The sequence below is a fragment of the Anser brachyrhynchus genome (genome assembly GCF_964034855.1).
Source record: "Anser brachyrhynchus genome assembly, chromosome: 5".
Taxonomy (NCBI): domain Eukaryota; kingdom Metazoa; phylum Chordata; class Aves; order Anseriformes; family Anatidae; genus Anser; species Anser brachyrhynchus.
In genome coordinates, this window is record NC_137699.1 from 53,160,720 (window position 1) to 53,448,201 (window position 287,482).

The 287,482-nt window shown below is 45.4% G+C and overlaps 6 protein-coding genes and 1 long non-coding RNA gene across 10 annotated transcripts; 4 read left to right on the top strand and 3 right to left on the bottom strand.

The window, feature by feature from the left end:
* Nucleotides 1–23,605: 23,605 nt before the first annotated feature.
* Nucleotides 23,606–83,080, bottom strand: SETD3 (SET domain containing 3, actin N3(tau)-histidine methyltransferase). Its single transcript, XM_080593579.1, has 14 exons — nt 82,930–83,080; nt 82,311–82,373; nt 63,183–63,292; nt 61,377–61,469; nt 57,796–57,944; nt 56,719–56,791; nt 55,927–56,183; nt 39,050–39,108; nt 37,152–37,266; nt 32,592–32,666; nt 29,254–29,420; nt 28,549–28,634; nt 26,742–26,902; nt 23,606–26,119 (listed from the first exon to the last, which is right to left on the bottom strand). The coding sequence occupies exons 3-14, from the start codon at nt 63,283–63,285 to the stop codon at nt 25,676–25,678; spliced, it is 1,782 nt and encodes a 593-aa protein (XP_080449705.1). The 5' UTR covers nt 63,286–63,292; nt 82,311–82,373; nt 82,930–83,080; the 3' UTR covers nt 23,606–25,675.
* A 326-nt stretch (nt 83,081–83,406) lies between these two features.
* On the top strand, nt 83,407–99,482 carry CCNK (cyclin K). 2 transcript variants are annotated; one of them, XM_080593581.1, is made up of 13 exons: nt 83,407–83,667; nt 83,870–83,892; nt 84,357–84,530; nt 85,308–85,574; nt 86,594–86,675; nt 87,276–87,407; nt 88,247–88,352; nt 88,494–88,551; nt 89,576–89,745; nt 90,582–90,871; nt 94,779–94,812; nt 95,914–95,988; nt 98,147–99,482. In XM_080593581.1, the coding sequence occupies exons 4-13, from the start codon at nt 85,378–85,380 to the stop codon at nt 98,767–98,769; spliced, it is 1,767 nt and encodes a 588-aa protein (XP_080449707.1). In that variant the 5' UTR covers nt 83,407–83,667; nt 83,870–83,892; nt 84,357–84,530; nt 85,308–85,377; the 3' UTR covers nt 98,770–99,482. The 2 variants fall into 2 exon arrangements, with proteins under 2 accessions (XP_080449707.1, XP_080449706.1); XM_080593580.1 differs by lacking the exon at nt 84,357–84,530 and having other exon boundaries at nt 83,408–83,667.
* A 96-nt stretch (nt 99,483–99,578) lies between these two features.
* On the bottom strand, nt 99,579–206,632 carry CCDC85C (coiled-coil domain containing 85C). 3 transcript variants are annotated; one of them, XM_080593585.1, is made up of 8 exons: nt 206,465–206,594; nt 205,398–206,215; nt 142,281–142,357; nt 132,602–132,640; nt 125,672–125,776; nt 112,236–112,331; nt 105,018–105,116; nt 99,579–103,248 (listed from the first exon to the last, which is right to left on the bottom strand). In XM_080593585.1, the coding sequence occupies exons 2-8, from the start codon at nt 206,107–206,109 to the stop codon at nt 103,159–103,161; spliced, it is 1,218 nt and encodes a 405-aa protein (XP_080449711.1). In that variant the 5' UTR covers nt 206,110–206,215; nt 206,465–206,594; the 3' UTR covers nt 99,579–103,158. The 3 variants fall into 3 exon arrangements, with proteins under 3 accessions (XP_080449711.1, XP_080449710.1, XP_080449712.1); XM_080593584.1 differs by having other exon boundaries at nt 205,398–206,632; XM_080593586.1 differs by lacking the exon at nt 132,602–132,640 and having other exon boundaries at nt 205,398–206,632.
* A 6,620-nt stretch (nt 206,633–213,252) lies between these two features.
* On the bottom strand, nt 213,253–216,482 carry LOC308195711. The gene is made up of 2 exons (XR_013951756.1): nt 215,847–216,482; nt 213,253–214,123 (listed from the first exon to the last, which is right to left on the bottom strand). It is a non-coding gene; the product is annotated as an uncharacterized lncRNA (long non-coding RNA).
* Nucleotides 216,483–230,752: 14,270 nt separating this feature from the next.
* On the top strand, nt 230,753–249,101 carry HHIPL1 (HHIP like 1). The gene is made up of 9 exons (XM_080593785.1): nt 230,753–231,121; nt 234,133–234,779; nt 237,062–237,205; nt 237,500–237,828; nt 239,712–239,838; nt 240,539–240,684; nt 243,237–243,318; nt 244,914–244,996; nt 247,644–249,101. The coding sequence occupies exons 1-9, from the start codon at nt 230,846–230,848 to the stop codon at nt 248,207–248,209; spliced, it is 2,400 nt and encodes a 799-aa protein (XP_080449911.1). The 5' UTR covers nt 230,753–230,845; the 3' UTR covers nt 248,210–249,101.
* An 8,453-nt stretch (nt 249,102–257,554) lies between these two features.
* On the top strand, nt 257,555–272,234 carry CYP46A1 (cytochrome P450 family 46 subfamily A member 1). Its single transcript, XM_080594413.1, has 15 exons — nt 257,555–257,742; nt 260,553–260,630; nt 260,917–260,998; nt 261,544–261,617; nt 262,313–262,399; nt 263,158–263,296; nt 263,873–263,983; nt 264,759–264,915; nt 265,261–265,323; nt 266,389–266,461; nt 266,904–266,988; nt 268,877–268,987; nt 269,259–269,347; nt 270,291–270,357; nt 270,755–272,234. The coding sequence occupies exons 1-15, from the start codon at nt 257,606–257,608 to the stop codon at nt 270,914–270,916; spliced, it is 1,515 nt and encodes a 504-aa protein (XP_080450539.1). The 5' UTR covers nt 257,555–257,605; the 3' UTR covers nt 270,917–272,234.
* Nucleotides 272,235–274,885: 2,651 nt separating this feature from the next.
* Nucleotides 274,886–285,586, top strand: LOC308196019 (extracellular tyrosine-protein kinase PKDCC-like). The gene is made up of 7 exons (XM_080594414.1): nt 274,886–276,304; nt 276,404–276,526; nt 278,547–278,818; nt 279,588–279,667; nt 279,768–279,872; nt 281,326–281,502; nt 282,797–285,586. Exons 1-7 carry the CDS (start codon nt 275,816–275,818, stop codon nt 282,898–282,900), a joined length of 1,350 nt encoding a protein of 449 aa, XP_080450540.1. The 5' UTR covers nt 274,886–275,815; the 3' UTR covers nt 282,901–285,586.
* The last annotated feature ends 1,896 nt before the right edge of the window (nt 285,587–287,482 follow it).

Genomic DNA, 287,482 nt, shown 5'->3' on the forward strand with positions numbered 1-287,482 from the left:
CCCATGCAAGGGGAATTATTTCACGTTCCGGGCATTGCTGTTACTGGATAGGCTATTACCAGGTTTTGCTTGAATGCTGGAAACATAATTAAAAACAAAACAAAACTTCACTTTTTCCACAAAAAGAGGGGGAGACGTGACAAGCCATAGAAATGAAGATTCCTATCGGGCTGACCCCGCTCAGTTCGTGGCAGGTTGCTGCCTGCTTGGTCGGGCCTCCTGCCTATAGCTGCAGCACAACCAGCCTGTGTATGAAAGCCTGACTTTAAAGGGACCGGACCCAATCACGTGACACGTTTTTGTCCAAGTTCCACTATCATGTGACAATCTACAGTAGATTTATGAAATTAAGCACAGATGGCTACTTTGTTTTTGTTCTTTGAACTGACAGCTGCTGGTGTAAAAATAAATTAAATTAAATTTCATATAAGTCAGACTTTTGAGATTTTTTTTTCGGTTAAATAATCTTTAAGGTCCCCCCCTCCCTGCGCACACACATACATTTTAATGTTTTAGTGGTTCTCACCTCTCACCCCATGCTCCTGGTGCACCCCCAGCAGCCTCCCCCAGCCAGCCCGGCCATGACATCCCTCCTCACCTGGGCACAAACCTCCCAGGGGACACTGGACACCCAGCCCCTGTCCCCATGCAGGCACCGAATGACAATGGGGACAACCTGGCCAGTGTGAAAGCTGCAGCAGGGCCTTTTTAAGCCACTTTCCATCAGAAAACTCTGCTAAAAGAAGGGAAAACCCCACCGAACTCTCCACCCTGCAAGCCTGCAAGAGAGTATTCCTGAGCCCTTAGGAGCCATCAGTTCTGAGAGGCTTCATCTGCCTGCAAAAGTGGGAGGATTGTTAGTAAGGGAGCTGCTAATAATCCAATATGTAGGGAAAAATGAAGGAAGTCACTTCGAGGTAAGGAAAGTGATGGCAGGTGCATGAAAGAGAATGAGCTGACTTTTTAAGAAAACAATGTTTCAGGATTAGCCAAAGGGTTCTCCTGTATTCACAAATCTCCATGGAGCACTTTAAAGTCTTCTGTGTTTGTATCACTTAAAGTGCTGCTATTTTGGGTCAGTGTAAATAAGTCATGTGTGCCGTCAGCCTTGTACAAGTGCTTTCTGCTGCTTAATAATACATGTCCTTGTCCATTATAGGGGCTACATGGGTACGTGTTAGGATCTAGAGGCAGTCATGCAAAGATCCTGTCTTTGGCATGGCTGTTTAATGCTTTGAGTGAGGGCATGGGCTGTGTACTTGGGATGACCTGGAGCAGGGCAGAGGCTAAACCCAGCTCTGATCACAGCACCCAATCAATAATTCAGAAGAGATTATACCATGGTGTGTCTGCTTTCATCCCCAACTATGCCAACAATTCAGCACTATAACCTTTTATTTTATTAATAAACAGATATCAGGGTGTGAGGTAAGAAGGCGTCAATTGACCACACCAGAATTCTGCCATTTCAACTGTATTTCAGCAGTTTGCTGGGATTTGGTGGGTGTTGGGAACAAAATGGGAGAGCTATAATGTCTCAGGTTCCTTCACGGAGGTGCTTGGCAGAAATGGTGCTGTTCAGATGCAGCATCCTGCAGGGCAGAGCAAGCAGAGCCCCTGGACCTGGTGCTCCCTATGAGCACACGTAGGTGCTGAGCTCCACCTCATGGTGGTCGTGGTGGTTTGGGCATCCGACAGACTCCCATCCTGTGACAGCTATCCAGGTGGTTGGCTTCAACTGGGAGCAGGACACTTGGAAGCTGACGTCCACACTGACCTGATACTCACAGCTCCTTTGTTGTTCACTCCCCTTTGTGTCCCAGCTCTCTCTGGGTCTCTTTTTATTTATAGCATGGATTCATCATTACCAGGACTCTCATTATGTGCTTGCACAGAAATTAGCACAACGGGGTCCTGTTGTCAGTGACCATCTAGACAGGACAGTGGCAAGAACAAGAAGTTTTGCTAAGGCTCTAAATCAGACAATAGCATAATGCCATAGTCTGAACAAAAGAGTGGAGCTTGAACTTTCTAGATCTCAATCATTTGATCATTTTGAAAAGTTACAGTGAAATGTAGAAGTGATGGGGGAAAAGTAGGCCTGTCCATGATGCATAATTACTGAGTTAGCACTGAAAGAGCACTGCAGTGTTGGGAGCAGTGCAGCCCTGTTAGCCAGCTGCCATGCCACATTTGCTTCAGTCTATCTGCCTGTAGCTGCATCCGACCAGGTAGCCATAGTGTTCTCCTATTCACAGATGGGTTAGAGTGCCCAGTTTTCCTGATGGGCATCTGCAAGAGCTAATCAGCTGATATTTGTAAAGTATTTTGCCTTGTGCATCTGTGGTTTTGTTCCCAGAGAAGTCCAATTCCTTCAACGGGAGGAAAATTCAGCCGATAAAAGAGCAAACTGTCGCACTGGAAAAGCCAAATCTCTGAGTCTGACTTGCTGGGAGGGAGATGCCAAAATACCTTTACAAATCTGTGCCTTGGTACCAGTGTCAGGTTTGCAAGGTGCAAATGCTGTGCTTCTGAGAAAAAAAAAAAAAAAAAGGTTTTTGCTAGCAAAAGGCTTGCCCAATCACACCGTATTCCTGCATTTCAACAGACCTCCTCAGGCTATTGAAACCGAGCACAATGTCTGTGAAATTAAGAGCTAAAGAGCAATTTGGTAAAAGAAAATGATGAAAAGAAAAAAAAAAATAAATTTAGCTTAAAATGGTACTTTTCTTTCCCCTTCAAATGTTACAGATCTGATGTATTTGACAGAAAAATAAGTATGTGTGTGTGTCTATATGGTGAGTTTTAAGGAGAGGTTTAGAAACAAGATTTTTAATAGAAAACAAAGGCACTTCAGTTAATAAGCATGCATTAATGTTGAAAAAGCCCCATACTAGTGTTTCTTGTGCATATGTGGGAGTGAGGGATTGTAAGAACAAGTGGTGGCTGGTTGCCTAGGTTTATCAAAGCCCAGTAGGGCAGGATCACCTCTTTGTCTTTGCTCTGCTCAGAGTCATCAATCCCTCCTGTTCCTTCCGGAGCTGTGAAAATGTCAAGGGAGAAAATCCTCCTCCTGTAACAAACCCCCAGTGCTACAAAACCCCCAGCTCCGGGCAAGCACCCACCCCAGGTCCCAGGGGGCTCTGCAGGGCAGCAGGACGGGGAGAGCTGCGGTGCCCCTGGCTGGTGGGATCCCACAGCACCACCACCCCCCTGCGGTGGGGCTCCCCGCAGGGCATGCAGCCCTGTGCAAAGCAAGCAGGGGCAGGGTGCCATGGGAAGCTGAGGGACTTTTGGGGCTCGTTAGCCCTGGGCAGGGGCTGGCTGCATTTCCATGCCCCAGCAGGGCAGTGCTGGGGGCGGTTTGCTTTGGTTGGCTGAACTTACACCTGAAATCACGGCTCCAAAACCACATGGTTTAAAATGCCTCAAGCTCACCCTGCACCTCAGGGCTTCTGCCTCTCACTCCCCTTCCCACTGCCTCATCCACTCAGCTGCAGACCCAAAGCCTCCCCTTTTTTTAACACAGCAACCCCCAATTTGCCTACCCTTCCTCCCCATCCCCAAGCCCCAAAGAAAATCCTGTGGGGCACATGCTGCTGAAATCCAACACGGCCTCCTGAGGGCTACGAGCCACCCCGAGTGCAGTGGGAGGGAAATGGGCCCTCCTGCCTGCCGGGGACCGGCACGGAGAGCTGTGGGCGATGGCCCCGGTCCATCCGCACAGCATCAGGGTCTGTTAGATGTTGTGGTTTGAGGCAAAGCGGGCAGACAGGGAGGAATGCAGACAGGGAGCGAGGATGGCCGGAGGGGTGGCGAGGCAGCAGGAGGGTGGCCGAGGGCGGGAGGAGAGAGGGAAGGCTGGAGGACTGGGAGGAGGGTGGAGAGGGCGAGGAGGTTCAGGGTGACGTGGGAGAGGTAATCCAAGGCAGGGCCGTCCTCCGGGGCCTCCGGGCTGGGAACCAGGTGACTGACATGATCTGGGGGAAGCAGATGTCTTCGCAGCACCTGTGGCACGGCCCCCACCCAGAGGTAACTGAGCTCGTTAGCTTGCTGCAAAAGCGATCTGCATCAGTGCAACCCACGTGCAAAAGGCTCGACTCCAAAGGAAGAAGTCTGCACAAATATAGCTCCATGCAGTAGTGTCGGCAAGCTGGAATTGGACCCTTCCTCTGCTTCTTTACCTGGCGCAAGGACAGAGCTGCACGGGGATTTATGGTGCTGGTTCCACCAGCAGGACCAGAGGGATTCCCAGGGCCTGGGCTGGTGACTGGGGAGATGCTGGTCCCTTGTCACGGTGTGAATCAGTGATGGGGGCAAAGGCACCTGTGCAGCTCTGTGGCCTCCCTCCTGTACTCAGGCAGGGGCTGTGGGCAGAACAGTGTCTTCCAGAGCATGCTCAGCCTGGGAGTCAGATATTTCTCTGGCCTCGATTGCAGTTGTTGTTTGTTTTTATTTTTGTTTTTCCTTGCAAAATGATTCTAACAAAAACATTCAGCCCAGGAAGTCAGGAAATGATTTCTTGAGGAAATAGCCAGGCTACAGCTCATGTTTCTCTTCACTACTGCTGAAAATCACAGCAGACACTGGAAGTAGCCTTTTCAGTGTGTGATGTTAGCTTTGCCAGATCTCAGAGATTTTAGATCATATGAGATCATACGTGAGGGACAGTGAGAAAAGGAGCTTCTTCTGCAAATTCTACCTCTTGAAATTTTAAAATCAGACATTACCTCCTAGATCACTTACATTGCCTAGAGCTCCTCCTCCCCGTCCAAAGTGACAAGTAGCACACAGCACCTCCCTCTTTATCAATTCAAGCATTGACAATATGGCTTAGAACGAAACAGAGTATTTACAAACCTTTATATATATATATATATATATATATTTTACAATGGTAAGTGCAGAATGAAGTGGGTTGAATGAATGTCTTCAGATGCATAATGCACCAAGTATGTCCCATAAAGGATGAGGGTGTCCCACCAAGGGACACCATTAGACACTGCACCTGCTATACTCAAGATCTCCCATCAGTCCTAAGGATCAACTTGTTGGGATAAAGAGCCACATCAGCAAGTTGTCTTCAGCATTTCCAGGGAGAGCAGAAAGGGAGCCACTCTGAGGAGTGAGTTGATAACCGCCCCACTGCACAGCCAGAGATAGGGGAGATAACCTTGATGGGAGACTTAAGAGCAGCCAGGTCTGGCCCACAGCCCTTCTTCCTGATCCTGTGCACGCTCCTGGCTGCCTCTGTCAGCTCCTGTTTCCTCCTGCGGGCCGACCGCAGGCAGAGGAATAGGTCAACCCAGTTTCCTAGGATAGAGACGTCTACTTGTACCGTTTTCCTTTTGCACCATGACTAGCTGCTGCCACCTCTGGGAGTTGTTACCCTCCCTGCACAGGAAAAGCGTGGTGGAGGGAGGAAGCTCGTCTCCCACACAGGTTTAGGAAAGAGCTATCTTCTAGTCCAGGGGAGCAAAATGTGAGACCCACTGTCGCCAGTGGCCAACTCAGCTCAAGAAATCAAAACCTGACACACTGCCACAGAATTCACTGCCTTCAACAGCTACTGATAAGCCACTAAAAGCTACTTCAAATAAATCAAACTAAAAAATAGCCCTAGATTGGCTCACAGCTTCTATACACATTAAGAATTTATGCCTGCCAGCCCAAAGTTGGTAGTAAGAGATGTTTCTTAGTGACCTGGGAGTAGGTATGTAAATAGTGAATTAGCAAAATGTCCGGATGACACAGAATTTTTTAGGTTACTCAAGACTATGGGGAGCAACGACGCGTTCCAGAAAGACTTGACCAGACAGTGTGATGGAAGTTGAAATTCCGCATAGACGTGTGCAAGCTAATGCACACTGCAGGAAATAATTTAAGCTTTCATACACACCAAGGGACTGTGAATTAGTGATGAGAGGCATTATGGTGGACACACAATGCCTTCAGTGAAGCTGGCTGCTCAAAGTATAGCCCAGGTCAGAAAAAGAACGAGGGAAAATTCAGCTAGCTAAAGGTGAGAGGGGTGGTACGTATGCTGGAGAAACCTTCTGGGTCAGACTGGAACATAATTTAAAGTTACCTGGGAATGAGGCAGCTCTGGAATCAATTCTCTATCTTTGCCTCAGCCAGGTCTTCCAGGGCTCACATTTTACACATCCAGAAGGTCAGAATTAGTTGGCAAGCCTTTTAAAAGATCTGGACCTTACTGATTTCTTTATCCATCCATGAAGTTCTTGAAAAGTGATATATATCCTGACAAAGACTCAAACTTGGCAATTAAATTCCTATAAGCTGGAATCAGAAAAGGTGTCCCACTTATATGAATAGGTTGCATAAATAGTAATTGGAGATAGTTTCAACAAGGCAGGTTCCCTGGGTTTTGCTGTGAATGAGCTAAATGCTCCTGCAGCACAAGGCAGTGTCACCTAAAACAATGGATCCCCCTTATAGTATGGAGTGGGAAATAGACTTTTTTTTTTCCTTCAACAGAAGGTACATAAGACAATGGCTGGGAATGAAAGCCCTGTAAATTAATTTGTATTATAATTTCTGTAACGCCTGTGTATATAAATGGAAGTTATGTACATAATTTATGGAGGATAGTATATGTGAATTGGAGTCTCAAGCCCCTCAAACACACTCACTCAAGCATGATGTGTAGAACACTAACGCTCTCAGACAGTGTGCAGATTGAAATAGTGAAAAAAAAAATCACTCTAATACTGTGCATTACAATAATAAATGCAGGAATTAGAGGTTTTTACCTCTCTGTAAATAAATTATGCATATGTAGTTTTAAATTAACCAAATTAAATGATTAAAGACACTCCATTCCTTCATAAACTTGTCTCAGGAGTGAGGAATGCAGCACACAAGCAGAGGTCTCCTGTTCCTCTGAGCCTTGCTGTTTCATTTGCAACAATCTTAGATGCACTTCCCTTTCCTCCCAGCTTTGCAAGGATAGAAGGCGTTTTATTTTCCCTTCAGCTAATTCTTTTCAGATAAATGCAAGTGCCGAGATTAGAAACACCATTTTTGTTCATGTCTCCGCAGTGGGGTGTTACTGGTGTTGGAGGAGCACTGCATGGCTCCTCAGAAGTAGTCCTGACCACGGTCACTCTTTCCAACGTTTCTGCCTCTGGATTTAACCACAGGGCTCAGATAGATGCAACTCTTCAGGACTGGATTGGAAATGTAGGTGGATGGCATTCCTGAAAGGCAGGAGTAGTGCCTTCTCTGTGCAAAGTGCCCCTGTGGTGTTTTGTCAGCGGTGACATGATTTGTCGTGGTACATTGCACCGTGATTCACACTTGGCTACAAACATTGCTGCCCATTTTAATGTGGGAGGGAGTTTAGGCCACAGCTCCACAGACTAATTTCTTACTCATTTCATGAAATGTCACTGTAGCCTTAAGCCTAAACTCACCAGTCACAAGAAGAAGAAACTGCAGAGGTCTAAAGAGTGCTTCTTTCCTGACGTGATCAGCACATTACTAAACAGGACTTGCCTCTGCCACATCTCAGATACTAAATTAGCACAGTTCTTATAGGAAACCCGTGGACAGTGTCTATTAATCTCAAAGCACAGAAGCTTAAAATGCTGTCCTTTATAAAGGCAAAGACAGACAGCTCCTCTCTCAAGGTCACGGGACGGGGCAGTAAAATTGCTCGGCCACCTGCCTGTCAGGTCTGGATCCTGCTCCTGGGCAGCACCACCTCCACGCATGGCAGGCATCTCGTCACTGGAGCTGCTGCACAATGTCCTTTAAACTTTACTCAAAGACCCAGAGCAACTTGTTTCCTAGACTCTACTCGAGCATTTACAGATGTTAAAACTTCCCAAGACTGTATTACCAGAAGAGTCTACTGAAACCTGCACATTTAGAAAATCAGGAATGTCCATGGTGAATAGCTTCCAAAAGGATTTTACACGTCTCTGCTAGGGAATAATATACAAACTTGTCACTCTGTGTAAAAATGTGTATTTTAGTGCAACCTTCTCCACACAAATCAGCTCAAATGCTGATGCTCAAAGCTGTGTGATAGCAGGAGTAGTGGTTTAATTGAAGGCAGTGCAGGAATGTCACAGTTCACAGAGCTTGTTAGTATTTCTTCTTTCATTGCATCTGTAACTACAGTGTGCTGGTGCAATGCTTTCATTCACTGCATTTTGACCATATTTTCCCCTTATTGCTATAAAGACAGCCTCCTCCATAATGAGTTGCATGTATACAGCAATATCTCTTGAAGCATTCTTAGCATTTTGGAGAAGAACCCCATTTTCATCAGCAGAAGAAACTGACTCATCATATCCACATAAACAGGGCTTCGGGAAGCGACTTCTAAGCACAGGCAGTGGGATCAAGAAACATAACTGGTTTTAAACTGTAACTTTATGGGTTTATGAATGGGATTATAGATAAATATGAAAACTAATAGCTTCAGGGAACCAGACTTACTAGCGCAGAGGTTTCTGCCCGTCCTTGGTACAGTAAGCATTCCACCCATCCTGGGAATTAGAGTAGCTTTTCCAAGGTAATTAAATGGTAAGACTTCTGTGACTCAGACGCAAGGTAGTTACAATGGACTCAAGTCAAAATAAAAAGAGTTATTTTAAACTTGGAGAAAAAAATAAAAAGGACTTGATTCATTTGGTTTAAGCTTTGGAGGACAGTAGGGAGCAATTTTCGTCTCAGAGTGCTAGTAGTGATTTTGCTTGATCCTAAACAAATGAGGTTCAATCTTCCTCCAAGATATTTTTTTAACACCATATAAAGCTGTCATTGAGATTTTTACTGCAAGTTTCTGAGTACAAATAGATCCTCATGGTAAACAGAATACTATTAACTCATTTTGTTCATGCATGGTTTGGGGTATTAATGGGGAATATACACCAGAAAGAGTTGTGATCTTTCATTTTGAAATCTTCTCTTCCAGACTTTTACACTTCTCAATAGCTAACGTGGCATTAGAATTTGAAAGAGAGGGAAGTAATGTTCACACAAAATAATATCAGGTTATTAGGCTATGGGCTCCTTCGAATTTGTTTCTAGTGTGGTGGGGCACCAATCTGCCTGTGGCCTCCAGCATCATTAGATCACAAATAATTAGCATTACGTTTTCTATTTCCTAGCTGTTTGCAAAACTAACACATTTTCAATGTCACAAGAAGCTGTTACAAGCTTACATCCATGTTTGCACACCAAAACATGGATTACATGGCTGTAAAAACAGGAAATACTTCACATTCTGAAATCTGTGTGGGACGTGTGAAGAACACAGACTACAGCATCTGTGACAGCAGGTACACAATTGGGTGGCTGGAAGAAAATGCAAAAGGAATTGAAAGAAAATTTGCCTGAACAACAGGATGGAGAGGAGTGGCAGGACTCTACCTCCACTTCATGCTGTCATGGTTTGACAGCAACACACTGACAGGAAATCCCACTCTTGCTTGCGTGACTTTAGGTCTCTCATGGCCATGGACTTCTCTGCAGGTGAGCTCCAATACGGTAAGTCAGCCAGTTACACAGGGGTCGTCCACTGGAGTTAATGAGAAACTAAATGTGGAGGTGCTGAGCTTAACATAGCTTCCGTGGTGGTGGACAGGGCCTAACCCCACTTTTATGTGGCACTTCACAATCCATTAGAAAGAGTTGGAAATGGATAGCCCACAGTGGATAATAATCTAGGCCAAGCTATTTTCAGAAAACACATATAATGAATCATTTGTTTAAAATTCATCTAAATGTTCTGTAACATTGACAGAAACCAGAGAATTTCAAGATTTTCCTCATTCAGCAGAGCTTTCCTATTCTCCTTTGCCTGTTTCCCACTCCTCCAGGGACTGCTTATGCAGTGCCATTTCAGTCCTTCCCTCCAGAAACTGTTTTGGATGAGCAGCTCCTGCCACCCTTTCACAGGTTCCCAGTGGTTGCAGCCATCCTCTGTCACCAAAGACCTGCCACCCATCGGTCCTTCATCTGAGCAACCTGCACACGTTGACGTTTGCAGGTCAGTTTGGAGGCGCAATTTGTCTTTGGGAGTCTGACTGTTCTGCTCCAGTGTGAGGGCTCACACAGCTGCTGGTAAGGATGCACACAGCTCCGACACAGCTCGATAACATCTCTGCCCTGACACAGCTTGACCAAGCAAAGGCGCTCATTTGCAGACCACTTCCAAGAGATACCTTCGTCAGGAGCCACCTAGAAGAGACAGTCCATGTTCTTCCTTAGTGACTAACTGTACAAACTAAGTACATGAACATTTAAGCATGAACACGCTTAAGAAGAGCCATTAACCCCCACGCTGCACAGCCTGGGTCCTCCGTGAAAAGTGAAGGTACCTAAAGAGACAAGTTTTCATTCAAGCTGCTATCAAGAAAACTGAATTTGGAACTGAACTTTGCAAACTTCTCAAGTGGTTCTGTACTGTTGTTTTTCTAAAATTATGACTAAATGTGAAAAGTGTGGAGTTTAGCAATCTCCGTTCCAAAAAAATGTACTGGAGAACATGTCCCTATTTTTATCTACGTAAGTAAAAATATTCCACAAGACATTAAACTTGACTATAGAGCTTCTTGTCAGAACATGGCATGCAACACACAGACTTGGAAAGATTCATAAAAATAATCATCATCATCATCATCATCATCATCAAAAAAAAAAAAAAAGCCAACACTGGACTTACAGAAATAAGAAAATCCATCTGAAAAAGAATTGAAGAAGATATAACAATATCAGGAATGATAAATGAAGATAATCATGGAGCTCTCACTCACTTACCAAGCCATTTGCTAAAATGAGATCATGAAAACTTAGAACTTTTAAATTTAACTGAAGTCGAAGCCAGATGTCTAGAAATCAGAATGCAGGCTCCACCTGTGGACAGGGGAAGCTGTAGCATTGATGGTAATGATTCAAATGGTGAGCAAGGAACTCAGTGGGAGAGAAGAACTAAGACAAGGAAGACTATTGAAAAACTTTTGAGGAACCAGGCAAAATGATAATTAAGAACACTAGTGCCGCTATAAACAGCCTTGGTGTTACAATCGCCAGTACATATTCCAATGGAAGAATCTTTGAAGAGTGCTGAAAATGTAGAGGAACACCCCAAAATGACTCTCAAGCTGGAGGAAACAGCTTACGATAGGAGGCATTCTCTGTTTGCCTGATCAAAAGAAGAAGCCTGGGAGGTAAATTTGATTATTTCATAGAAGTATATTCACAGAGGCAAATTTCCAGGTACTATAGGGAGCTTTTGCATCCAGCAAAACAAAGCACTACAAAATCTACCATTAGGACTTGCATTAATAGGCAAATAATTTTTTATGAATGTGAGAGTGATCAGAAGTTGAGAAAAGTTGCCAAGAATAGCAGTGGAATCACCATCTCTTCGTGTCTTTGCATTAGCACTGGCTGCCTTTGTGTTAGCCACATGCACGTCATAGCCACGCACCAGGTAACCCGATGCAATTTAGTGGACTGTAATAAAAAGGAGGTAAGAGCCAGTGATCTAATTTCCCTTCCAGCCTAAGGATATAAATCTAGAGTTGGAGTGTTTTCTCCTTGTGCGTTCTAGAAAGGATATAAAAGCTTCTGCCTTGTGCTTCAGGGCTTTCTTCAATCTCTTTAAAGGATCAAGAAAAGGATCTTCATGAAAGCTGGTTTCCCAAATCTGCAGGTTCATGAGCTACTTCTCCTACACTTCCATTAAGCAACAGTAGTGCAGATACCACCTCCTTGTGCTTTGCCTGTCTTTTTTATGGTCTTTTTAGCTCTCTGGACCGTGGTGTGGAGCCAAAATGGCCTTCCCAGGCGTGCTCCTGGCTGATAGCAACTCACTGAGCTGTATCTGTAGGACTTCTCATTCCTACAAAATTATCCAGGATCCACGGAGTTCAGCTTATTTCTGTAGCTGTTCCTCTGCAATCCAGGGTTAGCTAATGAACAGCTCGATTACAGCACTTGTGAGAGATGATTTACATTTTTTCATTAAAAATGTCACTGGAAGTCCGGTCTTCCCATGCTACAATATTTGAAGCCACTGCCAACAGCATACACGACTGATATTAATTAAAGTAGAAGATGACAGCACTTGGAAAATGAACACTTTTCTCTGCTCAGATAAATGACCTTTAACGAGTGCTTGTTCTTCAGTTGGACTGGGTCATTACTATAGATTACTGAGCATTTTCAATAAAACTGGAATCTCTGACTCATCTTCAGCATTAACTTTGAGCACTGAAAAGTGATGGAGACTCTCCTCCGAGTGGTCCACAGTGTTGTCTAACACTGTCACTAGCCTGCCCCACCTCAGCCAACACTTAATAACACCTGAGTATCTTTTTGCTCTGAGCAGCAGGAGAAAAGAGGTGGTGAGCTTCATTTTCTCTCTCCCAAGTGGAGACTTTCATTTGCTGTGCAGAATCAGACTTGGGAAGAGCGACAACCATCCCCTGACACAGTTCCTTTTGTCATCAACACACAGTTTATGGGAAATGGAAGATTACAGGTAATGTAGGCAGAGTGAACTTCAAATAGTGGCCCTGCTGCACCTAATCCCTGGGTCATACCTTCTCTTCACCACGGCTTTACTCCTGCAGTGAAACCACAGTTGCTTGGGATCTGAGCAATAACTCCTAAAGCCCTAATGCCATTGCTCATATTAGTTTCTTCTAGGGTACCCAACTCCTTACAACCCTGCAGTTTCAGAGTGCTCTGCTGGAACAAATCCATTCAGAGGCTCTCGTGTGTCAGTCACATACACGACCTCATGGAACTGGGAACAAAGCTGCAGCCACGGCACACGCCATGCAGAAGAAAGGGCAATCACTGTTCCAGTACTTCTGGACAAGATGGGGTGAGGGAAACAAAACTCTCCCACGTAATGTCTATTTAGAGAGGAGGGTTTCCCACCTCACTCCTCAGCTAGTGGTCTCAGACAATCCTGCAACGTGCTCCTTTCTGTGCAAGACATTAAGTGGAGGTTCTGGGCATACATCGTGCTGAGAAATTATGCCACAATTTAAGGCAGTCAGAATACAGGGCCTGCTTAGGAAGCAATTTGAAATTATTGAGAGCAGCACTTCACATTTCCACAGAAGAAGCCTTTATAGGCTGGAAGTCTCAAACCTTGATCACTTCCAATTGAGCCACTTATAAAAAATGTGCACTGCTGGAATATTTTAAATGACTGTGTGCAATGTGTACTGACTGAACATTAGGGGCTTCAATTAAATAACAGTTCAGAACATAATGAACTGAAAAATTTCACACTCTCTAAAGTGAGATAAGCATGAAGTGAAGGAGAGAGAATTAAGAAATAAATAGTGCACTGAACGTGGCACCAACCACCGGCTTATGAGATGCAGCCAGAAACTCAACAGAGCAGCTTGTGAACTAGGGCTCTTTTTTTTTGCAACACATCAAAGGGCACAGGAAATGGTCAGGTCCTTTATTTAAAAAAAAGGGTGATGCTACTTGTGTTGAAATCAGGGATGCACCTACCCTGTGAGCATGGCTTGGTCATGCCTGAAGTTAGGCACTTCAGAAGAAGAGGCAGCTGTTCTCTGCTGTGGGCTGAACTGATAATCTGGAGCCTGTGTCTAAGATTCTGACCCGAGATTCAGTTCTTAGATTTACTAATGATCTTCTCTTATGACCCATCTGAACCAGACAGAAGTGGTAAAATGTCTGAAACTCTGCTTAGAGGTCTGGAGAATGGTGCAACAAAGACTGTTCATTCTGCAGCTGGTAGCAGCAAGAATTTAGCTGAGCTTCGTGGTCTTTGCAATGCCACTCATTTGCTATTAGCAATGCTCATAGCACAGCAGATGCTTTCTGGACTTTTAAAAAGACAGACCATGCCCAGAGGATCTCACCTGTCTTCCTTCCTTTAAATGCATGCCTAAACTGGGCTTCAAACCCAAGTTTCATCCAAACTCCTAAAGGCATCTGACCTTACTTCTCAGGTGCCTTCCATTTCTGATTGGCCTCAAACACTACATGCTGCTCTCCCTCCATTTGTTTATCTTTGCTGCCTATTCTGGATATTCTCTGTGCACATCCGTGGAAGTAGAAAGAGGGACAGCAAAGGTAGAGATACTGCCCTATAATATGAGATGCTTGCTCCAGAATATTCCATCATGCTTTGCAAAGGAAAAAACTGGCACTCAGAGTGCCCACATAATGAACTCCAGTAACCACTGACTTCAGACAATAGCTATTCTCTCTCTGTCCCATGGCTGGTTTGTTAGCCTGGGAAGTAAATCCCTTTACAGACTTCCTGTGATCTCTAAAGCACACGTATTTGGTTTGAAATGGAACAAAACGAGATCTCATTCCAGTAAGTACTCTATTTATCTCGTTACCAGAAAGGGCATGGATGTCTTCAGAGATCTTGAAAATGCAAAAGATGTTTAAAAAAAAAAACACAAACCTACACAACAAACCTAAACAAACAGTAAAATTGACATACTTCAGATTCTTAGACTTATTAGGCTTAATATTTCTGTATTTGAGTTTATGTTTTCCACTGACTCATTACTATTCAACCAACCCCAGCGTCACCTGCCCTATGCACATCCTCCTTATTAGTAACTGGCAAGGTCCTATAGCCAAATGCCAACTGACCAAAACAATTGGACTTTCTACGAGTTTGTGAAGGCTGAAGATGATGGACAGCTGTAACAAACTCTTCTGGGGCTGGTACATCACTGAAGTGCTCTGTTTTGATTTGTAACTAGACGAAAAAGTTCAGAAAGGTGAAAAGCATGTGGACCTTACTTAGTGGTTATTTCAAGCAGTGGATGATTACTCAGTTTGCCAGGAAGTGTTCGTGGGTATATGAAAAATCATATGGGAGTTATGAGCCTGCTTTTATTGCAGTTTACCTGATATAAACTCAACATATGAAAAAAATGAAGCAGACTACAAAAGTCATTTATAAGTATATGCAGTAAGTTTAATGATTTAGGAGTTCTATAAAAATTGTAAGTGTGCTCTGATCTTCAAAAAAAAAGGTTGTCAAATAAAATAAAATAGGAGGGAAACTTATGCACACTTCCTCAAGCTCCGTATTGCCAAACTGATGAGTCTGTTATCAAAGACTCAGTCTGACTGGTCTTATGAGGAATGTAGGAAATCCAGCTCAGACCACTGAACTTCCATTCTGTCATGCATAGAAAAAGTATCAAAAGCAATGCAAAAACCTATCTCCTTAGACAACTGTGTAATTACCTGCCTATGGGATAAATTTGTGCCTACCCCCTCAATCTGAATCTGCTTAAAGTCTTTGGGATGAAGGCTAATTACCTTCTTAATTTTGTTTATTTATTTCCTTTAGCAGAAATCTGAAGTATTAAGCTGAATGTTTTTCAATATTTCAATTTTGCAGATCCCTCCTGAGTGGGATTCTTGTTTCGTTTGCTATAGCATACAGTGTCAGTGGTCAGCTATGTCAGTTCAAGGTTTCCTGCCTTTCAGGTTATAGCAAGCCCCTTGTACTTCTGTTTAGAGAAAAGCAAATGGGACTGGACCTGGATCAAAAACTCTTCCATCCAGATTCAAATTTGTTCTTTAAATTGCAACAAAATTATTTCTTGACCATTTGAACCAAAGAGGAAAAAAACAATAAAAATTAAGATCAGAGAATCATAGAGTGGTTTAAGTTTGAAGGGTCCTTAAAGATCACCTAGTTCCAACCCCCTGCCATGGGCAGGGACACCTCCCACCAGACCAGGTTGCCCAAAGCCCCATCCAGCCTGGCCTTGAACATTTCCAGGGATGGGGCACCCACAGCTTCTCTGGGCAACCTCACCACCTTCTGAGTAAAGAATTTCTTCCTAATATCTAATCTAAATCTACCCCCTTTTAGTTTAAAGCCATAACTCCTTGTCCTGTCACTGCACTCCCTGACAGAGTCCCTCCCCAGCTTTCCTGTAGGCCCCCTTTAGGTACTGGAAGGCCACTGTGAGGTCTCCCCTGATCCTTTTCCAGGCTGAACAACCCCAAATCCCACAGCCTCTCTTTGTAGAAGAGGTGCTCCAGCCCCTTGATCATCTTCATGGTCTTCCTCTGGAATCGTTCTAATACACCCATGAAGGATATGGATCGCTGGGAATTTGGTTCAACATTTCAAAGAAATGAGTTGAAATTTGTTAAAATCTTGTTAACTCTCAAATAAAGGGTTTGAAACACAAATCAGTTTGGTTTTTGTTTGTTTGTTTGTTTTTGGTTTTGGTTTTGTTTAATTAAAGCGACTACCTTTTGCAAAGAGTGAGGCACGGTTTTTTTGTGGTCTCTTGGTTGGCAATGAACTGAAGGAGGGTCTGTCTCCACATGGGTTTTCTGTGGGCTAGTCACACGTGAGCTTTTTAGGCAGGTCTGTTACTAAAGCAGGGCTCTACTTGGCTGGTGATTTTCGTGAAGTTCCATCACGAAATGCAATGAAATTTTATTTCATTTCCCAAATTTTATTCACTGCCCAAATTTTATGTCATTAACGAGTCAGCCTTGAAACACCGCAATAGTGGTGCTATGGCAGATCCAATGTTTTCAGAAGTTTTCTACGTGAGAAAGTGCTAAAACTCACTCTTTCCCATAGATAGGTGCAGTTCAGACCAATACCTTCCTAAGAGAACATTTTTGTGGCTAAATCAACCGGCTGTGCCTTCCCCTGCAGCACCTTCCATTACTCCACATGTAAGTATCACACCGAAATAGTGTTCAGGGGCTCGCTTGCACAGAAACTCCATCTTGACTTAGTTGTCTATATTTGACTCTCTGTATCTGCTTGGAAACAGGATGACCAGACTGCATCCATGTGTTTTCTTCAGCATGCTAATGCTTTATTTGTATTTGCCATCACTGACCCCGGAGAAGTCTTGATCAGAACAGTTAAATTACACCAACGAATGCCAGCCTGCCTTTAGGGGAGGCTAAGCACTGCTGTTACAGCCTTACTTTCTCCCCCTGATTCATGACAAAGGAGAAAATCAATGCTTAATGATCTCCTATTCCTAAAGATGGACTGCTTATTGTAGCAAACATTTGTTGTAAACAAGTAGCAAGCATTTTTTTTTCTTTTTTCTAGAAACAGTCTTGTAGTTTGTTCATGAAACTATTTCACATGATCCTGAAAACCTTTAACAAAGGTATCTCTCATGACCAGAACCACAGATTCAGGCTCTGGCACCCTATTGTAGCCCCTTATTCATGTCAGAAAACATAATAACGCTCCTTCATCTCAGAAAAGTACTGCAAAAATTCAGCTTTGCAAGAGCTGCAAGGCATTTGGAAACCATTGGGAGAAAACGTGCCATGAAAGTGAATGTCTTCACTGCGTGATGCAAATATATGTTAAGCAATAAAACTCTGGTTCCTAAATAGGCTTGTCTTCTTTTGATATTCAAGGAAATGAAAAAAGACATACATACTTCTCATTTAATCCTGCCAAGATACAAAACCAGACTATTTTTATATAGTCGCCCAATATGGACAATGAAAATAGCTGTCTTAATAAAGAGAAAGAAGAGGAAAACACTAGCAAATTTCTTGTGATGCAAAATCATGAGGCCCTCCTCAGGACTGCACATCATTTTAGGGCCAAAGTTCTACCTGTTGGATCTCATTTCTTTGAGGAAAAGTGCTGCTGCTTCTCGAAACTCAGCTTAAGATGACTGAAATGTTCTGTCAGAGAATATTACTACTCCCAAAAGTAAAATCTGAAGAAAAGATTAATATACTTTGCTGAGAGTAAGCTTGATAACTATCACTGTGCCGTGTATTTGCTTCTTGTGGCAGATGATATTTGATCATTTGAAATGATTACTTAGCTTTAGCTGAAAATCTTTTGAATCAAGTGGCTATAAATCACCTGTCCCACAAGTATTGCTACTAACCAGTGAGCATTTAGACAGCATTAGCACAGGCTAATAACTCCTCTCAATGGGAGAAGGGCACTGAGTACCTCAAACACGTGCACATGCGCACGTGTGTGTGGAGAGACCTCTGGGGACCACATGAGAGATTTTAAAGCAACAACTAGACCTCTCACATGAAAAATAAGCCACGTTAGTGTCAAACTGCATTACAGCATTTTAAGCTCAAAAACCAAACTCTTTTTTTTTCTTTTTTTTTTTTTTCCTTCGGAGAGGGGGGAGAGATATCTTGCAGTCTCGAGTGATGATATTAGAAAATGAATATTGTGTAATTACATTGGTACGCATGTTAATAGTGCCAGCTAATTCATCCCTCTGCACTTTGTTTTGTACAAAACAAGACTGAGAATTTATGACGAAGATGTCTCCATTCCTATGGTTTGGGTAACAGTACCTGTACTACTTCACGAAAAAATTGTGCAGGAAACATTATTTTCAATACACGGATTCTTGTTCTTTCAAAGATTTGCAGATCACACCTGTGTTAAAGTGTTTAACATCAGCTTACAAAACCTCTGTGATAGTACTTCAGAAGCATTAGCTGATACCTAAAACTAGGTGAAAATGTGCATGAAAAATAGGTTTTCAAAAATCGCTCATGACTGACATAATACTGAAGGTGCATTGATTTTATTAACATAGAAAATGACTACCTTGATTTTTCTATGGATGATGCAATTTAAAATTAATATGCTTTTTGATGGGTACTTTCCAGTGGTTTCAGAAATTATATGTCAGTACTAATTTTTAAGTGATAGCTTGCTTAAAATAACATACCCCCTTGCCCTTTAAGCAATGATGCCACTACACAGAACCAAGTGTTTATATTTAACTAATCTTGTGGCTCACTGAAATCCAGGTATTAATAAAATGCAGTATAACTACGCTTTGGTCATCTGAAACCACCACTGCTTTTCATTTTTCACCTCACTGGTTTATGCCTTTCAGATGTGGCTAGATGCTGCTTTAAAGCTGTAGGAAACATCTTATGTATACATGAAAAAAATTACAGGGACAAATTATGGATTTGCATAATTGGAAGCTAAGGTAGAGTAAGTTAACAGGGATGTCAGTGGAAATCATTTTAAACAACTTGCTGTGATCTATACTTCCCTATTTCATTTTCCTGTAGTCTGTTTTACGCTATTCCTTCTACTTCAAATACAAAGCAGTTTGGGCCCTTTTGTTACTAACCGCTCGATAGTATCTTGACAGCAGAACTACATCTTCGTTCTCATTTAATAACTATTTATCATTCTGTATCTGCCCATTTTCAAGAAGAAATAAAGTTAAGTGTTCCAGAAATTGGAAAAAATTGAAACTTGACCTTTATTAAGTGGGTTAATTGTCACAATCTCAGCATGTATGAAATTAATGACCAAAAAGTGGAACTTCAGAGTTTCAAAAGACTAGGTTAATGTCCAAAAAAGTCTAAACTCTGACCTTCTTGACATATGCCAAAAGAAACAGCCACCCTAATAAATTACTACCTGTGTGCAATTATAATAAACCATTCCTAGCATCCAATCACTTGAATTAATTGCTGCAAGGCAGTGGGGCTCTCACAGATATTGAAGTTAATCTAAAAATTCCTTCGCAGTTCATGTGAGGCTGTTTGTGCATGCTTGCTTCAGCATGGAGATTCAGTTTTAAAGTGCATTATTCATACCTTTGGACCACAAATCTGTATATAACACCACTTATTAGTGCTAAAATTAGGCCTTGGCTGCTAACAGCACTGAATGTGGTGAACCAACGAGGAATAAAGCAAAGGGAATAAATATGCCTCATGCAGGACACCTACATAGTTCCCAAATTTGTCTTACATAGGAGAAACACAGTCACTTTTTGTCAATATGACAACAAACTGCAGAATGTCTAAGTCAAACAGCACTCACAAAAAGAAAAAAAAAAGAAAAAATATAAAATATTTTATAAAAATTAATCTGTTTGCATGAAGCCAAGTAAAACAACAGCACAACATAAAACCTGCTGACTTGTACATGGGTGGATGTGTGAGGGGGACAGAAGTATTTCTCCTATGAAGTGCAAATGCATCTACAGAATGGACGGGTGGTCTTAGCCCGGCCCCAAGAGGCAAAAAAAGCACAGAGGGGACGTGGCCAGTAACACCCGTAAGTGCTATGAGGCACCACGCTCCTCTCAGTTGCTGCAGAGGAGCGGCAGTGGGATGGGGCGGGGAACCTTACCCTGCTCCTGCTCGCTGCATTTGGAGGACAAACGTTTGTTTGGAGGACAAAAATGTTCGACTCGTGGTCAGGGCTGCCAAGCTGGCCCATTTTTCAAGAACAATATATGCTTAATACTAAAAAAGCATTTAAGTTCAGTTATCCAGTTCTGCTAGTGTCCCAATCTGTGCATAAGTAATGGTGATTCAGTTGGGAAATCAACATTACTCACTCTTGCAAGTTTTTATTCCCTATCCTCATGCAGATTTCAAACACCTTTCTGAAGAAGGAAAGCAAAGTCTCAAAGGGCTACGGATCTGTTCCACTCATTCAGACTGCTCAAAGGCGGTTGGGGTGGTCAGCATTACTTATTTTACTCTGAACTGGATTCAGTTGAAAAATAATTGTGTTTGGCAAAAATTGGGAAGTTAATGTATCCTGTGTGGGACAAACGCAAAAATCTTTAAATATTAGAAATAAAAAAAAAAAAGACATGGGGAGATCTCATAGCACAGGGAATACAAGGTTCGTGTGGAACACCGAGGACTGAGGTTCAAAAGCCTCTTCTGTACTTGATCATCTTTGTATAATAAAGCAGCGCTATATGCAGAAATATTACCTGGACAAAGGTCTCCAAGTCCAGACATTATTATTTTGGGTGAGCATCTCAAATACAGCGTCATCTATTTCAATACCGCTTTCTGGGGCTTTGCCCCATGCTTCCAGGCAGGACTCACACCGCCTTTGCTCTCCGCCGGGTGCTGAGCAGCGCTGGCGGAGCACATTGCGCACAGTGACCGCAGCCCCGCAGCAGGGCAGGCAGGCACTTGCAGCTGTTCTTCACTGCCAGCTTGAATTACGACAGTTGAATTCTTGTGTTTTCACCTGTTCCCAGGGAAAGGGAAGCCTTTGTCAAATTGTGAAATGGAGGGCTAGCCTAAAAACCCACAGTATTTATAGGATTAATTGGAGATACCGTCTTTTTGAACATTTACCAAAATAATTCCAAAACTCGTCATTCTTCAGGACAGCAACCACCGCTTCTGCTACAAACTAGCTAGCATTGTGTTGTCCAGCCTGTTTTTTCCAATTAAGAAAGAACATCTCCTTGCTCTCCTCCCCTATCTAGCTTAACCTGATAACAACAAATAGCCCTGGCTCCAGCTGGGAAGGCTTCATGGCACAAGAGATAAGGACAGAAGTCAAACACCCTCTGGTTTCCATCCATTTTGGTGCTGAGTGCATGGTACTCTCCAGACGGTGCAGACACCAGCTACCAACCTGATTGTTTCATGAACTGTCAGGTCCAGTTCATGCTGATACTTAATGTATCTAAAAACTAAATTAATTTGCAAGTGAAGCTTGATTTCTATGAACAGTGAAATTGAAGATAACCGATAATGACCAAAACCAGTGTAAAAGGGCAAAAAAGGTTAGAAGTACATGAGTACCATACACAACCCAATGTACGCCACTACACAAAACAGCTTCTCCGAGCATATTTCAAAGCCTGTTGCAGATAATCCAGGGGTATGGATATTAGAGCGCATCATGTTCAGCAAAAGGCTATGGAGTAAAAAGGAAAATAGGTGTTTTGGTTTGCTTCTTATCGTAGGACAGACAATATGGCATTTGGCAAAATGTCAGTTTTGTGTTTTTCACTAAATGAATCATCATAAATAGATCTTACTTTTGTTACTAAAGCTCAAGTTTATGTCATTTACACTAACTATAGCAGCCATTCATTCAGTTTTGAGACACTGATTTCTTCAGTGAATCGAAGCAGAGTCAAAACCCAAAAGAATCCAGGACCATTTGTGTGGGGTTTTTTTTGTTTTTTTTTTTTTTTTTACCTCTTCCTCTCTTTCATAAGTACAATTGAGATTTTTATTTTATTTTAAACGAAAAAACCTCCGCATGACTTCCAAGCTTGTTGCATGTGTTAGGAAATAGACGTAGACACCAGAGAAATGCTAAGGAAGCTCTTCTATGTGTGAGTCACCAACTTACGTGCTGTACTTGGTGCAGCAGGCAAGACGCTTGGGGAAGGAAGAATGTTAGAAACTATTAAGACAGACGGTGATTACGTGAAAGTCATGTGATCATATGTGACTTCAACATGGACTAAAAGTCTTCTAGAAAAAAGGATCAGATGTTGCTGCATCAGATGTGTTTGGTAGAGCAATGTTTTGCCTAAACACTCCTGTTTGGCACAGAGTACGAGGAACAGCAAAGACTCGCTTTCAGTCCACAAATCAGAAAAGAGCAGTGGATTTGGGGAGCATCTTTGGCGTGTCAGACAAACACTTTAAATTACAATGTCTCAATCTCTTCACATCTTTCTATAACATAAGGGTGACAGAGCTGGCAGCAGCAGATACTAGTTTCTAAATACGTAAACTAGAGAAAAAGTGTGTGTAACCTAAACCTTCCAGCATACCTTTGAAATACCCAAGTGTCATGATTTTGATTGTCATTCCTCTCTAAAAGAGAATCAGCTTCAAGCACGCAGTTGAGCTGCACAGACCTTCTATGCATGCATCATTTTAACAGTGTTCAAAGGAAGGAACCCTTATTTTAGCCCAGGTACTTAAACACAACTAATTTTAGCCAAGATCCTAAAACAACCTACCTCCACAGCCAAGAGGCTTTCAGCTCGTGTACTCGTGACAACACTTAGTCTGCGGTTGCATTTATATACTTCACAAGCAGTTATTCAGTGGAGGCCGTTGCTCTATTTCATGCTTTTTGCGACTTCAGCAGCAGGACTCTGAGGATACAGTCCTACAGGGTACAGCCCAAGAAGCTGTAGGTTGTTAGGGAAACAGTTCATCAGTAGGTAGGCTCATGTAAAATTTAAAAGGCTTTTTTTTTTTTTCCTCTGTTTTGTTTTTGGAGAACAGTCCGAGAAATCCAAGTGATGTGATGTCTTTCTTGCATGAGTACTTCATATAGATAGCTAAACAGAAGCAAGATTTGGCATTTAGCCTGGGATTAGTGTGAACAGCCTCTTAACCAAACATTATGAAGAAAGTTAACTTTAAAATGCTTTGAAAGGTCTGTTTTCATGACAGATGGTAATAAGGGCTCATCAGTGCCAATTTTTTTTCATTTCCACCTCAGTTTTCAAAAAGCTTAAGTTTTAGGTTAGTGCTTCTGAGAAATCATTACATGCATAGAGGAAAAATGCAAATTACAAAATTAGATTACTCACTATTTTTATTGCGTGCAACATTTTGCTAAATAACACTAACATACGAAGAGCAAGAATTGGACTGTGTGCTTAATAGACCAGTTTGTCTCTTTCTTTTTAGTAGAATCTTTTTTTTTTTTTTGGTCAGACATTTCTCCTTTAACCTTCATCTGTGCACCTGCACAGGTGTTTCTCTCCCCACACCCAGAAACATACAGCAGTCAGCAGCAGGTAGAGATTCTGTTTGTGTAATACACTCACTAGGGAAGACATCGTAGAACTATATTTTATTCAAGAAAACCCACACATTCTGTCCTGTGGTGACCACAGGCTTTGCTAAGCCATAGATATCAGCAAATAAAGGAACAAAACACAGTGTATCAGATTCAATCAAAGCATGTAAATTCTGGATTACAGTTATCATTTTCAGGGAAGGCTAGATTCAGGATTTCATCATAGTATCTACTACAACGTTGTGCAATGTAGCTGGCAGAAATAGAATATTGGTCCTAATAAAAACTGAAAAGTAACGACTTCTGTATGACATTTAAACTGTCAAGACAACAATTCATAACATTCTACCAAAGGCAGCATATAGTTACAAAAATACTGGTCCAGCATCTTGTTAGTGGTGAAGCAATATCCAAGGTGCAATGGCAACATGCCATTCTTAGTGAAATATTTTTTAAAAAACTATTTTTTCTATTTTCCCCAGACTGATCCTAGCTGAACACCGAAACTGCTATGACAACCTGAAAGTCACTACTTATGTGTATTGCACCAAAAACATATGCAAAAACACATTTTCCAAGTTGCAGTATAAAAGAAGCAAAATCTAATAAAACTATGAATATGCCAGAAGACATTCTACTGCAACTGATCTTGGATGAACAGGTTGCAACATTTACTGAACTTTCAATAGTTGTCCAAGCTTGTCCATTCTTTCCGTTATCTTGAGTTTAAGGACACAAAGGTAAAAGACAATGTCCTTAATATTGAGAAAGAAATAAATCGCTTTATATACCTCTCCATTCACTCACAAAATAAAAATATTCCACCCTCCACTCCTCCCAGTACCCAGGTAATTTCGAAGTCAAGCCTTGGAATTACCCTGGTTCTGATATTGCACTGTGGTAGGATTGTACTGTTTTCATCTAGAAGTTAAAACATAGTGTGAGGGTGACCAAAATTGCTGGAGACAGTAGACCTGATTAACTTGTGGAGGTATCAAGTAACGTGCATCAGAGACACAATCTAAATGGCAAAGCACACTGCAGACTTGGCTTTGGTTTGGACTTGGGCCAAAAATACATTAGCCTACCTGCCATTTCCTTCAAGAAAACAGTGTCAATTAGTATCTTAAGCAAAAGATTGAGTAAGATCAGGTAACCATGTCACATTCAATGTTACATCCAACAACACAGAAATGAAGGAGTTGCAGACAGGAATATTAATCATATTTTCCTTTTAATAATGGTTTAGTCAAAAGTGGAGCTTTGAAAATCCCTAGCTAACTGTGAAAACCTGAAGAAGCTGGGAAGCAACCTCACTTTGAACAGTACAGTTTAAAGCTGTGGCTTGGCCTATCTGCTTTTGAACTCTCCAGTAGCACTTGCCAACCTTGTAAATAAAAGGTACCGCCTGGAAATAAAAAAGTCAGCCTTTAAAAGTTGGTGAATGTTGTATTGAAGCAGCCTAGCTCTGACTGAAGAAGAAAGATGAGATATTCTTATACAGTAAACAAAAGAGACAAAGAAAACTGAAATCTTCAGAGATCACAAAGTGTATACAATTTGGATTCTTGTCAACATTTAAAACTACCAATCATAAGGTTGCCACCTTACCTTTTTCTGGACTGGCATACCTGATTTTAAACAGGCTTTCCTCCAGTCTCCCAAGTTTCTGATCCTCTTATCCAGTTTTCTGCTGTACTGCTCTCCCACCTTCATGCTCAATACCGAGTCAGTCCTGCCTTCTGCTTTTCTTGGCAGGAGGCAGAGCAAGCTTTTAATTTCGGTAGTCAGAGTGACAGAACAACAAAAGCACAGCAGATAGAAGAGCTTAATTCTTCCCCAGGAAGAAAATACATTTGGTTCAATAAAGGGCTGCAAAATCTTCCAAAGGCACCTCTTTCCCCAGTTTTTGCCTGAAAGCAAGATGGCAATCTTAATTGAAAAGGGATGCTAAGTCTTTTAAATAACTTAAAAATTCATTTTTATATAAAGCAGCAAAAACATTTTTCTCTGCAGAAAGAGAAATGTTAACAAAGAAACACACCAACATAAATGCACTGTTCATAAACTTCAGCTAATTTAATTTCACAAGAAAGTCAAACTTTAGGACTATTCTTTAACCTCATCAGTACTTTCTGAAGAAGATTCTTTGGCATCTTCAGTCTCTCTGTTGCTTTCCTCTTTATTTAGATTTTCACTTTCTGATTTGGTCCCATTAAATAGAGAGTTTTCACCATTTACAAACCCATTCTCTGTGACTTCCGCATCCATAGCTTCATCGATCTTTAAGTCCCCTTGATCTTCCACATCATCTAGGTTTCTCAAGACAATAGGGAGTCTAGAGTCTGCCACAGTGTTCTCCAACAAGGCAATGTTGCTCTCTTCATATTTAGGAAGTGGAGCTCCATCTGCCATTTGTTTGGTATAGTACTCTCGGCTAGCAGCTGCGCTCTTTACTGCTTTCTCCAAGATTTCTTTTTCACCTAAGCGCAGTTTGATAGCCATTATCGCATGTGAAGTAAGGTCATGGGTCTCCAAGAAGGACTTATCATCCTGGTAGAAAAGAAAAGGCAAGTTTTTATTACCAACAACCAACAAAATAGCAAATCCCTTAATTTTCCTCTCTGTGCTTTAACAATAAGTGACAGTAGCTTCTTCAAGCTGATCCAAACAGACATATACGAATGAGGGGGCCTGCATGGAGTCCCAGTGAAATTTATCACAAATCCATACAGAAGCCAAACGTTTCTCCACATAGGTCAGCCTGCATAACAAGTAAAGTCAGGAGACTTCACAAACATACAAAACATAGGTTCACTTAAAATATGCTTACAGTAGTAGCACGCTTCTTTGCAGTTTGGAGAATACTACTAACAGACAAGTTGAAACTGATTCCCCATTTTACTTGCAGAGAAAAAGCAAGTAGCCTTTATTTGGAGAATCAAAGAAAAATTACATTAACAAAATTACATTAACAAAATTTTCTTTTTTGCAATCTTATTTGATTTTCCTTAGATAATGCAAATATGTTTCTACACTTAAAAAGTGAAAAATGAATTATGTACTACCATTCAGATGAAAGTTTGTAAAGAGAAGATGGGGACAAAGTATCTTTTCTTACAATCATAATACAAAACATTTCAGACATTTAAATTATACATAATAATAATTTTACCTCCACAGTTGTTTTATACGTTTTCAAAAGAAGGGATGCTCTGGCTTCTAGGAATGTCCAAAGTTTAACTTCATTGTCCCAGCTAATGGGAAACTCAGAGTTTCCCAGAGTGAAGATTTTATCAATGGCATGCTCACCTATCAAGTGTTCCTTCAGCTCTTCTGCAATAAGTATAAAACCAATCTGTTAAAAACAATCTTATCATTCTCTTTTTCAGTTGACAAATTGCAGAAAAAAAATATTTTCAATAGTATAGCTTTAAGTAGCTAAGAAAAAAAACTTTCCTCAAATAAGAATTATCAAATATGCTGATTAATTCTAGGACTCTCCTCAAAGAGGCAATTGGAAGTCTTGAGGTAAGCAGATGCAGGACCCTCGCCTCCACTCTGAAATAAGATTTGTTTGTTTTAGCTTCTCATAATACAGAACGTCACTCTGTGACACTGAGATGGGATGTTTTCTATAATAACTGATAAATAAAACAAATTAGAGTAATTCTTTAAAGAGTTCAGTGAACTTTTTGTTAATAAAAGTAACAGTGCAGATAAAGTACACAAACAGTAATGAAATTATTTTTCCTAACATTTTGGTAATCTGTTTCAGTAGCAGAAGCTACCTATAGCTGTGCAAAAAAGGCATCCATCAAAAAACCCTCATATGGAGTAGAAAATGCTTAATCAGCTCCTTGAATTACACAAATTCTACTAATTTTTTAATTACCAAATTTCGCTCCTGCAAAACAGCTATCGCAAACCTCAAGTAAGACGCATCACAAACAGCAGAATTATGACTGAAGTCTGCCATATAGATTGTTACGTATTTAAATTTCCACTTGCTTACAAGAGGATTAAAAAGTCAGTAACTTCCTGCTAATGGAATAACTGCATGGAGTTTCCCAATAATCTTATTAGTTTTATTATACACCATTTAAAACATATGAATAATCTAAGCACAATCATATCAAAGAAATGCAATTAAGATGTCCACCAGCTATATGTTCTCCTCCATGACAAAATTCACCCCTTCATCAACATCTTAAAGTTTCTTTACTTGAATTTCTTAGTACGATCTAACAGATGGACACCAGGATGCAGAGAAATCACAACACTAAAGAAGGTAAGGTTTTTTTTTTTTTTTTTAAATAAAATATAGTGAAGAGACCATACACAGAAAACTCCTCCAATATTGCTACTGGTGTTAAAATCCATATCATCTGCACAGCATCCCTAGCTGCAAGAGAATTCTCTCACTGTCATTAAATTCTTCCCATAAATCTCACTAATGTAAGAAAAACATTATAAATACTACTTGTAAATACATAAATTGAATTTAGATTATAAATTTCCAAAATATTTTAAATACTCAGCTTTGAAATCTCTTATGTATTTCTCATACAATACACAATATTCCAATTCCATACCTGAATGATTCTGGTAGTAAAGACTAATCTGCTATGATCTTAAGTGTGTAATAACACCCCAGATCTCATATGATCTTCTTTCATGAACCATTTCAAAAAGAAAAGTCACTCGTTCCCAACAGCCTAGGAGATTAAATAAGAATTGGATCACCTGTTCAGGAGTTCTAAAAAGGACTACGTTACGAAAATATTCCTTCAGGTGACATGGCCAAAGATTGGGTTTCTCACTAGCTTATAGATCTGTTTGCAATCTGAACTTCAACATATTTCCTGTCTGATCTTCTAGCTTAATGTTTTATATAAATGTTTACTACTTTCCTGCATAATAAAAGCCAAAAAACCAAAGCCACTAAACATGAATTGGATTATCTTTATCAAATATCTTACCTTCACTCATACAAAACACCCGAAGGAAAGCCAGAAGCTGGGCAGAGATTGGAGGCTCAGTGGAGTGCAAGGCAAAAACACTAGAACTAACAGAAGAAACAAGCAAACAAGAAGAGTAAATGCAAGTTCTATTGTCATACCTTTGAACTTATTTCAAAAGACCTTAAAAGAATACAACAAATGAAGTGTTACAAAAGCAACTAGTTTAAACTGAAGAAAGGTTTTTCTAACCTGTATCTGGAAAGAACAATTATCTCTACAATTTTACACTTACAATGATTTTTATACGGCTTTCATAATAAATTCATGAAAATGCAATGTTTCACGTCTGCTGCTCCTAACAGTACCCTCTGGACTGAAAAGACTAAAGGAAAATGCTGTGGTTCACATACTGAGCATCGTAGTATGTCTGCAAGGGATAGGAAAGAAAGAAAAACCACAGATTGCTTCAAATTAATCCTTGCTCTGTTTTTGTTCAAATAGTTATTAAAGCAAAGACTTTTTTCCCTTATATATGGTCCAAATTTGATGATAATATAGCTCAAAACTTCTGTAAATATTATTACAATAACTTTAATTTATTATACAAACAGGATAAATATTAGACCTAAAAAAACTAACACAGAACAGCTTTATATATGCTCTACTGGACACTATATACATTAGGAATGTTTTTTTAAAAACATTGCATTGTGTTTTACTTACGTTGGGATACCAGCACGAGCTAAGACCTCTGCCTTCATAGCATACAGCCTGTCACTTTTACTCACGCCAAGCTTTATTTTCACTCTGTCATGTGAATTATTATCAAAGAAAAAACCACTGTGGATCACAAATTCAGCGTTTGACCGAGTGCCATAAAAAATGTAAATCTAGAAGGATGAAAAGAGAAGTGAAGGAACAGGAAAAAAAGCTTAAGATCAGCTCACAAATCTGACATAATTTGAAAGTTATTTCCTGAAAGAGTTACTTTTCAGAGTACAAGGTATACTTGATTATATAAAGAAATGTGCTTTGTTTTCTGGTATTGGTTCAAATGCTGTACAGAGTGGCAATAAACTTTAAAGGTAGATGCAAACATAGCCATGTAACAGAGAGAGAGAAAAGGTTCTTATACCACTCATAAAACAGAAATGCTTTTTTTTTTTTCTTCTCCATCACAGTCTCATAAAATAGCTGTATTTGGAAATAAGCTTTCAAAGATGTTACACCTCTAAAGGCCAAAAGCATTTTGAGACAAGGAAGACTCATTAAAAGAACTGGTGTTTCTGGGGCCATTTTTTCCTCCTCATATGCTCACACAGAGTAATGGAACAACTTTGGCTTGGTTTTAATGTTACCAATAGATATGGATATTTCAAACTATACCATACAGAGAGCTGATCTGTGTTCAGCCAGTATTTCATTTCTGCTTTAATTCAGATACAAAGATAAGTTTCTAAATGTAACCTGTAAACAGTGTTTAACCAAAGTGAATAAAAAACAGGTAGCTCTGAATAGCAGAAGCAGAATCTCATCTCTTACAGGTGCTTTTGTATCTGATTAACATCGGTGCTTAAAAAGGGCAAAATTCAATTAAGTTTTCCTTTTGTTACCTGTGGTGGAAATATCCCCAATTGTGATACATTTCCTATGCCTAGTAACCGGTTTTCCTGAAATAACTATAGGTAATAATCTTTGATTGCGACCACAATGACAAATTTGTTTAAAATAAAGTTTACAACTATTAGTGTAGACAAAGTGCACATCCACAGCCTTACAGGCTCGCATAGTTTTTCATTCAGAGTTAGGCTCTTTGAAGTACATGGAACAAGGGGTCTGAGTAGTAACAGTCTTCTCCTGCATCGAGAGGATATTTTTGCCTTTTGTTTGATAATGGAAATGTCAAACAGAAAGAAAAGTTCAACATTTACAGAACTCCCTGCTTTACTTTGGGATACAGCAATGCTCTGGATACCTGGAAGTTTCCACTCCTGGCTAGCTGACAGAGAAAGGCATGATGTTCTCTTAAGGGTTCAACAACACTAGCAATGCCATTTGCTTTCTGAGTTTTCAATTTTAGATTAGAAGTGTTTGCCCTAAGCACTAAATGTTTAAACGTTGTGTTTAATTATAGCAAACATTATACGGTAACGCTCAGATAATGAATGAGTGACCTGCCTACGTATGTTAAGGTAGGGGCTAAGTCGGGTTAGCAAGGCCCTTCCACAAAATGCTTAGGAAAACCAGGGGAGATGAAATGCCGGTGCAAATCTCCATTTGATTACAGGAAATGTTACACGATCAGAAGAAACACTAGCTCAATTAGTTCAGGAGTCCAGTTTAAAACTACTGTGCTGTATCTCATATTAAACCGTCGTATGTGTATCAGACAGTACTTTCTTACAAAAGAAAGCAAATTAGGCCGTATGAGAAGCTGCTGAATTCAAGGCCAGCATTTGATAGATTCTGTGGACTTTTTTTTTTTTTTAGCAGTAAAAGCAGAGATAGTGCACTTTTCCTACTGAAATTGTAAGAAGTAACATCTTCATAGTATATTAACACCATTTAACAACGTTGATAACAGTTAAAGTTTGCACAGAAATTAAAAAAAAGATAGCAAAGTAAATCACTAAAACAAAAATGAAAATAGAGAAAGCCTCTATAATTGAAATGGAGAGAGCAGCCAGAACAGCTACACAACACATCCATTGCCAGCTGTGGAAAATTATAAATTGGATCACTACTAGAAAAACTGTGGACCCTTTTAACTCAACATACTGGTATCGGAAAAACAGAAAATATTTGACTACCATAACAAATTCTAAGAGCAACACAAAAAATAGACAATCACTGTGAACTACAGCATAGCAATGAGGATAAATAGACCTCTGGAAAGCCATACTTAAAAAAAAAAATCAGATAGATCTTTCTTCAAAAAGATGGTAGCAATGCATAAGAAAAATGAAAATCAGAAGATTATGAAGCACAAGACTGGCAAAATAATACATTAAAGGTAGTACCTCAGAGACTCCGCAGGAAAACATTTTAGGATGTTTCAGAGAAAAAAAGTCTTTTTTTTGACCATGCTGACTGCCATTGCACAAGCAGTAGGAAAAACAGAGTGCAGCAACACTGACAGTTTATGCTGGCTGCTGACACAGCACAGAAAAACTCCTATCAGAGATTTCCTACAGTCCTGGAAGCACTACCTTCAGTACATCTCTTGACAGATTTAGCTTTAACATTCAGTGCTTGTTTCCTAGCAGTTCTAAACAGAATATTGGAATCTGGATTGTTCCATGCATCTTGCGAGACCCTCTCTTGGTCCTTTCTTTTTTTTTTTTTAAAGGATAAAAGTGTGTGTTCATGCATACATGCAAGGGAGGGACTATATTTTTTGTCCCCTTCTCATTTTCACTAAGCATGGTAATGGCAACATGAGTAAAATGACTGACAAGTACACTGCATTTAACCTCTTCTTAAATAAAGACTAACAAGAAATATAAAACAACTAAATTTTCAGACAGACTCTACAATCTGTTAATGCAGAGAAAGTGATGTCTAAAGTATATTTATCTTTGGTCCTTTGGATATGAGCCTTTTATTAATCTTAGCTAGAACACCAAACTCAATGTCTGTGTATGTGCATTTAACAGTGAATAAATATTTCAAGTAGTTCTCTAAAACATAGGGACTCAATAACCTCTTAAAATCAGAGTCTGCTCAGTGACAGAAAATATTTTATTTTGAAAACCATGCACTTATTTAGTTTGGCAGTATTTTCACATGGAATTAGCCAATCATAATAAAATTCAAATGTAGCAGGACAATCCACACTAGTCTTCTATTACAATTTTGCAGGAAGTTACCAAGTGTCCTTTTTTGTGCAATTCCTAGTAGCAGATTAGCAAAACTGTTACAGCTCAAAGTTTTTTGAGATTAGCTATCTACCATATAAATATTGGAACACGCTACCTTTATCAAAGTATCCCTCACTTGCCAACACATTTCTGCACAAAACTTTATTAAGGAACTATTATGTAGGTAACTGTTCACACTACCTGTTCTCCAGCCTTGAAATCTTGAAGCGCAACACATTCACATCGGTCATCTTCTAAATTGTAGCCTGTAGTGATCTATCCAAGCAAAGAGCAACAAAAGCACCTTTAGCATTTTTAATCCATCTCCCCTGGCACTGATAAAACATTGTCCTATTGGAAACGTATATTGACAATCGCAATTGCATATGTTTCTTTCTCTGCCCAATATAATACAGCTGGTAATAAATGCTTTATGATTCCTGAGAAAACCCATTTAAAAATTCTCTGCATTAAAGACGTTTAAGGGAAAAAATAACTTACCCAAAGTGAATGGAAGGTTCTGAGGAAAGTACCTTCCACAGACAGTCCCATGTTAAAGCCAGCAGCTTGTTATAAAGTTCTTGAGCTTTCAGGTACTCCTGTGAGGCCCACGGGAGCAAGGTACTGACAGTTATACATTCTACGTTTTATCCTACAACTACCAGCACATTTTTGATCCCTCAATGAAAATGGATTAGATAACTGTGGATCTTCAGTGAATACAATTTTCAGAGAATTATAGTTTATTTGCAAATAACCCCTTTATCTAAAGGGAATACTCCTAAAATGCTAAAGGAACTTTTTTTTGGATGGTAATAGGCAACGGAAGAGGACAAATTTTCTTAAACCTGCACTTCTCCAAAACCCTGAGTGTTCACACAACCAAGTAAGGCTATCCTAAAAACGTAATACTTTTTAGGTTTACTTTTTACTGATTATTATTATCAAAGATGTAGACACAGATGCAACCACAGGATGGAACGTCAGCTGCTGCACAATCAGAAGACAACTTTTATGGTAGGTATTCTGGATTTTGTCTTTACAGAGCTAACTTACTGACAAATATGCTCTGGGTCTGGGGAAAACTTAGAAGAAGCCAAAGATTCTCCCTCAGCCTTTCTAAATGAAAACGTACTTCTTTGTAAGCTGACTTACATTTGAGTTTAGCTATACTATAATTCCCATTCTTGGATGCAGTTTACCCAAAGATAGAACTCCGTGGGTTATTTTGAGAGCCCGGCTGATGGTTTACATATTAAGAGTTTTACACTGTTTGCCTAATCAAAGATGCATTTGTAAGCCAAAACAATGCTTTCAAAGTGACCACAGGGAACTCGTCTCAAATGCAGCAAATCCAAAATGGCAGCCACAAGCTAGGGCGGCCTGGCCCTGCGGGACACTTGCATAACTGCACTACATGCAGATGCCACCACTTAAGACCTATTAAAAGGATTTGTGGTATGTTGAAATCAGAGGAGAACATTAGAGTCATGCAATACAGTCTACTGCAAAAGACAGTAGTGTTTCAACACAGAAGTTCCTGCACATCCGTTACGCTGGACTGAACAATTCCTAATTAAGATCCATCGTTCAGAAGGTTATCCAACCTTGACCTGCAGGTTGCAGATGCTAGAGGATTTGCCCTCACAATGTACCTTCCAAGTTCAAATACAGTCACCTTCTCAAAGACTGCAACTTGCATTCAAAGAAATGGAAAACTCTCGACTGCACTTGACCTGTCCTGAATTTTTCTTAGTGTAAAGTCAATGAAATACTTTTGAACATGAAAACCCTATTCCAGTCTCTTGAAATGACTGTGTAACAGGAGAATTTCAAGGGCTGGAAGAATTACAGTATGTTAAAAGAAGAATTCAGTCGGTTTAAGCATGCTTCACTAGACTACCACTAGTTTTTTGGGGGGACAGACTTATTTAACTTTTGTATCTTTCAGATGTGTTTTTTTGTTTTAAAAACCACTTCTAAAAGGCTTTTCTGTAAAGCTTAATGTTGTGCTAGACTTATATTTCTTTCTTTTAATAGCAGTCATGTAAGAGAATTAACAGGGTGTTTACGTCTCTTCCCACATGATAGCTCACAAATTACATCCCTTCAGTTTTATTTCTGAAGCAGACCAATACATGAATTGCAAGTTGTGTACAAAGCATGCAGTACCCCGCTTGGTCAGTGATTACGGATGGACCCAGCCCAATAGGCAGAGTGTAGCTTATTTAAAGCTCTGGCAGAACTGGTAATCAACCTCTGACTGTCAAAATACAATCCCACTGAAGAATAACAATGAGAAATGCATGAAGACAACCATTTTGATATAGTTCTTAGAGGTAGGTTGATCTAATTAATACTGTCAGAAGGAAGAAAAAAGCTGGGTGGACCTGGCTCCAGTTAAAACCCAAAGAGCATTTTATTATCTAGCTTGGGCAAAGGGGCCCTGTGGAATACAGTAAGAAGAGGAATATGTAGTAGCTGATTGACTCAGGAAGCATTTCAGTACGTTTGGAAGAGACTAGACAGTGGCACATCAACACCATCTCACATTTCTTACTTTAATACAATGAAAAATTGTTTACTTCATGTATTTTAAAGGGATGTGCTACAATTAGAGCAGAATCCACCTTCATCCCACTATACAATAACAAACTACAATACAGACTGCTTACAGTTACCTTAGTAGGTTTGGGGGTTTTCTTTTTTTTTTTCCCCCAATTGCTAATAATACAATGAAATTAACACACAAGAAGGCTTGATAACGGACTAAGAAAAGCTGCTAATGTTGCAGTTGTCTATCTTTCCTACAGACATTTTAAGGTAGCCTGTGTAGAAATATGAAACAAATGAGTAAGGTTTGTATATACATACAAATCATTTAAGCTTCCTTCCTCTCCCCCCTCCTCCCCTCCTTTAGGATACACTTAAGCATAAAAAGTTGCTTAGAGCCCTGATATACTACTGCACTAGCAGGTTTGGCTCCAGAGGCTGGCTCCATATCAAACCCATTGTTAAAGAGCATAATAAAAATAAAAATTACTTTATCAATTTAAATAGAAGTTTGAATGATTAAAACAACATAACTAGCTGCTCTTTTAATATGGGCTACTTAATTTTTTCCCTCACAGAACCTTAATTCTCTTCCTCTTTCCCTTTAATCCCAACTTTGAAGGCATTCATTAAGAGTTGTCTAATAAATACAGGCAAGTCTCTGCAAAAGCATCAGAAAGAGAAGCCCAGCAGGAAAGGGTACAGGAAGTACTGATGCTTGCAGCTAAGACATATCAGAAATATATACATTTCTGAATTTTAAGCAATTTTCTTTGTATCAGAGACTCTCGTACAAGTTTTGTTAAGAAATCAAAGTTGAGATTGCAAAATAAATAGTAAAAGGCAAGAATCAGCATTAAAGAACAACATATAAAGGGAAAAAATAAACCAAACATGCAACTTTGTAGCCTAGCTACTGTTATTGGTACAGTTACGGTAACTATAAATTAGCTTAGTGTAAAGAGAAAAATAACTTGTTTTACGTTTTGTTCATTTAAAGTAAGTTTTTCCTATACTAACAATACTAACACATGCTGTTGTCACAGAATGGTTTGGGTTGGAAGGAACCTTTAAAGGTCATCCAGTTCCAACCCCCTGCCATGGGCAGGGACACCTCCCATCAGAGCAGGTTGCCCGAAGCCCCATCCAGCCTGGCCTTAAAAACTTCCAGGGATGGGGCATCCACAGCTTCTCTGGGCAGCCTGTGCCAGCGCCTCACCACCCTCTGAGTGAAGAATTTCTTCTGAGTATCTAATCTAAATCTACCCTTTTCAGTTGTGCTAACACTCAGGTCAACTGTCCCACAAAAGGACCAGATTACTTGAAATAGTATAGCCACATGCTCCGTTTACAATAAGCGGTATTATCTACTGGAAATACAATTGAGGGCATAAATTTTGAAGCATACATGACACTGCCTAAATAACACTGAAAAACCATCCTTTTGCAGGTTTTTATTTCCTCACTTCAACGTTAACTAGCCTGTTAATGAAATCAAGACCTCATCCTCCGAACTATCTCACTTAAGACAAAACGTCAGCAGGTCTGACTTTCTATATACATATGTCACCTTTTAAATGTTTAATATGCCCTAAAGTAGTATTTTTGCATTTTGTTTCTTTGATGTAGTAACAGATGTACTGTTTTTGTTGAACTAGGCTTTGTTCTTATCATTGCTGTCTCTATAACAAGGCTCTTTGGGCATGCTTAGAAGAGCAGGCAGTATTTCTTAGTTGCAAATTTCTAACCACTTTCCCTAGTGGTAGCTACAAGAGGAAACCTCCATCATTGTCTGCTTTCATATTCTCAGTACAGATCTACCTAGTATTGTGAATCTTTGTCAGACCTGTCAGAAACAAAACTTCAAGTCAGAAAAATGGAAATATTCAAGCTTGTCTGGAAAAAAAGTATCATGTAGCTGAAAACTTTTAAAGGTCCATTATACGCACACAATACACAGCTGTATGCAAGTATGCAATCACTTCTAAAGTTGTTTAGATGAAGAAGATTCTCACTGAAAAGGTACCATAAGACTTTTAAGAAATTGACAATGCTTTCTTTCAGCTATTAGTCTTCTAGGGCCATTCAGGAAGATAAAATAACTCTATTAAGAAGTGTAACGAAAAGTGTTATTAAACTGTTTGGTGGCAGTTGAAAGGCTTAATACTTCAGCCATAAGCCTTTCAGCAACACTGAAGAAAACCTTACCAGTCCATTAGTATGATTACACATGTCCCATAGAGGTATTAGTGCCAATGTAACTCTGGAACCATCTTCTGTTGGAATCTGGTTCTGCCGTGTCATAACAGAGGAAACTGCCCATCTACAAAAATTAGAAACGTTATAAACGTTAGGCGGTCGATGCTGAAAACATCAATATATGATTGCCTGTAAACCAATCTGAAGCAGTCATTTACACCAGGAGTTTCCAAACTTACTTTTCTTAAATAACACAACGACTTATAACAGCAAGAGGTAACATGGGATAAATCAGCGGCTCCAGGGATTCCAAGACATGCACGCAGACTCTGAATTTCCAAATCAGGATTGTGATCCCACGCCTCTTCTACACTTTTTGCAACAGTACCGTATCTTCACACCTCCCAGACCTCAACCAGGACCCACTCCCATGTCACCTTGCACTTTCCCAACCTTTTTCTGCACACATACCTCTCACCACATATCCCAGACCTGGGGTCAGCTATTTCTGCAGGCTTCAGAGTTCACAGCTACTGCGCAGCAGCAGTTGTTCTCATCTATGTGCAGGCTCTTGTAAGAGCCAGGTGGCATTTTCCTTCTGGCTCCCTAAAGAGCTCACACACTACCTGAACTGCAAGGCACTGTCATCTAGTGATGCAGGCATATTTTGGTAAGTGCTTCTCTTCAGTGCAGGAACTTTTAGCTTAGTTCAGTATCGGTAAGTTTTCTACTCATCAGAATAAAGAAATGGAAAAAAAATTCAGATACCCAGGTTAAAAGAATTAAAAAAAAAAAAAGATAGTTTAGCACTGACATAATTCAAAATCTTTCTAAGCCAGGTTAAGAAAATGACATGCCAGCTACTTATTCAACTACAGGAATCCTCGGAAAAGCTTAATATTTCAGTACTTTCTATACATTCTTGAATTTCCAATTTTATTTCACTTCAGACAAAAATGAATATTAAATGCCAGAAAGAAGAAATCTTAGAAGTTTCACTACATTCTAGCCTTAGTACATATATTTATTGTGCTTTTTGAAAAAAGGAACAGCACCAGAACAAAATAATTTTAACTCCCCAGACTCCACTACTAGCAAGTATTTAATATATCGAATTAGACTTTCAGAAGGATTTTTCCAGAAGGACTCCAGATTGCTTAGAAAGATACTGTCAACTTGAAGTTTACTTTTTTTTTTTTTTTAAATCATGTTAACATTGTGGATAGTTCTGATATACAGACACCACTTGAAATATAACAGCAGCATGTTTCTGTATCTGGAAAATTTCTGTCCATTTCACGTGTAAGTTGGCATGTTCCTCTGTGACCCTGGTAAGTGAAGTAGGCATGCTCTGGAAAACTCAGATTTACCCAGAAGCCTCTATTCCTCATGAATGCTTTTTATTCATGCTATTTTAATCACTTAACAGAATTAAAGCTCTTGCTATCTTAATTATTCTTATTTTTATCTTAATTATGTCACCCCCACAGCACCTCCAAGTGACACTCATGCTTCACATGTACAGCTTAAGCTCTCCAGTTCAACAGACACTGTAAATATTAGTTTCCACTACATGTTGGTAAAGCTTCTTAAAAAATAAAGTTATAAAAAAAATCCCCAACCCCAAAAAACAAACCTCCTGCAACATGGACTGATTTTCTTAAAAAACAACAAATCACCGTACTAATCTCAGACTGTGTGTGCCAGTTGGCTAAATTAGCTGCTCATAATGACTATTCCTTTGTAACTATTAAAATCTGCATATTTATTTCACTTTCTTCTTCATTAAGTATATTAGTATCAAATCCTACATTTAACATTTCAATAACAATAGAGTTTTCCCACCAATGAAGCATTTCCAAGGCCCCACAATTCACTTAAAAAAAAAAAAATTAAGAGAGACCAACCTGTAGTCATCGTAAGTGAAAGAATCCTTTAAGGGCAGTTTGCTGGCATTGGGATGGGTCTGGGAAATGCAAGTTTCAGAAAAGGTGAAAAGAGAAAGAAAACAGAAATCAGAAATCAGTCAGCAGAATTTCATTATTTAGCTGCCTAACAGATCCTAACAAGAGCCAAATGAAGCAGGAGGCGTCCAGCCGCGCTACAGAGGGATCATCATGCTATTATGCTCTCATACATCACTGTCAACTTAATTTGTTGTGCCCAGCAGCCGCCATAAATCTGTTTCTTCATATTTCAAGACTGGAACCCACAGACATCGTACAAAAATAAAAAATTTAAGGTGGACTGAGTATGCAAAGGTAAAACAAAACACAGCTCTTGGTGAAAGGGCAGGGGAAAGAAATCACACTAAGCGCATATTTAGGTTTCACCAACTCTCACAATTTCCCCTGTGCTAGGATTTTGGGAATGTGGTCACAAATGCAAGAAAGAAAAAAATCAGACAAAATTTGCATTTCTTCCCCTATACCTCTGAATGTTTTATTCAGTAAGAGTTGCGCTACACCTCAGAAATCAAACGTTAAAAAATTTGAATAGCTTTAGCGAGAAACAGATTAGATCAGATTAGAACAGATTACCTACATCAACCCATCTACATGTACTCCGCTCTAAAAGCGGAGCAATCGCACTTGAGAAAGCATATTGTAGTTGTCATTAACATGCAAAATATTTAGATTGGAGAAGGCTTTAAGAAGCTGTAATGCCTGTTACTTTTCTGACAAATAGCTTACTTAAAGTTTCACAAATACAGGTAGCTTTAAGCCCACATGCGCACGCTTTAGAACTTTGTCCCAGGTCACAAAATGGAAAACCATGATCGCATGAATTTTAATCCCCAGGTCCAATTAGGTCTCACAAACAAATTGAAGTAAATGATCAAACGGTTATTTCAAAAGATACAAATGATTTTTTTGCATAGCTCTGTCGTTGTGACACTCCTAATGCACGAAGCTCCGTGCAGTGTGCAGTTTTTTCCTCGCGAGGCATTAGCATCCCAAGTGCGTGGTAATTTATCATCTCTCGCTGTAATGTACTTGCTGGCACCGTGCGCAGGACAGTAGGGGATGAGGTAAAAGTGGCTCAAAACCGTAAATCAATTAGAAAACAAAAAGCTCGCGCCCAGCGCGCAATTTTAGGCAAATTATACACGACAAAAGGCTGCCAGCGGGGCGGCAGGTCCCAGGTGCCCGCTCCCCCCCAAGCCCTCGGGTTAACCCTTCGGATGAGACCCGCAGGAGCTCCGCAGCAGCGGCTGCCGGCCCGCCGGTCGCTATTTTATTATTATTTTTAAAGCCCTCGCGTTTGCGCGAGCCCCGGAGGCGGCGGCAGAAACCTCCCGGGCTCGGGGCGAGCACGGCCCCCGGGCCTGCCAGGGAAGGTGACCCGGCTCCTGCGGCCGGCCCCGCGCCGCCCCGTTCGGCTTGGGGCCGGCAGCGCGGGCTGCCCCTGCCACCTGCCGGCCGAAGGGCGGAACGGCGCCGGGCCGCTGAGGGAGGGCAGGCCGCAGAGACGGCGCAAGCCGTCGCCGGCGGGCTCTCGGGGCTCGCTGCCGTGCTCCGACGCTCTTAGCATAAAGTCGGTGCCGCCATACTCCGAATTTTGGAGGTCTTAGCGCGAAGTCGGTGGCGCCTTGAGTTTAAAATGGGGGTTTTAAGGAGGTCCCAGGTACGCAGAGGGACCCTCCTCTCTGCCCGCTGCCGCTCTCCTCCCTCTTCCTGAACGAGAACTTTCAACAAAACACAATCCTTTCGCGAGCAGCAGCATCGCGATGGTCACAACGTGCTGAAAGTACAAAGGCGCTAACTACAGACTGACCGCAAAGGGCTCAACAGTGCAAAAGTGATTTTTACTTCAAAGCTCTGCAGCCAAACGCAAGGCACACACGCAGCTCCTGGCCATGCTGCACAGGGAGCACCGGCCAACACGCTCAACCCTGACTAGGAGCAAATACCGAGTCATCTCCAAGGCAAAACTGGTATTAGATCTAATTAAATGATTTTTCTGTTCAAGACATCTCACGACTGCACATTGCGCCGACGTTAATCGCTCACTTGACATAAGGAGTCCCTCTGTAACGAGCCGACCTGAACACGCAGCCCACGGGCACCCGGTTTGGGTGCCACCAAATGCTTGCATCCCTCCCCATTTGTAAATCCATGAAACTTAGGGAGTGCCCACATATTGAGACAGTCCAGACAATTTGTAAAAAAAACACTAGTAAATTATGACAAGGGATAAAATCTATGGTCTGATAATAAAAAACACAAGGCAGAATAAAACCCTGATGTACATAATTACCGTATTTATAACATTCTGTGGTACAATATACTAGCAGCTATTTAAAAGTTAAGATGCTCTAAGATCAGCATATTTGATCACGTTAGATTTCTGACTTGGACTATGTTAGTACATAACTTAAAAACCCTATAGATTACAAGAATCTGAAGACACACAAAAAAGAACAATATTCTGATTAAAAAATTGATTTAGTATGCAGCTTCTCTTTATAGTCCCTTGGTAAAAATGAAATCTCCCTAACAAACACTTAATAAAACCTGTCAATATATCTAGAAAGAAAAATGACACAAATGCATTAAGTATTAAATACCCTTGAAAAAAGTCACATATTCCATGAATTTTTGATGTACTATCTTGACATTAATGTAAAACCTTGATATTTATAATTGACAGATATTTAATAAAGTATAGAAGATGTCTGCTGCATAGCATGCAAATTGCTCAGGCTGATCAAAAAAGATACAGATGTATTTAAACTAAACAAACACTTAATACATAAAAAATATCAGATCTAGCTTTTATAGGTTTATGTGGCTAGATCTCTACATATTATCTATGAAATGTGACATTATCCACTACATGAACCCTAATTTTAACTTACTACGTCTGTATGAAGTAGTTTCAGAAAGTTGGGAGGGGAAAAGCTTTAAATAAAAAATGGGAACATGAAAATGTGAATATATTCATTTAGATGCAGGTCCTGACATTCTACTGAAAGAGTTATTATAAAGAACAAATACCATCTATTTAGTTACCCTTTCTGTGAAAATATTGTCAGAGCTGGCAATCAGGGTGATGACCACTGCAAAAACAAATAGTAGCATGCTGAATTTCATTTTCCTCCTGATGCTGCTATTCCTAAAAAAAAATAAAAAAATAAAAAAAAATCGCTTCTTCCCCTTCAGCATTCCAAGCCTTCTTTGAGACATTTGGAGGATATCTCAAAATAACCAGAAATATTAAAAAGTAACAGTGATTGCTGCCAGATTGTCTGCAGCCACTGTGGAAAGAGACAGACTGTTATTCTAGTCACCTAAAACACTATCAGACTAGAAGCCAGTTACGCAGTATGGCAACCGGATAAAGGGAGGAAAAAAAATCCCCAACAACAAGAAAAAAGACTTTTAAATATTTTCCCTTCTGGGAAGCAGTGATATCCAAGGGCCCACATCTCATGTTCAGTGTCACAAAAGAAACTGCAACTCCTGATGCCCTCAGAGACGCCTTCACACTAATTATTTCTTCACCATGTTTTTGGATAAACTTTACAAGATTAATGATTCTCAAATCTCAACCTAGGTGCTAGGTCACTCCTCCACTTTTGAGAAGACTTATTTTTATTTGGACAGGATGAAGGATTCGATGTGGAAAGGGTGGGTGCCTTTCGAGCTGAGAAGCTATCACTTCTACTATCCAGCTTACAAGGGCATTAGCCTCCTGTACAAGAATGAGCAGACTATTAGAGGCTACTACTCCTTACTCCATTCAGTCATGAAATGCCAGAGCTCATTTATCAGAGCTCCTAACCTCGACAAAGGCACTTCCATTAAAATAAGCTTAATATCTGCTTGCTTACCAAGTGATGCAAAGTACAAGTCTTATTACTGTAACATGCAATAAAATTTCTGGGTAAAAGTTAGAGTTTATGTACTGTTAAATTTGTGTTCATATGTACACTACTAGATGTGTTGGAAAGAATTAATGTATTTTGGTGTGATGTCATGTTGGCCAGTGTATTCCTTTGTACTATTATTACCATTGTATCCCCCACGTAAGAAAAAAATGAATTTCTGGATGTGATCAAAGGTAGTGTTGTCTTTTCAAAAAAAACAGAAACACATCTTCTCTAAATTGAGATAAGCTGGCTATCTGAGTCACCTACTACTCCACTGTAATATGTAACTAAAAAAAGTCCTTGCTTAAACCACTTTGCGTCCCAGTTTTCTGCATTCTAACTCAATGCTATACACATGCTTCAGGTTGTGACAGACTCATTTGTTGGTTTTGTGTGTTTGTAGATGCAGAGATGGCTGGATTTCTGTGAAGAATATTTCAAGTACTCACAAGTCCAAGGAAAAGTAGTGGGCAATCTCTGCATCAATATTACTAAATCAGATTTCAATATTCTCAGAAACCTCTTGTGTACCGCTGAAGTAGAGACAGCTCCATTTCTATCTTGGGAAAGCATCATACCAAGTGTTGGGATTATATTGAGGCCATCACTCCCCACCTCTGCAACCCCAACCCCCAAAACACTAAGGGTACTTGAAACAAATTTAAAGCCAAACCAGCTTAAGCTTCCACCTTGTTAACTTCCATTCCTTTGAACATGAAGCCCAAGGGTTTGTTCCTTTTGACCAAACAATTTTTTTCCTCCCCCTCTTTGCAGATTCCCCCCTCTTTCCAATGTACTCATTAACATGGGGAGATTTCGTTATGAGTCTTGTTGGATGCTACTTGATGGTTTCAGGCCAATGTGTAGGTGTATGAAAACACAAACACACCACACACACACTTTCAAGGCCAGAAGCAGGAAGATCTGTCAGTGTTTGCTGGTAACTGTCCCTTTCCAAGCTCTGGAAATCCTTTGAAGCAGCAGCCTTGAAGAGAAACTCCTCTCTGTGGAGCCGCTGAGGCTTTAACTGCCCTAAAGCGAAGTAAAATAAAGAATTCAGAATGGAGGATCCTAGTGATCTACAGGGACACAAGAATTCTCTTTTTCCATTGGACGTACGCTGCCTAACCTAACGAGGGAAAGCCAGTTCACCATACAGGACAGGAAAAATAAAACAAAGATTTTACTTTGTAATAATATCTTGTAACTACAGAGGTATGCTTTGGAATTTACAAACACCGTGATTCATTAGGCACAAGGAATTACATCCACAAATGTACGTTGCTACATGAGTTTTCTAATGGAAGGAAGATCATCCTGCTTCGCAAAACCTAATCTTAAAATTAAAGATGTGCTACAGAATTGAAACTTATTAAATCTAAATAACATTCTTGCTTATTCTTTATGTCAGCAATTTTTATTTACTTTCCGCCAATATACACAAGAAAGCACTGTTCCACACTATTATGGGATTCGTGTAGCGGAAGCAGACTGGAATGGCTCCTCCTGGTGCAATGGAATTTAACTGCACAATCCATTTTTTTGTACCTTCTACCTGCAAAAATTGTATTTAGTCAATGAGACCGCAGTGGCATAACAGACAGCTTGTATCACAGCATAAGCTACTAACACCAGGGGCTGAAGGACTGACAGTCCACCCCGTATGCAAAGTGGACATTACCTTTTGGCTGATGGAGTATGCAGTAAGCATCTTCAACCAACTGCAAACCGGTATCCTGCCCACAAACCTGTCACCTCCTTTATTAAACAGAGGAGGGAAAGTGACTCACTTTAACATGCACTTCTTGATCACTCCATTTACAGGATATTTCTTTATGCAGAATTTTAAAATATTCCTTTCCCCCAGAAAAGAGGCCGCTCAGATACGACACAATCTAGTGACCGAGTTTTCTGTACCTTTTCCTGTCCTCACAAAATCATTTAGAGCTGAACGCAGCCCCACTAGGGGCTGAAGGAATGAAGGAGGAGAAGACGAGGGCTGAGACTGGATGTGCTTTGCAATGAGGAAGCCCCCAAGCTGCTGCCCTGTCCCTGTTCACGTAACAGAAGGATGCACCAGGTCCGTGTGTCCTTTGGTTCATCTCCTCATGAAATACTATTCCAGTGTTCATGCTGAGCCTCAGATTGAGGGATCTTGTCAGTGGTTCTTCATGCAACTACAGTAAGACACCTACAGACCTTTGTGAGGAAACCCTTTACTCTGCCTGCATACTGGGACATATCATTTACTCTTTAGGTTCCTCCTGAGGTCCAAGGTTTACTTTACTACTTCTATTCAGTGCAACATGATGCTTCGTGCACAAATTCATCACATAACTCCACTATTAATTCAGGGAATCACAAACCACGAATAAAGTGCTGTATGGACAGCCTGAAATGAGCTTTAGGAAGACAGGGACAATACTTCCTATTCACAACCGCTCCCCTTCCAAAGAGTTTCCTAACAAGCATTAATGTCACACAATACGGCCAATGCTCTGTTCCCTGTGAATCAACTCCTCAAGTTCACAGACAAATCCTACTGGATGCCACTTGGTAGAAGCTTGGATCACGATGATCATCTTATAACCGAGGTACTGTATCGCAGGAGTGACACTGCACATGGGGCAGGGTAAGTCCTGTAGCCAGATGTACGGGGACTGCGGTGCACACACGCAAAGCGAAAAACTTATCACTTCCTCTTCAACTCACATTCAAGTGATCGTACAAGAAAATAAACTTTGGCTTACTTAGCAACATATCAATCTCCTACTGTGTGGAGTATTAGCACTGAGTCTGACTGAAGAGGATAATCCACTTTGTAATTTAGTTAAATTACTAATTTTAACAAAGATAAGTCCCCTGTATAATTTTGCAGTGCTTAAAGAATACATCCTTTGAGTATTCCATTCTAAGAAACATCAGCTTGTTATCATATTTTAAATTTATGGAACATTTGTAACTGCTGTTATATCAGGAAAAATATTAAATCTGCACAATAAGTACAAACTTTATATGAGAAAGTATACTTCTAAGTGTGTGATGATCTCCTGGTGTCTACTGAGGCAATCACATCCACAAAAGACACAGACAACATCTCTGGGGATAAACTCAACTGCCCCAGAAAGTGCAACTCAGTTAAAAAATAAAAATAAAAGCAACTAATAGAAAAGCAAACAGACAAACCAAAAAAGCTCTCCATGCTATAGGCTGTAAAAACAGATGCTTATCTGCATTCTCAACCACGAGGGTGGTTGAGAACCCTATCTTCCAAAAAAAAAGAAAAAAGAATAAAGCCTTTAAAGACCATAAGACTAACAAGAGAATGTATTATTCCTCCCAAACGTGGTTTAAACTGTGCAGAAACAAATTTTGCTTAGTGCTGGCATACACACTTTGAAGTACATCTCTCTTTCTCTAGAGGAAAGAGGGCACTTAGGCTAGTGTAAATGAATGCAAACCATTCAGAATATAAAATAAGATCTAATCAGGAGGTTTTAATTTAACAATGAATGTCCAAAGAAAGATGATATCCACCTCCAAAAATGAAAGATACGTTTTATCTTGTCTGTCCTTGTCCAAAATTTAAAACATTCCAACTGTCAGAAATAACAGACACCAAGTAGGATGTGCCTGAATTTTGATCTAGGCCAGCATGGTCCAACTGGCACCCATGGGCTGAATCTGGACCACAGGATGCCTCCATATGGCCTGCCACCTTTTCCTCGGAGGAAATAGGGAACAGCTGTTAGAGGAGCAAACGCTGCCCAAACAGCCAAACACCTCCTCCTGTGTCCGGCTGGCTCCAAGCCCAGAGCTGTCGCCGTGTTCCAGTGGGAGGCACGGAAGGAACGGGGGAAGAAGGAAGGAGACCTCCTACTCATACAAGGTCTTGAGCTCTTCATTTGTCTGACAGCGACACACACAAGCCAGCAAAGCCTGTAGCTGCTTCTCTGATGGAGAGGGGAGGCCACAGGAATGGCCCAACAAAGCTGTAGGAACTGCTGTCATTGCCATCACAGCCAGGGGTGAGATATACCAGAAATAAGAAAACAGGAAATTGGCCCATGTTTGCGAAGCCAAAACCACCTTACAGTAGATACACTAAGTGGTACAGTACAAGCATAGTCAATCTTCAGTTTGCTGCCAGCAAAACAGATTAATACAATATTTTGGCCCTTACAGAGAGGAAAAACACAGAAAGGCATAAATATATTCCATCATTAGCTGTCTATTGATTTATTATTGATCAAGCAGAACAACTCAGCTGTTGAAATTTGGACAAAGCAAATATAAATAGCAACGCTATCTTACCTCTGTAACTGCCCACACAATGAAATTTTAAATCTCTCCTAAAGCTGACATTTATAGCAGACAAGTAAACAAAAGGGAAAGATATAGGATTCACAAGTGCCTTTTTTTTTTTCCCTTTTCCATTGACACTGACACTACTTCTGAAAAAAGCTATTTGATTGGTATGACAATGAGTACAAATTAAGTGAGGGGAAAACCAGAGTTCTGAAGACCTACCTGCTCCGTGATCAAAATTTTATTCTGCTTCCAAATACATTTACTTTTGACTGCACATTAGTTGAACTCTTTAGAAGTATTCAAATATTCTGTAGCTATTATATCAATTTAAAGCTAAAAAACAACTTCCGAACATTTGAATAGAGAGTTCTAAAAGGCAATATACTTGCCTGCATTTAACTCAAACATTATTTAGCACAGGAAAGTTAAATGGTGGTATCTTGCTGGAAAAATATACCCTTATTGGAATAGTATAGATTAGAAAGAATAAGGAGAAATAACGCAAGACTGGCATAAGTCATATTGAAAGTATCACAGCTTTAGAAAATGGTGTCAAAATTATGCTAAAGATGTGATATCTCGCCTAATATACCCGATATTGAAGAGCCAAATGTGATACCAGATTTAAAGATGCTAAAATATTATTTTGAGATCTAGAACTTACTACTTTAAAACCTCCTTACTAAAATAAATATTCCAGTGCCCAACAACTACTAACTAGATTTTGGAGTTCAGTCACCCTAAATCAGTCAAATTTTATATGAATAAGAAATCAAACTTAGTATCTGATCAAAAGGGATTGCAGTCTCATAGAGATTAAGTTCTGTCCAACAGTGCAAACGAACAGATCAAAACACCTCTGGATAGATTACTGCAAGGGGTTGCATTCACAATGGATCTACAAGAACACTTGCACAAGCACTACCCAGGTGTCAATACATACTGGTCAGAAAACTGTTCCCGGTCAGCAAGTGCTCCTGTGAAACACTTGATACAATACAAGCTACAGATACTACCTAGCCGTATTACCAAACAGATTCTATTAAAAGAAAAAAAGAGGTATGACTCACAGGGCACTTCCATCTTCTTGAGTAACAGTAGCTTGACAGAGGCAAAGAAAGCATTTACAGGTATTTGCTCATTAACATTGTTAAGAAACTTAGAACTCACTGAAAAAGAACTATATTAGTTAAAATATTACTTAAGTGACTTCGCTTTCTCCAATCAGTTTTAATCTATTTTTTTTATTATTATTAATTGACAATTCTTCTTTATTCACTGATTTTTATGCTACTTCTGTGCAAAGTTAAGTTGCAGAAAGAAGATCCTGTCTCTGGCATTTCTCATAAAGTTAACTTCAACTGCTAGGATGCACAGTATGCATGAAATGCATCTCAGTTTACAGGTCAGTAGGAAAACCTGCTTCCTAACTACATTATCATTTCTTTTAATCAAAATAGTTTAACAAGTTAAGAAGAGTGCATACAAAATTAAAACATGACTGAATTTATTCCATCCACAAGATGGAATCCTATGTCTCTTACCTCTGTTAGGTTATAAAACAGACAGCTATTAGCAAGCACCTGGACTTCAACATCGCTTCTCAATTTAGATATAGCTATTAAAAGACAAAGTTTTACAAATTCTTTACAAACAAATGCAAATTTTATATATCATATATTTGATATAAAGAGGTTTTAAAGAGGTTTTGTTACAAACTAAAGTGTTCTGTTATGGCTTAAGAGCAGTGGGTTTGAGCAATAGGGATTTCCAACATTCTTCCATTCACCCAAACTCTACCAGTTAGCTAAACGAGCTGTGTCCTTCAACTTGCCCAAGCTGAGCTTCAGAGTCTCAGGATGGTGGCAGTTGGAAGGTACCTCTGGAGGTCATCTGGTCCTACCCCGCTGCTCAGGCAGAGCCACCTGGAGCAGGCTGCCCACGATAATGCCCAGGGCAAGGAGGGAGATCCCACAACCTCTCTGCGCAACCTGTGCCGATGGTCTGTCATCCGTCACAGTAAAAAGGTATTTCCTGATGTCCATGGGTATGTGATGTCCACATACCCATTGCCTCTTGTCCTGCCTCTGGGCACCACTGAAAAGAGCCTGGCTCCCTATTCTTTGCACCCTCCCTTCAAATATTTATACACATTGAAGACATCCCCTTGAACCTCTCCTCTAGGCTGAACAGTCCCAGCTCTCTCAGCCTTTCCTCACAGAAGAGATGATCCGATCCAGTTCCTTAATCACCATCACGGCCCTTCACCGGACTCTCTCCAGTAGCTCCATCTCCGTTGTACTGGGGAGCCCAGAACCAGACACAGCACTGCAGATGTGGCCTCACCAGCACTGAGTGGAAGGATCGCCTTCCTCAATCTGCTGGAAACACCCCTCCTAGGGCAGCCCAGGACACCGTCAGCCCTCTGCGGCAGAGAAATTGCTGGCTCATGTTAAACTTCGCCCCCAGCACGTTCATGTATTGCTCATGAAGCTCCTGTCAGCCCATTCCTCCAGCCTGTTAAAGTCCCTAGGAATGGCAGCGCAAGCCCCTGGTGTTCCAGCCACCCCTCCCAGCTGTGGATGATCAGCAAACCTGCTGAGGGTGCGCTGTGCCCATCTGGCTGGCGGCCAGTCGCTGGCAGGCTTCCCCAGGGCTCAGGTCGAGGGCTGACTCTGTTCAGCATTTTTATCAGTGATCTGGATGCAGGAGTTGAATATATCCTTATCAAGTCTGCTGATGATACTGAACTGTGAGGTGCTGCTGACTCCCTGGAGGGATGAGAGGCCTTGCGGAGGGAAGATAGATGGGAGCACTGGCCGATTGAGAATGGCATGAAGTTAATTCACCAGAGGAAAATGCCGGGTGCTGCACCTGGACAGAGCAGTGCCGGACCCAGGCCCAGGCTGGGGACCAGCTCGGCAGAAAGAGACCTGGGGGTGCTGGTGGGCAGGAGGCTCAGCACAAACCAGCAGCGTGCCCTGACAGCTGAGGGGGAGACCTGCAATTCTGCAATAAACCCAGCACAGACAGCTGCTCCAAGGAGGTGATTCTCCTGCTATATTCAGATATCACGGTGGTTGAAGGCCCCCATGAGGGCCAGGCCCTGCAAACATGAGGCTACTTCTGTGGAGAGTCTGATCCGCAGGTCTCATCCCTTTCCTTCTCCTGATCAGATAGTCTGTAGCAGACACCCACTACAATTTTACCCATATCGGTTTGAAAGAGACAGCTAGCTTGTTAGGGCCCTTCAGAAAAACCTGCAGACCCCGGTGGTCCAGAGAACACAGGCTAAAAATGTCTAAATTACTGTTTAAACTGCCATCCTTAACAGTCCCGCAAAACTGACCCTCTAGTCCAGTGCATGAGAGGCAGCTACACATAAATACTACCTCCATACAGCTGGCTACCACAGCAGAAGTCATGCTAGTTAAGGGCTCTGCCAATTTCAGACTTACCATATTAACACTTAAGGCATATTAGAAGTTTACTGAAATTATCATAAAGTTGTCTTACTACACCCATAGTGTCCCAAACGATTAAGTAGTACTCTGGCACTTCCACCTGGTCTAAGAACACTCCCTCTCTTGATGTCTTGTTTTGATTTACAAAAAATTCTCTTTGGTAGACTACAAACAGCCACCCAGGTGCAGCTGCAAGAAAGTCAAACAGGAAAACCACCGCATATTCTTTTTAAAAAGGTTCAAACTTCATTTATTTTCTTTAGGAATATAATCTCACTGTGAATGTCTGTAAACTATATGGCTCCCTCTTGTGCTTATTATACCACATTTCAGTGTACAAAATTTTTTTAACATTAAGCCACAAACATTTGAGCTCTGTTCACCTTTCAGTATGCATGCAACGCCCATAAATGTTAATGGAAGTCACACATACACCTTGCAAGGGAAAATAAAACCCTGCAGTTTACAAAACTTTTTTTTCTTTGGAACAAACTACAAAAACAGCTTAAAACTACAAGTCTTCTATGATGAAAGTACTCTTTTGACCACTCACTGTATTTTGATAGCAATGCAGAGGCCAAACACGCCTTTAAAGTACATCTGCAAGAACTTTTAACTGTTTTTTAGTTATCAAATTACATACATTAAGAAAGGTGTCAGTGTGGTTTATACATCCTGGCTAACATGCTCAAGGGTTTATTTTTGTCTGCTCAACATCACACCTGTTTCTGCTTATCAAACCAGACTACAGTTTAGCTTGCAACAGCTGTGAAATGCATAAATCTGCCCATTCTTCACGTGTATCTGGACTACTCACTTTGAGAAAGAGAACTACAGTGTTTTGAGAAAGCCACCATTACAGAGAAACTAGTGAAATAAAACAGACCAGCACTTGTCAAATGATGTTTAAATCTGCACATGTATCAGAGGCAAAATTATTTTAGTAACAGTCTAGAGATCCTACATGGAAAGAAAATGAAGCATTTGAATAAATGATTTTTAACCCTTTTATTACCCAGTCATTAGAAACATTTTGCAGAATAAAAGCACTGCAAAGTATTTAAAATATTTTAACTTCACAAAGTAATCCCTTTTTCAGTGTCCCCAAATATTAGAAAAACACCTTTTGTTTTAAGGTTCTACTTGTTTTACTTCCTGCAGCAGAAGAGCTCTCAAGAAAGCAAATATAAGACTTCTGTAATGCAAAAAAGGGTATCTGTAAACGTTAAAAAATATTAGTCTGCATACCTGAAGCAGAATCAAAATCCTGGTCACATGAGTCAGCTTTCATTAAAATGCTTATTCTAATGCAGTAGTAGTAGTGAATGAAATGATGGTACACAAAAATCTAACATTCGCTTTCATACAGCTTGCAGAGTACTCTGCCTTTCATAAGAAAACGGCTTTGCTTTGCCTTTTCATTTATATGATGATTTTTTTCCCCACCTCTTTTTCCATTTCCATATGCTCATGAATTTCCTAAAGACATTACCCTTAGTGTTAATATTTTGTAGGTCAAGTTTATTTATAAAATAATGAGTGCATGCAAGATGATACCAAAATTCATTCAATTTTTTTTCTGAATAATGAAAAATGATACTTTGTTTTAGGGAAAAAAGAGAGGCATTTTTTTCCTGTGCACTTTTTCTTCAGTGTTTCAAAACTTACAAGCTTTTATTTTTGAGAGCAGAATCAAAGATCGAGAAGTCTTAAAACTTCCATAAGTTTCATCAAAAGCATTATTAGCAAGTACCTAGTCTGTTCACTTGACACTCCTGGAGCCAGCTGAAGTATATATCTTCCTAATGTGACATTTACTGAGTACCAGTAAAGAAACTTTCAGCTGAAACTAGTTACCTAGCTAGCAGTACTGAAGCATAGCACCAAACAACCAGAACACACCTAAAATTTACCTAGCCCTTACTACCACTCATTTTCCAAAGAACAGGTAAACAAAGCAAATTATACCCATCTGATCTCTGTTCGTACTGACATTCAGTGTGAAACAATAGCTACGTTATACAAGGAATAAAAGTATTTGTCAAGAGACAAAAATATCTGGTCTAGATTTTTGGACCACAAGCAAATGTTTCACACTTCATACTGTATGTTTCACACTTCATACGAAAGACAACAATACAGAACTAAACACTTTCTTGGATGTACTAATATAAAGCTCAAAGAGAAGAGCACCATTTATTTGCACACTATTTCCACCAAGGTTTCCCATTGCTGCAGATCAAACTGAATTAAATCACCCTCAGCAACATCAGAATACAATAGCTTCAGTTGGGAGGGACCTAAAAAGATCTCATCCAACTGTCAAACTACTTTGGGGCTGACCCAAAGCTTAAATATTTCGTGAAGACTGTTATCCGAATGCCTCAAATATGGACAGGCACAGGGCATCCACCACCTCCCTAGGAAGCCTGTTCTAGTGCCTAACTACCCACTTGGTGAAGAATTTTAACCTAATGTCTAGCCTGAACCTCCCCGGCACACCTTTGAACTGCTCCCTTGTGTCCTGGCTCTAGATATCAGGGAGAAAAGATGAGCAGCTCCCTCTCAATTTCCCCTCCTTGGGAAGTTGTAGAGAGCAACGAGGTCATTCCTCAATCTCCCTTTCTGCAAGTTTAACAAATTCAGTGTCCTCAGCCACTCTTCATAGGATGTAACCAGCTCTTTAACCAGCTCTGCTGCCCTCCTCTGGACACATTCAAGTATCTTAAAATCCTTCATGAGTTGTGGAGCCCAGAACTGAATGCAATATTCCAAGGGAGGCTGAACCAACGCTAAATACAGTGGGAGAATCACCTCTTTTGACCAGCCGGCTATGCTGTGTTTAACGCACCCCACAATACATTTTGCCTTCTTAGCTGCCAAGGCACACTGCTGAGAAATTGTCCTCCAGGAGGTACCATACCAGTTTCCATGTAATTTCTAATATAAAACAAAACAAGCTTTTAATACACCACACTCTTATTATCATATTCAGCAAATCGCCGACACCAAGGCTCTAAAGATGGTCTACCCCTAAAGTCATCTCATGTACATTATTTTCTTTGCTCAAATCTTTTTTCTAATTACTTTTCTTTTCTTACTCTAACATTCTACAGCATGGCCTTTGATGCTGAATATGAATTATTTAGTGAGACATTACTTTGATGACATTAGCTTATGTTTTATACAAATGATTTTTGATTAGCTTTAGGAGACAATAAGAGAAATAGCATGTATTTGCTGTCCTTAAACAGATTTTCTGTGACAAAGCTTTCATGGACAGAAAGAAAATGTTTTGTCAAACATTTAAGCTGCTTTTCACTTAATAGACATCACATGCTTCAACTGACGTTACACTACTGCATTCTGTAAACATTCTTCTGTTCTGTTTGCATCACCTCAGTATCAGTTTAAATGTATTCATCGATCATTGGGAAGAGGTTCTGAAATACTGGACAGTCAAAAATCCAGGGTATCATCCCAGATCTCATTTCTCTGCAAAACTGTATTTCAGCTTTTCTTAATTAACATTGTAACTGCATAACCTCTCACACTGACTAATGCTGCTAGTAGTGTCATGAAATTGATGGAACTAGTCATAGCAATAGTTACCTGAATAAGTTGTACAAGAGCATGAATATCAGTTAGAAGAATTAGAGAATGTTACACAATATTATGTTCGTGGTGCTTTAAAAACAGTAGAACTATTCAGGGGTAAAAAGATATAAAAATATACCAGAAAAAAGAAAATTCAGTAGTTCTATTTGTTCAGACAATACTATTTGAGAAAAAAAGCAAAGAACTGAAAGATCAAGTGTGGCCTGGCAGCCTATAATAGCACACATCAAAAAAGGAGAGTTGTCTAAGTCACCCTTCCCTGTGAAACTTGGAAGAAATATTTTTCCTTCCTGGTAGAAAGCCACTGTTCCTACCAAACTCCTTGCCTCAAAACAGAGAATCTTACTTGGTGTTCACCCACTATATCAATGACTTTCGGTTCTGAAAGGTGTTCCTCCATTCCTCGTGCCCTCACAATACTTGGTAACTTGAGACTGTGTTTGAAACATTAAGCGGAATAACTTAACTTTTGTTGACTTTAAGAAGATAATATTAAAGTTTTGGAACTCTGATAATATTAAGGGAGAAAAGAATTGCTCTATGTCTTCTGACCTCTCCTATGGCCAAAATAGTTTTACCTAGACCACCCACTTGTGGAAATTCAGCATATAGTTACATATTTTTCATATAAATTGTGCCACAAAAAGCTTTGGAGGGTTGGGTACTGAGCACAGCCTTGACAACAACACATCACCATTTACGTAACCTACAACATCAATTATGTCTATACATAAGTCAGCGTAACAGTTCTCTCTTAGAAATTAGATTTAAATCATTACTTCAGAGAATGATGGAAAGTTCACCTGTCTCAAGACTCCCCATACTCAAATTGTTATCAGGTGAATTTACGTACTTAAAAGCAATCAAAATAACTAAAGGAGAAAGCTACAGTTAAGCCACATTCATTGAAAATACAACATATGCAGTGTTCTTTTCTACATCAATTAACAATTATAATTTTGCTTTGTTTACTGAAAACTATTTTTTTCAAGAAGTCAAAGAAATGTAAATTGTACAAGATCTCTGGAGGTCACCTATCCCAATTTCCCCACAGGCAAATTTCTGGAGTCTGGCTACTGGTAGGAAAAACTACAAAGAATAATTGAACCACCCTTTATCGCCCTTTCCCCAGCTCCCTCACTGATTTCATAACAGATAAAGGGCTTAAGTAAGTGACATCTTAGCAGCCCTCCTCTGCACTTGCTCCACTTTGTCAACGTCTCTTGTACTGGTTGGCCCCAAAACGTACAGTATTCCAGGTAAAGCCTCACCAATGCCAAACAAAGGGCAGTAATCACTTCTTTCAACCAGCTAAATACATTCTTATATATTCATAAGCCTACTGAACTGTGAAATTTTAACAGCAGTTCAAAAACACAGCAGGAAATTGCTTTAATGATTCAAACCTTTAAAGAGCAATACAGTTTCTCTATTATTTAGCATCACTGTTTTCACACCTTCCTCAATAATCATCACGAGAACAACATATACTATACACTACATTTAAGATCCTTACCTGAATAACTTTGTAGAAATAGGCATACTGTCGAGCTGTATTTTTATATTGACTAAAAACATCATGTATGGCCTGAGTTGACTGAAGATACTGTACTTCATCTTCTTCAAAATAGAGTGGAGTATCATATTCATTGGGGAGAGTCTGGATGTAGGGCAGCCAGAAAGAGTTGGGGTTGGCTCGCTCACAAAGTAAATGGAATGCCAATGTTATATTGCCCATAGCTTGAAGAATTCGATCTTGAGAATACAGGGAACCTGAATTAACCCAGAAAGGTGAGGTGCTAAATTAACAGCCCGTGGAAAGTACCACCCTAGATTCAGTTTAAATGACCATTGTGACAAGTAACATGTAAGAATTTTCAAATAAGAAAAAAAAAGGTTTTCAGGTTTCTAAAACATTTGGCAACCCACATTGTATTATGCTGCAAGTTATTAGTAAACGCCTCATACAATTATACGATTGAAGACATGAAGAAACTAGAGCAATACTCTGCGTCTCTGAACATCTCAACTCCCAGTATTATAGAAACCACATAGTACATTATATACTGAACATTGTACAAGCTGTGTGTTCAAAAACACACATGCGTCTGGAAGATAGCTAGTGCGCTCAGCCAGCAGCAGAGGAAAATTAAATTCCTTCCACTGACACTTCAAGCTTGTAGGTATTCCAAACCTGATGGTGAGGATGATAAGCAAGTCTTGTGGTACAGCTGATCAACTAAATAAGAGACTTGCATTAAATGATCCCATACATAATTTCTTGTTAAGAACTTCCTTAAGCTCTTACCTAATACTGAATTTTTAGCTGACTCAACTGTCATCAAGAGTTTTCTAGGAACCCACAGAAACAACTCCTCAGCCTACAGAAAGAAAAAAAAAGTATAGAGGGTCAGTTAGCATGTATATGATGTGCCAACCATCTTAAGCATACATTAACATTAAATTCCAGGGTTTTTCCTTTTTAAATCATAATTATTTTGAACCAGAATTCTTCCTTCTCTTCCACTGCAAGTTAAACAAATATCGTATTGTGGTAACCAAAGTGTCCAGATCTGCATTATAAAAAGCTTAAAACAAAGATACTTGTATTACAAAATAAAGTGTTTCACTTTGGAGGTGCCAACGTGTAGATGGCCCACACAACCTCAGATCTACAACATCCATTATACTGCTAATAATTATTGATCAGATATTTTCTCCCAGTACAAGTATTTTCATATTGCCCCTTATGATTTTAGAAGAACTGTTCAGGATTTTGATTCTCATTAACTGGCAGTGCTAGCGTTATTAACTACATGCTACTAAAGCCCTAGAATGAATACAACATGCTCAATTTTTAACATTTTTTCTACAGTAGCCAATTGCCTCTTTCCATCTCCTTTTTACAGATGGGAGACAGCTAACAGCTTTACATGCTTACCTATTAGCAAACCGTGTGCATCTATATTCTTTACCTAATGAGTGCAAGACACTCGGTACCAAGGTTTTATTTTGGTTTTGTTTTCCTCCAAATCCACTACAAATAAGTATCACAATACGTCTAGGAAGCAAAAAGACCAGTGCTTTAGAAGGCACTGGGACGTGGAAGAGGAGAGCTATAAAAATCAATGTGAGAGGGCTACATCAATGGGGTAAGAGTACTCTGGTGATTAGGTAAACATTATGGGCAAACAAGGAGATAAAAAGACCAATAAAATTCACAGTATTATTTGGTCAAAATAATACTCAATTTTATTTCTCAAGTACAGAATTTAGAGTGTTTAAATTTCATCAACAAAGGGGGAAGGGAAGAAGATGAACATTTCATAGCTCTGCAGCTACATTCCAAACATTTTCTAATCTAGTCAAATGTTCACATGCTTACCTTTATCTCTCTTGTTGCTTTCAAACCAAACCCCTCCTCCTCAAAGTTAGCTATTTCAAAACCCTCCGTGGATGCTCCATTTTCAGTTGCCCATTTTATCAATTCAGGGAAATAGTCATCTCTTTTTCCATCAAAGACAATAGACAAACCTGTATACAAAATGTATTAAAGGTGCAGAAATAAGAGGAGAAAGATTAAAAAAACAATATATAAGCACATGTAAACAGGTATGTGTTATCCTATAGCAGTTATCCTTTGAGTAAGCTGAGTGAGAACCGGTCTTTGTTAAGTATTACTTGATAGTAGACAAATGTCATACCCAGACTTCATCAAAGTAGATATTCTGCAAAATTTGCTTACATTAAAAACACAACCATCTAAATAGAGCTATGATGAAATACGAAACACCCCTCCTCTTTCTCTTTTAAATAAGAAAATAATGAAAATATTTCTCAGCTAAATATTGATAATAAATGCAATCACCACAACGTGGTAATACAGACACAAGAAGGAATTTAGGAGCATGTTGAAATTTCATTAACTGAGCCCTGGAAATGATAAGCAGATATCAAGCTCCTCTCACGCACAAGTCACTTAGCTTTTTCACATAGCATATGGATATGCTAAAATAACTAAGAACTGATCATCCTCCTGATATCACAGAGCTCTTCCAAATTCTTGACACTGATTCTCCAACAGGCACGCGGTCCTCCAGTGAAATCACAAGTCTTACTCACTTCCTCAGCTTTCCCTTTAACCTTCATCGGATTTGAACTTATGCATTATGGTTCCCAGCTATACTCTGTCATCCTTCTACACCTCTTTGCCTCTAAGTTCTCTTCAATCCAAACTCCAGTGTCAGATGACATTAAAATTGTCCAAACACCCCTGGTGTTCAGGCCATTTTATGAATGACAATATGCAATCAGGAAATGGCTTATATTTGAAGATATTTTGGTTAGGCATGGGAGAAGTCATTGACAGCAGCCCTGTTGAGAGAGACTTGGGGGTTCTGGTGGACAAAAGGCTCGACATGAGGAAAAGGCTCTGGGAGACCTTACGGCGGCCTTTCAATACTTAAAGGGGTCCTATAGAAAGGTTGGAGAAGGACTCTTTACTGGGGTAGATAATGACAGGACAAGGGGGAACGGTCATAAACTGAAAAAGGATAGATTTAGATTAGACATCAGAAAAATTCTTTACTGTGAAGGTGGTGAGGCGCTGGAACAGGTTGCCCTGAGAAGCTGTGGGTGCCCCATCCCTGGAGATGTTCAAGGCCAACACAATCTAGTGGGTGGCATCCCTGCCTATGGCAGGGGGGTTGAGTGATGTTTAAGGTCCCTTCCAACACAAGCTATTCTATGATTTTATGATCTTGAGAAGTATTTTAGGAAAAGTAGCAGTAGTGTATCTGAGACTATTTTCCTCAAAATCATGCATTTCAAAACCCCAAACCAATCAAATCTGCAGTTAACACGACAGCGCAACTATCATGTAAGCTATATTTTTTGACAATGCAGTATAAAAGGTGTATATTGATGAAGTCTTTTCAATGCAATGAGAATGTGTTGTGCCATATTTTGTTTGTTTCCTTTTAAACAAAGCTGTTATTTCTCCTTTATTTCATATCCATTTCACAGAATTATTTTCTGTAAAATATATCTAGACCTAAGGCTAGTAAGGCATGTCTAGTAAGACTAGTTGCACAAGTTACAGTCACTATTGTGGAACAATTTATTTCTATACCAAACAAAATATAGCTCTACTGGTGAAAATTACTGAAAATTTAGCTTTATTGAAAGTTTTGGTAATGAATCAAACAAGAAAAAAAAAGAAAGCAAAAATACTCCATTTTCAAGTTAAGTTTTCTATGATCAAGACCATTTTAGTTCACATTTTGCAACCTATTGTCCTATTTGAGAAAATCACAAAGTATGACATTTTAGTCAATACATTCATTCGTACATCTTAGAGTTCCCAACCACAGTTTACATCTCTTTTCCTAAGTGTTTAAAGCTGTTATTAATCTAGAAAACCGTGTAGTTTTAATTAGTATGTTCCACTCAAAAATAGTTTTGAAAGACATCATGCTATTCATACTCGCCACGTATGTAAAAATGCACGTTAAAAGGCATTTGTGTGTCAAACGGTGTTGTGGTTAGTAGGTTTTGCATCTTTCAAGACAAAAATATGTCCTATTAACATAATACTGTTATACAAATTCTACTTGTGCCAGCAGATATTTTTCCATAGATGGTTCTATCTTTCTGGTGCTGGAGATACGGTGAACAGCCCAACCTCAATGCTAACTCTGTTCTTGTTAAGCTGAATTATCCTTTACTGTAACACTTGTATTACATCATAGAAACCAGGACATGTACCACAAGTTTATGGAAGTTGTGGGACAGCAAAATAATGAACCAAGTTTACCTCTACACAGCTACAGGATGCAGTCACTCAAACTATCATTTATTTTTCAATGTCTTCTGCTAGTAACTAACATTCAGAGGTTTAAAGTTTTTATGAAGTGAGATTTTTATGCATTCATCAATATATATTAAAAACAGGTGTGAAAAGGACATTTCAAGCTTCTAAGTACAGTCTTCAAGCAAGAATACGAAACACAAGCTCCATTTTAAATACAGGCTGGCTTTTTTTTTGCCTTCACTGTATAAATCTTAGAGAAGAAAGAATTGTTACAAGACCTTTTCAGGTATTTCCAGTTCAAGTACATTCATTCCCAGATTAAAAAGTTGTTTTATTGGCAGAAAAATAACTCTCAAGAGGTTGGTTTTACTAAAAGTTACATGGAAAATATTCTTTAGAACATACCTCCAAATAAAAACAAAACTAATATGAAAATAGTACCAACAACTGATCAGTGAGTTGTTACAAAAGGTAGTGAAGGAAAATTGATCTCATCTGAAAAATAAGCACACATTAAACTTGGGAAAATCAACAGTGAACTCCATATAAATAAACTAAAGAAATGCTTGTTGTATCATAGTTTGTGCTTGATATGCAGCAGGTAGACATATTAATTGATGAATTTATTTTGTACATTTTATTCCATCATAATTTAATGGCATTATTTTGAATGCAAAAACTGTTTCCATGTCCAGTACGTGTTCAGATTAAAATACTTACGAATTTCAATTTGAAATGTTCAGATTTATAGAAGCAGAAAAGCAGAATATGGAATCAGAAATCAAAGAGGCCTATTATTCTCAAAGGATTTTACTTCCAGACCTTCAGATTGTCATCTCACCACAATCTCAAACTGTCTTTTCTAATTAAAGGACAAAATTATCACAGAATCAGTTGTCTGTGATATTCATTCATAAACGCAAATACTAAAATTGTTAATGCCACTGGTTATGCTCACCAGAACATTTAAGAAAGTTTAATGTGTAAAAAGTAACTGCATGTCAGGAGAACTAGTGTTTTTATCCTAATATAATAGGATTGCATAATATTTATACAACAACAACGAATCTCCTTTAGCTGTCAACAGAAGCAAGACTTCGGGTAAATTAAGGGTAGTTCATGTGGGCTATTATCTTACAGTCTTTCACATTTACCTTTTTGCTTTTTGCGAATTTTCTCAACAAGGGAATGAATCTGCACATATTCTTCCCATTCTTTACCAGGACCAGGCGTAGGACTGCTGCATTCTGAAAAAAAAGCCAAATGTAAGTATTCTCTTTAATAATATATGCATATATATATATATATATTTTTTTAACATCAGAGAAAAGGTCATGGTTGCACAGTAACTTTAAGTGAACCTTAGTACTAGTCCTTTGAGCATGTTTACATAGTAAACACTACCGTGTTCACTGTTATAAACATCCCATTTTTTGACAGGTAATTACTAGAGACTTTTGAAATTTTCACAACTGTTCACACTTGCTACTGTCACTGGTAACTGTCCTGAGCTACACTGTGGTTGAAACACAGGACCAATTTTCATATCCAGACTTCTCGAAATTTTCACAACTTTCCTCAAGTTATTTTACTTTTACCTAGTCTTCTATTCTTTCAGGTATAAGAAACATCGAATGTTTAAAAAGCTAATAGAAAAAAATGCAAAGAAACAGAGCTTTCAGTAGTCTCACAGATAAAGCAAACAAAAAATTCTGTTTTCAATAACCCCCACAAAGCACCATTTACATTGGCCTGTTTGCTGTTATTTTTACTGTAAAGAAAGCAGATAATAGCACTGTGCTTACCTTCAGTGAATGAGAAATTTGCTAGTACATACATTTGACCTACCTAATTCATATAGTGTTCAAAGACACATGCGCACTGGAAGGACAAGCAAAGGAACACTTAGCCAAGCTTTAGCTTTAGATTAAATCCACAGTCTCTCTCTGACAATATTCTAAATGCCAGCATGTGGATCTGAGCTGCATAAATCCAAGCGGGCAGCTGAAGATTACCTTGTTCAACTGATTTGAAAATCTTTCCACTGAACGAAACATGGAAGCTTGACAAAAAGAACAGCTGATACTTGTCTTTGCTTAGAAAATTAGATCTATATTTTATTTTTGGTAGCAAAGCACAGGCCAACTGTAGCACAAGCACAAAATTGCTCTGCCAACTCCTTGTCTCCTCTTTGCGAGCAATGCTGAAGAAAAATCCTGAATTTTTCTAAGGCAACATTTAAATCTGTCCAGGATATGAAAACTGGTCCTGTGTTTCAACCACAGTGTAGCTCAGGACAGTTACCAGTGACAGTAGCAAGTGCAAACAGTATTTTAACATCATCATATGAATTTGTGCTCTGCTTTTTATGCTTAGTAGAAATAACAGACGAATTCCAAAAACCTCAACAAGTGAAACAACCTTTGGACTACATGCTAGAATTGAGCGCTACAGAAGGCTTCCAAACAATGATAAAAATAAACATTTTTATTTAAGACAAAAATAACAGTGCAGTTGAATTGAGTTGCGCTGCTGCTTTCCACAATTAATTTCTCTACTCTGATATTGGTTCGAAGTGCTGTTCAAATGTTCAACAGAAATGGTGTAATTCTTGAGGTTTACAAGAAAAACTTCTTTTGACAAAGCTGTAATGTCAAGTAATCTACAATTGCTTTTTTTAAAGTCTAATCTCACCCACTATTTATGCTTGAGTTGAGCCATAAAGCCAAAAGCTATCAAAATATACTGTGTCCAATACAGATATATAATACACCTGTAATAGTATCTACTAAGAGATACATGCTATGAGCTGCACAGAATACTATCTTAAGCAGGCTGAAATGGCAGGCTTGGCCACTTACAGGAAGTGAATTGAATTCACTGGTTTCACTAACCAGAGAAAACATTCAAGTGTTCAGCACGCCATCCCTTCTCCCAAAGAGGCATAAAATGAAACTTACTTTGCAATAGCTCACTGATGAGATTCAACATTTCCTTTGGAGATACTGTCGCTGTGGCTCCTGTACCTGACTTCTGAGTTTTCACTCGGCTCTTCTTCCCCATCTTCCAACTAAAACAGATTAACAAGCAGACTTGTTACCAATTACTAAGAAACCAAATGAAGTAATGACAAATTGACAAGAAGACAAACAAACCAAATTATTTCCTCCTGACACGAAACAAGAGAGTGAGACAGACTGTCCCTAAGGACATGGAGACTACGAAGTCCTGGGGCATAAAAAGGCTTTTTACCTCTCTAGTAGATATCAGAGGCTCAAACCCATGCATGCTGTTTCATTTTATCAGTCCCACTTGAGTCGCATAATTTACTTTTCCAGTACAGCTTCTACCATGAGAAGCCCTCACGTGCAGACTGGTCAGGAAAGATCTCAGATTCTTTGCAATCACTTCCTGACTGGTCGCATCCCTCAGCGATTTTTTAAACAAATATTGTCCTCTAGAAAGACACTGCTCTGCCACAAGCCGTTTATCACATTTGATACAAGATTTGATTAATTTTCATCTCATAAGAATGCAGGAGGTGACACTCATTAGGATATCCACGTGAACTTCTAATTGTAGGAACTGTAAATAGGATCAATATATATGGCCAACCTGCTGTAATATACTGTAAGACAAAGCCACAGAAGAACACCGGCAATGAAAATAAAGAACCTAGAAAAGTTTATTTTTGTGGTTTCCTTGCTATACTTTTTTTTTTTTATAGTAATGCTCTCATAATTGAGAAAATAAACAGAGCTTCTGGTACACGAGGCCAGCTTCACAAAGACTCTATTTGCACACCACAACCACTTCAGTGGTTTGCTCTTCAACATGCCATCCTGTTACATTTATTGTAGACCCTTGCATACTTAAAAGAAATTAAGTCAGATAGGTCTGTAATGGACCCGACTGCAGGTCTGGGGAGCAGAGTCCAAAATCTTCAGAACAAGCACTGTCTTGGTTCAACATGAAACAATGCAAATCTGGTTCACACAAATGGTTTTGCACATTTGTTCTAAGCACAATTCCCTGTATCCTTAAGATCATCAGAAAAAAAAAATCAGTGTCCTCATAGTGTATTCCACGTTACAAGTTAAAAATTATGACAGTTTATACCAGAGAAGATGCTCATAAATACTAAGATAAATAAGTTGAACAACTGAAGTGATTTTGAAGGATTCTGGTTTCTCAACTCCAAGAAGAAATTGTTTATTGGCCAATAATTTGACAGAAAGCAGCCTAAGAAAATGCCCCGTATATACAACTACCAGAATACTGCAAACTTCCTCAGAAGTTCTATTTAGGGAAAGATCTACTTGGTATACAAATGTTCATCAGTAGATTTCATCAGAAGAAAAAAAGACAACAAATTTTATACATGAAAACATGAAAAATGCCACCACGCAATTAGAACGATGATACACCAATACATGAAGCTGTACGAATACAGTACACGGTCAGCACCATATTTTGAAGTTTTTCAGCACGAAATTTGAACCTATTTTTGCGGTGAAAGCATTGTGAGGAGTCTAAAGATAAAGCTGATTTTAGAGCATGTGAACTTTGGCTTCCAAAATACAATGGAAAGAAAAATTTGAACAATGGTATTTGCATTACTATCACAGGTGAATTGTCTCAGAGACCAGAAAGTAACCTCTAGCTGAAATATACTCTTGTATATTACAAACTGTAAGAAACTCAACGCTAATGCAAGATCTGTTTCAGCTTCTACAGCTCAGATAGCACACAGTGAATATACCATAGGAAATAAGGTCAGCAAACACTACTTACTAGGTTGATGGCACTGTAATCAGAAAAGCATTTTCACTAGTACATGAAAAACACTGCAAGCATCTCCATAGATGCATTTTGTCTCAACTATTGCTTCTTAGTCATCAGAATTTCTAGAGACAACAAATTCTGTACCCTGCATGCATGATTAAATCAGCAAATTTATCTCACGCAAAAAAAAAGCAAAAACAGCAGACTGACATCTTCAGATATCTTGTTTTGAAACTATTTCCTTTTAAGTAATTATTTATCTTGATTAAGACTGCACTTTTTATCCAATTCCCCAATCAGAAAATAGAACTCCACTTCCTAAATAACTTATCTCCGTTCCTCGCTCAGTTACATGAGACAAAAACAACCACTTACAATCCAATGCATCTGACAAATGTGGTGTTTGCTAAAGGCCATCATCTGAAAGGAATTCCTGGTATGTGTGTATTTGTCCAGAAAATATATTCCAAACACCAACCCAGGGGAGCTGCTTAGCACAAGTCACATAACATTTTTAATGTAATATACATAATAAACAAATTATGAAAATTTTATCAAATATTCTTAAAATCTAGAATATATAATCCAATTTCATGTGTCAAAAAAAGTTGAGTTAAGCAATACTCCCTGCCATTTTTAACCAATAGATTATGAGTTATAACATATAACATATGATGCAATATGGAGAAAATAGTGCAATTTCTTTGTGAAACCACTTTTTGTATTTAAAATTATATTTGCATCATACAATTCATGAAACAGATTTTAGGGTTTGATTTCAATTCCATAGAAATCCTTGGATTTCCAAAAATACTTGTAACTTAAGAAAAAAATGTATTTTTTTAATTTGAAATAAAATTTCAAAAATGAAGCACCATTTATTTATTTATTTTTTGCTAATGATTAAAGGCATGTTTCAGAAAAATGAAATGTAAGCCTGTTTCTCAACACAGCAATGAAAAGCCAGGCTGTTTGCCAGTATGTGCATGACAACAGAAGAAGCAATCTAAAATATAGCTGCATAACAGGCAGAGAAAAACAAAAACCTTCAGGACTGAGATGAGCTGCAAACTTCATAAATATCTGAAGCAGCAGCAATATTACATTTCAGTGAGGCATGTTTTTTTTGTTTTGCTTTGGTTTCTTTGGTTTTTTTTTTTCAAGTTTGCTTTTCTGGTTGTCTTCTGGTTAACATTTTTAAGTGCTATGCCATGTTTCCTTTCAAATGAACACTGCTTAAAATTCCTGAAAGCATTCTGCAAAGGGAGAGTAAGCTGACAGCAATGATGAATAAGCTTGGTAATACACAGCACAGCCACATTTCCAAATATAGTGCATCAGCTGGCTTGGCAAGAAGGATCATGCCAAAACACTGGCAGTGAAGGGTGTAAATGATCTTTCTACCCCTTTTAATACTGCTGTCAAAAATGATCCATCTCCCCCTCCTAATACTGCTGTCAAAGAGCAGTTGTGTTGTGTCAGACTTTGAACTTTTGTTTCCGCATCTCACACAAATAATATTTTAATGAGCTGTAAAATATTCTCCCCTTGACTTGCAGCTTTAGAGTGAGAATGTTCACCTAACAGCTTTAGAAGGTAACCATGAGAAGTCTGTACAAAAATACCAGAAGATGTTTGCTTGTTTTTTAATTTAAAAAGACAAAATAATAAAGTACTGCTTAACATTCTCATTAAGAAAGTCAATACTTGAGATATTTGAGAATGTGACCTGATCACAGGATCACATTTCCATATGGAAGCAATGCCAAGCATGGATGATAAAAATATGGATCTTCCCAGACAGTACTTCAGAAAAGAATAGTAATACTAAAAGTATTCTATGCTAACCACTGACAAAAAATTCCCAACTTTTCACATTCACATGACCACCAAGCTGTGCATTGCAGCACCTATGTAAATAAAGCCACAGTTAAGTCTGATACACAAAAAGGCTATCATAACAAGCTATAAAGATACTCACCTCAGTCACTGGGTAAAAACACAAGCTTGCAACCTGTGTAACAACAATGAATGCTAGGCAAACACTATACTAGTTTTTAGTATGTACCTGTGTTAGTTTTCAAGAACCGTGGAATTCTTCCCGCTTTCTGGTACCACCTTTCCCAGACCCCCTGCAATGCTTTCAGTTACCTCCCTCGCCTCTTCGTGGGCTCCATGCTGCTTTCAGTCCCCTCCCTTTCTAGCTAGGCAACATCACCTTTTGCAGGTCAGGATATACATAAGCACGCTGAGCAAAAACATCACCATACAAGTTGACTGCCTAGCAAACAGGCCAAGCAGATAACCTGTTCTCAACACGGCTTTTCCTTTAGCAAGTTGACCAGCTCGTGCTTGAGCTCTCCCACTCCGAAACTTGATTGAAGATGCCCATCAAGTTGATGGACTCCCAAGAGGGAAGAGCTGACCAGCAGACAGAACTGATGTGATCCCAATAAGCCTTGTTTGCTTCAGCTATCACTTTTTAGTTTACAAAATAGTAAATCAGCTATTCAAAAAAATTACCGAGCTTTTACAAATAGCCACCAAGTCTGGAAATCCCACAGCAAGAGGTGTCCAGTCAAGTTTAACTTTGCTTCAAGGACCCAGTATATTTCTAAGGCAGTATCATAACATTGTATCTGCTTTAATTCAGACCCTCCTCCGGGCTAATTACATGATGTCCTCATTACATAATAGTTCCCACCCCACGCATCTTCTTGGCATACACGAGCACAGAAGGTGAGGGGGGCAAATCCGGAATCGGTATTAGAAGGACAGACACGGGTCGACAAGGGCAGACAGGGAGAAGACGAAGGAATTCTCAAGCTACGCAAAGAGCACCGAGAGGTGAGGATAGTAGGTGGCTGTGGGATATGTTCCTTGGCTGCACTGAGCGGGAGGACAGATGAGTAGGATGTACACAAACCAGGCTTGCAGGGTTTGTTTTTCTCCTAATTTGATTACCTAGACGAAGTCATTCTCCCCTCTACTTCAGTTAGGGAAGCATATCGTCTTGTATCAACATATGCTGAGTAGCCAGGGGCTTAAGGGACAAGCTTATAGGCAATTGGTATGAGTTCTCCAATGTGTATGGAGGAGAACACAATTTTACTTTTAATTTGACCAGGTTTAATGGCAATTTGGTCTTTTGCTTCCACTGCTGAAGTTCTTTTCTGAACGTGAATCTATGACTGCTGGTAAAGAGATAAACACATTTCATAGCGAATAGAAAGCACAAAATCAAGAAGTGTAAGAACAGTGTGGGTGGAGGAAGATATGTCTGTGATCTTTAAGAAAAATTCAGTTTATACACTTACAATGAACACTACGTTTGCTTGTGAAAACCACCTACATCATGTCACTTGGAAACCACATTAACACTCTCACCACTCCTAAGGTATTAATCTAGATGCTGTTTCCACTAAATAAATGACTGTTACAGTTTCAGTCCCTTTTCCCCCAGCTCTCAATCTCTCATCTTTGCTGTACTCCATCACTTCTCTTCTTGCTATTACTTCCCTTCCACCACTGCCCTTTCTTTTTTCTTCCATTTCCTCTACAAAGTTGCCTCAAAAGCTCTGTGAAATACAGCACCATTGCAGTTCACTCTGTATACATTTCCTCCAACATGCTTCTGTCCTTTCATTTAAGTTGTAAGCTCTTTAGGAAGCGAGACCTCCTGTGATTAGAGTGCTCATAACAAGGCAGCCTTGCCCCCCAATTTTTTAAAGGGAATCTGAAATATTGCCATAGTGCTGATGACAATGCTAACAAAAATAACTTAAGAAAAAACACTAAAAAGATTGATGGTAGAAAAGCCACTTAAGATTGCATTCCGCTTAGAATACAGTATAAATTTATGCTTCTCAAGAACTCCCTTGGCTATGGCCTGCAATATTTCATTAAGAGAGCTTTGATGCGCTTATGGCTAGATACTATACTCTGAGTCAATCCAAGGCACAGCCCAAATACAGAGTACCCTGGGGTTCTTCTCCTGTCCCAGAACAACTCAGTGTGGACTGTGTTGCTTCTAATCAGTTATAATAAATCTTTATGCTATACCATCGCATAGCCTCAAATGCCGTTCCTTCCTGCAGGTTAAGACACTGTGAGCTCTCCCTGTATAAAATAGGAGGATTGCCATGCTTAGATTTTTCCATCTTATCATGTCAAGCATGCTGTCTCCAGCAGCAGAGCACAGCTCTGAACACGTATGTTCTGCAGTAAGAGGCAGACCCTGGCACACGTACATACTGCTCACACCACAGAGCAGTTTTCTTCCAGTCCCATGAGATTCTGCTCGCCATTCCTCCCTCCTCTTCTAGTGCCTGGTCCTCAGATTCCCAGCTTCAACACTCCATAAAATCAGAGGGCTTCTTCCTCAGTCTTCTCTTCTAGCAAGCCATCTACCAGATAGAGGCAACAGCTTGATGAAACACACCAGTTGCCACATCTCCTACTACCTTCCTGTCTCTCTGAAGAACAACGCTGAACAGCATCCACCATCCCCTGGGGGAATTGTAAAAACAGAAGTTGCTCTGCCTCTTTTCACAGTCTTATTTTCATCCTTATCTTTGTCATCTTTACTTCTCCTTCTGCCAGGCCAGGCTGACCCTGTCTTTTACCCCAGGAAGAACAACCACAATAGCAACCAAGAGCAGGTACCTACGGAGCTCCGAGAAAAGCACAAAGAGGGATTTTTCTCCAGTGTGTTCACCCAGCTTCCTGTGGTCTAAGCTGCAATTTTAGCAAGCTTCCCTTCTCCGTGAGATTGTGAAATTACTCAAGCCAGCTTCTCCTATTTCATACAGGAATTTCAGTTTTATCTTCCTCTGAAAACCTGATTTAGCCACGACCCATTTGTAATGGGACTGAATGTAACCGAATAAAAATAAAATATGAAAACGAGCAAAAAACACTTAACAAGCGAAACCAAAACAGAAAAGAAGAAATATCAGACCAACACTGAAAATTTATCTCAAGTTTTCACTAATGAAAAGAACTTAGTGGCAAACAAATCATTTGCAAGACATGCCTCTATTCTTAATGCTTTCAAATTAATGTGTTATTTCTCTTCCTAGAGGATGGGTTTGAGTACAGTTACAGCAAATGAATTTGTCACTATTTTAAGAACAGTTAACATCAACTGAGTACATAAAAAATAATGTGAGAGAACACTGTTGCTTTTGTACTTACTCAGAAAAAATCCAGTTCATGCAGAGCATTTGTTTGTCATGCAAGATGCTGTTTTATACTGGTTTTACTTCTACAGCTGGGCTGTTTACTAAGGCATAAGACAGTCACATGGCTGACTTATGCTTCAAAAAACCCTGATGTCCAATGCATTTTGATCATTTGTGAAAACACTCACATGCTCTGTGCTCAAGGAGCTGTTTGCTATCGCTGTGCAATCCCAAAAGCAACCCGCTCAAAAGATTTATAAAGCTTAGAAAGGGTTGGTCCACAAGGAGAATGAGATTAGCTGTTGTCAAGAGCTACCCTCCTAATGTTCACAGAAGAGAATTCTCCAAAACGTACAGCAAAACCATGACTACAAGAATGTTAATATTGCCCCAAAACTCTACTGCCATAGCTATGCCAGACAGAGTCATTAAGGTACACTGATTTTATTAGGTACAGGTATTTGTACAGGTATTAGCCTGTACACATTGATCAGGAAATAACAGACTACGCTGTTTAATTTAAAACGTTGGTATGCTAAGACATAAGCTAGCAATTACGTGCTACCTTTGACTGTGTTTAAACAGATTTTCGAAGTCCCATAAATCCAGAAATTCCATAAATTGCCAAAACAGCTCCTGTGATGGTTTAACATGACCTCTTCTACTTCCCACTGCAGCACAACAATGCTCAAGAAGTCACTTCAGTGCGTGTGTGTCATTTCAGACCAGTAAGCGCACCTACTCCATTGGGCACATACAAGATAGTCACTAAAACTACTTTCTGTAAACCTTCATATCAGTGATGGCTTGGTCAAAGACTAGGGCCTTTTATCACTGTTTTTTTGTATTTTACTTACCACTGGATTAAGTGACAATAGCAAGAAAATCAGTTGTTGCTGATTACTGTGAAGGCACGAAGTTAAAAACACTATGGTAATAGAGGTGCAATGAAACGGTCTGTATCACTCGTTTCCTTGCCACAAAGTGAACAATTAAAACCAGTTCTGCCCCCATTTGTGACAGCTATAAGCTTTAAAATTTTGACAGAGCCCTGAATGCAACTGTAGAGTATACAACAATGGTATTTAAACATAATTTTAATAGCAATTTCTTTTGGAACCCCAAATGTGTATTTCACATGGGCCACGTCTCAATGCTTTTTGGTCACTTAGAATAATTCTAGAGACCAAAAAAGAGACTACACCTCTTCAAAATAACAGAACTTCATCTAACAAGAACTTAACCCATTCCTCCACATTACTTCATTTAAAAAATGTGCGTGGAGAACATCAAATGCATATTCTTGATATTACATGCGAGTGCTTTAGGATACACAGGGAAGACTGGATGTTTATTGGATATATGTCACCATACATTACTGTGCCTGTTTCACATAGCAGCTAGAGCAGAAGAAACTGAGTCTGGCTGAACAGTAAAAAAAAAAGTTCTTTGGTATGATTGCATAGATTTTTTTTAAGTCCTTTAATTGCATTATAGTTAATGACATAAATAATAGAAAACTAAGCAACAACATATATTCCAATTAACTGGGCTGTCTCCAAGGAAGAGATTTAAAGCTGAAGATGCTTAATGCCAAGGACTGCCATTTAATTGCAACAATAACTCCACCTAAGTGGAATGCCCTCAAGCAACTTAGCAGCAATAGGGCCCTTGATTATTTCTATGCAGGATAAAAATATCAGTTTGTTTATTTTTTGTTTTAATACCTTTGTCTACCCTCTGCTTTCTACGCATAGTGCAACCCCAATACAATTTACTATTGCATGCTAGGCTGCTCCTTTCAGACAATTAGGTTGGACCATCAGAGACAACCACATCCCCAGTCAGAGCAGGGGCAGCAGATGCTCTGAAGTACTTGCCACAGCTCTGGGCCTTTCTGATGGAACTAATCCAGGTACTGAAGTTTCTCATCCAAGCAGGAAGGCGACACAGAACCGTACACAGATATCATCTCCCTTTCATTCGCAAAGGATACGCACTTCCTACTCACACGCGTTCCTTAAAATCTTACACGGTGATAAAAGAGCTTGCAAATCTCTCTAACGGAAAGTAGGAAGGAAAGGTGATAACCACAGCATAAAACAAGTTTGTACAAGCTTTAGGACCTGTCTTATGTTACAGTACAGCACATGCAATTCCTGTCTTCAAAATGAGTTTCATTATACATACATCCATGTCCTGTAACATCTTAAATTGGCTGAATGTTTCAGCACCACTGCCAGAACGAAAAATGTTTAAGGACCTCTATTTGGACACTGACTTGACACTACGCAGCGTGCATGAAGTTATTAGCATCTGAATTCAGTCAGTTTTATGCTGTTTCCTGGAACACCCTTTCCTTAAAGAACACAATCTAGGCAGTTTTTAAATAACTGCTGTATTTTCCTCTGGGTAACAGTGAAGCACACCTGTCTCATCAAGCTTCTCTCCAACGCAAATTAACTCACTAAAGGTGTGCTCAAAGACAGTACTGCTGGCACTTCACTCCAACCGGCAGTGCTTAGGATTGCTATCACACCATAAAAAAACCACATCCAAATAGAAAAGTGTATATTCAATGCATAACCAATGCACAGGGCTTCCAGGCTTCAGCCAGGAAGCACAGCACAAGCCTGAGTGAACAAGTTCACAGTATGGAAAATGCAGCAGGTACTTGTGTGCCATTTGTCACCCTCTCTAGGGCATGGGGAGGTACCAATGCCAGGCAGTGTGCTTGCTGTTAGGTGATCTCATGCACCTCGTACGATTCTGAAAAACACTAGAGGCCATTTTGGAATAAGATGGAGTTGTAGTAGTGGAAAAGCATTTGGAATTGTACTCCACCTCCACAAAGGCCTGCTGCACTTCTTCACACCCAGAGTACACCTGTCTGCTCTCCCGCTGCAGGCAGGAAATGGCATCAGCCAGTCACACAAAATCACTGTTTTCCTGCAAATAACTAACCAGCATTACTACCTTTCATTCCATGTGTATCCATGTGCAGTTTAAAGAAAATAAATCTGTTATATGGTAGGATGGTTACAATGGTTACTACAGTGTAAACAAATTCTTGCAGCACACAGATTTATGGCAGTGCAAGTGACAAACACAGCACTTCCAGTGCATTTCATAGCCCAAAGGAAACACTTCCCCACTGAAATTACAGACTTGCCTGGTAGCACATGCTAATGATTTTTTTCCTTCAACTGGAAAACCTTCACCGAAGACTTGGCAACCCTCAAGCCAAGTTACAACTACACTTGAAGATACAATAATTTGTGTCCTTGGGAACACCCACGGCAGACCAAGCACTTAGCATTCTAATTCCCCAAAGAATGCTGTTGTGAGAGTTAGGAAAGGAACTCCCACAATACTTAAGTGCCATGCATGTTACAAATATGTACATATGTACTTTAAAGAGAAGCTTCTGCTACAAATGCCTGATAAGTGCTGCAATTTACGGTTTAATAGCAGTTGGAAGGCCTTCCAAACCCACTTGCCTTAAGTCTACTACCCAGTTAGTGTGGAAAATCATGACTAATCTAGAAGACGAGACTAGAAGTTTCAGCTGAAATACTGGAAGTTATCCTAGACCTTAAAAATGAAGGAGCAGGTTCCTCTAAGCCTCTTGTCATCTTCTGGCATTCATAGTTGGCAACTTGAACTCTTAAAGTCTCCAAGTCAATTCAACCTAGCAACACCACAGTGGTTTGAAATAAAGCTTTCAACACAGGCATTTACTGGGCTATCAGGCATAAGAAAGATGCACCAGCATTAAGTGTACTTGGCCTCACTCCTGAGCTTTCAGATGTGGTCACTATTCATTATTACTTTATCAAACAAGGTGCTGTAAACAGCTGTCAGCTGCTAAGAAATGTTAATCCTCACAGTTCAGAACAAGGATAGTTGTAGTACCAACTGCTTGGTAGCATGGTTTTTGTTGTCGTTGTTTGGGTTTTTATATTTTTGTGTGTCTTTACAGGTGACAAAAGAGACCAAAGCAAAAATAGTTTAAACATTTATTTTGGCACACAGAGTAAACACGTTGCTCCCTTGAAGGCCACACATCACTTTCTGAAGAAAGCTCTCTTCTCTGTATTAAAGGAGAGAGCTTGAGCACCATCTGTCCACAGGAGAACTGTCTTAGTACAGCGTACTAATGCACTGTAACCTGCCTGCTGTAAGTCAGTTCTCCTACCTTGCCTTACATCCACACAAACCATCAGCCATGCCACTGACCCTCCCCTCCCTCCCCCAGGCAGGGCATCCATCAAAACCCAGAACAGGGCTGACCAGACCCTACATGCGATATTCTAGAGTGTTCAGATAAGGAGCTGCAACCAACTATTGTCCCCCTACAAATCCCTAGGAAGTCTGGGCATCTCTTACCTTCAACCCCTGCAAATGACTCTTCAGTGTTATTTCCAGCTAGCCACATTCCTATTTTCCTGGGACCGTCTCATTCCTGCATATTGAGCATATACATATCCTACCTACAGATGCCAGTGTTCTGGACCTACAACCACTGCAGGCCTCTGGAGCTCCAACTCCGTTCAATCTCATCTCAGACCTGAATGGGCAACAGCAAGGAGGCACAGCTCAGGAACAAGCTTCAAGTCCTGCTGCTATAGCTAGAGCCCGATCTCACATACCAGGAACATCACCATTTCTTTGTGTCCAAGAAAGGACCTGGCACTGGAATTGCATCACCCAGCAAGCCACAACTGAAACACAAGATGAAGTTTAACTCCATCAGACTAGAATTGAAACGTTCCTTCTCTAGTGTAAGACGAAGAACAAGAGGAAAAAGAGCAGCAGCATGACTCCTGATGAGAGGGGTGCTAGTGCTAATGTTCTGCTTCCCAGTTCTTGTACCAGAGGGCTCACTACTTCCACCAGCAGCACTTACCTACTAGTCTGGCAAGTCACTAGATAAAGACATCCATTCTGGAAGTGACCGAGGAATTCTTCAAACAGCACAAAGGGTACTGGTACTAACACTGACTATGTTCATAAAGGAGCCACTCCTGACAGCTTGCTGTAGGAGATACTGCTCTCTGTCCATCAGAGAAAAATGCATTCTGGGCGCAGCAGTATTTTGCAAAAACTAGACTGCTCGTGCCCTGTGCTTTAGGACAAGGTGTCACACATTGTCAGAGCAGAAGTGTGCAAGAAGCGTTCAAGTCGGGTTTGTGTCATTTATCTGATCTGACATTCCTGAACTTTCTGGTAAAGAAAGTTCCGGTGGAACAAATTGAAGTTGCATCACTACATTAACCTCCCACCCTCGAGTAGGCATAAACTGCTGTCATAGTCTAAAAGCTAGTGTACTAGCGTTTGCAGAGTAAGTCTTTGGCTCCTTGTATCATTATAAAAAAACAAAAACAAAAAAAAACCTCACACTCCTACCTCCAATCCACTTCCAGAGACCAATTACAAAGACACTGCAAAATAAAGCAAGCAGTTATCACATTAGGCTGTTGTTTCACTTCAGCCTTCCAAATGCCCATACTCAAAGTACAGTTGGGCAATTTCTTGTATTCAGACACTGAATCAAAGATTTAATAAGCCAGAGAAACAGGTTGTACAAGCCAGACATCCTACAATGACAAAAGAGAATTGCAACATTATCTGTCATTGTCTTGAAAGCAGGACTTTTTTACTTTTAAATAGAGCAGTTAGATACAGAAAGCTTGCAATTTTACAAACCCTTACAAACCTCACTGTTATTCCCAAGCATCATCTGGGCACAAGGTGAGAAGTTACTGTTTGAACACTGACTTTTAGAAAAAGGAGCGGAGAACAGATACCGATCTGAATCTGACAACCACATGAGAACCCAACGGACATTTTCTGCAGCTAAACCTTACAGTGATTGTATCAGCTTCTTCACTGTTTCAGCATACAAAACCTCTCCAATTGGTCTGGCAACACCAGTTCCATTTGCTCCTGACTGACAGAATCAGGTGCAGCAAGCTCCAGAGGGAATGGATCCTTCTCTATTTCACAGAGAGTTAGTATATTAATATGCTGTCGATGCAACTGCGCATAGCAAAGTGGAAGATTAAATGTTTCTGCTGGTCATCCAAAGCAGACAGCCATTCTCCATTCTTCACCAGCCAACCCATGCTACTTTCTGCAAGTCTAAAAATAATACTCCAGCAGGCATAGGTCCTTGAGGAATGGAATTCAGCCATACATAGCTGAGCTTCCTGCTGAGACGCACTATTTGGAGAAGGCAGCTTCCACAGAAAAGATTATCCAGTTGCAAGATCATAAATACATGTATGCCAGCCTCCAAACATTAATACCAGAAATATCAAAACCCAGACAGTATTATCCTTCATGTGAGCAGCAGGCATTATAAAAATGCTGCTGGTTTAGAGATGGCAGCGATGGAATATCACAAGGACAGTTGAAATGTATCAATCTCGTCAAGTTCCTGAATCCTAGTAGCTCTAGCCATGCCACCTGGAAGCTCACAGCCCACCCCGATGACACAGCTTGTACAAGGCTATGGAGTACTGACCCAGAAGGTTGAGAGCCAATTTTGAAAATTCAGTTTCATACATGAAAACTAAAAACTAATACAACAAATAGGCCACAAACAGGCTTTTAAACACACAACAACAGCTATTTCCTAGGAACACGTTCAACATGAAAATCTATGCAGATGTATTAAAGAATTGCTTTTATATCAAGGGTTGAATTGGCCGAACTGAATAAGTTAACCTGTAAATAGGTGCAGAGCACTAGCAAAGACTAGAAGATGCAAACATTTTTATCACTAGTCTTAAGAATTAAGAAGCCCAGATGTGTAAGCCTTGATAACAACCCTCTATTCCATTCTGTCAATAGAAGAATATATTGGTGACAACTCATTATATCCCAGATAGAAAAGCAATTTTAAAAACAGAATAAGGTGTGGTGACTATCAATGCAGTAAGCCAGAACCATTTTGACGCGAACACTGAAATGCTGTCTGTACAGATTAAAAAAGTATCAGAGCCATCCATATGCCTAAACAGAACTTACTTCACAACAATAGTTTCCAAAATGGTAAGTTACAGTCTGTTGCACTTCGGAAAAATGTAGCATCAAATTCTCCAACAAACCTTACTTAGCTTCCTGGAGTCAGAGATTTGATGCAACAAGGTAACTGTTTGCTAACTCAGGCATCTGCTCTTGGTTTCATGAAATAAGCTCCATGGGCTTACTACTTTCACCTCTTCCAAGACAAATAGGTTGAGAACAGAAGGATAGAAAGCTTCTTCCAAGCCCAGGAATGGTCCATCCCTACATGCAGAATGTGCAAATCTTCATTTGCAGGTGGCAGGAGACCTGCATAAACAAACAAGGTACCCCTGACAAAACTCTGGGAAACAGGAGAGATGGAAACAGCAGGAAGCAAAATGCTGTTTGAGTATGCAGGGATAAGATTAGGGAAGCCAAAGCCCACCTGGAGTTGAATCTGGCAAGGAACATGTAGTACAGGAAGGGCTTCTACAGGTGCATCAGCAGCAAAAGGAAGAGAAGACTAGGCAAGGTGTAGGCCTGCTGCTGAGTGGGGGCTGGGAATGTGGTGATGAAGAATGGAAATAGGCTTCGGTATTCCAAGCCTCCTTCACTGATACCTGCCTTCAGGAATCCCACATTAGAAGGGACCTCTGGAGGCTGAATTCTCCAAAGCCCCCTGCTCAAGCAGTGCCATCTAGAGAAGGCTGCCCAAGCCAACGTCCAGATGGCTTCTAAATGTCTCCAAGGATGGAGATTCTACCTCCCCTCCAGGCAACCTGTGCCAGTGCTGTCATCTGAACAGTACAAAAAAAGCGTTTCGTGGTGGAACCTTTTATGTTTCAGCTTGTGCCAATTATACCCTTATTCTGGATATTTTTATACGTGTGAGATTTCCCCCCTTCCCCTCCCAACCTTCTCTTCTCCAGGCTGAACAGTCCCAGCTCTCCCAGCATTTCCTCACAGGACAGATGCCCCGACCCTTCAATCACCTTCGTAGCCCTTCACTGGGCTCTCTCATACCAGGCATCCTAGAACTGGACAGTACTCTGGGTGTGGCTTCACTATAGAGGAGGGAGAAACAAATACACCTGGAAGCCACTCCCAAATCTATGAAGGGGAAAGTGACTGGGAGCGTTCCACATGGATTTACAAAGGGGAAATCATGCCTGACCAACCTGGTAAGCTCAGTGGGATAGCTCTGGGTATTACGTCTCCACTTTAGTCAGGCCTCTGACACTGCAACCATCACATCCTCGTAGACAAGCTGATGAAGTACCAACTAGATAGGCAGACAGTGAGCTGGACTGCCAACTGGCTGAGCTGCTGGGCTCAAAGTGTTGTGATGAGCAGCACAAAGTCCGGCAGGAGGCCAGTCACTAGTGGTGTACCCCTGGCATCAGTACCGGGACAAATACTGTTTACCATCCTCACTGCTGACCTGGACAACGGGGCAGAGTACACATGCACATTCACAGAATAACTGCAGACACTAAGACTGAATCACCTTACAGGCAAGTCTCCAAAACTAGATCTTTCAGAAGTCCACTTCAGAAATACTTCAAAGCACAAATTTTAAGCCTGAAAGCTCCTTCTCTCAGTACTTGAAGTCATGTGGCCACATTTATCATTAAATAAAGATAACCTAATGTCTTCAAGAGTGGCCCCAAAGAGAATTAATTCACTCCCCAGGAAAGTCTGGCAGAGGCAGGAAACAGCCTGCACCTCACTCTTGGTTGCCACTGCCTCCCCCCAAGGTAACTCATATCCCTTTAAATCATCATTGTACAGGCACCTGGAGTAAAAGCCAGCATATGGGAGACACTTGACTGTCAACACAGGTTCAAAGGAAACAAAGCCACATATTACATCCTCTTCCCACTCCATTAAAACAATAGCACATGAAAACTTTGGTCAGTAGTACTATAAAGCATTAAAGACAGAAGATTCCCTGTTTTAGAAATACAGGCAGCATTTGGAAGTGACTCAGTTTTATTAAGTTACATAACTCCATCATTGTCTATGAGATCCAAACAGATATAAAAATATACAAGTAAAAAATATCTAAAAATTGATCAACACACAAAAGGCTAGAATCCACCTGCTGGCACAAGAGACCCAGAGATGCACACCCCCCGTTTGGTGCAGGTAGCTGACACTCTTAGCAGAAGTGACCACAAAGCAGCTCATCAGAACCGATACAATTTACAGTCCATGTTCAGCTACAAAGACAACTTTGGCCTACGTTAACACACTGGCTGAAAAGAATGGTGGCTCAAGCACTGCTGCTCAATTACTTCCATGACAGCTGAGCCACCTCCTGCAGAGATACCGGGAGCATGAAGAATAAAATAAGCCAGTAAGTAGATACTCATCTGTCATCCCCTAACATTTAACAGCCTTTAACATCAAGCTCAAGAATCTTTCTGAAAAACTGAAGAAATCTAAGTTACATTTCATTTTTACTCTTAACAGGACATCGGCAGCTGCAGTCTCAGAAATATTCCTTTTGCTTATGTTGTACTACCTGGATGCGGCCAGCTTCAGAGCTCGTAAGCACCCGTTTGCTTATATTCACTGGAGGTAAAGCTGACCTGAAGCCAAGTCACTCACATCTCAGCATGCTTCAGCCCAGGGCTACAAAGACGGGTGGAATTCTCCCTGCAGCTGACAGGCCTGCTGCTCTGGCCTGGTAGCAGACCTCAGAATTGAATGTAAGCCCTCAGTGCTAATTCTCCTCTACTTCAAAAAATAAGGAACAGAAGACGTATTAGAAGAATTGCTGAGCAGTATGGAAAGGGGTAAAGGACAGGGAGAGATGGAACAACTGGAATAGTCATTTGGTGGAAGAGATGCAGGCATGAGCCAATGTAGGGCAGAGCAGCTAAAAACAGAAAAAGGGAGCAGAGAAGGTTATGGCGGACGAAGGGCAAGTACAAGAATGTAAAGCAATGTTAAAACACTCTTGGGCACTGAACTTGTCTTTTAATTACTACAACACAAACCTCTTCAAAGTAGGGCTCCAAATACATCAGGCTAAAACCATACAACACTAGTGGGGCACTTTGAAGGTAACATCAACAACTGGTATACTTTGTTTAGATTCGAGGTCCTTTCTCCCATTTTACACTTAGCATTCTTGGTTAAATTATTATTAAACATCTGAAACCAGGCCTAGGAAGCTGAAGTGTCTCTAATAAGTTAGCTGGCAAAGGATGGCTAAAATTGAATTCATAATCCCTTGTTTGCTATGAAAACCTGCACAATCACAGGTTTGCCAACATCAGCACAAGTCTACGGTGCCTACAAAAGAGGGAAGTTGAACCACTGTTGTATACACTGCATGCACCTACTCTGCAGAGAACAGACTTTATTAATCCCATCTTGGTTTCAGGTTGAGAAAAGAATGATGGTATGCAAATATTACCATGATACAGGGAAGCAGCCACTCCGCAGAGTAATAGCAAAAGAAGTTACTAGAATTAGCTAAATCTTTATTTGATCCACTTACAAAGCACACTGACTCCAACAAATCCATCTAATTATTGGGAAACAAATTCCAAACACATTTAGTCATGTAATTAGAACCAGAGATAACACCGCTGTGACAATATTCTGACCTGAGAAGCTAAAGATACTCCTGGATCTACTGAACGACACAGTACTGTCGGATTGAGTTTTGTTTCACTTCAGTTGCTAGTCAGACATTAAATTCAAGGCTGCCTCAAATTAATAATTTCTTACCAGAAGTTTATATTTAATTCAAAAGTAACACAAAATCCTAAAGGACAAAGAAGAGTGGCTAAATCTAAGGCAAGATCCCAAATCTAAGCATGTATTTCATAATTACTATCACTTACCAGCTTGCTAATTCCAAACTATTATACTAATAGCCACAGTACTGTACATTCACGTCTCCACACTCTCCTCCCCCCCCCCCAAGCTTTCTTAGGCAGAAGGAATGCTTCTCACTATAAACACCTCACTGATCTTTGAGGGAAGATAACTTACTAGCTGCCACAGGAAACAATTCAGGCTCTTCCTTAATGATTAATAGTCCTATTGCCTCCCCTTTGAACCAGCTCCTCAGACAACTATTTGACCAGAAAAGTAAAAATATTTACTCTTCGCAGAAAGGAGGCGAGTAAATAGACGGTTAAATCCAACCGCTTTGCCAATAGGCTTTTGTCATTTCGTTGCTTTGCTTGAGTTTAGCTCTTCCCAAAGGCTACCACATTTTTTTTTCCCCAAATTCCTTTTGAGCAGGTTAATGAAGAAATTGTGTACTTTTTTTGCTTGTTTATTAAGCTAATTTCATAAAAATACAGCTTCTAATTGAGAATGAAGCAAGTCACCCTGGTTGACTGCAGCCATCAGCACACAGACAGACCAAACAGCCCAGGCCTCTGAAAAGGCTTGGTGCTTAAGCCACAGACATTGTGACATGCCCTTTAACGAGTGCCGAAGGCTATGACACTCTGATAGTAAAGATATCGATCCCCCCAAGATCTCAAATGTTCTCAAATTGCCTCCTTCTTTCAAAGGGCAACCACTAAAACCACTCCTTTGCTGAAGACTACCCAGTATGTCAGTATAACCATACAATGAGCACCGTTATGGTAAAGCATGAAATCTGAGATGCAGTAGACAGATCTATTACACTAAAAATATCATTAAGATGTACATTTTCTATGGAAAGAAACATTTTATTTTTAAATTATATGTAATACTGAAGTTAGAGGTGTATTCAAAGACTGAGATCTGAGTTCAGTGTACAGATCAGACCACCTCAAACTGGAAGCAGTACGAGACGAACTACACAAGACTCCAGGATCCTTCCCCCAGGGCCCTAAATGCAACCCTACCCACACCATACCAAGGAGGTATTTTCAACTGTATGCCAGCCCAGCCAGCTAGACATGCCCAAAGCCCTACCGAAGCACAAGCCAACATGCTTGAGCCCCTACCATATTAAGTTACCCAAGCGAGCACAGCTCTGGGGGCACACCCTGCCTCTGCGCCCATCACGCAGCTCGCACTTTTGCTCATTATTTCATACCAGGCACCAGGTACCGGACACACAGGATGCTCCAGCTGTTTACTCACCTACATTAGCTTCAAAATATTACGTGGGATTTTGTTCTTTTTTTTTTTTAAAAGAGCTTGCAACTGAAAGCAGAAAACACAAGAGGTTAAGTTAATGAGGGCAGTAGAAAGCCACGAGGTGAAGGTGCCGCCTGAGGGGACAGGTGCTTGTGGGGGGTTAGGTGGCTTAAAGGGGAGAGAAGTGGCTTGCTTTTAACTTTATTTCACGGAGAAACTTTGTTTCTAGAAGCGAGCCGAGGGAGGAGATACCGAGCCCGGCAATCCTCCCGGGCTGGCACTGGGCTGCGAGGGACGGCTCTGAAGGGAAGGTTCCAGGCAGTTCTGTCAGCCCCGCGCGCCGCCCCCGGGGCTCGGCAGCCGTTAGGAGCCGCCGGGCGCGAGGGGAGGCCGGCAGCAGCCCGGGAGCGCGGCCCGTCAGGGCGCACCCGCGGGGTGAGCGGCGCGGGGCGGCGGGCACGGGGCGCCCCGGCGCCATTTGCTGGGCCCGGGGCCCTGGGGGGGGGGGGGGGGGGGGCTCCGGCAGAGCAGGGCCGGGTCGGAGGGGAAGGGAGGGGGTGCGGGGGGGGGTGAGGGCAGCGCCGGGCCCGCCGGGGGGCCGCGGGCGAGGCCCCCGCCTTACCTCCCGCGCCGCCGCCGCCGCCGAGCCCGAGCGGAGCCGAGCGCGGCCGAAGGGAGCCGAGCGGAGCCGAGCGCCGCGCCCCGGACGCCGCTGCCCGCGGGTGGGGAGGCGGCGGCCCAGCTCCCCCCGCTCCCGCCCCACAGCCCCGCACTCCCAGCGCGCGGCGCGGCCCCGCCCCCGCCGGCCCCGACCCGCTCCCGCCATTGGTCCAGCCGAAGCCACGTCCCCCGCCGCAGCCAATCCGCGGCTAAATCCTCCCCCCCCGCCGCTGCCGGCCCTAAAAAAGGGCACGGCGGCTCCCCCGCACGCCTCCCCATTGGCTGGGGCTTAAGCCCACGCCTCCGCTTTCCTATTGGCTCACGCGGCGTGCAATCTTCTCTCTCCGCCTCTCCGATTGTTCCGCAGCGCGCCTGCTCCTGGCGCTCCGCAGCGGCTAAGCGACGCGCGATTGGCTGCGGCGGAGAAACCCTCCTCTTCCCATTGGCCAGCGGGCCGCGTCCGCCCCGCCCCGTCCCCGCCGCGCTGCCGCCCGGGCGGCCAGGCCGTGCTCCCCAAGATGGCGGCGCGCAGGGCGCCGAGGCCGCGCTGCCCTTAGGGGCTCCTGGGGCCGGCTCTGAGCCGCCGCTGCCGGCGGCAGGGGGGGGCCCGGCACCCCCGGGCGGCCTGAGGGGAACCGCGGGGCGGCGCTGGGTGCTGGGGGCTGCGGCTTCCTGCCGGGCGGGGCGCCGGGACGCCGCGGTGAGGGGCCGTGAGGGGGCCGTGAGGCGCGGGGCGCTCGGCGCTCGGGGGGGCCGCGAGGGGCTCGTTGTGGTAATCGCTTTAATCGCAAAAGCGGCTCTTAGTTCGTAGAGGGGCGATTTTATTTGTTTGGGGGGGGGGGGGTTAAGCCGTTTAGCGCGTTAAAAATGAAAGTAACCGCTGCGGTTCTTTTTCCTTACAGGTTACAGAGCTAGCGACTGATCGGTAAGTGAGGGGGGAGCGTGTCGGTGCGGTACCGAGCCGCGCTGCGGGCTCTGGGGGTGGTGCTGAGTGGCTGCTCGCTCGTTTATAAGTGATAGAAGTCGTATTGGTCATTTCCTTATTTATAAATGACAAGTTGTATTGATCATTCGTTTATAAATAATAGAAGTTGTATTGGTGATTCGCTTATTTATAAATAACTGAAGTTGTATCGATCATTTATTTGTAAATAACAGAAATTGTATCGCTCATTTCCATGTTTATAAATAACAGAAGAGATATTGATCATTCGCTTACCTATAACTACCAGCAGTTGTATCGGTCTATCACTGGTACCATAAAACATGAAAGTTCTTCACAAACCAACCTGGCACAAAGGTGGTTTCCTTTCTTCTGAAAAAGAAACTTCTTGAAGTTAAGGGAGAGAAGTGTATTACCCAGGCACTTTTTTCTTTTTTTTTTGGCAGTTTGTGTGATCCTTCATCCGTTTTCAGAAGGAAAACATCTGGAAAATTAAACAGCTTAATTTTAACGAGCTTGCGCTCTGGTCTTCCGCCAGCTGTTTTGCTTAGAGCAAGTCTGTTGCATCATATTTTAATCAGCATTTCTTACTGGAAGCTTTGCTGGTGACTACGTGCACGGTAATTTGTGCGTAGTATCTGCACAGTTTATTGAATTACGATAAAAAGACTTGTGACTGAGAAAGTAAAAGTGCCAAGATAGTCTTCATTTTCTCTTTAAACTGTGGCACGGCTGAACATCAGTCATAGCTCAAATACCAGAAAGCTGTTTGCACAGCAACCTGGTGCCAGTGTAGATACGTGAAATGCTGATCAACGTAGGGAAATGGATGCACTGCGTGTAATCAGCTGCCTTGTTTTAGGAGGGATTTTTGATGGTGCCTTACCATTCAGGCTCACAATAGTTGTCTTAATTCTGTATGTGACAGAACAGTAATTTGGTACCATTTTTTCTTCAAGTAACCCAAGTACAGATCACTTTAAAAAGTTTTTTGGCAGTGATTGCTGCCATCTTACCGTCCAGTTATATTCGAGAAACCAGCTGGATATTTAAATTGCCGTTCAGACTGACCTAATGTGTGAGTCCTAATTATGAACAGCGATCTGATTTTGTGCCCCCACCCCAACTTTTGAAATCTTGCTACCATCGTTGGATTGTTTTTCCTTATCTTGTGGACAAAGTAAGCGAAAGCTGTTCTGTTGACAACTAGCAGATATTTTCTGTAAGGCGTTCTCAAAGATTCTTAATTAAACAAGTAATAGCAAAAATAACCTATTTTTTTGAACTGTAGCTGCACTATATGAGGAAGATAAGGGCGAGGTTAAATATGACTTATCTTTAAGCACAGAAAAAACATCTCTCCATTTTTAAAGAAATCCTTTTTGCTTTTCTTAAAGGATCTGAAGCTACTCACCGGAGACTTCTTTTCTGAAAATTTATCAAGCAAGAACAATTCTGTTTTAATAAATGAAGGAGAACAAAGAAAACTCCAGCCCTTCTGTAAACTTGGCAAACCTGGACCATACAAAGCCATGTTGGTACTGGGATAAGAAGGATTTGGCACATACACCTTCGCAGCTAGAAGGACTTGATCCAGCTACTGAGGCACGATACCGCAGGGAGGGGGCCAGATTCATATTCGATGTGGGAACGCGTTTAGGGCTGTATCCTTTAAACTCATGGTAGCATGAAAGGTATTGACAAATAGGGGTTTTAAGAATAAAAGATAAATAGCATTATATGTGTAGTTAGTTGTTCAAATGTTTCTTTAACGTGATCAAAAATCATTTTGAGCTTAAATGCCTTTTGATGTGATGTGTTTCTACATAGTTCTTAGCCATTTGTTGGGTAGTGAAGGCTTCATCTGAAGCCCTTGGGCAACAGAGAAGTTAGGGGATACAGTTTTGCTAATTATGGATACTCAGGCTGTTTCCAGATGTGGTCTTTTATCACATGAATCTATGTCATTTCTCAAATTTTGATTTTTCCATTCATTTTTCTACATATTTTGCCTCTGGAGCTTCTAACATATTCCCACCTTCCCCCTCCCTGTCCGTTTTATTTTGTTTAGATTCAGATTTACAACTCTGTATATGTTTAAGTAATTTTTCCCTGCTGTCTCACTTTCTCGTAGTCTACCGCTTAAACTTTTTGTTTCCTGCATTTTTGGTACTTCTCTTAATCGCCTGAGTTCTTTGTTTAACTTGGTGAAGATGAAATTTTACGTTTCTCCTTAAAGAGAAGAGTACAGAGCATATTCGGATTTTCGTTGCCTTTCTAGTTGTGAATAATTAGTAACCATTTTCCACAGTAACATTTTTCAGGCAAAGCGATTGTTCTTCTGTTCCTTCACGTACCTACCACTGGTTTTGACCTTTTTTGAAGCAGGTATGGTTTATCATATGGATGACCATGCATGGAGGTGATCAGGGCTTTGCATGCTTCCAATAAATGCTTTAGGTATCAGCTGTATCTGGGTCAAATCATAGTATTTACACAGTCTTAGGGGGTTTTGTAGCTTTTTTCATAAAGCTACTGTTTTACTTGCAGTGTTTTATATCAGGTTGATGGATGGACAACTACTTGAGGTACTTGATAGAGCAGGGTACATCTTTTCCTTTGTATATATTTTGGTTTAATTTTTTGTTATGACTTGTTTGAAATTCCTTATTCTGCACCCCAGACACTATGATACTCTAGCAACCGGCATAATTTATTTCCATCGGTTTTATATGTTCCATTCCTTCAAACAATTCCCGAGATATGTAAGTATTTACAATATTGATTGCTTAATACTGTGATTACACAAACCGTGGGCTATTTGAAGTAACAAGTTGATTGGGTACTACTGCTAGCTGCAACTCTGGATGATGGAAAACAAATATTTTATCTTTTAATCACCACAGCTTAAAATATGCTGCACCTGCTTGCTTATTTATACATTTTATTTGTGGTTGGGAATGTGTTTGTATTGACAGTGTGGTTATGTCTTGCTGATATTCTTTAGAAGAAGAAAGAGGTAAGAGTTCTGGCACTGTTGTAGGGCTAAAAGAAAAAAAAAGTGGAATTACCATCCAAAAACTGCTTAATAGATGGTGCTGAAGCAAGACAAATTCTGCTTTGGATGTCTAATCATGAAATAAAGTTACATAAAATGGACAGCCCTCAAAATTCTGTATTTTGCTTTGAGAAAGAAAAGCTTAAATTAACACTGTAATAATATTAAAAATTAATATGCTTATTATTAAGTCTTTTCTGGGAAACTTCTATGGATCTGTTATTAGAAACTGCCAGTGCTTTAACAACGCTATACTGTATTGCATGTCCAGATGCAGGTAACTTTCTGAAAGCACTTTCTTTTTTAGGTGACAGGAGCCTGCTGTCTCTTTCTGGCAGGAAAAGTTGAAGAAACACCTAAGAAATGTAAAGATATAATTAAAACAGCCCGTAGCTTGCTAAATGATGTACAGTTTGGACAGTTTGGAGATGATCCAAAGGTAAAAAATAATAATAATAAAAAAGAAAAAAACTCATGTTGAAATAGATTTTATCCTATTGTACTCCAGCAAAGTGACATTCCTTAGAACAGTGGCAGATTTTCAGTTGTTCCAAATTGCACGTCCAGCATGCGTTCATGGCTCTTTTGGGTAAGGTGACAGGTAACTATGGAAATAATTCTTGCTAATACAAGTAGTTTTGGAAGCCTACTGCAGTAAACGTTGGTATAAAAAGTTTATATTTGATTTCATGTGAATTCTGGTGTTACTTTGCAAATTAAACTTGAGAAATTGTGGACAGAACTAGAAATGCTATCAAGACCACATTAAAACTGCCAAGTATGATTTGTGGTCTTGAGAAAGAATAGCAAATCCTAAGTCAAATAAGAGAGCATCATCATTAAAGTATTAAGTTTCCTGTTTAGAGCTTCTGGCTTAGCAAAACTAAGCTTCTTTCAAAATTGTTATGAATGGCTTATTACAAGTGCAGGAAAGATATAAAACTCCAGGAAGAAATGTGGTGGGAGTATTTTTTGTTGTAGTTTTGTGTATTTGACACTTTTATGCTGTATCTCTTTCGGTTCTTTGTTCCATGTAGGAAAAGGAATTCTAAACATCACTTCCACCCTTCTGCCCAAAATAAATACGAGGAGTATCTGGGTTTAAAATAGTCTTTAAGTTGGAGAGGTTTCTGTTCTCCTTGGAGACAAACTCTAATCAAGCAGAAGCAGACAAACATGTTTGCCTGGAGATGCTCTGTACTCATACTTTATACCAGTGTAAAATATTTGTGAGTGAAAAAAGGAATAATATTGTGGTTACCTTGTTTTGTGCTCTAGGAAGAAGTGATGGTCCTTGAAAGAATTTTACTACAAACAATAAAGTTTGATTTGCAAGTGGAACATCCGTACCAATTTCTTCTCAAGTATGCCAAACAACTTAAAGGTAAAATATTACAGGGTGCTGCAGTGCCAGTTCTTAACATTTGGCATTCAATTTACATTAACAGAACAAGAGTATTCTTTTCCAAGCTATTTGTCCTTTCTAATAACTTTATTTCTTACAACTTTCCTTGCTGTTTTTCAGGAGACAAAAATAAAATTCAAAAACTGGTTCAAATGGCATGGACATTTGTCAATGACAGGTAAGGTACTGCTAAGAAACCTTTTAAAAGTTGAATAGTTACTGTTGCTTACTTTATTCTTGGTTTAGATATTTCTGACATTTCTTTGCGCTTGTATGTTTTCAGCTCATAATGAGGATAGATGAGGTATTTCTCGATCCATGTATTCTTTAGATTTTTCTTTCCATCTTTCCCATGGTAGTTCTATTGAGCATGGAACCTAGGATGACTGCAGAAGTAGGCCAGGAATCTATGGAGGGAAAAGGAAGAAGAGAAAAAAACAAATTTTGTAATACAGGGAAGCAGTAGCTTTGATTATGACGTGAACTTACTCAGTAGATGTCAATAATACCAATAACAGCAGTTATTTTAGCACCAGTTCTATTAAAAGCTATTTGGTAGATAACCTTTTGCAGTTTTTATAGCTTGATTTAAAACTTGCATCCAGATTGCTTGAAGAGTTGCTTTATAATTTTGTGTTAGCTGTTTTGTTTTGTTTTGTTTTGTTTGGTATGTCTCTACATTTTATTGAAAAACATTTGGAAACTCTAAAATCCAAATTTGGGCATCATTCCCTACCCAGCTGAAATGCAGTGACAGCACACTTCAGTAGCAACGCACACGAATGCTGTATTTAGTGAACAGTAGAGGTGAGGCTGCAGTGGAACGCAGCTGCCCGCACTGGAATATAATGCTGTCTCTTCCCCCTCAACCACCTCTCCGCTCCCATGTAGTATTAGGTTTTCTGTTTTTGAACTCAAAACTCAATGTTCGTATGTGAAGCAAGCACATGCCCATTGTGTTATGTGTATCTAAAATTGCCTTGTTTATTGACAGCAGTAGTGCAGAAACGGCTTAGTTTTGAAAACTTTTTGTTTAATGTGGCTCTTTTTAGATTTCTCCGTTAAGTTTGTCTGAGAAGTTGAAGTGTGGTGGGAGTTGATACCTTGGTAATTCTGTCTGTTGTACATTAAAATTCTGTACTTCAACGATCAGAATTATCTTCAGGTTTGTGTGTTTTTTTTTTTTTTTTTATATATTCCAGCCTCTGCACTACCCTGTCACTGCAGTGGGAACCAGAGATCATAGCTGTTGCAGTTATGTACTTAGCAGGCCGTTTGTGTAAGTTTGAAATACAGGAGTGGACATCAAAACCAATGTACAGACGGTGGTGGGAGCAGTTTGTCCAAGATGTTCCTGTGGATGTTCTGGAAGGTATGAGAAATACTTGCCACTAAAAGAGGAGTATTTAACTGTTTGATCTAGGGTCATATGTAAATGAAGATTGCTTTCTTTCTGAGTCTTAGTCAAAATAAACATGTAGAGTGTGCTGCCTAGGGCATATGTGCTATGCCCTAACCAGACTTTTAATTGAACTTCTTATAAAAAATTCATTTAGCTCTTCTGTAAAGGTTTTTTCCTCCTTTGGTGCTGTTCTTGTGTATGGATATTGGTTGGACGTGTAGTCTGACAGACGTTCAGCTGTTGGAAGAATTTAATACCAGCCATTTACTTAGTTTCCTGAAACTTTTGTGGCTGGCCTATTTATAGAGTTTTTGAATATCCCGGTGGGTAACCTTGTCGTAAAAGGAAGTTAAGTTGGTTAAACAGGACTTGCCCCTTGTGAACCCCTGGTGGTTATGACCAGTGCCTGTGTATTTAGATGTGTGTGTCTTAACATCTAGTCTTCTTTCACTCACTTTCTTGCTATGCTGTTATCCTGTTGCTATGCTGTTAACTGGCTTTCTAGGCACACGATCATGACATGCAGTGTACTAGTACCAAGACACTTAGTTGTTCTTCTCAAGAATGTGCATATACGACTGTACATTGTTCAGCACAGGCAGAAGAAAATCAGAAATGCAAGTATAAATTGAAAAATAGTCCATTTTTTAAAAATGCAATCCATAGTCATTATAACAAATAATATTTGCAATGAATTTTTCTGAAGTTTATATCAAGCAAAAAGCTGAGTTGATTATTGTGTATTAAATATTCACTCGTACATTATGGGTGTATAATCACTGGATTTTATTTATTTATCTTTAAAGACATCTGTCACCAGATCCTGGATCTGTACTCCCAGGGAAAACAGCAAATGCCTCATCATACTCCTCACCAGCTGCAGCAGCCACCATCTCTTCAGTCTACTCCCCAGGCACCTACAGTACAGCAATCACAGCAAGCACAGGGTTCAGAGCAATCACAGACTCAGCAGCAAAAAGAGTCACAACAGTCATCACAGCAACAGCAGCAGCAGCAGCAGCAGCAAACACAAGCACAACAATCTAAAAAGCCCTCTCCCCAGTCAAGCCCTCCTAGAAATATTAAAAGACCAGCGGTAAGTTTAACTTTGAACTTTACCTTGCCTTTTATTTTCAAGCTGACCTGATGTCCCTTTTATTTAAAGGCCGTGGTGCAGCAGACTTCTTTGCTTTAAGAATGAGCCTGGTAGTTAATTTTTTATGGTGGACTTCAGTTGGTTGTATGGCAAGTATGTTAGTATGGAACACCCTTGACAGTTCTGGCATAGCACATTCTTATTTCGTTTGGGTCAAAACTGACTGAGCAGACTTTTAAGTCAGCATGAACTACTAAGGTTCATGGTTCTGTGCCATCAAAATCTGTTGGTTTTGCTATTGAGCAGGCTTAATTAAGGAAGGGTCTCTTAGAGTAGCAATATGCACAATGAAGACGTTAATTGGACTTCTTGGTCTTTAATGTCTTTAATAATGTGGGGAAAAAAAGAAAACACTTCTAAAAGTATGAAAAAATTCTTAGAAAAAGTCCTTCAAAATAATTGAATAGAAGCCCGTAAATACTTCATGCATTGAAGCGTCACTTTGTATTATCACCTCACCACTGAAATCAAGAAACTTCACGAGCAATTGGATAATATTCTAAGTTGCCCATGTGCTTTTCTATAGTCATCAAGGCCAAGCGAAGCTTTTAAACCTTTACCTGCACTTTTTGTGGTTAACTTCTAAGTTGTCCAGAAAAGTGTTAAAGTGTTACTCAAATCTTCTTGCATGTACCTAGTGAGTGTTTTCGGAAGTAAACTGATTGGAAGAAGTCCACTGAGGAAATACACTTTTGTCCAGCTTTTACAGCTTTTGCTCTTACTTATTTTAACTACGGCATGCCCGAAATAGAGAACAAATATATAGAGGGAAAAAAAAAAAAAGGAAGCAATAAATGATGTAATGAAGTGGGATTGGAAGAATGAAGCATGTTCATAATGGCAGCTTCCTAAAAAAGAGAAAAGTGACTTTCTAAAACCGTGGTCTTTACAAGATACAGCCTACTACTAGAAGAAAAAACCTTCACTGCAATATATAGTTAGTGAACTGAATACTTGCTTTATAGTTACTCAGGATAGAAAGCTGGTAACCTGATAAAGAGCTTGAAAACTGGGAGAGCTCTTTCTCTACTGTGTGTATTGGTTTGCATACTTTTCCTACCATCAGCACAAACTCTGCTTGGGTTGTCAGATCTGTAGGGCAGGGAACTCTTTTCCTCCTTTTATTCAACAGAAATGTCTAGGACAGTTTGGCAGGTTAGAAACCATAAACAGCAATTAGGATTTTTCTGTGTGTTTCCATCTGATTGAAAGTTGTTGGGAATGCTCGTTCCAAAGCTCTACGCTTACAGCACTACTGATTATACCCCATCCCATGTGTTAATGAATTATCTCACAGGAAAAAAAGCAATGCCTTTTGCACGAACAGTATCTGTTGATCTTTAGCAATGCCCTCTGGTCAAACCCTCAGAGCCTGTTAGCTTTTCTTAGAGTTTGAGGTGCACCATCTCATAATTAAGGAAGCAAATAATACAGATAAAAAGGTAAGCCTGATACAGTGCAGACATCCAGAACAACTATAAAATAAAGGGTGACTCACAGGACTTTGTGCTGTTTTCCTACAAAACAGCAAAATTTGAGGAAAGCAAATATGATGATCTGAACTAATTCTTTCTCCAGAAAACAACGTGGGAGAACAAGATGTGTAGTGTTTGAAAGATTTACTTGGTGTTTCTAAGATGTTCTTTGGTTAGATGAGCCTTAAACCTTTTAAAAAATGTTTGCTTCCTTCTATAAATAGCGCTTTGCATGACTTCTCCTCCAGTTTGTATAGAATATAAATATACTTTGTTCCTGGAGGCCAGATTTTCCATTTACATGAACTCCTATAACTCCATTATCTTTTACGGAGCCAAGATACTTTAAAGCAGCTGAGGCATTGGCCCATGACGTACAAGCCCTTACCAGATGTCTAAAGCATCTGCACATCCTCTGCATCTCTGGTGGTGAAGAGCACTTGAATTTTCAGTTGACTTCACTAAAAATATACTCATGAATCATTAGATAGTATATTTGGTTTGATTAAACTAAGAATTATTTGTGGTAACAATTTTAATGCATGGAAAAACAGCACTAAAAGAACAGTTCCGTTATTATGTGGATTAAGCTTGTTAAGAAAATACTAAATAACAATTAGCATGCTAATAAATAAGTAATTTTGGCTCAGGGTCGTCATGTCTGGAGCACTAGAAACTACAATACGATGCAAAGATTTAAAAAAAAAAAAAGCTCATCTCTATTTTAGCAACTGCCATTATTAGAGAAGTGATAGACTTTGGTTTTGTTGCTTGACTTTTTTTAAAGGTAAGGTAAAGCGTAACATAAAAACTCATTTTTGTTTTTCTGTCCCATGAGCTGTTTTGTGTTTGGCTCCAGCTGCTTGTGCCATATTACTGGTGGTGCACCTCAGTGACATTATTTTCTGAACACCGTTCCGTGTCCACAAATGCACAATAACTAAATTGCTTCCACTTGAATTAATCAACTGACTTGACAGGTTGAGTGATTTATTGGAAATTCTGCCAGTAAGTAATGGGGACTTGTATTTGTTTGAAAGAGCAAGGGTATTTGATGTTTTCAGTTTTGGAAACAAGCAATTTAGCGCTAGAAAATGGGGAAAAGGCCAGCTGAGTAAAACAAAAGCAGCAAATGAGTCTATGAGAGTCAGCAAGAAAATTGTGTATGTTTGGAATGGAAGAATGAAGATTGTCCTTAAAAAGTTGAAAAGCAGCCAGAAGGTGACCGGAGATGAGTTGAATTGACTGTGAAAAGCAGTCCAGGAACAAGGTGGTCTTAAGCAGGCCTCAGGTACCTTTGTACTGGACAGCAGAAGTCATGAGAACGCCCAGCACAATTAAGGGGAATTTGTTGTTCAAATCGGAGTGAAATGTCAGTCCCTTCTTCCTGCGGAATCTGAAGTGGTGGGAACTGAGCAACAGTTGGGGAAGGTAAAACCACTAGACCTAAATAGTCCCTGTAATAAAACACCCTTTCATTTAAAAGGCACACACTTTCATTCAGAAGTTACGTACCCTTCTGACTTTTATCCCAATTTTAAATACGTTTGTGCATAATTTTGATCAGGTTTTCAGCTGTTCTTTAACTAGCCATCTCAGTTGGACTAAGTAAGCTGGAAAGATTTCTCATATTCCCTTGTCTGTGATGTTAAAAAAGAAACCAACCAACAACTTGTGATCAGAAGGATGACATGAAGTTTTGTTGGTTTTGCTCAGTGTGCATATTTTTTGTTCCTGGCATAATATTTGGCTTTTATACAGAGCTTTCCATCTAATGGCTTCTGAAGGGTATTACACAGAGCAATACTTTGACTGTCCTATCCTGGTAAACAAAGCGTAAAGGCCTGCAGGGATGTTGACAAGGGTCAAACAACAGGTCAAAGCAGAATCAGGACCAGAGGCCAAGTCTCTTGTTCTCAGCTCAGCAAGTAATACACTGGACCGTGATGTACGTGCAGCAGATGCTAAATAAATTAAATGAGATGTAATACTCAACTATGAGAACAACAGGAAATCCTCAATCTAAAATAGCTGCAATTTTTTTCAGTCTTCGTTCTTCAAGTGAAGTTGGGCTTTCCCAAGGTGGTTTGATTTTGTTCAGTGTTTGCGCTACGTCTTGCTAAAGAGGCTGTGCATTAATAACCTTCTAATAAAAATAGGAGAATAAATAAAGGGTTTCCCTGAATCCTTTTAGGAGAGGGACAAGGATACTGCTGCTGAGTTGGAAATTGGTTCTGGTTTAGTCAGATTTGTACAAAAGCTCTTCAACAGGCTATCGGTTGTTTCCTGTTTGGCTTGCTTTTTCAAATTTTAAAATGCTTTGTATTGCAATAGTTGACTTGTTTCCATCTCTTTTTTTTTTTTTTAAACAGGCTGTGTCTCCAAAAGAAGAAACAAAGACAACAGGTAAATGTTAACATTCAATTTTTTTCATTTTATGTAACAAAATTATTGTCTTAGGGAGAGTAAGTTACTCACTGACTTGTGCTTAGTTTGTTTGCTTACAGCAAGTTCTTACTGGCAGTTCTAAGCTATTTTGATATTAATGCTGCATCTTTAATTGTGTACTGTAAGATTTGTAAACTGTTCCTAGCTTAAAAACGTGTAAAAATGGAGTATAACGGTGCCCCAAGAATCCCTTAAGACAGTTTACGCTTAGTAAGCATCTTGCTAAACTACGCAACTCTCAATGTACAACTCCATGCGTTAATTGGACTAAGTTTAGCAAGCTGTGGGACCTTGAAACGACGGAAGGTACCGTGCCATTGAATGCCTGCACTAACAAGTCTGTTGGTAATCAGTGACACTTGTAACTGGCTGTTGTAAAAGGCATCTTACAGCAATACACAGTCTAACTTAAAAGATGTTTCACTGCAGTGTCACATCTTTTGGTATGGAGGTGCTTTTTTTTTTTTCCTTCTGCTGTTTTGGAGCAATTTGTTTCAGGACAGTTAGGATTAATTCTGTAACCTTTCCTAAGTAATTTTGGCCCTTCTCCCTTTCGGGCTCTGCAGACAGATTCCAGAGAACTCTCTCTTCTCCCTCCTCTCTCTCGTGTAACTGCCTTTTTTCTTTTGTTTTCTGTTTATTTTCTTTGTGGTTTTTGGATACACGTTCCCTGATTTTAGCAAAACATAACAGTTCAGCCTCTCATGAGGTTTCCTTTAACTCTTTTAAAGTTCAATTTTTTTGCTAGAAAATGTACGTGTGTGCATCTGTGCATTCATACTGTTATTGGGTCACTTTGTCTCCGGTTATAAAATGCGTAGCTTGAATTTGTATGCCTATGTTCTTTTGCGAGACTGGTGTGTGATGCCTGGTGCCACTTAATTTATACAAGGGTCTTGATTCTAGTTCTCTTTATTAAACATGCCTAATGTATAATGTTTCCACTGCACTTTGCATAGAGTAATATGACAGATGGTAGCTGTTAGAATGGGACTATGTTTGGGCTCTGGAAAATACTGCAGAGCAATAGCTAATTAGGAACTTGCAAATGTTTTTCAGAACCACCACCACCATCTAAAATTCCTAAAATTGAAACTTCACATCCACCAATACCTCCTGCACACCCACCTCCAGGTAAGCTTTTATTTTCTAAAACAAATTTACTCTTGCAGCTAATCTTTCATTCATACGGTTGTAGTGACCTTGGGGGAGGGGCTGTTGCCTTGATTAATCAGCTTGGCAAGTAAAAGCATTAGGTAGATAAGCTCTAGAGGGAATTTCGTTGTAGTAGCACAAGCTTTTCCAGACAGAAGCAAAAACGATGTGATAGGAATAAGACTATACTGTGTGGATGGGGGCAAAACAAAGCTGTGACTTTCAGAGGACTGGAAGAATAAAGCTAAATGTTGCTGGCAGGCAAAAAGTGGCTGACTAGCAGGCAAAAGTCCTTTAAAGACCACAGGATGGCAGATGCCATACGATTACCAGCATAGCTTCCAACTGTCCTATAAAAGTCCTTCACGTTACATCTTTAATTCTTCAGGTGCGTAACTTCTAAACAGTAAGGGGGATACTTCGCTGTGTCCCAGAAATGGATTTTGTCTGCCAGAGAACTTGAACACTGCACAAATGCATTGCCTTTGCAAAAATGAACTCTACTGTTGTAAAAATGTGCTTCCAGCATGTTGATGCATTAGTTGTCTTTCCACTGACCCTTAAATATGACATAAATATTTTACAGAGCATGGTCCATAATGTAACTGTAGGATGGCAGCTTCTAACATGGAATTTGCAAGAGAGAAAAAGTGCTCTGAAATATAGTAGGACCATTTTTTCCTCATTTGTTAAAAACTAATTAAGAATGAAAGAGTTCTTCTAAAGACCATATTCATCATTCCATCAGTTGTTAAATATTGAATGCACATCTTAAATCCAGAGTGATACTGGCAATGAGCAAATGGAGAAATTACTGCCTGCTATAATTTAGGAGCTACAAGTTCTGGAATTTGTAGGTACCACAGCCAGCATACCCACTTTGCATCATCTCATTATGTAGGTGTTCTAGCAGGCAATTTTGCTGTTAAAATTATGTGCTTAGACAAGGTAAAATCCTACTTAAGCAGGTAACTAACTTGTTCCCTTTGTTATCTGAAATTTTCCTCTTAACTTTTGGTTATACGAGCACATCATTGTAGAAACACTGATACATTTGAAGAACAGCCTTTAGAGGCCATCTCTTGGCTTTTCAGGCCTTGAGGAAATAGCAGTTGAAAACTAAGAATGTTTATTGACCAAATGGGAAAAACAAAAAAGTACTGGAATGCTTAATTATCTCCAGTTCTGTTTAGCCTTGTCAGTTTAGTTGTTACGTGTTACAGGAAATGACCGCTCTCCATGTATCGGCTTCTAATGACTTTTCTTAACTAGACAACGTCGTAGATGGTTATTTATTACAAGCTGGATGTCAGTTGCACAGAACGTTTTTGCTTGGACTTTTTAATACTGACCATATGACGATACAGAGATGTTGCCATTAGGTCAGTCTTCTTCCTGTGGAATTCCTTACTTCACAAAGTTGGTATTAAGAGGGGAAAATATATAAAGAAACGGCTGTTCAAAGCATATTCTTTCTGGAACTGGCCAAGTATAATTCTGCAGAATTCAGACCTTTCTATGGTCAGACTGTCATATACTGAGCTCCCTGAGATTAATCAGCGGAACAAAGCTGATAAGATTCCGTGTCCCAGGTCTTAATTTATTCTTCTTTTAAAAAAATAAAAAATCTTTTTCTGTTAAAGATTTGAGACTTCGGCCTGTATTCTCAAATAATGTTTTACAACATGGGAAGCAAGTGAAGTGCAGAGAGTAATCCCAGGCCACTGCCTGGGACTATAAAAGGGGTAGAAGGGAGACACGGACTAAAGAAGATTGAAGGTCCGATCAAAAGATTTTTGGTATCTTGGGTCCCCTGATATTTTAAAATCTGCTGGCTGTGATTCTGTCCATCCAGTCTGCCAGTTTCTGCTGACTGTAGAAAGGCATTTAAATTATAAGAAAATAGTAATAAGGAAGGAAAACATCTGTAACTTCTAGAGTGGGAAAAGCTGGAATTTTGTTCTGCAGCTTGGTTATTTTCTAGTGATGTAACGAGGTCTGACTGGGTACCGTATGGCAGTCAGACTTAGAAAGTTGTTGAGTTGCCTTTTGATGTGTTAACTGGAGGAAAATATGGAAGTATCCAGAAGTAATTGCCGCTGTCCTTCAGACAAATAAATGACATTTTCTTTTCCAGAGCGCAAGCCTCCTTTGACAACTGCAGTTTCGATGGGAGAAGCAGAGCAATCTACTACCGTGGACTCAGTAGACATGCCAAAGGTCCAGATTCCTCCCCCTGCTCATCCTGCCCCGGTGCACCAACCTCCACCTCTGCCTCATCGCCCCCCGCCCCCGCCCCCCACCAGTTACATCACAGGGATGTCTACCACAAATTCGTACATGTCCGGGGAGGGTTATCAAAGCCTGCAGTCGATGATGAAAACAGAAGGACCAACTTACGGAGCTTTGCCTCCGGCCTACGGACCACCGGCTCATCTACCGTACCATCCTCACGTCTATCCTCCCAACCCGCCCCCGCCAGTCCCCCCGCCGCCCCCTACCTCGTTCCCTCCCCCCAATATTCCCCCTCCTACCCCCGGGTACCCGCCCCCCCCTACATACAACCCCAATTTCCCACCTCCCAGGCTGCCTCCGACTCACGCAGTACCCCCTCACCCACCTCCGGGGCTGGGGATGCCACCAGCTAGTTATCCCCCGCCCACTGTCCCCCCGGGCGGGCAGCCCCCCGTGCCACCTCCGATCCCCCCCCCCGGCATGCCCCCTGTAGCGGGACTCGGCCGCGCTACGTGGATGAGATAGCATGAGGGAATTTGCACCGTATCCCCCTACGCTGCCTAGGCAGGAGTAGCTAGCCTAAACCGACATTGTAAAGACGAGGAGGGTGATTTGTATAATTTAGATGAAGAAATGAGACCGTGAAATGAGGATTTAGATTATCTGTTTGCAGTATTGTTTATGGTGAGTTATATAGGCTTCTAGGTTATAATCAGCTTTGCAGTATCTATTCTAACTTTATACATTTGACTTAAGTTTAAATTGTCTGAGTTATTCCAGCACTGGATTACTTTGTACTAGCAAAAATGTTAACCAGCCATATTGGCTCAATTATATCAGTAAGAAGTAAATTTCCTTCTAGAAATCAGTGCCTATTTTTGAGTATCAAAATAGCCAGATACCATGAAATTTCATCTATAAAAAGGAACTTCATTTTTCAGTAATAATTAAAAACAACACAATCTGAAGCATAAAAGCTACTTTATTTAAGAGAGATTCTGAATGCTAGCTGACTGGAATCATTTTGAGGTGTTTGCCTTGCTGATATTTTTGTTTTGGAATGTACTGGTATCTTAAAAGTATTGTATGTTTACACCTATTTGCAAATTCCTGTACATAATATATATATTTTCTAAGTGTGAAAGTCTGAATGTAACAACCTACTGTGATGTAAATCCTGGTTATAAATGGGACTAACTTCATTCGCATCTACCCAAATAAAATTGGTTCTGAATTTAGAGGGTTCTCAGGTTTTTCATTTTAGTTCAGAATCCGTAACTACGGTACTTACTGCAAGATATTTCAGCAGTTGTCTCCCAAGCCTTACTCATCGGTTTATTTAAAAAGAAGGTATTTTATTTTATTCAACTAGAAGTATACACTATCACAATCAATCTCTTACTTCATTTTTACTAAAATATTTCAAATGAATGTTTTACACACATTATCAAAAAAATTTGTACTAATACTTTCGCTCCCCAAAAAAGCCAGAGTGGTTCAATAATAGGTAAAAACGCGTGCTAAGGTCTAAAGAATTTTGCTATGTACACAACAGCAGGTGCTAACTTTTCCAGTTCTTTGTAAATCATATACAGAAAATATAGCAGGGCTGTAAGATCACAGGTTTAACAGAAATCAAACTTTAAACTGATTTCTAAAGCAGCACAAATAGACTTTCCCCACATTATGAAAAATATACAATTTTATCACTTTACAGTCATGCACTTCGTTTGAAAAAGATCAGTAGTACTCTTCCCCCACAGTTTCTAAAAAGATAAAAGGTCACTTTAACACTGGTTTATTTTAATATCTAATATTTGGATAAAAATGTGCCATTCTCAGACAAGGTTGTGCTCAGCAGTCTCACCAAGGTGCGAGGAGCCAGCTGCAGCTGGTTCCACCACAGCATTTCAGAAACTCACGGAAACGCCGTTCACATCCGTCCCTCCAACAAAAGCCAAGCGTGTGATTTTACTTCCCTTAAGCGAGCCAAGTCCGTTTGTGATCAGTGGATGCTTTCTCTGCCAGAGGATCACAGAACCCAGGGCTTCACTCTTGAGGAAATGCCCTCGGACTTGCCCCAAATAGATCAATTCAATGGCTGCTCTTGCCAGGGATTCTCCCCGCCAACCTAACGTACAAAGCTCCTCAGGTAGTTTTCACTGAAGACTCAGTGCGTGGGTAAGCGAATGTAAATATGCACATAAAACATCTTTTTAGCCAACTGAACGTTTAGCACCCAAGTCATCCTGTAAAGTCATTGAGCGTCATTTTAATCCGGGAAGACACTTCAGAGCTCAAAGGGAGCTAAGTATGAAGAGTAGCAAGCCAAAAAAGACCCCAAACAGTAACACCCCAACACGCAGCACTGTCATGTTCTTCTGCAAAACCAACAATGCACATCTCGCACTGAAGATCTGTGCTGCCAAGCAGAATCATCAAAAAGCCAATCTTCACCCGAAGACGCTGTTCAACTGAACCACTGGCTACCCTGTGAACTGGCTCTAGGCTCTGCAGCACTAATGGACCTCAATTACGGTGCTGTCCTTTGTGCATGTGCTCTGCAGGTGGAATAAAAGCTTTGCTTAAAGTCATTGAAGAGATTTTGAGAGAAATTTGATACAGGGAATATAGGAACAAGAATTACATAGCTGGCAAGGCTCGTAATCTGATTAGCATAGCTCTTGTCTCGTTGAGAGGACTTGCTAGTCTAATATACTCCTAAAATAGCAAGCACATCATCATCACGATTAACTCCCTAAAAGTGCTGGCATGTTTGTGTTGCTTTAGTTAAAATTCACTGACGTAAATTAACCTTGTTCCCAAAATGATTGAATTCTCTGCTTAATCCAGAGATTAGATACCAAGAAAATTAAAATGGGCTTTCAAGCAAATACAGGCAAAAGTAACCCCGTGTTACACGTTAAGGAAGAGTGATGCCTAAGGTATAAATTGTACAGGAGGACAAAACAATGACTGGTGACTAGAAACTGGAGGTCAAAACAAAAACAAAGAGGAGGAAATCGGGATGCGTCTGAAGATACCATATGTTAAAGGAGAGTCATTGTCCAGAATAGATTTTTCCAGACTACACTGGCTATAAATAGAATACTAAAGCTAGAATTAGCTAGCTCGGTACTTGCTGACTGAACAACAGTGAGAGAGAAACTACTGGGTGAGTGTGTGTCTGTGTTCTGGAGGAGGTTCTTGATTTTGTTGTTGTTGTTTTTTATTTTAATGTCTGTACTGAATAATGAAATGGTTCTTACTGGCTGGTATGTATTTTGGTTGTATTCCGGCTCTATTTTTTGTTGGTTACAGATTAAAGGCTCTGACACTGCAAATTCTTTACCCACACAGCTAATTACACTGTATACCATGGGAACAATTCTCTATTTCATTCATATCTTGCAGCACAGGCCTCTTGGTATCGTATCAGTGCTCCTTATTAATATGATAAGACAAGTCAAGAACTCAGCTGGTAGAACAAATTAAGAAGAAGTTATCCAGCTAATTCAGCTGTGGCTGTGACTGAGTCTTAGAAGAACAAAAACAAAGTGATGGTGTTTGAGGTCATTAAATCTTCCAGCTAATCACTAAAATTGATGCAACATTTGAAGAGGAGGCTTTGATCTTTACACATATCCGTCTTTAACATTATTTTACAGCAATGACTTTAATAACCAAGTTCAGCTTCCTTGGACTAATGGGAAAGATGGGAAAGAACATTGAATGGAACACGGGGACAGCTGCTGTGACAACTTGGAAAAGAAGGGGGGAGGTCAAATTCTTACAACTATACAAGCAGCTACTCCACAATAGCAAAATATGTCCCATTGTTTTATATACAACCGTTTGAAGAAGGAAAAACCCACTTGTTTTGGTTCATTAACAGAAATAAAGCTTGAATGGCAGGAAGTAGTCTCAACTGACAGCCTGTGTTTATTGAGTTTTATTCAGCTCTGCAAGGTTGTTGTTTGGTTACCTCAGACAGTAACCAATGTAGGTGAGGGATCCAGCACAAACATAAAAAATACCCAAATCTTCCATATGTGAAAGACAAGCTGCTCTCGAAGATACTGTGAAAGTCATAAGCACTGTTAGGACGGCAGTTTCTGCTGAATTATTTAGTAGTAAAAGCTTTACAGGGAAAGTGTTGCCATTTTTGTAGGGAATACTGGTGTGTGGCTAAGTGACTTCAGTTCATTCACATTACATCTGCAGAAAGCTTGTGTCATTTGTTCATGAAAAAAAATAGTTCATTAACAGCTCACTCAGTGTCTCAAGCTTTTCCGTATGCGTGTGTGAGGACAGAGCGGTGCCGGTGTTTTAACTCACCACTCGGTATTTTACACAGCGCCTGGTGAAAACAGTTCTATTTCGTTCTTTGCAATAAAGACCTCCAAAAATAAAATAAAGTGTTAGCAGTTCAGGAGCCTGGCAGCCTGTAAGGTGGCAAATTCAAATTGCTTTTTCCTTGGAAGGTTCCAGAAAGGTGCTGCCTGGAGCCACTAACCTAGCTGTGAATCATTGAAAAGCAGGTGGACAGGAGTGCTAAAAACTGTGGCTTTTGCACGGGTTAAGGGTTCCTCTTGTTCCTCTCAGAAATGCTCTCAAGTTAGTTAACTCTACAAACAGACCATACGACAAAGCGGGTTTGAACTACAATACAAATGATGCAAGTCTGGCGTTACTGGGTGGTTACCCCTTGAACATTAGTTCCAGAGCACCACAGCCTGGACATCAGGCTGTTAGCTGCCGTATTTACACTATTGACAGTTACAAAAAAGCCAAAAAAAAAAAAAGGAAACCCTGAAGAAACTCAACCCCAACTCCCAAAGAACAGGCAGGCAGAAACCGTGAGCTCTGCCTCTTTTTAGTCTTCACAGCATCACAGCCTACGGGACTGTATTCCTACAAGGGCCCCTTGAACTGGTTTCCCGAAAGATGTTGCCTGATGGAGGGTTTGGAGCTCGCAGCATCACCCAGCTTTCGCCAGACAACCTGTAAGAAAACACACAAGGGCGGGGTCAGAAAGGCAAGAATTAAAAACCAAAGGCTTATAAATTGCAGAATTTGGCTCCAAGTCAGTATCAGGGATTTCCCAGAGCCGGGCTGTAATTCTCGGCAGGGCCACAGGATGGCACCTACGCACCAATGTCGATAGGAAAGGCATTGATGCATTTTTCTAATTAGCCTCTCTTGAAATTAGAACCATTTCTGCCTGGGGTAATAGTATAAAACAAATACACTAGGTTCAGAAGTTAAGTTCAATGTTAGGTCAACCCTGTCATGCTTCCAGAAATGATGTTACCGTGAGCAGAAAAGATAATAAAAAAGATAATAGTTAAAATTACACATGTATGACTTTCTAAAAACATACATTTTATCACTCTAGGGCCACGGGGGTAAGTGAGGCTATTTCTAAAAAATAAGAAACTGCAAAGCCCTTTATAGCTGCCTTGAGCCTACACAAAAACAATATTTAAAGAAAAAAACAGCTGATGACAGGCAACCATAAATTGGCCCATTTGGGAGCATGAAGTTAGAGTGTTCTACTTTTCCCCCTGCACGGCTACAAGGAGATGTGGCGTTACGTAGACAAAACATCCCCCAAAGCAGACCCCATTTACTCCGTGCTTGGCTGTGCTTACAGGGATCCTGCAGCCCAAGTGAAGTGCCTCAGCCCTTGCCAAGGATTCTTGCAGGGATATAGCTCTGTAAGATGCACTTGTGTTCTTTGCACCCCCTTTTCAGGGTTTAGGACATTTTTTTTCTTTTCCCTTTAAGATTTTTCCTGCTGTTTGCATGCAGGAAAGTGCTGTCTTTGTTCTTTCTGCTTCCCATTGTATCCATAAAGATGCAGTCACCAACACACAGCAGCAGAACCTTCCATACTGAATGCTGTAGCACTTACCATATAAAACAGTAGTTTTTTAAGACCCCATTGCAAGCAATTTCAGAATTTAAAAGGAAGATTAGGCTCCTCTCTGCTGCTGTGAGGCACAAAACGGTGCCACTTGGGCTGACCTCCAGTGCGGACTTCTAAAAGAGAGTGCTCCATGAGCATCCTCCTCCCTGCTGTGAGAACTGCTGTTACTGTCAAACAGCAAATCCCCGTCTGCACGCAAGCCCTGTTCTCGCCGAAATCCCAAACTCTTTGTTCAAAGCCAAAACACGGCCAGGGCGGTTTGAAGCCGGAGGTAGCGGCACAGCAGCAAATGCTGCAAAGCAGCCTTTTGGTACGAACGCTCACTGTACAGCATGTGGTGAGCTCAGTTTGCAGTGCGGTTGCCAAACCTGTTAGGGGTGCTAAAAGAACCCCGCACATCCTAATGCTGCTCAGTGGCTTCAAACAAGAAGGCTCCCCCCTCTGATGTCATACCTCATGGTTTAGGCTCAAACCCATTCAAGCTGCATGGCTGTAAACACGGCAGCAAACCGAGTCCCTGTGGGCACAGTTGGAGTGAGCTGCAAGCAGGACTCGCCTAGGCAGGGAGAGCCCTTTGCAGGGCTCGTGGTTAGCTGGAAAGCCACCCTGCACCCTTCAAGGCAGCAGAGTGGGAAGCATCTGCTGAACAAAGGCTGCCTGGTGCCATGAATGGGGCGTTCAGGTTACTGACACTGAAAGCAGCAGTCAGCAGAGCCTCGACCCTCTCCTTGTGCCTGCGGATCTCGTATCAAACAGGGCTTGCATGCAGACCAGTGCTCCCCGCTACTTACAACAAAAGAACACAAAAGACAGTGCTAGAATTACTGAGAGGCATTATTACATTGCACATTTCACGGACAATCGCCTTCTCCTTTTCACTCAGGTCCTCTTCGTAGTTGTCCTGCATTTGCCTGTCCAAATTTTCGTGGACCTCAAGGACCTATAAAAAAACAGTATTACAAAAGCATTATGCTTCTCAAATAACTAACAGTGCGCTCAGCAACTTCACAGCGTCACAGAATGGTTTAGGCTGAAGGGACCTCTGGAGGTCACCTGGTCCAACACCCTTGCTCATGCAGGCTTCTCCACTCCCTTCCATTAATTTCAGTCATGGGGCAACTGGGGGCAGCCCACGGGTTTTAGGTCTAACAGGGTTAGCCACCTGGGGAAGAGGAAAATGGAAATCTGTACCACTGGAAAACAGAGTATTGCCCACTGAGCAGCTAATGTGTGTGGTCTCCAATCAGCCATGAACTTTCAGGTCTTAAACACAGCCCTTTTCACTCACCTTTGGCTGAAAATTGCGTTTAACCCATTTAATTTCTCAGTCCCTCAGAGACCCTGGTGACCGTGAGCAGGAGCCGGACTGCTATCACAGAGACCCCGTACCCAGAGATCCCGATCCGATGCCCAGCTCTCACCCAGTGCCTCTGAGGGCTGGATCCAGCCAGGATGCAAAGGGGATGGAAATGGGGGAAAACCAGCATCCCTGCGTGCTAACTGCCATCCTCTGCAGGCACCTTTCCCAACAAGAGGCTGGATGCCAGTGCATCCCTGCACGTGTCCCCACACCCAGGACTGTAACCACAGCCGTAGGATAAAACCTGCTGGCTGTTAAACATTTCAGCTGGCACAAATGCTGAGGAACACGGGATATGCCCACAAAGGCACCTGGAGCATGTAGGTGCCTGCAGCACCCTGCCCCAGGGAGCCTCTGGAGGAGTGAGACACCAGCTTTCCTTTCCATCCTGCTTGTGACTGGGGGGTTCTTCCCACAATAGTAACAAGAGGAAAGCACTGCAAAAACAGGAAATGTGGCTGCTAAAGCACAGCAGCAGCCTGGAAGAGTGGGTGGGGGAGGTTCTGAGATCCTCCAACGCGTTGCTGAAAGGCAACCACCAGAGCTCACTGCCTCTGCAGCTCCGCAGGGAGCCCTTGAAGGCACTCAGCCGGCTTTGTGGGGCACCCAGGGTTGATCCACACAGCCCAAGGCACAGGATGCTTGCAAAGAGCTTGGGGCCACGACATTTAAAAGCCAACACAGATGGCAGCAGCCACAGCACACGAGGAGGCTCCGTGGCTTGCAAGGCCATGCCAGGCCCCCCAGGAGAGCGCTCCTGGACCTGGGAAGAAGCAGGTTTCCTTGTTACAGCCCCAGCAAGGCCACCCCAGGCCTGACAAGCCCAGGGCTGATGTCTGTGGGCCCTGCGGACTCCACCTGGCCTGGCCGCTGGGGCCACGTTTCCCTCAGGAAGATGTGTAAATCCACCGGGAAAGAAGCCCAGGACACTGAATTAAAAAAAAAACCACAGTGGAAACATCCCGCTTGTGACTTATTTTCTTAAACTAGATTTTGAGTTGACAATGTTTGGAAATGGTGCTGTTTCTTTTCAGGAAAACTAACTGGTATTTAACCTCTGTGTTTTATATAATGCTCGGAGGCGCGTTCCCCAGGCCAGGCGTGACTGGTCAGACACAGGAGGCGGCGGAGGAAGGCCCTGCGTGCACCCTCCAGGCCATGAGGGGGTTATTTAGAGAGACAAGGCTGGCCGGGATGAAAAGCAGCCTCAGCTTCCAGCTGGACTCGCACCGAGCCACAGGAACACCCCTCGTGCACCCTGGAGCCTCTGCCTGTGTTCAGGCAGCCTCTCCAGGCAAGGTGCCGCATCAGCCAGGCCTGTCACGGAGCAGGAGCGCAGCCAGGCCTTGCTGACCTACATAGCTCCCCCAGGGCTCTGCCACTGAGGAGGAACATGGCCGTCACCGTGTGTGGGGGTAAAGATCCCCAGATCACCCAGTGCCACCACCCAACAGCTCACGGTCCCTTCTCACAGTGATACAGCCCCACACGAAGCTCTGCAGCAGGAGTGTTTGTGCTCGTGAGCCTCCCAGGGACCTACGGAGTGAGGACGGGCTTCGCTCTTTGCTGAGCGCTGGCTGCTCCATGAAATGGGATCCAAGAGCAGATTATCCCCTGGTCTGGCTCAGCACAGCAATCCTGCTGCACTCCGACTGCGTTATGTACAAAAATAGGTCATTCTCCTCAGGCCCTTAACCTATTTCCAAAATGAACCGGCTCCTTTTACCAACAGATCTGGGACCAATCCTCTCGCAAACACGAAACAGCCACGTCCTTTTTAAGGGGAGAGGAAGGGCAAGAGAGATGCAAAAAGCATGTATGTGCTGACAGAGACAACATCTATTTTTTTGCTAAAGAGGAGGGAATTAATTATTGATCCAGCTGAACTGGCACATCGAACTTGCTCGTCTGGAGTCGGTGTGCCTCTGACGCCGGGCCGCAGCAGCAGCCGCCTGCACCAGCAGCTCCCGGCGCGGCACGCCACCGGTGGCTGTCTGGCAGCTGAGCACTGCCCGTGTCTGCAGGGCAAGTGTCAAGGACAGCCGTGGCTCACCTCACTTAAAGATCGCATCGGCTCCGGCGCCTGCTTCCACCAGCCATCCATCTCGCAGGTGCAGGACTCTCAGAGGACAACAATAAACTGGTTTTCCATGACTTCCACTTAAAATAAAACTGCATTCCCTTGCCCGTGAGGTGTGAAGGGGCGGTGCGGCCCATTTCTTCCAGTGGAAATGTCTCTTTTAACCTTGAAACCATCTCTCACAACAGATGTGCCCATTCTGTGTCAGCATCTTGGGTATGGGAAACAGGGATTCAGGGTTAAAACCCAGCCTATCCCTGGAAGGTCTGCTGGAGAACAGTGTGCTGCCAGTACAATCCCCTCTGGAAGAAGGACCAGAGCTGTGAGTGCTGACCCAACCCGATCCATTTTCAAGTCCTGCCGGGCACCTCCTCAGCTAATTAGGAAGGACCGAGTCAATGTTCATCAAGTTACACGGCTGGGGACCGCAGCCGGGCCGTGAATCATCTGTGGTTCAGCTAAAGGCACCAGCCACAATTCAAAGACTGAGGATTCAATTTGCATCTAAGAAACTGGATTATATCCTCCTCTGATTTCTGCCATATCCTACTCCAGGAGCCTACAGAAAAACAGAGGAGTGTAGAAAGGCTCAGGCCATCCCCTTCTTTTTGCTCTTCACTAAGCTTCGGTGACAGCTCTTGGCCCTCTGCAGACACCCCAGCACTACGTTGTCTCCCTGGGTGCCTTCCAGCGCAGGTAAGACTCCCACGCAGGGGGCTGGGGCAGGGACAGGCGATGCTCCCTGGCTCCTCATGCCGCTTTTCTGCCTGAGGACTCCACCTCCTGAAGTCCACGTTCACCACCTCCTGAAGCCAACCTCCCCGTCACCAAGGTGCTGCTGCGGACGAGCTGCGCCTCGCTACAGATGGGCACGCTGACTCGTCTCGCTGCCTCCGCGCTGCTATGTAAGCTGCGAGGGACACCTCGGGTATATTTAGCTCTCCTTCCTGACTGCACTGACATCTGCGACCAAGACGGTGTCACCTCAAAGTCACCCAGACCATCACATCCACCGCCCTTCTGCCTTACCCTTCTGCCCCCACACGAAGCATCTTTAAAACACAAACAAACACCACCAGGCTGGGTGACGGCAATAAGGCTTTGAAAGGGGCTTTGGAAGTTGAGGTAAGCACTCCTGTATGAGGAAGCACTCTGATTAAGGAATGTTTTCCAAAGGGTACAAGCCTCCCTGACTTTAGTGATTTGTAAGTCAAATGGACAGGGCACTGGGGAACAGTGTGCACAGTCGTGCTTTGGCAAAGGAACCGTCTGTATGCCCCACTAGGACTCTCCCCAAGTTTTGTCTGGGCCAAATCTTGCCTTACTCAGCATCAGTGGGAGCAACTGACTGTCTGCCTGATGGCTCTGTGCCCATCAGAGAGATGCTGCTGCTGGAGGAGTTGGATTATAGGCTAAATGTTGTTTTCTCATATTTGTCTCCTCCTCATCTCCCCACGTCTTTAGCAGGTTTGCTCAATTCCTAAGAAAAGTGCTTTGATGTTCAGCGAGATACTGAGATGTAGCATATGTACCTTTTATTCTCGTTAGCAAAAACAGCTGTTAGGAGTGCCAACCTGTCATTTTGCTCCTTATTTAGTAGGTGCAAATAAGCAAAAACTATTTCAGAAGCAAAAATAAAGAAAACCCCTAAACGTGCTCAGGGAAGAACTTACTTATGCTAAATCAAGGGCAACGCTTCATCCACATAGCGTTCAGCTGCAGGAAAAAGCCAAGCGAGAAGCCTAGGGGACATTACAGGACTGAGTACAGCTTTTTCTAACATTCAATGGCAGACAGGCAAAGTGCAAAGTCTCCTTTGTAGCTACTCTCTTCTCCTCCTCAAGGGAAGGTCATGAGCTGTACCACGGCGAGGGGCTAGGCCGGTAGCTGCATCCCCTTGTCTACATGCAGGGGCTGGCACGGAAAAAGCTGCCCGGTTCTGCAGGGTGCAAATAAGACCTGCTCCATCTGCTGCAGCATGCCATGGCCAAAACACGTTATCTTCCACCCAGTTTAAGATCTGTGGCTGGAGACCAAGAGCCACAGTTTTATTGTGTCACATGAAGCGGGGGGAGGAGAGGTTGAGACCAGAACCAGTTTCCTCCGCCCTTTCCATTTCCACCTGATCCTTGGAAACGGGCCACAGGATGGAAAATTAAAACCTCCTCGACCCTTGCTGCCACACTGACTTACGGGAAGATTTCCTCCTCACTTCAAATCTGAGAATGTTTTTAACCCTAAGCCCGTGAGCGGGACACATCACACGAGATCAGTTGTGCCCTGAGAGATGTGACTGCTGTGCCACCTGCTTCCTGTCCCCAGCTGAGGCAGTTTCCAGTGTTTTGAAGAAAGACAAACATGCCCCACCAGCCAAATTACAAAATCTCAGAGGAGAGCTTCTTGCAGCCCTTCCTGGTGATCAACAAAGCTCTGAAGAAGAGAATTAGCAATAATAATATGGGCAAACAACCAAGCATCCAACTTCCTTCCAACCCCTTTGTATGCATCCTCGTGCCACACATCCCAAATGCAATTTCCAGTTTCTGAGAATCTTCCTTGATAACTTCACAATCCTTTCCACAAGCTTATCAAACCACTTCTTAAAACCATTTATGTTTCTTGCCCTTACTTGGAAATTTGGTCCCATAACGCCTTAGCAGACAGAAACTTAATTTCCCCCCAGAATGTGTTCATAACCAATTTATAACTATTTGATCTTTCGACTTAAAAAAATTATCATCTCTGCTTAATATTCTCCCTCCCCAAATACAATGAAAAGCAGGAGCAGAAAGGTAGGAACCCCAGTCTGGGAAGTCACATTCATTTAAAAACAAGAACAGTAGTCTGGAGTGCGTTGGTGGCTTGGATGATTAGAGCAAATGCCAGAGAAACTGGATTAGTGACGAGCAAGAAGTAAAGGCAGTACGAAGTGTAGGAGAAATGAAGGTGTCCCGTGCGTTTGCAATGTTCTGCAAGGTGTCAGTTTAGCAGATACTTATGCATATTCATACAGCAGTAATTTCACCCAAAAGTGATGTACAGCATAGTCCGGGATGGAGCACAACTTTCTGACAGCACCGAACCATTCACAACAAGCAAAGAAGAAACTTACTGGGCAAACACAGGAAAAATATATGTAGGAAACTGATCTGCCACTCATATACCCAGGGCTCCTCTGGGAAGCAGTAAAAACTGTACCAAGGGTATATTTTTAATCCTTGATGGTGCTAGACACCCTTCTCTAAGGATCCAAAGAGATATATGATTGGGGTTTACAAAAGCTTACATAAGCTGAAAAAATCGAGATTTTCAGCTTGAAGGACCTTTCATAATTTAAAGTAAAGTTTGATCCAAATCAAACCAAACTTAACTTTTCTTTCATAATTCCTCACACACCATAAATGCACAGAAGATGAACTACTTGAGGAACACTGTCATCCAGTGTTTCTGAAACTTAATATGCTCAGGGGATCTCGCAGCTGCCCAGTGGAACCAACCTCCTGCCAGCTGCACCACTGCTTCTCCTGACACTTGTTGGCTTTACCACTGCCACCTGACACATCTGTCCTGGAGCCAAGAGACAGGTGCAAAAACGTAAGCTGAAAAAAATTAAAACTAGAAAAATCATGGAACCTGTAGATTACAGCTAAGAGCAACATCTGTGGCATTTATTTTGCTATCGGGTGCAAAGAGAAGTGCTTTGTTAGCACCAGGCTCTGGGTCTAGGCCAACCTAAGCTGGTGCTGGTGAAGCAGTGACACGGCTGGACGTTTTTTTCTGGCTGTGGCCATGGGGCTCCGAGCTCCAGACCAGCCATCCGGGAATCTCTAGGGTTTCCTGTGAATCCTGCTTTGATTTGGCAAAATCTCTGTAACCTTGTACATTTATTTTCGGCTTTAACAAATCCATCTATACTTACAAATCAGTATAGTCCAACCTAACCTTAGAAAGGTGTCTCTATGGCACCGTTCAAAGGATTTGTGTTCCTGTGTCTCTTAGATAACCTGGACTTCCTTAACTAATCAACCATACAACAGCAAGCTATTACATTTTTTCCTGCTAATGGATGCTCTCTAGGACTTGAGAACTGCTGTGAAAAAACAGTGCAAGTCTTCTCCTTTACCCCAGCTAGCAGGGTCCTGTGTTTTTTGATGGTGAAGGTCATGACTTTAATACACATTGATGATGCAGATATCTACATGGGTATGATGCCATGGTTTGCTGTGTGTTTACTTAAATAAAGTCCTTCTCCTCTGAAGACTGCTGCAAGATTTTCAATAACAAAAAATATGTAGGAGTTGAGTTTTTGCGTCTCTTTTAAAAACAGCCCTTCTGTCATCACTGTCACCCCTGAGACACAGTCCACGCAAGAATGATGACCAGGAAGGATGACCAACACCTTCAGCTGTAACAGCTTCTGTTGAAGGTCTCCCACCCAAAAAGTCATGTGTGATCTTGCTTAACTCCATTTGAAGCAATGACTGTTCATCATGACACAGGTGCTGATTACCGATAATGTGCCTCAGCACTAACTTCCTCTTTCTAATCATCATATTTCCATGAGAACAGCAAAAATCCAGTTCTGCAAGTTAGTTGCACTGCACAGCAGGCAGCCTTACCTTCATAGCATGCACAACAGCCTCTGGTTTCTGACCAACGGGGACATATCCTGCTGCAGGAGAAGATGCAAGATCAGATGTCATGCGAGCTGGTCCCTGTTTAAATAAGAAGAGAAGACATGCTTTAATTCTGTTTGTGTTATTTAGCAGGAAGGAAGAAAATACCCGCTAGCTTCTCTCAAATTCAGTCCCCTTCAGCCACCTGCAAAGACAAAAAACACCACTACCCCTCCTTCAAAAGTAATTTGATTTAATGCCATTTAAGCTTACCGTCACTCAGACTAGATGTATTCAGGCAGGAGATCACCCTGGTTTAAAGCTAAATTAGTTCAGGAAGCATTTTTTGCTCATTTAGGATAACTGTGTGCAAGGACAAGATCAAAGGGTCCTCATCCTTGTAGCCAAGGGAGCAATGCAAACAAGATGATTTTCCAGCATAAAGCGGTCATTTCTAAGAAGCTGCGTACATGAAAGAAACAGTTGGCATAACATCATTGCTTTTTTGGCAACGCTTTCACATAGACATCAAGTACCAATCTTCGGCTACAGAGAAAATTGTGAAGGCAACCTTAAAACAAGCAGATGTCCAAGCCTAATGTTGGCTGGGTTTCTTTCCAAAATGCTGGCCAGTTCTCCTGCAGGAAGGATCCCATTGGGAAAGATACCAAAGTTACGTTTTACAAAAGATTTCTACAGCCCAAACAGCCCTGTAAGCACGTTTGATAAGGCTTTCCTTTTTCGGATTATATGAGACACAATGAGAAGCACCCTGCCTGTCCCGAGAGTTTTGTATTTGCTTTGTAGCGCCGGGAGAAATCCACAATGAAACCATTGACCAAACCCGCATTTAGTCTTCGCATCCCTTAGGAAATACAAAGAATGATTATACTGGGGCCTGTGAAAGCAAATTAGGATGGCAGAGCGGTATGTAGCACCGTCACAGGAATGCTTTTGCATGCGACATACGAGGCACTCCATTACCATCGTTTCCAGGTTTGAACACAGCACGTTTTGTGCCTCATCCCACCTCCTCGCCTCCTAGGCCAGCAGTAGCCCTGCCAGGATGGAGGACCAACGCAGGGCCATCTCGTCACATCTCGTGCGTCCAAACCTTCCACGGTGTGGGCGCCTTTTTGCTACTGAAAGCGTTCGTGTGCCTACTTTAAAGAAAAGGACGGGACGATCCATTAGGCCACAGACAAGGGCAGCGTGAAGGGCACGGAGCCTTTCGAGCCTGAGCCAGCAGTCTGTGCTTAGCCCACGTAAACCAACAGCCGTTTACCAGCAAGTGACCTTCCTGAACCGAGCTGCTGGTGACACAATACTTCCCTTCCGAGAGGCAGGCATCCCAGAGAAGGGAACATGAGACGTGGTACCTCCACAATAACTCTCCAAGGAGGTTTAACGGGCTGACGAAGCACTGAGACCAAGCGACGTTCACGGGCCAGGCACCTGCTGGCAGAGGGTCACAGCTCGCTGGAGATGTATGGCCACCGGGGGACACGGCCTCAGCCATCCCGTCCAGCCCCAAAATGCTACACAGAAAAGGCTGGGGAGGGAGGGAGTGCCAGGGACTGAGCCCAGCCAGTCTACAGCTGTGCCTTAAGACTGCAAAAGGGTTACAAATTTCTCTCAGGGCAGCTAAATGCAGAGTCAGCCTCCCACAGAGGTCACAGGCATCAATACACGCAGAAGTGCCCTGACTTGAGCATGAAAGCTGCCTTCCTTCCCATAAATGACCAAGATCATGACAACTGGAAGCAGAATATTTGGGAGTTTGTGGCCATGAACCATATTGATAAAGATCTTCCCCCACAGCCCCTGTTAGAAGTAACACAGAAAATACCAAGCAGGGGTCTAGCATCCAGTACCTCTTCTGAGCTGAGAGCAATCAGAAAGGAAAAGGAATCCTGCAGCTGACAGCATTTTAAATACATTTTTCTGACAAAACTAGAGCAGAACACAAGGTCCCCTGTACGACAGGCAGCAGCAGCTTCTCCTCGCAGAAGCGACGTAACTAATAAGCTACAAAGCACTCCCGTGTTCATAATCGCTCTCAAAATTATTACAGAATACAAATGAAACCAGAATGATTAGAGAGAAACGCTTTCTAAAGAGTTTGATCATACTTCACTGATTACCGTGCTGACATGATGAAAGCAATCCCACGAGCACATACATCCCTGGATATGTGGGATCACACGGAAACGCCCGAAGGGCCAGTGCCCTGCGGGTACACGTGGCTGAGATGCCCTCTCAAGTGGCGAGGGCAATCAGCTGAGCTCCACCTGAATATGGGTAGAGAATTTGACTTAAGAAGAAAAAAGTGATGTTAAAGAATAGGGGCTGCAACGAAGGAGGTAGACCCAAACTTTGCTGTTAAGAGTCTCAGTACCAGTTGACTTCATTTCCAAAGCAGGCGTGATCCTTCCTCTTTAGGTTGGAAGCCAAAAAACTGCCGGCAAACTGAAATGGAAGTGCATATGGCTGCGTTCAATGGTCACCAATGGCAGATAACCGCGTAAGAGACTTGCATGAGAGCACACAGAAAAAGACACAAGGCAGGTGTGCAGTGCTGCAAGGCACAGAGACCTTCCCACCGCTGAAATGGAAGACTGCTACCACAAAAGGCCAAACAGGCACAAGAAGAAAGCAAGGGAGCAAGGAAGGATCTCACCAATATCCCTGCTCTCTGCAGCTGTGGGCATCAAGTAAAAATACCCACGTGTGGCCAGGAAATAGTGTACACCACTAAGGGTAGCTTAATATTTACTTATCATTACACTTAGATTGTACGAGCGCACCCCTAGAGAATGCTCTCTCCAGACATAACTTCATAAAGGTGTTCAGGGGCTTCATTCCCACTGACTGCAGTGTGGTTCACAAACAAGCTTTAGCCAAACTCGTATCAGCTTCCTGCACTGAGGCAAACGTGAAGGAGGCCAGAAAAGAGGGGAGCTGGAGCGAGCAAGGGAAGAAATGACAGCATACCCAGCAGGATGCACGGCCGGCCTTTGGAGGACGGAGGAGAGGAAAACGGGCAGAGTTCACCCATAGTGTTAGCTGAAGGGGAGGAAATGGAAGGAATTGGAGATAAGGTCAAGGTTGCTGAACTGGAAAACTGCCAGCAGTGGGAGAGAAGGGAGGGAGGGTGAAGAGAAAGGATGTGCATTTTATCCAGCAGGAAAACAGCTGAGATGAAATTCAGGGGAGGGGGGAACCAAGACAGGAGACTGGAAGAAGGGCAGGAGGGCAGGATGGAGGGGGAATCTCAGGAAGTCAGCATTAAGGCAGTAGCTGAAATCACACAGATGGAAGAGATATCTCGTGCCTAAAGCAGACACATTTGGAAAACGGGGTAAGAACTACCACGGTTGCACCCCAGCACTCTCCCTCAGCTCCTGAGGACCTCCATCACTGCAGCACCCCATGCCCTTCCTGTTCCTCAGAGCTGACACTTCCACAGCCATGGGAACACGCCTGACTCAGCACCCTGACGGACAACAATAGCAAGGTTAATCTGGTTACATCCTACAGAGCAGGAATTGTCCATAGAGGCAAAAACTGATACAGAGCGTTTTGGGGCATGCATCACTCTCAATTTCTTCTCCCTGCTTGGTTTTGTCAGACGCGCACTCTCTATATACGAGATGTCTGGGGTTTTTCCACTCGCTAGGCTTTCAGAGAGTTCAGTAGCTCAGAGACGGTTCGCTCTTCATCCTCCAACATGCGGCTGAGATGTCACATAATTGTTTAAATGAACGGCACTAAAAGACAGCTCAGAACTCGTGGAAAAGGACGCCATATATTTATAATAAGGCTGTCGAGAAATACAATCTTGGCTGTTTTTCTCGTTTACTTCTGCTGAAGCTGAACCACCTAATGAGAGGCTGAGTCATTTCAAAAGGCAATGTTTCTTATTCTCTGTGGCCTCAAGCAGCTTTGGAGTTGCTCCAGGTTTAAAGCAGCAGAGATGAAACTGGAAGTTAGCTCATTTAAATCACCAGCCATACGAGGAATTTGTTATTTAAAAAGAAAACTACTGTACAACTTCATTGCGGCTCACCTTGGTAGAATTACGCTGCACACCTCCTTCTGTTTCATCCACAGAGACACTGCCAAAAGAAGGCTGCCCAGTGGGGAGAGCACCAGCCTACGGGTGGCTGTGTCTAAGAGCTGATTATCCCCACTCCAGTCCCCTCCCCAGCCCGCCAGCCCTACAGCGTAGGTGCCCCAACCACAAGTAAAGAAGCACACTCCTGTGTGAGACCCTCGCAGAACCCCCCCAGCCGGCAGGGCTTGCAATTCAAGCCCGATGTCTGTGAGGAGGTGCACAGTCCAGCTGTACCGTTAACGGGCTGAGAAAAGAGGGAAGGAACCCTGCAGTCTCTCACGTCAGAGGACCCTTGCAGCAGCATGCTGTGCACAGGAGATAAATCTTCCAGTTCTCTGCCTGCTACGAATTACGCACGACCTGGTAGCAGCCTCAGACCCAAAGAAGAAAACAAACTGGATAGAAGCAGCCCCAGCACGCTGCCCCTGCCCAGAACCCAAAGAGGATCACCAAAGCAACAGCACTGGTGTCAGAAGGAACATCCAACGGCTACAAACGCTGCCAAAGAGCCTTTTTAATCTGACACCAAAAAAATGAGGAGCAGAGGCCTGAAGTGCAGCGGCTGGAGAACATCTGCAGCTGCTGCGCGTCGAGGCACGACAGCACTGCCATCAGGCCACGCTGCCTAATGAGGCCGTGCTGGCTGCGTCTAGCTGCGTGGGATGTGGTCCAGCACAGATGCTGAAAAGCCCCGCGGTCGATGCTCCATCCTTCCTACGTATTTGGAGGAACAAAATTAATAAGAGTGTAACGGCGCACGCTGGGAACTCCCGATAATGGCACACCTCCACAGAGGCAAAATAAGGCTTAAAATATGAACGTTTCTTAATAATAATGGGAATACTCCGGAATCCAAGAAGAAAAGAGTCTAACTGGGGACGACAGGTGTCTGTTCTTTTATAGGTTTTGGTTTGGAAATCTCAAAGAGGAACAATGAAATTGCGATAAACAATTTCTCCTTGATTCCTCCAGGGATCTGAAAAGACACAAGACCTTGGTCCTGACACCGGTTTTCAATCTCCTTCTCCTCAATTATATTCTGCGCTTTAATGACATCCTCTCCTATCTCAGCTCCAAGAGAGCTATTCCTGCTCTTCAGAAAGACTGCAAAAAGAGAGCTAAGTTTCAAAACCCAGAGGAAAGTGGCATGCTGATCGTGCTTCACCAGCAGCCACAGCCCAGGCACTGAGACCCAAAGTGGGGCATGTGAGCAAACATTAGTGCTTCTGAACCTCACATCTTCCTCTTGTCTTCTTTTAATTTTTGTCCATGATTTCCAAAAACAAGCAGATGTTTAGGGTTCAAATGCGATTAAACACACCGCAATGTTCTAATGGCGTACCTCAGACAATGTTACAGCTAAATGGAATCATATTAGAAGTTTTTATTGCCGAGACAGAACAAGGAAAATTACATTATAGGCAGGCCCTGCCAGATAACTTGCAATAAAATTCCCAGGCACGAATATTTATCTCACAGCGGCTTTGTTTGCAGCCTACTTACCCAGGTTTGAATTAAGGTTGGGCCCTTCTTTAGCTCTCATCACCATCCAGGTGCTGTACATCAATCACGGTGCCCACGCTGCTCTGTAAATTGGGAACCGCTGAGGGACAAGTAAGCAGTGAGGCAGTGGTAACACGCCCACAGCCACGTGGGACGCGGGTGGCAGAGGCAGGCAGAACACGGAAAGACCTCTGCCAGCCCCAGCCCTGGGCGTGGGATGCTCTGGGGCCCTGCACCCCTTCCTCCGCTGCCGTGCAGCTGCAGAGGGGTTAACAGCTCAAAAAAAAGTGAGTGTGCTGTGCAGCTATGAACCAGGCTGATTTCGCCCTTCCTTCCTTCAAAGCCCCTTCCCTCCTTCCCTCCTGCATCTTCTCGTGCCCCTGGCGCTGTGCCTTGCTCTCGGAGGGGTCCGTACCGATGGCACCCTGGCTCCTGGCTGGCTGCAAGAGGGACATTTCCCTCTTGCAATGACCAGCACTGGTTCCTCTGCAAACCCCGCTGCCAAGTGCTGTATGCCTGAGCACAGGACTCCCTCGGCACAGCCAGGGAGCGCCCAGCTCTGCTGCGTGCCCAGTCAGCCTGGCAGATGACCCAAAGGCACGGTGACACTTGGTTATTCCCATTACCATGTGCCCACTGTGCAGAAAGCCTGCCGGCATCCAGTCCTAACCAAGCAGTCCCTCCTGGTGCATGTATGTGGCAGCACGGTCCTGCATTCCCAAAGCCGCAGTGGGCTGCGTTGTACTGTGAATGGCTGGACACCCTGCCACCAGAGGCATGACAAGAGACCGGTGGGATGCTGTGCAGAAAGACACCGGCGTCCCAGCACAACGCCGTCCTGCTGGCCCTGGCCACCAGCAGGAGTGAGTGCGGGAGTCGCCAGTGCTTCCCATTAGCATCTCCCCTATCAAATGGAGGGGCCTTATTGCAGATGCTAATCTCCTTCAGCGTGACTTAATTTGCTCCCTTTAATCACGGAAAGCAGCTGGCCACGGAGACGCTCAAATCCATGAATTAACGGCTGGACCCGCAGAGGGGCCGGGCTCTGCCTGCGCAGCGCAGCCGTCCCGTCAGACAACGGGCATCTGCGGGGCCGCCGCCGAGCTCACGGAAATCTGCTTCCGTAACCCAAAGTGCTTACATGGCCCTTTTGGTTAATAGAGAAACCATTTAACTGCTTCGTCTCTTTCTGAGCACAAACACCAAGGACAAAAGAAGAGCCGTCCTCCCCGGCAGGCAGGGCACCCCGCTTGCTGCAGGGGCTGTGCCGGGGCACCGAAGGGAAGGGAGGCTTTCAGGGCCTGCCGAGACAGAATAAACAAAGCCAGGACATTGTTTGCAACCGGGTCGCATCTGCAAACAGGAAGGGCGTCTGTTATCAGCCCCACACGAACGGTGGGTCGTGTCTCCAGCCCTAGGAAACTCCTCGGTGCCCGCAAGCTGCTGAGACAGCTTCCTCCGGCTGCGGATACGAAGGGCGAGCAGTTGTCCTTTGGTGTACGCCGTCAAAAAGCACCACTGCCAGCTTCAGCTGCCCCCCAGGCTACGAAATCATTACCGACGTGACAGATTCGGAGCACTTTCAGCCCGTAACCACCTGACAGAAACAAAACAGGAGTGCTGCGGACAGCACTAGCCCACGCCGCGCCCACGGTCGGAGTGCACTAACTGCAGCTGACTCACAGGGGCACTGTCAGCACAACTATTTGGAGAGGTGCTGGCTCCTTCAGCAGAGGAACATCAAGCACGTTGGATTTCAGAAGGAAGCAGCGGATGTTTTTAAGACTTGCCTGACTTTGAAGCACATCCCCTGGTCTGGGGATGGCCCAGCTGGGAACGCCCAGAGACGGTGTGCAGATGCCGGTTGTCCCCAAGGCCACAATTCTCCCCAGGTCTCCACCTCGTCTTGGCTGCTCTGGCCGTTGCTGGTGAAGCAGCCTGCTCCGAGGTTTTGGGGTGTGAGGGTCTGCAGCAGAGCCCCCATATTTAGCCCAGACCCACTGACGGCCCCACACTTAACGCACGTGGCAGTGAAGGTGAGAATGTAGAGCAGAACATCAGAGCACTGATTTTTCCCGCCCCCCGCAGTTACCTGTACCGGTGGATGGTGGATACGGACTGTCAGCACCTCTTTTGCTCATCAAATCCCCAAACTTTGTCATTGCCCAGCTTTGTGCTGGTTGGCTGCTGTGGGCAAAAAAGCCACCCACTGCTCAGAGACCCCAGAACAGCGGCTGATGAAGGGCGGCCGCCTTTAAAAATGCATTGGCTTGTTCTCAGCCACCCGCGGTACGCTCTGAAGTTTCACAATAGCCCTCCCCGGGCTGCGAATTTCTGCCTCTCTCCCCACCAACCTTTCATTTTTATTTTCCCTCCCGCAGCCTATTGCCGCAGCGGCAAAAGGGCCGCCGTGAATTTCTGCCTTTGTCTGCTCGGCGGCAGCGGCGCGGCGGTGCCAGCGGGAAGGAGCTGCCTCCTGCCATTGTTCCCCCGCGCCCACAAAGGCAGCCCGGCCGCGGGGAGGGCGATCAGTGGCCCCAGCAGGGTGCCCTCCTCCGGCACACCTAGCGGGAGCGGCGAAACCCACAGGGCTCCTCCGGGTGCTGCCGCTGGCCTCCAGCCCCAGCGCGACGGGAGCTGTCATCTCTGGCTGTTTCAAACCTGGTTTTAAAAGCCAGGTCAGCTTCAAGAAGGCAGTCCAGTTCTCCTCCCGGAGAGGAATGGATTTACTCCCACGCGAGCCATGGGAGGGATGAGCAAACCTGCCCCGGCTGCCCCCCGCCGGGACCAGGCTTGGGCCACAGCCACGCTTCCCTCTGCTCTCTGCTGATGCCAGGCTGGTGCAGGATAAACTTGGTAATGCCCCTGCAGGGAGCTGAGAGAGAGAGACTGAGTCATTTTCTTGCTGTTCCTCTGCCCTAACCCTTGTAACGGAGAGGACCGAGACCACCGTAGCTCCGGCTAGAAGACAGGACTGGCAGTGGGCCGGGTTCGGGCACCGCGTGCCCTCGCACCACCTCCCCTCGCCGCCTCTGCCACAGGCTCAGCAGACAGCCGGCACGTCAGCCGAGGAGTCTCCCGTCATCCATTTCCCCCCCATCTCACGGCTTCTCTTTACACCTACACACCACAAACATTTGGGTTTGTTTTTATCAGAACGTACGTGCCATATGGTAAACGGAATACGCTCTCCACGAGCGTCTTTGCAAAGCAGAGCTACAAAACGTGGCCGGTGGTGATGGGGGAAGGCAAGGGCAGGAGCCAAGCACGCCAGAGGAGCAGAGGCGAGCAGAAGCACGGTGCTGCAGCCAGGCAGCCTGAGCTCAGCCCCAGACCCGGGCTTTGCTTTTTGGAGGAAACAGTCGCTGGAGAAAAATGCAATGGGAGGCAGTGGTACGGAGACAAACCTCTGCTAAGTGCCTCCACCTCTCTGCTACAGCACCACTCCTGTCCTGCTTCCTGTGCTTCCCTGCAGACCTCCCAGGTTTTGCTACGGGATGGATCTAGGAAGGAAAAAGGTACTGCCTCTTCCCAGCCTGGCCTCCAGTCTTAAGCAGACTCCTGAGAGACACAGGGTTGGATACCTGGAGGGAGCAAATCTCACTTTTCTTCAGGAGGTACTTAAAGCAGGGGCTGCTAGGGTGGGAAAGGGCACCATCATCTACCTCTGTCTTCTCAAAAGAATGAGCTTTGCTCAGCCCTCACGAAGCATACCTGTAGGCACTTTTCCCTGGGGACTCGGAGCTCAGGACCTGGGATGACCTCAGGTGCCTTCCTCCAGCTCCAGCCTCCCGCACTGGTAGGGGCTGCTGCCCCTCAGCAAGGGATCGTGCACAGAGCTAGTGCAGTGCAACTCCACACAAAACCTTAGGGACGGGGAAGGCAGTATTTATCTGAACCTAAAGTGACACCACTCACACCCCCACACCGACAAACACACCCACCTAAAGGTGCGTGTCCGCGTGGTGTGGTCGGGTCGCTGTGCCTGACACTGGGGACAGGGCCACCAGCTGGCGAGTCCCAGTGACAGCTCTGGCATTCCTCTTGCTGATGGCAGAGAACTGGTGCTTTTTGGACAGATTTTTTACAGCCTTCACGAGTCAGTGGTTACTATGGGCTGATCTTTATCTCTGAGTCCTGCTTACTCACCCCCCATAAACCCCATGAAGCTGCCGCCTGTTGTCTCCTTTCCCTCCTTTCGGGTACCTTATCTAAGCCTTCCCCCTGGAACAACAGGCAGCGCGATGGCACATCCCATGTAACCTCGCCACCACTCCCCCCTTATCAGGGAACGGGTCTTCCAGCGACGAGCCATCTGCGCTGTGCCCTTATCAAAGCACAGACCTCCTGGTCCTGATGCAAACCACACATCCCCCGGTGTTTACCCAGTTGTTTGCTGTCAGTTGTGCCTTTGGTTATCAGCGCGGGCCATTCCTGCATCCCTGGCTCAAGCATTCCTTCTGCTGTGTTCACACACGCGTTTCCATCCCCACTAACCCTAATGTTTCCATTGCAGACCTCTGCAGTTACTTCCCCCAGCGGCAGGACTCCTATTACAAATCACACCAGCGCTGCTAGTAGGTTTTAAGTCTAAGCCAGCCAGGCTAGCCCCAATTTTTACTAAAAGGCTCGTTTACCTTTAGCGGTGTTTCGTGCCAATGTGGACAAATGGCTCCTCCAGGCAGCTGGCTGAGGGGCTTGTCAAGGTGAAGGCACCTCCAGCCACAGCAGCTCGCTGCCTTCGGGCTGCCCTCCCGTGCCTGGGCACTAAGATGTGCCTGGCACAGCCATGGGGTGGCGGGCAGGAATGAGGACTGCTGCAGGGGCTGTGTGTTTGCACAGGCTGCCACAGCACCCAACAAGAGGCAGACGCCAAAAGGAGCGGAGAAATGACAGGGACACAAGCCGTGGGCCATGCCGCAGCCCCAGCACTCGTCCTCAGCTTTGCTTAGAGATCTCGAATGCTCCAGAAACCAGCAACCGAGATTCTACCTCTTAGCAAATGAATTGCTGAAATGTGACTATTAGTAACAAACTAGCAGCCTTGCTGCTGTGGATGGGGAGTTTCCTTGTCCCCCACGCCTTCTCCCCATGTCAGGATCACACCCGGCAATTATTAGGTGTGCACAACAGGTTAAGCACTGAGTAGGGTAACTTTATAGAGAGAGAGATTCCACCTCCCAGTCTTCATTCATCACTAGATTAATGATGGAGAAAGCCTGTGAGAGAAACAACTCGACAGCAATGCTACAGTGTTCCAAAAATTAAATACTGCCTTTTAGTATGCATCCCTGGAGGATCCTGGAGCGCTTAGTGCTATTTAACTCAGTGATAAAGAAATGCCTGAAAACCATGCTATGGGGTAGGTGATTTCCCACCCAGCCCCTTTGAAGGAAAAATGTAGGTACAGAGAGGTGAACAAAGCTACACGTGTTCATGGGAGGAGAGTCCCTCCACGACGGCAGGCAGAGATTCCAGTCCAGACTCACAGAACCGTGCTGAGAGGGCTCCTCTTCCCCTGCAACTGCCATTACCTGAAACTGTCATTTTTCTTCTAGAATTCTCAGTGTTAGCAAAATATAACTTCCATCTCACTAACCAGAGGTGAGATACATGAATGGGCAATCCAGGCTCCTTAGACAATGCCAACAAAGAGAACTTCAGGTCAGTAACTCCCCCCTGGTATTGTTATAAACTCCAGACAAGCTCTGAGCTGGACGAGTTTCCAGGACAGGCTGAGCATCACCTTCTCTGCACTCTCCAGCCACAGGTCTGAGACTCCCCTGTAGCCAACAGCTCCCTGCGGTAAATCAGAGGGCCGCTAACCGGAGTGCGATAACTCACCCCAAGTGCTGTCCCATCCACATGAGGAGCCGTGAAGGAAACACATACATGGGTGAAAAGATCTGTTTTAGGTACCACAGAGAACCAAAGTACAAAGACAAAGCATTAGCCCAGGTTAACAAACGAAAGCACAAGTTCTCCAAGGATGCCATGGGATCATTTCCATCAGTGGCACCCCGACACCAAGCTGGCTGGTGGATCCTCAGCAGTACAACATTTACAGGTAGCCCAAAGTCAGCTCCTACGCCTGGGACATCACTGGGCTCGAGGATGAGCTGGTCTGGAGGCTGCTGTTGATGGGAAGGATCAAGCCAGCCCAACCTGCTTGCCTTGGAGCCTGTCCCTTCCCTTGCAATGGCCTGGGAACTAAGGCCTGGGACTTCTACTGGATATTTGGAAACTGCTGCACACCACAGAGCAAATCTGTAATTCTCTGCCTGCAGGAACAGCCAGAGCGTCTGCACAGACTGCAATTGTGAGTGTCGTCTGATTGCGTGCCTTGAGCACGCCCCGGTGTCCATGATCCGGGATTCATTAGAGAAAACAAACGGTTTCATTAACTGAGGTATGTCAGGGCCGTGGAGCAATGGAGTGATGCCTGTGTGCAAACCCAGTGACAGTGAGGGATGTACTGAGTAACTTCCCCAAATAGTTGCACGGACAGAGACAATGATGAAACCCTGCACAGACGTGACAGGTGCGGAGCCGACACCGATTGTCCACCATCACTCACCCGAAAGAAGCCCGTACACACACAGAGGAACGATTTCTCACAAACTCACACCTGCTGTCAAAAAAGGCTGCAGAAAAAGGCAGGTATGTCTAGGTGCCCACTTTCTGGGAGGTGCCTGAGATATTCAGAGAAATCTGCAGGGATTTGCGATCGTTCTCTTTCATCACAAAAACAGTGTATCTTATCAAGCTCCAAAACAAAGGGATTTTGGTAGGAACAGAGCAAAGCAGACAGAGCAGTCTCCTCTTGGGCTCCTCATACAAGGGAAGTGAAGCAAAATGCCCCAGAGCAGCTCCACAGGGAAGGTATTTCCCAGGCCAAACCCCCTGTGCCCTCCTTGTAAAGTCTCCTGACTGCTACACGGGGAACAAAGAAAAGAGGATATTCAGCCTTCCGTTTCATTTACGTGGTTTTGCCTCGGTGTTGGTTTTTGGTTTTGGCAGGAGGTTCTCCATTCATTCTGGGCTCTCCTTTCACACTGCGTGGAGTTTCATCTATGTAATCTTTCTTAAATTATTCCTCTCCCCGCCTCATTTACAACTCTAAAAGGAACGCTAAACATAGAGAATAAAAAGCAGGCAGCCAACGTATAATTGTCACCAGCACAGGTGGTGTCCCAGGCACTTGAGCAAACGTCTGGAGGACAGTCATCTGTGCGCTGCGGGGCCGCAGGGAGGAGCCCCGGCAGCAGCACGCATTTGTCTTTCGCAAGAGCCTTCTCTGCCTCTAACCAAGATTATTCTGTCATGTGAGAAGAAGCAACACAGGCAAATCTCAGGAAACATAAACCTCATTTGTGCTACAGGAGAACCTGAAATGAATGTCCTAAGAACTTAATCACTTCAGCAATCCCGACTACATGTTGTCAGACACTTGGCACAACATTTTTTGCGTCACCCAAGAGTAGCTTCTTGACAGCAGGCATAAAGGGCATTTATGAAGAAGGAGCGGCAGGTATAACAAGGCTCACCCTTGCTTTAAAACACACACAGCAGTGACTGTCAGTTAGCCAAAAACCTGCACAGGGAAGTTAATGATCCACAATGTTCGGAGGTAAAGCTCCATGTTTCCAGGGGCTCCCCTTCCTTCAAACAGCTGCAACTTTCAGCTGGGTTTATTTTGTACACCACTGGTTTCGGGGCGAGCTGCCCCCTTAATCTCAGTGTGCAGCCCCGTGGTTCTTTGCCCACTTCCTGGGAAAGCTACAGCTCTTGTCTGTATAGGCAAGGAAAGGGATCTTACGTTTTGCAGGGCATCTTGATACTGCGGCAGGGAGGACAGCTGTGACTCGGAGTGGTACGGCGATAACCCTTTCCTCAAAGTCCTCAGATCCCCAGTGCTGGACTGCTGCAATGAGAAAGACAGAAAATAGGACAGTCTGTATTAACAAGGAGAAGGAAAGTCGTGTCCCTTCTGCTGGATTAGCTTTTCCCACAACCACTTCTTTACTGTGAGCATTCCCGTAACTTCTCCCTGCAACAGCAGTTAAAGTGACCATTAGTAATAAAACACTTTTCCCAAGCCCACACCTGGAGAAAGCATTTGCAAGCAGCTGGAAGTTAAACTCTCAAGGTCTACTCCATTAAATGATACGGCGAGAAGGCATTTTTAATTTACCTGAGTTCATACATGTTAGTTAAAAACATTTGTTAAGATGCAAATGAAAACAGTTTTCAGACTCCAGATTAAAGTCAAAGCAGTAAAATAAATCCACCAGGAGCCATTTTCTAGATCTTTTTCAAACAATGTCGGCTATTGCAATCACCTGCAGGTGGACAGCAATGAGAGTCCGTAAACAGTGCTGGTGTAATTCACCTAAGCTTGCAATAGGTGTGTGGAAGTAACAGTTTCTTATTTGGCTATCAATTAGTGTGCACCCACAAGCCTTAAAGAGAGTCATGTAAATAAAGGTAATCTATATGACTTGACAAACCATGGAGATAAATGTAATCAATCGTCGGCACTCGAAGCAGCAGCACTGGGTGTAAGGGGAACACTGAATAATCTCGGGACAAAGTTTCTGCCTCGTGTTACTTGTTCTCTCATTCTGTCATTCCAAAACAGGACAGTCTTAGAAAGAGAAGAGTTCCTCGTTTATGAAAGTACACCCATAGAAAGCCAATATACAAGTAGCCAGAATCAAGGGCCTGGGAGAAGATCATATCTTTTTATTAGCAATAAATATCCTCATTAACTTTACATATTTTTAAGAGTATAAAGCAATGCACTGTCCTTCATTTTAAAGCTATAAAATCATGATCTTTTAGATTTTTATGTTCCATTAAGGCTTCTGACTTGCATCTGCTGCAGAAATGATGTTTTCCACTTCAAAAGAACCAAAGAAAAACCACTGGTGCAATAAAATTTAACGGGAAGTCTCATAAATCAGCTCAACTGTATATAAAAAACCCTCAGTGACCCCAAAGGCCTGACCATAACCAAGACTTCAGGGAGTGTGGCTGCGCACGGATCTCAGAAATACGGAGAGTTCATTTCTGTTCTTCGCTCCCACTTTACAGAGAAGAATGAGTGCACTCAGACTGGATACATCATTTTCCATCAGTGTCAGAAACATTTTCTCGTCGCCACGTGTTCAGCATTTGTTTTAGTTCAAAATGCTGTGTTCTGAAGGAAAAAACATCCCGTGTGACCCAGTGTGTTCACAGCCATTCCGGCCCACTCGGCCTATCGACTTTCATTTTACAAGCTGTGAAGGGACGGACAGTTTTCAAGAAAGTCATCACGAGAAATGGATGCTAGTCCTGCACCACCTATCCACTGGGACCTGTTGTATCTCAGAGTCGGGCGATGTGGAATGGCTTCAGCATGGCGGATTGCTGGGATTCCCTTGGATTTACAAGGTGGCATCGGAGAGGATCACGGCCTACATTTCGTTTGCATTCCACAACAGTCGGAAACAGAAGGATTTGAAGAAGGAGATAACTTCTTCTGTAGCTAAAATGTGACTGGTACTAAACCAAGCTCCTGTCTCCTTCGTAAATCCTGTCGGAGGATGGTTGGAAGGTCAGAATGGAAGATGATGACAAGGTCTTTATTCTCCTGGCCTTGTCCCAGACATGTGATGTGCAGGGGTCTGTTGGTGGTTACACTGAAAGAATTTTAACCTGGCTGGTTCTGCTTCCACTGCCCTGCTGCACGCAACTGCTTCTTCATTGGTGTACGTGTATGGGGGGCAGAGACTTCCCAGAGAGGTCCTGACCCTCTGCTACCCACTCCTTCAGCGTGTCAGTCCGGGAGCTGATGGACCCTTCCCTGCCACCTGTGATGAATGGGCCCTTGCACCGGCAAGGGAAAGCAGAAGAAAAGAGCACAGCCAAAATGCGAGGCTGGAGCTGTGTGCCAGAGCCCCACGAAGTCAGAGACCTCCTCGAAGGCTGTGCTCCGTAAGGACGAGCACTTCATCTGTGTTCAGAGCCCCGTGTTCATCCACATCCCTTCAGACTTCTGCGATCGGCGCTGGGACAGGCAGCGTGCCACGTGTTTGTGGGGAGCCAGGCGTGCAGAAACGGGCATGAGAAAGAGATTAGGTGGACAGTTCTTTCTGTTCTCTAGAAACTTGTTCTCTTGCCCCAAAATCTCCGTGGGCTGGCCTGTGTTAGGTGTAGCATGTGCTTCATCACACTACAAGTTGTCCTTGTATAGGTCAAAATGCCTTGCCCATCAGAGCAAGTAAGGACACCAGAGCTACGTCTGGTCAATGCACAACACTACAGCAGCTATAAATACGCTAGTTTAAACTGATTTAATTTAACTGACCTATGCTCCAGCCTGGAGCAAGAGTCTGCATTAATTTCAATTTGGCTTAAATTGGTTCAAATTGTGTTGGTAAATACACAGACACAGTCAAACCCCTGCTCTAACAAGTGTTTATAATGGATTAGTTCAATTGCTTTTTTTAAACAAATCCCATTTAAGACAGTGCACTTGTGTGTGACATAACTATTGTTAGGCTGTTTCAGTGACTGCCGATGACGAATCTGACCTAATGCATTCAATTTGATGGAAAGATTCCCACTGAGTTCAACGAACATCAAAACAAGCCCTTAATTAAAGAGAAGAAAAAAAAGGGGGGAGGGGGGAAACAACTCAAAACAAAGGAAAGAAAAGAAATCTAAGAAACAAAAATGTGGGACAGAGATATACCCAGAAGAGGAATTAGATGTTCTGGGCATGGGATGGGCTTGGTAGAATCAAGAATCGTCATCATCTGCCGTTACTTATAATGTATCTGAGTTGGAGATGACCAAAGAACCACATTTCCTACTGCTGTTGGTAGGAAAGCCTTTCATGAGCACTCCACTCACTGCAGTTTTACTTCTACACTTTCTAGAATTTGTTGCTCTAAGTAGTTTTTACAACAGCCCAACAATCACAGTTCTGCACTATTTATTTTTCTTGCACTAAAACCAAAAGTGCATTTTTTTTGCCATAGAAGGAAAATTGCTTTTCCTTCCTTTTTTAAATTAAAATGGTGTAGTGGCGCATATTCATCAGACCTCCCTAAACATTTACACATTTGTTGGGCTTGGCTGTCAGTGTTGGAGCTAACCAGAAAAAGAAAGTGAATCCCTCATTAAAAAGCAATATGACTAATGATGCATCAGAATGAGTAGCCATTACTCCACTTAAATCTAAATTAAAAATCCTGGTATTTGCATTGTCAATTCACTCACAAAACGAAATCTCTTATTACCTTACCCAATTTTCATTACTGAGATGTAAGTGGATCCCAAATTGCTTTTCTAGTCAGAATGGCATTTTAAAAGTACAATCGCTGATCATCTCTGTTCATCATCATTGTTGGAGATGATCTCAATTAATGTGCAACATGTCTATAATAAATTACCCTTCAGGTAAAATCACTTCACATTTCTGCACTTTCAAGGAATTTATCAGCAAAATAATTTCCATCTGAACTAAAACTTGCCATGGGAGAGCGCTTAAAGAGATTGAACTTGGGGGGGGGAATGTTTTCTAGGCTGAGGTGCAGAGAGATGAGGGACATTGAAAGAAAGGGAAACAGAGAGATCTGAGACACATTCAGCCTTAACCTGTTCAAATTTACAACTTGCACAACCTGAAACACCCTTGTCCCCAGCAAAAGCCAACAAGTAGGCACTGTCTACTCTGGAGTAGCTCTTGCTCTTTTACTGTGAATTTTTTTCAAACACTCGTTTCATCCAAATGTTTAAAAATAAGTAAATAAATAAATGAAATGAAATGCAAAGGGAATAGAGAAACATCTCCTGCCTTTCACAGTGCAGCAATGCGAAATCTCCCTTAGGTCTACCCCAGTGCCGCTCTACGTGCTGTTGCCTCCCTTCACCGGCTGATGAAACGCCTTCGCCTTCAGCACAAACCTGCGCTGCATGCTGCCACGCTGACAGCTCCACAGTGGTCCTCCAGACACAATAACTCTTTATTATCTGCAAGTAATGACGTGACATTTATCACGGCATTTTTCAGCTAGGCAGAACTTGAACTGACCCCGGGATATACTGCTGTTGGACCAAAGCCTGAGATCTTTGTCAGCCCCGTTATGAAAGAAGCGGACCTAAACGTGCTCCTCCCGGCAGGGAAGGGAGTTTTACCTACTCGTATCAGTGAGAAAAGAATGGGACCAACAAACTGTTTTTTGTAAAAATGGACTGCAAACCCAACTTTGTCACTGTACAAAATGGAAGCAATTTGATGATTACCATGGGTAGAAAGTGGTAAGCATTTTCCGTATAAAAAAATTTATCGTTTAACTAGTTAGAAATTAAGGTCTCGGTGCTTAACAAGTCCTACAATTACATTTAAAAAAATCAGCAAACACTTGTGCCTATCAAAGCTTTCCATTCTTCCAGCAGGGAGAAGAAATGGTGGCCTCTGACTTTTTGACCTGATGTGCTGAGTGATTCAATTTGAAAATAACACAAATAACACAAGAAGATGGATGGTGTTTGTGGCATTTTAAGGTCAAGGTACTATGAAGAAACATTTATTTTCCTTTCTGTTTCTGTCCAGTAAAGTCAGATCAGTGCTATGGCCATGTTGAACCAACTGTGAAGATAAAGCGTTGAAAACTTATGGACAAGTCAGACAAATTATCTTTTCTGTTACACTTTGGTGCTACTTCTGCTGGAAGGGAGAAAAAAGAAGGCAGGCATTTAATTCTGAGGCACTTTGATCTAACAAAATGGACCGTTTGCAACAGAAGTTAAATTCAGTAAGGGGCAGAAATCTACTTGACAGATATTTTCAGTATTTATGAAAGAGATTAGCAAAAAAAAGGAACGATTTCAATTAGAATTATGTGCTGAAGTGACTGAGGAAAATTAAAAAGCGACACTGTCAGCTTCCAGTAATTCATGAATTAGCATTCAAAACAGGGTCGTTACATAAGTAGCCTTTAATTGAAAACACTATTTTCTCCTTTCACAGAAATTGTAACAGCTGAAGGCTGAACAGAGGTTAAAAAAAAAAAAAAAAGTATCATAAATGATCGGTTTGACTCTGTGCCCTACAGAAATATTAAAGCCTTTACTAACAATCACAGCTTCCCTTCTCCCTCCGGACCACGGGGTCACCTTGCAGCGGCTCAGGTGTCTGCCCACGAGCATCCCGTGCCTGCACGCATCCCAGGCACCTGTGGAGGCTGGGCGGATGTGATGGTGAGCTGCTGGAGACCCACAGCCTGCTGGTGTGCAGTGGGAGCCAGAGGGACAGCTCTGCTGGCACCTGAGGATGACATCTGAGCTGCTGAGGTGTTCCTTGTGCCTCTTCTTAACTCATTTGTAACCTCCAGCCCTGCGAAAGCTTCCTCTCCTCGTCCCCATGCCACGCAGAAAAAAACCAAGCACCAAGTCAAAGGCAGGACTCCTACGAAGCCTCTTCCAGCAGTAAGCACTTTTGTGTTTACCTCCGAGGAGCCCCTCAATGAAGGCATGGAAAAAAGTACAGAAGTAAGAGCAGGATCCACTACCCGTGAGTCACCAACAGCAGACTCCCCAGGGGGAAGTCAGCTTGGAGGCTTTAGAATCATCAGCTTTGTTTTCCTACAACACAGACCCGCTGGCACTAAATTCAAGAGATCACACACACCTTAAATTTATTAACATTTTATCTCCTAATAAACATAACTTTAGAAGAAATGATGTATCTTAACATGAAGCACAATCAAATGTAAAGCAATATTGTGATGAATGCAGTATTGGCAATAGAAGATACCTTTTTTGACACCAGTGCAGAAGATTTTGTTTGGGCAAATAAATAAGCCACGCTGACACCCAGCCCTTAGAGAGACAAGCAATTTCCATTTTTTAGTGGTTACTTCATTCTTTCACAAAGCACAGGATTTCCTTCATCTGTAATTTAATCATCGCGATGAAGCTGGTCCCTAACAATAGGCCAAAGGCATCCCATACTGACCATGTAGGCCCATAAGGATTTGGGCTTACAGTTCGGGGAACTCTCTATATGAAAAAATGTCTATATGAAAAAAAAAGTCATTCTTATTTCATATTCTAGTTTTACTCCATAAATCTTGGACAGATGAAAAACTCTGCTGAGGCCTTTTTGATTGAGGCTTTTGATTACATATATTTGGGATGAGAAAAAGGAGGAAGGTTTTATTTCAGTTCAGCAGGTTAGGCTGCCCTCATCTTTATGGACTGCTGTACTGCCCATTACCTGAATTACTTGCCTGTCACTGCAGTATAAATCCTTAAACCTACAGGCAACAATTTTCTACACCATAATTGTTCCTGTAATTGAAACTGCCTCAATTTTGACACTCAACAACCCATTGTTTTCAACTGGGTAATTAAATGGAAGGTTTAGCTTGAAATCTTTTCCTCTTATTCCAAACACACGCTGGTCCTGCAGCGATTTAGCTGGCAGTACCAACTTCTCACGTAGGTAAATGGCTTTGATTTGAAGTTGGTCAAAACTCAAGATTTTACTAACAAATGTCTTTTGCACAAGTACAGGATTCAAATCAAAAACAATTAGAAGCATATTTAATACATTCAGACGATTAAAAAATGGAAATGGCTAGCATTAGCATGTGAAAGAACAAGCAATCAGAGCCCCGAACAACCAGCACCAATATTGAAAGGCAGCCCCCAGATCCAAAAAGCTGTTTGCGGATGCATTAGTTTTCTCTACCTTACTGAAATTTCGTGGCAAGCTGTTGCAGTCAGCCAACTAGAAGGGAACAGAAGAACATTATACATTTAGCAACTTAAGCCAAAATAAAGGTATTTTATCATCCCGGATAAATTCTACCTTTACCACAGATGACCAAAGTACACTGTTTTTATGCAACATTTGACAGGATAATGCTATTATTTGAACTTCACCTCCCTTTTCCCATGTTAACGAATGAAGTCTTGCAGAACCCATTATTATCTGCACAACCATTAACATCTCATTGTCCCCATTCTGAGCATGGTGACCCCACATACATCTGACTAAGTTCAATCACCTTACGCTCGCTCACAGCTGCAGATATTTTACCATACCCACAGAGCTCAATGACACTATGAGAACAGTCTGTAGGAAAAACCTACCCCAAGACCTCCTAAGTCCAGCAGAGCAATTATTTACGTTGCTGAGTTAAAGCAAAGTAGAAACACATCTCCAGTAACATGAATGAGATGCTGCAATAAGTCAGCAAAAAAACCTGGGCGCGCTATTGCTGATCCTCACGCAGGGTGCATGGATAGAGACCAAGGTATGAAATCCTGCACATCCTTGCTGTCCATGGGACTCAGCACAGAGCACACAACCCTGAAGGACTGCTTCTTTTTGTGCCCTCTGTCCTGGTTCCAGTTAGGACAGAGTTAATTAAACCACAACACCCTCTCACACAGGCACCAGGGCCGTGGCCCAGGTTTCTCATGGTCTCACCACCACATGCTAGTGGCCTTTTCAGGCAGACCTGTGCCCCAGTGACCATCCCCTACCGCACGACCTTGCACAAAGATTTCCTCTTTATCTCATTAATCCGTGTTTTAGGGTCTCGTGCACCAGGAAGAGGGATATGCAATTTCACTGTGTGAAGCTGGCTAATAATTGAATTAAGGTTCAGTAATTGCAGTTATCACTACAAGACATTCAAGCAAAAATAAGCTCAGCAAAGCACACATCTGACTGTAAGTATATGTGAAGAGTCCCATTAGCTTCAACAGCATTTATCAGGCAAGTTGGAAATTACACACATGAGAGTGCAGTAAAAAAATCAACGTATTTGATTTCTTAAGAACTCTGCAAATGAAGAACTCTGCAAAAAGAAAAAAAATAAGGGATGAGATTAAAACTATTTAACATCTTCCCCATCATGCAATAATACGAGGTTTCTGTAACAGGAGAGATTAAATTCCTTTACACTGGTTCATATCCCTGTTGTACACACAGGGCGTCCGGAGATCGATCCTTAGTCTGGTGGCAAAGGCTTTAGAAGACCGTGGTCTTCTGATCCCCCAATCTCCCAATTCCCTCTCTGGTGTCCAACCAGCAGGTCACAAGTGCAGCCTCAGCCAGTTTCATCAGTAAAGCCATTTCCAGTTGTTCTTGTGGAATTTGAAACGGTACAGCCCAGGGATTGAGGTGCAGAGCCCTTGTGCAGCAGCAGCACAGAGCCGTGAGGATGCAGGGATGCGGTGCCATGGCTGGATCCTGGCCATTCCCAAACACAGTACCAAAACGAGCACCCCACTCCCAGCTATGCTCTGAATTTCCCCTCATACCATGAGCTGCATGCATGCAAGTTAAAGGGGCAAAGCAGCAGATTTCATCTGCTTCCGATGGTGAGAACTGGAATTCTCTAATACTTGGGGGAGGACAGCATTTTGGGAAAGCTTAATAAATATCGGGAGACAGTCAGTAAGAGACTTAGCAGATTTTGCCATGTAAAACCACTAGTGGAAAAAATACTTTTTATTACTATCTCAATGGGCTACAGGCAATAACAGCAGAGCAAGTTTCAAACCTCTCCATTCTCTGTAGCAGCTGAGGTAGGGAGCTTTAGTGTGCTGTTAATATTCAACAATGTCCCTATCTTTTTCCTCTTGTTTTAGACCAGCAAAGGAATATCAACCCCGTAACTCATCGGAGGCTCAGATAATCAGCTCAGACTAAATTGCAGTGTATAATTATAATCACACAACTGGCAGGCTTTGCTCAAGCGAGAGCATTGGCTGGCACAGCTGAGATTCAACCATTGCAGCCTCTAACCCAAACAGAAATGCAGCTCAGTAGTTAACAAGCCAAATGGAGCTATAACCATTGACATCCAGTGTAGCCCACATCTGGTCTGTGGCTTGTAAGCAATAAGTTCGGGAGTCTCCGACTAACGGAGCCCATCCATGGCTCATCAGCAGCAAAATCAAGTCTCTTCATTAGCAAAATCAACGGAGAAGCTATGGAATGCTGCCCCGGTTCCACCAGGCGAGTAGATGTAGATGTGGATGTAGTATTACACACATGAATGAACTTACTGGAGCCTGCCCTGGAGTCACCTTTCATTTTCTTCTCTGTACTACAGGCAAGGAGGCCAAAGGGAACCACCGCACCTCCTCGCAGAAGCTTGGCCAAAGCAGTGCAGATGGGGCTCCCCTCAAGTCATTCCCCACGTCCCATAAAGTGAGGGGGCTGGGAGTCAGGAAGGCAAAGACCTGAATCCCCTTCTCATAAATCACAAAAGGTCCCCGCAGGCTTTGGCTAACACTGGGACCAAGCTGGCCGAGGACTTTGCTGCCTTTCCTCTCTTCCTTTAAACAGCGTTCAAAGCACGATGGAACCTCAAGCCCCTCTCTTCTGGGTCTCATGAGAGCGGAACAGAGGGGGAGAATCACCTCCCTCGTCCTGCTGGCCACGCCGCTTTTGATGCAGCCCAGGATACGGTTGGCTTTCTGGGCATTCAATTTGGCATTGAGCTTATTGCAAAAGTCTGTTTTCAAGCCTCTGCAGCTATTGCTTTGTTTGTCTTTGAAACCACTTTTCAGTGTCTATCAGATTGACTGATGGCTGAGAAGCTGTGTGCTTTGAACCTCTCTACACGTTATAAAGACAAAATAATGCTACTTCATAGCCTGATCTAGCTGTAATTAACAGCTTCTTTCCTGACCCTGTCCTCATAAACACAAAAAAGTGGAATCTGGAGAAATTATTACAAAGCTGGTTAAGCACAGGATATGACTAATCCTGCATTTCACAGCTGGAGGTTGAACTGAGCCTCATTAAACCCAATGTTCTTGCTCGCCCACAACAGAAAGAAATGGGGCATGGAAGATCTTTGTGTGTGTGCACGGCTCGCTCATACTCACAGTCTTCTACAGAAAGCCGGCTCCAGTCCTTTGAAAATTTTGAGTTAAGTTGCAAGAAATGATATGATAATCTTACATTCATAAGATTCAACAAGCACTGCGTGTTTCTGTCTATCTGGTACTTGCCTTCTGTATTCAGAACTTATATTTCAAAGGTTTGGGGAAACTATTTCTATGTGCCAGGTGACATTCTCATAAAATCACTTGTTTCCACAGTTTACAGTCCCCAGAACACACAGAGCATCATCCAGCCTTCATTACAAGTTGAAAAAGTCCATTTCTGTCATTGAGTCTGCTTTTCAGAAGTGCTCCTACCTATGAATGGAAGGCAAACACCAGCAGATATTTATTTTCGTAGGTAGCAGCCCGAGACCCCGATGTCCAAATTCAACAGAATGAATTCCACTGTATCAAAAGACTTGAAAGTATTTTGGATGCAAGTCTGAGACATCTTTGAACTGCTTTTATAAAAACGTACACCTTGAATTTGGGGTAAACCATTGTATTCAAGAAATAGATACTATTTACTTAGATCTCAAGTCCATTTAATAGCAAATTGGTCATGTCAGTCAATGTAATCATTTTTTCTTGAAGCATCTGCTGCCACAGCTAAAGAAGCTACATTGGGGGGTGGGGGGGGGAATCTGTTAAAATTTCTTGCATTTATGCATGCAAGTGATGCAATGCAATTAGAGGCTTAAATCAAATTTTGGAGAGCGCAGCAAAGAAGGTCTCATAAAAATACGGTTCTGTGTGAGCTGTACCTCAAAATGCATGGAATTCTGTAGAAAGTATCATTATTGACTTGAAATGAGTATTTGGACGCAGACCCAAGTATGTGTGTTCTTTTTGATTAATTAAAATTAGTAGGCAGCTAAACATTTGCACGGTGTATAAAAACAGTAAAACAGTAACCTGGGTCTTCAGTATTCTGAATTTAAATAGAGACTAAATGCATTGGAAAGCTTTCATTTCTGACTCACTGTCTATTACAAAAAAAAATCCTATTTCCCTTGTGATTCCTTAAATTAAAGCAATTACACTTATCCTCCTCACACACAAACAGCAGGCAGACTTTGGGGAAATGAGAGAGGTTTGCAATTTCGTTCCACTTGTGGCGAGCACGTGCAGCACTGCCGGCACAGGTAGTGGCCCCGCCACAAACCTGTTGACCTGCAGCTCAAAGAGAGGCCCCGGCGTTCACACCTGATCCCAGCTCTGAGAGCTGAGAGAGCAGTGCACAAGCAGGGGCTGGTAATGGCAGGCTTGGCACCCAAGCGGGTGATAACAGCACAACAGGGGAGCTGTGTGCGATTCCTTCCTCTCCTCCGGCCTCCCTTCCTCAGGAGGGGACCAAACTCTGCTAACTGCACTGGCATCTTTGTGCTGTGCACTGCTAATGGCTCCCCAGCTCTCTTAAATCCCGGGGTCCGTTTTTTCTCCTCATTTCCAGAACAATGTGCCAGAAATTGCTTGCTGGGTGCCTGTTTGTGCCAAGTGCACGTTTGCTTAAGAAGACTTCGGGCAGTCTGTGGACTCCTTCACCAACAGCCCCCGTGGAAGCTCCTTGTTCAAAAACCACAGCTCTATCCTAATAGCAGCATTTTCAGGTGTTATTTACTATCATTTTACTACATGTACAGCTGCGGCCTTCTTTTAACTCAGGCTAAGCACAGAGTTTCTTATAAAGAAGTCTAAGCACAATTGTCAAGATGTTTTGGTGTACAAAGGATCTCCCAGTGCTCCTCTCAGTCCCCATCAGCAAGCAGGCAGACGCTGAAGCACTGGTCATACTGAAGTCTATGCGGCGATTTAATTAACTACTCAGATGTTCCTGATAACTCCCAAGGGTTGTCCCCTCCCTAGAGAAGAATTTCTCCTATTTCTGCTCAGCACAAGGGCTCCTGGAGTTTTTCCTGGAAGGCGCATCGTGACCTCATTGTTCAACGTCCGGTGACTCGGAGTCTCGCTGCCTGCCCGATCTGTCTGCTCTCCTCAAAGCTTTTGGAGAATAAGATGTGCAACACGCCCTGGGCATCTCTGAGGAGGAAAACGCACCCCTGCCCTAAAGGGAAAAGCCAGTCTAGGCTCAGCAGAGTCTGTAAGGCAAAAGAAGTTCTGACAGTCACACAATGCACAGGGTGCACTTCATTATGAGGAGAGAGCTGAGCCCATGAAGCCTATAAATTTCGGTTTTAGTTAAAAGTGCCTGATCCTTGCTTGCCCCTGTACAGAATGATCTGAAAATGTAAAACAAGGTAGGCTGTGGCCAAAAGTTTATCACTGTTATTATCTCTAAAACGCATGCATTAGTTACAAAACTAAACAGAACTGACCTTTGGAGCTCCCAAAGCTGTTAAACACTGGTTTCTCTGATTTTGAGGGAAAAGGGTGTAATTACAAATTCATCTTTAGTTTCAGGGGCAGTGTGAGTTGGCTTGAAGGGTCTATTTTCTACTTGGGCACTTTCAGCTCAGAGGAACAGAAAGCAAATCCGGTCTCTCATCACAGGGGTTATATCTTAATAATATGGACGGTACCCTCATCTGCTTAACCACAGACCGCAAAGGAGAGGTTAACACCAGCTCTCCGGTGCATTCCCCACAAAGACGCAGAGAAAAAACAGGACTTCTCCCACACGATGTGCTGCAGATTAAATCCATGCACACAGCAGAAGTTAGCGCACTTCTTCCCTGGAGAATTGCAGACAATAAAAGGGAGCCTGTGAAGCTCTCCAAAGCCAACACCCAACGTTCCTGAGAGCTGACGTCCATGTTCTTTACACCTCAGCTAAAACTTCAGAAAATAAAGTCGTCAATTAAGCCGACACACCAGAAACATACCTGGATTGCAACTCTCCTATAAAAGGAAGCTGGAAAGGAGCCAGGGATTTCCACCACACCTTGCCACGTCAAAATGCCAGCCACGGTGAGGCTGCAAGCAGTCACTGCCGCTCCTTGGGAGCCCAGCGTGAGCCTCTCCCCTTGCTCCCATGCTCGCAGAGGACAGAAACCAGCTGCACTCGTGAGACAGGTTGACACTGTCAGCCCCAGGATGCTGAGGAACCACCTGAAATGTGGGGTCCTTGCCATTGTGGTTACAGCACAAGTGGCTACCAGCACGGATGGGCCTTTTTGGTAGCGGTGTTTGCTACAGCACCTCTCCAACCAGCACAAACTAGGGCAACAAAAGCCGTGCGTCGGCAGAACTGCTGCCAGGGGTTTTGTCAGCACAGCGATGTCAGCCGAGAGCGTCACTTTCTAGATAACACAGCCGTGACAGCAAAACTATGTGCTGTAAGCCTGAGTCAAAGATGGGCAGAAAACTGGAGTCATATCTCCTCAGATAAAGGAGGACAGGAAGAGCTGCAGTTACTGACGGGTTAGCAGTTTCAGAAGCAGCTCATTTCCCCACTGGAAATACACATCTCCTTCCCTAGAAAGCAAAAGAAGTCAAAACCAAAAAACGCCATACGTGGCTACCATAAATAACATCCACTTCTCCGTTTACTTTCCTCCCACTGCGCAGCGTGGCTCACGAGATGGCGCCTCCTGAGCCACGAGGGAAGGAGAAGCTCTCTCCATTAATCTCTCCAAACGAGTCACCAGAAGAAAAGCGGTGTGAATCACAGCGCGCTCGCGCTGCTGATAACACGTACACGCAAGGCAGCAGCCTCGGCACGGGCTGGAGAGCTCTCCAATCTCTCGCTGAGCTTTTGCTCCAACGTGCTCGAGGATAAAGGAGATGTCAGGAAGCACAAGAAAAAGTGCACGCCGCAGACCCCCGCGCTGCCTCGGTTCTGTGTCTGAACACGGCACAAAAACACTCATCACGTCTCGGCGTAGCCTCTCATCCAAGACGCCGGAGAAGATAAAGCAACAAATCTCACTCAGGATGCACCAGCTAGCAGAGGTGCATTGTGTCGCCAGCCGCTGTAATATAAATCCTCCCGTGAAGCTCGCAGTATCATTTGCAGCACCAGGCTTCTCGGGTTTCTCTGGATGAAGCACTATTTCAGCTCTATGTTTAGCACTTGGAAAGCAGCCAGGAAGACTTCCATAACCACCACTGATTTGTTAATCCCTTAATGCACAGGCACTGTTTGTTACTTAGGACGTCAGGTTTCATCACTCCTCAGCATGGTGGTGATAGAACTCCTTGACACCAGACTGCAAATATTATTGCAATGTCAATACTCCCCGGGAGGAAGCCAAGCTGAGTTAAAATGTGACTTTGGTGTTGACAAGCCAGTTTGGCATCGCCGAGTTCAAAGTGCCAGGATCACCTGGCAACTTTAAAAACAGGAGAAAGTTTGCCAGGATCCTAGAGTCTTAGCCCAAGATCCGCATGGCAACAGCTAAACACCTTCCAATCAGATGAAGCACGAAGAGTACGGTAAGTGGATTAAACTTTCCCACGAAAGTGCTGGGAACAACCTATACATATGCATGAGAGTGCGTCCATATACAAATTTTCCTCATTTTTCTCCCCTTTTTTTTTTTCCATAGTCTGCAGACTCTGGTAGAAAACGAAGTTACAACTGGTGAATTTCACATTAGGCATTAAAAGAGAAAAATTCCAAAACTAGGTCTGTAGCACCGCAGGCTTGGAGGCGATGCAGTTCAGGATTCCCAAGGAGTTCACCCAGTGGCAGCTTCAACATTTCTCCCGCTGCCCTAAGGAGAGCTGTCTGAACGCTCACGATAAAAAAGAGTTATTTCCTGAGCACCATCTGAAATAGGTTGGATCCTGGTATTTTTGGAGGGCCGTTAAGACATCACAATGGGTCTGCACAGAGCATCAGGGCCAGGCTGGAGCCGGTAGCTCCTGCTGCTAGGGAGGCTCCTGGCTCTCTCCAGGGCACAGAAATATTTGAAGATAATTTCTCTGCTTTCTGGATCCAAACTTTTGTAGTAACACAGCCTGAAAGGTGAGGACAACGGAAGACAGCTTGTGTGCTCAGAGGAAAACACACAGCCTTTACACCCAGGACAGAGCAAAGGCAGAAGGGCTGAGCCACCCAGTAATTACCACCACTTCTTTTTGACCTCAGAAGGCAGACACGACCGAGTGGCGTGCTCGGCCACAGCAGGACAAAACCCAGCCAAGGGCACATCGAGCAGAGCCTGTCCCCAAACCTTGCGTGTCCCCTGGCAGCTGCGCACGCACAGCCCATCTGCTTATCAATAACTCCAATGGAATCGTCTCGGGGCCTCAGCCAGCACCAGCCAGTGCACGGGCTGGGAGAAAGACAGAGGGAGTTAAAATTAAATTAGCAATTGATTAATACTTGAAGCCACTCGGTAGCTGTTGAGTTGAGAGTCCTTTGGGGGTTTTAACCGTTCAGCACTCTGCGCTTCATGCTACCGATCGCATGGCTAGCAATGGTAACAAGAATACCTGAAACTTGGGGCAATTTTACCAAAAGCTCACAGTCTGGTTGAAACGTGGGTTTCAATAAAAAAAACTATTTACCAGAATTATTTTATTGAAATCTCAGTAAGCACATAACCTTCTTTTCAATTTTATTTTTAACATGGATATTTTAGAAATAAAACAGAAGATACCAGAGCAATCTATTTTCAGACTCAGTGAAATGCAAAGAAAAACATAAAAACTTTTTTTTTTTTTTGGTCTTTTTTACTTCTAGTCCTTATACTTTGGAAGAACCTGGACCAAAAGGATTCTGAAAACTCAGTGCTTGAACAGTGTAAAAGTGAAAAGATGCAGAGAACAGGAGAAAAAGGGTAACTCTTCCGCTGGTTTAGACAGTGTTTCACTGCTTTCTGAAGAGCTGCCCCTCTTCGCACAGAGTGCTGTGTTTTAAGAGGGATCCAGAGGGGACATATCAGACTGAAGGATTGTTTTCTTCCTGCTGCTTGACGTTCCTATATATAGATAGGTAAGCACGAGCAATGATCAAAAGCCCAGCAGCACATGGAGCAGACTTTGAAGGACGGATGCAAGCAAAAAGTGCCAGTTTTGAAGACATCTGTTCTGCTTTCAGCGAGATCACAAATAAAAGCAGGGAGCCAGCACTGCACAAAACTACTCCCAAGGCCGTCCTTTTACTACAGCCTCCTCATTCAACAAGATAAAAGCAAATGTAAAAGGGCAAGCGAGATCCTGCAGCAAGGACACAGGCAATGCCGGAGCCTCACACCACCACCGCATCCTGCACGGAGGCGTCCACGTGCAAGCACAGCGCGTGCCCTGCTGCTGCCGGTGCCAGCAGCCCCCCAGCCCCTGCCACCCATCCTTCCTGCACGTCAAACCACGTTTCTCCTGAACACACAGACACGGGCACTAACAGTTTACTTTTTTTCTCTCTATGCAATTTTGAGGTAGCATTCCTGCAAATGTCGCGTAACAAAACAAGACCAAATTCCAGTAGTGGGGGGTTGGTACCAGTATGCTCTTCCCCTTGTAAGAAGTCCCCACTGAATTCAGGTGGGCTGACACAACTGTGCAGAAGCAGAACAGCCACATTAATACCCATTAGGGAATAAAAAACCTACCTGAGAGAGAAGCTTGTTGTCATCCTCCAGCAGTTTCACTTTTGTTTCAAGTTGCCTGATGTAGTTGGAAGACGAATCTTTAGGAAAAGAGAAAAAAAAATGTTTACATTTCTTGTTTTACACATAAGTACTGTCAGACAGCAAAATAATTCCCCTCTGTGGAAAGTCTGGGAAAAGGAAATGTATTAAAAACTCAAGTGTAAAGGACAAGGAGGGTTTCTGCTGAAAGTGGTTTTTCACTAGAGAGCTGAGATTCGGCAATTCAATATCTTCTGTGAATCCATCAGTGCCACCGGGTTGGGCGGAAGGGGAGAAAAGGAAGTAAAGCTAAGCTGAAAGACTGAGCTTTGTAATTTCTGGTAGTAATTTTGTAGCTTTCAAAGACATTCTTATTCACCTAAAATGCACCAATATACTCAACAACAGAACAAGATGTTTCCTTTCACATTCAAATAAACTACTCCCCCTCAAACGCACTTCTTTTTCTTGCAAAACCAAGTGAAAAATTCACACAAATAAGGACAGCACTGCCAGAGCTGCCATCACTGCAACAGGGCATGAGGTATACAGCCAGGCCGCCGGGCTGAAGCACGCACACAGCCTGAAGTATGCAACAGAAATGCCCACCCATGAGATCTCTTTTTTCTAGTGGAAGCATGTGACCCTAAACAGAAAATTACAGTACAGTGTAACCCCACGTAAAATGGCGATACTCAACTTGGGGGAAGTTAATGGCCAGTTTACCACTACCGTAAGGCAGCAGCACCAGATAGCAGACCTGGCACAGAAGATAATTTGCCAGCGAGCACTGTGGGTGGCTTACTGCTGTCCAAAACATTTGGGGTTTGTTTTGAAATGTGCTTTGAAACACCACATTTGCAAATTTCACAGGGAAGAAATTAAAGGAATCTGGTGGAAACCTTTTATCCATTTTCATTACAGCTTAACAGGTTGCAATAGTTCCTTCCATCCATCTGGATGTTTGTAATATTTCCCCTCCACTTGTAATTTCGGTAGCAGAGGCTGCGAATTGTTACAGCAGGAGGACAAGAGGGAGAGAGTTTTGCAGCTTTAGCACATGAAAAAAAAAAAACCTGAACGGTTTCTGCATTGTTAAAAGGGCTCTGTGAAATGGAATTCTATTTTCCCTCATTTCGTTTATTATGGAACGACTGCAAAAGCCGCTATTCAGCCACGGGACTTCACACTGAGCATGAATCAGAGGAAGTGAGCGTTACGCAACTGCGCTGATGCCGGTGCGCGTTGCTGACTGCCGGCACCCTGGGATCAGCTCCGGCACGGCCAGCAGGCACCAGCAGCTACAGCTTTCCACAAGCAAATGCCTGCACCTGCACATGTGGAAGGTTTACGCTCGCACCATGCCAAGAAGCTTATCTCACCCAGTGCCAGTACCTGCCAAACGCACTCAGCGCAAGCCTGACTGCTGCTTCTTGGCGACTCTTTGGGTAGTTTTGCAGAAAAGCTAGCATACGAGCTACTGCTAAGCACTTGGAGTGCTCTGACCATTCAAGAGAAAAATTGGAATATGCTTGGAAAAGTGCTACCATAGGCAAGAGCCAAACCGCACATAAAGGAACAGCAGGACCCATCCGAGTCAAGTGCCCAGCTAAAGTGTGCACACTGTCAGAGAAAACATGTTCGCTCCTTTGTTTTGATTGCGCTTTGTGCAAAACCAGGAAATCCAAATAAATCCTCATAAAAAAAGCATAAGAAGACACCATAGGGAACTATGTAAGTTCCACCAACAGTTTAAGTGGCCATGAGGTTCACAATGAGCGTGTGGCCATGAGCATCACCTTCAGCTGCAGGGATCGCAAACTGTCTGCCCAACAACAGCTCAAACCCAGGAGGAGTCTCCAGATGAGAGGAAAAGAGGGCAAATGAAGTAGGTTATGTGATCGATCCATAGCACCTCACCTTCCCAGCTAAGGCTTCATGCCAATGGTGTTGTGAATCCAGTCATGCATATAGAAATGTGTAGACTATAACGCTACAAAAGATCTCTGCTTAAGTCAGCAAGATTTCAGCTCCAGCTTAAAGAACTTGCTGAATTAGTAATGAACCTGTCCTCCATCAGGGTGATCGGAGAATTCTTAAAGCCCATGAAGCACAGTTTCACCTCCTCTGTACCCACTACATTTTGTTTACTTACCCCTAAATCCAGCCCAGTAATACCCATTTGGCTAACCAGTTCCCAGAACAGCCTCCGGCTCAGCCTGAAGACACCTCGGGACTCCACCTTTTCCGCTTGTGTGCTGGATACAACAAGCTCCATCTGCAGATCTGCTCAGATAAGGCGTCCTTCCCCGCCTGCGCTCCAGCCCCACCAGGAAGCAAGCACTTGCTGCCAGGGCAGCAGCAGAGGTAAGTGCCTTACCCAAGGAAAGCAGCGATCCCGATACATCAGCTCCTGATTTTTATCTCGTAGCACTGAGGCATTCGAAGCAGCTCCAAGGAAGGATTCACAGCGGTGCCAAAGGACAGGCTCAGCCCACGCCTGCCTCTGGACTGAGCACAGCCTCTTCATGCGTACATGGCACAGGCAGCAACACTTGCATAAACAAGCGCAAAAATGCTAGATAATGCTAAGGACGCGTTGCGGGTCACACACACGCTCCAGAATAATCAATCTTTACGAAGCCTTTCCCCTGTTAGCTGTCCAGGCAACAGGGAGCCCGCTCCACACAGTGCCCCCCACACCTCCGTACTCTCTTATCGCTACTTGATGTTTTTCTTGTGCCAGACACAGACCACCACACTACGTTGTGCACAAAGTGCAGCAACAACAACAACAACAAAAAAGCTTATGGGAACTATTTCTGAGCCCAACAGGTCCCTTCTCCCAGTCCCTTGTCCATGGAGGGCAGAGAAGCTGCAGGAGGCCCTTTTGGGCAGCTCTACCTGGAGCACAGGGTTCATGGCCCAAAATGGAGGCCGACAGCCCAAGCCTCAGGAGCAACCCTTCTTGTGTGTTTGTGGTGGCTTCAGCATTGCTAACGGCTACAGGTAATTAATGTTAAATGGTCGAGTTGGGACGCAGAAGCTGTTGTGTTCAGGCCCTTGGAGCTACAAGGAGTGAGTGACTGGCTGACCAAGAAAATTGACCATAGTTGCCCAAGAAATGGAAATGGAGAGAATAATTTTATCACTTTATTTCCTATCCCTTGCAAAGAAAAAGGCATTCCATGGACATGTTGGGGAGGCAACCCCTGCATCCCCAGGAACCAATGCACTCCACAACCACCTCCAGCCTTAAAAGCCTGTTTTGAGATTTGCTGTAATTTTTCAAACACCACTGTTCGATCCCGAACTACATCTGAGGTCTGACCTCAGCCTAAAGACACTCCACAGCAATGTAAAATATAAGGAGAAAAAAGCAAATGAGCCCTTTGTCAGCAGAAGACGCTCTATCTCAGGCAAAGGTTGAGAAACAGCGCTCAGAGCCGCCACCACCCTCGCCATGCCCTCACAGATGAATGGTCTCCATCTTCTGGACCTGCCAGTGCTGAGGTGGGTGCCACACAAGCCATCTGCACCTTGATCTCAGGTTTAAAGAATCCCATACCTCTCCTGACAGCAGGCAGCAACACTCCAGGGCTCAGCAGCAGAACCCCAGGCTGAGTCTCTCCCACGTTAGATCAAGAAACACATTCCCAACATTTTTCTGCCTCTGACCTTCCTCTTATCAGCGAGTCTCCCCCCTTGCCTGCCTCCCCCACAGCCGTGGGCTGAGGATGGCCCCGCTGACCCACCCAGGAGAGGCGGCAGAGCTGGAATGCTGACGGCTCGGACCCCCTCATCCCCTTCATTAAGAATTAAATGGATGGTCCCACCACCTTGTCAAAGCCTGCCGTCAGCCATGAGGAATGCTTCACCCTCAGCCCGAACGCGCTCTCCTTGGCGGCACGAGCGGCTGCTAGGCCTGGGTGCTGGGACGTACCAACCAAGTCCGCCCACGCCTGCTGGTGCAAGGCCAGCGGCCCAGTCAGGCCAGGTGGGACATCAGTCAGCTCTGTAGAAGTGTGGCACTGCGAAGAAGCACAGCACCACAGAAGCAGACATGGATGGCGGGCAAGGACGCATCGGATAAGCTTTTCGACAGGATGCTGTGGCCTTCAGTGCCACCTGGGATCAGTGTGTTCCTCCTGTCACACTCCTCAGGGTCATGGGCAGCCACTGAATGAGCAACGCCTGCCTTAGCAGGCCAGACAGCAGGAATTTCCCCTCAAAAACCCCAAGCCTCCCACCCACCACCCTCCCTGTCACGCGTCACACCAGGTGCTACCAGGCCACCATGCCGGGAGCACCTTTCAGCAGCAAAAGCGAGTCTGGGGCTGGTCCCCACATCACCACCTCCACGAGCACCATGTGAGCAGCACCGATGGAAATCGTACCTCCGTGTCGCAATCAGCCACCACTCGCTTACGCTGTGTAAATGCTTCCAGCTAAACTGTTGGCAGAGCTGTAAAACCTGAAGTCCTGTTTCTCTATAAAGCCTTTGAAGAACTAATTGGATGTAGCTCCTCACATTATCTCCATGAGAGGTAAAGGAGTCACATTCCAGCCCACGAAGGAGCATTACTGTTGTTATCCACCCTTCTCAAGATTTACCGTCTTAAAAAATACACTCCATCTGGAATCGGGGGTAATTCAACTTTGATGTAATCTCGCTGAGTAACTTTTCTCCACGTAGATAAACCACTTAATACTCATTACTGCTAGATTGAGGCAAGACAAATCACTCTACCTTGTTTTAACTAAAAGGCCTTTGAGGGAGCAGGGAACTGCCTGGCTCCCGAAGCTTTTTTAAAACATAAATTAGAAGCTGTTTCAACAATCAAAACAATCTCTAAGCCTGCTGAGCACAGAGCAGTGTCATTTTAAAAGACACTTGGAGACACTGGAGCCTTTCCGATCCTCATTTGAGATTTCAGAGAAATCTGTCTGAGGGGTAAGTAAGATGAATTATACATTTATTTTGACAGTAACAACGGAAATGTTTTTATTTCCGTGTATGTTATTTCTCAAAACCACGAGCACGCGGAGCAGAGGCTTGCATTGCAGCTACACGGCTGGCATCGAGCCACCTTTATTTAAGACATTTTTATAACGAGGCCTTTATTTCAGCACTTAGATGGACGTAAGAAGAAACACAACGCCTTTACTTAGCACAGTTCACAACAGAGAGGCAAGAAAAGGTTAGGGTAGCAGTCCGTGAGAGGAGGATGCTGACTCCCAGCTGCCTCAGTCGCAGCGGGACGGTGCCTGCACCCCGCGGGGGCCATGCGGAACCCCTCCTGCTGCGTTTTCTCCCCAGGAGCTACATTTACAAAGCATGACTTACGACAGCGAAGCACGGCTATATCTGCTTTGTCAGTGTCCTGCCAACAAGATTCTTCCTCCCCTCATCGAAAGCAGAGACCCTAAAGGGGTTCTCCCAAGCCCATACCCGAGGAGGAAAGACGTGGGATGGAGCGATGTTCTGCCAGGCTCACACCTTGCGTCCAGCTGCCTCGTTCTCCCTCCTGTGATGAGATGGTGATATTTTTGCTTCCTCCTCTTCCATCAAAGAGGATGATGAGAGAGAAAGACATTCATCTCAGAGAAAGACCTTCACCTGCGCTCAATAAAACACTTCACTGTCTGTCGGCAGTTTTGTTATCACACCTCTGCTCTTCAGCACAATATTTCAGATTCTTATTGCTCTGCTGGTTTTGCTTCTTGACTCAGACAAGCAGGCTGAAAAATAGGCCAGTGGTTACATCTCATAGGGTAGTTGATTTATTAAGGCAACGGGGCTCTTTCAGAGCAGCTAGGAAGCAGATGAAACCCACACCTTTTTATATCTCGTCATTGAAGGAAACTTTCTAGAGGTGGACAAGCCCCTAACCCTTGATTTTTCCTAGGCAGCCCCCATCTTTCTGCTCTCACCAGCAAACCCCATTCATAGAACCACAGAATCATCTAGGTTGGAAAAGACCTGCAAAATCATCAAGTCCAACTACCAGCCTGACTTACTGAGTCCCATCGCTAAACCCTCGTCCCTTGACATGTCCCTTGGTGCTACACCCACACATCCCTGAAACACCTCCAGGGATGGGGACTCCACCAGTATCCTGGGCAGCCTGTTCCAAAGCTCGACCACCCCTTACATGAAGAAATTCCTCCTGATGTCCAATCTAAACCTCCCCTGGAGCAACTTGAGACTGTTAATTCCTGATGCCCTGTTTCAGACCGGTATGCGAGGCACGTTTTCACATCAGGGTTAGTTCAGTGAGTGGCTCAAATGCGAGCAGGGACGCTGCAAAGCCACTGTTGAGTTACTCTGCTTTTGCAGGTGCTGCCCTCAGGGCTTTGGGGGCTTGCTGTGCTGCGACACACTCAACTCCGTGGTGACTCTCACCAGGACGCAGGGAGGAACTGCTGCTTCTGGCAGCCGGAGGATGCTGCTGGCATCCAAGGGACTTGGCCGCTGTCCCCACTCCAGCCCCTGTCCCGCTGAACAAAGGCAGCTCTCCTGCCTGAGCAAAGTGACACCCAGGCTCCGGCCCAGCTAGTCCCTGTTGAAAACATCACTAACCGCAGCTGGGACAGCGTGTGAGTGGATGGGAGGGCAGGTTTGCAGACAACAGGCAGGTAAAAGCCAAATGAAGGAAGCCAGCAGTGAGGTGAAGCAGCTCGGTGACCTCCTTCTCTGCTCTCAGGTCCAGAATAGCAGATGCTGCTAACCCCAAGCCCCACGCCTCTCCAGCACGAGCTTGGCCACAATCTGGGGTCTCCCTTGGGATGCAATCAGAGAATAAGCCACAACAGGGCATATGGCAGACAGAGGCTCCCAGCCCACTTTTAGCAGATTTTTACTCAACGGACACTGCCTTAGTCCAAACAAATAGCAGGCCCATATGCAACAGCCAAAGCTACCCATGCTAACGCTTGTCTGAGTAAGACTGGAAGGATCAGGCCTCATATTTTTAAGGTGCAGGTGATGTCTCAGGTATAGAATAGGTATTAAAATATTATTCAAAACAACAGAGAAGGGCATTGTCAATCCACCCACAAATAACACATAAATCCACTCTCAGCCTACTACACACGTTTTTAACCATCCCACGGCAGTGGATGTGTGCTGGCAGCAAGGCTGTGCTGCTGCACAGCGCTGCTCCGGCAGGATGGGACAGATGCCACTGGAGCTATTTAATTAACATTTCCAAGCGAGTCTCTAGCTAAGAGCTCTGAAGTTCTCCAAGCCCGCACGTTCCCAACTCAGTTCCAGCCCATTAGGCCTGTCTGGGAGCTTAGTGGCCTCCAGCCAGCCTGGACGAGGCTGATAAGGTCTCTCTGACTTCAGCTTTTGCAGCTCCCTGCCGCGACTCCCAGCCACGCCAGCACCTTCCAGCACTGAACATCTGCCCGCTGCCACTGTCACCAGGAGCTCAAGAGCCCCCGATATCTTATCAGGATTTCATTAGGACGCAGCTGATAGGAAAGGAGGAGCGTGTGCATGTGTGTGCCTGGTATGACAGAGCAGCCAGGAGAGAGCTGTCTTGTCTCTTCAGAAAGTGCCGACCGGTATCTCCTTTTTTTGCCTGGGTGACCTTTACATTACAGCCTCCACGGGGCCACCCTTCTATCACCTCAAAGCAAAGCAGGAGCCGGCGGAGATCTCTTGCATCCCGGCACTCTAACCCACTCGACCTGTAAAACCTGCTTAATGGGAAGGGGTAAATAAAGCAGCACAGAGAGTGCAATGAGGAAGAGGGAAACAGAGTTGAGAGGGTGGTGAAACGTCTCCGATCCTGTAGCCTGACACTGCACTGCCCCTTCTCCCGGAGGGAGAGCTGGTGGGGTAGCTTCTCCGGTGCTACTTCGCCTCTGCCAGAGGGCAAGAGCAGGCAGGGCTCACACTCCCCACACAACGTGAGGAGCCTCTGCTCCTGCTGATACAGCTTTTATTTTCCCCCAGTCTTACTTTATTTACATCCCTACACAGGAGAATGGGAGAGCATTTTGCTGTCTTCCCACAGGAAAAAAAAATGATGCAGTGAGTCCAAAAGTGCTCAGCAACATTTTCAACCTGTTCTCCCTGCCTGCATGGCAGATGAGCCAAGCCACAAGCCGTGGCCACTGCTGCTGGTCCAGGCTTCCCGGGGAAATCTTTCCTTCTATCCTCCAGAGATTTTCAAGGTAAACAATCCAGTAAAAGATTTGTGTTTGCTTTACAAGTTGTGTTTTAATGCCTGGCTGTGGACAACGCTCCGAGAACAATCGGCGTGGGGTTTATTTGAGGTTCAGCCTCAAAACAAGCTTTCAAGCAAGGGCAGGCAGGCTGTAATTAGATGCAATATGTAAACACGGTGCTAGAAATATTAATGTCCAATATATGCACAGCCAGACAGTCTTGACTGGTGCACATGTAACAGAGGAAAGCTGATTTACATGAGCTGCAGCTCTCTTGCCCCGTGCATACAAAAGCCTTCGCTGTCAGAGGGAGCAGGTGCTCCCTGGATCGGTTCCAGGTGCTGCAAGACGTGCAGCACCCATCCCAGCTCCCTGACACCAGGCAGATTTCACGTTTCACTCGGCCTCTCGAAGAAGCCATTTGCTGTCCAACCACGTATATGCGCTCAGTGACGGACTGCCTGAGCACAAACAGGGCAATTCTAGAGAAAGCAGGACAACATCCGAACCGGAGGTGGATCGGAGGGATCCACCCTTCCACAGTGTGGTACCGGCATTTTTCTGTCGCTGCCTACAGGTTGATGTGAAGGCAGACAACGAAAGATGCAGAAGCTGGAGGAAGGACGGGGCAAGATCAGACTGATGACTGGATGTGATGCTGTGCTCACGAAAGCCTGCAAGTGAAAAACTGAAGAGGGAAAAGCACGAGGAACACCAACAGCCTGGAGGGTCTTTGACTGTCTCATGCCTTGGTCAACAGAGCTCCAACCAAAAAGCTTTGCTTCCCATGTCAGAGCCTCGCTGCAACAGTGCGAGAGCTTCTGCTGTCACCAGTCCCAGCAGAGTAAAGCCATCGCCTGTTGACCAGTGCCAAGGCGGTGAATTAAGAGATCACCCTAATCTTCCTTATCCTGTACCTCCCTGCTATTGCTACAGATGGGCAAGGGCTGAGCTACCACAGTACGGCCTAAGCAGGACCTTCCATGAGTGACGAGTGACTAATTTTAGACACTGAGAGCTAAATCCCCCGCTGTTGGCAGAGCCAGGTATTGCTCCTCGGTGGTGTGACAGACATCCCTGGTGCGCAGGAGGGAGCAGCCGGACCTTTTCCTTGCAGTTCAGGCCCTACAAGGCCCCTCCTTGGGGACGGAGGGAGGTGAACACCAAGTTGTGTCAACAGCGCTCGCTCAGGGAGCAGGGCCGCAAGTCACTCATGGCTAATGGGATTCTGCAGCTTTAATGATTATGAAAAGGTTAAAATGACCTGCTAGGCACCCTGAGTTGTTTAAGCCTCTTTTCCTTCCTCGTGCTGCTTTAATCTTGGTAACGCGGTCACGTGGCCCCGTTAGAAAAAGCTCCGAAGCCGATTAGTGGCTTCTACAACTCAAAACTTGTGGCTGCCAACCACCCAGAGCATTTGGGACGGTGTGACTGCTTTGGGAAGAGGAGCCCGCTCTGCTCCGCGCCCTCCTTTTGGGACGCCTCAACGGATGCTGCAGCCTCCAGAAATCACCACGAGGGGATGGCCAAGGGGAAAAACCCCTCACGCCGAGGGGACAGGCTGTACGCATTGCCTCCTATGTCAGTCCCGTTACCTAATTCCTCCTTCCCACACCCAAAACACAGCCTGACTGCCCACCCGACGCTGGCTACTGCTGCAGGAGCCCCGTCCCTGTCTGTATAACATCATCCGAAGACTGAGCACGTCACACAGCCAACATGCTCTGGGCAAAGCCTTGATATTGTGGCGGCATCCCTCAATTCCTCATGCACAGCACTTCTGTGGAAAGGGATCTTGTTGGGGGCTCCTGTGCTTTGTAGCATGGAGAAGAATCAGTGCCACGCTGTGGCAAAGCAGGACGTGGGATCGCACTAGGACACGGAAACATGAGCCCTGTATGTAAACAGGGGAAATAATCCTCCTTCATCGGTGCTATTAGTGATCCTGAATAGGGATCTGCGTCCAGGGTTAGGCGTCGCGCTTCAAGGCTCACGTGGACTAGTTGGAAAGAGTTCAGGTAAGAGAAATGAGGAGGATCGGAGTGTGGAAAACATCATCTGGCAGAAGAGCCTGAAGGAACCCAGACTGCTTAGCCTGGAGAAGGAAAGCTGAACAAAGACACAGTAAGGGATTCAAATATGCAAATGGCTGTCAAAGAAAGATGAAGCGAGTAATTGCTCTCTGTGTCCACCCGGGAAGAGCAAGCAGGGATGCGTAAGGGCTGGAAGAGACGGCCCTTGGGAGGTCGTGGAACTGCCATTGATGATGGTTTTCATGAACAGGGTAGGCAAACATCTGTCAGGAGCAGTTTAGGCACACCTGAGTCTGCCCTGGGGAAAGGAATGAGTTAGGTGACCCCAGCACTGCTTCAGGTCTGTTTCCCATGACTATCCTGTACATGTAACGCATGAGAAAATCCGTGGCTATTTCACTTAAATTCCAGAAAGCAAAAACCACAATTGTTTAAAGGCAAAAATGAAATACAGTCTTTGACTGGTATATTAGATCTAATAACCTGAAACCATCCATGCATTTTGGTTTCCCATCCCCTGCAGAAATTCTCACCTAACTGCGCAGCAGCTGGCAAAGAAAGCTGAAAGGACACAGAGAACAGGCTCTGATAGCAGTGGGTTGTGTGCAATAAGAAGGTTATATGGCAAACAGTCGGCTGTTTTAAAATACTGCTAGAGATTTCAGAGTTAGTACCCCCTAAAAAAGAGAGCTCTCATCTTTAAGAGTTATCGTTTCCAGCTTTTCCACAGAAATCAGTAATCCTACATCACAGGAGGCCATCATGCACTAGTCTGGAGAAGACTACAGAGACGGCCATGGCCATGTCCACAGAAATGTTTGTCCCCAAGATCTGAAACCCCACAAATGCACACAGGTTCAATACCACCTTCGAAAGATTTGGAGGATTGTTGCAGTTGCTAAATCTTCATCGTATTTGACCAGCCTTTTGCTGAAGTTTCTCCATTTTTATGACAAACCCCTAATCACAAAAAGCCTGTGCAGAAGACATCAGGTTAATCCAAAGCCCTGTGAAACAGAGCAGTTGTGAATGAGTTTTGCTTTGAAATTTCAGGCTTGTTTGAATCCACAAGCATTTTCTCCTGGATACATTAGCATTACCTCCTCGGTAAGAAGCCCTGCCCCGTTTCAGATGGCTGTAAATCTTACATTCAGCGCTGTACATACAAATGGGCCGGCAGGTTTTATGCAGAAATTCCCATGGCCTTTGAAGGAATTCTGCTCAGAAACTGGTAGCACAAGGCAGCCCGGCTGCAGAAGGGCTCTCCTGAGTTCACAAAATGACTTCCTCAGCATCCCGAGATGGAAAAGGCCAATTATCGGCTAAATCAATGTGTTGGTTTGTGGGTTTTGTTTGTTTTTTTTTTTTTTATAAGTGTAAGTAAAAAAAGATCTTAAATATTTGCAGAAGTCTTTCCCTGTAAACATCACGTTGAAACTTTTGCAGTCTCTGAAAATGCATTTCTGGTTGTAAATCTGCTCCCCCCTTTGCTTGGGAAGATTCTTCTGGACAATAAACTCAGCGAGCCTGGGAGAGGACTGCATAATTACCCGCCGCACACAATGGGAACCAGCCTTTCCAATGCGCTCCTCAACCGTCAGGAATCCGAGCTGCGCGATAATTAAAACTCAAAACTCCTCTTCCACCGAGTCCAGAGAGAAATTAACCTTGAATTTCCAGTCCTCAAATACCCCCGCGATTCTCGGGGAGCCCCCTATTAAAAAGCTCTCATAGATGCAAACGACGCCGGCCGCGGCACCGACGGGAAAAATTTAATTGGCGGTGCGAAAACCTAACGATTAGGTTAATGAAAAATCGGCTCCATTGACTCCGGCCACTCGACCATTCCTGATGAGGGTAAACAGCCTTCCCCCCCTCCTTCCTCGGCCCCCTTTGTCTGCCGCATAGGAGGAGGCTGAAAGCGGGAACTCATTCAAAAGTGATGCCTCGGTGGGAAAGGGCTGGAGCGGGATCAAAGCCCTCCGGGCGCAGAAGGGGCAGCACCAGCACAACCTCCCTGCGCTCAGGAATGCGCTGACGCCGGCTGCCGGGCCGGCCAGGAGAAGGGGCGAGAGTGACAGCCGAAGAAAGGATGGACGGGGTGAAACGCTGGGAGAGCTAATTAAAAAAAAAGAAGCAAACGAGCAGCAGAAGTTGCTGGTTCGGAGGCCGGCTGGGCCGGCTGGCCACTGGGAGGTGGGCTCACGCCCGGGGCCTTTTCCCACCCTCCTCACTTGTGCCCTTCCATCAGCATCAGCACCGGCTGCCCCAGCCTCTCCCCATGAGCAGCAGAGCCAAAAAACTCCAAAATTTCCCGGGTCATGCCTGGAGTGGGCAGGAGAAGGCCCCTGCCCAGCGAGACGCGTGGTTTCACGGTGCCACCTGCTCTTACCGTGCTACTTGGGGCTGGAGCCGCTGGGAACTTCTTAGGGAAAGTGGTTTTTCATGGAAAATGTTGATTCATCAAGAGAGCATTTTTAATGGAAACGCATCCAATTTCATGCATTTTTTAGCTGGGGATGAAATTTCTGGTCAGAACCTCGGAGAGAAAGAGAGAAAGCCTGAAATAGCCGCACGCCTGTGGCTTAAGGCAATCGCTGGAGAGCATATAAATCCCTGCACACTAAGCTCTTCTCAACTTGGGGACTGTGTGCATCTGTGTCAAAGACACAAATTTCTATGGCCAAGGATATGGAACCTGGCTAGGCTGCAGCCAGAAGCCCTGCGCACTGTCCTATTTGCCAAAAATAACCGCTGCTGTAGAGCAAAGTGGTTCACACCAGGCAGGAAAGGCACTGGTATGGGTCCCAACGTTCGCCCCTGGTTCAGTTTGGGATGTAGGTGTGCTCTGCAATTAGCTGCTTCGATGTGCTGGTCCCTCCCAGTGACCTGAAGTTTTTTGGGGTCCCAGCCAGGAAGCGAACCTCTGCTGCAGGCCGGAGCACCGGGGGGACCCATCCCCTTCCAGCAGGCTGTGAAGACCCTCGCAGCACAGGGGTTTGACGTTGGCGTTGGGATCAATTGGGGTGAAGCAGGCAAGTCACCAGGACAAAAAACCACACGTGACAAGGAAGGTGCTTGGCTGCTAGCCCAAACACACCATGGAGGTGGGACTCACAGGAGGTGCTGGTGAGGAACACGAGTGGGGTCTACAAAGGAGCCCCTTTTTGCCATCAAATCACACAAATGGAGCAGAGCCTGTTCCCTGTGTTCTTACACAAGGGTGAAGGGAAATCCTCTTTTCGGAAAGCCTCTCTACCCCTCTCCCTACCTGCAGCCCTCTCCTGCCAGCACCTGCAGCCCTGCTGGAGGAATTTGCAAAAGGAAATTAAACAGGAAAAGGGCTGTCAAGTGTAATGCGTTGGCGGCACTGCACTGGTGGATGGTTTGTTGGAGCCAGCTGGGAACCGTGGTAGGCCAGCCAGAAATATGCTATAACCCCAAACTGAGCATAACAGGGATCCCGGATACCTGCACAGGATGCCACGTGGTACAGTTTAAGGATCTGAGTACAGAAAACGTATAATTAATGCCTAGAAAGGAAGGCTAGACAATGCCTTACACATCATGCTATTAGGAAATGCTTAAGGGAGCAGAAACAAGATGGAGGAGGAGATTAAAACATATCACCAGGCTGCACTGATACGATGAGACAATAGGAAATAACAACTGTTTTAACTAAGCTAATGGTACAACGTCACTACAATAAAAGTGGGAGCGATCATTTAGAAAGAGCGAGTCAATCCCCAGATAAATCTCCCTGATGACTGTGCTTTGCTATCATCTCGGCTACCACCCTTACCCAGGAGCTTTCGGAGGCGCCCTACACAGCCAGGCCCTCCTGGGACCGAACCTTTCGAGAGGATGCTGAGCCACCCCGCTGCACGGGGAACGTGAGCGGGGAGCATCCCACCCAGACAACCCAGGCATTTGTCCACTGGGGATAATAAAACCAATCGCACAGCGATTCAGAGATCGGGTGATCAGAAGAGATTTTCTGATCCCACGAGCCAAACAAACACTTGCTACGGCTTTGCAAAAAGGACCGTGCAAACCTGAGGATATGTTTCCCCCAAGGACACGTCCAGCAGTCAAAAACATGCAAGGCAGCCAGCTTTCGCTGTTATTTATTAACAGGTTTATTACCTCTCACCGAAGCACTTTGGACTGGGCTGAGCGCTCCCCGGTTAACGCTCACCTCGCTGCGCTTCCAGAAGCTGCCTCCACGCCTCGCTCTCGGCCTGGGTGCTCCAGCTGCACCTGCAGGAGCCACCTCTGCACATTCGGCTTCGAAAACACGTTGTGCATTTTGGCTTTGAAGCATGGGCTCTCAGCAGTAAGCTACGGCACGGAGCCCTGCTTGCTCTGCAGCGTCACATCCACGAGTCAGGGAAAGGGCACAGGGCTCTGGTGACACGGAGCAGGGCAGAGCAGGGGCAACGCGAACAGACACAGAAAGGGACCCAGATCCAGAAAGGGACCCAGACCCAAACCCCTTCCTTCCTGACCACCTAATCCCAGGTACTGCCCCAGGCATCTCCCCTCTGCTCACTGCACGGGGTCACCCGGGGCTGCTCTGCACCCACATCCCAGCACCATCTGAGAACCAGGTGAGGGAGAGGATGAGCTTATTTCCACATGGCAGCTCTTTGTTACTCACATAAAAGAAAAAAAAAGACAACTCAGTGCAGGTATCCTTTCAGTAACCACCTTCTGGGGGTGCGCAGTGCATGGAGATGGGAAATGAGTCATTACACCTGCAGACAACGGGGGTTGCTCTGGTTCAAACCCAAGAATGCAGAAGGAAATTACATGGATAAGGTAACGGCACTCATAAAAAAGATAAAGATGTTTCAGGTCATCCAGCCCAGGAGTTCCCGAACTACTCTGTGTCCCAATTGCTCCCACTTCTGAGAGATACGTCCCATGCGCTCCTTCCTCCTTACAAGCCAGGCAGAGAAGGGCAACAAATGTTGGGAGCAGCATTTCAAGGCCTGCCAGAGCTCTGCCCCACACAGGGACAAGCCCCTGCTGCCACCTGATGCTGGTGGCGTCTTGCTTTGGTAGGAACATTAGCGTTCAGCTCCCCCAAATCCAATGCTCAGCAAAAGACCCTGCCTTGCCGAGAGGCAAAAGTCCCACCTGCAGTCCCCACGCTGGCTCCCAGAAATGCCCTGTTCCCATGGGGAGCCCGTCACATCTCCCTGAAGCTGCTGAGGTCGCCCATCTCCTCCCCAGAGCAAGATTTTTCTCCCATTCTCACTTGCATGTGCCCTGGGTAAGCACGGACCCACTACCTTCCTCGAAAAACTCGGCCACAGCCTAATAGCTTTCCCCTTGAGGAAACCATTCCTGGCGACTTTCTCCTTCGCCTAACTTCACCCCATTAATCCCAGCTGTAGGTGCTCTCCCCACCCCACACATCGCCTCCCCACCTTCACGTACTCGCGCTCGGTTCTCACATCCCCACCGAGGCTGCCAGAAGAGCAGGGGCCCGATCCTGACATGCTCACAGCAGGCTCAGCCCCCACAGGTGCATAAGAAAAGCCTGGGGGGTTGTTTGGGCAGAGGCATCTGTCCCTTCTCCCCCGGCGTACTCTACAAGCAGTTAGCAGTGACAGGCCCCGCTGCCTTCCTCCCCAACGTGCCCTGCAACGCCGATTGCCACCCGGCGGACACGCAGCCTGCACAGCACCCTGCGTGTTGACCGACGGGAATGTAATCAACTAACAGTAATAAACTGGGTAATACTCAATGGTACGGATCCGCCCGGCAGATGAAAGGATTTACAAAGGCTGGATTTGTCTCCCGGCCCTGGCAGCTTTCCCACGGTCCCACGTTAATCCGCGGGGCCGGGGAGGATAGGCGAAAACTCCCCAACCTGCCTTTTCCTGCAGGGTGCGTTAGGTTCAAGCGAAGCTCCCAGCTGTATATCTGGATTTTTTTTCATGTTCCCTACTCTACCTGGCCCTAAATGAGCATTGCACGGCAGCAAAGCCCCCTCAGAGACAGCCGGCTTACGCAACCGCTAATTCCCTAAGCACTCCGATGCCTTCAGTGACAACCAGGCTGAGCAGGGGCTCGGGCCGGCAGCAGCCAATTCACCGCCGAGCGCGGCGCCCAAGAAATCGCTGTTACCTTGGGAAATCAAAGGGCAGCACCCCCCCCGTTCACCTGCCACCAGCTCCCCAGCAGGGTAAGGAACGTCTTCCAGTGTTGAAAATCATTGACGGGTTGTGTTTGCTCACCTGGGGGAAGGGGAGCCGTGTTACAGGACAGAAACACACCCCAATTTTTCACTGCGCAGGGTGAACCCAGAGGTAACAACGCTGCCTCAGGGAGTCCTCGGGCTGCACATCGTGGCAGGGGTGCGTACGGCCGTGTGTTTGCCCCGGCTTTAATTCCTTTGGCAACCTGCCTACCGGCACTGCTGGCCAGGACCCCAGGCCGGGGGGGCTTTGGTGTGCCCCTGGCACGGCCACGGCGTGCAGGCGGGGCTCGCCTCTGCCCCTCACCTGGCTGGAGAGGACGGGAGCAGCCGCGGGGCCGTGGCTCCCCCCCAGCCAGCCTGTGACCGCCCTGGGCAGCTCTTCAGACACGGCTGCAGTGTCAAACAAAGAAAAATGAAACCAACACGTTGAAGCCCTCAAGCAAGGAGAGCACACAAGGCCAGCATTAACCAGCAGTACAGGCGGGCTGGCAGCAGCTACTTGCCACGGGTCGGCTGCAATGCCTGACTTGCTCCCGATCCAGCCAGCTCCTCGCCAACTGCCACGGCGTCGCACCTAACAAACGACGCCTTAAAAGCCCAGCAAAGTAGTAATTTTACAAGGAGGGCTTATTCGATCAACTGATCAACAGCGAGGCAGACTCGGAGGGCCCTGCAAACACGGGTGCCTCCCGCTGACGGGAAGCAGACGTGCGCGAGCCGCCTGCCAGCAGCGCGGCAGCCGTGGTTTGTGGCAGGAGGAGGCCAGGGACAGAGATCTCCTGCGGTGGGAGGAGGTTTGGGCAGAGGCTCCACAGCTTTAACCCCCCAGGCTAAGGCCGCCCCTTTGGCAGCTGGCAGCGCTCTGTCCAAGGGAGTGTCCACCACAAACACGCACCAGAAAAACAGAGGGAACATCTCCAGGGACGCTCACATGGGTGACACTTCGGCGGAGACGCTCTTCTGGATCATCCCCCTCCCAGGCCCATTCGGTGTTTCTTTCATCCCTGGGAAAGACCAAGGCAGCAAACCTGGGGGTCAAAACCCGCCTCCCACCCCCGGCCAGCTCCCAGCACCGCCGCAGGCTGGCTGAAGCAGACACAGAAACCCCCACACACCCCACCTCGAGGCACGGCCGGGCCCTCCCTCCCCTCCAATCTGCGCTAATCTCCTCTAACGTCTGTGCTGCAGAAGATAATTTAGAGGCAATGGCACGCTCCCTAACACATTGCCTCTCTCACACAGCAATTAAATGTACATCACTGTCTGGCTGTCCCGTATCCTTGGGGCAGGAGGGATTGTCATCATCCTAACGTCATGATTTACAGAGGTAATAATCATGGCACCAGTCTCATTACATGCCAACTTTCGGGAAATTAGGTGATAGATATTATTCATTAACTTGCCACATGATACCCATATCCATCCATCTGTTACAGCTGAGCTAACATTTTGGTTCGGAGCATGCAAGCTAATGGCTTCTTTAGGAGGGAAGCATGCGCCGTCCTGAAACGTGATGGGGAGAAAAGGGTAAGATGGCAACTGGGTAAAATCAGTTTACCAAAATAAATAACTAAATTCGACCGAGTCCTCTCAGACCTTGGAGGCTTCACGAGCACTCAGCAGAAGGATGCTCAGGTCTGTGCCCTCCAAAGGAGAGCGACGTGTGGTGCTCCAAAATGGCAAGCACGAAGCAAAAACTTCGTCCCTTGTGGGCTCAGCCCTAACGGCTGCACACGATGCAGTGGATCGACACTATTTTGGGGTGCCCTGGCAGGCTGCTCCATCATGTTGAGCTGCCCAGGACCCCGCGAGGAGCTCCCTGCACTTTGCCCAGCGCAGGGGGTCTGAGGCAGCCCAGGCTGGGATTGCAAGGAGGAGGATTGCTGGAGCCCAGGGATGCTCAGCTGGTACCAGGAGCCTAGACCAGCCTTCGACAGCCCTGGGACTGTGAAGAGAGGAAAATGCTGAGCATCTGGCTCTCACCCCGGTGCTGGGACAGAAAGCCCCCCAAGGTGCACAGGAGTGCAGTCACAGAGCAGACAAGGGCATCCAGAGCTTCTCTGCTTCTCCCCCAAAACTACTCATCACCCAGGCTCCAGCACTGCCCCAGCTAACGCTGAGATGGGCATTTTTAGAGAACTTAATTTCAGGATGATTCACTGCCAAAATGAGGGAATGAAAAGGATTCCCGTGGAGTATTTTTCATTTTTATCTCTTTTAGGAGAGGCTGTGTTCTCAGGCACGGAAACCAGAGGGGAAATGGTGAGACCTCAGACGGGCACAATCCCACATTGCACAGACATCTACTCCCGGGTATTAGTCATCATTAGTTAAATAACACAAACGGTTTCCCAGCAAATTTCTTGCCAGAAGGAGGAGAAAAGCAAGCGCGGATGGTGCTGCTGTAGCCAGTGCCAGCCTTTGACATAGCAGCACCACAAGTCTCTGACAGATGCTCCCAAGCAGCTCAGAAAGTTTGTGCCCATCAAGCTACAGCATGCCCAGGGGCCCAAATTTACCCTCTCTGACCCTACATGACCCTTTTAACGAACACTTCCTCCAGCAAAACACATTAACAAGTACCACAAAAAGAACAGGGTTTCTCCTTCCTACTTACTCCCTCGATGCAGAGAAGTGCCACTGAAAATACCCGAGCTGGCTGTGGGTCCTGTGGCTGGGAAAAGCTGCAAGGGGGACAGCAGGAGGGCAAGGACCGGGGCAGGGGAAGGCAGAGAGCAGCCAGAGCCTGGGAGCTTGGACGTCTACGTTATACTTAAAAGCTTGCCACTAACCACGGGTGGATGGGACGGGCTTGGGGAGCCAGGGCCCACCCCTGGCGGCTGCCCAGCATGAGGCAGCCGAAGCCTCCCGTGAAAGAAGGCGCCCGGGGTTTTCGTCTCCGAACTGGAGCTGATGGCCCCCCACTGCTCCTTCCCCGCCCCGGCTCGGGATATTGGGGTGAGCCGAACCCAGAGCACGGTGTGTTACAGCACGGCAGCAGCTCCGCCGGGGTATTCGCAGCCCAGCTGTGCCGCGTCACGAACCCGTCGGCTCCGCGGCGTTCGCAAGTCTGGGGCTGCCAAAGCGCGCCGCGGCGCTTACTGAGCAGCTCGGCAACCTGAGGAACGATACAAAAATCCGCGAAAAAAGCCCGTGCTCCGAGGCCGTACGCTCTGCTGGCTCAGAGCTACGCAGCACAAGCCGTCAGCAGGGCCACGGGCAGTGTCCTCCTCCCAGCCCCGGCCCAGCTCCAGGCACCCGGCCATCTCCCCACCATTCCCATCCAGCAGGGGCTGGCAGCGGGGTTGTGAGGGGCACGGGCTGTCCTGTCTCCCCCCAAAACCCCACGTACTCCTCGGCACCGATGCTCATCTTCCTGGGAGGTTCCCAGGCACACGTGCTGAGCAGAGAGCTGCGAGGCAAGCTGGCATGCCGGAGGAGCAGCACTACCCTTTTGGAGAGCCAAGACTGACTCAAAGGCATCTCTTTGTGAATATAGCGAACAAGCAGCAGTTTTGAGGCGTACTTGAGCACGTTCCTACAAGGTTATCTTCCAGCACACTGTGCTAGCACCCACCTACAGACCTCCCCCTTGGCTCGGCCGTGCACGCTGAACACGAATTAACGGGAAGGGAGCTCAGCTGGAGACGAGGCTCGATTTCTCTCTAAAACACTGGAGGGTTGAGAGTCACCCTGCAGGGCTGCTTATGACATCCGTAGCATGTTTCATGAGGTTAGGTACTGTTATTAGCATTAAAGGAACGTAATTATACCCTAACTCCGGGATTCGTACCGACAGACTTGTGCTCCTTCAGGACTCAGCTTCACTTGCCTAGGGCAACGAGACGGCAGGGAAAGCAAAATGTTCAGCAGCTGAAAGGGATGAAAAGACGAATACAGACTAGAGCTGAAGACATTTGGGCTAGAAACTAGGGAAGGAAGGTATGGGCCTCCGGAACAGCCCTTCAAGACTTTCAACACCTGCAGAGATGGGCACATCCAGGAGGAGCGTGATGGGCAGAAGCACGTCTTGGCTTAGGACCCTTCAGCACCTCAACCACTGTTTTAACAGAGGCTTTTGTTAGTTAAAAAATTGTGTTTCAGCTTTTTACAAAGCACCACAAGTAACAGGCTCTCCTTCAGGTCACTGCCACAGCACGGCAAGTGCCGGGTGGCCCCTGGGGAGGCGAGCTTTCAGACAGATTAGTACAGCTTCAGCAGAGAAGGGAAGACGACAGACACTACTTAGCAGGCCCAAAGCTGGCTTCATCCTTGAACAGCATTTTCTTCACTATCTCACAGTCCCTTGGTCAGAAAAGACAGTTCCCATATAATGAAGTGCAAACACTTTTGCTCTCACTAATTACTTTAAATTAAGACAGCGGACAAAGGGTAAAGATTCGTAAGATTCATTCTTTTTTTTTTTCCCTTTACTCCCATTGTCTTCATTTTCGAAGAGGATCTCAAATATCCAGATGCCAAAAGCACAGGTTCAGTGACAATACCTTAGAAAAACCATAACAACACATTTTAGAAGCATTATCAGGTTCGCATGTAACGACTGGCAGCTTGTTACGGTGCTATGCGCCTCCCTGGTGGATTTGTGGCCACCAGGAGAGCTATGGGGCCGTCCTCACACAAAGCCCTTGGAAAGTTCAGGGGTTTTACCACAGACACTGCGTCACCGTTGACTTTCTGAAACATTTTGTGAATTATAATTAATGATATTAGAGCGATGCGCACGTGTAATCAACCGGCTGTGCTTCTGCCCGTAAAGGACACCATCAAGGGCAAGAAAGCAGAAGCATAAAACACAAAACTCAACCCTTTTTGCCTGCTCCCCTCCCGGCCATTGGGCGAGCACAAGCCGTCCCGGTCGGTGGAGGCCACTGGTGCCCTGCGGGGTGACCCTGAGGCACCGGGTGGCCTCGGGGCTGCCCACAGCCCTGCTGTGCCCGGAGCTCTCGGACCCCGTCCCGCCGCTCTCCTTTGGGCACTAGCAGCCTTGAGAGCATCAGGGAAGACGGCTGCCGTGCAGGCGGTGGCAGAGCCCCACAAGGGCAGCAGAAAGCCCTTGGGAGATGCAGGGAGGGCAAAGCCACGAGGACAAGGCCGAACGCTAACTGCCACAGATAACGCAGCGGAGAAAGGGATGTTACGTTGTGCTGCTGGAGAAAACCCCACTCTTACCGAAACAGCTTGCCCTTCCTGCTCTGGCAGAAGAGAGGCCAGCCCCACCTGCCCGCAGCTGCATAACCCAGCTGAGGCACCTAAAGGACCAAGGAGTCAGTTCAAAGACATCGGTACAAAAATGCCAGGAGTGCTGAGCCCCAGGTCTAAATCCAGGCCCCCGCTCAGGCAACGTGCCCAGCCAGCAATGGGTAAGCTCACACTTTTTGTTCCTACGAGGAAGGATGTTAGCTAATATTGATGCTCTTTAAAAAAAAAAAAAAAAAAAACTCTTTGCAAAAGCTAGGAAAAAAAAAAGTTCTACTGTCTTGGGAAACATCTTTCCCACTGGCTTCTCCTTAAGGATTCAGTTTAGGCTTGTGGGAACTTAACACATTAGAAACTCGCCCATAATTTGCATGCCCCAAACAGCAGGGAGATATCATGAGATCTGGTATTCCTGAGATTTCTTTCCTTTGGCAAAACATACTCCAGAACATTTACTTGCAGAAAAGTTCACACATCATTACGACTAAACTGTGTGCCTAGTGAGTGAAGACGGGGCCCGAGATGACACATTACCCTGTGGTTTTATTCTACTTGCTTTGCTTCCTTACCTCATTTGCAAAATTAGGGTTGGTCACAATCCTTCCATCAGTCTTTCCTGAAAATTAGGAAGGGGCTGAACCAGATTTTCCAATTAAAAAAAAAAAAATCTTCCCACAGTTTCAGAGATGTGAAAATGGGTTTGCCAAGTATTTCATCTGTAGGAGCTCTCTGAAGTACCAGCCCTGCATCCGAAGGCCAAAAAGTTTCTTCGCAAGCGATCTGGGAGGTGCCCAGTGAGCATTCCCCAGCAGCACACACGTCCCGAGTGATCCCCTTTTCTCTATGCCCAGAGTACCAAACAAGAAGGAACATGGGCCAGAGGGCACACAAAGTTAAAAATCTTTCACGTAGGTGCTTTAGCAACAGCATTATTTATTATTTCATAGAACCATAGGATCATAAAGGTTGGAAGAGACCTTCAAGATCATCTGGCCCAACCATCCCCCTACTACCAGTATCACCCCACTAAACCATGTCCCTAAGCACCAGGTCCAATCTTTCCTTGAACACCCCCAGGGACGGTGATTTTAATTTATTTGTCTCCTTTTCTTGCAACTGCTCATCGGTGATAAATAGGCGCCTAGGAACAAAGCAAGAGCACAGAAGTCTGGGAACCCCCCGGAGAAGGGGACCACGACACAGCAGCCTCCAGTGCCTCCTATCGGCCCCCTTCCCCACGAGCTCTGCAAACTCGGCCCAAAGAAATCCTCCAAGCAGGGCGCTGAAACCCCCTCCAGGCAGGTCTGAGCTACCCATCACCCATTGCCGGCCTTAGGGTTCAGCTAAACACAGCGGAGAGCAGCAGCGCCGCTAGCCCATTCCACGGGTGGGAACTGCGACACAGGGGAGCTAAGGGACTCGCCTACGGTTATACAAGAAGTCTGCGGCCAGCCCCACGAGGCCCAATCCAGCACCTAAACCACGCTCCCTTTTATGTGGTGATGGGGCTGAAGCTTAAGAGCTGCCGACGTTTCGCAATACAAAGCCACATCCTTCAGCCCTTCCGCAGCAAGTGCAGCCGGTGACTTTGAGATTAGCACTGAAGCCTCACGCCGTGGCAGCGAGGGGAGCCGGGAGCCCGGTGCCCACACTCTTCTCCCCCTGACAAACCAGCCCCTGGGCCCCAGCCCTCCCCTTGTCCCCAGCCCTGCAGCCACCGGCAACGCCGAGCTCTCCATCACCTGCTAACCCTCACCTGCTGCCTGCAAACGCGGAGGCAGCTGCTGCCACAACACACGGGGTTACCAAGGCAATAGGGCAGCGTGTTATCGGTACGAAGTGCTGGGTGTGCACTGATAAGCCAGGTGAATTCCTCTGGGCTGGAGCCGCTCCTCCTCTTCTCCAGCTCTCGTAACCCACGTGCGAGCAAGAACCGTCCCCTCGGCGGCTGCAGGCCTCACCACGCGCACGCAGGGGCACAGAAAGGCGCCTGGCCTCTGGAGCTTCCTCGTTCCTTCAGTCTGGCGTTGCAGGGCTGCCTGGAGAGACTGGGAGGTCTCGAGCCTTCCAGGTTTTTCCAGACCCAAGAGAACAAAGCCCTGAGCAGCCTGCCTGTGGCCAAGGCTGCTTGGAGCAGCAGGTTAAACTAGAGACCCCCTAGGGCCCCTCCCAGCCTCAGTTACCTTCTGACCCACTGCTCTGCTTCCCACCTCTCCCTCTCTGCCAGGAAATGCTCGTCCCCAAAAGGCAGCAGCACAGGTGGGACCAGAGCATCTCAGTCCCCTTTTGGCCACCTTACGGGGAGCGTGCCCTTCCCTCGCCGCTGCTCATTCAGGGATGCCGCAACCCACGCTTCCAGGCCTTGACTCTGCAAGAAACAGTAAAACCTGGCATGCAAAGGGAGGTGCCAGGTTGTGTGAAGCCCTGTCAGGAGAGATAAACCTGAATCCTTCAGAGATGTGGAGCTGAGTGCTACTGGCCCAGAGCAAGAGAAGGAAGAGCAGAGCCTCACTCTTGACACTGGAGTTACTCAGACCAAGCTCCACTACCCTGTGATTCCCTAATGTCAGCCTAAGAATATTCTCAAATCCACAGAAAATAGTAAAATCCAATATTAACTTTAAAAATGAAATTGAAATATTTGCACATTTTTTTTTAAATCTAAACACATGATATAATTTGGCCAGAAAAGATGGCATTGTTACAACTTAAAAAATAATACATACATATATATATATATATATAAACTATCTGTAAAGCTCTTTCCCTGCTCTAGGATACTATCCCACACTCTTTTTCTCTCTTCCATGGATTTGCCTGGAGCTGTGGGCAGGAAAGGCTCCTCCCAGCAGTGCCTACCATACACTGAATTCCCCTCTTCCTGCTGCTCTGTTTTCTCTTAAGGCCTGGATGGTTTTAGAGACCTTACGGGAAACCCAGGGTTTTCCCCCGTATTTTTGTTAAACAAAAATTTAAAACCAAGCCATGTGAGCGCTCACATTCTTCCAAACAAGTTCACACGCACCTTCAAGCTCAGGATGAGGAAATAAGCTAACTTGTGAAACAGGCTGAGATTTACTTTATTTTAATTATTAAAAACGGTAGTGTTAATTTCAGAGCCTTCAATAATTCAGTTTAATTACTCAGGAGACAAAACTGTCAGGCTGAACACTGTAAAATATATATAAACAAAACAAGACATATCAGTAGCGAGCAGGATGACCGAATCTATTACCACGTCCCCAAATAAATGCCAGGCTACCGAGCTCTGGCACGGCTGCAGGTAATAAAAGTGACACCGAACGTTTCAGGAGGGAACAATGCGAACGCTCCCGCGTTCAGTTAGAGGCAGGTGACAGCATCCTTTCTTCCATTCAATTGTGTGTGTTTGCTTTTTTTTTTTTTTTTTTTAAAGACGTAACCCCTCAGCCCCTCCGCATCCTTTTGTGCGGCGAACAATGCGCCCCGCGCAGATGGCACCGACTTGGGAGACAAACCGCTCCGGCTAATTGTTCGCCCTGGCCACGAGCAGCAGGAACCGCGGGGCAACGCGTGGAGCCCCAGCCCGGGGAGCCACAAATCATCCCGCGACAGGCGTCTGAGCTTGTCCCCAACAGCCTCCAGCTCCTCTCTCGCAGGGCTTACTGGCAGCACGCACAGGGGCGAGGAAAGCCTGAAAAAATGGGAACCTGCCCTAAAACGGGCTCGTTTACCAAAAACGGCGTCTTTGCCCTGCCTTACACGGGAAAGCCGTGAAGCACAAAGCAGCACACCCCGCTCTGCCCGCAGGTCGCCGCCGCCCCACGCCAGTCAGAGCCCCGCTCTCGCCGGCGCTTCCCGGCGTGCCTCTCTCCTTGCCAGTGCTGCTGGAAATGGCCCCTTCCATTTGATCTAATTAATTTCTCTCTTCTCCCGAGCACATCTGGGGGAGGGGAAAGACGTGGGAGCACTCGGGGAAAGGGCCCCCGAATAAATCTGTGTCGGCTTCTTGTCACCAAACCATTCCCCAGCGAAACAAATGCCAAGTTAAATCCCGCGAGGCACCAGCGGACCGGTCACCGCGGATCCCTGCAAACAGAAATACCACCAAAAAAAGGTCACGTCAGGAGCGAGGGCGGCCTCGTGCTCCGAGCGAGGCAGAGCCCTGCCCCGCTGCGCTCACCGCTCTCATCTAGGAGAGGCGCTTTGGATGCTACGTGTACGTTTGGAAAGAAATTGGGAAATCTACACCTTTTATTGGCGGCGCTGTTACGGAATTGGGTAAACGGGTAACGTGCTCGGTAGCTACTGGCGTGAACAGAAAAACAAAAAGGAAAGAAAAAGCCTGCGGCAAGACTAATATTAATACCCAGCCATGTCACTCTCAATTAAGTTCATATCTAATGAGCGCATTTTCTCCTTGCACTGTCCACTGATGCTGTAAGCAATGGCCAATGAAAAGCATAAAACGCTGCCGCCGGAAAGCAATGATCTGTACTGGTGAATTTTGAACCAACCAATTATGAACTCTTTTTTTTTTTTTTTTTAAAGGAACGAGCAGGGTTTCTGTGGATTGCAGTCCAGAATGCCAGAAAATGTCTGCATCCACAAAATGTCCAGGCACATGCTTCCCACAGCCTGCAACCACTATTTGTGTTACGATTTGCCACTACTACTACCTCTGTAAATATATGGGTATACACAGGATCTTGTAGGCACCCTGACAACCCTACACCACCCCAAAGCACCTATCTGCTCCCCGCAGAAGGTGGCGCAGGGAGAAGCGAGCACAGCTCTGCGGCCCCGCACGGCAAAGCCAGGCAGATCTCGAGCTCGTAGAGCAGGATGGCGCCGCGGCCAAGCCGACAAGTCCTGACGCACATCTTCCCCCGAGGAGGTTGCGTTACGCCCGGTTCCAGCACTACAGCCTGCATTCCCACAGGCATCCGTCCCTGGGTTACGCTCCATGACAAGGAAGCAGGCACACCCTCCAAATCATTTTAATTACGACTACTCGTAAGGAGAAAGTTGACCCTCCTTCCCAACCCGGTTCGCTTTGTAGCCTTCATCAAATTAAGCTCTGGATTGACGATATTAATGTAATGCATGTTAGTCTGCATGGCTGGAGACTCCTGGAGGCAACGTGGAGCTCTGAAGCACGGCGAAGGAGAGCTGCTTTGTGTCACCTCTCTGCTTTGTGATGCCCTGATACACTTCTCTCTCCCTTCTTCCCTTTTTTTTTTTCTCCAGGAAGAAATCCCTTAATTCCAAGGATCTTGCAGCACTTGGCTGGCTCTCATCCCCTCCAAGAATGCTCTGGAGCATACAAACACATCCAAGAAGCCTTCCACATCTCTTCTGTTTTGAGGAGACCCTGGAGATCAGCTTCCCGCTGTCATACAGACATGGTACCTTCTTTTCTGGGGAAAACATGCTAAAAAGGAGTGGTTAAACCCAAAATATATACAAAAAGCCTTGCTAGCAAGTGACGGACCTACCTAAGCAGCAACAACCTGAACGCAAGTTTTGAAGCCAAGTACATGCCTGACTCTTCTAGATGCATCCCAGTAGGGTCTACACTGTTGGCCTGGCTTGCTCCACAGCCTTGATCCACCTCCATCCAGCACTTCAATAATATCTCATCTTATCGTCTATCCATCCCAAACCAACAATCAAAGGCCAAAGCATTAATCCCAGTGGGGTGTTGGATAGAACAGGAAGACCATGCAGATCTTCTGTCCTCCTTTCCTCCCACTGCTAGGAGTTTTTTACTGCTTTTTCCCTATTTAGGTACTAGGTGTTTCAAGGCAAGACAGCAAGGGAGAAGAGAAAAAAAACACCCTACTAAGGTGCACTCCATTTCTCACATATTTTAACGCTTCAGGCAAATTCTCCACAAGGATTCCCTCAGAAATTATTAAATAAAAACAAAATAGTAGGTCCCATGCTCAGGCTGGACCTGTACTTAAAACAAAATAAAATCTAACCCTGAGGATGGAAGAAGTGGGAGAAAAAACGTTCTGAGTCAGTTCAACCTCAAAGAAATAATGTTGTTGTTTTAAAATTACCCATCTTTCTGAAGTCAGCCAGGCAGAAGTGATCCTTTCCAAACCTATCTGCTTTGTTTTTCCTCACTGCTTTAGCTAAGTTTTGCAGGAAAGGGAGGCTGGAAAGGAAAAGCCCACATTTTCAGAAGGTATCCAAGCCCCACCTAGCCCCCGCACCCACATTCACATACTGCACTCCCATACAACTGTATTACAGCTTCAGCTCTGCTAAATCCAATTTATCTGCCAGGCCATAAATCTTGCCGTGTTTTGGAGCAGAGCCTTGGTTTCAAGCTCCAAGAGATGCTTCACCCAAGTAATGAATGTCCCAAATCGGTTATTGTTTAACCCGTGAGCACGGCCCGAGGGAAACGAGCAGAGTTGGCTTGTCGGCATGTGCAGCTTGAAATGGAAAGTCAGCAGATGATTAAGACCTAAATGTTTAGCAAATACTGAGGAAGTAAAAAAAATATTTGTATTCAACAGCTACACGGAGTCTGTAAAAACACTCCAGGGTCGCACGTGGATTGTTGAACGATCAGTCATGTGTTATGAAATTCTCTCTCCAAAACCCTGAAGTTTTAAGACTACCTGGCAGAGACAAAAGACCTGGTAGGAAATTAAACCTATTTCACAGGGTAATTACGTTCCATCCATTAAAGCTGTTGCCAATACTGAAAAAGTGGGAAATTAGGATTATCGCCTCAAAACGCGGCAGGAACAGCCCCGTGTTCTCTTGCAACATCACCACCTGGCAGCCTCGCAAGGCTGAGCGCTTGCACAACTCCTGAGCCTGGCACCGGGCCCACGGGCTCGGGGAGGGGAAGGCACAGAAGCTGCATCAGTCAGCGAGCAGAGCAAAAAATGCATGGGGGTGTGAGCCTGAGGCCTGGGAAATGGGCTGGAGGGCTCCTTCAGCCATTTCTTGGCCACAGGTCCTGCTAGTTTGGACGCTGGCTTGATCCTGCACTTTGGGCAAGCAGCTTGGTGTGACGTACCTGCTGGCCGTGTTTCGGTGGCTTGCTTTGCTGAGGTCCCTTTGCCAGAGGTGCGACTGGAGGAGGCTGTCTGCTGCTGGAATTCCTGGTTATCGCAGGGAGGACAGGTCACTGCCAGCAGAGCACAGCGGGGAAGGAGTGGCTGATGTACGAGCAGCTTTGCTGCTGAAGAACATACGCTGGTAACTGGCTGCTCGCATGCAACCGCTTTCTGCAAGGTCTATTTTGAGCCCAGGCATAAGTCGTGAGTGGAAGACAGGAGGTTCCTCAACCTGTGTCACGCTAAGAAAATGAGGATGGTCCCTTGGTTTGGTTTCACTGTACAAGGTCCCCACACATGCACACAGAGTCCCAAAGCATTTCTTATGAAATCAGCTGAAACACTAGGAGTAAAGCAAAAAAAATCTCAAAGCAATGGCAACCTGCCAAGTTTGTAAGCAGCCAAGCTTGAGACGCTCTCTGGAAATTCAGGTAACTCTTTGCACAAGCCAAGAGAAGAAATGAAGCACTCTGCTCCCTCCTCTCAGCCCCCTTTTTGTGCGTTTCTGCTTTATCAGTGAGATGGTAGCAATGAAAGCACAAGTCAGGACTACAAAAGCAAGGACGTGCTCACACGTACGTCAGGCAGGACAGACACATCCCTCCTGCACCCTGCCAACAAAACTCGGCCCAGGCTGCAAACTCTGACAACGTGCTTTGATATGGGAACCTCAAAGGCACCGGCCCATGCACTGAGGAGGTTTCTGCCTCTCAGAGGCCAGGCCACGAAGTGCCCATGTCGGTTATGATGCTTTGCTCGAGGAGCTTTGTTATCGCCTGCAGAGGCTGACACCCTGAGCTCCCGGTGACCAGCAGACGGCCTGTACCAACTCCTCCCGCTGCGTAGCACTGCCCTCGCACCGCCAGCTGGTTCGGGGCATACGGCTTCAAAAACGGAAGCGGATTGATTTGACAGTCCGCTGGAGAGCAAGGCTTCTCTGCAGCTCCGAAAACATGACCTACAAAGAATGACTGAAGGAACTAGGTTGTTTAGTCTAGTGAAGAGTGAGGACAGGCGTGATAACTATCTTTCAAATACATGACACGTAGCTAGAAAGAAGTGAATAACCTGTTCTCCCTTCCCACAGCAGATCGGACAAGGCAAATCCAGACCTAAATTGCAACGGTGAAGGTTTAGGTGAAAGGTTAGGAAAAGCCTTAGGAAAAGCGGGGATGACAGTGCCACACTGGAAGTCATTGCCTGGTGAGGTTACGACACTGCCCTCTGTGGAGGTTTTTAAGACTAGGCTACAAAAAAATCTATTTAGATAAGCCGGTCTTGCCTTAGGGCAGAGAGCTGGGTTAGGTGACCCCTGGAAGACTCTTTCACATCCTATTGCCTCTTACTCAATTAGTAACACTGGTTCACGAGTCGATAACCAATTTGCAAATCAGCCGGTTGCTTTGAGGCCTGTTCCTGACATCTGCAGTTTCACTCTAACCCCAGTCCTCCCACAGGCCCGCTGCTCTGTAGAAGGCAGGCCCCAAATTTCCACCAGCCAAAGAGGCGGCTGGGAGGGCGCCTGACTTGAGCATGGGATCCCCCGTGGGGGAGGAGGGCCGGAGCAGCTGGTCTCAATCCCAAGAACAAGACTTCCAAATGATCCTCCTGGCAGAGGATCACACACAAGCCTGAAGCGCTGCCATTGCCCTCCCGAACTGCTGTCCCTCGGTCAGCGCGTCACCAGCACAGTCCCAACCTGGTACACACAAAACGGGGGGAAGATCCCTACGAACATTGTTGTTACAGGCCACCTCAAGTTTGCAAGCTGCCTGCTGTAATCCCGAGGGCTATATTCCCTCTCCTTGTACTGTAGTCCCCCCCCCGTATGTGCCTACACCACACAGACATCTACGACACAAAACATGACAGTTAACCACTGAGGGAAAAGAAGGTGTGAGAACTGGTCTCTACATAAACTTCACAAACGTATCCGCCACGTGAACCCAACTTTCCATGACACACGTCTGCCTTAGATTCACCTCAGGGCAGTTTCCAGTTAAAGGGATGCAGGAGAAAAGCCTCAAGCCTCTTGCATCCCCCTGTGTCAAAGACCAGACACAGACACGAAGTGCCCAGCCAGGCTCCTGGTCATAGAATCATAGATTCGTAGAATCATTAAGGTTGGAAAGGGCCTCCAAGATCATCTGGTCCAACCATCACCCTCCTCCCCTGTCAAAGACAACAGAGGCCGGCCAGGCCTCACCGACCACCGCAGCACAGGTGAGCCCCCGGCAGCCTTTCAGAGGAAGCATCTGCCTCCCTTCCAGCTCCCTCTCCCCAAGGATGTTAGAAGAAGGCTCATTTTCTCCTGCCAAGGCACGGCAGTGCCCATCTCATACAGGAGAAAACCCGTTTCTGGAGGTTAGGTGCCCAGCCAACCCAGCAAGCTGAACAACCTCCTCCGTAACACCACCGCTCAGAGCCTGCACCGCCGCCTCAAACACGCGGCCACCGCCACGGCACGGAAATGAGAGCAAACAAGGCACTGGCTAAAACACACACACAGAAATCAGGCACTGTGCAAACTAACAAAGGTCCTCCTGGCTTTAGCAAGGGGGCACGGGGAGACAAATTTAGCGTCTTATTTTAATCCTTCTAAATTGTAAGCCGTTTTTCAGCTATATTAATTCTTTGAAGCGAGTGGTTCTCCCCTAATCATCCTGGTTTATATTTACATGATGAGGTGTAATGATGCATCTCAGGAATGTTATGGTATTAGTTAAATTAACTAAGACAACTCTGGTTGCAAACTGATGAATTTTAATGTGTAAACATCAGATATGAAAATGCAGTTGTGGGGGTCTCTGGATTCGCGTGACCATATGGCTCAGAATTCTAATTAATGCCTTTGGATTCCATTTCCTATAACTTACAGCTACAATGATTCAATATTTTTTCAGAATTTTGGGGGAAAAAAAAAAAAGTATACACAGCCAAGCTGTGGGGTTTTAGAACCAGTGGGAGAAAAATCTTTAATTTCCCCTTTTCCTGACAACCTCATCTTATCTCCATGCAGACCAGCAGTCTTCCCAAACCAGAGGTCAACTGGAGCTGTGACTCTGCCCTAACCAGCCAGTAGAGACCCACTTTGCAAGAGCCATAAAGGTTTATTACTAAAAACAAACTCGTTTTCAAATCATTATGTGCTGCGAGCAATCAGACAAGCTCTCCGGGAGTAAATGCAATCCAGCCTTCTGAAGCACAGTGGTTGTGACATGCAGGGCTAGCACAGCCCCTGAAGCCAGGCACTGCTATCAGCACTGCCGACCATCGCAATCATATGAGTATTGACAGAAGATTTCCAGCTCCGTGGGGCGCTGCACAGTGCATGGCTTTGCAAGTTCCAGTTAGGGGACAGTGATATTTTCTCTTCCTCATCTGACCCCATTTCTTAATGATCCGCATTCAAGATCTCCCTCTAGGCAACAAACAACATTTACTTGTGCTTCTCGTTAGTAAAACCAAACCGAAATAAAATGAAAGCACAGCCCATGTTCATTCCAAAAGATCTGGTCAGACATACGTGCCATCCGCTGTTATTTTAGAAAAAGTATTTCAGCACAGAAGCTAATCAGCCTTGAGATCTATGCGGTGTGAACAGAGCGACTACAGCATCACTCTGTGGCTTTCAGAAACACGTGCAATGCTTTCAAAAGCCAGGTACGTTAACAAAAAGCTGGCAGTAGCCTTAAAGGACCCCCACAAGCGACCCTGGCAGGCACTGGCTCACACCCAGTATGAGATGGCTTATCTGTAAGCACATCTTGGCATGGCTACATTCATGTAGGATTCCTTCTGATATTACAGAGTTACACATTTCTCACAGTATGGCAAGGAAAGGATGGCCTTGAGAGGTTTAAAGATTTAAGATGTTTCTCTTATTTCCTTTCACGAGAGCTACATATAACTACAGGCACTATCAATTTAAGAGCTCAGTTCTGCAAGAACTAAACACGCTCAGCTTCCCTTCCACAGTGCCCTGCAGGAGGAAGGTTTTAAAGCATCAGACAACGTTTGTTCCATTTTTGAAAGGGTCAAGAGGATCCGAGGCTGGAATTGCCAGATCTGCGGTTTACTGAATCACTTACTTCAGAGAATTGCTAGGGAAAAAATGGTCACAAAAACAACAGGAGTGCAGAACTGCTGGCTGCGCTCCCAAAAGTGGCATTAGAGAAATACTGATAACGGCCAGGTGATGCAATGTGTAGTGACGACATGTCCCAGTTGGTGCCTGTGTCTCTAACCTCTAACGTGAAATGCTCTGGAGCAGGGACAACTTCTTCACTCATCATTTGTCCTGCACCTACCGTAATGGTCAGTCCCTGCTTTACGTCTGAGACAGTGGGGGACATTGCCCCAACAATATGACAAATAATTCACCAAAACACCAAGGCTCAAACCACTCTTATTCTCAAAGTGTATTTAGGTACCCAACTCTATTGTCCTTTAACAGGTATTGAGGGGCTTAGATCCCTCCCAGAACTGGGTTATTTCTGCTTTCACACAAGGAGGAGTGGGAAAATGGCAGCAAGCAGCAGGGCAAAGAGTCACTGCAGCAAAGGCAGAGACACAACCAGAGTCCTGCATCTGCTGCTTTCCCCCTTCTGCTCACGGGGACTACCTGCACCAAGACGAGCTGCCCACTCCTCCCCCCTAAGCAGCAGACAGTCATCTGCATCTGCCCAGCCCAAACTGTTAGCACAGCTCCCCGCTGGCCACACTCCTCAGCAAACAAGACTGATGGAGAAGAGAGCCTTGATCTGACCTGCCTGCCGCTGGTGGACATGGCCAAAAGCTGGGAAAGCTGTCTTGTCGTTAGGTTGCTCTCTACCTCCCCAAACCCATTTGCAGATCTGATGCCTTATTTCTAGAGGAAAGCAGGTGGACTGACTTGGGAAAGATAAAACAAATAGGTCTGTTCAAACGGCCTCCTTCCACGCCAAAGTAGAGGAAACCATTTGGATGGTCAGAAGCAAGGAGCAACTTTTGGCCTGTTTTAAAGCCCCAAATCACATTAAACGCCAGTCTTAGAGTCTCACAGTAACAGAACAGTGGACGACAACGACTCGGAAAGTACCGAACAGAGCATTTCTGAAGTGAAAAAGCTGCCCAGACAGCTTCATCTCAGGCACCTATAAAAAGATGTTATAATGCACAAAAATTCCTCTCTGTGACAAGCAGTCAGGTGCAGCTGATAAGCATTTACTTAGCAACAAAACCCCACAAAATATTAAAAAAGTAATACTAATCCTGCTACCAAACTTCTGCTTAAATGTAGCCATTATCATGTATTTGTTATTTGCATTATAAGCCTAGTCACAGACAGCAAGCCTCGTCTGAGCTGCTGTTTCACACAAAAATAAAGATAAGTTCTTTGGCCCCAAGCGAATGGGACATTGTGGGGACATCGGGGACATGAGGATGGGTGGGAGCCTTGCCAGGGCTGCCTCCTGTTTTCTGGCCAGAGATTCATTGTGCCAGGTACACCTGATCCTGCACCGGTCCGCACCGTGGCACAGCATCCCCATCTCAGGCTGTGATCACCCATCCCACCCTCCTCACGGCCACACCGGGGACCTGTGTGTGTTCTCCTCTATTTGCGCCTCGCACCTAATTGCTATTTCTCCTATGGAAGTGCCTACGGACTCCTAACGGGTTTACAGCCCCATTATCTCAGGCCCCGTAAAAGCAGGGAACGCAGGGTCAGTTCGCACACACAGAGGCAGGTGAGGTTGCATGCATCAACGACAGCGCTCTCCAAAGCCTCAGGCGGCCCCAGAGGACCTTTAACTCAGCCCGAGCCCCGCAGCCGACAGCTCGGCCCCACAGCAAGGAGAGGGGCTGGCTTCTGCTGCAGGAAAACCAGAAATGGCTTCTTCGAAAAAGACGTGATTCCCAGATCAAATTAAACCTTGTTCTAAGTGGCTGTTAAGAAGCAAAAGTTTGCTTTGGGTTCCACATTCGCGTGAAAGCAATATAGTTTTATTACAAGAGATTTCTTTTTGAAGGCCCTGGGGCTTTCGTACTTCAGCTCTTTGCCCCGTGGCGAGACAGATGCACTGAAGCAGAACATCGCAGACAAATAAGGAAGCAATATGCTGAAACACGGCCCTCAGAAGAGGGAATTGGACATTCCTAGGTTCTGACAATGAAATACTGTTTATTAAGGCTTGGAGAGCCATTTCCTAAAAAACATAAACTCTATTTAAATCTCCAAGCAATTCATGAGACAGAACTTAACAGCCATCCTCATATAAATCATGAAGTTTTGAGAACAGTCTCATTAACTGTCATATGAGGAGCTCATGCACACGCTGATGAGTGCTGAGCATTACTCACTACCTTTCCACGTCTTTCCAAATAGGTGGAACACGGAAAAATAGATCTTCTGTAGGCATTAAAAAGACCAAGAAGCTTCAGAAAAAAAGCTTTCCTTCACCACTTTTTCAAATGCAGGCAAAGAAAATCCACTGCAGTCTCTATTCTTTCAGAGAAGAAATGGCAGCAGCATTTTGTTTTGCTCACCTCTTGTTTAGAGCTCTCCAAGCAACCCCTACTCTGACAAAACCCCTACTGATGCAAGGGGCGTTATGAGGCTGGACCCAGACCCAGGAGACCATCCATTCCCCAAGGCACGCTGATCCTGCCGTGCATCCTCAGGCAATGCTGCCTGTGAAAGAGGCCTCACACACCCTGAGCCTTTGCCTTGCATTTATTTTCTTTGATCCTTTTTACATTTTCCTATCTTCTAGACTCACTCGCTGATGTTCCTCATCATCATCTTCACTGCTTGCTGCTTCTTGCCTTCTTCTGATGCTGCTTTATGCTTTACTTTTACTTCACACGTAGATACTTAACCAAGCACAAGATGCCCAGTCCTCGCGTTACACCAGAACACAGCCCCACCTGCCCCAGCAGTTTGGTTGATTGGCTTCAGTCAAGTTAGGTGAAGAGTTTAAACAGACAACCTGTGAGCACGGCTGATTCTGTGTAATTAGGGATCTGCTCCACGGGCAGATCAGTGAAGCCACTAATCAGCAAGGGCTGGCCCCACGCTGCTGAGAACAGCAACTTCTTCCACTGGGACAGCCAGATCCGGAGAAAAAATGCCCGTTTTCTGCCCAAAGCCTTGTCTGAACACACAGAAGTTGCATCACGAATGATGCCAGCACAGCCGAGAAGGAGAGAGCCGCTTGTTTGCGCAGATGCCATCACACAAGTGTACATGTGCACACGCCGCAACTATCTCTCTTGCCATCTGAGAACAAGCCACAGGGACGTGAGGCATGTTCCTGCAGCTGAACCCACGCCTGAGCACGGAGCAACTGCGCTGCTTACAACAAACACCGCGCAGGCACCAAACCCACAGAGCCGCGCACGTGGTGCTGTGGTAACCAGCCCGAACACACCTTGGGAGGCTCCCATTGCTGCAGCTCCTGGCCCTTACAGCGTGTGAACACAGAGCTCATTTAGCGCTGCTCTATTCCTTCTCTTCCCCGGTTTTGCATCCTCACCTGGCCCGCATCAGCTCCGTTCCATTGCCATGAGCTACAGGGACACATGACAAGGAGAAACCTCAAGGCATCAAATAAGCTAAAGCTAAAGCCTGAGGATTGGGGTCTTTTTTTTTTTCCAGTTCAACCCTTCTGAGGGAATAGCGGCTTATTTTTAATTAAAAAAAAAAGAAAACAAAATAAGCGCAGCTGGGCTGAATGCACCGGGTCAGCTCTGTGACTTAAATTCTCTCGGTTCCAGCAGCGTGACCAGACACTTAAAACCGACGCCGATAATAGTTATGTTTCCCACAAGAAGTAGCAGATTATGCGCTATTACAACTTGTCAAGACATTAAGCAGATTAGCAGCAGCAGCGGCGTGTTTGAACCAGTTTTGCCAGCTCGGCTCACAGGGAGGGCTCAGGCAGCGGGCGCAGCCAGTGCCCCCACCTCTGGCACGGGAGCAGCCCACGTTTGGCTCTGCAAACACCATTTCGGAGCCTGGCAGGCACTGAAGTTCTTCCGTCCACCCTGCAGCACGTCACCGGTATGTTTTGGCAGCTTTGGCGACTTGCACGTGGCTCTTTGCAGCCCCGGCAGCCCAAAATCTGGAGCTTCATGGCCACATCTGATGCGTGCTCTCCTGTGGGGCATTGCAAACGGGACTGCGTCAATCAAGGTTTAAATTCACCCTGTGGAAACCTCACTGTGGGTAACCTCCAGGGCTGGCTCACTGCCTCCACGCGAGGATCATGCAAACACCTCCATCTGCTCTGTGGGGAATCACTGTTATTTATTGAGTGCTGCCAGCAGGATCAGCGCTGCGCGGAACTTGGAGGAAGGCAAGGCGCCCGACTCAAGTACCTAACAAATGCACTGCTGCTTAAAACCACGGCTCTGGGCTTTTATGAAACACTTACAGCAAACCCCAGCCTCCCAGAAATCATGAGAAGGGATGGAGAAAATAAAAACATCCCTTATCGCTCAGGATGCGTTAGCAGAGATTAGATAAAAGTCAGCGGCGTTTCAAAGCAGGAACCTGGGCTGGCAGGGGAATGTGCCAGCGCATCTCCAATGAGCCTGGAGGTTACGGACAGAACGGGGGCTTCTCTCGATTTCTTTCATTACATGGCAGAAAAGTCTTGAATGTTTTTCCTTCTGTCGTCACATGGGGCCATGCGATGCAAAGGGCTCACAAACACTGGCTGAAATTCCTCTTTCCTACCTAGCACCGAGGAACCTGAGCAGCCCAGCGTGCATCCCTTGACTCAGACATCTGTTTTTCCAGCTTGCTGTCTGTCTTGCGAGACCCTTGGTGCAGCAGAATTAAGGCTCTTTATTGCTGAAAGGAGAGATTGCCTAATCAAAGCACAGGCTCGCTCTCCCAAAAGACACATTGCTCAAGACAGCTCCAGAAGCAGCCCTAAACCGAGCAATAAAATAATCAAAGGCCACTTCACAGGTCACAGCACAGAGCACTGCAGGACACAGGGGGCCGCGGGGGGCAGAGGCCAGCCCTGCCCGCCCTGCAGCCTCCCCCAGACCAGGCACTGTATGTGAAATCCAGGTCGAAGTTCTCCCTGTGCTGCTGCTCACCCCAGCCTGGCCTCTTCCACGAAGAGAATAACATCAGAAAGGGCTCCTCTATGGTGGAGGGGTGTAAACAGATTTTTTGAAAGAGAGCCCAGAATCTGGGCATTTTTTCCCTTAGCAAGGCTTGATGCAGAGCACCGCTTCCAGCGCTAAGCCTTGGTGGTGTCTATTCAGTCCCTGCACCTCCTTCTCAGCGCTGCACTGATAGCCAGGTTATGGAAACCCAGCTCAGGGGGGAGCAAGCTCAGCTCAGCTTGCAGCAGCGAGCAGGTTTGTAGGTCGAGGTGCTGCAGGCCTGACTCCCTGGGCAGCTCCACAAATAACCTTCTGTGCTGGGTGGGATCTGCAGCACAGCAAGCTTGCTTTTCGTCGGGTTGCTCGCACAGTGCCATGAACAAGCACACGAGCAGGCTGCTCTGTAAGAATTATGGCTCAGGGAGCATTTTCATGAACCAGTCATCTGATCAGCAGCAGTTGCACGAAGCTTTAAGGCAAAACTGGAAAGCAGCATCTTGGCACTCTCCTTGTGGCTTCTTAGAAAAGCTTCCCTTCCTACCTCCTTCGCCGCAGGAAAACCTCACGTTCCACCTCCTAGAACAGCACAAGTTGCGACTGAGGTATTCCTGAATGGAGAAGAGAAAAAGGAAAAGAAAAAAAAAACACCACCCATTCCACATAAATAGCTTCAAGGATGGCTGCATGAGGGCTCTTCTGAGCATCCCCACCGCTGGTAGGGGCTGGGGCAGTTTGGGCCACGGGGCAGCCTGCCCTGCCCTTTGCAGATCCTGCAGCTGAAAGCCCCGTAGGCCTGCGGCAGGCAGCCTGCAGCGAGCAATGCCAAGGGGAAACAAAAGTTCAGGTCACGGCAGCCCTCGCAGGGTGCCCCTCATTTCCATACAAGGGCTATTTAAATGCAAAGACCGGTAACCAGTTCTTTGCTGCTTATTTGGTGGTACGAAAAGTCCGGCAGAGAATACGAGTGAAAAGAGAACTGAGCGACCCCGCTTTGTCCCCGTCCCTCTGCTAGCTGGTGTATCTCGATTCACAGCTCTCCACGTGGGAAGCACAAACACGTAGCCTTGTATAAGCAAGGAAGTGCTGACCAAAAAATAAAATTTCCCCTAAAACCTGCTAGCTCCGGCACCCAGGAACGTCCCGTGCCGCCACACGAACACCGCAGAGCTCCTCTTCTTTCTGCTCGTAACGGCACTGGGCAGCACGCCGCCCGTGCTCTCCGATTTGTCCTGACTCTCGGTGGAAAACAAACAATGCGTGCTCGCTATTTTTAGTTCTGACCTCGAGAAACACACCGCTTCAAAACACGCCTAATTCACACATATGTAAGCAAGAAAAATTACTCACGGGCAATGAATAACTGGTGTTTGACATTTAAATGTAACCTGTTTGTAAGAGCAGTTAACTTTTGTATTAATTAAGGCACACTCGATGCAAGAGTTCTTGTGTGCTGCTCATCCCTAGGATATATGAAAATCATCGTCTGTCTCAGAAAAAAACGTGAGCATTATGCACAATTACCTGCCTGTACTTTCCGCCTGGGTGCCATTAAAGACAGCAGAATGCCATCTAGAGTAATTTTAATTCTATATCCTTGCTGACAACCTCACGTAAATACCAAGTCCTGGATGTCATCCGGCTTGCGGGGCTTGGCACAAACCCCGCGGTATCGGTGGACCCGCAGCCCCCTACCCCTCTGAAAAAACCACAGCAGCTTACCACATTTTCAGGAACGCACATGCACGTAAGCACACATCTCGGAGGATCACGCCGGGGTCTGGGTCGGCCCTTTGGCCTTCCTGCAGCAGCTGGAAGGAGGCCGGCACAGGAACGGCGGGCGTTGCACTTGAATCCTGGGTCCATACCAGAGCACAGCGCACTAAACGAACTCGTATTCCCTCCCGAGGCGAGAACGTTGCTTGGTATCTCTTTTCCATTAGGAGGAGATGCTCATAATTAATTAATCTGAGCTTAACAACATTACTTTTGCTGTTGTAGCTGTGAGATTATTACCGGAGTGAGCCTGAGCGAGGAGATGGGAGCGAGGCCCTCGGAGAGCCAGTAACGCCACAAGTTGTTATTTAGAGAGGCAACCACACTTCTCCAACACCCAGACCACATCCCTTTCAGAAACGCAACATTTCCTAAAGAAGAGAGCTTCCAGCAGTACAAATAAATAAATAATGATGTGCCTGCAACCAACATAGCTTTTAATTAAACGGCAACTGAATAAACAGCACTGAAGCCGCTGCACCAGGACAGGCAGAGCCCCGGCCCAGCAGGGAGCAGAAGCCCTGGACCACTGCTGCCCTTCTGGTTTTCGACTCTCAGGCCAGATTCCCAGGAATCCCTTCTGTGCAGTCCTGCCTTTCCTTTGAAGCGGCCCAGGCTCTAGTTTTGTTGTTTTTTTTCTGCTGTTTTGTTTTTATTGTAGCAGCAAGCATCGCGCCGGCCACACACCAGGCGGCTGGGGGGGATTTCCTGACCCCACCAGGAGCGGAGCAGTGTTTGGTGAGCAGTTTGCTGCCAGAAGAAAGGCGGAAAGAGTCAAACGGATATCCCGCTCTTAAGACCGGCTTCCTACCATCAGGCATCAAGGATAACTTTTAGGCAAAAGCATTTATTTCTAATATTTATAAGACGATATGTGGCCAAGTAGCATGCACTTGTCACAAGTACAATTCCAGCAGCAAAAAATTTGCTGCTCAACTCCTCCCATTACCAACTCTGTCGTGACCAAACGCACAAACTCCCACCTTAAGGAAAGAAAGCACACACACACACACAAAACCACCTTTGGAGCGTTATCTTTTAATGTAATGCAGTACCTCTTCTTCATTTTATGTTAACAGCTCAAGTTAGCAAGGTTTTCCACCTTGGTCTGCATTATCAGATCTCCCTCACCCCCGTATTTTGAAAAGGCAGTGCTATTCAAATACCAGCACTTTAGAGTGAATTTGCATTGTTCCTATGAGAGCAGGGATAGCGTTTAAAAAGAATAAAAAAATCCTGAGATACCAGGCATCGTTTTCACTTCTTTATTAAGCCAAGGATCTGTTAAAGTGCAGATTCCCCGTGCCAGTAACACCTGCCAGTACATAAGATACCAAGAACTGCTACTGTAATGACTCTGCCATTGAAATACAGGCTGGCATCTGACTACACTTCCAGAGAAGTGGGATATTATTCAGTGAGGGAACGCAGACACGCTGAGAGGTGAGGCAGGGTAAAGGCAAAGTGCAGGCAATTAGTACTTCCCTGACATAACCGCAATTTGTGAATTTGCAAAAATCCTCAGCTGAAACCTCCGTTAATTTGAGCCAAGAATAAGTCAAATGGGCCTGCCACGTTCTTGTCCCTAGAAAAAACCTCGGCACACCCACAGGCACCCCGCGAGGTGAAGCCAGCCCGAAGGAAAGCGATCCCCCCGGGTCCGTCCCCCTCCATCCCCGGCTGCCGCCCCCTCGGCATGGGGAACCGGGCTCCCTGCAATTCGATCGAGACGCAGGCACGGGAGGAACAACGGAGGAGAAAAACCTACCGATGAATTACAAGGCTCTTCAAAGAGGAAAACAATGTTTTCCCAGGGTCTAAAATTACAGCCTAAACTTTAGCAGAAAAGTGACCGTGGGTGCCTTAGAGGTAGAGCGCGGCGCTCCGCCCGGCCCTGGTGCGCATGCCTTGGTATGGGAATGCAAGCTGCAGCCCTGTCACAGGTAATCCACTTTCTGAAAATATACTGCTGACCTACATGCCCAGGTGCCCCATCGTGTAGGTGGTCTGTTTCTTAACAAGAATGCGGCTGGTATTTCTTTGCTTTCATGTCCTCCCTGCTTGAGAGGCTTTGGAGAGCCTCGCTGCTGGGGAATCTCCCGCTCTGCGTGCCTGAAATGCAAAAAGAGGGGCTGGGTGAAACCTGCAGACGGGGCAAGAAGTTTCTGTGACAAGATAAACAGAGATCGCTTCCTAACGGCTTAGACACAGGATACCGCTTCTCCTGTGAACGTATTTACAGTTAAATAATACATTTATATGACTAAAGGCAAGAGGTAATCAAAAGCTGACATTTCAGCTGTGCACCGCAAAAGTAAACCTCAGTCAAAAGCGGAATGCCAAAGGGAGGAAAGAGAGATACACTTTGATTTATAGGTTACTTTTAAAATTAGCGATGGGGGAGTTCTCACGGTAGCCCTGGAGAAGGTCTCTGTTTATTTGAGGAGCTCACAGGAGCACCGCCGCAGCGCAGGCTGGGGCTCAGCTCCACGCCCCAGGTGGAGCCAGACCCACTCCATCAGTATTTATTTACATTCAGATGCAACGGGGAGGCTATCCAAACACAAGCTGAGAGCGTCCAGCAGATAATTAAGTACTCTAATGCACGAATTTATTTATACAAGCACATCAGTCCCATCAAAAGGCAGGTCACGGTTTATAGTCCGTTCCCACTATAAACAAACTCCAGAAGTGCCCCTCATGCCAAAACCACACTTAGAGGACAACATCCTCTCCCTCCTGAAACCCTGTCAAGGACGGGATTTTTGCAGGGTAGCTGGATGGGCGTTTCGTTCGACCCGAACGAGCCTGGGCTGCGTCGGCCATCCCGCGCCCCGGTGCTGCCAGCTCTCGCAGCAGGGCACCGGCATTTCGGATCCCCAGCAACTTGCAGGAGTTGGCTGAGCTGCTAATGAAATCACAGCTTATCTATTTTTACTGCTGCCTGTATACCTGCTCCGTTTTCCTACACATAAATTATTCTTCACTTCCTTCCTGGAAGAGCTCTTATTTAGCAGCCTCGCTGGCATTAACTATTGTACCCCAGGCCTCCAGAGGTGCGTTAGAGCAATGATGGAGTGCAACGCCCAGCCAACAGCACGTGCACAAACACTGCCTGCACTAAACCCTTGCAACAGCGCCCGTTCGAACGAAGAGGCAATATAAATAGAAGAGATCATCAGCCTAAGCCCGTATAGGACACGGCGCGGAGAGCTGATAGCTTACTTCTTCCACTTCAGAAAATTAACATGCATGGGCTGAAATGATAGCTCTGCTTGCTCTGAGCACATCCGGCCCCGACTGGCCAGAGGGATGTCGCTGGGATTTCTTCACAGATATCGAGGGGTAAGGCAAGGCTTGCTTTAGATTTTCTCTCTCTCTCTCAGCGTGGTGTTTCTTTGAAAGCTGTCTTTAGTTAATCTTAATTCAAATTATCTGAAGGAGCCCTCTCATCTCAGCCAAAGAAATAACACTGGGCTTGGAAATTGTCCTCATGAAGTATTTGGAGGCAGAGACATCTTTTCATCCATGGCAGTGTTTACACAGTTCTCTCGATGTTTCATGAAAACATCAGCCAATAAAACAGAACAGTTCCATGCCCTGGCTGATCCGAAGTGATACACCAGCTTTATATGCACATTTAAAATAGTTGTTTTATTTTACAGGCATCTTTTTTTAGATTCTCATCTCAGTTCAGCCTCTGTCCCAAAGCAGCCTTCTGCAGATGATTCCTCCCCAAAGTTGTGCTGCCTTCCAGTACCCACACAAAACCGCTGGTCTCTAATTAGGAATTCAACTGAGTTAGCATCATAATGAGCCCAAAGAAGCTGCCTATAGGCATGGATTTATGTAACTGAGGCCACGCTGTCTGGAGACTCGAGAACAAAGTATTCCCCAGGCCCAACAGCTTGCTCCAGGAGCTCCAAGGGTCGGGAAGGGGCTGGGCAGCCCCACGCACATCGAGGCAGATCTCAACACCCGCAGGTCCTTCCCGGGAAGGAGGTGCCAGCAGGCAGCGAAGGACACGCTGCTCACCTGGTCTCTTCCCAAGACACATACATTCACCTTGTGAGAGAGCGTGAGTTGTTCAGCTGCAGAAGGCCTCAGGCTTCTTTTAAGGCTTTAGGTTCAACCTTACTCTTCTCGGCCGCAACAGACAGGGGGTATGGCACAGAAGGTGTCTTCTGCTGCAGCAACGCTGCTGTGGAGCTAAGCGTGCTGCAGCTGGTGCGAGTGGGAAGCGAAAGCAGCAGATGTGCAAAGCCAATGTTTGCATCAGCCCAGGAAACCTTCACACATGGCACCCACCGCAGACGGGCAACGGAGGCGCGGGCTGAGCGAGCCCTCCTCTGCAGCACCTGCTTCACCTCCTCCAAATACTCCCAGCACTGAGTTTAATCCTGCCCCGAGGGAAAGCAACGCGTGAAACACAAGGCTGGAGGAATACTACTCCTTTTACCCCTGCAGAGAAAATGCCCAAATGGCCCTGGCCACGCAGCTTTGCCACCAGACACGCAGTGTGCACCATGGCTTGCTGACCACAGATCCAAAAACCCAGCTCTGGTCCCGAATATGCTCAAAGCACCAGAAACTTCCTCCTCAGATTCACACCTTGCTAGCCAGAGGAGGGGACGAGATAACGCAGGGCTGCCTTGAATGGAAAGGGAACCCAATGGCTTCTCTCCAAAAACTCTGGAGAGAAAAGACAGACAACAAGCCCTGGCCGGGTGATAAAAGGGAGCCCCTACAGCACCGAGCTGTAGGGAGGTTGGTACACTGGCTCCTGACCTGGGACCTACCAAGGGCTCACCTGCAGCTGAGCCTCGCCAGGTCACTCCCCAGGTCTCCACAGACCACCGGAGAATTCAACATCTCCAAATTACCTCTTAACAAATGGGAGGATTTAACACCACAAGGATGGGATTTGGGTTCCTCCTAGGAAATTTCTGTTGTCTGTCACTTCCTGGGAGGAAAGGTTATCCCATGTTACTTCTTCTCTTACAGCAAACAAAGCTTCTCGGCCCTTTTCACCCCCAAATAGAGAGCCAGGTGTTCCAAAATACAAGTCACAACACAGTTAAGAAGGGCTAAGAAGAAGAAAAAAAAACAACAAAAAACTAGAGAAGCAGGAATCCCAAATGGGTTTTGCCTGGAGGCGAGGGGCAAAGGCAGTGAGATGCAGTAACTTCAGCAATATCATTTTACAAGATTCAAATAAAAAAAAGAAGGTCACCTTGTCACTACGGAGATTGGGTGGGATTAGTTTAATACCAGCGTGTCCAAATAAAGGTCAGGAAAAGCTCATGTCATCAACAAAGTTAAGAGGTATGGCCATTAGCAAACTGAGAGCATATTTGAGTGGTTGTCTAGGCGGGCCTGAGGAGGAGGCAGATGCCACCCGAAAGAGTTTGGATCAGGAAGTTCGCAGTGGCTCTTGGAGGCAGGTTTCTAAGCCGCAGATTTAAAAGGCAGGGTTGCATGGGCTTGTCCGGATTTGCAGAGCAGATCTGCCAAACATTTCAGTGCATGTATCTGTGACACAGACCAAGACCTGTGTATGCTCCAGCTGGAGGCTCCCACGTTATGTTTAAAGGCCGGCAGCATGCAGCAGGTCTTTGCAGCATGCTGTGAGGCCAAAGCTCCTCAAAGAGCATGGCTTGGAGGAAATCCAGTGACAGAGTAACTACAATGCTCCTCTTGAAGGCACGGCAAGTACGAGGCTAACCCTTGGCCTGTGATGATTCATCTGTTTACAACCTCCAACATCTTCCACCACCATTCACACAGACACTGCCTAAAGCACCCAGCAAGGATAAACCAGCACGGTCCAAACTCATCTAATCTTTAACCTGGTCACAGGAAAGGGAAACTCATCTAAAGGAGCATGAGGAGGACTCAGAATAGCTCCAGAGCACCCAGGAACAGCCTCAGTGGAAAAATGGAAATACCTAAGAGCCTATTCCCCTCCCTAAATGCTCTGCTTTACAGGCTGCTTTGGGCTGTAGCCTTGACCGTTTTTGTCCAGGCAGGACCAATCCCTGCTCACTGCAAATATTCTTCTGATTAGCCACACGGAGGTTAAACCGGGTTTGAAGGTAATGATTGCATGACTCTCTCCTCTTCCACATGCCCAGCCTTCAGTGCCCGCCTGCCCCAGCACCCCCACAGGGAAGGCTTTTCAGACCCTGCCCCAGGGTTGCCCAGAAGCTGCCCGTAGCATTTGCTGTCTGCAGTCACCCTGCTAGGAGACAGAGCGGGCGCTTGGTTTGTGTTTGTGTCAGCATCCCTGGCTTCGGCGCCTGGAATTAGGCTCTGCGCAGATTAGGCAACGCGCTGAGCTTTATCTCTGCGCCTAATCACTAACAAAGTTGCAACCCGGTGCATTTGCACTCTACGAGGACTCTCCCAACAGCACGGGCTTTAAAGGTCATCTGCCGCTAACCGCGGCCCGGTTTGTCCCGGCAGGTCCCGCTCCCACCGTCAGCAGAAATCCCATTAGGGGCACAATGGTCCCAGTCCGCTGAGGCTCCCCGGCCCCCCCCGAGCCCCCGCCCAGCGCCTCCCGGACAATGGCAGCTTTTGTTTCAGCCCTGCTATTGTTTGGGATTCTCTCGCATCCGTGGACATGGCATAAAGAGCGGCGTTTGGAGAGATGGTTATGAATGAGGCCTCGGAGCGCAGCCGTGCAGCAATGCGGGGCCTGACCGCGGACAAAAAGGGTCACAGCTTCCAAAAGCCGCGTCGAAATTAAATCGTTAAAGATGCGATATGCATCGGCCAGGAACGAAAAGTTACGGGCTAACTGAAAATCAGAGGTGAAATCCCAGTCCTTCCAAAGTCCTCAGTGCAGCCAGGGTGTCTCCCAAAATATTTATGCTCAGCAAACTACCTAGCGGATCCCATTGCTTTAAACCACTGTTTTGAAAAGATTTTACATTGTATTGATTTGCAGAGGGGGAACAAAATTTTAGCTTAATGATAACATTTCCCGATAAAAAACGTAGCAGATAGAAGCAGTAAACAGCAGAATCTGCACCAAAGAAACTAGGTGAAAAATACTACCCAATAAAAACCTAAATAGTTCTCCTCCTGTCACAGACAATACTCCGTTCTGACCTTCAGCTGATGTAATGAACACTTGGAACTAAATTCATCAACAGGAAAGACCTACGTGTCCTACAAGACCTGCAGGAGTTATGAGGGCCTTTCCAACTTTGTCAGAGCCTAAGACCAGGTCAGCTCTACAGTGCGAGGATCTGTCAGAGCTCAGGCAGCTGACAAAGCTCAGCTCAACTTCTAAAACGCCTTCAGCCCCACGGGCCTTAACAGTCAAGCTACCCTTGGCCAAAGCCCAGCTTTCTGCACACAGCCAGGCCTAGCAGGGACAAAACCATCTGCAAACCCAATCCATAACGTTGGGAAGTACCCTCTTTGTGAGGCTCTGAAGATAGTAATATTGTGAAACCTTTCTTAACCTTTAAAGAGTAGAGGCAGACATATAATTGCATTCAATGAAACATCATATGGTAATAAGCAGCAATGGAATAGGCAAGTATAAATCTCCCATTCAGGAGAGTGTCACACGTATAAATCTATTTACCAAGGATTACTCTGTAGCTCCTACCACAATAAATCATCAGGAAAATGTCTTATGCACCGCTAGCAGAGCAGGGATACGGAAAAGCCAGCAGGCTATTCTTCACGAGCAGTCATTGCTAAGCAGCCATCCTGAGAGTTTGTTTCAAATAAGGCATTAATTAACTCTGCTTATTTGGTATGCTCGCTCAGATGTTAGGTGGGGCTGGGATTGGGATTGTTTTTTTTAAAACCAATACTTTCCCCTTTGCACCAAAAACACTGCTATAGACTACAGCATTAAGCCCACAAACCGGGTCCGAAGTCCACTGAAGGAACCACAGAGGCTCTTTTGATTTCACAAAACTTTGGATTGGTTTGCAATTCATCATCACCATTTACAAAAGAATGTTATTCTGGCCTAGTTTCTGCTCAGTGTAAATGTTTTATGTAGGCTAATCCCAGATAAATAACTGTTTTCTTGCATTATCTAGATCTTTCACTACACATTATGGGTTGTATTAGAAAGATTAAACACTGCACAGTCAACTAAGAGCCTTTCTGTAGGATGCTCCAGCTCCCAGCTCTGCAAGGATGCCACGTCACATGCTGAAATACCCTGTGCATCTCCATCCCTTACCAAAATCTCCTGCTCATCACCTGAGGTTTGTTACTCCTAGCCATGAGCAATGTTTCACAAAAGCTTTTGTTCTATGCTGAAGTGTTAAGGCGAGGTCACGTTCCAGAAGTAGCAAGATAAGGAAAAAGACCTCATACCTGTGTAGCATTTGATAGACCAAGACCAAGCTAAAAACACCAGCCATTCATATGCAACAGCCAACTGCTTTAATGCCATTTAATTCGGTGAGATACACTTCTGAAGTGCAGCAATAAACTGAACACAACTTCAGCACCAGAACACACAACGTAATACAGTTCCCATCTCTCTGGATATCACACCAGAAGGGAATACTAATCTCTCTCAGGTAACGTACGTTATCGTACAATTCCAATCATTCCTTTCTTTTGCTTATTACTTCAGTTGCTATTTGTATGCTTAGCATCAATTGGATGGAAATCAAACAACCCTCTGCATGTCCACATGGCCTTAAACTGCACAGCACAAGACCACAAGCCGAATTCATCCTTGGTATAAATAACTCTGCTAACTGGATGTATAAAAACTCAAAAAATTGCATTCCTCAGTGTGGTAACCTCTCATAATTTGAGACGAGCCTGATATGCATGTGGAAAGAGAGTAAACAAGGCAGTTACTTCTGAAAAGAAAGAAAATCTGCACCTTTTTTCAAGTGCCAACTAGCTTATTGCAGTTTCCATCATGCCAACAAAATAATGATCAACCACATGTAAATCTTCCTAGGAAAACCCCCAATCTTCTCCTAATAAAACTTCTGTAGAAAACGCAGGTATGTTCTCTCATTTCCAATCCTCACCACAGAACTTCCACGATAGTCACCAGCCCACCCAACGCAGATGTGGAAAAACAGCTTCACCGTGGGCAACTGATACCACAAATGCTGCTCATCCTAACAAACAACTCCGTTAGCAGCTGCATGACCACATCATGGAGATCGCTACCTCCAAAGCTAAAACCTGACAGACTCTTGCTGGGAGCCTCGCTGGTCTCCAGTCCTTGAAAAAGCACTGAGATCCTGGAGCTGCTTTGCAGGTTGGGAATACAGTTTACTGCAAAAGCAGCACGTGAAAAGTTTGCTGGCATCCGCGTATCTTACAGCTTTAGAGGGACTTCTCCCTTTAGAACCACCTTTCTGGTAACTTCATAAAGCACTAAATTCACACCAAAAAGTATTTATAAATTTTATCTACAATCCACACAATGCTCACATCGCAGAAAATCCTACTACCTGTGTACAAATAATGAGAACATTCTGGGATGAACTTAAGAAGAAGCTGCTAGAGAAAAATCTGTGCGTGCCCATCACATCGCTTGATCCCACCTACTTCGCAGGGTGATTTTCACAGGCATCACTGTCGCTGCCCTTTGACACGGGCAATTATCCGCTCCCAATCCTGGCTGACCTCACATTCCTTACCCACCTGAAACTCCCATGTAAAGATAACAGAAGTTTTCATTCACATTAGCTTAGCCTCTTTGTTCTGGAGAAGGAAATGATATTCATAATGCCCAAACTGATTTCATTCCAGTAGAGGATTAGCTTCTATCTCTGTCGCTGTAGAACGAAAAGGCAAGCAAGAAATTACTGTCAAATAATTACAATGCTTTTTGCTCTACAATGGATACCCGGAGGTTTGAAAAAACAACCCTTTTGCTGGATTGAATCTGCAGTTAATTTCTGAGCATGCCTCAGATACGCTTAGGAAGCCTACCGAGTCCTGCAGATAAGGCCCACACTGAGGGTCGGAAGATGAAAGCCCGGTTGCCTCTCTGTGCATACTTAGGCTAGTCAACATCCAAACCGTAAAAAAGGGCAATAATGCTACTTCTCAGGCTTATAAATATGCTATGAGGCCAAACTCATTAATGTTTACAAAGCACTCCTAGACTCCTTGTCTGGAAGGAGTTATACAACCATAAAGTATTATTCATGCTGTTCTAAGGCAGAAAAGTCCGTATTACTGCACATCCAGCAGTAGCTTTTCATGCACCATTAAGGTTTACTACACAGTCTTAATCTAATCATAAGCACTTCAGAACCCAGATCTGTCATTCGAAACATACAGATCAGACTTCACCACTGAATAACCAACTGGGTCAGCTACACAGAGCACAGGACACACACACACACACTTTTTCTCGTTTATACCGCACATCTTCAACTGAACCATTCGTATTTCCAAAACTCCATCATTACTGTTTTCCTGACATCTTGCATTATGTTCTCTCAGGATTTCAGCAGGTTCGAACCCCAGGTAATGGATCCACTTGCACATTTTTAAAAAGCTGAGATGGGAAGGTGAGCGAGGTCCAAGTCTACACCTCCTCAGGAAACTGGTTCCTTCAAGCAAGTTTTTCTGCCCGTTATTCTTATAGGATCTCCCTCACCTGCAATTCTGAGAACGTATTCATAACTAGTGGTAGGCTTGCTCTTGACTTGCTGATCAAAATACAGTCTTTATACCTTCAGGCATCATCATCAATGCTGTGCTGGAGGGAGTTCAACCCAGCTGAATGAAACTGAGTGGTAAAAACAACAGCTAGCTCCCAAACCACATCTTTGGTAACTCATTCACTCATGTACTCCTCTTCCTTCAGGCACCTGCCGCACCACTTTCCGGTGGCCTCCAACTCCGTCCTGATCAGGGCAGGCAATTCTTGCTGCCCACTCCTCTCCCATCACGAGGACATTTCCCCCACCAAGCTCAGCACAAGGGCAGCAGGAGAACCGAGGAAATAAGGAGCTCCCCGGGGCTCAGTGGAAGTTCTCCCCCAGCTGCCCTCTTGCTCTCAACCCACCCGTAGCAGGCCCAGGCGATGGGCACCTCCACAGCTCCCCGGGACGGGCCACACACTCCACGTGCGTTTTGTGACAGAGCAATGCTGACACTTTCGTGTTTGATATGGCTTTGCTTTAAATCCAGATATGACACCTCTCATTGAAAAAGAAAAGGTCAAATTCAAATATTGCCATCCTTACACGTAAAATGTAACACATTCAGGGAGTTTTGCCCCCTAGATCACATTACCTTTTACAGGGCCAATTCCAAACCTTCTCCCAAAATATTATGTTTTAAATATTATGTTTTCCTCACTTTGCACATTTGCTATTTTTCTACAAAATGCTCCCTTTACTTATAGAAAACAAACAAAAAACATACACAGAAGTGGGTAAACACGTAGCTTTAAATTTAAGCACGGCTTAAACAACATTGCTGTTTAGAGGAACATCCTTTTAAAGAACAAAATTCCAGAAGACCTTTAATTATGCTTCCCAGGGTTAACAAAAGGATTTGCGTGATCCAGTTTCTCTTCCTTACTACGATGCAAGTGAGTGATGGATGTGACTGAACGCAATACACGTAACCCCACGGGATCTGCACCCATGATTTTAAATAATTAAATAGCATTAATTTGGGCGATCCTTTCCTCCCCGCCCCGCTGCTGCTTAGCTTTACATATAGAAAACATTTAGTGCACGAGGCAAACAACAAACAGGAATGCAATTAGTCCTTTCGGACCAAGATGTTGTTTAACTCAACTAATTGAAAAGAGAGAAAGCCAAAGCTTACGCTGCATGGCTAGTGGCGAAGTCATAAAACGCCACTTTTCTGAAGTTCGTACTCCAGTAATTATCTTTTATACAAAGAACAGTGACTCATAAATCTGCTTTTTCATAAAAATCCTCCACAAAGAAATCTGCAATAAAAGAGCTCCCCTCTTTTTTTTTTTGGTCAACTTGAGGCTGAAACAAGGTCTTTATAATCTGTGGGAGTGGAAAGTCATTAGGGTTTCAATTCCAAATGAAAATTAAGGCTTTTAACTTCCCATACTACTCATACTGACAATCTTTCATACATAATTGCCTAGGAAGAGTTACTGCGGTCTTGTCACCCTCCTAATGATTTGGTGATAGGCTGACAAATAGATCCTCCCTACAAATTCCCCTCCGCAAATGGGAACAAAAGCCAAAGGTTGTTAAGAAACACTGGGTTCACACCCGAGAGTGACTTCGATGACTTCTCAGTCCGAGCTAATTAGGAGTCACCAAATTAGTGGAGTCAGAAACAGTGCAATCAAGGGATCAGGTAAGAATTTAATTGGAAATAGGCAAGGTGTCTTCAGCAATTATGGCAAAGACTCTGCTGCTTTCTGCTGCAACATGGAGCAACACAACAACAAGGGCCCATTTGCTTCGACCGTGGATCTGCACCTTAGCTGGGACTGCACCAGGCTGCCAGATAGCCAGCATTTTAAATTCACATCTATAATATGACACCAAACAGTGCGACGCAGACAGGACGAGCTGAAATACAACAAATGCTGTCCCCAGTCTCTGAAAGGTATCAAGGTAGCCTGTTGCCCTGATACCGCCGTGAAAGCAGTATCATCTTTCTGCACTTGTCTCGCTTAGGTCTCGCTGTGGAGAGGCAAAAACACTGCTCTTTGTCTTTTTTGCTCTTTGTCTTCTCATTTGGGAGTAGAATCTCTTATTTGACAAGTTTCTATTTTTGACAGTTGTCTGGAGACTGTCCGCAGTCCGACAGCCTGCTGTCCCACGAGGTATATACAATGCAGAAAGAAGCACACGAACATATAAAGTACTTTTATCCAGTAAAGTCAAAACAGGATTTGAAGCAACTCCAAAACTGGGAATTAGAAATGTCTGGAGTTTTAGTTACTATATGGGCTGCTCGTTCCTTCCTAGCTCGTTATAACTGAAAACCTGAGTTGTTTGTTATCACTGGTATCGTAGCAATGGTTAGAGGCCCATCTGAGGTAAGGGTCTAAATCTGTAGAGCGCTGTACAAGCATAAGTGATCCAACGACCCACAGGTTACTTGGAGAAGATAAAGGAAATATATTATTCTGATTCTATAAAAGGTGAACCAGAGATTTACCTAAGACTACATCAGAAAGTCATGTTGCAATGAGAAAGCGTACCAAATCTGAGTCTCAGTCCAGCACTGGAAATTGCAAAACCATCCATCCTTCTGTTGTTATTTTAAAGCTTACAACTAGAACAATGCCGTCTTAACTGACCTTATAAAAAGAGGACTGTACTTTGTTACAGGAGGCCAGGAGACAGGCACTGGGAGACTGATAAACCGGTTAGAATCCAGGAAGAAAATACCTATACCAAAACTAACAAACAAAAAAACCATCAGAAGATGGCTGAATCCATTCACACGCGTGCAGCTATATCCACGTGGCCTGGAAGACTGAGAACTCCGGGAATAATGATTTTTCCAAGGTAGAACATGAAACCACTCCAGCAAACAAAAGCTCTCCACAAACAAGGCGTCCATCATCGCGTTTCAGGACAAAGAGGAATAATCGTACAGGCTTTAAAAACCGCTCCCCATGTTTCAGGAGGTGTAACAAGCGGTTAAGAGGAGGCAAAGGGAAAACTCTAGGAGGAAATCACACCACAAATGTTTTCAGAATTGGAAAACAGAAAGCCTGCTGCACTGGCTGAAATATCCAACTGGTTTGTAGCCTCAAAAATAAACATCACAGAGACTGCAAAATTGAAATAAAGAAAGCAAGTGCACAGGTGTACGTAACAGCAAAGGACAGGTGTACCAGCAGTCTGCACAGCAGCGAACAATTGACTCACTCACGTCCTGGGTTTGAGTTGCAATCAGGAAAACGAACAAGGGGATATTTTATCAGAGTTTTTCACAATATGCCATCTTTGTGTGATGCATGAGCTGCCGGTGAAGATCATATAACCTATAACTACATATCACATTCAACAGCAAACAAGCTTTTAACTCAGTGGAAAGGGATTAAAAGCTCTGCAGATCCAAAGCATAGATCGAAGTTACATTCAGCTGCTGGGAAACATACAAATATGAGACTGCAAACCCCAGTAAGGGAGATAAGAAAAGGAAACCAGGAAGACAAAAGAAAACTATTCATCAAAAAAGTGCTTTAAGATTGTACATAAAAATAAGATTTTCATAATACCTTTGTTAGGAGCTGAAAAAGATTCAGCATCAACAAAAATAACATTTTCTTTTATTATTGATACTCTGTTAGCATCTGATCCTCCTACTCCAGCATAAAACAGTGGACTTTTATGTAGGTTATCCTGCAGCTATTTCTAGTAGATCCCACTAGAAACAAAAACGGGAGGAAATCAGTGAATACATCAGCATGACCATAGTAAATAGCTGCACGTGTAAAACTGGGGCTACACGAAAATCATGCGGGCTATTACCTAAGTAGGTCAGATTATGTCCTCTTGTGGAGATTACAAATCTCCTTTGCATGAAAGACTAAAGCACGTATAAAGTCTTAACTCCATTCAAGTCAAGCACCACCCCTGTAGCAACTTTACAGGGCACTGAGATGTACCACACTACCAAATGGTCCGCGGCCTAATACAAAGTCACAGCCATCCTTCAAGGAGCACAGTGTGACAGGAGTGGCATACATAGGACAAGACATTATCAATAAGTGTCACAGAGCGAATGAAACGAACCTTTGCAAGTCAAAAACTGCACATGAAAGATGGCTGCAAATCCTCCAGAGTCTGCTTAGCACTTAATGGAGAGCCAGAAACCAGGAACGCGGGGTTTAACCTTGCATTTGTGATACGCAGCAACCCATCTTGGGATGATCCAAGGTAGAAGATGTGGGGAAAGGACAGTTTTAAAATCTAGTCAACCCCAACAGATCACATAAAGATACTGACAGCAAGCCTCCTGCTGCAATGGTTTCCATAGAAATATTAAGCTTTGGGGACTGGAAATGCTGTAAGGCTTGCTTTTCCTTTTTCTCTTTTCTAAAATAATGGTTTGTTTTTATTGATCTACTTTGAGTGGTCCTTTTGTCTGCTCCCTTCCTCACCATGTTGTCTTCTGCAGCGAGAGGACAGGACAACACCGCAGCTCTCCCCGCCAAACCAAACTGGGGCTCTCAGCACCACGTGGCTTCGTTTCGTCGCCCCAGGAAAGCAGGGACAGGTCAGACAAGGCTGCCAAACCCCCAAGTATAGGCAACCCTGGAGCATCCTACTGCCAAGGAGGCAGCTCGAAACATAAGATATCTACTCTCCTGTCCTGTGCTCCATCCATTTGCTCCCTACACTACTTCCTCTGCCTTCCACAAGCACCCAAATGCCACCAACTTCCCTCCTTAAGAACGAAACCCCAGCATTTGCATGAAATGGGGGGAAAGGCAGCATCATGCAGTCATGAGTGTCGTTGTATGGAGCTGGGGGATGGAGCTGAAGAGCTTTTCAGAGCACTCCTGATTTGATTGAACTGAATCTGCCAGCAAGCCTGGGCTGACACAACTACACAAGACAGCTAACATGTCACCCCTTCAACTGCAGTTTACAGCTGGGCAATGCCCTGATACCATAAGCCTGGCACTCATCACTAGCGCTCCCTCCGCTGCAGACAGTGCAGACATCTCCCACCATACCCACAGCAGACAAAAAGGGGATATCCACTTCTGCAAACCAGTAGGAGAAGCCCTTATCTCCTAGCCCAGACAATGTTTTAATTCACATCAGATGCAGGACTGCTTCGATCTGAGTGTGAGATCCCTGAAATGGAGTGTCTATAGTCACTTGCCAAGATGAGCGGCACAGCAGCAATGCTGACAGCACTCAGCACATGGTGCGTTAGAGTCCCCCAGTCTCAAATCTCACCAATAAATTAACCTGTAATCTATTTTGCCAAGGAGAATCTTTCACAAAAGACCCTTTGCAGGAGAATCCTTGAGCAAGGTGAGCATTGGGCACGGCTGGCCAGGACAAGGATGGCATGACCAGGGTGATGAGGGTGCTAACCTGGCAGCCTCCAGCAGAGAGGCTCCCCCCAAGGCCACTGCTGCCCCCCGGAAACTGGGCAGGCATGGATGGATCTACTGTTCCCAGTAGGGGACTCTCAGAAAACCTGCATTTCGGCAGGTATGAACATTGTGCTCTTTTGCCAGAGTGGGATATCTCCTTGTGTCATTGCTCGGAGGTGTAAGAAGTTGGCAAAGTACTGAGCTTTCCGAGAGGAGTAAACACCAAGGCAAGAAGCAACTTCAGGGAGGGAAGAGCATATATAAACCTGTATGCGTAGGGACTGAGGTAGCCTGGCATAAATGGTCTCGGCCCAGATGTGAGTCACCGTGCAAGCGTACAAAATAACCTGTACAGCAGCCTTCAATTGCCATGGTGATAAATGTTTCCTAATGCCTAAGAGCAGCTGAGTCCTGAACTCCACACACCTCATTCACTAACAAAAGCACTCATTACGTTAAAAAAAAAAAAATCACAAATGAATTGTGGCCATTTTAAGCCTACCTCAGATCAAGGGCTGATCTACACGCTCTCCTTTCAATGGGGAGCGCTATGCTCCCACCGCCGTTAATTCAGAAGACGGAGCTCGCTTGCTTTTTTTGCTTCACAATTCAGTAGGCAAGGGAAAGACAGATTCTGTGAGACAGTGTTACTTTTTCTGCCAGGAGTTATCTATTCGCAGAAGTGGGTCAACTTTCTCTTGGTGGACATGTTAGTGTGCGAGTGCCTAGCAGCGCTGCCTGCGAATTTCTGTCCGCTCCGCGTGCGGAGGAACCTCTGCACATAACTATTTATGGCAGCCAAGTGTTTCATGAATTGCAGCAAGTTAACCACAAGGGGATGATGACATTTGGAGACAGGGCAGGATGAATTCTGGCTCGCAGACAAAAAGTCAGGTTAAAAATACAGAATGCAGAAGCAAACCTAGCCAGTCGCTGCTAATTCGCAGGAAAACTGGATACGTGGCCCCCAACCTTGCCTGCTCCACGTGAGCAGTGTCGTGTGTTTTGCAGTGGGACATATTACAGCCGTGATGAGCGTGGAAAGAGCTTCAGCATTTCCAGAATCAATAGTTTTAAGGGTATTTTAAATAGCCTTATAATTCTTTTCATTTGCCTCGCTCCACACCTCACAACACACGGAACATTTTTGCCACTATAAGCACCTCACCTACACTTCACCCACCCACTGTTGTCTGTCCTGCTCTCAGAGCTCCTGCAAAGGGCAACCCAAACACAGAAGGATGCTGCAGCGGCAGCCTGAGGGGACAACATGGGCAGACCGTGCTGTGGACATGTCTGTGAGAGCCACAAGCAAGGTCGATGCCCAGCTCCTGCCAGGGAGGCCATCACCTGGGCCCTCCTCCTCCTCACTGCGGCCTCCATGGCGGGCCTTGTCCCCACACAAGTGTTGACCCTTGAGCTTTCAGAGGCAACGCCACTCTGCAGCCTCCCCAGCATTACTGCTCATACCCCTCATCTCCTCACGCACACCAAGTGCAACACCTGCCAAGGCTACATTTTGGGTTCCCATGCCTGCCACTTAATTAGATCACCATTTAATTCGATCCTCAGCTTTATTTGATGAAATGCCTCCAGAGGACCAAATCATTTACATGTAACCAACACAATTTATTCCCCTTATTTTGATTGCTTTTGACAAGTGTAAGTGGATAATTCCATCAAAGGCCCATAGAAAATTGCCTTTTAATCAATACAGGTTTTTTTCCTTCACCAGGACAGCTGAGAACAAGATATCTCTTTAGAAAATTGAAAGAGGAAGACAAAATTGAAAAGCACTACTATAGAGACTATATTTCCAGACATGGCCCAATCTGAGTGCCTTGAGTAAGTTTCTTGAGCCTTGTTTTCAGGGGCACCAGCTGCCCTGAAGTTTCAGAGCCTAACGGGCTGGCACACACTTAATGCCCCAGCAAGAAGGCCAAAGTGGACAATGACAAAGATGCCTCCAAGCTGATGTCCCTCGGTAGAGAGGCCGATGACTGCTGGCTACAGGAAACTCAAGCTGTACCCTTAGTGTTTGAGACATCAGCGTTTAAAAACCTATTAGCAGAACTCAATGAACTCAGAAGAGAGGGAAACAGGTGTTTCTACAGAGGTCTTACATTTAGCTTATCAGCCCAGGGAGGGCTTCCTTGTTTAATCGCAAGGAACCTGTATGTAGTGGCCTAAGATACCAAAAATACTAACATCCTAAATACAAAACAGGAAAAGTTAAGGCAATGTTCATAGGACTAAGAGTGCTTTTCATGTCAGAAAGATAGGAATTGATCAAGTAGATGAAACTCTGCTTCACAGTTTGGCAGGGACCATCGAGTTCTGGTCAGTTTCCATTATAGAGAAGACCCAGGCCACTGTGCCCAGGTGGTATGGGGACTTCAAGGGGGTGACATCTGACTGCTACCTGGAAAAGTGATTTCCAGTCTTTCACCAGTGCTCACACAGCTGTGCTGGAAGAGTAGAAGATGGTCACCACAATACCTCAAATAGGATTGATCTCACCTCACTTTAGATGGGTGCATATGAACTACCATCCAGGTTTCCTCCCTGGAAGAAAGTAGAAAGAGCACATACAGTGTACAATGCTTCACCCTCTAAATAGACATAGGCGACATAAATCATGATACCAAAATCTCTTTTTTCATGTGTCCTATAAAGGAAGCCCAAGGAGACAAAGATATTACAGTCTATATTGCAGACACCTCAAGTTAAATCAGATAAACCTCACCCTTTGCTTCTGCTTCTACATATTCTCATCTCAAAGGCCTCATGAATACGTCATAGTAAATAATATGTATATTGATTATGAACACACTAATAAAAACAAAGGACTTCGGCCTAAAGGGTATGTGAAGAAGAAGAGAAGTAAGTACAGAGTAGCTGCACATCCGATCAATACCAACCCACAGGGAATGGCTATTTCTCTTTGCCACCATTTTAAACACAATATATCGTACCCTCTAGGTAAATATGTGGACATTTACAAGTGGGAATCAATAGAACTAGAGCTCTTCCCACCCCCTCACCCAGAGAGACCATTCTTCTTCCCTTGGAGCAGACAGCAGTGATGGGCCATAGATTAATGCCTCTGCTACGACAGGCTATCTGCTGTGCCCACCACCTGCCTCCGTACCTCTCCGACCACTTTTCAAGTGTTGATATTTTTAAGAATGTTTCTTTTCAGAAACCTATTCATGTTTATAAAGAAATACCTAAACATTTCACCCAGCTGGAATAAAGTCAGAGAGACACTGGAAACAGCTTGGCACATTTTGGGAACCCAGAGCAAACAGCTTCAGTGGCAGGTGAATGAGAAGTTCTGATGACAAAAGCCATTTGATGGTGGAGGGAAATTAAAGCCCAAAACCTTTGTAAGCGTGCTCTGGATTTTGTCCCAGACACATCAACAGCTAGCAAGTCTGTATCACTCCAGGCTCGCAGCACAGGCGAGGAAATCCACAACATGCGCTCACCCTCGTCTGTCTCACAGCAACGTTACACCAGACTGGTAGAACTCACACGCTGCCTGCCTGCGGGACTGCACCAGCCACCAGGACTGACTTGTACCGAGCAACCACCAGCAGGCAGGACCAAGTCATTCTACACTTGCAACAAGGAACAAGGGCACATTTGCTCCTTCTTGTCAGCTCTCCGTCTCTCCCAGATGTACACATAAATCCTACCAAAGCCAATTGTCCTCTAATTGTTATTGGACAAACAGTTGTTCTAGTTAGATGGAGAGGAGGCTAAAATTAGTGGAAGCCGTTACTCTGCTTCAGGGAGCGTGAAGTCCCTCCTCCCAGTGTTCCCACATACTTTACAATCCAGGGATATATCCCACGGGACCTGAAGGCTTATTCCTCCCCCCAGGTCATGTTAGTATCACACAACATGGCTATCTTCTTTCTCTTTTTTCCCCTCCAGTTTGGTGGGGTTTTTTTGGAAACTTTATTCTGGCAGAAACCAGGCTGTAGCAACAGCAATAGCTCCAACTAGGCTGCCTAACCCAACTGGAAGTCCAGAAAGACTATGTACATCCACAGACACTCCCGCCACGCATGCAAAGTAAAGCCAAAGCACTCACAAGGACAACACAGCAACTGTACTTCAGTATCTGCCCTAGATCCGTGGGTAGATTTATTGCAACTACGGCACATCACTCAACACGGATGCAACTGGCCAGAACCCATCACACAGCCTGCAGGTGCCCCTATCCCTGCCACGACGGTTCCCAGCTCACACGCCACTAAGCAGAGAATGAGAAGACCATTCACCGTCAGACTAAACACATGTTCTCCTGGCTTTCAGCAGAACATCCAGAGCTGCGTAAGAGCACGTCATCCAACATTAACTGCCTTCATACTATCAGTTGTACCTATTACCTTATCATCCATGAGCAGATACTTAGTCATCAGGTTCCAAGCATCAGCTTCCAAAAAGCTGGTTTATATAAGTAAGTAGACTCAGTAAAGTCAAGAGAAGGTGGATCACAGATCGGTTCAGGTTTGTTTTTGTTTTTAACTTGTACCACTTCTACTGAATTCACCTTACAAACCCAGAGTTTAAAGTTCATCACCTCACATCGGCGCAGGTCACTGGGGCCAATAAATCAAGCCCTGGCTTACCAAGTCGCTTCCAAAGGATTGTTGAAGAGAAAATAAATATTTAATCCACCTTTGCTTGCTAAGATTTCATTAAAAAGCTGTCAACCTAGGAGCATTTAACAGCTGCCGTTCTCAACTCCTTCAGAAAAGCACTAACCCAGTGAAACAGTCCTGCTAAACACCTAGAAAAGCAGGGCACCTCATGAAGCCCAACTGACATCACTACCAGGGGCAGCACATTTCAGGACTTGGCCAGCTTCCTATAATTTCCAAAAGCGCTCTAGCTAACAGCCCACCATACCTTGCTCTCACCAGTTGTCCAAGGCTCCTGCTTACTACAGATGCCAAGTTCTGCCCTGCATCTGTTTCAGATCCACGTCCCTCCTCCGTAAGGAAGTACCGGAGGGCTGTTCATCACTGCAGCAGTTGTGCTGGCCAGGCAGCTGCACCCACCAGGTAGTTACCCAGTGTGTTAAAGAAAGGAGATAACAGCAAACCAGGCTGAATTCCATGACCTAAAAACAAAAGGCCACTCTTTCTCCCTTTCCTTCTTTCCATTTTATTCCAAGGAAAAAAAAAAAAAAAAGAATCATCAGGAAAATAGTATAAAAAGATTAACATCTAGCCCGCATGCACCAAAAGCAGAGTCAGCACCAAGAGAAATGGAAGGGAGCTGGTGCTGCAGAGGCTGCTCAGTGACAGCTCCTCCACCGACCTGACTTGCTGGATTTTTTCCTCCACATTCACCGTCCCTCCTCTTCCACATTGTCATGGGCTTAAATGAGTTGCCACTTGGTCCCAAGCAAGCCTCCCCAGCAGACTCCTTTCTGCCAGTCAAGAAAGAGGCCCGAGAAGCTTTGCATTTACATATGTATTCACAGGCACTTCCAAAGGCATGCTGAGGGAAATGGCCTTGCTGAATACCGATGCTATCTAAGAATGACTATTTAAGTCATTTTACAGCTTCACTACCTAAGAAGAGAGATCGGGCTTGTTTGCATCTTTCCAGGGATTATTAGTCTAGAAAGTGCAGATCGTATCTGTGCCATCCTCAGAAAGGAAGCCGCACAGGTTGGCAGTAAAGAGTTAGCTCCAGTACTTCCCACATCTTCCACAGCTTGAGTTGGGCAACCCTGAAACAGAAGTCACTAAAACCTAAGGAAGTATTTGATAACTAAAAGGGATTTGGTCTCACAACTGCAAAGCCCTTCTGTCCCAAAACAAGAACAGCACACTCAGTATCTGCCAAGTGCTCTCCGGGCCTCTGAGAACAGCGACGCTTTACGAAAATAAAGTCACACCAGGAGCAGAAGCTATCTGCAGGTTTACAAACAAGGTACTTCTGATTTACACAGCACTAGAAAAGAGAGAGAGGAAAAAAAATAAAATAATAGGATGCTTGCTGTTTACTGCAACATCTGGTGACTGGATCACCCTCTAAACCAGCAAGCCCTGTCTAATGGGTGAGGTGGCAGTAACATCTCCAGCTGCGAGTGGAAACACGCAGCTGCGGCAACAGGACCGAGCATGGCAAATTCGTGGATAAACATACCACTTGAAATCCAGGCTGATTAGTGCCGTGTGCCCTCAGATCTCCTGGAGCATCAGGACTTCCCATAAATCACCAAAAACAAAGACCAGCACTCCCTGGTCCCACCAGGACCACCAAAAGCTCTGGGAACTGAAGGTGGTGATCTGGCAAACACATCCCGCAGCCCCCTTCCCCGGCGTCCTGCCCCTCAGTGGCCTCTCGTGCCCAGCAAGCCCCAAGTGGCACCAGTAGCAGCCAGCCTCCAGGGCTCCATCCCTGCGCTTGGAGGAGGGCTGTGTGTACCCCAACCCGAAAATACCCCTCTCTGGTCGGAAAAGAGGATTAAGTACATTTAAAGGAGTCTTGTACACAACAATTAAACAGACTGATGACTGGTTTGACTCCTGTTAAACCCTCCTGGCCAAACTACTCCTTCTAGGAGCCCCAAAAAATCCATTTTAAAGGCATTTCAATATTATTATTATGATGCCTGACCACTATTCAACAGCAGGAGAAACTTTGCTTACATACAAACTGTCAGAGGAGGTTTGGCACGATTTCACAGTGGAGCTTGTTTCTAACTTTAATGACTGGGCTGAACAAAATTGTGAATGCAGCGTCCCTTTGAGAGCAATCTCTTCTCTACAAACAAACCTGTTTCTGAAGAGGAGCAAGGGAACAAGGGGAAGCCAAGTTCCAGATCTCCAAAACTGGTGGGCACACCATAGCCAGGCAGCCTGCCCGAGAGCCCATGGAGCTAACAGGTGATGCTCCATGGAGCAGACCTCGACTTTAATCAGCTTCTCCCGAAATCTCATTTAGGTTTTTTATCAATCTCATCAAAACAGCAGATAAACAAGCCACACGTAACCCAGAATATTTAAAGGGAGAAGAGTCAGAGGAAGAAGGGATGGAAAAATCAGTGTTTAACTCTGAAAACACAGGCAGCTTTTTTTGAGGGGGAGGAAAAGCAAACAAAACACAACACCAGCCCTCCAGATAAAAAAGCCTCCGAGCCTCAGCCCCAGACACCAGTAACACAGCCCAGGAGCACCGCGCTGGGTGCAAGCACCGCAGAGCCCAGTGACCGCAGCCACCACCCCCCATACACATGGGTGCTCCTCCCCGCACCACCACCCCCAGCTGCTCTGCCAGAGCACCCTGGGGCCACCAAGGATGGGCAGGGCTGGGGAGGGCAAGGACCGCGGCATCCCTCACCCCACTGCCAAGGGGGACTGGGCATGCGGAGAGGAGGTGGGTACAGGGCAGGACCAGAGGCACCTGCAGCCAGCAGGGCTACGAGGAGGGGGACAAGCTCACCGTTGAGACCGTTGGGGATGCTCCGGTGGTGAAGAGGCGCAGACAGGTCGTCCATAGACCTCCGCATGGCCCCGGCCTTGCTGTCGCCGGCCTTGTGGTGGTGGAGGTGGTGGTGATGGTGGTCAGGGCTGCCCGCGCTGCCCGTGCTGGAGGTGCTGCTCCCGTCCCCCACGTCCCTGGTGGCCGAGCCGCCGTTGAGGTTGGTCAGGCTGGCCTGGCTGTCGATGGAGCTCCGCGAGCCGGCCCCGCTCCGCTCCTCGTCCAGCATGAGCACCATCTCCTTCAGCTCCACGTTCTCCCGCAGGAGGGTCTCCTGCCTCGCCTCCAGGTCCTTCAGCTTCTGCTGGTACATGCCCACCTCCTTCCACATCACGCTGGCCGTGTGCCTCCCGAAGCGCTGCCATTCCCTCGACAGCTTCTTGCCTTTCTGCCGGTCGTCGTCCAGGAAGCAGCAGAGCTCCCGCAGCTCCTGGTTGTCGTCCTGCAACTTCTGGTTGACCTCCTTCAGCCCGCGGATCTCGTGCAGGTGGAGCTGCAGCCGCCGGTTCACGTCCTTCATCAAGTTGCCGTGTTCCACCATTAAGTTCATCTTTTCATTCTCCACTTTCCTCAGTCTTTTCACCAGCTCCTCCTTGCTCCACCTCAGCATCTCCTCCTCCGAAATTTTGCTCAGGTCCTCCTTGGACCCTTCGAGGGAATTTTTTGCCATCATCTGTGCTCAGGCAGCGTCCGTTCTGACACGGTAACAAACGGGGTTCGGGTTATTCGGATTATTTTTGTTCACCTGATTTCCCGGGACTGAAATTCACTGCAGCATCCTGGGGAAGAAATATTACAGTTCCCCACGGAGCGCTGGACAAGGAAGAACAGCAAAGCCGGACTGGAAGATCTTCTCCCCCGCAGATCCCATAATAAAAAACCCACCCAGATTAGGGGAGGAAAAAAAAAAAAAAAGGAAAAAAAAAAAAAAAGGAAAAAAAAAAAGACGCCCCCCCAAGGGGGCTGGGGGGGGCTGCGGGGAACGGGCACCCCCGGGCTTAGCCTCCCCAGGGGATCGGCCGACTTACCCCGGGTAAAACAAGTCCGGCGGCCGGCCCCTTCCTCGGGGGGGCTCCGTCCACTTGTTCGCCCCCCCGCAGCTCCCCCGCGGGGCCGAGCCCGGCGCGGCGGCGGACCGATGCCGGTGCGGCGGTGCCGAGGAGCGCAGAGGGAGCCGGCGGCTTCCCGGAACGGCTCGGCCCTGGGCACGGAGGGGACGGGCGGCAGCGCCGGGGCTGGTCCCACCTCCCGCCGGCCGCGGCCCTGCCCCAGCCGAGCGGAGGAGGAGGAGGAGGAGGAGGGGGAGGAGGAGGAGGAGGAGGCGAGCGCCGCCCTCCCCCAGTGCCCCATTGGCTGCAGGGCCGGGCCGGGCCGTGCCGAGCCGGGCCCCGGTGCGCCGCGCCCCGCCGCCGGCTCGGGTTACCGGGGCCGCGGGCAGGTACAAAGGGACGGCGCTGCCCCTCCGCCCTGCCCTGCCGCCTCCCCCCCGCGTTCGCCTATTTGATTTTTTTTTTCACCCCCCTTTTTATTTTATTTATTTTTTTTCCCGGGAAGTACCAGGCCCGGGAAGGGTGGGGTTGGCCAGGCAGGAAAACGAGCCCGCCCGGCCCCGGTCCCGGTCCCCCCGGCCCGGCTTCGTGTCCCGGTCCCCAGGCTGCAGGTTGAGCCTCGGCCTCCTCCCCGCACCCCGGGGCCGTCGTGGGCCCTCGCGCCCCGGGGGAAAGCTGCGGGCAGCACCGGTTCCCCAGTGAGCTCTGCCCCGGTTCTGGTGGTCCCGGAGCAGGTGTGCTCGTGGCGCTTCGGGCAGAACCAGGTAAAAGGTGCAGAAAGTTCACTAAGTGGATTTCCTAGGCAACGCGTAGGCAGATTTCCTATATCCTTGCATCACATCCCCTTGACTTTTACTCTAATGCACTTTTCCTTGGAATACGCCGGTAGCTGCTTTTGGCCGGCATCGTGTCGTAGAAATGAAAGATGCACCAGGACAGGGCAGGGCTGCCAGCTATTTCCCACGTCAGTATCCTCAAAAAGCCCCAGGGAATCGCCAGCTTCGTGTTCCCCAGGAGCCTCGGTAAACGATTTGACTCCAGGGTTAACTCAGTGCAACCTCGGATTTCTGACCGCGCTGAGAGCTGGTCCAAGCCACCCTCTAGCAATAAAGCAGCATCAAATCCAATGAGGGAGCGTGGCACACAGATGGCCTGTGCGTGGAGGGAGCATCAGGCTGGAGAAGGATGGAGGACTGCAACTTCTGCCTGTTGGTGTTACCTTCCTAAGCCTAAGTAAAGCTGCAGATTCTTGGATGCTGTTTCTTCTTCTGCATGAGTCCATACTCTTTGGTTTCTGAGCCTAGACGTACCCTTGGCAAACGAGGACAAGTGCCAGTTCCCTGCTGAAGTACAACAGGACTTCCCTTCTTCTGGTGGAGTTCATCCCCTCCATGGACACTCTTGGCCCTTCTCCTCTCCCAAAGCAGCTTGATTAACAAAAAGGTAGCAGGAGCTTGGGACTAGTCACTTCGTGTGGGATATGCTGGTGGTCAACCCCTGGTAACACACCTTACAGACATGGAGATGCGAAGACAATCGTCCCCTAGCATACACAAACCAAAGTAGTTCCCTGAGGAGGATGGAATCAAAATGCCCTTGTGTAGGTGAGCACTGAGGCCTGCCTGCTCCCTTTGGAGGGGTTTGCTCCCAGCAGATTTGGGAGCTGGGTGTGGTGGCTGAAGAGCTGGCTCGCCTGCCTGGGAAACGAAGGAGAAAAGTGTGATTTCATGCTGTGAATTCACCGTTGTGGCAGGGTCAGCCCTTGGGATGCAGAAATCAGCAGGTGTCTGCGCACCGTCTTGTGCCTTGGAGAGGTCACTTTTCCCTGGGTCCCTCAGACCTGGAGCAGGTCTGCTCCTGCTGCCCTGTGACAGGTCCCAGAGGTCGGGGTCCACCTACAGGTGGGGGGGACCCACACAGGGGGTCCACCAGCAACCAGCTGCAGAACCAGGCCGTGTTGTGCCTCCTGCTTCCCACCGCCCCAGCCAGGCCGCTGGGAGGTGACACCCCTCGTAATGGGGCACGCTGCCGTGACTCAGGACTGCACCGTGCCGAGAAGGCACCCGAGTGTTTTCCAAGCCGAGTCTTATTTACGAGGCTTTCATCACATCCTTCCCTGCAGGAAGCGGAAAGTGCTTCTCCCGGACCCTCCCAGGCGGTGATCTGCCTCGCAGATCCCGCAGGGGCCGGGGGAAAGGAGGAGCGGGATGGGGGCTGCTCGGGGAAGCTTTTCCTCACAGCGGCCATCGAGGGCGGGAGAAGCCTCCGGTGGCGGTACTCGCCGCGAGTACAGGTGCAGCTGCACCGCGGAGGTACCTGGCCCCGGTGGGCTGGGCCCACCTCACGTTCCTTGATCTTTTCCCAGAGAAAAGCTGTTTTTTCTACATGAAACTTTTTGAAGTTTGAGCTCTACCGATACCTCTGCGGAGAGTGAGCCCAGCAGACAGGGGGGCTCCTCAGAGGAAGCGAGGAGATTATTAATATCCGCAGAGGAAGTCACTGTGATGATTAAGACTTGCGTTCAGTACTCGGTGGGTATGGCTGTGCTTTCGGAAAAAAGGGTGTTGCGTTGCAGCAGAGGCAAATCCCTTCAGCTTGGAAAGGCAGGAGTGTTGGAGCCAAGGTGCAGAGCTCGGCAGCATCAGAGGGTGTCTGTGGCCCACGTTATCCACAGGAATAGTGGATGTGAGGGTTGAGACGAGGGAGGTTTTTCAAGTGTTTTGATGCCTCAGAGGGAAAGGACTAAGTCAGTGCAGTTTTATGGTCAATAGCAAATGCTGTGTTGCAGGCAGATTTTTAATCAACACAAATAATACGTAAGGTTGGAGTATTTTTGATGGGCTTGTGCTTTTTATTTTTAGTTAACAAACCCAGTTTCCCAGTGTTGTTCAGAATGAATTACAATTTCCCCGTGTCAATTTAAGATGAAGTGCAGAAGTTGGTAAACAACACGCTACGGATTCCCTTTGTTACATTTCGCCGTGGGGCCTTCCGCAAGCTGCAAGTGAAAAGCACTTTTAATATGCGTGTCACCTTAAGCTTTTTATGCCCATGTAATACATCATCAAAGCCCATCCCTTGCGTCGAGTCAAGTGGACACTTCCACCCTCTTCAGTCAGGGACGAAATTTTAAAGCGAATTATAGCACGATAAGAATTTCAGGGAAAAAAAAAATCTACTGGGTAAAATTACTCTTGATGTTAACCCCCGAACTCAGCAGGTGACACAAAGAATGAATTTGTGCCCTGATGCTATACAGCTATACGTAGCCGCATTTAAGCCTTACCAAAGCATTCCCTCTACAGGGCTACACAAGAATTACAGAAAGGACTTCAAGCTCGGGTCTGTGCTGCTGCTTCATCCCCGGAGAGGGGTGGCTGTGCCAAAGCCCATTCCCCTGGTGTGGGAACCCCACACCTGACGGAGGAATCCCAGGGACTCTCACGTGGCTTTGCTTTCCCAAGGCAGCATAGCAAGTCCACGCCGCCATGTGAGCTTCAAGGACTTGCTCCAGTTTACACAGGCTGAGGACCTGTCTCATAAAACATGTACTCCGTGAATCATTTACATGGGTTATAAATCCTCCGCTGCACTGGTATTTTCTCATAAATCAGTGCCAAGGACTAATCCTTGATTAATGTTTTGAAATATACCATCCAGATTGCAACAGTGGAAGTTCTGTTTTGTGCAACAAAGCTGTACAATAACAAAATCTTGCAACGCTTCTAATCTCTTCTATTAAGACAGATACCATGTTCCTAGCCTGATTAAGCAGTACTTCGAGCCAGAACATTCGTACAAGTAGCAGCTACCTGATGGACAGTCATGCGTCATTCTCCCTTCTTTTCCCAGTGATTCACTGTATAACCCAGGCAGATCAGCTGAACCTTGCCATGAAAAGTCTGCGTCCCTCTATGTGCCCATCTGGCCGAGCTATGAGGAGAGAGCAGTCTCCAACAAGGTTATGCATCACTCCCTGATTCTGGCTTCTGGCAATGTAACTGGGCCATCCAGTTCATTCACTCTGCTTATGAAAGCAGTATGTATTACTGAGGGTTTCACCTCGTGTCCACAAAACATTTCTATTCTGTGCCCTGAAACGACTATTTTAAAAATAAAAAATGAACCAGCTTGTTTCAGAGCCTTCAGGATATTTGGAGAAAAATTATGATTGTGACCAGCAACTCTTTGCCATGCCAGAAAAACAGGTCCTCTAACAGGCATAAACAGTAGGCTCTACACAGTATGTTTAAATCAAGTGAAAAAAGCCCGTAAAAATCTCCTAAGCCACAATGTTCACTAAAACTTCATTTTCACTTAAGTTTCTATTTCCTGCAATGCAATAGATTTTTTTTCACTTCATCCCTAATCTTTATGTTGATAAAGGATCGGAATCTAAATCCTAAGAAGCAATAGGCATCTATGGTGCTCCTAGCTGAGAGCTGCAGGTGATTGACATTTCCCAAATGCAGACATAATAGCTATAGCAAAAATTTCACTGCTAGTTATGAGTGTGATGAGGATCCAACTTCTTTGTGAAGTCAGAAGGCTGCATACAATATCAGAGCTATTCTTTCAAATGTTGAGAAAAAAAACCTCCTCTGACAACACTTGAATCACTGGGATAGCCGTGTGCCTATGAGCTGAGGCAATGTACTGAGCAGTGGAGTCACCTTCTCTGCCATCACTTACCCAAAAACAGTGGAGTGCCACTAAGACCTTGAAAATGAGCAAGTGTCGAGAAAGAAAATTTGGCAAAACTTTCCTAATCTTCCTGAATATGTAAGAAGTCAGCAAATAGCAGGAATGTGGATACAAGCAGACTGGATCAGAGCACTGGCCCCTGTATTGTCCCTGCCAGTGGCCAATACCAGATGCTTCTGAGAATACTCTGAAAAACCTGCCCATAGGGTGAGTCTCCTCCTCTCTGCCATCTGGTGCTGCCTGGCTTCTTCCCAGAAGCATTAAGATTTACATCCCTTCCAAAAATATTTGCAGTCCTATCTAACGTGGGAAGAAGGCCAGAGATAGCTCGATACACCTTTTCCTTTTGTAAATATTCCTTTGTAAACAGGTGATCCAACAAGTATGTGGGAGAAATGAAAGCTAAAGTTTTACCGCACTCCTCCGTTACCAAGCCATCAGGGCACATCCTGGAGGCCAAAGTCCACCCTGAGTTACACACACAGCTGACAAAAGGGGGATCTGGGGCAGAACTTGGTCCCCACAGCCTGGAGGTGCTTGCAGGAGGTTGTTTTGCAAGACAGAAGCACAACACTTGCAGTTTTCAGTTATGTCTTTCATGCACACCAACTGCACAAAACCCAGGAAGCTCCTGGGATTTAGACCTACATCATTTCAGTCACTGGTGATTTAAAGACTGGCTTTGCTGAGAGTACATTCAAATTACATGCGTTTTTTCTCTCTCTGCCTTTGTTTGTGTTTTTCCTACAACTCTAACAACCCTTTGCAGGTGTTTTGGATGAGGCAGAGTGTTGTTCCATGGATGGCAATGAACTCAGAGTGGTTTCAGCTGAATGATCATTGTCTTCATTGGTTTAAAAAAGAAAAAAAAAGAAAAAGGAGAAAAATTTACACAAGAATTGAAAAATATCAGCACCGTTCCTAGGGAACTCTGTAGACTGATCATCCCCAGAGCTTGGCAGGTTTCCCCCGTGATCTGGTGGACACAGCAACCTCCTGGGCTCTTCTGGAATACCCCACGGCCACTCTGCTCCACGACCATCCTGCTTTTCCCCGGCACAGCTCTGCACTGAGCTTGGCGCGGCAGCCACAGAACAGACACCTCGCTATTCAAGCAAATGAGGCCGTCGGTATTAGCAGCATGAGGTCGATGAAACCTAAGCGGTTCTGCAAGAGAGAAAATAGAGTATGCTACGCTATCCACGGTGTTCTTTACACTCTTATTTCTCATTTCCATTGTGAATCAAATGAACAAATGACCCCTTAGCTGTGCTGACGGACCAGGGAAATACAAATACCCAATTTTGTCCTGTAAGCTAGGCCTGTTGGTACTGCACCCTTCACTTGGTGGTAAAGTGTATTTTCTGCTTGCAAGACAACAACTTTGCTGAGGACCTAATTTTGCCTTCCTTTATTGCTCACTGAAGCCACTGGGATTTTATAGCAGATGAGAAAGGAGAGTCATGCCCTAAAATGCTGACACTACTTCTATATATCATAGGGATATCTGAATAATTCATAGTGTCAAGCAGAGCAAGTTAAAGGAACAGTGTCGTAAGTGACAACATCCAGCTTTAATACATCCCATACCAAAAAAAAAAAACCTCCACAAATTTCTTTCTTAGACAAAAAACGTGATTGTTTTTTCCAAGCAAGATCTATAATAGTGTTACAAAATGTGGGGTGATATAACAAACACTGGGATTTCACTCTGATTGAGCATGTTACCTGTTACCTTTGCCTGGCGTGATACTTGAAATTGGACCCAGATTAGACAAACGGACAGCATATTCTTCCCCAGTGCTCATTCTAACACAGAAAGGTTGCTGAAGTCACTGATCTGCTGTCACAGGTCTTCAGGGGTTACATCTCACTTTCCATTCCTGATAACTATCGACTTCCGAAACTTTTATTTCTGAAGCAAAGGTTAGAGATCAAGCTGCTTATGGGGCTGGTGCTGAAGCAAAGACTCTGAGGACATCTGAATTCTGAATTCTGAGGACAGCTGAATCCAGGCCAGACCCATGTTTTTCCAAAGACCCCTCATCTTTACAATGCACAAAATGTCAGCTCTGGGATGCAAGGCCCTCCAGGAAATCATGCTTGAAATTCAGATAAAAACAATTCCAATCTACCTTTCCTTGTGCATGTGAAAATAACAAATCCCCCATAATTTGCAGATTCCTGTACTGCTGTAAGCCCCTCACCCCTTGTTCAGGACCAGTGACCCTCCTGGTGTCCGTGATCCTCAGGCCAGAGGTGCTGAGGGAAGGGAAGCCTTGCGAATGCCCACATCTTGCTCAGCGCGTGGCATGTGTCTGCAAACCCAAACCGAGCAGGAAGGACTAATTTTAAGCCTCATAACTGGTGCTCCTTGCTGTCGATATCCCCAATTGCTCAGGCAAATCAATCTCCCCAGCCTGATCTGCGGTCGGCAGCCGCAGCAGGTCTTGGTGAGCAGGTGATTCTGCCTGGCTTTCTGTATTCTTCCCACGTCCACCGCCTGCTATAGGACAGGGATGCAGTTACAAACGGGGACGCTATTTGAATACAAATGGGAGGAAGAAAGCCACTCTCTCAGCACCGGAGCCAAGGGAAGCCCCAGGTGGCGGTGGGGTAATAGGATTGCGATTGCAAGGTTCAGCATGATGGCTGCTCCTGCCACTGCTGCTCTTCAGCATGGCACTGCATTTTATTAAATTTCCTGCGCGCTTGTCACTCGCATGATGCCGTTTGGCACAGCCTTCCCCGCTCTCGGCAGCTCACAACAATGCCAGTTTGGTTTGCATTTTTCCTCGAGCCAGCAGGTTGCTGCGCCTTTGTATTCGCCGCTCTTTTTCAGCTGGGCGGTTGTTTATGGAGGCAGGCTGGAGCGTTTGGCTTTGAACCGTGCCCTCGTGCAGGCTCACATCATCGCTCGGGCAATTCTCCTTGCTGCAGAAGTAAAATTTGGAAAGTGAGGAATGAATTGCCTTAGGGCTCTGATCATTTTTAATGGCATGGAGATAATCTGTCAGAGTCAGGAACAATGGCAGAGCAGCAAAGATCCCCGTGTCCATGTCCATACTTTTGCTCTCTTCCCATCATTTCCAGATCAGACCAACTTGAGCCTTAAGAGGATTCAAATTTGGGGTCCAATTTGAGTTCCACTTTGCAGATACTGCTTTAAACCATGCTGTAAGTTAATTTTGATAGCAGGCAGAACTGATCAGTCATGCCTGCAAATTCAAACCTATTTGCCATATTCCCTGCTTTGCCTTCATTAAAAGTGGAAAATTTCCAAGAAATGACAACTCTGGAAACTGAAGTTGCAGCTGAACAGAGCATAGTACAGCACAAATCAAAGCAAATTTATTACATCTGTGTGCTCCTTGCTGTTCAATCCCACGTCCTTTAGGTCTGCCCTATTGCCAGGACCACCAACTGCATCACCTCTGAGGGCCAGCCCTACAGGTGACTCTGAGCAACCCAGTTTGTGCTTCCAGCTGGGCGCTGTGGACTTCTGCTCTCCTCTGACTGGTGTAACTGGCCTGCTGCTAAACTGAGCTAGCTGTAAACCAGTGGCTCAAGAGCAGAAAATGCTGTGTGGTGGTGGCAAATGGTGCAGTGCCAGTGAGGGAGAAATACACATTGCCACCAGCAAGAGATTGGATCCGGTCTGCCCATAAAGCTTCCAAAGCTTTATCTTAGCCATGATTATTTTAACAACTATGGCTTTGGATATTTGATTATAGAAATATTCCCAGGCAATGAATTTCTCTGTACCAAGAAAACCAGTAGCTACAGCTGTATGTAATGCTTCTGCTTTGCCTGTAGCTATGGGACCTGCAGAGGATGTTGAAGGAGAGGCTGCAGGAAAGGGAGTTTCCACAATACCTGAACTGGGAGGCACTTTTCCCTGCAAACCCTGCATAAGTAGTAGAAAGAGAGAGAAAAAGAGAGGTCACTCCCCCAGCAGTTTAGGGCTGGGGTCTGGTTTAGATCTGCCTCCACTGGCAGGTATCATAAAAGCATCCCCCGCAGCAGCTCTGGGGCTGGGGAGCAGGCAGCAGGGATCAGCATCTCTCTCCTGCTCCACCTGGGCACGGGACAGCCCCTTTGAGCACTTGGTGTGTGCTTATCCCAGGAGCCTGTCTGCAGACGGCCGCTCCTGGAACCACATCTTCGCGGTATCTGACGCCACAGATACCTAGATACAGAGACGCCACTCTCCTACCCCTCAGTATCTGAGCACACTGACATCTTGCACAGTTTGCTGTACAGAAGGGCTGCTGCTGCCCTTGCACAGATAAGGAAGAGCAAAGAGTTCCTAGGCACAGGCCTGCTGTCCTTGGCAGGACGAGGGGAGGAAGCCTTTCTGAATTCACCGTTATCGGCACGGGCAAGCGGAGCCTGCTCTGCCCTGGGGACCACGGAAGCAACAGCTGTGCAGATTTAAATAATAATTAATAATAATCATTAATTATAACAATACAAGAAGCTCTCAGAGACATGTTCTGTTACACCTCGCCACCACCGTCGCTGGCTGTTCCTTGGAGGAGATTCAAGCCCAGCTTTAACACCTGAGAGGTCTCCGCTTACTGTCGGGGCAAGGGCGAGGTGGGCCGCCATCCCTTCCCCCTTCCCACACAACCGTGCCTTTGTTCTCCCAACTTACCTGACCTGATGGGCTGGAAAAGCCACTGGGTCTGGGAGGAGACCCTGCCTTGGGGGAGCTGGGGCCTACAGAGGGCCGGGAACAGCACCAGCCCTGCCCGCACCTCCCCGCTGCTGGGCCGGGCAGGGCTCAGCACCGCCAGGCTGAAAGATGGGGAAGGCAGAAGGGAAGCCGCGTGGGATATTTTGATGCGTTGTTTCTTCAAGTAGTGATTTATCGCCATTTCTACCCCAGGAGCAGGCTGTTTCAGGGCTTGTAAATACAGCCTGGCTGCTGAGTGCTAGCTGGATCAGACTCCCGATAAATCGAAGCCAAAACCGTAGTGCGTTTGGCTGCTGGTGCTTCATTCTTCCCTTGCATCTTCTCAGAGGCAGATTACTTTGCAGTCCTTACACTAATCAGATACATTAGCCAGGTAAGCCTGGCTTTTAATTTCACCAGGTGAGCTGATTTCTCTCTGGGGGTAAGTGGGAGCAGGCTCGGCTGCCGTGCACAGATTTTATACCTGTCGGTAATTTGGTGCCCCTGTCCCCCAGGTGCTGTAAAGGTCACACGTAGTGGTTTTGTTAGGACACAGTGCAGACAAGAAGCCCCTTTCCCATACAGAAGCACGCTGGGATGCAAAGGGACGCAGGAGCCAACACAGGGGACACTTGTCCCCCCAGCGTACCTGTCACTGTCCCTGGGCAGGCTGCCTCAGCGCTTCTGGGGTGCAGGACGGTGTCAGTAGTGCGGGACAGTTGGACCCTTACAAACCGTCCAGCATAGGGTTTTGGGCACGTGGTCACCTCTGTTGGGCACTAATGCAAGAGACACCTGGTGCTGGGGAACAGGGTGGCTCGAGGGACCGGCGGTAATGAGCTACGAGCCCTTGTCTCCGGGTTACTGGTACAAACCCAAGCAAGACAGGCAGTGACGGGCAGTTTTGCCTCTTGACAGCTGCTAAATAGCTGGTGTAAATTGGGTTGGTGGCCTCAGTCAGCTTTCTCATTAACCCGTGTCCACGTCTCAGCATCACAAAGAGAACCCAATTATCAGCCTCACCCATGACAGTGATTTGATGGATAAGGGGAACAGGTGAATTTGTCACCAGGATGGGCTAGAAGTATGGTCCAAGCCTGGAGTGAGGTGCAATGAGGGAGGAAAAAAATTTTTATTTTATGCTAAACTGCCCTTTCCTTCAGTATCCCTGGGACAAACAGAAGAGTTAAGCCTTCGGAGGTACCAGGCCTCCGGTTTTCAGCAGCTTCACACACTCATTGCTGTTCTTGCGCTTTGTAGCAGGTAAAAAGACTGCAGGTCTCCTGCTTTCATCTCCAGAAAACTGTCCCTGCTCACCAAGACCTTACGGGACAAGGCAAGAGGTGGCAGATCTGTATGGAGACAGCTGGCCAAAGGGAACACAGACTAAGGAAACATTTTCGATGATAATCTGGTTACCCACAACATCATTAATGTGCTTTAGACAGTAGGCTATTTATGAAAATAAACCCAGAGGCTTAAAAATCTCAGAACTGCAACTTTTATACATTTGTTTTGACAACTGAAACACAGAATTCCTGATACAGCAAGGAACAGGACCGAGGCTTCAGCACACTTCAAATATTCCTTTGCCTAAATAAGCGGGGGACTTGCTTTCAGTCACAGCATTACCAGTCTTAAGTAAATCTTAAATTCATCGGTGAGAAAAAGTGAAATTAGTTTGCAGCTGATAAATGAGCTCAAACCTTCCTAATGAAGAACATTGTGTTAACTAATTACATCATGTTTTAATACGAGAATTAGGATGAGAGGGCAAACTGGTGCTTCAGAGAGCTTGATGTTTCCCTTTATCAGACCCGGTCTTATGATCCTGCGTGGCTTTGACTATGAACCCAACACACAGCAGTTACTGCACAAAAAATGAGCAACTAGTGACAAGTGGACAACTCATGAAAGCTGTGTGCAATCTGTGTTACATCATTAGCAGAGTCAAGTCAGATCCAGACCTCAGATCAGTCATCTTCTTTCACCTGCCTTGCACGAGTGGTCAAACCTTGTTGGAGTTGCAGAGAAGCGTCTCCTTGGCAGCACGCATGCTTGATGGGTGATATTTGCTGCCCCTGAGATGAGCAAAGGCAGTCCAGTATGCAGGGGCAGGCATCGCATTTTGCATGCACCTGTACAGCTCGTGTCCAGCGCAGGAATAACGTTGAACTACAGCAGGTGAGCACACTGATGCTCAGTTTGCAAAGCAGAGGGTGCAACAAAATGCCAAAGGGCATCTGGGCACATGATGCTGGCAACATAGGCCCTGTGCCATCCTCATCTTTGTCCTCGTCCTCATCCTTGCTGCACCCAGGTCCAGGTTTGGTGAACAAAACCCTGATATGGAACTGGGCACTAATGGCAAAGTTTCCGATTTGGGTTTCTTTCTTTTACGCACTACTGAAGGTGTTATTTGGAGTCAAATTACCATTTTCCTGCAGCCTTGGCAACATGGTAGTTAGAGTGATAATAATACGATTATTACTGTATGAAAATGTGAAATCAGCCATGAATCTGATGAGGCTGTTATCAGTGTCCAAGCTGATTATGTTACAAAAACTGCACAGGTAGGGGAAAATGTGTTTGGTGTTTTCAAAGTAATGTATTGGGCATAATTTAAATTATCTTTTCTGTAGTCTTAAAAGAAAGGCACAGTTTTTATAGCTACATGGGTTGTTTTCTTCTTTTTTGTCTTCAGTAGTACATAAAATAATCCCTAATAAATTCCTCATTTCATTCCTTACAAAAGACCTATCCTGTTAATTGGGTGATCAGACAAATTCTTCTTCAGTTATATTGAAACTACTATAAAAACAATTTATTTGCAACTGCAATGATATTAAAATTAAACTCAGGCTTGAGACCTGCTTCTTTCTGAAGGTCTCTGAATGTCCTTCGAGTTTATAAGTAATAAGTTCTCATGGGACACATGAATTCATGCCCTTAATCCGTTCTGACTTTAAAAGTCCAGCTTCTTTTATGGAATGTCTCATTATACAAGCTCTTGCTTCAGCAAATGCACTTCCATCAGTTTTCTCTGATGTCTGTTTAATATAACATCTTCTGAATTATTTAATGGGCAAACATATGGATTAAATAAAGCAAATACATCTACCAGAGCCTATACATGCCAGACAAACTTCTGACCAAAATTTTCCAAACTTTCTGCAGTTCACATTTCAAATCCCTGAGCTTGAAACCTTGGCAGGGTTAAATTAAAGCAGCTTCCAGGTTGCTCTGGTGAATCCTATGCATTGGCTGGGTATGCCCAGAATTCACCTTCACCACTTTGCTGCTCCCCACTATCTGCTCTGCGTTTTCCTTCTACAACCAAAGGTCTGAGCTTTTTCTGTATTTTACAATTTGTTCACTTCTGTGCAATTCAGTTCTGGGTCACATTTCTGTGTTTATGGTGATATATAGAGCCCATAGCTGGTGTTTACCAATGTAACTACAAGCCAGTCTAGAGTCTTCCTCTGATTAATTTGAATTTAATTCTGCATTTCATTTCTCCTGACCTTTGAAATCTCCCTCATGACTACTCATCAGAAAACCTTGATAAGATAAATTAGAAATTCTTTTAGATCTCAGATCAGATTGGAATAATAATTACCCCACTTCCCAACTATCCATCTAAGGTTTTGTTAATTTCCAGAAACTGTGCATAGTCAAAGTCCTAAGAGTTATAGAAATTAAACCAGCAAAATTGGACAAGTGAATGCTAAGTGTTTAGGTGTAGAAAAAAAGTAGTGTATCCCCATCCTCTTTCAGACTTTATAATCCATACATTCTGGCCACAGTTTTAAATTGTGTTCCTTTTCTGAACTATTCTGATACCGGGGTTTCTTTACATGCTTTGATTAGTCTTATTTGAAACTGAAGCTGGGAAGTAGACACATCAGCATCTGGCAAAGCTGAGAAACTGAAATTGTGTTTTATTATTTGTAGCAATTTAGGTGCAAACCAACCAAAATCAAATAAAAACCGTTCCCAAAGTGACTGCTGTCTGTGGCAATTAGCAGATTTATTTGTTGGTGCTGAACAACAACAAAAAAAAATTGCTCAAAATTTGACAAAGTATAAAATAAAGCTAGGCTTCAGCCAGAAGGCTTTAGAGCCTAAGCAAGATTAGTACAGAGAAGAGGCTTGGGAATGTCTGGCAGCAGAACAGCTGATATTTATTTTGAGTTTGAAAGGAGTAGACAGGTACCCAGGAAGGACATGAGTGAAATACTCATTTTAAGCAATCTCTCTTCCTAGTAAAGGGATGTACTATTTAGAAAGAAGCCTTAGAGCTTGTAGCTGATCACTAGTAGACGTTTTGTTAATGCGAGGTTGCTAAATGGGCAGAGATACCAGGGGAAAATAAAATCACACTTGTTGGCATTCAAGGTCTCATTAATTTCATTAACTGGAACCATTTATCATCCCCAGTGCCCCCTTTTGCTACCTCAGCCCTGAGCACCTGGGAAGGGTTACCTCCCACCCCTCCCAGCGCCCGCTGACCCAGGGACAGGCGATGTGGTTCCTGCATCCCATCCCCACCAGCTCATTCAGCAGAGCTGCTGGCTGGGCTGGAGAGGCTCCTGCAGCCTGCAGCACATCCCTGCCAGCGCTGCCTGGCCTGGTCTGTAATGTTTTACAGGGGTATGGCAATCCACGTCTCTGGGGACAAAGCATCCTGCCTGAAATCCTGGCCCAAATGAAGCAGGGGTTGTTCTACTATTGACTTACACAGCCTCAGATTGTGCTGGCAGGCCTGATTTCTCACAGCTGTATTTAGTTTGGATTCCTTTTCTTGTTCATTGTCAAAATAATGGAACATTACCTGCATTAAATGAGATGTTGCAGTCCTTTATGTGGGCATGTAGGAGACAGAAAATCACTTTCCTACTAAGACCCATGAAGCAAATTTTCCTAAATACACTTCACAAGGTACTCAGTTTCAGCAAGAGTTCACGGACCTCTTTCCTAATGAGCTGTGCTATACAATTAAATTTTGTCACGTAGAAGAAGACCAGGTCAGCTCCAAAAATTTCACCTGTTAATAGTAAGTGCACACAATGAGCTTATTAGAAACTCAGCATTCTTTGCCTGATTTTCCAGCTGACTTTGCAACTCCACAAAGAAGACAAGGAGTCCAACATCCTAGTGTAATGCAAATAATAACAATTTAACTTGGAAGCTATTAAAAAAGCAACTTGAGTTTATTTGCATTTGTGCTTGCAGCTAAGTCATTTCCTGATGCTTTTGCATCCTTTTGCTCCTTTCTCACACTCAATTCAATATTTTACATTAATGTTTTAGCAGTCATTTATTTGTCTTGGACATTTCCAGACCCACCAAATATGGTGAAAAGGCAAGTTTACAAGCCAAGCTTGCGTCTTTGAGCTCAGTAGGAGTTTTGCAATAAATGTCATGGATTAGCAGTGGAGCCTTAAAGGAAAGATAGTATAAAAATGTATTGTATTTATCCTGCAAAATTAGCCAATTACCCAAAAGGTAATTTCAAGCATTTTTTATCTTTTCAGTAAAGTATTATATTACTGTAGCTTGCTGAGATCTAATCTCCTGGACATGATATATTTTTGAGATGGATGGAGTAGACTGGGAGCCTGGCATGCATTTTATAACAAGTTCCCAGTCTTGGAGATTTCCGGTCAGCAATTATAAATGTCACAGAAATATTATGGAATCGGAAATTACTGACTGCATCAAAATCGTGTCTGCCGTATGGTTTATATTCAATCCAAGGGGTTACAAAGTCTTTTAAATTGCCCAAGGCAATGTAAAAAGCTTGGCTCTGACAAGGTGGAAAAGCTCCCGTGACCCAGTTTCAAAGGCTCGGTGCTGTGACATGCCAGGAGGAGCCTCCCAAAAACCCAGAAGAGCCCTGCTTGCACGGGAGGAATTTCTCGCATATAAAGGACAGCTCAGACTCATAAGCAAGAAGGACGTGAAATTAATATGGGGAAAAAGGACGACAGGAAGAGACCGTGCCCATGTGCATGAGGGAGTGGATTGGCTTTACATGTAATTTTGAAGCATTGTTCTAAAAGCAACAGACAAATAATCCAAGCATATATTACTGCTCCTCTGTTGTGCTGCTCCTTGTGCAGACAATGTGGTGATAAGCACATGAAAATGCCCAGGGAGAGAAATGCGGCAAAAAAAAAACTTCTCCTACATTCAAATAAATTCTGCAGTATTAGCCAAAACAGACAGATGCCCAGCCATCATCATGTATTAGCACATCAAGTGATCTCAGAGCAGTGCTAACAACACAAGAGTAATTGTAAGGCATGAGGTTGTTTTGTTTTGCATGTAGCGTATCTCAATTTGATAGTAACCATTTTAAAGTCTGGAAGAATTTTGCACTCACTAAGCTGATTTTACAAGCAAAGAGAAGTGCTTGTCAGCAAAGGTTAATGTAGCTGTCACTGCAGGAGAGCCCTGTGGGTAGAAAGAGTCTCATCTGGCTGTTTTTTAAAGGGCAAGAGTCATCAGAGTAAAGGAGGAATTTTTCCATTTCTAGAAGCCTTTTGCCTAGTTATAGTGAACTGCTGCATGTGACCACTGTCTGTTTTAGTAGTTTCTATATTTTCATTATTATCAGTATTTGTTACTATTGCTTGTATTTTAAAGTCTTATCAGATGTTCTTCTCCAAAATGAATTAGATTTTATTTGATAAATCAAAAAGAGAAATTCTGGGTGTCTTTATTGCTTGCATTGGAAAAATATTGGAGTGCTGTGGCGTAGGGAAGGACTGTCTCCCCATTTTACTGATGGAAACAGGGGCAAGGAGAGACTAAATGCCGAAATTAGACCACATACTCCAAGATCTTGCCTTGCACGTTGCAAGCACCTTTAATACATGGTTGACACGTTATGAGGAAATTGAATCCAGATCTTCAACTTCCAGAGTGCCCCTTAACCCCTGACCAGAACCAACCTTCCTTAAGGCATCAAAGGTGAAAGCCATGCAGGTATGGGGCAAGCACCCCTCATGGTGTACAGCAGTTGTCACAGCAAGAGGTCTGGCAGTGCCAGGCTGTCCCAGCCAGCGAGGGGCTCGTGGCGAAGATATCCAAGCCCTCCGGTGAGCGCTCACAGAAGTCCCTAGGAAGCCGCTGTCACAGCCAGGGGACACACACGCCCCGCGTAGCGGGACAAGCGTAAAAGTGATCCCAAGACCTCCGAACACCGCCTGGCTTTATTTACCCCTGGTTGCCAGGAGATGGAGTCATGCGACGTGAAGTACGTGTGCACGCAGCATTTTGCTGGTAGACAGGCTCTTCAGCCGAGATAGTCAGGAAATCTTCTCCTAGAGCTGCCAGAGAAGCCAGCCGCCAGTGCTGCTTGATTTGACGGAGAGGCGTGGAGCAGGGCAAGGCTCTCCGTGGCTGCCACCTTGTGAGGACAACACTCTGGACAAGCAGTTGCCCATCGCCAGCAAGCTAGAATGGAGGCTAATAAAGATATCATTTGATACAGCTCACGTGGCAGCTGTTTTACGGCAGCAGCCTTTAGACATTACCAAAGACAAACTGAGGCAAAGAATCCAAGGTGAAACCTGAATTGAGATCCACAGGAGAGCAACACGCTGTATACGTGTTGCATAAAGAGGCTAGGTGTGTAAGAGAAAAAAAAAAAATCATACTTGACCTAGATCCAGTCCTTTAGCTCTGCCACATCAGATACCAAAGACACCCAATAACGGTGGGCTATGTGTTGCTGGGCACCTCTACAAAGACTGCTTTCAAAAGCGGTTGTACCTGCTGGAGCTCCATGCGGGAAAGCTCAGCGTGGCCCCAGTATTCCTGTATTGCCAGCAGGCCGGCCATCTCCTCCGGTGCTGTGTGGAGACACCCCACCCCGGAGCACCCCCAGGCAAGCCTTGAACTCAGAGCGACCCTGTCAAGGGATAAATGCTGGCTGTTCACAGAGCATTGCCTGGGCTGCATGAAACAGGGCCCGAGTTTATAAACAGCCCTGGGTCCTCGGCAGCTGATGAGCAGCCAAAGCATCAGGAGCAGCGATGCCTGGCTCGCTGCTGACGTTGCTCAGGGGGGATTTCCTTCTGCCCCTGACCCAGATACTGGTACGGTGAACCAGGCCCTGCTCGCCTCTGGCTGGGCTTACTGCAGCAGGCCCCAGGGGCATCCAGGAATAGCAGCGCGATCCCGTGGCCTCCCGGTTATCTCTGGGTGTAATTCAGGCTGCTAATTTTGACATACACTCGCTGAAGTTAGTTCAAGACCTCCTTGCTTCACCTCCCCCTCGCGGGGATGGCTTGGCCACGGGGGCTGTGGCTATCAGAAGGTGTCAGACCATCGCTGCCCCGTGCCACGTGCCCAGGGCAGGTGGCAGGGCGCTGCTGGGAAACCCCTTTGCTCTGGGCTTTGTCTCCTGCCTGCAACAGCCAAGGCCACCAGCCCCTGGCACCCCTCAGGTCCCCACAGAAAATGCTGCGGCCAAGGGGGAGGCCAGTGAAGAGCCAAAGGTGGAAATCACTTTAAACACACATAAGCTACAGCAATAGATAAAATTGCTCATGATTTAAACATCATAAATACAGCTCTCAATTTACAGTGCAATTCTGTGCAACACCTAGAGTTTGTGTCTGTCTTGGACTGTCCTTGCAGCTGCCACTTTTTGCTTTTCACTGCTGCGTTGCTGAGTTGCTTTGTGAGTGCCACATCTATTTTAGCTTTTTGAGCTACATCAGATCTAGTCATAAATCATAATGGATATACAGCATGCAATAGTTTTGCATTACAGCAAAATAACTCTGTCTGAATGCCTTTTTTCTTTTTCTTTTTCTTTTTCTTTTTCTTTTTCTTTTTCTTTTTCTTTTTCTTTTTCTTTTTCTTTTTCTTTTTCTTTTTCTTTTTCTTTTTCTTTTTCTTTTTTTCTTTTTCTTTTTCTTTTTCTTTTTCTTTGTTTCTTTTTCTTTTTCTTTTTCTTTTTCTTTTTCTTTTTCTTTTTCTTTTTCTTTTTCTTTTTCTTTTTCTTTTTCTTTTTCTTTTTCTTTTTCTTTTTCTTTTTCTTTTTCTTTTTCTTTTTCTTTTTCTTTTTCTTTTTTTCTTTTTCTTTTTCAAGTTAGGTACTAATTCTTTATGTTCAGGATCCTATGATTTAAGTCAACAAGTGTTGAAATCTGGATTTGCACAGGTCTACAGGCGTATGCAGCCAGTGGGAATTTCCCGGATGCTGAAGCACGTCAGACACTGAGCCCTCACTGAGATGGCTGGAAGGCAGGCACCTAACGCACTTGGGACTCTGTAAAATACTGTTAGTCATGAACTTCAGCCAGAGTTAGGCAACCAGAAGATATAACAGTCTGCAGTAATGTCGCTCCGTAATAGGGGAAGCAACCTGCATCTGCTCAGAATTCCTTTCATTCTGCATTCATGGCACCTAGGCAGGTCCTGTATGAGGCTACAAGCCTCTCTGGAGTCAACCAGACGAGCTCTGCAGCATCCCCAAACCAATTGAGAGAGGCTTGAAGATATTCTATGGTGGCAGATAGCAGCCCTTGGCCAAAGCCCTCCTCTGCTTTGTGAAAGGAAATGATCACGCGTTTCTTCTCAACTTCACCCAGAGAATGTGAAAGAGAAGGCACAAAATCACTGGATGGAGGAGTGTGATACCCTTGACCTTCTTTAAATGCCCTACTTCTCTAAATAGACTGACAATATGCACATTCCCTTAGCAGAAAATGTTGTTCCCTGCATATTTCATGAAGACACTGTACTTGACTGGAATCCACTGAAAATGTGGTTACTAGCAGCCTGCTAGTGCTGGGCCAGTCATGCAAGGGACACAGCTACCCAGGAGCTGCCCATTGGGGTCAGGATTCTCTGGGGGTCCTAAGCCGTGCATCGTCTGCACTTCCATGCTCCCTGTCCCTGTGAAAGAGACCTCGCTAAGTCGTCCACATAGACTCATGTAACTTCTCTTTTTCCCCCTATTTTTTCCTTCCTGAAAGGTCACTTGGTCCCCAGATATGTCTTTTATTAAAAGCATGTCTGAAGGCTTGGTATAGCTGGCAGTGTTACCTCCTTCGTTGCTCAGTCAGAAAGGTTTCAGATCTAGTAAATTTCCCATCTCCCTGTTTTTGGAACGCCATCTATACCCTTTTGCTGCAAGACCTTCCTATGCTGATTATCTGGGGGAAGAATTTTTCAAGTTGGAGCTTGCTTTTATTGTCTGCGCCTTCTATTTTCAGCTATTAGAAAATATCTGAACAACCTGTTTACAGCTCCATGTCCTTCAATAAGGGTGGAGTAACAGCAGAGTTGGCTGCTGCTTGCTTTGTTCCATCAAAGTAATGTTTTCGTGGTTAATCAAAAAATGTTGTTATCTCCAGACTACTGATGGGGCTGAATGATCCAGGGACAAAGGCATGGATTCAAACTGGACCTTTCTTTTTCAGTACAGGCTCTATCTACAAAAAAAATCATCTTTTCTCTCTGTGGAATGCACACGCTTCTGTACGCGAGCTTTTTCACCTCTCAGAGCAAACTAAAAAGCAGGCAATTTTATGATGTTTTGGATCACTGATGAGGAAAGGCTCATTTGTACAACTCAGTGAGCAAGTCTTTTGGGCTGTTTCTTGTTACAGACAAATTATATGGTTATATGTAATATATAACACAAAGCATTCAGATGTTACATAAAATCAATACAATACTTTCTAAAAAGAAATGTACATTTTAATGGCTTTATTATTCCTCTTGTGACCAAACAGGGGGAAAAGATCCATGCACTGTAGGATAGACAGAAATCATTCAAGGGTTGCTACTTATTGTTCTGTTTCTGTTACTGCAGGGAAAATAGTAGTAATTTTTAAAAATCATTTCTGCATGATCTGCTGGTGCGCGAGCTGATAAGAAAATACGTTCTTTCTGTACGTGCCACACATAAGAAATGCTTACCACCCATATGGTCTCCTTAGGGCCCTTGCATTAGAATTCCTATGGTAGCAAATTGTGAAGCAAAAGAAGCAAGGGAGTTATTTGGTTGCTGTAAGACGATGATATTTCCGTCCTCCTTGTGTACAACATGAGCATAAGGATGAAAGGAAAAACTTGTAGCAGTGTGCTGTCTGTGTGTGCATCCTGGTTATCACGCACAGAGCTGTGGTTGAGCTATGCTGATTTACACCATATGCAGGGCTGTCCTGGTGTTCTGTACAAACACTTCCCATGACATATGACACAGGGCACAGGAATGTGCACCGGAGGGTATGGCTAAAGCAGTAGGAGGTGCTTCATAATAACAGGATTAAAGGATATGAGGAACTCATAGTTCCATTACCAGGAGAAATTAGGTCTCTGATGTTGCAGCAGAACATTTCATTCCGTATCTGACTCTTCCCAGTATGTCTAGAGGCAGCAGGATTTCCGCTTATCGACCCCTCTGATGGTACTCTTGACGTAGCATGTGATTTTGCCTGCACTGGGCTGGCTCCTTAGGATTTTGCATTAAGTGCTGCCTTAACACCAAAGTGTGTCAGAAGGCCTGGTGCAGTCAGCGGGGCTTCAGCTGCTGCCCAACACATGCCTGTGTTCCTTGACAAATCAGCTTAAATGAGGAGATGCCCGTTTGGTTTTGACTGTGTTGTAAAACTATTCTTCTAAGCATCTTGCCAAAGACTTGATGTATTTTGTTTGTGTTGTTCATGTAGAATGCTAAAAGCCATTGGAACAAGCAGCGTTCATGTCAGATCACTATAAAACTGCCTAGCATGGATTTTGTTCTATGAAAGAAATGCTTTACCTTGCTCTCATCTGTTTGTGTGTATCTGTGGGTCTGGGGCTATGTTATCTACATGCACACGCATCTTTTTGCTGCTGTTCTCATAATATTTATCTATTCTCAGTATCTCCTCAAGTAAGGAAAACAAAACACTTAGAAAACAAATGAGGAACAGAAGGGTTTAGTGATCAGACACATAATGAGAAGGCAAAGCCTAATTTCCTCCACAAAGACTTATAGCTCTGTGTTTAATTCCCAACTGCTATGCTTTCAGGCATAGTGATCACAGTTGGCTTGGGTAGCAGCAGTATGTCCTTTGGCTGTTAAGGTTCACCGCATTAAACTCCTTGCTTTTGACCCAAACTGCACTTGAAGGTGGAGTTTCCAGACTCTGGGTCAAAGACTGGTCATTGATCAAATGCAATTTAATCACATTTCTAAGCAATCTGTCCTATGAATGCTAATAAATTCTAATGTATGCAGAACGAGTGAAAAAATCTGTTCATTGCACATTCAAGGAGCTCAGCTTGAGGGATATGAGACTGCTTTTTTTGAGCTGCAGAGTATCTGTGAGTATTGGTTGCTTTAATTGTCTTAAGGGTTGCAGGTTCAGTACCCCAAACTGATCAACACTTCTTCTGTCTTGTGTTGTTTGCAAGCAAATTCTGCATTTCCATACCTGGCTTCTTCAATTTCATCCATCAATACAAATACTGATTTTGAGAATCAGTTGGTAAAACTTCAACGGACTTCAGAGGGAATAGGAGTAATTCAATGCCTTAACAAGAACAGAACAAAACAAAACAAAAACAAATCAAACAAGCCCCCCAAAAAAAAACAAACCAACTTGATATGTTTTGAATAGCTGATATACAGCAGAAGATATTCAACTGATTTATTTGGGTCATTAAGCACAAGGACAACTGTTCAAATTATCCAAATTAAAAATGAGTTATTTTGATATGAAACCTCCTGAGTGGCCAGTTCTCAAACTGCCCTGTGATCTTGGTGAACAGTGCCTAAATCAAAGCCCAGATCCATTCTGAAATTGCTCCACAGAGGACAGACACACGTTACTGCTCCCAGGTAGCAACAAGGGCAACCTTTTATATATGGAACCTCAGGTCAAGGGCAGTGGTTCCACTCCTGAGCTTCGTCGTCAGTGAGGGAATTCATAAAGAATAACAAAACAGCAATCAAAAATATCAGTAAACTACACTCTGAAAGATTGCCATTTTCCAACTGGGAGAATCTAGGCAGAAAAACAGTAACTTGGGAATGATCACACAGTGAGCCTCCAGGCAGAGCGGGAAATAAAAGCTAGAGGTGTGTGTGCGCTCCTATCCACTACAGCAATGACTCCTCAAACACAGCCCATGATCCTACCTGGGAAGCCTCGAAATACAGCTCACAATACGATTCAAAATGCAGCCGTCCTCGACACAGCTCATTACTGAGACCGAGGCAGCTCCAGTCTCCGTTTCAGCAGCGCCTTGCTCATGAATTGCTCTGTGGTCTCCAGCTTGGGGGGAAGCCAAAAAATGGCCCTGCCTGAACAAACAGAGCACTGGGAACTGTGGCACTTTGGGGTATGCAACAAAGCACAGGAATTCCAGGGGGTGTGTTGTGAATGCACACCGAGGACTTCCCAGAGCTATTTTATGCCAGCTCGCAGTGACAAGCAGATCAAATCTATGGTTCTTATCGTTCAAAAACTCCCTGCTAAATATGCACAGCCTTTAATTTTCCTTTCATTTCTGAATGAAATGCATGGATGCCAAACTAATCAGGGGCTATAATAGCAAATCAAGAGGCTATAGGATAAATCTCATTATCACAGAAAATGTTTGGTTACTGCAATCCCTTCTTTGTGTATTAATCTTACAATGTTAATTAACAATGTTAGGATGTGTTTGGTATTTTTTTAATGGGATGTTTAAGTATCATCACAAACTCTGAGACAACAGCCAGCGTTATCCACGGGAATAGGAGATTATCTGGGATGAGTAGGAGGTTCATTTATATCTGTTGTTTTTACAGAAATACGGGATTGCATAACTGCCTTTGTTCAAGGCATGTAAAGTTTTCAAGGGCAGTGGCTAGTTTATTTGTTTTCCAATGCTCTTAGCAAGGTCATCCATGAAAAAAAGTGTTGTTTTTTTTTGTTTGTTTGTTTTTTTGGTTTGGTTTGGTTTGGTTTGGTTTTAATGACAAAAATAAAAAGGTAGAGAACTCCGAAGTAAGATCATCAGGTATTCTTGTTGCCTGCACATATGCAAAGTTTTTAGTGACCTTAGTAGCAGTTACATAAGCATATGGAGAGAAAAACAAACTCTTATTAAATGCTGTAACACATATGGTCTCCTGACAGGATGTTCCAAGCCATGCAGTGATTTTACAGTCCATATGCACTGTACAGCAGTTCTTTAGTCTCAAAGCGGGAGTCAAAAATAGCATGTCAGCATGAACTCTGCATTCTTTGTCTTTTATGGACAGTCTGCATGTTAATATTGAAATGCACCGTCCACTGTGGCCAGCTGCATTTAACAGTGAAAAAAAAACAAACACGAACATCTACTGGTGACTTGGTTGTAATGGTTGATAATGTGAACTATGACATGAGATGCAAAAAATAAACAAGAAGGAGCATTTGGAGTGAGCATGCCGAAGGGGCACGCCGCGAAGCAGCGAGGTGAGGGAGCTGGCAGTTGGCAGTTTTCTGTTGGCTGGGTCGGGATGGTGCGGCCAACCCGCTGGGCACGCAGTCCTGAGCCGAGGGGCATCTTCACAGGGGGCCATCAGTCGCCTGGGCCACGCTCCGAGGGGCTCCACCAGAGCAGCCCGAGCTGGAGCTAAGCCCAGCCCGGCCTTGTACCCCCGAAGGCCGCAGGAGCGCGGGCCCCGCAGCGAGGATTTCAGGTTTCTGAACGCACCCGCCGGCCGCCTAAACTCAACGAGCCGCCTTCGGGCCGCTGGCAGCAAACCCGCCCCAACCCCCGGCTCCTTCACGCCACCCCTCGGCTCGCACCCCCCTCCCCGCCATGCCGCCTCCCTCCGCGGCCGCCCGGGCCGGGGGAAGCCCCGGGCGGGGGCTGCCCCTCGGGGCGGGCCGTGCCGTGCCGTGCCGGCCGCTGGCTGCCGGCGGGGGCCGGCCCAAGGCTCCCGAGCGCTGCCCCGCCGCTTCGGGGCCCCGGCGGCGGCCCCGGGGATGCGGGAGGTGCGCGGGGCGCGGGCGGCGCTGGCGCTGCTGCTGGCGGCGGCGCTGGGCCCGGGCCCGGCCCGGCCGCACCCGCAGTGCCTGGACTTCAAGCCGCCGTTCCGCCCGCCGCGGGGCCTCGCCTTCTGCCGCCGCTACGGAGCCTTCGGCTGCTGCGAGCCGCGGCGAGACCGGGCGCTGCTGCAGCGCTTCTACCGCCTCAGCGCGCGCCTCGACGGGCACACGTACGCCGCCTGCGCCGGGCACCTGCAGGATCTGCTCTGCCAGGTGAGGGGGAGCTGCTCGGCACGACCGGGGGGGGGGCTTCGGCCGCACGGGGAGCGTCAGCTGCGCTGGGGGCTTCGGCCGTGAAGGAGGCTTCAGCTGCCCCGGGGGTTTCTACCGCGCAAGGGGCCGGGCGGGGGGCTTCAGCCACACGGGGCGCGTGGGCTTCACGGGGGGCTTCTGCCACACAGGGACTTCAGGCGGGCAGAGCAGCCGGCCGCCTGAGCCTTGGTGCCCGGCGCGGGCAGCGGTGCGTGGGCACAGGTGCAGCAGCGCCCGCAGCCTGGCAGGGCTGCCTTGGCCCGTATCTGGGTGCCTCAGGGTCAGCGCGTCCTCCTGGGCTGCTCCCCAGGAGCACCTGTGCATCAGCAGGCTTCTCGGTGGAGTTCGGGGCCCTCGGCGGGTGTCCGACAGAGGACTGGGGATGTTGCTCTGCTCTGACCCGTGAGCAGCTGAGAGCTGGGTGTGTGGGCAGTACGTCCTGCAGAGCCTCCGCGGCCTGCCAGGGCCAGATCTTCGGAGCTGCTGAAGACACGCAGGAGGGGAGCTGCCTGCACAAAGCATGCCCCTCGCTACGCCCAGCTCACGGCGTCGGGTGTTTCTTTGTGCTGGGTTACAGCATCCTGAGATGCTGGCAGCACGTGCCAGGTGTTAGCAGTCCTGACGAGGGGTACTGAGTGATGCCCGAGGATGCGGCCTCGAAACCTCTGTGGCAGCCGTCCCGCGCAGGGAACATTTCCACAGGGCTATGTTCTGTGGCCAGGTACAGTAACGGGGTGATTACGGTCTGTGTGGATCAAAGAGTTCGACCCTATCGTCAGCAGTGGCCTCCTATGTATGAAAATGCCCCTGAGACAGAATAGTGGCAGCTCTGTGCCGTGCACGTGTAAATCTTAAATTAATTCAGACAGGGGAGTCTAGTTTGCTGTGCTCAGATGGGATCAAAGTGGCTTCACAGAAATCCTGCTCTTAGCATTTTGCAGGGAGCTCTTGTGTTTTTGCAAGTGTGAAGAAAAAAAGACAACCCTTTCCCACAAGAGCTTCTAGAGGTTTGACTTTCAGTTCATCTCACATTGTACTGAAAGCAAGAAACTTCGATTGTGTTCCTGAAACCGTGTCCAAAAGTCCACTTGCAAGGAGAAGACGAGTTAGCAGTGCCTGCTAAGCAATCTTTCTGCCTCTGGAAACGATAAGCAAGTCTCCTGCGTACGTCAGAAACCTGACTGTTGAAAACTCGTTCAGAAGCAGTGAGGTATTTCAATGTGGAAAAAATGATTCACTGAAATGTTCTGATGAGCTCAGTGCATCACCAGCCCCAGACGTGGCTACAAATGGTTCCACCTCTGCCCACACAAGCACAAAATGGGAGTTCAGGCACTGCGATTGCTCCAGAACGCTCTGCTTTCATTTATTCACTATATATAAAATTTATAGCCTATACCTGAATTAATAAGTGGTTTTCTGTGAATTATTCAGCACACTTCTGTCCCTTTCTATACACAATCCGTGATTTCTCTCAAATGTAATCAAATTATTTTGACAAGTGTTTCTTCTTGTACTCGAACAACCTGCAGTGGCAAAGGGACAGGGAAGTCATACCTCTGTGCAATCCTGAATTCTGCTGTTGAAGCCTGGCATGAGCTCGCTGCTCGCCTTGAAATAGGTTTTCAGAGAACCAGACCCGTCCTGGTGCTCAAGCAGGGTGCCTTCTCCCTTGGAGTGGGAAACCTCCATAGGCAGAAAGGGAAGCGACCAGCCCTCGCTCCCGGTTCTCTTGTTTAAATTGATTTTCTAAGGCCAAATTTTCAGTTGTGGCAACTGCCTTGGCAAATGCTGCAGCTCTTTTCTGTCCCTGGCACACCTCTGGGTTCGTGTAACGGAGCTGAGTGCCATTACCCCATCTGCGTATGTAATTTCAGTGTTTTGTGTCACACGTAATCTCCTTTTTACCACATTAATTGCTGCTCATTTGAAGGCATAATAACCTTCATTTTGCAATGAATGGCTTGACATTACAGGGGGAAAGCTTACTGTACACTAATGATCTGTTATATGGCCTCTCAGTTTATTGTGGAATGTAATGGAAAATAAAATAAAAATTAAATATTGTGTGCACTGATCAGCTAATTTAAATACTTCAGTATCTTGGATATTACATCTTTTCAGCTATTGAGTAGTGCTGTAATCTGCATTAAGCAGCTCCTGTAGCTTTTGTTTTTGTTTTAACTAAGCTGGTCTTGCTTAGAAATGCCATCTAGGACTTAAAAAGTGCGGACTTTATTCAGGCAGGATAGTTTCTCTCACTGCATTTCTTGCCTCAGTTATTTATCTACCCTACGAAAACAACTGAGCCTCTACTGAGTCATGTTACGTTATTTGGAGAGCACTTCTGAGATGCCTGTCGAGAAGATGCATTGAAACTGGAAAACATTTTATGTTTATTGCAAGGAAAAGCCCTTGCAAAGCAGAACCGAGTCACTTTGGTCAGTCTGTAATTTACAGATGGTAGTACCGGGTTGCAGGGGCAAAGAAAGAAAATGTGTCCGTCTGGAGGAGTTTTTGTAGTGGAGAATGCCACGAACTATATGGACTTGAGTCAGCCCTCAGGTGGATCTCCAAGGCTCTCGAAATTAGGGTTGTGCTGCAGCCATTCCCAGGCACTGTGGATTGGGGCTGTATGGATCCAAGAGAAAAAAGTCTCTTTGTCCCCAGTACAGGCTGCTAGGGTGATGTAGCAAGAGGTATGTCATCACTGGTTTTCGTGAGTTAGTGCTATGGTGGGAATAAACGAATATCCGCACATGGGAGCCAGCTTTCACCAGGAATATCAATGATCATTTCCATGAATGCTGAGATAAACCCACTTTCTAAGATCCTTTCCTCTATTAATGTATTTTCCGAATAAACCACAACACATCTTGTAATTAAGGTGAAGTTTCTCCCGTTAGTGCTGCTGCTCAGCTGTTTCAAATCTGATCCACAAATGGCTTGAGGCTCTTTCTCTCCCCCTCTAGGAATGCTCTCCGTACGCAGCTCACTTGTATGACGCCGAGGATCCCTCCACCCCTGTGCGGACGATACCGGGACTTTGCCAAGACTATTGCCAGCAAGTGTGGCAAAAATGCCGCTCCATTTTTCGCTACCTCTCGGCAGACCCGGAGTTAATCGCGCTGGAGAACAACATGGCAAAGCTCTGCCGCTACCTGTCCTTGGAGGACACGGACTACTGTTTCCCACACCTGCTGGCAAACGAGAACCTCAACCAGAACCTGGGGCTGGTGACGGCCGATGCAGAGGGCTGTCTCCAGCTCTGCCTCGCGGAGGTGGCCAACGGGCTGCGCAACCCCGTTGCGATGGTGCACGCCAACGACGGCACCCACAGGTTCTTCATCGCTGAGCAGGTCGGCCTGGTGTGGACCTACCTCCCCGACCGGTCCAGGCTCGAAAAGCCCTTTCTGAACATCAGCGAAGCCGTGCTTACCTCGCCTTGGGAAGGAGACGAGAGAGGTTTTCTAGGTATTGTCTTCCATCCTAAATTCAAATTTACTGGTAAAGTGTATGTCTACTATTCGGTTGAAGTTCGTTATGAAGAGAGAATCCGAATCAGTGAGTTCAGAATTTCTCCCGGTGACATGAATACTTTGGACCATGGTTCTGAAAGGTATTGTACACACGTTTATGTATTTAAGATCTCAGAAGACAGCATGTGCATTTTTAAGGACTAGTAATAAATAAGACTTACTTAGCTCGTTACTGTTCTTGTGTTCCAGTTTGTTAGCAAGTTAGCCCAAGTCCATGCCTGGCACACTGAGACAGGAAAAACACTTCCTCCGTGGATGAACTGCAAGCACTCAGGAATAAAACATTCATGTGTCTCAGTTCAGTGTGTCAGAAAAATTAATTTTGATTGAATGTTATTTACAATTAGTAAATTTTGGTTTATTTCACATTTATATATAAATATATAAATAGTAAGTAAACATAAATACATAAATATATATATAGTAAGGAGGACCCTGACTACCCTTTACAATAGATTTCTGCAAAGCATGAGTGAAATTCATGCCAAAGCTAAAGGTTTCCCAAATTGGTGGAAACAAACTCGGCGATACTGTACCAGCGATGAATTTGTCCCCATGTTTCTTTATCTGAATGAGAGCTCGACCCTGTGACATTACAAATGTAATAGCAAATTAAATAAAATGCAAATCACCATGCTGTTACTGAGAGCATTTTGATTGGAAAATTTATTTGCTTGAGTCTGACCCTGCAGTTGATCCACATTAATATGCAGAGATAATTAGAGGTTTGTTTGTGGAGGCAGCCTGTGGACTTATAACCTGCTGCAGAACCACAGGACTGAACCACTGTGTGAAGAGGCCCTTGAACAGCGTTCGTTTTAAGAATTTTACTTTGTTGCACAGGCTGTATCAGGGCTTTCTTATCGCTCAGCAGTGGATGATTCTAGCTCAGAAATGCTCATAGGCTGATGACGGAAGGGGGATGCTGGTTTATGAAGCAGTTGTAGCAGTTCAGTGGAAGCAGCACTGTAGACAACAGGGAACGAGAATGTAGACATGGTCCTCAGGAAGGGCCTGTAGACATGGCCAGTCAGCAGCTTAAACCTGCAGATGTCAAAACCCACGAGCTGTCTTGTTTAGAAATCTGTGGTGCTGCTGTGTTTGTGCAGGCACGGCTCCCACTGACTTCATCCCGAGATGCTGTCCACCAGGGAGCTGCGGGCTGAGGCTTTGTGTGCATTGTGCCTGCTTGCCTGCAGGTTCTTGCTCTATGCGTTTTGTTTTTTTTCCATCTTCTTTGGGAGGTTGAGGGAAATCCACATTTCTGATCACACGGGATCCTCCCTCGCTCCTTCTGCCGGCTGCAGCCCGTGTGCTCGGTCAGGAGTGGCAAAGTTGCGGCAGGTGACAGGATAATTACACGGCTGGTTTCCTTCCCACAGTTTACAGTCTGGTCGTGGCTGTAACTAGCTGTGCTTTCAAAAGGGGAAAAGTTCACTAAAGACGAGGTGTTACAAGTGATTATTTTCATATGTTTTTGCAGATATGAAAAATAAAAGACCAGCATGAAAACTGGTCTTTTCTAGAAGCTGGAATAAAATAAGCTTCAGCTGTTACACCTGGGAATCTCCACTGCATGTATTCCTGCCTTTACCTTTCTATAAGCTTATACTTTTGTGTATTTCAGTCTTTTCTTGGGAAGAAAGAGAGGCTAGGCATATAAAAAAAAGAACAAAACAAAATACCAACAAAACAATCCAACCAAAACCCATAAAATCAAGAGGTGATTAGGTTTTAAAATGAAGGTAAAGGTTGTTGGCACTGCTTTGAATAACCTTTGCTTTGTCAAGACGCTGAGCTGCTGGTGGTAGTGCTTTTAACAGTTCTGGAAGTTCATGGAGTCCCGTGTATGTAATTGTCCTTTAAGGATTCTTCCCTTTTTAACAATTTAACTACTGCATAATGTTTGCAAAGTCTTAGGTCGCCTTGAAAGCGCCCATCAGGACCGTGCCAAATGCTGTACAGATGCACAGATGGACCGGAGTCCTTTCCCTTGCAGATTGCAGTCTGATTTGAGCTGAGATGACTTTTCTAAAGGAAAAACAAAGAAAAAAAGCCTAATAAGGAGGAAGGAAAAATCAGAGGAAAAGTATCATTACAAGTATGCCCTGCCATGTAATTTCCCAGGTTTTCCTTATTACACAATGTGGTGTTTCTGTAATCCAGAAGATATGTCGGAATCATATAAGGCTGGAAAATCAGTTGTGCCCAAGTAAGATTCAGCAACATGGATATGGAGGAGGACACATCAAAGCTGGTCCACAGCCGGTTGCATGTGTCAGGGACAAGCTGGGCAGATGTTACGGTGCCCTTTGCTTAGGACTCGTGCGATAGGTAATGCTTCCTTCCTGTTTGTGGTTAGGATAATCCTGGAAATCGAGGAACCCGCTTCCAATCACAACGGAGGAGAGCTGCTCTTTGGCGATGATGGCTATCTCTATATATTTACTGGAGATGGAGGCATGGCTGGGGATCCGTTTGGGACCTTTGGAAACGCCCAGAACAAGTATGAGCCCCTAAAAGTTTGTGTGCTCCACGTGTCTCTCCTGTTGCCCTCAGGTTGAGAAGAGGAACTGGGGGAGGTAAAACTGGGGGTGTCTTCTGTCCCGGGCTTACTTTTTCCCTAAAACCACGCTGATATTCATGCATACCTCCCGTGGAGAGACTTGTGTTTTCCAAAACAGGAACAACAAAACCCAAGGCTTTTAAAAACCATCTCTGAATGAAAATGCCCGTTAAACTGAGGTCTAGTTTTATTTCCCTTCTTTCTTTCTTTATTTTCTTTCTTCTCCCAATACAGATCAACACTGCTGGGCAAAGTGCTGCGGATCGATGTGAACAATAACGACCGGGGGCCTCTGTACAGAATCCCTCCAGACAACCCTTTTATTGATGATCCCCAGGCTCGCCCTGAAGTCTACGCCTACGGAGTGAGAAATATGTGGCGCTGCTCCTTTGACAGGGGTGAACCTCAGACGAAGGAAGGGAAGGGGCGTCTCTTCTGCGGGGATGTAGGACAGAACAAATATGAAGAAATCGACATCGTGGAGAAAGGGAAAAACTACGGCTGGAGGGCAAGGGAAGGATTCAGCTGTTATGACAAAAAACTTTGCGCCAATTCTTCAATGGGTAAATATAAGTTATCTCTAAATTAGCTGCATCTCACACTGTGCAGTTTTCTGCACCTTCATTTTTAATTCCTGCCTTCAAAGCCTGACTGCTTTGTTGAAAACATCCATTTTTGAGATCTAAGTCTTTATGGGCTCAGTCTAGAACAGAACTGACTTGCGGATAAATACTGAAAGTCCAAATGTTGCCATTTTTTTACTTAGGAGAAAAATGAAATGTGCTAGCTGTTGTATTTCTGGGCAATACATACAGTTAGTCAGATATCCTAGTGATTCTGTGATATCGGGGGACAATTTCATCTTTTCCACATACAAGAAGCTTTCCTGCAGAAGCAAAGAAAATTTGGAGAAATTGTGTTTTTCTCCATAGCTCATAAGTAGTGACCGTATTGAAAAAAAAGAACGAAGTGCATTCTGAAAGCTGGCCAACCACTATGCCTGCTTTGCAGGTAACTGGACTTACATTGTGTTTGGATTCCTTTTAGCTATGCCAAAAAGGAAAACTTTAATTTCTTTTTTACTTTTCAAATTTGGGTTCGAGGTGTTTTCTGGCTGGCTAAATTCTGGTGCGTGTGTGAGGTCAGTGTATCGTGTGACAAAGTCTGGCCTGGAACGCGTCATGTGCTGGAGCATCTCCACGTAGATCCAGGGAGGCCGCAGGGCTGGTGCTGGTTTGCGCTGTCTGAGATTCTGATTTTGTCTCTTTTATGCGCTCTGTGATGTCGTTGCACTTCCTTCCATTTATTAACGTAGCTGCAAGTAGAGTGAGAGCACTTAAGTGTTTTTTGATAAAACTTTTGAGAGCACAGAGCAGGTTTTTTGCGCTCCCTTTGCTGAAGCAGTTGTCAGAGAGCCCATTTAGCGCTCTGTGTGTGACAGCACCTCCGCTAGCGTTCATGGTGAGTGCTTTACCGAGGTCTCCGGGGATTCAGAACAATTTCTGATGCCTTTAGAGACCCTTCTGTTAGAACAGTGAAATGCCACAACCCCTGTACAGTGATAAGTGCAGCGTAAGCGTAGGAAACACCTGCTTTAGATGAAATGCCTCTGGTGTGCAGCTGCCAGTTTTGTGACTTGAGGCTTCCAACACAGGGGCAGGGAGGAAGGCTGGGAGGTAGAAGGGGAAGGAGGGGTAGGTCCTACGAGGAGATACCTGTTACCAGGGGTTTCAAAAGGGGAAAGGGGGAAGGAGGAAGCACCCTCAAAATCAAGTCATCTTCCTCTGTTTTGCTTCTGTCTTGTGTTTTAACTTAATTTTGCAACAAATGTTCCAGTGCTACGTTTTGCCTGTGCCATACCATAAATATTTGATGGCCCTTTCAGGTTGAGCTCCCCCATTTGAGAGAAACACAAGCTATTCGCACTGACATCTGACATATCTTTTCATCAGTGCCTGCAGTCTGGAGTCACCTGTCTCTTTTTTCTTGCCTTTCACCACCGAAACCCAGCTGCATTGGGCAAGCATCTCCCGTGTAGATGCGGTGTGTCTGAAAGCAGCCTGCAGACTCAGGCAGCCTGATTAGAGACTGGCCAGAAGCAGCACTAACAGAGCCTGGTTAGGGGGGGAGAAGGGCTCAGATGAATGGTCAGGTTTTGATGGAGAGCACTCAGGCTTATCAGGAATTCATCCCCTGTTGCAGATGGGATGCCAACTGGTCTCCCTGGGCTGGTTTGTCCTTTGTTAGCACAGCCAGCTAGATGGGGCTATCGAATTTGTTTAAGAAAAGATAAAATCAAACTAAATTTGTCTCCAGCAGCAGTTTGTTTGATTAAAGGTGCTCAGGTGAACCCAATGGTATTGTGCTAGTCAGAACCATCTACAGAAACAACCAGCCTGCATCATACGCAACACAAGGCAAGCCACATATGTTTTCTCTTTGACAGATGACGTGCTTCCAATCTATGCGTATCCACACAAAATGGGGAAATCTGTTACGGGAGGCTATGTCTATCGGGGCTGCGAGTCTCCAAACTTGAATGGCCTGTACATATTTGGTGATTTTATGAGTGGGTAAGCAAATATTTCAGACACTTACTAAGCTGTACCCCCAGCTGAAGTCCTCCAGTGGTGCTACACCTGCTTGTGAGTGCTGGTGCTGTGTGACCACTGCTGGCCTGCTGCTACGTGCTGCTTGCAGGCAGCGTGCAGAGCCTGGCAGCTTATGGCAGGGGGCTCACGTGGCACGTTTTATATAGCCTTTGCTCCACGTTGCTCTACAGGAGTGTGATCTCCGTGTGCCAGCAGCTGTTGATGTCACTGGTTCACACTGTGTCAGTACAAATAAGGGGGCAACGATACGGTGTTCATTTAGAATATAGAAAATAGTGTAAAAAAGCATACAAATGCATCCTGAAAATAGACAAACAAGAAAAAAAAAACAAAAACATAAACTAAACAACAGCCCCTCCCCGAAATCTCTGATGCAACATTTGCAGACACCAAAGATATTAAAAAAAAATCCATTAAAATCCCTTAAATTCTCCCCTATTTCAAGGGCTTGTGTTGCCCCTGAAAGAGAAGGTGTTGTGAGTGTGTTTAATGTATCTGTTTTGTTTTTCATTTCTCAGAGGAGCTGCAGCTCATACTGTAGCTAATGTGGGTAGAAAGCATTAAACATCCTTTCAGTTTTCCTAATTAGCGTTCATAAATCATCCTCTTGGTTTTTTGGTGCAAGTTTTTTAATCGTTTCTCTTCTTTTTTTCCTTTGCAGACGCCTGATGTCTTTGAAGGAGGATCGTACCACCAGAGAGTGGCAGTACAGTGAAATCTGCATGGGGACGGGACAAACCTGCATGTTCCCTGGGCTTATCAATAACTATTATCAGTACATCATCTCTTTTGCTGAAGATGAAGCAGGTAATCATTTAACTTATGTCACTCTGAATGACGTGCTTACAGTTTCTCTTTGGAGTGAAACACCTGAGAAGAGGCCAGGGAGGCCATCCACTGATGGGTGCAGGAAAGCAGATATAATGGGCAATAATTAGGAATTTGCTCATTCTGACCTGGAATATTTGTGCCTCTCAAAGTGAAACAGAGTGAAAGCTCTGTTACATCTCGAATGAGGCATCTGCAAAGGGCTGTTTAGGAGCATATTTTCTTAGCGTCAGTTGGGATTTTGCTCTGCGTAGGACTGGCAGATGTAGTCTCGGTGGAGCTTTATGTAGCTGTATTTGTAAGACATTTTGCATTCCAGGAGGGAGCTGCTGTGAAGTGAAAAATCATAGAATTATGGAATCATTAAGGTTGGAAAAGACCTCCAAGATCACCTGGTCCAACCATCCCCCTACCACCAATATCACCCACTAAGCCATGTCACTAAGCACCACGTCCAACCTTTACATTTTTCAGATATTTACATTGTATTTCAAATACAATACAGTGGCATGTAAGATACTTAGTGCTAAAGTCAGTGTATTTGTGAAAAGTGTAATTTTTAAATGGAAGTTTTAATTCTCAACTGCCATTGAGGAGCCAGTCCTGGGATGAAACCCAGTAGTCGTTACCTTTCTTTGTACAGCATTGTGGTTAATTACTGAGCACTGGAGATAGGCAGGCAGAGTGTGCAGCTCCTGGCTGTGGACAGACAGACTGACAGGGAGAGAATGAGCCCTGCAGTGAAAGCTCTGTTGCTAAGTAGCTTCAGGTGTGACTGGGAAATGCAGAGCTGGTGCTGTAGCACCAGTTCTTAAATGTCTGTTTTTCCTGTACAGTTGTGCAGATCATTCCCCAAGTCGCTGTTGGGAATCATATGCATTGTGCTTTCCTGTTTTACAATGGAAATTAAAACCGTCCATATTCAGAATTAGCTGAAAAGTTTGAATTTGGAATTCTGTCTTTTTGGAGTTAAAATCCATTTTCTTTAATTGCCAGTATTCATGGAAGGTACAGCTGTTTTGCAGTGCTGTGATGAGAAGAATATCTCACCCTAAAATCAGAAAGACATGGCTTAAATGAGTATTTTAGAGCCGGTGGAAATTTGGCTGGAGTCTGTTCTCAGAGGTAGATTTGCCTTGTGCTTGTTTTGTTGTAATGGAAAGGAATTTGTCAATAACAGCTGAGTGAGTTTTTTTTCCCTGAAGTGAACACGTCTTTGGTGTGCAGGCAGCCTGGTTTTACAGGTTTACCACACAGTTTATTTTAGGAAGCTTTTCTTCACAGAAATGTTTATTTTTGAGGCTGTTGTACTGATGAATGTTAATCCAGCCGGAGCAGTGGATGTATTGATGTGGTGGGGACACCTGTATTTTTGGCTCCTTGCACACCCACTGGAAAGGCAACAGCCCCATCCCCTGGCAGCTGAGCACGCCAGGAACACCCCAGGTACCATGCTGTGTCTGCGGCGTGCACATGTGACAGCCTGTGTGCTTCAGGGACCCCACATCCGTATTTCTGCCTGGTAATTTCCAGAAGAGAAACTGGGGATGTGGAAGGAGAGTGTTGGAGTGGACTGTTTGTCCTGGCCCCTGCTGCACAGTGGGAGGAGAGGGATGGAAATGCAGTTAAGAGAAAATACGTCAAGTAAATGGTGATGGAAATTGTTTGGCTGAAGGTCGAGCCCTACCCATGCAGCTTGACAGAGCTGTCACAAATCCAAATGCCTTTCTTGTGAGATACATTTAATTTTGTGAGAAAGCAAAAACAAAATCTTGTTCTCCTGTAATTCACCCCAAAGGAGTGCTTCATTGCAAAAGGCAGAAAGGAGTGTGAACAGTCTTAATTTCCTTTCATTTTGTTTCAACAGGAGGAATTCAGGGTTTGACTGTTTTACACTAGTGAAGTTAAAGGACACACTAAACATTTTTCCACTGAACATGCAGTGCAAATTTGTCAAAATAATGTTTCGTCGAATCACAGAATGGTTTGGGTTGGAAGGGACCTTAAGGATCACCCAGTTTCACCCCCCTGCCATGGGCAGGGACACCTCCCACCAGCCCAGGTTGCCCAAAGCCCCGTCCAGCCTGGCCTTGAGCACCTCCAGGGATGGGGCATCCACAGCTTCTCTGGGCAGCCTGTGCCAGTGCCTCACCACCCTCACAGTAAAGATTTTCTTCCCAATATCTAAACCTATTTCCTTTTAAGTTAAAAGCCATTATCCCTTGTACCATCACTACAATCCCCGATAAAGAGCCCTTCCCCAGCTTTCTTTGGCCCCCTTTTAGCTATGTTTCAAGGCAGTATGTAAAAGTTTCATCTCACCGAGTGTATTTTTTGCCGCTGGAATGCAGATGAACACTCATTGCAATCCCAAATGCAAAGCTGCACTCTTTGCTCCGGTAGCCAGACCTCTGTCTGTCAGTCCCATCATTTCTTGACTCTCTATGACCTGTGATGCCGAGTGCCTTTGTGCTGTGCAGGACAGAAGCTCCAACGAGAGTTTTCATGGCTGTGTGTGTTCTTTTTCCCAGGGGAACTTTACTTCATGTCTACTGGCGTACCGAGCGCCACGGCTCCCCATGGAGTGGTGTACAAAGTGGTGGACACCTCCAGGTAAGGGATGCTCTTGCTGCGAAGCCTGACCTTGGTGCTGTGCATCCAGGTGCCCCGTGCCCAGGCAGCCGGAGCTGACCCTGCTGTGCTTGCTCAGACAAAGCAGAAGGACAACAAAAAGGAATGTCGAAAAAGTACAGTCTTAGTTGTGTGTTTTAGGAGGGAAAATGGCTTGGACAAGGAAATCGGGCCATTGTCACACCTTTTGGGTCCCATGGGCTTGTATCTGAGACTGGGCAAGGCAGGGAAGAGCAGCGTTTTATGGGAAGACTTATAGCTGTTTTTTCCAAGTTGGTGTTTTTAAAACATTGCTATTGTTGGCTAAACCCCAGAATATTTTTAGCTAGACATGTAGGATGGGACTTTGTAAGACTTTGCTTTTATTTTTTCGAACGAATTAAATTTACAGCTTTAGCTATCTGAGCATTTTCTTGAACCAAACCACTGTTCTATTTTTATGTTGGAAAGGGACCCCAAACTGAAACAGACCCCAGTGCTGCTGCCTGTTTTCCTCTGACTCGTCCTCTGTCAGGAGCATTTTCCATTAGCTAACACAGTGGAATAGTTCCTGTAAAGTGTGTATTAAGAGGCTTGTATTACACAACCTTTGCAAAAATAAAAAAGCAGAAGTCAAAAGACAGTCACAAGTTCAATTTTAAGAAGTTTCTTTAGGCTGTAGGCTGTAGCAATATGAATAAGAAAGAATTCACAGGGAAATTCATACAAGTAGGAATATAATATCCCTGTGGCACTACCAAGAAGAACTTTTTGCCTTCCACAGAAATGCAAATGGAAACAATCCTAATTACAAAGGAGTTACATCCTCCAAACACATGCATCATGCATTTTTGAACCAGTTTGAAAACCTCTGAAGAAGCTGCAGATTAACAAGCAACCTTCATAGGAAAAAGTGATTACGAACTGGATGTAACTTCTCAGAAGTGAGCTGTAATTCCATGGCAAACAGAGCTGTGTCAAAATAATGTGTGGTTCTAAGAGAAAGCCTCTGTAGGAGACGCTTCGAGTTCTTGTTTGAAACTAATGCATTTTTGGTACTACTAAAATGGCAAGTCATCAGCAGTGACAAATCACAGACCTCTTTATTCTCCACCTGGCTGCTTTCCACGTTTGTATTGACTGTGATAAAAGGGAAAGTATTTTGTTTTGGCTTTGTGTATGAATAATAGTCTGTTATTTCGCTTCTCTGAAGACAGCCGGAAAACTTGCTTTAGTATGACCTTTGTATCAGATGTTCAACATACGCTGTCTAGTTTTGTGATTTCTAGTTTCAGTCTGATTAATCTCTTTCTGGATTGCTGGGACCTGCCAATGTTTTATTTCCTTAATGGATTCAGCAATGGCAAGTGAAAACACAGCCAGAGGACTCCATTGACTTGTGAATATTTGGACTTTGATCAATGGAGATATGTGATTGTTTAATTATGTTTTCTACTGTAAGAGACTTCTTGGATCATTTAAACAGATTTTTTTTTTCCAGTGAGCATTACATTCATCGAAAAACAATGGGAAGCAAAGGCTCATGATGCCACTGGAAAGGAATTAATTGTACGCCGTATGTGACCCTTTTTTCACAGGAGAGCACCACCAGGAAAATGCCGAGTTGAGCCTGTGCCAGTGAAAGTAAAAAGCAAGCTCATAAAGTTTGTGCCAAAGGAGAGTAAGTGTCATTGTTGCTGGTTATTATGGGTGTGTGTTAGCTGGCAGTAAATACAAACTCGAAGCTTGCACTCTCCCTGTGCGTGGAGACCACCCAGAACTGCAGGCTTCAGAGTATCCTCAAAATTAATTCTTGCCAGCTGGTTTGAATCCGAGGAGTTGGTTCAAATAAGGCATAAGGCAGGAGGTATTTCCCCTCTCCGAGCCGTGTGAAATCTCTGCAGTTTTTGCCCTTGTACATTTACCCTTTTCTGTGCTGCATAATAACTGTTTCATTACCAACAACTCGCTTTCCCCATGACTGTTTCTGTACCGAGACCCAGTGCTCTGTGGCACTTTTCAGCGATAAATGATTTTTGCAGTGCCTTCAGGAAGTGAGGAACACTTCAGGAGATGAAGGATATTATGGCTAAAGGGTTGGGAAATAGCTCATTGAGCAAGACGAGGTTTGAGTCATTGTTAGTTGTAAGAGAGAGAGTATGTGATGAGAAAATGCTCACAAAAGACTCGAGTGATCAGCCATTCAGGTGAACTTTTGGCTTATCCAAACCCTCCAGGGCTTCGTGATTGCTTCATACTGAATGAAGTATTGTGCTGCTAAAAGTGGAGTAGTCAAAGATGTAGATGAAGCTGCAGCAAACCAAGTGCTGTGTTAAATGCAAAGAATTAAATACACCATTAAGTTCTTAAAATTAGATTAGGCAGCATCACATTTCTTTTCCTCTATGCGTTTTGTTTACACGTGTAAGTACGTAGCCAGTTCTCTAACGACTTTGTAATGACGTTAGTGTTACTGTAGGAACTCTAATGTCAGACTGCTCTTATTTAATTTTTAATTACATTAATCGCATTACACTGCATTTGAATCATTGATGAGTTGTACAGCTTTGACTTCACAAAGGAATGAGGGCACTCATCACCTTTCAAGATTGAGTCTTTAGGGTGGAACAAGATCTAAGGGTAATTATTAACTGTTGACATGCCCAAGCACTCAGCACCTCTGTAGAAACATTTTCCTTTGCAAGCTGTGAATGCAGTTTCCAAGCATCATTAACTTTTTTCATGTTCAGCCAGCTTTGTCTCTGTTTCTTCGTAAGCTTTATTCTCTATGCAAGTCCAAAGTTCAGTTTTTTAAGCTATACGTATAACTAAATCTTTTTGATTTTGTTTAAAAGGTAGTTTTCATCACATTGTAATGTAGAAGCAGTGGGAGAGATTCCACTAAGCGTTTCAAGAACTGAATTCACATTCAGGTGAAAACCAAGCATGAAAAATTTGATTCAGAAGCATGAAAACAAGGAGGTAGAGCTGTAAATATGTTGCTGTTTGGTTAGTGTTTAGTGTGAATGTGACAGAATAAGCAAAGCATGCGGCTTGCATTAGCTGGGAGAATGCATTTGTTGCAAGTGTATTTAATAAACAGCCCGCTGAAGAGTAACATGAAATAACAACTTGATTGAGTGAGGTGAAAAGCGCTCCCAGGTGACCGCTATCTTTTGTGCAGTCCTGCATACCATTATATGATCTCTGGAATTTGTGAGTGCTTTTCCAGATCAGTTTCCAGCACCAGAGGTGTGCACAGGTAAGGCTTTCCCATTTACTTCTTGCATTCAGAACCTCAGCTTCCAGGGAAGGCAAAACTTTTCACACTAGAAATACCATTTTTCTCCAAATAGCAGTATTTGGGAGGCTCTTTCAAAAACTGAGCCACTGCACAAGGTTGTCTTTTGAGAGCAGTGGATATTAAGCATGGAAAAGACAACTGTATTTTTCCCTGTTTCTTCTACAAAACAAATGATGAATGAGAATGGATAAATCTAGGAAATAATCCAAAAGTTGTGATGTCTTTGCAGATGCATGGACACTGTCAGAGCTCAATTGATTATTGTTCCAAATAATTCTGAATTGCTTCCTTCTGACAAACTAAAACTTATTTGTAAGCTAAAAATAGAGCATATGTGAATAAGCAAGTCCAGTTTCGCCTGGAAACTGTGACAGTAAGGAATTTTCAGCTCTTTGGAGTTCAAGGATCTTTTTTTTTTTTTTTTCCTAAGGAAGAAAAAAACAACCCCAAATCCTGTTTTATGTGTTGTCCTGGCAACTCCCTTCTTTTTGCACATTCCAGTTACCAGAGAGAATTGATTTTGAATGTTCGCGATTTCAGCCCCTTGAATAAAGCATCTGGCACAGTGGGGAGGCCGGAGCTCTCGGTCTTGTAATGATCCCGTCATTAGTAATGAGGAGAATAGCAGGAACAGTGTGTCTCTCTAAGGCGCTTTCAGCAGGGGAGAAGGGTCCGGTGGGGAACTCCTCTTCTGGCTGTGGAACTCCAGCTCCGACCCTTTAATGTCCATCCTGAAGTTTTGCCAGTAGACTGCTTGGAAATTGGGTAATGTTTCCTTCTTGGAAGAGTCTTATTTGTTGGCATTAAGCCGTGCAGTCATCTCTGCTAACTAAAAGCAGCAGGCCTTTCTAGCTGATGAAATACTGGCTTACAGGGAACGTTTTTGCTTCTCAACAGGACCAAGTAAGCAAATTCCAAGAGAGGAGTTAAATCAGTCAAAAATCAGCACTGTATTTGTATCGTTATCCTTGAGCAGTACCTTCCGAATGTCAGAGTGATAATTTCCTGGGTTATTCCCCAACAGAACTCATTGTGAAAACACCAACGCCACGTCCCCGGCTGAGGACCACGACCAGGCCAGACCCTGCAACGTCCCACATGCCAGCCCTGGACCGGGTGGACCGAATCCCAGTACTCCCAGTGAACAACAGCAGGATACTGGTCCCCACCCCAGCACCAAGCCCCAGGGTCCCCAAGCCCGGGAAGGGGGAAAGGAAGGGACAGCGCAGGAAGAAGAAACCCCGCAACGGCGCCGTGCGGCTGATGGACCACAGTGGCCGTGGACGGAGCTGGGGCCGAGTGGAGGTCTACATCGACGGTGAATGGGGCACGGTGTGTGACGATGGCTGGAGCGCGGCGGCTGCTGCCGTGGTGTGCCGCCAGCTGGGCTTCCCCCATGTGGTGAGGGCAAGCAAGAAGGCGGAATTTGGGGAAGGGACCTCGCTTCGTATCCTCCTGGATGACGTCCAGTGCTCGGGGCAGGAGAAGACGCTGCTGGAGTGCGCCCACGCAGAGGTTGGTACGCACAACTGCTCCCACGAGGAGGATGCCGGTGTGGTGTGCAGCCAGGAGGAGGTGTCAGACTGGTGATGGGAGCTGGAGAAGGCAGCTGAGAGACAAAGAGCACGTCCCCTTCTTGCCCGACCCTCTAAAGCAGCAAGAGCATTGAGGAGGGTGTGATCTGCCCGGGGGATGGCACATCTGTTTGAAGTCATCTTGGGGTTTTCTTCACCTTCATCCCCGTGCATCTGCCTTGGAGGGAAAGAAGTAGAATGAAGAGGTGACTCGAGAGTGTGTTGTGGGCAACTAATGGGTTTGTATGGGGTCTTTCTCAAGCACAAAAATCCAAACCTTAGCAATTACACATAAGAAACGGGATGCATTCTCTTGCCCTTTCACCTTTCAGAATGCAACATTGCCCAGCCATGCTTCACAATGTTTAGCCAAAAAAACAAATTCCCAAATGACCGTATTTCACTTTTGCTTATGGAGGTGTTTGCATTGTTTTCCTTGCTTTGCTGTTTGTAGCTCTCAGTGGTGGTTTCTAAGTATGCATAAATCAGTGCCTTTCTTTGCAGAATACAAAAGTAGAATTTTTGTTAACTTTTCGTGCACTAGTTCAAAGGAAAATGATTCTTTTGTAATGCTTAATGTTGGTGTAAGCCTATGGATTATTGAAGATAACCACATCTAAGCAACAGTCAGGTAAATCAGAAGAAGTTATAACATACTACGTGGAAAACAGTTCTCCAGGTTACAGTAGTCTGAGGGAAAAGAAAATATGGTCTTCTGTACACAACAGGATTGATATCCAGTTTAACCCTGAAGATACTTTGTATGTATTTTCCACTTTCTCAAGCATCATGAAACCACATGATTTTTGCATTCAGTTTTCACAGTTGTGGAAGATGTAATGTTGTGGGGTAATAATCCTGTAACATTTACCCCTTTTGAAAGAATATTAAAAATGAAAACAAAGAAATCAATTTGTCTGAAATGTGTTTTTCAGCTGTGTAGCGACCGGAGATGTGTATTCATTTTTTGTGGTCTCTCTGCATTGGATAGGATTTTGCCTGATTATTTTTTCCTGATGTAGTTGGGGTAGGTTTTTTCTTACAGTTCACACAAGAACATGAGAAAGACAAAATGAAGCAAGTGTAAAATGCCTGGTGCATCCAGCAAAGCTCTTCCTATGGATGTTTTAATTCCCCAATTTCAAGTTGACGGTGTCCTCTTAAGACAAGAACATGGGTGCATATGGTAAATAACATTGTTTTAAATGGCTTTTCCTGAACTTTTTCATATATCCATTAAATGCTTTTTGATAGTAAAGAGTACTTTCACTGTACAAAAGCAGATGAACAGAAAAATAACGCTGCCACCCTAGTTCTTATTAAGTGTAAAGGGGAAAAGAGACATATAAAGTGCCTTTTGCATAATGCTTCTCTTCATTGTAAAACCCCCAAACGCTGTGAGGAACCAGCCTGTCAGTAGGCCTTTCCTACTGCAGGGAGGGTGCAAGTGCGTTTGTTTAAAGTGCAGAAATTCGTTTCAAGCACATCAAAACGTTCAGGGAACAAGAGAGGCCTTTGTAAATTCTATTAAAAGAGTTGGCAGCTATTTAGCTGATGGGACTAGAGGGCTGGAAGCAAACTGAAGGCAAAGATACCTTTCTTTTCCAGAGTTCCTCACTTCTTTTGGTTCCTTAGCCAAATTTCAGCTAGCTCTGGCTGTGAGATTTTAAGGAAATTCATGATCACAGTAAAGCTTAAAAACGTGTGGGTTAAAAAAAAAAAAATGTCCTGAGTAACAGAAGGTACTTTAAAATTGAGATGAATCAGGGATGTCTGCCACGAACGAATTAGGCAGGAATTTCACCATCAGTTCCAGGTACGTGGTGTTTCCGACTTAACTCTTTGTTCCCCACGCCTCCTGTAGCCCACACAAACGTCCCAAGCGGAAGCGAAGGCCACCTCCATGCAGGTCTGACTGCCACCACTCCCCGGGTGATGGTCACTTGGTGGCACGGGGTCTGGTGCCGGTGAAGGCGCCTGGCATCCAGCAGAGCGCTCGCAGCGGCTCAGCAGGCGCAGGCCTGCGCCCCCCCGGTGCTTACCGCCGGAGTTACCCTGTGCCACAGGCATCACGGCGGAAATATTTATTGGCAGAGGTAGAGAGGAGGCTTGCAAATGTATTTTCTCCTCCTTGTCATTTCTCCTAGCCTACACCGGGTGGGAAAAGCACTCAGGTGCGTGCGTGCCAGCTCAGTGCACGAGTATGCGTGCAAGGGTCTGTGCCTGCCAGCTCGGTGCGTTGATCTGATGCAGGGAAGATGATACCAGTCATCGTGCTCTCTTCCAAGCTTAAAATACATCTATTCTAAGTCCTGGCATTTGTCAGTCTGCTTCCCCAGTATTTAAATAATGAGCCTGTGCTATTCAAAGCGCAGAAATACATCTGCATTTAAATACCTGAGATATCACCTGCCAGTTAATAGGGTGCTTACAGGTAGCATTTTTCTTCATTTCAAAATGCATTTATGTACCAGGATGTCAGGTGAATTGAGCTGTAGATAAACGGATGAACCCTCCTGCTACATTTGAACATGCCGGTATCCCAGCCTGGATGCTGATGCAAGGTAAGGGTCTTAAAATAGCCCAGAATAATGCTGGTTACCAGAGTGCAGCTGCTTTTCTCCACGTGTTACATGGCAAACCCAGACTTTTGCCAAATAGTAACATTTTTTACTGCCTTCTCTCCTGATTCCCCTCCGTGACTGGGACTGGAGCACCTGCTTTTCTCCTTACCCTGTTGCAAAGCGAAAGCGGCGCGTTGGCACAGCAGCGTCACGTAGGGAGCCCATCGTATCTCTGCAGGAACAGAGCAGACGCAGCCTTGCCACCACTTTTTCTCCACCTCCAAGGCAGAAGAGCCGCGTGCCGAGCTGTTGCCTCTCGCTACCCGGCCTCCAGCCCAAGCACTGCTGCACCGCGTTGCCGTCTGTGGCGCAGACGTTACCTTTAGGCCAAAATCACTCGAGCTTGGCATGAGGTGTGTGCATCACGCTACTGAACCCTGTGGCGTGTCATTAAGTAGTGCTGAAGCCATGACTCAAGCCCGGAAGGTGCGGTAGCGGCACTGCGGGTGACGCTGGCTCCAGCACGGCACGCGGCGAGGAGAGCCGTGCCCGGTGTGGGCCAGCGGCTGCGGCGAGGTGTGGAAGTGAGCCTGGGGAGCCCCCCTCACGTGCTGCCAGGGGTGTTCTCCTTCCTTTACCTCCCCTACCAGCCTCTCCCCACGTCTCGCCGGTCGGTTCTTCAATCTGCTAGCAGCTGTACGGTTGTTTAGATCATTTCTCACACAAGCATGCATTTTCTGTAAGAAGGGGCGCAAGCGTTGCTTGATAACTAACAGCTACATGCCAAATTTAAGTTCTAAGTATCTACACTTTTCTCTGTTAAATAAGACCCCAAGCCCACGCGTCCATACCTTGCTGCCTTGTACATGACTTTCCCAAGGTTTCTCATGCCTAGACTTTGCTCAGGGGCACAGGTGCGGCTATAGAGCTGCCTCCAGCAACGATTTAATGCAGTCAGAGAAGCAGTTAGGATGGAAACTGCAATCCTTCCTTAACAATAACGAAGCAAATGGAGACACCATTTCTAAGGAAAAGGATCCTCAGTGGTCAGCCAGGTGTAAGCACTGACATCAAGTACCTTGTACCTCAGGGGCATTAGCTGGTGGCAACGCCTGAGTCCTTGGGCTGTCTTCATTCAGCACGGAGAGTCTTACCAATTACTCGCTAACTCTGTGCTGGAACATTTTATTGACTGAGAAGGATCAATTTTGCTCTTCCAGTCCTGTGGAGCTCAGCATCTGGGAGCTGGCTGACAGGCCGCTCAGGGTGAAACTGCCCAAAGGGCCGTATGGGCCACGTTGGGTAAGTACCTAAGCCCACTCGCAGTTTTGTTCTGCAAAGGTTCTGTTGTCTCCTGTGCCCAGTGTAGCTTAATTTGAAGCAAAAGCTCTGTGGGTAGATCAGTTCCCTTATATCACACGATTTTTCTGAATTTTCCTGTCGTGCCTGCTTGAGTGAGGTGGCTCTGGTGGCCTTGAAGGGTGTCAAGGTCCAGCGCTGCCCACAGGGACCTTCCTTCCGTGCACACAAGCAGGATGGGAAAGCAAAAGGCTTTCTCCTGATAAAGCCAGGACATCATGGCCCAAAGGTGCTTTGTCACCTGGGCAGGAAACGGCTCCATCTAGCTGGGTTTGGGAAGAATCAGCAGTTCAAAAAGCTGGGTGGAGCAGGCAGTAATCTGTTGGTGTAGATGACTGTTCACAAAAAAGGTTCTGATGTTGAGAAAGAGAGAAAAATTACCCAGTCTGGCACCTCAGAGAAGACTGGAGTACAACTGGGTGTCAGGCCCTGAAAAGCATGATTTGTTTTGCCTACAGCCACGCTGATAAAGGAGGCTCCAGGAAACATTTCCCCAGTTATCCTGGGCTGGGTTACGAGTTAGAATGATGATTTTCTTTGATTTTTGTGCACCTGCTTTTGGACGTAGTGAATGTATCAATGATATTTAGAGTGTTCCTTTTTTTTTTTTTCATTTTTTTGTTCCCCTTACTTTTACTGTGGGTGGGGCATTGTGGTTTTAGGTAGATGCCAGAGTTGTTGCAGACCTCAAGGTGTTTCATTGCTTGTGCGTAGCAGTTCTTTAAACCAAGACCTGAAACCCCTTTTCCTGTGCCCAGCTTTCCAAATGATACTTACAGATGCCTTAGAGAGAGACAAGGTGCTTCTGGAGGAAGCAGCAGGGACAGTTTGGGGGACCTGTGGTTCCTCCTTGCCATGCGCAGTAGGATGGGGAAAGTTCCTGAACTGCAGAGGTGTTGCAGGGGGTGTTCCTACCCCAGCCCAGCCCTGGTCTGCAGGGAGGATGCTCTGGTCTTCCCCAGCAGGGTCTGTGGCTTGGGACCCTGCACGCGGGGAGCTGATTGTCCCAGCTGCAAACAGAGAGCCATTTGTTGGTTATTGACTTGACGTCACTTTTCCATTTCTGGTTCCTTAATAATTAGGTTAAAATAATGGGTCAGTTTCCAAAACCTTCACTACCCTCACTAACTTTGGCTTGCCTAGATTTAATTATGATTGACACTGATGCAACTAACAGCAGAATTTGGCCTTCAGCTTTACATTTTATATCCGTATTATATGCATATACATATATATATGCTGAAGAAAGTTATGTAATTATTTTTAACAGAAGCAACATTTCTCATTTTATTTTATTAATAGCTGGATTTAAAATGAGGTCATGCATAATAATCGTGTTGGTAACACAATATAAGTCCATATTTTGTAGTATTACTTATAATATTGCAGTTTGTTTTATATGATAAAAATAACCAAATGATGAAATCAAAGTATGTGTTCTATTTTTTCCTGTGAGACAATATACGAATGAACACAAATATCTCCCTGTATATGGTAAATGACTGGTGTCAGAGAAGCAATTGCTGACTGTTTAAGGAGAGAGGAATTAATGTACATGTCTCTCCTATATATTTGTTCCATATGATCTTACTCTCGGTAAGTTCATCTGCCTCCATATTTTTCACATTGGCTGTCATAATAGCAGTAAAAAACAAGGACATCAGGTATTATTAGTTGGCTATCAGGAGAACAAGATAGATTTTGGAAGTTTATTTCAATGAATATTTTGAAACCTGGGTATATTCTTCAGACAGTGTCGCAGTGAGCTGGATAACTGTCTGCTGGCACCGTGGCATCCTAGCGCCACGCTCAAAGACATGCAGAATATTTTTCTGTCTAAGCTCTTCAGATTCAATGGTAAATTGAGCTGCAATCCTGTAGCAAGAAAGCTTGAGAAGATAAATTTTGTTCCCTGAATTTTGCAGTTCTTGGAGCAGAGAACTTTAGCTTTTGTGCTATTAAAAACAAATGACCATTTGCCACAATACAGCAAGTATGTGAGATGGTCAGAGGCAAGTGAAGGCACACTGTGTGCAGACACAGTGAAATCTATTTGCTTTCGGCTAAACAAAATGTTTTGATTTTTCTCTGCCTGTGTACAAAAACCTGCATCCCTACATAATTTCTGCATGAGCATGTGCCCTAGGGACCCCATGCCTTGGGCACAGCTAAATCCTCAAGTCTTAGCAGAAGAGTGATGGCGCAGTGCTGTGTGTGGGCTTCCCGAAGTGCAGCAGAGCTGGCCAGAAGGACCGAAATCCCAAAACAGCACTCAGTCCTCAGATCCCACCCGGACCATGTTTCTGACCAGGAAAGGAGGGCACACCTAGTAAAACCAGCCCTGAAATGTGCGTTTCCACTGGACAAGGGTGAAGTGCATTGCTTACATGAGCCCCAGACCCGTATGAGTTCCATATGGACCTTAATGCAGGGGGCTGAGGGTTTAAAAAGACTGTCAATTCTCCAGGAGAGGCACTAATTTAATCGCCATCTGCACTGAACCAGTAGCATACAACAGATGGAGGCATTTAACAGCAAAGTTAAAAGCTCTTTATTTAGAGATGTATTTATTGGCAAGTTGAGCTTGCCCCACGATACCCGCCTCGGTATTGCCAAGCATAAGCGAAGCCTCTGCTCTGCCCTCTCCTTGCTGCCCACACTGGCAGCCTGTACAGTACTGGACCTCTCAAGAGAGAACAGTAAACGTTTCCTAGCTGAATGGCTATGAAAAGACAAACAAAAGAGAAGAGGAGTTTGCACGAATCCTAGCTACGGTTAATGTTTCAAATTCACCTCGTAGCTTCACACCACTTAGCAATTCCCAGCTTTCTGCTCTGCTGTTCTGCTCCCGGGCCTCTCTCGCTCTTTGTGTTTCTGGGAAGGTGCAAGTTGGCAAAATGTCCGCGCGATGGCAGTTCAGTCCCCAGCAGGAAAGGGACAGACGGGCAAAGGCAGCGGGCCCAGCCTCCGCTCCTGCTTGGTGCAGCGTGCGGGTCCCAGGCAGAGGAAAAACCCAGCAGCGCAGTGCCTTTGTATCATGTCCATCGCTCCAGGGTACGGAAAATATGTTAGAATACAAGCAAAAGTTTTTATTAAAGCTTGTTAACTTGCCTGTTGCAATCAGGGATGAGAACTATATTGCATGGTCTCTCTATCCCATCAAAAAAATATAAAATACCAAATATTTTATCACCTCTTAAATACACCCCGTGAGCTGCTTGCAAACAAGGTGCAAGCAGGAATTTTCCATCGGAAGTATTTTGAGATTGCTTTCAAATGAATGAGCCCTACAGATAACTACAATCTATTCCTGAATAACACTGAAAAAAAAAATCATCAGTGAAACTCAGAAAATCAATACTTCATCAGGAAGCTCACTGAGTGGCTTTAAAGATGGGGTTTCATTACCTAGCTTTAGTTTCTTAGCACCTTCTTGGGGTGATGCTGTTCTTGTGATTAGCTATATCTTCCCCGGTGATTGCTATTTGCATCATGAGATCATGATGTATATTGCCTGACCAAATGGGAAAGAATGTTAGGTTTTTTTTTTCCCCAATGAAAACAAGAGGTTATAACACCGCAACCTTGACAGGAAATAAGATCTACTTTCGAGTAAGATAAATTGAAACAGTAGTTAGATAATAGTGTTGGTCTTTGAGAATATACCAACTAGACTATTTCCAGATTAAAAAACAACAACAAAAAAAAAAACTGGAAATGTGTACTCAAAACACACGGGAAAATCATTCCAGGGTTGTTGCAGTTACTTCAAACCAAAGAAAGAAGTACTGACTCAAGAAAAATCAATGTTAAAATTAAATTTAACAGAAATCCAAACAATACTAAAACAAAATACAACCTACTTGTGTACTGACAGCTGTGACTGTGCTTTCTAGCATTTTGTACCATTTGAGCACTGTCAAGACTCGGTGGCTCTCAGGGGTTGTGATGTGGTGTCACCACCTAACTCATTACTTGTGCTACGCAATGCCAGGCCAGAAGAGCGCTGGCGTGCCCGTGGAGCAGCTCTCATGCCTGCAGGCTGGAGTAGGGGGTTCAGTGGTTGGGGAAAGCCCAGGAGCTCCTGCCTGGCTTCCACGGGTTTATTACGAGTCCTGCCTGAGCCGATCCTTCTGCCTCCCCAGGGACCTGCTTAAATGATGCCACCCAAGTCCAGGCCAAGGAACCGAAATGCAGGGAGGTTTTGGCCATGTCTGCCTTTGAGAAGTGCTGCTTCCTGGTGACTTCAACAGAAAATCTGTCATCTTCTGACATCTGCCATACCAGACCTCTCCTTGGCCTCACTCACATCACAAAGCCAGTCCAATTTCTTTTACCTGCCTGGTTTTCAAGCTTTTCATAATCTGTGTTTCTGTGGCAAGTTTTGTCGAAGTTGGCCACAAAGCTGCTAGTGAGGGATAGGCAGACACGCATACACACAGGAAAGCAGCATATAGAAGACACAGCCCCAGATGCTACAGGTGCCCCTTAAATTCTCCTTCACTATTGACTCTCCTCTGCCCCTCTATCAGTATCAGGCCATTCAAAATCATTTACATTGCGAAACAAAAACGAAATAAAGATAAAAACTCTTACACCAGCATGTTCTGTTGTTGCTTTGACAGCACTTCTCTGCTATCTCTGATCTGCTAGTCTCATGCGCAAGTAGAAATGACGCAGGAAGACCAAGGAAAACCTGCAGATCGTGGCATTTTAGCACAGTCATTCCTTCTGAAAACCTAAGTGAGCTGACCCTTGGGGGTACCTGGCAGATGACTGCTGCATCAGATGAACCAAAGTGAGGTGTGCTATGAATTATACCCTCTCCCTCCTACTGCGGAGAGGTACGGCCACGTGGGAGATGGTGCGGGAGAACCCGGGAAAGGCACCACACTGGAAAAAGCAGGGATGAAAATTCCTGCTGAGAAACGTGTCAGAGACCCACAGGAGGCAAAACAGAAGAAGACACGATAAAAATCCAGCTAGCTTAGCATCCTGCCATGGCAGGCTGAGTGAGATGTATGTGAGGAGGGAGCATGAGAATGGGGACGCCCTTTAGTGACAGGCTGCTGGTGAGGTGGCGTGCCTGCCTGTCGGTGAGGGGCACGGCAGGCAGCTTGTGTCCTGCCCCTGGCCCTGCCAGGACGGCAGTGAGGGGGACCCCCGGGGGCAGGCGGCAGGGCTGGGGGGAGCTAGAAGCGGGCACGGTGTGCTGTTCGTTTCTGTTCATCCCCCCCAGAGCACCGACGGGTTCCCACACCCTTGCTGTAACCTCCTTTGGCGCTTTGCCCCCATTCCAACACCTGTGCCGAGCTGGGAGGAAGCGTTGGCACTATCACAGTCACACAACCGCACTAATTACACGATTTCCCCACGCACACCCGAGGCCAACCCCCCGGGCCAGGCCGCGGCCCTCAGCCCGCGTCCCCGCGGCTCGCCCCGCCCGCCCTCAGCCGGGCACCCAGCGCTGGGAGGCGCCGCCGCGGGCCATGGCGGCGCTGGGCGGGCTGGCGGCCGGGGCCCTGCTGCTGCTGCTGCTGCTGCTGCTGGCGGCCGGGCTCTACTGCTGCTACGTGAGGCACGTCCACGCCAAGTATGACCACATCCCCGGCGCCCCCCGCGAGAGGTAAGGGCTCAGGAGCCGGGTGGGCGCCCCTGTGTCGTCCCCGTGTTGTCCCTGCGTGTGTCCCCGCGGCCGGCCGGGGGTGGGAGCGAGGCGAGCAGGGAGAGTTCGGGGCCGGGCGGAGCTCGGGGCCGGCCTCACCCTTCTGGGTTCCCCTCAGCGGGTTCACGGCACGCAGGCGTCCCGTTAACCGCACCTCTGGGTGCAGCTGCCCTGACAGCGTGACACCGGGAGGCACCCCACCAGCGCTCTCGGACAGAAGCAGTCCCACGGGGACTTATCCCCAGGTTTCAGCCCACTTGTGTCATCGGGGTCAGATGTGATGATTAGGGCTGGGGTGGATCCTGTCCTACCTGAACCTGCTTGTCCTTAGGTGCGTTTTGAGGTGTGAAGTCACGCCCTAACCTAATGGCAGTTAAGTAGCCCTGTGGCAGCTTTTCTGACCCTTCTCCAGGATTTGAGGCGTGATCGTGGTGATCAGCCTCAGATCCTCCGCAGGAATGTTTCTAGTACTGATTCGCTATGTGCAGGCTTGTCTGCCCTGTGAGCCCACGGTACTTGACAGCTTTTCAAAAGTATAAATTGTCAGCGACTGTCCAAAACCCTCATTGCAGTACTTGTGGCACAAACACTTCCATTCCTAAATATCCAAGGTAAGAAAGATCAAATAGCTCCAGCTCTGGTAAGCAGTTTATAAAAGAAGGTGGCACAGGGTGCTGGTGTAACCTCCCCAGTACACAGGTGGTTATGAGATGATGGGGCCAGAGTCTCCTTGGAGGTGCACAGCACAGCACAAAGGACAATGTACACCAGTTCCCACACGGGAAATTCTGATTAGGTGTGAGGCAAAACAACCTCACCGTCCTGTGCTCAAACACTGCCACGAGTGGCTGGATGAGTCCCTGAGCAAAGTCACGCAGCTCTGGCCTTCAGCCGGGGACTGGACCGGTGGCCTCCAGAGGTCCTTGCCAACCCAAATGACTCCACGATCTCGGTTCTAAAATGGGATTATCCAAACGTAAACACTTCTCAGATGAGGCAGCAGAAAGGTTGGCTGGCACCCAGCTTGCTGCCCACCAGGACCGAACCCCGGTCTCTTGTTGGCAGAGCTGCTCCCAGCCACTCAGTCCACAGCCAGCGTCTTTTCACGGTGTTACTGTGTCCCATACGACTTTCCCTTCATTCTTGTCTCTTACCTTTAATAAAAGCTTAAGAAAGCCTTGTTTTAGGATGAAGTGCAGGAGGATCTTATCAAAACCTCAGACTTTGCCTCAGCTCTTATGGCTGCATGATGACAAGATTATGTTAACACCCTTGATTTCCTGGGCTGATTTGTTTTATCCGGACTAACACAGCACATCTCTAAATGAGGCCTGTGCACAACAGGCTGAAAACGTGAGTCATAGTGGCTTTGTGTCGTTTCTGCCGTGTGAATGGCTCCCCTTTGAAGACATAAGGTTGTCTCTTCAAAGGTTTGCTTCGTATTAGAGATCTAATAGTAAGAAATGGAAAAAAGAATTTCTTTGTAAGTGCATGTTTTCAGATGGTAATGTCACTTAATTATATATCCCAAACCAAGCCCTTACTTAGTTTTTTCATGGCGTGCAGTTAAGTGAGAGGAGTTGTGACTTCTCATTAGCGGATGAATGCTCTTGGCCTGTTGTAGCACCTAACTGAACTGGGTAGTGATGGGACAGAGGACAAAACATCCAGTTTGTCACAACTCCCCAGCCACACAAGGGAAGCCGTGAGTGGGACCTTGTTTCATACGCTGCAGATAGAGTGGTTCCCGGAGCTTTGGCTAACAAAGGACTTTGTCTTCTTTGGAACTTTTTGTCTTTTTGGAGTCCGGTTACAGCGGAGGAGTCAAGCAAAGGAAGGATTAAAAGTTTCTGTAGATGTTGGGTAACTTTGTGGAGAGCTTGTTATTTTAAGCACCTACCGGTTCCAACAGAAATAAAATAAGAGCCTGTTTTTCCCCTATAGCTTGTTTATACTGAAGAGGATGATAGCATGGCTCTCTGTGTCTCAAATGGAAAACAGATCTCTAGCATAGCTTGCTTGATTTGGAGAGGAGCTTGGCCAAATCTTCCTTCAGATGTGCACAAAGCCTGTGGGAATTCCCTGTTCACATCTGAAGGAAGAAATTGATCTCTGGCTTTTGAATACAGCTATTGTATGTGAAGAGTTAACCCTTTTTATTCAGTTCTGCGATTTCCATATGAATCAGTGAATCCTTCTAAGTTTTCCTTCAACATTTCATAGTCTCTCTCAGAAAAAAAAGCCGCCGTGGGTGTGCGGCCAGGCAGCATTTTGTCCTGCCTCTCTGCACCAATGCCCCTGGCTGTGCAGGGGCACCAAGTGACCAAGGTCCGCAGCTTATCTGGGTGGTGGCTGGGCACTGGCATCACTGTGTGTTATTTTTACCTTTCCTTACCAGGAGGAAAGCCACAAGCAACACATATTGCATCCGATGAGCAACAAGGATAAGGATGTATACTGAATAAATGGCACACGGACATGCAGGGTTATAAACAGAGCCACAGAAATGGAGTTGGGTTTACCCTGCTTATTTCCCTCGGCAAAGAATCTGGAGCGTGTTTGTTTCATTTAAAACTAGAACATCTACCCAGTGCTAGCGTCATTCCAAAATGTTGCTTGCATCATTAGACCGCAGCAAAACAACAGGGGCTTGGAGCTCACCCCACATCCTTCCACAGCCATCCCTCCCAAAATATCAGTCCTGAGCATTGCAATCCATACAAACCCCTGTTTTGGCATCCTCCTGATACTCTTAACTTCATTTTCTGCAGCTTTCTACTTGGACATCTGCCAATCGTTTGGAGAATGCTGGAGAAACAGGAGCTTATACACGATCTTTTCTTGCAGTGGTAAGTTGAGACACACCACTAAGCTAGGCTCGGCTAGCTTTTGTTATACAAATTGGGAAAACAAGGCACAGAGGCATTGAGTTACATATTTAGCATCCTTCAGAAGGTTGGTAGAATTACCAGGCAGAAAAGAAAGCATTGATCTTTCTCTTAGCAGCGTTATTCACTCAAGTCTGCAGTAATTCCAAGTCCATGCTCCTTTGGCCCCTTGAAGTTGTTAGGTTTGAGCTGTTAGGTGTTGGTGTTTTGTACCATAATTCTCTTCTTTTTCCTTTTCTTTCTGTAGGTCGGAGAAGTATGGACCTGTTATACGGTTTAATGCTTTTCACAGAGTCTCAGTAATGATTCTGAGTCCTGAAGGAGTGAAGGTACTGCAGAATAAAACAGAATTGACAGTGGGGATCAGCCCATCCCTCCAAAAAAGAGAGGTGGTGTCTGGTGGTTAGGGCAGCATGGTGCAGCAGCCTGTGCCTTCAGGGAGCGTGACTCTGGCTGGGTTACCAGGGCGAGGTGGCCTGCACCCTCGGCTGTCCAGATTTATTTTCTTACTTAATCAGTTGATTTACTTTGTTACTTCCCTTTAAACTGCAGATAGAGCAAGCATCCACCCTTTCTGAAAAGCAGACTATCTGCAAGAGCCTAATATCTCAAAAGAACAAGGCACAACGGGGCTGGATTTCTTCCTCTAAACCTTTGTAATAATCATAGAGTGAGATTCCAGGTCACTGGGCAAAAAGTGCTATAGGCATGCAAAACAAGTTACCAGTGTGGAAACTGGGGAATCAGAGCACACCAAATAATTCATGTAGTCTGTTGCTACAGGAGGAAAAGAGTGAATGTGTGAGTGGCTTTTTATGTTTTGTCTGGGAAACAGAGAGCACTCAGCATTCACTGACCTGGGATTTGATTTTAGGAGTTCTTGATGTCACCGCAGTACCCTAAGGATCGCCTGGTCTATGGTCGTATCTTCAACATGTTCGGTGTAAGGTAGGAAAAATCCATCTGAAGTCACTGTGATCTGAAAATGAGTGAAAGATTAATAAAGGCACAGGCACGACACTTGTTTTGAGTCAGACCATCTGTCTTAGCATTGACATTAATGACTAATTCCAGACATATTTAAGCAACAGGTATCTACTAAATGATGCTGAATGTGCGTGTGTCAAGTCGAATGTCTTCCTGATCAGGCAGGAGGTTATGTTGGATTTTTTACCTTGATCTTATGCTTTTTCCACTGTGGATGTTCAGTTAGTCTCAGAATAGGTTGCTGAAGACCATCATCAAACTTCTCACTTGGATTTTGGAGCACCAAATGCGCTGGAGTTTCCAGCTCCTAAGCAAAATGATAGGAAAGGGGAGTTTTCACTGTTATCTTGATGCTTCTGAAAACAGAATAATTCAGTTATTATGTTAATTATTTGCACAGTTGTTTTGGGGAACCTGTGTAATGAGCCAGCATCCCCTGTTGGACTCAGCAGTCCACGCATACCAGGCAAAACATAGCTGCAATTCGGGTGTTGTCCACAAGATGAAAAGATGGTGTACTCGCAGCAACAATGTACTCTCTGCACATGGGAAAAATACAAGAAAGTAGATGTGGAAGAGTTTCCTTTGTGACTTGACAGGCTTGGGCTGGCTCCCCTGCTGAAAACTGTTCCTTTCTTTGTTTTCCTAAATGCCAGATTTCTAGGGAATGGCTTGGTAACTGATCGCAACTACGAGCATTGGCACAAGCAGCGGAAGGTGATGGATCCAGCTTTCAGCCGCACGTAAGGCAAACATTTCTGGGATGATCTATCTGTTGTTTCTGCTGTATTTTCATGATTCTCACTGTTGTTAATCCATTTTTTGATGTTTAGAAAAAGAAAATCCAATTAGTGTCAAAATGCTATTTTACGTTGAGTGTAACACAGTAACACATCGTTCCCTTGACAAGTACAATGGGACCGGGTTTTTCCTGTGGGAGTGACACCCGTACAAACTCAGTGATGGCAGGAAGGTCCCAAGAATGTGCTGATGGCTGCTTTATCCCATGTGAAAACAGACCTCAGCTATTTGAAGTGGGCAAGCCTAATCATTCACCTGAGTGACTCCCTGTGGGAGACAGAGCTTGATTAATAAGCTGGGGTTTGGTCTGGTTTGCTTGCGAGTGCCTGTACAAAGTAGACGCATTGCATTCAGGGTCTGAAGATTTGTCCATCAGCCTCGACATGCCCAGGCCAAAGCCCTTTGCCACGGCAGCTGTTATTTACGTGGCAGGATAGAGCTGGGCTGCTACAAGAGGAATTTAGCTCATTTTATGTTTGTTTTTTTAAAGTACTAAGGCAAATTTGTTATAAATTTAAGCTTAAAACAATATAAATTAAAACAATAATATAATTAAATATAATAATATAATAAATATAATTAAAACAATATGAATTAAAATAAATTATTTATAATTTTCTATGGAAAACAAGAAGATAATTTTGCCTGAGCAAAGATGTCCTCCCCAGAGCCCGATCACTCATTTTTATTAATTGTTCAGCTACCTGATTGGCCTGATGGAAACTTTTAATGAAAAAGCAGAGGAGCTGATGGAGAAGCTAGAGGAAAAGGCAGATGGAAAGAAAGAGTTTAGCATGCTGACGATGATGAGCCGGGTGACTTTGGATGTCATTGCAAAGGTACCAGCTGTCTGCTTTCTTGCTTCCTTCGCAATTAGCAGGAAGGAATGGAAGTAGCGGGATCAGGAGCTGGAGCCAAGGAAACAGATCTCCACCCAGAAATGCCCGAAGAATTGAGGCAGTAGATGAGGCACTTCCATTCAGACTGCGACATAGGAAGGGGCAGTTAGGGAAGGGTTTATGTCATATAAGTGTGGCCAGCAGCATGCTGCACAGAGGGCCCTTTGCAAAAACCCTTACAGCCTCATGAGTCCCAGCCCTCCAGACAAAAGGGGCACTGCTATTTGTTCACGGATGCGTGTTGTGTTATTATACATCAGCATGAAGTCTGCCTGACACTGGCTCTTCCTTTCGTTATGTGAAACATGAATTGAAAGTAACATTAATTCCCCCAAATAAGGAGGAAGCCTAATGTAGCTATCACCCTTCCCTCCCAGGCTCCTGCAGGGCAGAACCTAGCCTGAGGCATTTTTCTGGTAAAAGACAGTCGGTGTGAGGCAATCCTGCTGTTTCATCCCAGCCCTGCTGAGCCAGGAGGATTAGGAAGTGGCTCCCTTTTTCTCCCCCTCTCCTCAGGTAGCCTTTGGCATGGAGTTGAACGCGCTGAGTGATGACCGGACACCGTTCCCACATGCTGTGACCATGATTATGAAGGGAATGACTGAGATGCGCATCCCCTTTGTGAAGGTCTGTGTGCTCCTCGCGTCAGTCCTCTCGCATGTCCAGCTGGAGCCTCTGCGTCCGTATGGGGCTGGGGTTGTGTGTGGTCCGTATGTGACAAGGAAAACATCAGCAGCAGTTCTTTTCCTCCAACATGCACTGAGATAAAATTAACTAGCACTTTAAAACACTTGCAAAATTAACATTATTATTTAATGCTTTGTGTCTGTCTTTCTGCCTTCTCCTCCCCCCTGCCTGTTTCCTCTTGTGTCCTTTTATACTTTCACGCCCATCGCTGCAAAAATTGGAAAGTCCTTGCCGTTTGTCCAAGAAGTACTTCAGCCTTTACTCAAGGTGGAAGAAATTTGAACTTTCTTACCATAAAAAAGTATTTTGGACTAATATTCATGTACTAAGAAATTATCGATGAAATCTAAAACAGTTAAGTTACACTCCACCGTCTCTCAAGAAAGCTGTAGTTCAGACTTTTAGAGCTCCTGTTTTCCCTTTTGGGTCCAAAGGTTGGGTTCTGTGCCACTTACTACAGTTTCTTTCCTTGGGGAGGTGAGGAGTTTTGCTCATGGTGCTTAACATGTCAGCTCTGACAAGGCAGGTCATCAGCATGCACAGATTGAAATATTTCTCTTTTTAGCCCAAACACTTCATTCTGGGGACATTCACTTTGTTCCATGGACAGCACGCGTATTGCTAAAATAGAAATGGGGTGCTCACTTGAAAAATAACACTGGTGGTGTTTTTACCAGCAAAAGAAATAAAATGACTAAATTAATTCTGTATTCAGTATATGCCAGGAAAACAGAAAATGATAAAGGAGGCCCGGGAGAGCCTGAGGCTGCTGCGGCGTGTGGGAAAGGAGTGCATTGACCAGAGGAGGGAAGCCATCCAGAGTGGGAAGGAAGACACGTTAGATATTCTTACGCAGATACTGAAAGGAGATGGTAGGAAACACATTGCTCTTTGAGTTAATTTGTCTGTGGTGTGCTTTTCCTGAGATTTGGGAAGACTTATTTTGGGAATCTGAACTTTAGGACTCAGTCCTCCTTTAATGACTTCGGAAACATGTTTTTTCACACTGAAGAGTCGTACTAGGACTTGTTTTGAAAATTCCTTGTTTCTTGATGTTGGATCAAGTACTGGTCACAGGTCCCCACCGAGTAGTCCTCTCAGCATTCCCTCCCAGTTCCACCTCAGAAAAAATGCTCAAAGCAGAGCAGAGTGCCCTGACTCTTCCAGCTGGGGTACAGGGTCATTTTCTAATCTCATTCATTTTTCTGTCGTGACAGCTCTGGAAGAAACTAGAGATGACGAAAACATTCTGGATAACTTTGTCACTTTCTTTGTTGCGGGTTAGTAGCTACTTTAATACTTGTATATGTAATGTGGGAAGCCGTACTCAGCCTTGGGCTGCCTATGGGAGCTTTGCTCACTCCTTCTGATGCTGCTGTGACCAGGAGTCACTTTGCTGGAAGACAGCGTCATTATACTGATGTAAGACCAGCTGAGCAAAGTCTGAAAAGAACTCTTCATTTTCTCATAGGCAAATTAAGTTTTATCCTTGTTCCGTTATACCAGCATAGCAAAGAAAGCCAGGGTGGTGGTGCAGGGAGTGGCTCTGCCTGCTGGGGTACAAGCAGGGGTCTTCACCTCACCTCAGCTCACCCACACAAGTGAACACCATTCTTGCCCTAAGGGCATTAATCATTGCCAGGTAGGAGAGGGCACTGCCAAGGCCATCAGGAGAAGCAGAGGACAAGGTGATACATGGGGTAAAGGGCACAGAAAGTTTGATCTGGCAAGTCAGTAGGATTTAGGTGACCTCCTGGGGTTGGGTCAAATACCGTTCTTTCGCAAAAAAGACATTTTTTAACAAATACATCTTTAAAGTCTGTTTTCTGTAGTGCTTTAAAACAGAACATATGCATATCCATAAAAAAAAATCCACATTAAAAACATCCACATAAAAAAATCCGCATAAAGCAAACATTTCAAAGAATAACTATTAGAAGCTCAGTTTTTCCTCAAAACCAGTATATCATTGCTTCTCAACAGGACTATGTGTCCAATAATATGACAAGGTAAATACTGAATCTCCCTGGCCTCTGCTGAGTGTTAGTGCTGACCCTTGCTGACAGGGAATTCATAACAAGTCACTGCCATATATAACAACTGCAGCCGTGAATTGAACAAGACAGCCTGTATCTTTACCAGCTATGTCTTGTTCTTGAAAGTTCTTGAAGGGCACTTATACAGAAATTACCTCCCTGTTAGTGTTTCAGTTAATTTCTAGCATACCTGAAATTTACTGTTTGGGGCATGACTTTTAAAGTCTCCTATTGACAATAACGCAAGTAGACCTTAATAGTATCATCTTATTTCATACTAAACTTTAAACTGATTTTTTGTGTTGTTAGGTCATGAAACCACTGCCAATCAGTTGTCGTTTACAGTAATGGCCCTGGCTCAGCATCCTGAAATAATGGAAAGGTACAGGCGCTCTCATTTGCAAAGCCAGCTCACTGTTAATTTCAAGGGGAAGTTAATTGTAAGGATTGTCAAAAAGCTAGGATCAATTCTTAATAAATTCTAGCCTTCCTTCCAAAAGAAACAACTTGGTAGTCTAATATACCTAACATTTAAAAGGAAGCTTGGGGATGAATTATTTCACTTCCATCTATGTGATTTTTTTTCAAAGCCTTTATATGAAGCTGGTCCCGAATGCTGCCTGGTTCGGTTGTGCTGTGTGCGCGTTACTGCTCCCTGATAACGAGGCACAAGTTCAGGCAGGCTGGCTGGGAATCAGTAGGCATTTTGCCTGAGGATGGAAGTCAAAATCCAACTCAGTGTCTGGAAAGTAGAAAATGTACTTTGTCAGCTTGCCTAGCAAAAAATGGGTGTCTGCAACTAACATTTTTTAATTTAACTGTAGAGTTCAGGCCGAAGTGGATGAAGTCCTTGGTGCCAAGAGAGACATCAACTATGAGGATCTTGGCAAACTGAAGTACTTATCACAGGTACTGTGGGGGTGAGGTAAGATACCAGTCAGAGCTGTTTGGTAGTGCTCCTGCCATGTCATGCGACTGCCAAGAGGAGCCCTACGCTTTTAAGATTTTAGGAGCAACACCAAGATGCTGACGGTATTTGTCCTCAGAGAGTAAGCAAGCAGGTAGAGAGCCATCTGCAGCAGCCCAGCCTTGTTGGGAAGGATGCTCCTAGGATTTCATTCTGAAATCCCACACGATTCCTTCACTGCTTGCTTTCATTATTACCAGCCAGGAAGCTAGAGCAGAGTTGCTTAATCCCTACCTGTTTAAGATGAAATTGTAGTCATATTTTAAGAAGAGTTTGCAACCTTGAGCCCAACCTTCGCATGAGTCCCACGCAGTTCCCAAACTCCCAGCTCTATTTTTGTTTGATTATTATTAAAGCATTTCCAACTATGATCTCACTGTAGTGCAATAAACGAAGCAGGATTTGAAGACAGCCAAAAATAATGGGTAGTTTTTGCAATTTCATTTTTTAATATTATTCAGTCGTTAAACCCCCTTCAGTCACTCAAAACAACAACAACAACAACAACAAAACGAGAGACTTTGGTCCTAAAAGAGGTCTTATCTGTAGAAAGTTAGTAATGAGCTGTAAAGCCAGGGCTTGGCTACTTGCCAGCATTCACATTGCATATCTTTTTTAACAAGATGGGGGAACATCAGTAACCCTCCAGAGGGGCTGAATCACAGTCCTGGCAACTACTCTCCCTACTTAAATTTTCCTGTTATTTTAGTGGTCTTCCACCATCACTCTTTTCTTAAACTGCCCTGTTGAGCTGGGTGCCGGTGTTTTACCATTTGCCATGTCCCATCCCCCAGATCACGGTGCTTTGATGGGGGATAAATTACTAAAGTCCATTTCTTGTGAGGAAAAGACATCCTTGTGTGCTTACAGAAACCAGCAGGTTGCTCCAGACTTCTCCAAACATCATCACAATTACACCACTCCAATTAGGACTAGGTATCTGAGCCTTTCAGTGTTAAGACAGATCACATGAGAGCTTCTCAAAGCAGAGAGTTTATTTAACAGAACAAGCTTGGATCTGCACAAGCAAAATCACAGTTGCCCTTGGTCAGAGAGCCAGTCTGTCCCTGGAGGATCAGAGACCATGGGACTCCTCTCTTGTCATTCAAGCAATTCTGAATCCTTTTGTCAACTCTTCTTTTTCATTAATTCACTCGTGCATACACACCGTTAATTGCATTTGCAATGCAATGCTAATGTGCACTGTTAATTAGGCTTCACTTTCATGAAATAAGCCATTCTTACAGCTCAGTGCCACCAAAAGAAATGGTCTCGTTCTACTTTTTTCTCACTGTTCCTTATTCATTTTTCTTTGCCAGGTTGGTTTTTTTGTCATTTTGGTGCTGTGACCTGGCGCAGTTCCCCGTGCACCATCAGCAGCACAAAGGCAGGAGCACAGTGCTGAGGGTGGGAAGGAGGTGGCAGCAGCCACCCGTGCTGGCGGCAGCAAGCTCTGAGCACGGCTCGTTGGGTGCATGAACTTCACTCTCAGATACTCCCTCTGAATTCCTTCCCAGTAGTTTTTCACTTAGTTGTTAACCCAGCTCTAGGTGTTAGATCTGTTCAATGCATGGCGTCTCTCGTGCTTTTCACTTCTTTTTTCTTCTATACTTTTTATACCAGTCATAAGAAAGAACAAGTCTGAAGCAAAGGAGCTGACTTTGTCATTTATTTTTCCCACAGGAGTCCAAGGGAGATAACCAGCATCTGTTCCACAAGTCAAAAGCTCCCATTTAGGCAGAGTGAAAGGCCGTGGGGAAGTAATTAATTTTATTTCTGCTTCCTACACTGTAGTAACTAACTGACCTTTTGTGCTTTTTGCTGATGCAGGTTCTGAAGGAATCGCTGCGGCTATACCCGCCTGTCCCAGGGACGGTACGCTGGACAGAGAAGGAAAATGTCATCGAAGGTGTCAGGATTCCTGCAAACACGACAGTAATTGTGAGTCCTGCAGCAACATCCCCCATCAGCAGCTTTAACCTGCTGCACTGGATCCACATGCAACATGTGTGCGTATCAGAGGCCAAAATACTCCCTGACTATTCCTTCTGGCCTCACTGAAATTGTGCCCAAAACAGAGGTATGAATCGGGAACCTGGGTCGGTTTTGCCTGAGGAGTGCACGCTCTGGGGATGTTTTTGCATCTGTGACGGCAAAGAGGCGTTCTCAGTAAGCTTCTGCTGACTAAAGCAAATAAACTCTTTCTTGGCAGTTCAGCACCTATATCATGGGGCGGATGGAAAGGTACTTTGAGGATCCACTCACTTTCAATCCAGAACGATTTAGCAAAGATGCACCAAAGTGAGTTATTTTACTTCCAGCTTACTACACATGTAACCAGGAACCGTTACAGGAAGAGATTTCAAGGGGAAGAAAGCAGAATAAAACTGTTTTCCCATTCCAAGTATGAGTAACACTCGTGTAAGTTGTGGAGCCAGGAGTTGGACTTGATGACTCTTGTGGGTCCCTTCCAACTCAAGATATTCTATGATTCTGTGATTCTCTGAACACTGAAGCCATATCCAAATTCAGATGGAAAACAACAGCGTGCAGCTTCTGTTCAGAAGTTCTTCAGACCACACAATACCTTACAAAAAAGACCAATGCTAATGCTATTTAATATTTACATTGAGGTCAAACCCTTGGCCAAAACCAGACCAGTATTTGCCCTAAGGCAATACCAGCATTTAACGTGTGACAGCCTTTACCCCAGGAAGCTTGAACTGTCTCCACATTAGAGACAGGACGAGGGGCCCAGGGGCAGATGTTGTTCTGCTGCGGGGGTGATATTTCAAAACAGTTGGTGCTGAGGCCCCTGCATCAAACTACTTTGTTGTTCAGGGGCTTTACTTCAGACGGGAGTTAGTCTGGTTTCCTGAACCACATGTCCTCTTGCTGATGTGGTTCAGACCTGCCCACAGGACCGATAGTCGTATGGATCGTTATGTCCCGTGATGGGCTGGAGCATTTGGAGTCTGCTTGAAAATCAGCTTACAAATAAGGTTTGCATGCATAAAAATATCTCTGTGAGCTGAGTCAACACAAAGTGGAGATGCTTAGGGAATTTTTTTTCAGAGGTGTACTGCTGCTCTGAATGAAAAAAATGTTAATTTGGAGATTGCCTTGACAAGTTAGCTAGGTGGGGTGACATTTTGACTATTTACTTGCTGTGGTGGTGAAGTATTTGCTTCTTTCTTTATGACAAAGCCATCAGAATGACAGTTTTGAATATTTTTCTCTGTAGGCCATATTACTCCTATTTTCCATTCTCGCTGGGACCCCGCTCCTGTATCGGGCAGGTGTTTGCACAGGTAAGCAGGCCTGCAGTGAGGTTTTGTTAGCAATCCCTGTACCAGTTCATAGTGTGCAGAGATGGGGCCTGTACTGACCCTGCGCAAGGCGGAGGCAGGGCATGTTTCTACCTTGCAGTCAGAAACGTGCTCTGAGTTCATCTTAGCATTGGTGCTCAAAATTGGCAGGTTAAAGTGGCTGGGCTGACACTCTGATTGCCAAAACCAGGCTAAAAACATAAACACAGAGAACATCTTTGTGCCTGTCAATTGTCATCAAATCCAGGAAGCCCCGGGATTTTAAGTTTTAAATCTCTGTGTTGACAAAGCAGTATGACATAGCACACTGAATTTAAGCAGCTGTAGTCAAAGCTGTATTTGCTGTCACTGATAATGAGTTTGCTTTTCTTCCTAACAGATGGAGGCGAAAGTGGTGATGGCAAAGTTGCTGCAGAGGTTTGAAGTCCAGCTGGTACCAGGGCAGAGTTTTAAACTCTTGGATTCTGGAACCCTTCGACCACTAGATGGAGTAATGTGTAAATTAAAGCCCAGGAGCCTTCCAAAAGGCTTCCAGGCGTGACCGTCAGGAAGGGAAGCATGAAATGGAAGTGGCTGAGTTTCTTCAGATTTCGTAGATTTTCAAAGTAATCGAAGGTTAGATTTTACAGGCCCCTTTAGAGGATTACCAGATTGGAAATTTTCCTAATTTTCTCATCACGTATGAAAGAAAACCGTAGGATTTTCTTTCACTCTGGATATATGTGAACATCTTCAGTCTGAAGCGTACCTGGAATTGCAAAGCCTGCTATGTTCCTGGGGGACTGTTTGGTTCTGTCCAGAATTTTAAACGGACATCTTTTCACTGGAGTATCCCTGAGAGCTCCGCACAAAGCTGGAGTCAAATCCCAGTGGATAGTTTCCACTAATTTTGCTTACAACACGACATGGTCTAAGTAAGCCCTTGTTAGGGGAATGTTATGTTTACACAATGAAATCAAAAACATAGTAGAGCACAAGATTTGGACTGAATTTAGGAAGAGAACTTTGGAGCTATTCTCTTGGTAAAACAGTTTTTCCATCCCTGCTCTAAGTGAGAAAAATGATTGAGAAGTGATCTGAAACAAAACTCAGAGATTGTGACCACTAATTGTCCCTGTTGCTTCTGCCTCATTTTTCTTCAGTCTCTTCTACTTCCAACGTTGGTCAGAGTGTAGGTTCACCACCCAGGCAGCACTGCTCTTTTGGGGAGGTCTTGTTGGGTTCATTTTAACCTGGATTGTTTTCCCCATCTGGTTCACTGTGAAGCTACACGAGTGCTTGGACCAGCCTAGAATGTACAGCAGAGTTGGAAGTGAGGGCCTAGAATCAAACGCTGCTTAAACTTGACCTTTCCTCGAAGAAATGCTTGTGCAACTTGAGCCAGAGGCAGGAGAACGTCCTGCAGCCCTTCCTGCAGCTGCTCCAAAATTGTTCGCTCTGTGCTGCCTTTCAGCTTGGCTCAGCTAGGGGAAAAATGATAATGTGAAAATCCCACCTTCCAGAAATACATGGATACCTAATAGGAGCTTGGGCTTAAGATCTACCACGAAATGAAGGGAATTCAGGACATTTGGTACTGGCAGTGTTACAGAGAACGCAGTATGTGCACTGACAAGTTACCGTGGTGGTTTCCACACCAGGAGGATAACTCTGCTCGTGCGCCATCCGATGCAGAGCAGCAGTGGGATAACAGGCCAGTAAGGTTGATGCTGCTTTTGAGAAGCGATGTTACACGGTGTACTAATACTACTGATACCCCAAGGTGACACCGCTTGCACTGCTAGGCCAGCTCTGTGATCCCTTTTGCTGCAGATTCGCTCCTGTACTCCTACACGTGAATAAAACCTGATTTGGAAACCCGAGGACTCTCCATCTGGAAGTGTGCTGCCGGGAGCGGACGCGGTGGGGAGCCAGCTGCCCCGTGCCGGGCTGGACGTGCGGGTGGCACGGTGCGTCCTGAGAGGGTGTCAAAGGGAGGGACGTGTCTCAGCAGTGCCGGGAGTCGGGGTGGCCGTGAAGGGGAGCGGCATATGTTCCTACACCCAGGAGCTCATGCCAGAGCGTTGCCTGTCAATGCTGATCGCCTTCCAGCAGATGGCAAGCTCTCATTGTCGATGTGCCGAGCAGGAGCAGCGCTTCTCCACCTTGACAGCTCCTTTTCTTGGGAGATAACCTGTCCTGGGCTCCCGCAGGGCACTGTAGGCAGTAGGTGATGTCTGGGCCACAGGGATGTTGTGCAGAGGTGCTGCAATGCTCTCTGCTTCATCCAGCACCCCCAGCCAGGAGGTGATCCCTTGTCCTCCAAAAAAAGGGTGAGGGCATTTTCAGGAAGGCTGCTCTCAGGGGCCTGGTATGCGAGCCAGGTGCTTGCACAGGTTCTGCCAAACTTCAGAAGTACAACTGGAAAGAAGAACAACAACTGAGCCTGAGTGCTGCAGGCAGGAGCCTGCCCTCCAGCAGCTCTCCAGCAGGCTCCCCCAGATGCACACCTGCAGGCAGATGGGGGCTCCGTGGAGCCAGGCAGGAGCTCAGCCAGCAGTCAAGGTGAAAAGCTGCCCCCAGAATGAGGGTACCAACGGCAATGCTAATTCCAAGAGTTTCTTACAGGTGCCTGAACCTTCCTCCTACTCCGATGGATGGCTGCTGCAGGTTTCTTTGATCCCCTCCCAAACCTGTATGCTCTTTGCCTACCTCTTCTGGACTGATGCCCAGGACTTTCATGTATGCGAGGACTTTCCCTTAGGATTTCACCCCAGCTTTTTATGCTAACCCAAGAGCTTGATCTTATCCCTTTTAAACCACTGTGGTAAAGTAAGAGGAGAAAGAGGGAAAACGCTGCTGCCTAGAGTCTCTTGGGATGGGAGGGAACTGGATAGGGGAGGCACCCAGAGGAGCCTTTGTCTTCCAGGGGAAGGCAATGCCTTCACAGCCGGCATGGCACGGGGTCTGGAGCACAGCAGGCTCGCAGTTTCGCCCCTACACCTCACGTACAGACTCACCCGCATTTCCAAGGAGGAGCACAGCTAATGTCAGTGCCTGGAGGGAAGTGGGGAAAATAACCATGATCCTGCACGTCGGGAACATCATCCCAGCCCCTGCAGGAAACCCGCAGGAGCTCAGCTCGGGATTCAATGCCAGTCCTTGCAATTATGCCAGAGCCTCGTGTTTTCTGGGCGATGGCTGGCCTGATCTATCTGTAGCCTCTGGGGGAACGAATGCAGATAAGAAAGCATATGATGTTGCCCTTTATTGCCGGAGACAGGTATGCGGAGTATGAATCGGGATATTTTGTTGCCCTTCAGGCTCATTTATCCAGCCACAGCCAGCTCCTGGTTGCCGCCTTTACCACAGCAGTTTCGGAGCGCTGTGCTCGCTGTGTACAGCACAGTCACTGTGAGACCGCTGCGATCCTGCCAGCATCTCAGTAGGATCATTTTAAAGCTTCTCCGTCTTGCTGCCCATGCTGCTTTGGGCTGCACTGCAGGGCACCTGATGACATTGCTTGTAATTAATCATTAGCTGTCTGTCTTGTGGTAATGTCTGGAGGCCACCAGGTGACACTGAAGCCGGATGGGGGCCCTGGGCTCCATTTTACTGCCTGTGAGCTGCTTTGTGCCATAGATTCACAGCCCCTCAGCTGCAGTTATTGTGAGCTCAGAAAGCTGAAGATAAAATGACATAAAGAGGTCAAAACTAAGAGGCTCAGAAAGCTTCCTATAATGCCCTCCCTTCTCACATAAGACCTCTATATGAAATGTTTTTCTGACAAGTCAAAGCTATTTGTCATCCACTGCGGTGAGCAGCTCTAGAACCGTCCCTGGCAGGAGCTTGCTCACTGCATTCGGGACACTTTTGCTCCCTCTCAGGGCCGATGACACACATGAGCTCTGCTCTGAGTTCCTCTGATGGCATTGCACCCTCACAGCAAAGCATCCTTTGGTCCTCCTGCTTCACCAGGCACAGGTCCCCAGGGCTCCTGGGGGTAGGCCAGTGCTGGGCAGCAGGACACCCCAGGGCCACAAGGGCTGGCACTCTGTCCCCTTCCCTTGCCACAACCCCAAAGTGACATCTGCATTAATGACAGAAAAGGGCACAGCACCTTTCCCTGGCACTGAGGCTGACTGGCACAGAAGAGCTGAGTATCGAGATCTCTTATCCTTCAAAATATGGTCATCATGTGCAAAATACAGTTATCCTGTGCAAAGTGTGGTCATCATGTGCGAACGGCCTGCTAGTGATGCTCCATGGCACATCTTGTTGCGGGACGCTGCCTTTGTGCCGCTGTCTGCATGAAGCCTCGAACAACAGAGCCTTGGCAGGAGCCCTTAAGTGCTACTATAAAGCAAATAAATAATCAATCATTATTACTTTTATGTATCTGTGAGCCTTCTCTAATAGGTCCTGATACTATTACGGTGCTGAGGACATGCTGAAATTAAATAATACCGCATTCAGCTGGCATCTATTCCCTTGGAAACACAGGTAAAAATGCATTTAAGAGCTCTCCAGTGACAATGAATATTCATTAATACGACACAGATGTACGCTTTATTTGAAAATAAGGACACTAATTAAAGAGCTATTAAGGTTAAAGAGCAACAAAGGAAATTCAGCTACTGGAAGGCTTGTTCTGGGATCAGGCTGTAACCCATCCATGCAGGACAGGCACATAAGGCTGGAGATTTGGGGGATTATTTTACACAGGTTTTGTAGCCTGAGCAAGTGATGGGTATGAGGAGGGCTCTGCCTGCCCTCCCCAGGCTCTCTAATCTCTAAAATTCCCGTTGAATTCGGGGTGCAGTCTCCACTACGTTGCGGTGCCACTTCCCGTGTCCTCCCTCGCTTGTTGCTCCAGTGAGGGACAGGCACTACATAGCATGGCGTCCCGCCCCGTCCCGCTTCCTTCCCACACGCTCAGCACCTCGGCGGCGCTGCTGCTTCTTTACACGCGTGTCACAAATGGCAGCGCTGAGCTGGGTGTGTGCCGCCGCTCTGATCCTTTCCCTCACGACCCACCACCAACACCGTGTTTCTGCCTGGGTCGGCCGGGTTTGGTGGCGGAGGGCTTTTTTTTCCCGTTCTTCTTTTTCCCTTCAATCACACTTGCCGCTTCCACCCCACAGGGTCCTGAGGAGCGGCTGCTGCCACCAGCAGCCCCGGGGGAGCCCTCCCTGAGGCGCTGGCCGTTACCAGGAGCCCCACGGGGGCTCCCCTCGGACCGCAGCGGGACCGGTGCCGCTCCCCGCTCCACCCCGACCCCTTTTACCTCACGAACACCCCCTTTCCCCTCTCCCCACCCTCAGCGGCGACCCCACCCCAGGGCCGGGCCCCTCGGCAGGTGCCTGCGGCCGCCTCCACCCCGGCCCTTCCCGCCCCGTCCCGCCCCTCAGCGGCGCTCGCCTCAGCGGCGGCGGCCGGCGGGCGCCCGGCCCCGCTCCTCATGGCGGCGGCGGGCGGGACGCGGCGGGGCGCCCGGCTGAGCGCGGCGGCGCTGCTGCTGGCCCTGGTGGCCCTGCTGGCCCTGCTGGCGCTGCCGGCCCTGAGGGCCGGGCACGGCGGCGAGGGGCGTGCGGGCTCCCCGCGGCTGCCGCCGGGCTTGCTGGAGGAGCTGCGGCAGCGGCAGCGGGACCTGCGGCGCCTGGCGGCGGGCGGCGAAGCGGAGCGGGCCGGCGGGCTGGGCTGCGCGGACCTGAGGGGGGCGACGGGCGGCGGCGTGCTGGGCTCGGGCTTCACCAAGGTGGTGGAGCGGGCGGCGCTGGCGGGCGGCGGCGGCGCCGTGGCCCTCAAGTCGGTGCACGGCGGCGGGCGGGAGGTGCGGCAGTGCGAGCAGCGCTACGGGGCGCCCGCCGGCTGCCGCCGCCTGGCCGCCTACAAGCTGCAGAAGGAGGTGGCGCTGCTGCAGCGCCTCAGGCACCCCGGCATCGTGCAGGTACGGCGGGGGGACCCCCGCCGCTGCTCTCCCCCGCCGCTGCTCTCCCCCGCCGCTGCTCTCCCCCGCCGCTGCTCACCTCCGTCTCCCTCTCCCCAGCTGCGCGGTCAGTGCTACGACAGCGGCGGCGATCCCGGGGCCGGGGTCACGGCCGTGCTGGAGCTGGGAGCCCCCCTGGAGATGATCCAGCTGCTGCAGACCCCCTGGGAGGAGAGGTTCAAGGTAAGGGGACGGAGCACCGGGGGTGGCAGCCGCTTCGCGGACCTCAGGCTGGGTGCACGTGAAAAGCCCTGGCGAAGGGGGTTGTCACGCTGGCGCTCCGTTTGCTCCGGCAGATTGGCTTGAATCTCACCCGGGGCTTTGCCGTTCCCTCTCTCCAAAGCAGCGCTAAAAGAGCTACGTGGGGGGAAGCAGCCTCAGCTCAGGGACGTGTGTACCACCGGGCGTTACGCCGTGTTTCTGGCTTTCCCCCCGCGCCGTGCCACTGCACGGAGCGGCTCTCCCAGCCGGACCCATCGGCAGAGCCTCTGTAGCACAGGGAAGGCGTCGTGCGACGTGTCTGTCGCTTTCAGCACGCTGCCTGTCGCGGGCAGCGAGCTGGGCAGCCCGTCCCACCCCGCGCGTGACGCTTCTGCGCGTGGCCCCTCAGGTACCGCTGCGCGACGAAGGCCGCTCAAGCGCTTCCCTCGCGCTGTGGGCGGCAGGGTGGCATCCCGCTGGTGAGGTGTGCCTTGTCTCCCAAGCGCCGCGTGGGGACTCTTAAGCTCCCCAGGAGCACGAATGAGTTGTGACACGGCGCTTGCTTTGGTTATGGCTTGCGTTACAGTTCGCCTCCAGGTCTCTGTCGGGGGCTCGCTACTACTCGTTAGCTTCCCGGGAGGAAAGAGCGTCAAGTGGAAGCATGGGTACCTTAATGTCAATAAGGAGTACCCTGGGCAAAATAAAGACGCAATAAGACTCCCAAAATAAAATCTCTGCCTGCTTGTGGTCCACAATGTTGAGAAGGAGCCTTGCCATCCAAACTAGAGGGGGAGTGTGGTATTCACGCTTGCTGAGCTGTGGGATGTGAAGCTGAGTTTCTCAGGCTTGCTTCGCTAACCAAGTTCAAGTAGCATCAGAGCTCCCAGAGTCGTTTCTCTAGACCTCTGGAGCTCCAACTTTTGCTTACAAACTATTTTGTACTGGCTTCTTCTTAGCTTTCTCAGCACCACGTCTCCTCAAATGCGCCAGTCTCCTGTAGAGCTAGAAACCCTTGGTACTGGATTAGCTGGTGGTGAGGTTTGGTGAGGTGACATTAAGACTTTAATAATCTTTGGAGTGATGAAGACAGTAAAACCGAATGTAGACCGGCACTGTCTAGTCCTGTTTCCTAATTAGGGCGTCTGAAAGGATGGGATTTCCCCTCTAACGAGCCACATCAGATAGCAGAGATTCTGTGAATGGTTCCAAGCACACAAACCCTTGTGCCTGCATAGATCGCTATCTGAGGCAGCGAGAGGTGGTGTGGGTCTGCCTGGCACACCTAGCTGATGATACAGTTAATCTGATGCTAGAGCTCCGATACGGAACCGAAAATGCTGCAGCTACTTAACCAAACTGCTGGTTCAGTACGAACGCGCTTTTCTAGCTCTGGTTTGTCCAACAATTGTTCACCACGCTTTATGCTGGATCAGGTATTGTCTGAGCTTTCCCTGCTGCCAGAAAGTTGACATAAAGGCAAAAAGCTGGCAATAAATGTATCGCATGCTTTGGCTGATTCTTCAGAAGCATGATTGTGTGCCCAAATTCATGCTGCTGAGCGATGCAGCAACGCATGAATCTGGTATTAATGACCATGGAGCCTCAGTCTGTATGGAGCAGCATGGGGGAAGGGAGGGGAACGTATTAATTCTATGCCAGAGTGGGAAAAAAACCTTCTGATTTCAGCTCGCAAATCAATACAGCTCCTGAAACATGAAGGCTGCTATTGTTTTCCTCACAGCTTTCTCCTCTAGTTCCTCTAACTGCAAATGTCTCTTTTTGCATATACACGTTTTTAAAAAATGCTGCTAAACTACTTACCACAGTCAAATCCCATGGCAATGTTGATAATAAATTTTGTAGCATACATATAATTACCTTTTAAGTACTATATGCCTTGTTGCCTTTAATTTCATTGAATGCCCTTCCCTTTGTTCTACTTCCAATTTAATAGCTGTTTTTCATCTGTTTTTCCCATGCATATTCATCTTCTCTTTCTCAGATTTGCCTGGGCCTTGTGAAACTGCTGTTTTACTTGGCACATTCCCCCCTGGGTTCAATAGTCCTCTTGGACTTCCAGCCGAGGCAGTTTGTTATGGTGGATGGAAACCTAAAAGTGACAGACATGGATGATGCCAGCACCGAGGAGCTGTCGTGCAAGGAGGACAATGACTGCACACTCGACTTCCCTGCAAAAAGCTTCCCTCTCAAGTGCTCTTCAGCTGGGAAGTGCGACGGAATAAATGAGAAGAAGAACCTTTTCAATGCATATCGGTATGTGCAGTTAGACGGGGGAAAAGCGGCGGGTTTGAGCTCCGTCAGTAGCCGCGTAGCCTCTGTTGTCTCACGCTTCTTCGCTGCATGCCTCCCCCTCAGCTCTGCCAAAGGGTAGTTAAGGATCGCTTTGAAGCAAGTTTATTTTCCTTATAAGGCAGGAAAATAGTTGTGTTGTTTGGGGAGGATGCAGGCATCTTGCTGCTGCTGCTCCTTTTCCCCAGCGCCCCCTAGGAACTTGCCCCAGAGGTTGCACCTGGGAATTTACCGTTTGCCAAACCAGAAAACCCTGGCATCTGAAATTCGGGGGCTACATGCGCTGGAAGTGGTGGCAGTGCAGGTTATCTGCCACAGCACGCCAGCTTTGACCCGCTGCTGTTGGGAAAAGGCTCAGGCGTTTACCCTGAGCTCCAAGTCTCTCTACAAAACTGTGGGCAGCAGTGGCGTGGCAGTAACGCAGGGAATGGGCAGCAGTTGAGTGCCACAGTACATCCTAACAGCCTCTGGCTCATCGGATCCTGGCTTTGCTTGAGCCTGGGCAAATGGCTTCGTGCAGTGCTTGGCTGCACGCTGTGCCGTAAAGACCAGGCCTTCAGAGCAACTCACGAGAATGGTCTGAGAGATGCCAATGAAGTGTTCAAACATTACTTAATAACCAGAGCAGACTTACTGGTTGCCTATGGGTAATCAAGTCACAGGAAAACACAGACAACTTAATCACGAGGGAAGTTAAGCTGCTGTTTTCTAATCAGTCTGTGGGATTTTGCAGGTATTTTTTCACCTATCTTCTGCCACACTCTGCACCACCAGCTTTGCAGCCCTTTTTGAGTGATATTCTCAACGCAACAGGTACCAGCTAACATTCATAAACTAAGACTTCTCTATGAGAAGACTCTCAGTGGCATTTCATGGAGTTACTTGTCCCTGTCATCTTTTTCTTTAAATGCAGGTGACTTACGATATGGAATAAATGAAACCGTGACAGCTTTTGAGAAGGTTTTACATCTGTACAAGTCCGGGCTCTATCTACAGAAAAGACCTCTTCTTTTAAAAGGTACGTGAATTTGAATACTTTCCCTAATGTAATTACTGAGGGAAAAAGGAACTTGGTAACTGGTCCAATTCTGATCTCTCATACATTCAGGCACTCTTATAGTCACTGGGAGTAGAATTAAGGACCCAAAGTATCTTTTTTTCCCCCTTGTTTAAGCAGTCTTTTGTCATTTCTTCATGGGAGCTATGCATGATTGCATTGTTTTGCAAAGCAAACGCAGTGCAGACAATCTGGCATACATATGAACATATGTTTGCACTACTTCTAAATACCCTTCATAATGTGCATCAGCCTGTGCTGTAAGCGAATATATTTGGGATAGCTTCGGCAGCTAGAACAGAGCAGTAAGCTGAGTCTCTCATGTCTTTCTTCAGGGTCAGTTTCCCAGGCTGACAGCAATCTTCCCGTTTCACTCGGTGGCTTCTGCCCGATGAGCACCCTTTGTTATGGGAGCACAGAGCGGGGAGGTCACAGCACTGGGATCAGTGTGGCAGGGGAGCTTGGTGCCCCCTGAGTTTATTTTATTTTTAAAGACCTGTCCTACTAGTTGGTTTGTGCATGGGTAAATGAACTTTTATCAGGTGCATTCCTCTGAAAAAGGCCCGTTTGCTGGTAGAGATGCTAATCATTCTTCCCACTGGGAGCCTTCAAAGGTCCAGCGGTTACTGCAGCTTACATCTTCCCGAGTGTTCACTGGAAGTGATGGAGAAGTGATGGTGGCTTGAGGATGGAAGTCTCTTAATGCATGGAAGAACTGGAATTTGCAGTTATAAACAAAGATATCCAGTCACTTACACTTAAGGACCAGCAGCTTTAAGAGGAAACACCAGAATTTTCCAGTGGTGACTATTCATTAGCTTAGCAAGTGCCCCAGTAGCCATGTGCCAAAGTGACCACTGTCCTAGAGGTGTGGGGAGGGACTCCTAATCAACAGCAGCCATAACATCGCCTGCTCAGGCTTGTCGAGTCTTTTGTATCCTGCTGGAACAGCATCTAGCCTCCCTTTCACCCCCAGGGGTTCCCAAATCTCCCCCTGCAGTTGGCAGCACGGTGATGAGCTGCTTCTGTTGTAGGGGCCGAGGCACAGGAGAGGTCACTGTGATGGTGGCTTCACCGGGGATCTGCTAGGAAGGCTGGTCTGCACAGCAGCCTCCCCTCTGCCCAGCCCTTGCTGCCGACCCCATCCCTTCACCCTGCCTTGGCTCTCTGTAGGGGCTCCTCTGTAGTATTTCTGGGGTAGCTGCTGTCCTGTGCTCGATGGCAGAGTGATCACAGAACTGGGTTCCTTTCAATTTTGCAGCTCTGCCAGGTCCATCTAAGCAGGTCGGTTCAATCTGTCACCATCACTTCTCCTTTAAGAGTTCCACCAAAGTGCAGGATGCTAAGTTCACTTTGTAACTAGTCTCTGAAAGTGCGCCTGGAGTTTCCCTACGTGCCGTCTTTCTGTTCCCAGAGTACATCTCCCTAAAGGGCTTCCGGACGGTGGAAGCAGAAGACTACAAGTGCTGGCCCTCCTACAGCCACCTGGGCTGCCTGCTGTCCGTTCACAGCCCCGAGGAAGCCGCTGCAATTTGTAACTCCCAGTCGCAGTGTCAAAGCTTCATTGTCACCCAGCAGAGGACGTGGACAGGTGAGCTCGGACGCAGGTCTGGGGACAGGGGCTTGAAGTTACCTTGCCACGTGGTGCCCCAGTGCCCTTGGTCACCTGTAGGGATAACACCTTCGCTGTGCTGTGTGTCTGCGGGGGCATATGAAAAAACAGGGATTACATTCTCCTTCTGCGGACTCTTCCCTCTGCAGTTTTTGCACAGGACAGCTATGTGCTGTTAGACAGTTACTTACTGCACGCAGAGATGGCTTCGTTTTGGTGTTAGGCTGAACAGCTCCTGCGGTACGCGTAGTTTGCAAAGAGCTGCCGGGCTTTTTGAGATGAAAGAAGCTGTGCAAAAGTGGGTGGTTGCTATTGTTATAATTAAAAGAATCATGGCTTACAAGTTGTTATCCCCTTTATCAAAACTAAATCCCCAAACCAATGGATTTCCAAAATGTCCCTGTAATTAGCTCTGATTATAGCCTTTTATAGCGACCATGTTTTTAGAATTATTATAAATTGCCTCATTTAGCTGACACTTCAATCGCGGGCTAAATTGTTACTCATAAAGTACGACACTCAATGAGTGTTTCCAGTGGTGGTGCAGAAGAATGATGTCTTGTTGGCTCACATGGCATTTTTTTAAAGCAACAATACCAAAAAACGCCGCTCTTGGATGGCATCTTGTGCGATTGGCACGGGGCTAGCGGCTGACACCAGAGCGCTGCACTGGTATGAGGTAAATCTCCTGGGGCCAGCTCCAGGCTCCCGGTGGGCTGTGTGAGTGCTGCCCAACGTGTCTGGCTGCCCAGTGGGGTGGACGTTTGCAGCTGTGCTTGGGGACACAGAAGGAGCTTCAGGTCCTGCTGACGGCGCGACACGAACGGCACAGGGTGGGAGACCCCATCTGCAGTGCCTGGCTTGGGTGCTGGTCCCTGCCGTCCAGGGCTGTGCCTGCAGCTTGGGGATTTTTTCCTCCCTCGTGTTCTTACAGCAAACCTCTGTACCCAACGATGACAAAAGTATGTGGCAGGCCTCCGAAATGCCGAGCGCCTAACTTTTCTGCTGGGATTTGTGAGGGCTGGGGGAACATGCTAGTCCTTAGTGCAACTCCATAAAGGAACACAGGACATCAAAGCTTCTTGGGCTTGATGTTGCATTTCTCGTGCACACTTGTTGAGCTCAGTGAGCAGCTGGGAGTGCAAAATACACCTATGGCAGGGCAGAATGACTGTGGAGAAGGGTTTATGTTCCTGTGTCTTTTGGAGTAAATAGCGTGGGTCAAGGTGAATCTACCTCCTTTGTTAAACTTGTGTTTTTATTTCCCTTCCAGGACGCACACTCGCCTCATTTCAGAGTAGCCCGACTGATTTAATACCGGATGCTAATGCTGTAGTCTATATTAAACGATCAGCTTCCTCAGGGAAAAGACTGTAAAGACAATGAGATCGCATAAAATGATCCTGGGAGGAACAAACCATTGGGGAGAATTTAATCTACTGAAAAGAATGACATATTTTGCTTTGGGATGTGATCTCCCTGCCAGCTCCGATTGAGTCAAATGCTGCTGTCTCCTTGATCAAAGCTCCAATTCCTCATTGCAGAATGCTCCTTCCCCACAGCCCCGCTAGCTTGTTTAGCTGTTCCCACACTGCTGTTCCGCATAAACGCTCTCAGTTTTAGTCAAATGTCGCCAGACTCTGCAATACCTAGCCTTACTGCTTCAGTAACCAGCTTGGCAGCTGAGAAATAAAAATAACTGCAAGCGACCCGGCTGGAGTAAGCCGAGTGAGTTCAGCAGGCTCCAGAAAACCTACGAACAACGTACCCTGGGGAATGCAGCGGCTCCTTCCACAGCTGCCAACGAGGATTTCACACCACTGCACATGTAAGGGGCCAGGCTTCAGCCACGGGGCTGAGGTTGCAGGGTTGGGATCTGTAACCAGAGGTTGATGCTGGGGGTGGTTTTCCAGGGAGGGTCTTGATTCAGTTCCTTTGGGGGCAGAGGAGGGAGGCAGTGGGGAGGTCAACTCTGGAATCCAACGCCAGGAGGCTTGGATGCAGGACTTGTGATTTGTGATGCCAGCTCCCATGTATCAACCTTGAAGGTTTTTCTCTGTTACTTTCCGTGAAAGAGCGAGACATTCAAATTATTTATGTATAAAGTGTTACTCTGTATGGCAAGGAATTACCATGTTTATTCTAAGCAAGCTGTGAACAGTTCTTTTTTTGCTTTGGGTTGCATTGAAACATAGGCAATGAAAATGCAAGTGTTCCCCACCTTCAGCCCGCCCAGCATCGTTGCCCACTCCTGAGGACAACACGTGAGCGTGCTCAGCAGTGCGTGAACGTGCCCAAGCCCCTTGGATGCTCAGGTCTTGGAGGACACTGGCTGCGCTTGCAGGTCTGGAAAAGAAGGTCCGGTCTCAGGAGCCTCCTGCGTCTGCCCTTCGTTACAAATTGGGGTGCAGCCTCTGAAGCATAGGTAGGGATTAGTACAATTTCAGGCTGTGAGAGATGGCTACATAACTTGCTGCTGTCAGGAGCGTCGGCAAGCCGTGACCTTTTATTTTCTAGTGGATTTGGGAAAAGCCCAACTCTCTGCTGAGCTCATCCTGCTGCATGGGCAGGTTCATAGCCACAGGCAGGAGAGCTGCACTGCAATATCTGTGGGATGCGGAGCTGAATTTTCCTCCTAGCCCCCTGGAAAAGGCTGCTCTCAGGACACCGATTGGTGTCTGAGCTCCTGCCTGGTATCATGCTGTGTTTTTCATGAGCTGTTCCTGGGATTCCTAATGCAGGTGCTCACCTTTAAGCTCATTAGTACTCTATTAACGCGAAGCAATGCCATTGCGTGGGGGCTTTCTCATGGAAGCGTAACCCCTGCTGCTTAACACTGAGGCTCAGGGGCTCTGATAGCGATATCAATTAATGAGAGTTCCTATTAGCACAACAAGAAGGCTCTTATTGCTGTGGTTGCCACATTGCTGCAGGCTTTGTGAAGGCAAGGCTTTGAAAATGGACAGCCACAGACAGTTCTCTCTATTACAGTGGGTCCTGTGGAAAGGTCCTGCCAGGGGTTCTCTATTGTTTCACATTGAGCTCGCCAAGCAGGGCTTCAGGCATCTGCTTTGGGGTTGCTTTGTGTTAGCAAGAGGTAATGAGAGTTTATTCCATATCTCTCAACCTCAGGAGATACGAATCAGATGTACGTTCCCCAAAGCGAGGGCAAGTGCCAGCCCGGAGTCTTTTCAGCGAGGAAGAAACAGGACGGGAACGCTCAGAAGTTGTAGTGATTCCAGGCTGTGTTAGGAAGGTCCTCCTGGCTTCAAAATCTCTCCTGGCAAAAGCGCAGGTTCTGGGAATGCCATGAACTCTAGTCATGCAGCTCTCCTTTCATGTAGCAGCTTTTTCCACGGAGGTTTGATTCTACGATTCCCTGCAAATCAGAGTCAGGTCCGGCCCGCCAGCAGATGGTGCAGGGCATGGCGGGGCGCTTTGTGTAAAGGTGGGTTCCAGCATCAGACCCGCAGTTCTCAGAGCCTGGGGGCAGGCACAATACCGTCCTGTCGTGAACGTTTTGAGCACAGGGTGCTTAATAATAAACTGTTAATAACAAGGGAACCGGGCTTAGAAGACGCTGCAAATCTGCTGTTAGAGGTGTGTGTGCCATTTCTCCCGGTACCTGCTGTGCAGCTCCCTGCAGCCCCAGCTGCTGGCGGGCAGCCAGCTAGGCCTGGGCAGCCACCCTGCTGTGGCTGAACGGGGCCTGGCGAGAGCTGGGTGAGGCACGGGGGGGGGAAGCTGTGTTAGCACCCGCTGCGTCCACGGCTACAGCCTGACGCACATTGGAGGAAGCCCAGTCAGCGAAGAAGTGTCTCCCAACCTGACTTTCCCCAGCTTCTTGCTGTTACCACCTGCTCAGAAACCTTTCCAGTGGCTGTGCCACTCTCAGTGCGTGTAAAATCCGTCCTCCTTTAGCCCTCTGTAGGCAGTCTGTGGCCCTGGAGCTCCGGGCAGATTGTGAACATCTTTTGTGCCAGCTCTGAGTGGGGCACCGAGGCTGCCGACAGCCCCAAGGTGAGCCTGCAGGAAGAAGCATCTTCTGTACGGCTCTTGTGCACATGCGGCTGTTTTGTAGTGAGCTATCTCTATGCCTCATCTCACCCAGCCAGTCTTCATTCATTCTAGCCTTTTATTAAATTATAACTGCCTCGAGCAGCTCCAGGCCTCCCGTTCCAGTGAAAACCTAAGTGAACGCCTGAAAACTCCTTCGGTAACTACGGTACGCGCAAAACTCCGATACAAACATTTGTTGCCCTTAAAACTTCCAGTTGCTGGAGTCAATTTGTCTCTGCTATCGCTGATCAGTATTTCAGCCACCAGTGTGGGATACGTAACAGAGGAAAGTGCTTGGAAGGAAACAGCAGGGGATCCACTGCAATGGAAACCATGTGTGGTGGAGGAATAATATTTACCTAAATGTGTCTATCACATCTTCTCAAAAGATACTGCTATTAGGAGAAAATGGGTATGAAAATGTTGCCTCCGTAGATGAAAGTTAGGAATATATTTTTTTTAAAGAACACATACTTTAATACTCCTAATTAATTCCACACTGTAATAACAGAGATAAAGCCACATCCATAAAGGGTAATACCACCATGTACTCCAAAGATATAAACCGCAGTTTAATAAATAGCAACAGCTGCCGCATGACTCATACGAAGTGTGTTTGCACACCCGTTTACATGGCTGCTGACTTCATGATGGAGCGAGGGGGACGGAGACGAAGAAAAGCAACTCCTGGTGCCTCAGCCAGGCTGCGGGTAACAACCAAAGCAATACCTGCTGCACGTGGCACGCTGCGCAAGCTTCAGCGAAGTTCTAACCAGCCCTCCAACAGCTGAGGGTGCTGGCCTTGCCGTCACTAATCGTTCTCAGCTGAAGGCGGAACGCAGCAGGTACTGCAGCAATCGAGCCGGGTGCGCCAGGGTGGGCGATAGCTGCAGGGGATGAGTGCCAAGCGCCACTGCTTGGAACCCGGCTCCCGGCTCTGCATGAGGGCTTCAGGCTCATGCTCCGGGGCTGTTTGCCCCTCTGCACGGCTGGCTGGCCAACCCAGAGCAAAAGTGTGGGCTCACCTACTTCTTTCCCCTAGCAGAACCCCCCCCCCCCCCACATTCATGCATGTCCCCCCGGCCTCCAAACCTCGCAGCCGAGCCGTGAGTGGCAGTGTGGCCGCGGAGCCCTTATTTCATCTGCTCTTGGGGTGGAAATATTGTGGCAGAACACACATCTGAAAGGTGCACCCACGAGATCAGCCTGCTTCTGATTTGTAGCCTGCCTTCCCATTGACCGCTGATGGCTTCTAGATTAGGAAGCGTTAAACAATGCAGCAATAACCCGCTATATGCAACCGGGGTTAAACCTACACATTAAAAGCACGGTGCTTAGCTACACTGCGTTATTGACACCGTACATCACACCTTCCCAGACTAGGCTTAAGAAAAGGACAAATCCCCATGTTACGTTACGTTTACAAGCATTTGTCCTTGAGCCTCATCAAAATCAATGGAATTTTCTCTTGGACTTGTTGGATGAAATCCGTTGCCCTGCTCACAGCACTGGAAATGTAAGATCCATCCTCAAAATGAAGTGAACCGTCAGCCACTCTCAAAGCTACAAAATAAGCAACCAAATTTCCACACTCTTGTATCTGTAAGTTATGTTTCCCACATAAAGTCTTTGGCAAGCAAATTGTTTTTCTCTGCTGGGGAAAAACCCTGCTGCAAATTCCCTCAGTGCTTCAGACGACAGATCAGAGGGCTCAGGCTTAGATTAAAAGCTTGATAATGAAACCTGGGGACACGAGTTAGTCATCACATTGGGTAGCCAGAGAGGCGTTTTATGAGTGTCTTGGGGATACTTGGGCGCAAAGGAAATTTTCGAAGAGCTCAGATGGAAAATGCCAAGAAACACTTCAGATAACGGGCTGCTCTGTTCCGCTCGGTGCGGT

Bases quoted from the DNA above. Each gene is read 5' to 3' on its own strand.
- SETD3 (XM_080593579.1), bottom strand. From the start codon at position 63,285: ATGGGGAAGAAGAGCCGAGTGAAAACTCAGAAGTCAGGTACAGGAGCC. The intron at 57,945-61,376 runs GTAAATGTGAAA...TTTTGTATACAG, and splicing joins AATTCGCAAAAAGCAAAAAG to GTTTGTCTATTGTCTTTGAT. The intron at 37,267-39,049 runs GTTGGTCTCTCT...TAATTTTTGTAG, and splicing joins TTCACTTACGATGACTACAG to ATGGGCAGTTTCCTCTGTTA.
- CCNK (XM_080593581.1), top strand. From the start codon at position 85,378: ATGAAGGAGAACAAAGAAAACTCCAGCCCTTCTGTAAACTTGGCAAAC. The intron at 85,575-86,593 runs GTATCCTTTAAA...TCTGCACCCCAG, and splicing joins GTGGGAACGCGTTTAGGGCT to ACACTATGATACTCTAGCAA. The intron at 95,989-98,146 runs GTAAGCTTTTAT...TTTCTTTTCCAG, and splicing joins TCCTGCACACCCACCTCCAG to AGCGCAAGCCTCCTTTGACA.
- CCDC85C (XM_080593584.1), bottom strand. From the start codon at position 206,109: ATGATGGCAAAAAATTCCCTCGAAGGGTCCAAGGAGGACCTGAGCAAA. The intron at 142,358-205,397 runs GTGAGCTTGTCC...CTTTTCCTAAAG, and splicing joins CATCCCCAACGGTCTCAACG to ATTCGTCTTCCAACTACATC. The intron at 125,777-132,601 runs GTAGAGAAAACT...TTCTCATTGCAG, and splicing joins TGCCACGAAATTTCAGTAAG to CAGTCCAGCACTGGGGATCT.
- HHIPL1 (XM_080593785.1), top strand. From the start codon at position 230,846: ATGCGGGAGGTGCGCGGGGCGCGGGCGGCGCTGGCGCTGCTGCTGGCG. The intron at 231,122-234,132 runs GTGAGGGGGAGC...CTCCCCCTCTAG, and splicing joins TGCAGGATCTGCTCTGCCAG to GAATGCTCTCCGTACGCAGC. The intron at 244,997-247,643 runs GTAAGTGTCATT...ATTCCCCAACAG, and splicing joins AAAGTTTGTGCCAAAGGAGA to AACTCATTGTGAAAACACCA.
- CYP46A1 (XM_080594413.1), top strand. From the start codon at position 257,606: ATGGCGGCGCTGGGCGGGCTGGCGGCCGGGGCCCTGCTGCTGCTGCTG. The intron at 262,400-263,157 runs GTAAGGCAAACA...TTAATTGTTCAG, and splicing joins GATCCAGCTTTCAGCCGCAC to CTACCTGATTGGCCTGATGG. The intron at 263,984-264,758 runs GTCTGTGTGCTC...TTCTGTATTCAG, and splicing joins TGCGCATCCCCTTTGTGAAG to TATATGCCAGGAAAACAGAA.
- LOC308196019 (XM_080594414.1), top strand. From the start codon at position 275,816: ATGGCGGCGGCGGGCGGGACGCGGCGGGGCGCCCGGCTGAGCGCGGCG. The intron at 279,668-279,767 runs GTACCAGCTAAC...CTTTAAATGCAG, and splicing joins TGATATTCTCAACGCAACAG to GTGACTTACGATATGGAATA. The intron at 279,873-281,325 runs GTACGTGAATTT...TTCTGTTCCCAG, and splicing joins AAGACCTCTTCTTTTAAAAG to AGTACATCTCCCTAAAGGGC.